We start from the raw sequence: 234,938 nt of genomic DNA, 5'->3' as shown, positions 1-234,938 counted from the left end.
TGAACCAGATTCACTAATCTGTTTTTATTTTCAGCATGGTCACCTTTAACAATGCTCTTTGAAATTCCATCTTTATATGATAGGATTAGTAGTATAAAACTATTACTAAATTTAGGGTGTTTTTTTAATGCCATACAGGATTTTGCAGATTTGTTTACCAGAGTTTGTTATCAAACCCTTAAAAGTCTCAATATCCATAGTGAAGTGGCAGGACTTCTGTTCAGCAACTGCCTTTATAAAGGTAATGTAATATAGTTATGTAGACCTCATAGATTACTTAAATGAAAATATTTTGTTGGTTTCTTGTAAAATGTAACATTTTAAACCACATCCCATAGGAAGCAGCAACAGTTCCATATAGAAAGTTTGGATAAATATTTGGAGTATATGATCTCCAGTGATCAGGCTGTCACTTAAGATTTAATTTGACCAGGCTTGATTTATTAAATAAATCCTAGAATGAGAATTTGCTAGATTTTTGAAGAATAGGATTATCAAACTAGCATTAGAGCGATTTCAGATGTCCAAAACATTTCCCTTAGAATGTTTTTTTAAAAAACTGCACACACAACATCCACATAATACCAATACTCTGCATTTGTTTTACAGCACTTTAATAACAGATAAAAAAGTAAAGGAAACAAGACTTGCCATCTTAAATTCCATTTAATACAACCATAAGATTCTTTTTTAAACCATAACAAAACCCAGTAACGGGCAATTCTACAGACATTTATATTCCACATGCTATACTGCTGATTCTATTCATTTTCACTTATAGAAGTACTTTATGCTTTAGCTAGACCAACTACCCCACAAGCTAGACGAGCACCAGCATTTCCAGTTTTCAAGCTCTCTTCATTTCCTCCTTTACCCAGGTCATCCTCCTTTTCATGAACCTAAAAGAGACAAATCAACACATTCAGGTCAAGGCTATTAGTTAATAAAAATTGGAATTTTATTCTCAATTTTCAGGGTTGTTTTTTTTTAAAAAAAAACCTGTACCTTTGTTGAATTATAAATACCTGCAAGAAATTACATATTCTACCATATCTTAATATGAAGAAGGCATCTACTAGTTTAATAGTAAGTTAAAATTACTTAAGATACTGGCAAATCCTTTGCTGCAACAAGAACATAAAATGCTCACAAGATACTGAGCAATCTTGTTCCAGGGCAAGCAGGCTTCATGAGAAATATGAGCCATTATAGTATATTATCAAAATTTACACTTATGTTCTAGATAAATGCAATTAAGGAATCAAAAAAGGATTACTGCCTTCTGTGTTGTGTTGTTATTCCTATATGCTCATAATACAGCTACCAAATCTGGATAGTTTCCTCTTCTCCATGTGTGATGAATTACATCTCATAGCATTCTTTGTTACAGCCAGCCTGATTTGAGCCACTGGCAACTGTATGAATGTTCAATATTCCTAGTGTACAGGTACATCTTTCTATGATGATTAATCTGAAAATGTAAGCATATGCAGAACTATCTTATATTATGGACCTCTACTGGATATTTCTCCATCTATAATTTATACCAAGACATCAAGAAATCTGGTTTGGTCAATGGGTTCCATATCAACGGTTTTACACACGTCCCTGCTGATTACCACCTGAAAATTCTGGGTTTATAATTTTTTAAAAAAAAAAATTGCTTACAAAGGTCACTCAACTTACAAAGGTTGATAGTGAAAGCCAGAATAAAAAATACATTTCCATACTTACCACCATAGAACGTCCAATAATTGAATGTGAGCCTGAGAGAGAAATAATCTGGTCCTCCATTGACACCTCTGCAACACCCGACGCATTTGCAATAACATTTCCAAGATCACCAACATGCCTGGAATACAGTTATTTCACAGTTAACAATAAAACCTGACCAACAATGTCTCTCATACACATTTTCTACCGTATTGCTGCCATACAGCTGTTTTCAAGCATGAAGTCATGTTGATCAGTTTTGCAATCATTCAAATTGTAGTCAACCATTAGAAATACTATAGCCAGCTAATAATACTCTTAACAATATAAGTCAATATTTAGGTATTAAACATTTAAACTTTGCTGTAAACAGAATCTTTTACAAATGCAATATTCAGTCACACCTAAAAGCCCGTAACATTAGTCTTAAGGCTTCACTTGTAGAACACTTCAATGCCAAATACAATGCTAGTTATTTAAAGTTTTCCTATTGCAGCCATGGCCTTTTTTACACTGTTATCATGAACAAAATACTGGATCTCCTTTTGTGTAATTCTTAAAGCAGCAGCTGTTAATGACATAGGGAGAGGATTTATAACAAGTTTCCAGAATGTCCTGAAGAGTTCTGCTGGGGTCTATTTGTAATATAAAGCTACAAATACAAATTGATATTTTCATTATAATTCATGTGTATACAAGTACTGATGCCTTTAATTGTATGGCTGTATTTTGCTTGTTCAAGTAGTAACTGTATTTTTATTTTTGGCAATGCTGAATAAACTGTATGAAGCACAAATCTCTTTTGCCACGTCTTCAAACTAGTATATAGAAATACAGAAATATTCCCCTAAATATTCTAGCTTGGTGCCTCTGAACAAGATACTAAGGAAAGAACCCATTCATTTAATGCAATCTGATGAAAAATCAATTTATTCATTTAGTTATCAAAATTATACCTCATTCCCAAAATGACTACAGGTAGTCCTCAACTTAATTTGTTAAGTGATTGTTCAAAGTTACAGCAGCATTGAAAAAAGTGGCCTATGGCTGTTTTTCCCACCACCATTGTAACATCCCCTTAGTCACATGATCAAAATGCAGATGCTTGGCAATTGTCTCAAGATGGCTGCAATGTCCCCGAGCCATTGGGATCTTCTCACAAGTAAAGTTAACGGAAATGCTGAATGACCATGGCAAGAAAGGACATAAAATAGGGCAACAGTCTTGTTTGGCAACAAATTTTAGGCTCAATTGTAATTATAAATTGAGTACTACCTGTATTTTTAATCTTTATAAACCTTAGTTAGACAGCACATCAGTTGCCATTTCTTAAGGACACAATATTTACGGCTGAGATTTAAAACAAATGTTTTAAAACGGGGGTTCCCCACCCCTGGTGTGTAGACCACAATCAGTCCATAGCATGTCAAAAACTGGACTGCACAAACAAGCGAAGCCCCATCCGCTCAGGCAGCACACAAAACCACGTCCCCTTTCATCGGTGGAAAAACCTCTCCCCATGGAACCAGTCCCTGCTGCCCAAAAGGTATGGGGCCACTTTTTTTGAGAGAGAGAAACGTGGCCAAGTCAAAAGCTGGAGAACAAAATAATAAAAGGAAACCTAAATTACTGAAAGAAGCATGTGTCCCCATGAAGTACTAAAAGCAAGCAGCTAACAAAGGTGCTAAGAATAAATGAAATGAATAATTGAAGAGCTAATGAATAATTGAAGACAGACAAAATGACAAATTTGTAATAGGACTATTGCACAAAACTCTAGAGGTTCAGAGACTTACTTTTATCTTGCATGTGCAGACAGAGATAATTTCTGAGATTGTGAGCCAAGTCACTGGGCACATGCATGCCTGAAGCAACAGTTGAGCACATGCACACCTGAGCAACAAGTTTATTGCCTCCAAGAAAGAAATGAGCTTTGCAAATTATGTATTTCAAATATTGTGAATAGGTATACTATTAAGTTAGTACCTGTGACTAATAACACACTGGGAATTTATTGGAAAACTTCAAACAGAACACATATACGGTATCTAACCTGAAGTTAAAGAATTAGATGATCTTGGTTTGCAAAATTGAACCCCCTCCACTAGAAGTTACCTTTAAATCACGCAGGGAGAGCAAAAAATTATACATACCTTATTTCATCCTCTGGCCCACCGTGAGTTTTCCCCTCAGGATTGAAGTGAGGACCTGCACTGGTACAACCTGTAATGTACACAATAACATGCAAGTCAACAAGGGTAGCTTTAAAAATAAAACTTCACAGAAAAACTCTATTATCTTACAGGTATTTAAGATGGTTCTATCTATATATTCTGTATAACATATACAAACTGCAAGCATTCTTATCTGTTAGGATATACAAGAAATCTATCATTTGAATTCTAAAATAGTTTGTTTTTCCATCCATGATTTGAAAAGCATTCAACATTTATCAGTAGATGAATTTCATTTCGTTCATTTAGAAGTTAAACGAAAAATAATCTTCTTAGGCATTTATCCATAATTTTAGGATTACAATCTGTATTCGTAGTTATCAGAAAAATGTTAACACAAAAATGTTACCAGTTGTGTTATCTCCAAATTCATGGACGTGGAAACCATGTTTCCCTGGAGTCAATCCTTCAATTTTTCCATTAATAGTTACATTTCCATCACCCTGAAATATTAAAAAATGCAATGTTCAAGCAGTAATTTCACAAGAGTTTTAAATATGCAGAATTGAAATAGTTCCTCCTATAGAAAGTAATTTAACAAGAATTTAGAAAAAAATGGCCCTATAGAATTGGAATCCAAATTAAGAAACAGACCAAATCAAAGAATACATTGAAAATTGCATGATGAATGCACGCATATCTGTAACCCCAAACTGAATGTTGCTATGCCATATAGCAGGATTATCTATTTCAATATGTGTATCATATATCTGATTTTAATGTGCACATTCTCAATGCCACAATATATATTAACAAGCATATGCATATATTTGTTAATAACTATAGTATGAAACACTTGTTTCATTTTTCCCCAATCTTGGCAAGCAACCTTTGTTGTAATATATATATATATATATATATATATATATATATATATATATATATATATATATATATATATATATATATATATATATATATATATATATATATATATATATATATATATATATATAATCAGCACAAACATAACATTTTATATATATATATATATATATATATATATATATATATATATATATATATATATATATATATATGATTTCCTTCATTATAAACAATTTTGATAACTTATCACCTTTTCTTAAAATATAAATGATCTCTTCTTGCCAAATCCTATCCCTTAATAAACAAATCCTTAAAGTCTCGTTCAGTTCTGATCAGCAAGAGTCTATTAAACAAACTTTATATGACTTCCTTTTATCAATCTTTATCTTTAGTCTCTTGAACTAGAGAGACAGTTTTACCCAATCATAAAATGGTGGGTTTGGATAGTCAGGTTAAACCACAGCCAACCATTTCTCTCTACTGTCCCAGTTTTTCTTGATTACTTTTTTTTGGGGGTGGGGAGAGTGTTTGGCATTTCCAAACAAAAAACACCAGGCGATAATTGTTTACTCTTTTTCAAGAGTAGCTTTTGAGGAATATCATATTCTTACACAAAGCTTTGTTATACTGCAGGCTACTACTCTGTAATTAATAAGAGTATTTTAAAATATCCGATGGATGAGGAATTTGGCAAAAGCTTGAATTCCTGAGGCATGTCAAAGTCTGAAGGCAAGAGATAATAACATATGCTAAAGAAGAGATTAACCCGATGAAAAGGCTTGAATCGTTGGCAGTTCTGAACCTTCTACAAACAGCTTTCAATTTTAACTACCCTATGGAGTTTATTAAAACTCCCACCTACCGGTAATTTGATGGCAACCAAGAATGTAAAGTTCTAAGAACTTCAGTAAGAAGAGCCCTGTTTTACCAATCTCTTCTTCTAGGATTTTTTAAAAACAGGTTGGACCATTAGATTTTAGACATTGGTCAAAGAGGGCAAGTATGTCATAGATCCATGATGGTGAACCTATGGCACGTGGAGCCATTTGTCAGGGCATGACGCCTGTCAGCTGGCCAGCACGCACATGCGCACTGGCCAGCTGAGTTCAGCATTTTTAAAAGCCATTTTCCCCCTCCCCAGGCTCCAGAGGCTTTATATGACCTCTCGGACAGGTCGCAGTCGGTGTTAGTGGGAGGGGAGAGATCGTCCCCAAGGCCCCTAAATTATGGGGTGCCGCAGGGTTCGGTCTTATCCCCCCTACTATTCAACATCTACATGAAACCGCTGGGAGAGATCATCCGCAGGCACGGGATTAGATACCATCAATATGCGGACGATACTCAACTGTATCTGTCCGCCCCGTGCCAAATCAATGAAGCGGTTGACGTGATGGGCCGGGGTCTTGAAGCCGTTATGGACTGGATGAGGGTTAACAAGCTTGTGCTCAACCCAGAAAAGACCGAGTGGCTGTTGTGTTTCCCTCCCAAAGATTTGGCCAATATTCCAACACTCAGGCTGGGGGGTCAAATTCTACACCCCTCAGAGAGGGTCCGCAACTTGGGAGTCCTCCTGGATCCACAGCTGTCATTCGACCACCATTTAACGGCTGTGACCAGGGGGGCATTCGCCCAGGTACGCCTGGTGCGCCAGTTGCGACCCTACCTGAACCGGGAGGCCCTCACAACAGTCACTCGGGCCCTTGTGATCTCTAGGCTGGAATACTGCAATGTGCTCTACATGGGGCTGCCCTTGAGGAGCATCCGGCGACTTCAGCTAGTGCAGAACGCAGCCGCGCGAGTGATTGCGGGTGCACCCCGATTCACCCGCATAACACCTATCCTCCGCGAGCTGCGCTGGCTACCTGTCGATCTCCGGATGCGCTTCAAGGTGCTATTAATCACCCATAAAGCCCTACATGGCAGTGGATCTGGATACTTGAGAGACCGCCTTCTGCCAATTACCTCCCTACGACCTATAAGATCCCATAGATTAGGCCTCCTCCGCATCCCATCGGCCAGCCAGTGTCGGCTGGCAACTACAAGGAGGAGGGCCTTCTCAGCAGTAGCCCCGACCCTTTGGAACGAGCTCCCCGTGGAGATTCGTACCCTCTCCACCGTCCAGGCCTTCCGCATAGCCTTGAAGAACTGGCTCGCCCGTCAGGCCTGGGGATAAGAATCGCTACCCCGCCCGAATGATGAATGGATGTTGCTTACTATTTTATTATATGTTGTTGTCTTAATATTGTATTCCCCTCTCCCTGGTTTTCTGTGAGCCGCCCTGAGTCCCCTCAGGGAAAAGGGCGGCCTACAAATGCTAATAAAACCATAAAACCATAAACCATAAAAAAAGCCTCCCTGCCCCCCGGAGGCTTCAGAGCTTCCCTGAAGCCTCGGGAGCGCAAAAAAAAAAAAAAAAAAAAAAAAAAAGGCCTTATGGGCAAACTGGAAGTTTGGGAATGGACTCCTGAAGGTCCCTGAAGCCTCCAGAAGGCGGGGAGGCTGTTTTCGCCTTCCCCAGGCTCCTATAAAGCCTCTGGAGCCTGGGGAGGGTGAAAAAAGCATGCAAAAAATGGGAGGAGCGCCTCTCATGCTCACTGGGGGGGGTCACATGTTGCATTATGGGTGTGGCACACCCCCGCACGCCCCCCCGCGCTCCCCCTTAATGGTATGCGAGCCAAAAAAGGTTAGCCATCGTTGTCATAGACTATAAATGCCTTCATTTCCAAGGACTACACCTATGTAGGCCAGGGATGTCAAACTGACAGCCCGCTGGCCACACCCACCCCGCAAAGGGAAAATAATCATGAAACAAGTTTGACACCAGTGATGTAGTCCAACACTAATGTAGCCTGTTACACTATACCCCAAATCTAGGCCAAATTCCAAGAAAGGTACTTTAACTGTTTAATAAACGTGCAACATTCACCATCATGGGTAAGTTTATTTCACAGATTTTTTTAGAAATTACCTGAAAGTTTGTAACTGTTCTTTCATTATTTAAATAATCATTAATGCAAGCATTTCATCAGTGGCAGCAGTAGTTACTTATTCAGAGATTTTTCTCCCAAGAATTAACATACTGCAGCTTTAAAAACATGAGATGTTGACCTAATGCAAAATAAGTATAGCATCACTAACACCCAATTATTAGAACCTAATAATTATATAGAGAACCATTTTGATATGATTAAGCCATCAGGCTAGAAACCAGAAGATGGGAATTCTAGTCCAGCTTGGGTGCAGTGTCAGCTGGGTGACCTTGGGCCAGTCACTTTGCCAGCTCTAGGAAAGAGGCAATAACAAACCACTTTTGACAAACCTTGCTAAGATAACTGCAGGGACTTGTCCAGTCTGAGAATCAGGCCCAATTAAAGAAAAAAAAGGTAACTGATATCAACCAGAAATCATATTTTAATACTTAATACATATGTGGCAAAATGATTTTCAAAACTGCTTATCATGAACAAGCTGGTGTGTTTTTTAAACTAAGGAGAGTATTTTAATGGGACAAAGCGTGGTTCTTTTCTAAAATAGCTTTAGTTTTCTATAAACAAATACTTTTCAATTTCAAAGGATTAAACATCAATATAAACAAATTAAAAAAAATATTACTGGAAAAGAATAAATGTATATGAATGTCACAATGTTAAAAGTAAAGTTTCTATTGAGTGCTTACCTCCGAACAAATACATTTCTTAAAATCAAACAATGCATTGAAACTATTCTGCAAACAATAATTATATTCTATAGCTGATCAGAATTGATTCAAATATTTCAAAGCATCCCTTTTGTCACACTTTAAAAGAGCTGTTGTTAAAAATTATATCAGCAGTGTTACCACATACATAATTAGAGTACTTACAAAGTTGATGCAATCTATTCAATAAGTAAACAACCTATGTATGGTATTTATAATTAAAGATAAGTACTATATCAAGTATTTCCTAAATAGCATACAAATAAGATCATGTAGGTTAACTCTAATCCAAGACTTCATCTCCATTTCAGTTTCCCATGGCACATGTATACTGAGTACCCACATAATCTTTACATTGTGTTCAGTAAGATTTTATTTATGAATAGGCACAGAGGTTGCAAAACCTGTTTCTCCTGAAAACTCATACTCCATCTTTCCCAGCTTCAAAAGCAGGCATTAAAATTTCCCTCTAAAACCGTGACTCAGCAATTATTCTTTATGGAGCAGATTAAATAAATCTGGACCATATGCATCTTTTATTACAGAATGGAGAAGAGATGTTCTCTGAGGATCCTGAAAAAGTTTTGGGGAAGTCACTGGAAACTAAAAGATAGAAAAATCATAACCTCAAACATGTTAGATTCATTGGTCCAGATGTAATTCTGAACAAAGGCAAACAAAAGGGAAATAAAAAATGCATGATAAAACTGAAAATCTGAGCAAGAATTAAAAACGATTTTATCTTCCCCAGCACTATTTTTTTTAAAAAAATCCTAAACTCGAGTTTGTAGAGTTTCTGACGCTGTTATCTGGTATTTCATAACTACTGCTACTCTATAACCTTAACAGAGCCAAAATCTAAACAGATCAAGGGCAAATCAGGATAAAGTAGCAATAGTAGAAGTTTAGCCTCCAACCACAGAGTTGTGCAATGAATCCAGATTATTTAGTTAACCTGATTCTGCAACCTTTCGCAATTATGGAAGAAATCCAATGGGCTTTTCCCAAAAGAACAGGACCCAGGTTGCACGAGCTCTCAACTTGCAATATTAACCCGGTTATCCGGGACATCCTCTTCGGGGTTCAGCATGTCAGCCCGGGAATAGCCTACAAAAAAAAGCCGATCAGGGATTTCCAAGCCGCAGCTTCCAACGTCGGTACTACGTAGTCTTCCAATTTACGCTCCTACAGCGAAAGGGGGAAAAAAGTCTCTTTCTTAAGAATAACCCGGGAGCCAAACCTTACTTTCTGCTCAAAGTAAATGACGCCGTTGACGTTGGCCTTGCAGGCGGGATCGCGAAGCAGAACGCAAACCGCTTTCCGAGACGCCATGTCCTTCGCCATATCTTCGACTGCAGCAGTAACAGCTTCGCTCGGACTGCAAACAACTCTCCCCCGAGCGCTTGCGCGACGCCCCCTTTCATCAGCATTTTATAGCCTCTGGGCTCTCTCTTCCTCCCAATCACGAAGCTTCGTTGCGCTTCTAAGACCCGCCTTCGAGGACGACGAGGCCAATCTGTGAACCGAAACGTGCGTGCTTTCCCCCCCCTTACGCAACCAGGGTGAAAGATTAAAGGAACCGGAGCGCCTTTGCTGAGTTAGAAAGCGTGAGGTCACGTTGTGTTCCCAGGTTTCATCTACTGCAAGCGCAAACATAAATGTCCGATCTCTTAGAGTAGTGAAGAGGCGCGGACTTCAACTCCCAGAATTCCCCAGCCAGCTCTGAGAGAATTCTGATATCAACCAGTTCTGCTGGCTGAGGAATTCTGGGAGTTGAAGTCCGTGCCTCTTCAAGCTGCCAACACTGCCTTAGAGAATGCATTTTATTACCATTTCAAATAGTTTAGGAGTAATGTAGAGAGTAAAAATAATACAGAGAGCAAGTTTTGTGTAGGCATCAGAGACCATGAGTTCTAGTCTGGCCTTAGGCACAAAACTGGCTGGATAACCTTGGGCCGGTCACTTTCTAGGAAAAGGTTAAGGTTCCCCTCACGCATAGATGGCAAAGGTGCATGGAACACTGTTGCCTTTTCCCCAAAGGTGGTTCCTATTTTTCTTCTTGCATTTTTACATGCTTTCGAACTGCTAGGTTGGCAGAAGGGACGGGTAACGGGAGCTCACTCCGTTATGCGGCACTAGGGATTCAAACCACCAACTTTTTTGATCGACAAGCTCAGTGTCTTAGCCACTGAGCCACCACGTCGCTTTAACCCTAGGAAAAAAGCAATGGCAAATCTGAAAATTTGTCCAGAAAACTGCAGGGACTTGTCCTGGCAGTCTCTAAGAATGTTGGACTCCATTGAAGGGAAGAAAATGAATTGTGAGGTTTCTCTCTGTTTTGTTGTCATTCATTCATTGTGCAGGTGATCTTAGTACAGGTAGTCTTACAACAGTTCATTTAGGGACTGTTTGATGTTACAATGGCACCAGTGGTGGGTTGCAGGCGATACGCATACCGGAGCCTGCCCTGAGCACTGGGTACCATTCCAGTACAGTGCTCTAGATGGCCCACCCGCGCTCTTTACCATGTTTTAAAGCTGTTGGCGCTTCCGCACACGCACCTGTGCGATGCTCTGCTTAGCAGCTGGAGCATTGCAGAGGCTTGCGGAAGCGTCATTTGAAGCTATAACGCATGCACGCACCGTTCATGTGTGCACTCACACTGCACGCGTGCATGTGAGTCACACCAGGGCCGTTCCAACCGTACCAGTTGGAACGTAATCCGGAACCCACCACTGAATGGCACTGAAAAAAAATGACTTATGGCCTTACTTATATAACTGTTGCAGCATTCCCATTGTCATATGATTTACATTCAGATGCTTGACAACACTTCATACTTATGAAGGCTTCAGTGTCCCGTGTTCATGTGATCATATTATGACTTTCTGACAAGCAAAGTCAGTAGGGAAGCTAGATTCACTTAACAACCATGTTATTAATTTAAAAACTGTGGTAAATCAATTAACAAATGGGGAGAGAAAACTCATAAAATGAGGCAAAACTCTCCATTTGTTGCAAAAAGCAACGTAAGTTTTGGGCCTAATTGTGGTGGTAAGATGAGGACTATCTGTAGTAGAGTAGAAAATCAAATCTTTTGTTAAACAGTGGGGTAATTTGCTCTGTTGATATTTTTGTCCTGAAGAGGATGGTACCTTAACTCTTTCTTTAAATGATATCACACATTATTTCACCTTGAAATAGCAGTTTAACCTTAGATATTGCTTATTTTCTCCTGCAATTTACCTTAAAAGGACAGTGCTTCTCTCAGACTTCCATCTAAAAAACACCATGTACAACTATGGCAGATATTTCCACAAACTCTAGAACAGGTGACAGAAGAAGCAAGGGCAAATAGTTTTATGGTACTATGTTTTAAAATGTTATTTCATTTTACAGTTTCCAACATCAAAAATTGCTGTGACAGTTCATCCTCTGCATTGCTAGATAGACAAGGAAACGCTGTATTTTTCATTCTAAACTTTAATAATGTAACATGTTGAATTTGTTAAAATACATTCTTAAGAATGTCAGAAGTTTTGAAGAGTCAAGAGAGATAATCCAAAAATTATTAAGTATTGAGTTCAGTAGAGGTTTCCCTCACTTTATGCAAATTCATTGTTTTTATCCCAGATTTTTTTTTACTTAGATTATTTACTTATTTATATTAGTTGTCCTAGATTATTTTTGTTTTAGAATTCACTTTATATGAACAAATTACTTCTGCGTTATACAATTTGTTCTTAGATATACTGAAAGAATCCTACTCACTGTAGCAGTGTTCCTTCATTATGGGAGATAATGGCAGTGGTGAAATTAATTTTTTCCCCTTCCGGTTTTGTGGGTATAGCTTGGTGGTCATGTGACTGAGTGGGCATGGCTTGGTGGTCATGTGACCGAGCAGGCGTGGCTTGGTACAACAAACAGAAACCTCACAGAGAGCTCAAAAACAAACTATCACACTTTACAGAAAAATAACACAAAAGCTGCACAACTGACTCACACACAATCTCACACATGATCAGCTGTGACAACTGTGCTGCGCGATTGTGGGAACCTTTTTAAAAAACTTTTTGAAAGCATTTTTTTTACTACTAGTTTGGGTGAATAGGTAGTAAAAAATGCTTTAAAAAAGTAAAAAGTTTCCCACCATCGCGCGGCACAGCTGATTGTCACAGCTGATCCTCTGAACCTTTTTTAAGCAACTGGTAGTAAAAAAAAATGCTTAAAAAAGTAAAAAAAGGTTCCGGAAGTAGTGTCTGACAGAACCCATCCCTGATCACATGGTGACACACTTAGTGGTCACAATGACTTATAAGTGTAATTCTGGGCTCAGTTATGGTGATTAATCAAGAACTACCTGTAAAAGCATTTTCTGCCAGTTATTTTTGTTGCATCTTTGTTTAAAGATCTACATGGCTTGGCTGCCTTATATAATATTATATGATTAATCTTTTCTGTACTGTACTATACCACACTACATTATAATAATCCTAGATGGCTCACAACAAAATCAATAAAACAAGATAAAAACTTCATACCTTGGCATACCTTTTAATAATCATACGCCCTTCCTCTGGGCAAAGGCCAATCTACACAGGTTTTTGTTTGTTGTTTTAATGTACATTATGAAACTGCTCTTTAACATTCTTCAAAGCTATTTACTTATCCTAGAGCATTTGGAAGTCAAGAATTACTTGTTCCTTGGTATGAGTTTTTTTTCCTTCAAGTCTTCAAATCTCATATTTTCTAATTGTCTTGGCTTAATTTTACCCTGAAACAATGAATAACCTGAAGGGGAGTGTCAAACACAATGTATTTATTCAGTATTTACATGGAAATAATCCATGCTAGGAATAATCCATATTAAATGCCATCTCCCCTATTTATATCCATGTGAATACTGACTTCCTATCTTTTTCTGTCAAAAAAAAATCATAATACATGAGAAATTTCTCCTAGTTCTGTCCCATTCTTTGTCTCTCTCTCTCCCTCCCCCCCCCCCATAGCCATGCAATCCCATCACAAAAAACAAAAACCAGTTGATTAATATCTTTATTAGGATCAGTCAAAATCCCATAAAAAGAAGTATTTGTATATTCTGGATTTTCATAAAAGCAATGAACAAGAGAAGAGAAGAAACAGAAAATCTATTTCTTCTTTATCATGACATGCTTTTGCTGTCATCTATTTAGAAAACAATAAAAGACCAACATAACTATATAAAGCAAAACCAAAGCTAAAGAAAGATTGCAAAAGAACTGGCATGATAACTGCTAAATTTTCTTATTTTAACCTTGGCAGATTATTATTGTTTAGGAAGGACAAAAAAGGCAGTGATCTTCCATAGAGACTTTGGAACACAGGATGCTAAATCATGAGAGGTGGCAATATTTGGGTGGTGGTGGTTGAACTAGCTGATGTTATTGTTTATAGATGTTGTTTTTATGATATGATTTTAATATTTTAGGGATATAAATCAGCTAAAATCTATTAAGATTTGTGCAAAATGAATAAAAACTAAATAAAAATGTTTAATATACATCTAATGCATATTTCTTATTCTATCAAGAACTTCAATATTTTCCATTTATCCCTCTGTCAGCCTTTTAAGGTGTCCAGATAAGGAAACAGACTTCATAAAAAAATTAGAACTATATTTCATCAAGATAAGAATATATGAACCGAACCTTGAAATTCTTATTGTATTTTCTCTTTCCACCCTCTTATACCCCAGGATGTTAGGGAAGCCAGTCTGTGTCTCTTCCTAATACTTTTTCCTTTCCCATGGGTCAAGGCATCCTTCAAACTTTTTGTTTTGTAACAGCCGTTGAACATTTTTTCTAAGATCATCTCCTTCCTCTCTACATGCTCCCAAGAAATCAACCTGTGTGCTTAGCATTTACAAATATGCATTATAAGCTATAGTAGTTGGATAAGAGACAGTTTGTAGCCCTTTTTTCTGGCAGGTTAAAGTAAAAAATGGATTTATATTAGAAGGATGACTTTTTAAAAGTGGCTAAATCAATTAGTATTGGAATTGTGCTTCAGCTCATTTGGTAGAGAATGAATAAGAGCATGAAAGTCAATAAGAAAGTTAAAGTGAAAAAAAAGGAGCTGAAAAGAGGCTATTTCAATAAGTCAATGTTTCAAGATAATTACAGGAAGAAAGATAAGATACATGGCCTTCAAAAACAAGAATAGAAGGACACTGAATTGACTATAGGAAAGAAGGGCAAATAGGGTAAAACGAGGACCCATTAACTATTTTTTTTGTATCCATGAGAAAGATTACAGCGAAAAACTACAAAACAACAACAACCCTGAAGTTAGGCAAGAATTAGAATTAATTAGAGTTAGAATGGTGAGTCATATGAGCTATGCTAATCATAGAGCTGAAGAAGCTGGACTGAAGCTGATTGCTAGAGTCAGAAAATAAATTCAATAATGTCAATCTAGGCTGTTAAATTTACAGATGAAGGAAAGACAGAAGCAGACAATTTATAAGATTGTAATACACAAAAATTACTTAAATTTAAAATCTCTTGGTACTGATCTCCACTTCACCAATATTTTCATTTCTTCATTTTCATTACTTCCCTTTGCTGAAGGAAGGAAGGAAAAGCCCCATTTTAAGTTGCTTTAACTCTGATGTCTATCTTTAAGAGAGTTAACATGACCTCCTTTGGGGATTTAAAGAACACAATGGTTTTTAAATAACCTGACTCGACGTGTCTTGAGAATTTGTCTCAATTGCCATAATTATTTTTGTTCTTTAGATCTAGCTGCCTTTTCAAACTTCCTCTCCTTTATGTCTGATTTTAATTTTATGCTCCCTATGTTTTGTCATATAAAGGAAGTGTTGGTAAAAACCGCGTGAGCTTATGCTTCCAGGAAAAAACTAATTTTGATTTAATTAAAATAGTTAGGATGTCATCTTATTAAAGTCATATTTACATTTAGTCATATTAAAATTATAAGTTAGTAACACCCAAGGCTTGGCCAGGGAGCTATACAGGGTCCTGAGTCACAAGATGTTTTCCCTGTCTTGGGTAAATGGTGAATCTCCACTTTGTAATCATCAAAATATCTTTTTAAAAAAACTTTAAAAAATTAGCCTGATTGCCAAAGTGCATGCATTTTTTAGCCAAAAGGAAGTAGAAAATATGAAAAGTTGATATTTGATTAAAATGTTGGTATAAGTGTTATTTTTCCCTTGTGGAAAAAACTTGTTGAATTTGTATGAGATCAATTAGGACTGGAATCTGTTATTATTATACTTCAAATCAGTTTGTTTCAGTATAAGATCAATTATCTGTAAATAAGTCATTTCCGATTATATTTGCATCAATAGTAGTTCTTTGTTACTGCAACAAAGCCAGCTGATCTCAGTAGATTTCTTTCCATGGCTTTAGACTAAAGCAACTACTATATACTTCTATATTTGAGAAGTGAGTGAAAAAATATCACATTAAAAGGCCAATATCAAATACAGTAATGCAACCACCAACTCAGCATAGAATACACTAAGCGTACCCTCAGAAATATATGTGTAGATTTCCAATTGTGTTAAGAAAACACAAAAAAATAATACTGGCATAATTAAGCATTAAGAAATAATATAAAGCTAAATATACATTATTTAAGTATACAATGATCAACAGGAAGACCTTAAGACTTTTGATATCTATTTGGATTCCAGTGGAATGATGAACAATGAATAACCTGGTTACTTTGTTTTGTGAATCAGAGCTAAATGTAAGCTTAACTGTTACATTGCTTCTCTACCTCTCTATCTCTGCTTAACAGATTCTGCTTAATCTGTTTCAAACTAGAGATTGCTAATAACTTTCAGTTCATTTATAAAATATAGAAGGCATTCAAAATAGTAGAAGTTACATTGGTTGTGAGCAAAAAAACCTAAATTTAATTACCTTTATTAGACCAACTGAAATTGTAAAAAAATGCTGATAAGGTTTCTGTTTCAAGAAAAGGAGCAAAAGGTTAAATTTGGAGCAATGTCCACAACAGGTTCCTGATACACTGAAAAACCTTCAGAGATGCCAATTGCATATTGTCATATAAAGTAATGCCAGAAGGATTAAAGTAACTTGCTTTCCCCACAGCCTATATCAAGCCAGGAGTCCAATGAATCAAAATATGTTTATTCAGCAAAAGTTTTCAATTTTGCGTGGCAGTAGGCAGCTTTGGTTCCCTTTTTATAGGTTTCTGAAGTTTAGAAATTTAGCCAATCATTATCAGTGGAATGGAATTATTACAAATAACTGTTTCTTTATCTTAGAAAGCAGATGCCTCCCTATTTATAGCTAAACCAATATATCTTTAGAGCCAAAACAACTATGTTTTTATGCATATGTTTTCTTTACATACATATGTTACCAGTACCCATTTGTTTCAAATTGCAAGAGTCCGCATTTTCTTTTTATAAAATGGCTACTACCTATACTACCTTTAAACATATAAGAAAAATATTTCAACAGTTTACCACATAGATTACTATAATAATTGCCAGATGAAACCATGGATTACCGTAAAACCTTCTGAAAACTGGCTGGGGAGAAAATCCTTTTGTAAATCTCTATTGTAAATATAGGGCCACATTCACTTTTGTTTGTTATATCTTAAGTTGATCTTAGTATTCATTTTAGTAGTAATCTTGATACAGGTTTTTGTTATAGATTTCAATTTAATAGGTTTTCTTGTTAAAATATATGCCAAGAATATACAAGGTGCTCAAAGAATATTAAGTACCGGTAATTATTCTAAGTAGCCAAACTGCTTTTTAAAAAGGGTTAGCTTAGATGTCAATTAATATAAAAAGACATCAATTATATTTGACTTATTAAGAATTACATAAAATAGGAAAGCCTCAGTTATAGCTGTGCTACATCTTCAGAGTGGGGGAAACATGGGAGAACTGATTTTCCTTTTTGTCTCTTAAACTCATTTAACAAAAGCAGTCCAGGTGAGAAATAGAGGCAGTGTGTGAAGACCTATGGAGTAGCTATCCTTTTGTCATTTGCCCTAATGGTCAAAACTACAGAAGTTCAAATAAATGGTGCAATTCTCAGCAGATTTTAATCTTTTAAGCTTTTATTTTGTTTTAGCTATTTATCTAGCTACCAAAAAAGGGATGATATATTTACATAAATTAATAACTTTTTTCACACAAATTTAATTGTTAAAACTAATTTATCTCACTGCTGCTGTTTCTGCATTTTTTTTGCCTACTTCGCCCACCAATCTCCGCACAGCTGTAATTGAGAATGGGAGGAAATGGAGAACCTTTTAAGTTATTTTATTTGGGTTGGGCAGCAGCAATCCAGAGTACCACTAGATGGAAGCAAAGGTTTGCCAAATATTGCTTCCATCCAGAAGTTACAGGGATTTTTTGGAGTCCAGGTGTGATAGATCTGATCTTGATAAAAGACTCAGTGGTGGGATTCAAATTCTTTTTACTACAGGTTCTGTGGACGTGGCTTGGTGGGCGTGGCAGGAGAAGGATACTGTAAAATCCCCATTCCCTCCCAATCAGCTGGGATTCGGGAGGCAGTGAATAGATGGGGGTGGGGGCAATCAGAGGTGGTATTTACCAGTTCTCTGAAATACTCAAAATTTCCATTACCTGTTCTCCAGAACTGGTCGGAACCTGCTGAATACCATCTCTAAAAAGGCTCCTCTAAACTAATCTGAGGCTGTAATCCTATGCCTACTTAATTGAAACAGCAAGGGACGCATATTGCAAGGTGGCTGGACTGTAGAGGCTTGCATTCCAGTTTTCCTCCCATTACTTTCCTGAAAAAAACCAATCCTTATGGAAATACAAACTGATTGCATTTTAGCTGGCCTAAGAATAAAATTGAAAGACCAGTCTGATTTTTCTGTATTTGTCAATGGGTTTTCTTTCCAAGTCAGCTGATGTTTTTTCTGCTTAAAAAGGCAAAGTTCATTACAGACAAACATTCTGCCAAGAACAAGCTCAAATGTAACTGAGGAAAGCAGCTATTAAAAAACTGCAATTGAATAAAGGTCCAATATGATGGTGGTATTTCTAAAATTTACCAGAAATCTTTCCAAGAAATCCTTTAGGAATTTTCTTGATTAAAATATCAATATTTTATTTAAGAATAATTATTTTCCAACTTGGAAAAATGAACAGATTTCTAGATGGAAAAAAAATTAAATCTGTGTTGAGTAGGGAGAACCACAGCTGTCAAAATGAATATCCTACTAAGAGTACTTTAATTTTCAAATCACTTCAGTATTTATTGAGAATAAGGCATTAGATGTTTGGCTCAGACAAATAATGAATTCAATATGGTTTAGCAAAAACCAAAGATTAAATTTAAACAATTGTAGGACTCAAGGGAACACTTCATGGTTCCAAATTTTAATTTGTTGTTTTCATGCCAGCTTTTTAATATGGATTTCAGAATGGATTATATCTCTTAATCGTTCCTTTACCTTGTGGGAGGTGCAGGTCTTCCAGAGGGGGTGCAAAGGGACTGCATCTCAATCAATACATATAAAAAATAAACAACCCACAAGAGATTTTGCAATGCTACTGAATGCCTGGGATAAATACAGGAAAATAATAAATGTAGGATCCTCATCCTCTCAGCTTGTTATTAAATTTGTTTAAATTACACATTTTTATTGAAAACAGGACAAATATAAAACTTCTCAAGGCTCTTACTATAGAATGGTTTTCTGTTCCAGGGCAGTGTCCTGTCCTGTCCTGTCCCTCTACCTGTTTTAGTACCTTCAGATAAATAATGCAGCAAATCATAGTGGCAAGGGGAGTATTTAGAAGTTTAAACAATTTGAAATTTTTATAACACATACCATTGACCATTTGTTGGGATGCTTTATAAATTATGAGTGAAGCATGATTCAGAGTCTGAAGAAGTTACAGACTGTGTGATTAAAAGGATACTGAACATGAAGATAGATTTAGAGTTGTAACAATGGCAATTTAAGCGGGAAAATTTTATTTTGAACAATATACTCCAAAAGAATTTGTGTAAGGTACTTTTCCATTGGTATATCAGTTCATCAGTTCTTGGTTACTAAGATGATTTTTTTCCTTAAAAATGTCAAAAATGTAACAAGCGGGTTGGAATGTTTTTTCATATGTGATGCCAGTGATTCGACAATATTGAAACTAATTCCCTCTAACCCTATTTCACCCAGAGATATTTTTTACTAATTTTTTTAAAAAAAACCTATACATCCCTTGAAAATATACTGATATGGCATTGCATATATTAATGGATGAAAGGGCATGCCTTTTTATTGGAAAAGACCTTTGATTTCCTCTTTGAAAGAATGATTAACTAAACTGTCAGAAGATGCCTCTGTGTGTAAAATTATTTTGTTTCCTTGTAAATCTGACACATTCCATTCAAATCCGAAACCAATCTTGGGTTATAATAAAAATGGAATTGTCCCACATTTAAATTTTGGTTTTTAGTTTGCTGCGTAATTAATTGTATTAGTGGAATACGTTGTAACTTTTTCTTAGCCATTTTAACACTATTACCTGTTTTTTTACTTTAAAACTCAACAAACATAGTGGACTTTTACTAGAAAATGGGTATGGAACGTATCTCATTATATGTTTCTAATGATGTGTTCGATTTTATTTTTATAACATTTTTTCCCCACCCATATATTGGCATATTGTAAACTTTACATTTAACACTGAAAATATATAACTGCAATTATTAGGAAAAACGAAAAATTAAGTGAAGAAAACCCCAGTAGGTGGTGCTCTTTGTCAGTGCCAAAGTTTGAAATCTTTGGGGACAAACATTTCTTGATTAAAGAGACTTTCAGTCTTTGTAATATGAATACTGTAATGTTGATGTTAACCTACAGAAATAAATGCATCTAATAAATTGCACATATCAAAGCTGTGCATTTGAAAATGTAGGCCTGGAGCATTAAATCACTCCCTCAATTTCCAGCATTCATGTTTTAGTGTATGCGGTTGCTTCTGTGGTGAAAACAGCTGTGCCTACAAAGAGGCAGCGGAAGGATTCCAAATTTTATTGAATTCATTAAAGAAAATTAAGGATGGATGGAAACTCCAAAACAGTCCTATGGAGATTGTTCATTTTTGTGGTTATAAGGGGAGAGCAGAAATTCATGAAATAGGCAATAGAGCAGAGAAACATGTTATGGTATAACTTTTGCAGATATTGAACAATTTATTATTTATATATCCTGACTTTCCCCTTGGAGCTCAGGACAGGGTTTCCTCTTGCATTTTTTTCTCCATAGAACAACCCTGTGGCCATCAAACTGAAAGAGATTCAGTGGCCTGAGGTCATCCAGGTGCTCCCAGTTCTAGTCCAACACCTTAATCACAACACTATTTTGACATATTTGATTTAATGTATTTGCAATCTATATTTCAAACTTCTTCATAATTCTACCAAATTTACATGGAAGAAAATGCAATTTGAAATATTATAAATAGGGACTCTTGAAAATATATTGACTAAAACTGCTCATTTTGACAACCAAACGCATACACTATATTGCCAAAAGTATTCGCTCACTTGCCTTTACTCGCATATGAACTTACAGTATTTAACCTGTGATTATGTCTTCCTGACTGAATTGCTGTTAGTATTTTTTCCCCTTTGGATTCATTGTTGACTCAGTGACACTGCATTAGTGCCCATAATGTGGCTAGATATTTCCTTAGTCTACTCCACGCTTCATTCATTTTTATTATCCTACAGATGCATATCAGTTATAACGTGACTTCTCCAAATTAATGACTTTTTTCATTATTCTTTGTGCTAATCATAGTTAGTCTGGATGTTATCAGACTGATTTTCATTTATCTGTTCTGTATTAATATGAGTATTGGGTAGAGAATTTGTAACAACATCCATTAGACATCAGTCAGCAGAGATCTGGAGCAGGCGGCATGTCCATATGGGAATGCATGGGGCAGGCAGAGGTTGAGGGGAGAAGGTAGTCCTGCAAGTAGCTCGGTTCTATGGTATCTAAAGCTTTAAAGGGAATAACCAGGAAACTTGAATTGCACCTGAACATCTATTGGGAGCCAATATAAGTTCATATGTGAGTAAAGGCAGGTGAGCGAATACTTTTGGCAATATAGTGTAAGTGCCATGATCTCAACCTGTTGAAACATCGAGTTCTGGAAAAACACTATATAATCCAACAGTATAGTCAAAAAAGTCAAGGTGATGGCATGATGGTGTGTTTGGAGTTCCGTGACACCCATAAAAAACAAGTAGAGCTTTGGTCACTCTTTTATGGCTGACACTTTGATTTTCTTGGCCAAATCTTTTGGACATGCCTGATATGATCTTCTACAAATAGTCCTTTAGGTACAACAGTTCATTTAGTGATTGATGTTACAACGGTACTGAAAAAAGTGACCTATGGCCATTTTTCACACTTACATCTTTTGTAGCATCCCCATGGTCACGTGATCACAAATGAGACACTTGGGAACTGACTCACATTTATGACAGTTGTAGTGTTGTGGGGTCATGGATCACCTTTTGTGACCTTGTGACAAGCAAAGTCAATGGGAAAAGCAGATTCACTTAACAACCATGTTACTAATTTAACAACTGCAGTGATTCACTTAACAACTGAGGTAGTTCAATGGAGAAAAATTCACTTAACACATGTCTTACTTAACAACAAAAATTTGGGGCTCAATTGGGTGGTAAAGTCAAGTATTCTCTGCAACATAAAACATACACTGTTATGAAAAAATATGCTCGTTTCCTTCTGTCAGCACAATCAAAACAACTGTACTGATTCCCGCAAAATGAAAAAAGCTTTACTGCTACTTTTCTCCATACAAATAATTCCCATGAACTACTATAAACAAATAGTACTTCCCTCCAGTCACCAGCCAGCATCCATAATAGCTATTTCTTTCTGTAGATTTGCCTGTTCCCTCAATAGTTTATTTACTAAATTCTCTCCATCACCATTCCTTATAGATTAACTTATTCCCAGGCTTCCAACAAGATAGTGAAGAGGACAGATCTCCAGTACATCATTTGAAGAAGGGCCTAGAGAGTCTCTGAAATAATGTAAGCAGAGACCTGCTTTTCTTCCCTGTAGTGTCCTGTAAATGTTGAGGGATGTGGAATTAGGCTTTTGTTGCTAATTTGTCACTTTCAATCACTCCCCCTTTTCTTAAGCCTGGTAAATTAAAAGACTGGGTGCGTTGCCGAGCGGCTAGTCACTTCGTTATTTTCTCTTTATTACCTTGCTGCTCTGCTTGCACAATCATCTGGGGATCTGTCTACATCTTCCTTGGGGCTATTTCTGTCCTTTTGTATTATTTCACCTTGGAAGATGTCCAAATGGACCATGGCACACAGCAGAAGCCCAGATAACGTCTTAGTCAAGTGCACACCATTTGTGCTGAGCTGCGCCATTGGGACATGTATTCCCTCCTGGCTCTGTGACACCACTGACAGCTGTCAGAGCAGAAAACCTTTCCTCTAACTGTTTTCATGCTGACTCATCAAGAGAAGGTGATACAGCAATGATACAGAAAAGATGCAAGAGAGGCCAAATAAGGATTGGCAAAGGGGCTGGCAAATTTTGGGGCAACCCAGCACTTTCATTTGACTGCTGATTTAATGCTTTGTATCTGTCATGATGACTATAAACATATTCAAAAGAAATATTTTAAAGAATACAGTTCTGTTGCGAGAAATTTGCATGTCTAAGGCTAATGAAAAAGCGATTTGGATTATATGAATTATATGTTTCAATAATTAGATATTAATCTAATCCAGAGATCTTTTTTATTGTATTCATAATATAAATAAATTCAGTATTGACTATTATAGTTACAATCCTATGCAGCATTGAACTGCATGTTACTTAAAACTCTAATGGACCAATAAACTTCACTATAAAATCATTTGATGAACAGTAGTTATCTATCGATCTATGGATTTGTTAAGAAAATAGTCTCAGTGGTGATTGATATTTTAGAGATAGTAGCAGATAAATTGGATTCAGCTTTTTATTCTTGCAAAACCTGAAATGTCTTTGATTGATAGAACCAGCAAGGTGAGATATTGCTATCTAACCCTACCTCTTTTTATTTGCTTCAAGATGGCATTGATATACTGTACAGAAAAGACAAGTTTGCATCATAAAGCAATGTCAGCCATCTTGCGTTTATTGACCAACTTGTGGATATCACTGGTGAAGTTTCTTGAACGTGTTCTTAAAAGATTTTTGTTACCCACAATTTTTTATACATTGGATTATTATTTGGTATCTTCATCCAAAAAAGTCTCTGAACCTATCAAATAATTTAGCATCCGTTTAATGAGTTGCTTGCTTTAACTTAATTTTCAGTCTATCCTTGGACTTTTAACTTTTATTGGACCATTAGTTCTCAAACATTTTGATTTCAGGATATTATTATATTCTTAAAAATGATTGCGGATCCCAAAGCTTTGGTTTATATTGGTTATATCTATTGATATTCATTGTGTTAGAAATTTAAATACTGAGAAGTTTAAAAATATTTATTTATTTGACTTTGTAGACCCTTTGCAAAGGTTTGGGGTCCCAGGCCATACATTGAGCACCACTATATTGGGACAGGCACAAGACAATGTTGTGGAGGACAGTAACTATAAGCTCTTTTATATTCTGTAATGGTAGTAGTAACAGTAGTAGTAGTGGTAGTAGTATATCTTGAAGATGTATTCTATAATACTATTACTTGTTGAAATTATGCAGCAATACAGTTATTAAGAATATGCTATTAATCTAATTTGTTTTGTTCAGGATCAAAATATGTATACATTATTCTAAAAAGTTGGATTTTATAGTATTGTAGAAATATTTGGAATCATATTTCTATTAAATATCTCAAAATATGATCAATTAAATGTCTAAATGCATAGATATACTGCATTGGATGTACAGTATATCTTTGGGCAAAATTATCTTTCTGCCTTAGGGATAAAATTAATGTAATTAAAATGCATACCCTCAGAGTGATATATATCTTAAAAGGGATTCTAATGTTAATTCCTTTTAGATAACACATTGAGATTATTATTTTTTGGGTGGCAGGAGAAAGTTTGTCAGTTGTCTCTGATTAAACCCAAGTTGCTTATGAAGAGAGTGGTTTTCATCTATCAGATTTTGCACTTTACCATTGGACTTTTACTTTAATGTTAATATTCATTTGAAATGAAGTTGATTTGATTGTTATCCCCTCTGGGCTCATTTAATTAGCTAATGTGCAACTTCTTTGAAATCTTGGTAATTTTTGCAGTCAATTTGCAGAAGCAAAAATTGACTTTTCCAGCCTTGAAAGCTGCTGTTCAGATTTAGTCAAGAAGTTAAATTTGGACCTAGATGCATATGACAAACAAATATTTGGAGTAATCCAAAACGGAAGATCGGGAAAAACTTTTCATTAGAAATCCTGAGCTGAGCAAGAAATTAACATCTAAGTCATTGGATGTTGGCAGTTAAAGTCAATAGTTGTTGCAAAAATACAGTCTGGATGTTTTAGTAGTTTCAGAGAACTGCAATGCTTAAAAGTTTATTAGATCTGTATTTGAATTAAAATCAATTCAATTTTATATGAAACTAAAAATGTGTTGAAGGCTAATACTGATTTTCTTTCTTTCTTTCTTTCTTTCTTTCTTTCTTTCTTTCTCTCTCTCTCTCTCTCTCTCTCTCTCTCTCTGTGTGTGTGTGTGTGTGTGTGTGTGTGTGTGTATGCACTATCCATCCACCCATCCACCTACTGACATATCTACCTACCTACCATCTTGTTTTGTGTTCATTGGACTTTTCCCAAAATGTTTTACAATGATAAATATCATATTTTTGTTGACATTGTTATACATTGGAGGGCTCTATGATTCATATGATTTGATCAAGTTCCTTCTTGGTTTCATATCATTAATACGATAATACAATTTTGATTAAAATTACAGTAGTTATATACTACTATTATATTACACAATGTGTAGTTTGATATCTGATTAAGAACTCTGGCCCTATGGAGCTTAAGGCTTAATTAAGAGAATCATATTGTATTAATAAAAATAAAAGCTCTCTAGATTTTGAAAGTACATTCAAAAGATGTGCTGTTTGTTTTTGAAATGCCTCTGTCTTTTACAAATAGAAGATGGAGCAGAATGTATATATATAGCCTAGATTTAATAATATATAAAGCTAGTTATATATTAATACTATATGGATATTTTCCTTTTTCTTTAGGAAGTTTTACTTCCTCATATGTGTGTATTTATTGCTGCTGTATCATTTTTATTAAATTTTACCAATAAAACAAACCACAAACTAAAAACAAAACCACAAAACATCTTCTGAATTCCTGGGTGTAATGAAAAATAATTAATCACTGATGCTTGAGTAACTCTGTATACATCACAGAAGGGTTTGCCTTTCCCAGATTGATAAATTCTGGTTCCATTTTGTGAATGGAAGTTGCTATAGAATTCTAATCCTACCATCTTTCTGTGTATGTTTTTTTACTGTAAGAGAAGGATTCTTCTAAAGATTCAATACATTTTTTTTTCCTATTAAAGAAATGATGTCACCAACAAATAGCAAGCCATGACCTGGAAAGCAGAATCTCCTCAGAAAACCATAGTGTCTGGGAGCTGATATGTTTTATATCACTCTGTATGGCATTTGCAATTACCAGCCAATTTTTTTTCTTGATTTCCATCAAAAAAAGTAAACTTTTTAAATTGCAAATGGAGCAGATCCTTGCAATGTTAATTTGAAAGATGATATTCATAGTAAGCAGGAATAAAAAATCATAAAGATAGTTTGGAATGCAACCTCTGGAATATTGCCAGTTCCAATGACTTTGGCTTGTCCCTAGAGCTACGTAATTTCAGATTTTTCAAGTTGTTGTCAACAATGATCATAACTTTTGAAATAAGCAATTAGTTGTTTTCATTAAATCCTCCCCCTAACATACAATTTCACTCAAACACTTATTATCATCTCTATGCTACAGCATTTTAGCATAGCAAAAGTGCTACAGCAACAAGCCTAAACAAGGAAAATGTTTGTGCTCTTTCATGCTACACTTTTCTCTGAATGGAACGGTTGTTTTTCCATTTCCCTGTCATTTATTCTCTGAGGTAAGGCTGTCCTGGGCATGTCTAAGCTTGAAATGGCGGTTCCCTTGGTTCACAGCCATGCACCAGAAGAACAAATGATAAACCAGTGCTGATGATTCACAGTTAACGCAGTCAGGATTCCTGAACTGATGCACACAGTAGCAAGTCAGATCTCTAAGCCTTTCTCTGCAAATAGCTCAAAATAGGTTCATTTGGGTTGTTGCTGTTAAACAGACCTCAGATCAACCCTAGAGCTCCCCATAGCTCTCAGATGAACTGTGACAGTTACATCCAGTCAAGGTTCTCCTGAAATTTGGTATTCCCAGTCGAGTCCTTTTTCTGCATGTATAAATGAAAAACAGGCTTGTTCGTGCAGCTGTCTTCCAATAGCAACAGAGGTAGAAATATGTTTCTGTTACTGCAGTTCAAAAAAGCTTTTTTCCCAAATGCTTTTACATTTCTCCACCTGTATCTTCTTTGTATGTGTGTGTGGATGTATAGACTTTAAACAGGCACAATTGGTTCAAAGAATCTTCCCAGAATCTGATTCCCATAATAAATTCTTCAGAAGAATGGCTATCAAAAGGGGGGAAAAACACTTCAGGAGAAAATGAGAGACATATATTAAAAACACCCACACCGCCAGCAGAACTTGCCTAACTTGGCTTGAATGCTTGGAGGGACAGTTAGGTCTTCTATGTCTTACGAAGATCGCGGCCATCTGATTTCTGGAAGGATGTATTCCAAAAGACAGGCACTGCCACAGAGGAGACATGATCTCTGACTCCAGCAACATCACATTGGCTGATGGAAGTGACCTAAAGCATTCCCTCCCTATTAGCTCTAATAGACCAAGCAGAAACATTGACAGAGAAGTGGCCCTAAGCCATGTATGACTTTATGGGTTGATAAGCATCTTTGAGTTGTATTCAAATGCCCACCAGAAGCGGGTGAATGATTATGTTTCTATAGCTTATCTCAATAAAATACAGGTAGTCCTCATATAGTGACCACAATTGGAACTGGCAGCTCCCAACCCTGAGCATATTAGGCAAACAGCTGGTCCTAGTGCATTCTTTTTGATGTGTATTCCCCCTTGTGGGCCTGCTTACTCTCTTATGATCTCTTCCCCTCCAATTTCTTGGCTGTGCAAGGGTGGGGGGAACAAAAAGAGAAACAGATCAGGCACAAGTCTATGTATACTAACTGACTGTAATGGCAAACACATGACAGTAAGAGAGAGAGAGAGAGAGAGGGAGGGAGGGAGGGAGGGAGGGAGGGAGAGAGAGGGGGAGAGGGTGGGAGAGAGGAGGGATGCTGTGAAGATCATAAATGTACATCTTGATTGCAAAGTTATTTTTTCAGTAGTGATGTAACTTTGACAATCACTGAGGAAAGCAAATTCTGTCTGCAGTCTTTAGCCTTACAATGAGCTTATTTCTTAGTCTAGACAGCCTTCTAAGGTTGTGATATCAATGTAATGAGAAATTATTATAATTGTTATTTATTAAATGCCCAAAATGGTCTGAATTTCTGTATTTTGGACCAGCTGCAGCTTCCTGATGCTCTTTAAAGACAGCCCCATATAGAGCACGTTAGAAAAATCCAAACAGGAAGCAACTATGGCATGAGCCACCACAAGCAGAGCAATAGGCACGGTTAATGTGTGACAAAACTTTGGAAAGACATCCCTGCCCTCTAACATGGCTACCACTTGCTTTTTGAGCAAGAGCCTGACATCCAAGGGACCTCCAAATTGTAGACCAACTCAAACTAAGAAACTCTGCCTCCAGGCAAAGTGAAATGGGAAAATCTCCAGATGTGTGGGCTTTAAAACCAACAGGTCTTATGTCAGTGTGTAAACCAGGGTAACATGTGAAGGGTTCAATTCACTGTTTTATTGCTCAACCTTATGCATAGGAATCTTCTCAGACTAAGATTCAATGGCATTCCAGGGGGCGTTGGACTTTTCCCTCTTGTAACAACCTGCAGCCATTGGAAAAAACCCTTGGCAGTATCATATGGTTGGCCCAAGGCAGAGATATACAACTGGGTATCATTAGTGTATTAGTGATCACTGATCACAGTGATACTCAAGACATCTGCCTTGAGGAATGATCTTACCTACGTAGTAGCTACATATAGATATTAAACAGGAGCAAGGAGAGTAGACTTGAAGTACTCCACAAAGCAGGGGCTTGATGCTCAATCTTCCCACTCTCCCCCCAACACCGACTGGAGTTGCCCCAGAGAAAGAAGAACTATTTCAATACCAGAACTATCTCATACTTTCAATCTCCTGATACCATGACTGATGGCACTGAAAGTTGCTGAAACATCAAGAAGGGCCAGGATAGATGTACTATCCCCATTTCAAGTCAACTAAAAGTCATCAACATAAGTGATCAATGCCATCTTAGTGCTATGACCAGCCACTGATGGCATCAAATTAAGCAAAGTACTAATGAATATATTCTTACTGCTGCTAGAGGAATGAGAGTTGTAATTAAAATATGATCCATTGTAGATAAACAATTGAATAATATACATTAAGGCAAAACATGCTAATTTCATATATGCCCTATGCAATGGAATTTAAGATATAACAGACTAGAAAGAGATCTTGGGATTATGATTAGTTGTAACTCATATTGGCTGTAAATCTTTATTCACTAAGCTATCATCAATAGACAAATCAGAATTAGCATTCCTGGAACATTGTTTCTCCGTTATAATGGACCAACATACACTTTCAAGGGGGTCTTAATCTGTTTATGGAAGTGAATTCTCCAGATGTGGAACACTATAGAGTATTTATTGTTCTCGATAATTAACTTTTAGAAATATACTGTTTGTGGAGTACTTGAAATTGCAGTTTCAGAGGAAAAGTTCAAGACCAGACCACACTGTTTTGCACATCTATAGGAGAAATAGTTTGAAGAAAAAAAGCAAATTCTCTATTGGAGGGTCTCAGGAAATGAATCACTTAGTAGTACTCATTCTAACTGCCACCACACTTCGAATACTATGGAGTACTGATTACTGCACATCAAAAAAGAAATTATCAAAGGTGCGGAAGATATTCAAATGTCTCTAATCAACCTCAAGAGAGAGGTCTTAGTGAAAACATATTAGTTAGTAAATTTGTTGTACTATGACATCTAGCATTTGGGGTTGAAAATCTTGTTATCCCCAGGTTTGAAAAACCAAAGACCACTAGTTACTAATGTGCTTCCTGCCACAGATAAACTACAGCAGTTCCAGTCTGGCAAAGAACAGAAATAAACACTGCTGTTTTTCTGTTGGTGAAGCCAGGGTTTAACTGTAGGTGGTGTCCTTGATAAAAAGAAGTTTTTGAGACAACTTGCCTTACAAAGAATCCTGGAGCTTTTTTGGGAGGTGGGGTGGGGGGAGGAAATTATTTTGGGCCTGAAGAAAAATATCACTCTACAAAGGTTTTGGGATTACTATAGTGCCCGTGTTATATCTCATTTTATCAATTGCTTCTGATTAAATTGTCAGAAAGTTAGCTGTGTTATTATTTTGCAGCATAAACAAGGGAAAATACAGTACTAGACAAACTAGGCTATTGCATACATGTTTCAGAACATATTCATTTTATCAGTTGCACTTGCAGGACCATTTTCCATGTATCTCATTAGGTGACTTCGAACTACACAAGCTTAGGCAACCATACTTTTTGTAGGCTCAAAGTGTTTTAAGTTTCTTGCTTTTGCTTCATAAATTAGCTTCAAGCTTCTGCTGTAAAATGTGAGACATTGAGGAGCTTAGCCTTCTGTAAAGATGGCCACATTTTGATATCATCAAACAAAAAGAGGACATATAGATGGTTACTAAAGTTACAAGATGTTTGCAGAATTTCTTAAGTTTAGAGAAAGGTTGGTTGCAATTCCATGTCGGTTGTATTAACAAGTAAGGTGTCATTTCTTGAATTAATAACATCCATTCATCCAACACTCCAGCAATCAGTCAGTCAGTCAGTCAATCAATCAATCAGAATAGAGCTAGAAGGGACGTTGAAGATTTTGTAGTCCAATTCTTAGCTCAAGTAGGACATCTTATACCTTTTCAGACAAATCTCTTCCAGTCTCTTCTTTAAAAACCTCCGGTGATGAAGCAGGGACAACGTCTGAAGGGAAGCTGTTCCCCTGGTTAATTGTCCTCACTGTTAGGAAGTTTCTCCTTAGTTTCAGGTTGCTTCTCCTCCTGATTAGCTTCCATCTTTTGTTTTGTTTTTGTCCTGCCCTCTGGTGCTTTGGGAAATAAGTTGTCCCCCTCCTCTTTGTGACAACCTCCCAAAGAGGGGGGGGATACCCCCAATACCAATACCCACGAGTTAGAGTTTGCGCTCCAGCGACGCTTTCGTCTATTTCAGTATTTCTCAACCTTGGCGACTTTAAGTCCTGTGGACCTCAACTCCCAGAATCCCCCCAGCTGGGGGATTCTGGAAGTTGAAGTCCACAGGACTTAAAGTCGCCAAGGTTGAGAAATACTGGTCTATTCGAAAGAAATGGGATAAAACCCTGTCCCTCTTGTCTTCGTAATAAATAGCCAATCGCTGAAAATCCACTTCGGGCGCGCATAATTTAATCCTAAACCTTTCTTCTGATTGGCCCATTCGCTACTGGATTGGCTCAGGAGGGAAAAGCACTACTTTTGTTTCAGGTAGGTCGTTTCCCCGCTCTCGGACCGCCTCCCTCGGCTCGGCAAAAGGCTCGAAGGCTGCCTTAAACAAAACCCTTTCCCTCCTCCCTGACTGGCTTTCCGCGTGCAGCTCCTATTGTCACGCCGCATTCTAACTCCAAAGGCCCCGCTGTTCATCGCCGGCTTGGCTCATTGGGCTGCGTCGGTTTGATTGGCCGGCCGCGCGACCAATAGCCGTCGGTTTCCAAGGAGTCCTCTCGCCCCGCCCTTCGCAGCGCTTGCCGTAACAATATGGCAGCAATTGCTATTGGCAGAATGGCATCGTGAGAACCGCGGCGGCAGCGGCGGCGGCGGCTGCTCTGCAGTTGGAGAAAAGCCATCGTGTGCCTGCCCTTCTCGAAGATCTCTGGTTGCTGCGGCACTCCTGTAGGCTGCAGCGCCCGATCGGTGCCTCTTTGACGGGCAAGAAAGCAATGCTTGGTAGGTACATCGCTATGTAGTTGGCTGACTTGACTGGCCGAATGAATGAATGAATGGATGGGTGGATGGATGGATGAATGAATGAATGGATGGAAGCTCCGTGAAGAGAGAGAGAGAGAAAGAAAGAGAGAGAGAGAGGAGACGCAGAGAGAGCACTCCCCCCCCCTGTCCTTCTCCATCAGATTCCCCGTCTCTCCTTTCCCCACTTCCCTAGCGCAGATGCGAGTGAGGCTGGCCTGCGCCGTGCATTGTACGCATTTCTCAACCGAGCACGCTGAATGGATGTCCGTCGGAAAGGAAAAGGCTCCTGAGGTGTGCGTGGCCAAGGAAAGGCGCTGGATGGTCCGGAAAAAAGAGAGAGAGGATCGTGTGCGAGCCTATCTGGCGAGCGGGAGGTCTGCCTACCACAGAAGCCCGTTTTATCCTATCGGTGCAATCTGAGCCTCGGGGGTTCATGCCAGTTTTGCGGGAGCGATGTCCTCCGTGCTTCAATGGAAGCCTTCCGTGCTCTCAGAGCTGAGCCTATGTATAGCCTTGCCGGCCAGGGGGGGTTTAAGAAAGCGGGATAAAGCTGGCGGGCTGAAGCGCGATGTGGCCGCTCAGCACAACTGCGAGGAAAAAAAAACATTCGCATAATAGTGGCGTTGTGGGGGTTGGGGAACTGAGCCCGAGAAGAAGAAAATCGTTCTTTCGGAAGGGCATAATTGCACAGATAGATCCGACGGAACCTTAGTTGTAAGCGTCTTCCCCGCCGTCTTATTTGCATTTCAAATGCTCGGAGATCAAAGCCAAGAAACTACTCGGTGGAGATAGCCGATGCTGTATTACCTGAGACATTCCAGTGAATAAATCCCATTAAAGTCGGTAGGTTTATTTCTTAGTAGATGGGTAAGACCACAGCGTTTAGGACTGACTCATTGGTTTGCTTGTATGTGGGCTTCTGGGTTTTTGGGTAGGAGGCTCTTGAAGAATTTCACTATTGAACTTGGGACAGCACACCGGGATATCTGTATTGCCTGTACTAGGGATTGGATTAGAAGACCTCCAAGATCCCTTCCAGCTCTATTCTGATTCATTGATTGCTGTTGAAGTCTCCTGCCTGCTTTGAAAGGAAGGGAGTGGGTTGGTTTGGGTGGGAGACCTCTTTAGGCATATATTAGTGGATGGATTGTGGATCTTGTTGCTGTCCTCTAAGAAATGTCGATGAGCATTTCTGTTTATGTTGGCAAATTCCAGAGGTTTCTTTCAGTGTCCTAATAAATTATGTAGCTGTTCATGTAATCATCTTTGATGGTCAGTTTAGACAACAGTAGGGTTCCCTGGGATGCTCTGTGTAAATTCATCTTACTACACGAAATGAGTTGCATCTCATTTTTGGAGCCATAAATATTACCGACCTACCTCACAACTCATGTTTCTTTCTTTTATGAAACCTATAGCCATGTTTGTTTTTTTACTTCAGTTCTATAACACTGTATCAATGAATCCCTTCTATAAATAGCTCTAGATGAATGTCATGGGCAGTAATAAGATTTAAAAATTAGCATAAACTGGCCTCTATCTCACTTGAAAGATACTTTAAAACACAAAAGCATAGAGATAATACTACATGTTTCTGTAGATGCCTAGCCACTTTATATATTCTTAATATATTGTTTAAAAAGCAGTTGTGCAATCTGCAGAAGTATATTTTAACTTCTGCTTGGTATAGTCTGTGTTGTCCAGCCTATTTTCAGATGAAGTTTTCAGTTTTTAAGGAACATATTAGTTGCAGATGGTCTAACCCTAGTGTGTTTAGCTATGGATTGGGGGGGGGGGGGAGGAAAGGGTAGGGGAACAAAGAGCAGGAAATATATCCATTGCCAATTTACCCCTTTCCCTGTTGCACGTCATGCTAACCTTTTAATCATAATTTGTTGAAAAAGCCGTTGTCTGGGTTCACAAAGTAAGATTTACAGATAATAGTAGCTAAGTTAATATGACAACCCAAGATTGTGGACATCATATTATAATTTACAGGAGTGTCTGAAATGAATAATAAAATATTGTCTAGTATTGCAAATTCTCACAATGTATAATCAGACCATTTTAATATTTATATTCTATACTGTTTGCAGAATAATACAAAAGGCTAATTTTTCAGACTTAGTTGAGATGCAGAAATGGCATTGCAATCTATACACTACTAAAATGCTAATGTTTGTAACCTTTAATTGGGGGAAATTGTGCAAAAATATGGAATCAATTTTTGAACCAAATGGACTAACTTATAGAATGTGTCCCAAATTTGGAACGCATGACTCCTATGGAATTGACATTTGGCAAATTTTGTAAAACATTTTATGACAAAACCAGATACTATTTAAATGTTATGACATAATACAAAATGTCATAAAACATTTCCTGTGATTAGTTCCTGATGTTTGACTGTGCTATTTTCAAGGTAGATACATCTCTGAATATCTCCCTAAATTTTTAAGAACTTTTCCATCATATTAGAAGCTCTACCATTGTTGAAAGCCATTGGGGAATCTGGTAAGAAAATATCTAGGATACAATGACCCAATGGGTCAAGAGTTATCAAATGTTTTTAAAAGTCTAATTGCCTTAGTTGCCATATAAAATTACTGTGTTTGATATTTTTACTGCATGACTTTGTTACCCCATTTCTACTATAAAAAGTCTCTAAATAAAGTTTACTTGCTTCAGTTGGCAAATAATATTCAAATTACTATTTTTGGTATTTCTATTGCATGACTTTGCTACCTATTTCCCCCACTAAAAGTCTTTAGATAAAGAGCAACTTGGACGAATGAGTTTCGAGTTATCCTTATACCGGAGCATAGTTATACAGTATTCAAAAAAGAGAAACTCTCTTGGCAGAGTATCAGATTAGAAGTTCACTGCTTCTTGTGTTCCACTTTATCTAAGTCCCAAAGCTGACTGATGGTCTGTTATCAGTATAACAATATGGGGGAAGAGATAGCCTAAAGTACAGGGAGTACAGGGAACAAGTGTTGTTCATCAACATTAGTGTAAAACATTCTTTCCAGAATGTTTTAGATAAAAAAGAGAGCTTTCCCCTTATGTAACCTATAAGACTGAATTGTCAGATGGTATTTATTTATCAGACATTGTAAGATTCAATGAGAGCCTATTTGTGGAAGTAGAGCTTTAGTGTCTCTGATTTTGGCTGGGTACAGAGACATCTGCAGGATAGAAAAGCGGGGGAAATATGAGATATGGGTCAGATATCATGATGCAAGTGCTTTGTTAGGTCCTTTATACAATGACATTATGATGTATGTTTCATCATTTTGACATCAATGTGGTTGGTTATAGGCATTAGTGGCTTGGCTCAAACTGGGCTAAATGGTAAAAGGTTTCAGTTTGGCTTATCTTGGTATGTAAACTCAGGCACTTCTGTTTGTAATCAATATTTTATGACTTCTTAAAATGTATGAACTATTATATTTTTCAATTTCAAGAACTTCCACACCCTTTTGTAAAGTTTAGATATCATAAACTGTTTTTATGATGACATGAAGTACAAAAATTGGTGAATGGTACCATTTTACATTCCTGTCACAGCTGAACCAACTTTTGTAAGCCTGAGCTCAAAATTTTCAATATATCATATGGAGATTTTTATCCGGGGTTTTTTCATGAGCTATGTGCTCTTGTTTTCATAGTTCCAAAAATCACAACCATTTTGGATTCAGTCAACATAAAATGTTACATGCTTAATTAAAGATCTATGCAAAACAGGGCTTAAGAGTAAAATGATAGTACCCACTCATTAACCAAACTTTTTAGTGTTGTGCAAAACATATCACAATTTATAACTTTCTGCACAAACCATTAATGAAAGTTTCTGTTGTTGTTTTAAGCATGGAGAACTCAAAAATTCTGCTTTATCCTCTTTCCAAAAGTAAGATACATAAGAATGAAAACCTGACAACTATCCCACAGAAGGGCTCTTTGCATTAGCACTTTGAGAAGAGACTTCTTTTGTGCTAACTGGGGAAAATGTGTTTAAGAGCAAAACAGAATACAGAACTTTGAACTATTTTATTTAATGTATAAATTAACAAAAATCACATACTGTGTTAAACCATAGTTGTTTAATCATTATTTGTTTAATAAAACACAATTAGTTGTGTCTGCACAACACACTTAGCTATACACCACTAATGGACAATATGGAGCTCCAGGCTTTATATGGTGATCAAGCTTCCTCAGCACATAGTTGTGGAGATTTTTTCAGAGAAATTTAGCATATTCAAGATAGGGAACTTGTCACCTTTCATTTATTGCTTAGCTACAATTCACAGCAAGTGAGTGCAACTCAACAACATCTGGAGGCCACATTCCCAACCTTCCTTCAGCAGCATCCAAAAAGTTCAGCCCAAAAAGATAAAAGCAAGGGCAGCTAATTCCACAAAAAATGAGAATGGAAATGTTAACATTCTCTGGAATAAAAAAAAACACCTCTTGCTTTTGAGATGTATTTGTGGAGTACTTGCAACTCACCAGAGATTGCATGGTCCTTGTTACAAACGTTTGTGTTAGACATGCACACGCAAAGGTTACTGTTTTTCTTCTTCCATAATCTGTTTAAGAATCTGATTATCCTCCTGTTTGCTCTCCCCTTCTGTAATTTGCAATTGTTGTCTAAAACTCTAATCAGTTTGAGCCAAAGATGCTTTTTAAAACTACAGTATGTGTGTCTGTGCAGACACTACTGTAGGTATAGGTGATTTTGAAGATATGCCTAAATTACTGTAAGTTACATGATAATGAAGAATATAATGTTTTGAATTTTAGTTAAGAATTACTGCCACTGTGCAACATTTCTTAACTTGCTTTAAAGCGGCATCTATGGAAGTGATACTGACGAGTGTAGCTACCTAGGCAGAATGACTAAAGTTTAGTAACAGAAGTCAAAGTTCTTGTCTCCATAGCAACTGTTGCTGGAGCCTCTTTAGATGCGGATAACATTTTGCTTTTTAAAAAGGCTTAGCTTTTCATGCTTTATCACGTCAACTCCTCCTCCCTGACCAAATCTTGCTGTCATACCTCCTACTCTTCTCTCCTTTCTTCTCTCTTCTTCATCCTTGAGAACCCCCTGCTGCTTTTTGTGCTGCCTCCTACTTCCAACAGCTCAGAGATGCATCGCTACTTACATAATAATTGTCTGTTGTCTTCTGTGGGCTTTATTTTGCAACTGTTGTATGATTCCAGCAGGGTCTACAAATAACATCCCATGATACTTTATAGATAGGATCTTAGCTACAGATGAACTAAAATATTTTTCTTCTTGACTGAATAGACTCGCATTTATGCTGTTGAGAATGTACCCTTTTCTCTTATGGAGAGCTATATTTGCTTTTTTAATGATTATACCCTATATTCAAACTTAATTTGACAAGCATAAATTCTAGAATGGATATTTTTGCCTTAAGAGCAAACTTGAAATTCTAGCAAAATTGCTCTCCCAAAATCTCATATATGAATAACTAGGCCATCATATCTACTGATGTATAGATTTATTCCTAGGTAAATAATTCCATTGAACTATCTGTGGTTACTTAAGAATATAGTCATGTAAAACGGTACTGCAAAATATATTTTCTCACTGACAGTTCTCAAATTCAACAGCAAATTTATTCCAATTTGAATGTTTGGAATGTCATGATAGAATTTCCTCAGTATAGTCTGAAGAGGTAAAATCCCACAAGAAGATGTTGCCTCTTGAATTGACTTTTGTAGGTCAGTCAAAGATGTGATAACTTTAAAAAAGCCCTAATATGTTTCAGAGGAAAGATTTCCTAATCTGTATGTAGCACGTAGGTCTTTGATAATAGTGCCCTACAGACCCCTACTTAGTGCAGTGAGATACATTGAGGTAAGTGTATAAGATTGTGGTTAGTCTTGAAATATTTTTTATGAGTTTTTCAGCTTCGGCCATCTCCCTTAGTTGAATCATTTCCATATTTTTGATAAATTCAAAATTGGGATGTATTCTTGTTAGTTGGGAACTTTACTCTCTGAAATTCTGAAAGATGTTCGATTAGAGATGCTGCTGTGCATATTTTCCTTAGCGTAAATTACATTTAATTCTGAGGATTTATTTCAGAGATTTGCATTTTTAAGCATTTCTGTTATTAATGTGTTCACAATGATGTTTTGAAATTAGTTATTAAAATAAAAGAACACACTTAAACTGCAATAGATTCTATGATGTGTAATTTTTTTAGACAAACTAAATTTGTTATCATAATAGTTCACAATGTTATCGTTATTCCCTCCTCTTTTAAAATTAAATATTTTTGCCTCAATTTGGTATTTTCCAAATACCGTATTTTTCAGAGTATAAGATGCACCGAAGTATAAGATGCGCCAAGGTTTTGAAGAGGCAAATAAAAAAAAAAGTTTTTGCACTCTGCAGACCTCCCCAAAACGCCCCATCTTTCACAAAAATGGGCCTGTTTTATTTAAAAAAGGGCATGAATAGTCTTTAGGAGGTTTATAGAATGCTTCTGGGGGGGATGTGGGGGCACAATTGAGCAAAAATGGCCTGCTTTTTGCTCATTTCTACCCTCCCCAGCCCCAAGAAGCACTCTGCAAGGCTCCTAAAGGCTAGGCACAGCCATTTTGGTGAAGTGGGGTAGGGTTTCAGGAGGCAAAAAATGCTGTATTCAGTGTATAAGACACACCCAGATTTTCAGCCTCTTTTTTGAGGGAAAAATGTGCGTCTTATACTCGGAAAAATACAGGATATTGCACTTCACCTGCCATAATTACCCAGCCACAATCCTGAACGATATGTATGGGAACTGGTCCATCACAGCTGGTAATACCAGATTGATATTAACAATTCAACACCACATACTTATGTAATTATGTCTCCAAAATATTGAGAAATTACAATACATAATCATTAAAATAAATTCCAAGTATAGCTTCAAATGTAATATTCTTAAGTGGTCGTTCTACTTGGTTTTTTTTCCTTTCCTTATCAATATCTCCATTTATTTTTCTTGTGGTAATTAGGTATATAAATAGGCTATTTGTGTGAATCTATTCTTCTGGCTCTGGATTTTAACCACAATGGATATATTATGGGTAGCATCTTTAATGACATTGCTTAAAACTGTATGAGATTCCTAAATGTTTCTTATAATCACTACAGTTGCTTAGAACTACTACTAGAACTGGATATAGGCTATATAACTTTGATTTCCGTAGGGACATGTAATGTGATACATTTTCAAACATTAAAAAAAACATTGCTCACAAGAAAGGATTTTTCTTACTTCATTAGCTATGTATGCCTTTGCTGGATATTCAAGATTAGTGTAGTTATCAGCAATTCTGTGAAGCCTGAAGGCTGCTTAAGATCATAGGCAAATTCCTTAAAAGTGTAAGCTTTGACTAGTATTACTGGACATTATCATTCAGGGGATCTGAATATATGTTTTTCTTTTCCTGTTTGTAGGTTTCAACTCAATCTGTCCTTCATTTGTATGCCCTGTCCACAAATCCTTATCATAACTAGTTAAAGAATTGTCAAGCAGAGGGGGAAAAATCCTTCAGAAAAAATATTTCTTTCCCTCTCCCCCAGAAATGGGTTAGTGTGTATCCAGCAAAAGCATTAATAGAGATGCACATAGATGATATACTTCAGTGTCTCCAGTGGGGTACCTTAATGGTAAATGAAATCTTAGCAACTTGATGCCTCAAAGGCTATTTTTAATGCAAGTATGACCTCATGATACTTTGGAGAAAATGCCATCAAGAAAATGTATTACCTGAAAATAATCACTAAAATCTATGGAGTAGAACTTGGCAAATGAATGAACTTTAATTGCAAGGAAGTATTTCCCATGTATTATCCAGGATTTTAAATGCTATTCTTATGTCATTCAGGAGGCACTTTGCCATACATTTTGAGATATGTAACTATGAGGGGATATTGGAAACCTTGTAAGCCAGTTAGAGTAGCGGAACAGAATGTTTGCATTTCAGTATTAATATGTTGAAAGCTCATTTAATGTATTAAATATCAGTCAAATAATCCTTTTTGTAATGTCCAAAAGTTATTGCCTCAATGCTCTGGGAGAATCTAGAACCATCAAACATATAGATTCAAGAAATGTCAAAAAACATAACAGACAAGAGAAGGCGGTAATAACATTCTTGTTTCCTTTTATAGTAGAGCCGTAGCTTCTCTCAATCTCTTCTAGATGTTTTGAGACTTCATTTCCCAGAATTAGTGATCTCAAGCATATTTTTCGCTACAAATGATATGAAACAATAATAAATATTTTGGTGCTGCTAGCAAATAACCTTGATTTTTGTACCATGTCTGCCTCAAAATATGACAGTAAGCCACAAGAGACTGCAGGAAAACACGTAGGGCGAGTTACACAATCCTATCTGAAAGAGCAACTCTCTCTCAGCCAGCCAGCAAGCAATGCACTGGCGCTCTGTGGAGGTTGCTGCACAACCCTGCCAGGGAGAATGATATTGTTCTTTTTTTTGGGTGGGGGGGAGATATATGATTCGGAAGTGTTGGAATAGTGTGTGTGTTTTATATCTATATATCTATCTATATCATATCATTATCTACCTACCTACCTACCTACCTACCTACCTACCTACCTACCTACCTACCTACCTATCATCCATCCATCCATCCATCCATCCATCCATCCATCCATCCATCCATCCATCCATCCATCCATCCATCCATCCATCTATCTATCTATCTATCTATCTATCTATCTATCTATCTAAAATAATCTGTACAAGAGTTTTTGTTAGGCTGATGAATAGAGACAGGCTTCCTTTTTATGAGTCTCTCTCTCTCTTTACTAGGGCTATAAAATCTATCAAGCCAGCCGCAGAATAATGGCTTGGGGTTTGTAATGGAGCTGATTTCCTGCTTTATCATGGAAACCAGACATAGGAATAAGATGCTTACTACAGATTATTCTAACCTTCTAATATAGTCCTAATGTTGGAGGGAATGGGAAAGAACCTTTGTTGATATTATTACAGAGTTGGGATTCAAACTCTTGACGATACATTGCAGATGTTTGTATAATCAATATCTGACATAGAAACGTCTTTAATCATGGAATTATAAAACTTCAATTAGGCCACTGAATTCACCTTTGTGCTTAATGTAAGAATCCAGATAACCTCTGGCCCAGATAACTGCTGGATCCAGTTTTATTTCTGGGGGGTGCTTGGGAAGTTTCCCAGTAATTTGGAGGATGGTTCAGCAGTGAGTCTGGCAAATTTCTGGAACACGGAGGCAATGAAAAAAAGAATTGCCCCTAAATGGTGTCTTCCTGTGTTGTGATCTCGGGGAACTCCAAGAGATGAAGCAGACATTTGGAGTAATGCTGATGGAAAATGGGCAGCAAATCTGGATATGGGTAAAAACCCAAATGTGAATCTGTACTATAGCAATAATGGCAATAAATTACTTTTCTGCCCTTATTTCCCCTGAAGAGGTATGCTGTTCTTTTTTTAAGTTGCCCAGACTATTTTTAGGAAGGCTGCTGTGAGAGGTTAACAGAGTACTTTGCAGATAAAATCCCCCTTGTATTCACTCAGAGTTGAAAGCTGACTGGATAGAATCCAAAGAGGCTTGGGTAATATTTGACAGTGTTGTTTGTGAATAGTTTAGTGTGTTGATCCTGAGGAAGTGGATGGATTCCTTGAAGAATTGAGTTCTGTTACCTTCCCTACCCTGATAATACAGCAGTCAAGAAGAGAATGAGAGGCTAGATTGGGGTACTGTGTATCATTGTGGTGGTGGTGAGGAGGGTGAAGTGTGGACCTCCTTAAGGAGGGAATTGTACACCTTTCCTTTAAGGAGGTGACCTTGGATCTAGTATATTAGACAACTAATACCTAATCTCCAACCTTCCTTTTTGGGGAAACATTGCAACGCTTATTGCAAAGCCTCTCAGCTATCAAACAACAACCCGGCCTTCACGTGGTGCCCTCCGTTCCCACCAATCGGGCTCTGTCGACCCTTGGGACTGGCGTCCCCTTGGGTATATCCAGCCGAAACAGCTTCCATGGATCGCCGTATCCATTCCAAACAGCCTGGTCCGACCTGGAAACGGCCAAAAGGAGGTGTTTGTCTAACCACTCTGCGTCACTTCAAACGGAAAGCCGAAGATGTGGTCATGCGCCCATTCAATCTTAGCCGAAAATCATATGATAGCGACTGGCTGCACCACCTGACAACCCTAGCCCAGGACCGAAGGCAGTGGCGTCAAATTTCCATGGAAGTCGCCTATACCCACGATGGGTGAAGAGGCGTCAAGTACAAGTACAAGTACAAGTCATTGTGGTGGTGGTGAGGAGGGTGAAGTGTGGACCTCCTTAAGGAGGGAATTGTACACCTTTCCTTTAAGGAGGTGACCTTGGATCTAGTATATTAGACAACTAATACCTAATCTCCAACCTTCCTTTTTGGGGAAACATGATGGAAGGTAATGAATGACAATTACAAAAGGCTTTGGATAAAGTGGATTATCTTGATCCTTTTCCGTCATAATTCAGGTCCAGGCAAGGGGCAGAAAAGGTACTGGTTGCTGTCATCAGCAACCTGGGGTAATGTCTACAAAATTGAAATGTAATCATACTAATTCTGCTGAATTTTTAAGTGACCTAGTACATCATAACTCCCATTTTCAACATGGCATCCTTTTGAACTGTTTGCAAGGATTGGGAGTACTGTTTCACTGTGGCCCCATTCCTTGTTAGCATGCAAGTAGTTCTAATTGCCCTATGGAACGATCTCCCAGTTGAGATCCGGACCCTTGCTACCCTTCCGGCCTTCCGCAAAGCGACCAAGACCTGGCTGTTCCGGCAGGCCTGGGGCTGTTGATTTTGTCCAGCCCCATCCTAAATTGTGAATGTTGTGGACCTTTTAATGCTGTTTTGTTTTTGTATGACTTCCCCGTCCCTTTTTTACTTGTAAGCCGCCCTGAGTCTCTAGAGAGTGGACGGCATACAAACTAACTAACTAACTAACTAACTAACTAACTAACTAACTAACTAACTAACTAACTAAAAAAATAAATAAATAAATAAATAAATTGATGGACAGGTAGCAGGAGACATTGAGCTCCGGGGTACATCAGCATGTACTGGAGATTTTTTTTGGAGCTTCAGTATCTAATGGAAAAGCAGGTGGATGGTGGAATGAGGAACAGATGTATCTGAGATGTATGTCAACACTGTCAGTCTGGATTGCTTTATTTAGTTTTATGATAGATTGGTTTATGTTAGAAATGTCAGAAGTTATAACATGGTGGTTTCTAACTCTTATGGGTCTTTTTTGTATTTTTTGCTATTGTTGGTGTAAGCTGCTGGAATCAGAGGGTTTGATGTTAAACTGTGGAATGTGCTTAGAAAAAACGGGAATCCTAGAATATCTCATTGTCCTATCTCATTGTGAAACCATTACACAGGCCTGGTAGCCGCTGTCTGGATGGAAGACGGTGAAAAAGACCAACTCCAAATCAGCAAAGGAGTAAGGCAAGGCTGTATGCTCTCCCCTTATTTATTCAACCTGTATTCAGAATATGTATTCAGGGAATCTGGAGTGGAAGAAGATGATCAGGTTTTAAAATGGAGGAATGAATATCAATAATTTCACTATGCTGATGATATGACTGTGATAGTTAAAAATGCAAACGACCTGCAAATTCTAGTAATGGAAGTCAAAGAGCACAATGAAAATAGGACTAAGATTGAATATAAAGAAGGCAAAACTAGTGGCAACAAGTACAACTGCTTGTTAGAACTGGCATATTGGAGATCTTCTGCCTTTTAGGATCAACTGTTAACAGTAAAGGAATCAGCTGTCAAGTAATACACTGCAAACTAGTACTGTATTTTTCAGACTATAAGACGCTCCGGACAATAAGACGCACCTAGCTTTTTTTGGGGGGGAGGGAGTGTGTCTTATACTCCGAAAAATATGGTATTTGAAAAGATGTCAGTGAAGGTCTTGGAAAAAAATATTCAAATGTCATGATATGTCTATATTCACAAAGAATCATTTTCCTTGCGATGGCCTATAGAAGCAAAGATAGAAAAGTATTGGCACTTTTGTGTTGGAGAAGACTCTTGAGAATACTATGGATAGTCAAAAACAAAGAAACAAATGGAATGTAGAACAATGCCCAGGCTTAAATTCTTGTACATATTATACAACTGAGAAGCCTATGTTGTTTGAAAAGGTATAAAAAAAGAAGAGGAGAACCACCAGCAAGATATGGAAAAATCTATGGAAGACCTGAATGACCAGGTTGGATAAAGATTATTATGAAGGTTTTCTGAGGTTGCTAAGAGTCAACACTACTTGATGGGATATAACCAACCAACCAACCAACCAATCACAATCAAGTATTGTTTAATTGTATTTTTAAAGTTTAAAACTGTTTAGAAATAAATCCATGATCCATGTTAATAATTTAGAACATTTCTATAGAAATAAATTATATTTCCAGAATTGATGTTTCAGTATAATTTTGAATGTGCATTGTTAGGAAAGAGTGAAACTTTATAGAGACATTTGTTATTATATCACCAATATAAAATAAAGAATTTAGGTAAGTATTCATGACTAGTGCCTTTTTTACAATACATGATAAACAATATAAAATGTGAATAGATGGATATTTTTTAAAAGAAACAATGCAATATTGTATTTGTACTCTGGGTTGAATGAATAAATGTGTACACTCATAAAATGATTGAATATATCCAGGTTTTTTCCTCTCAAACTTATTTTTTAGAGTCTCAATGCCATGATTAACAGTTTCTTGTAAGTTAAGAGAAAACAAGATTAAACTGAAATAAACTGAAATGTAATCTCAATTAAAAGGTTGTTGCTTTTTATTTAGATAACTTGATTTTAATTTATTCTTGGGAGAAATAACCTTCAATCACCAGAAAAAAGCATGTGGAAGCCAACTCTTCACCCTTCTTCCTCTCCACCCCAAACTCCCTCTAAAAATGTTATAAAAAGTATTAGGAGCACTTCCTGAATTTGTGCCAGAAAGGGCTGAAAGGATCCTGAAAAATCAGGCAGAGAAACGCTCCATGCAGGAGTGCACCAGAAGTTTTGCAAAAGTGATGCCAATGGATGCAGTCCAGTTAACTGCTAAGATCAGCATAACTCTAGCTGTGCAATTCAGTCCCAAACTTCAAAAATTTTTCAAATAAATAATCATTATAAACATACTATCCTCAATGTGGGGAAAGGGAACTACTTGGAGAGAAGAAAAAGCTTGGGAGGACAAATAACAAGAGAAAAAGAAGCTGAGTACAAGATGATTTTGCTTATTTTTGCAGCCAACTCAGTGGACCATTCACTTCATATTTCTGTATGTAGCCTAGAAAAAACTTGGAAGCCACTGATGTTTAATTGATATGATATATGAATCAAAAAGTGATATTGATTCAATGCCTCATAGGTGTCTATCTTATGAATTTTACTTGTTTGCTGTGAGGATAGAAGGCTGGAGTAAATGTCCTGTAGTCTGAGATCGTAAGGCAGGTTACTTCAGTGTAAAAAGAAGATATGATCTTACCATCAGTCTTATTTTATACTCTATGTAGTATCAGATGTATGCCTATCTAAGCACTTGAAGAATGGGTTCACCAAAGGAAAATATCTTTGTACAGTATGTGTGTAAAAATGTATTTGATATTAAATATAAAAGAAGGCTTTTACACTGTTATATATATATAGTTTTTAGGTTTACATATTTTATGTTGTTCTAATCATTACATCCTTCAGTAGAAGACTATGTTTAGTTATCTAATCCTACTTCTAAAAAAGCCATATGGATTTATAATATGGACTAAGGACTATAATATGAAAAAGATGTGAACATGACTTATTGAGCTGTTACCTGCAAAGACTGGCTTAAATTAAGGGAGAATCAGCCAAGATAATTGTTAAAATGTATGCATCAGCTAGAGACTAGGGTGAATGACTATTTGCGTAAATAAGTTTATCAGATTTGCTGATAGCAAGTTAGTATATATGAATCTTAAAATAAAGGAAGACATATGAATTGTTTTAGTTTTTCCCATTAATTAGATGTAATCCTTTATGCTTAGTAATATCCAGTCAGATAGCAATGAATGCATGCATTTGGTAGGTTTTAATGAAGGTTTCTTTATAAATGATAATTAAATACAAGAAAAGAGGTTCCATTAAATGTAAATTAAGCTTCAAATTATTTCTCCAAAAGTCCTTTTAAGTTCTTTTTATTCCTCAATATACAATAAATGGCATTTTCAGGCTTCTGATTAAAAACAAAAATCTACGAAGAATGTCTTTTATAGTGAGAGAGAATGATCTCTGGAGGCTGTTATCACCTCTCACTAGAGTGACTTCTAGTTTGAATACAGCTATGCTTATTTGTCTAATGAGCAGTGGTCATGATCATTTGTCAAAGAGGAAGAAATGTCTTTCATTGGAATATTAATTTTTGTCTCAGTTTGAAATTTGAATTGATTCTCCTCGTTTGTAAGTTATATTAACAATTTGAATTACTTTTGTAATTCAATCTTAAACTATGCCTTGAAACTGAGTGGGTCTTGTAATGATAGCCTAATGATTGTGTCTGCAAAATGTATGTGTGTGTGCACGTGTCTTTAAATAATGTCCAGTCCTTAGATTTTCTATTTGTGTTCGCAATTCCTGTTTGCAATTCTTCATTTATATATGGGAACTAAAGGTTCAGAAAAGACATGTTCAAGACCACTAGCTGGAGCCCAAGGATAATTTTTCTGAACCCAATGTATCTTATAAGTCCCCTTCTACATTCAGACTGGGTTAGAAACCCTGATTTGATTTTGGCTTAGAATGCTTTTTATGAACTTGCTTATTATGGCTTTTAAGCTATGAACTATAGTGGTGTGGTATGTTGTGCAAACTGAGATAATTCTAGTTTATTGTACTTAATTCAGTAAACCATGCTGCAGCTTAGTGCATTGAATGCATCTAGTGGCTAAAATTTCAATTTGTACCCATGGTTTCCTGGCTTGTAAATGATTTTTAAAATCTATTTTAATTCTTAAATTACATTTGCAGCATGACGTGTCCTAGAGTTTTTCTGTCATGCCTTTACGCACCTACCCAATGTTCTTTGGATTCTATTTTGGTAAACAAAAATTGCAACAACTCTATTCTTTTTTTCATTGAGCATATCAAAAACTCAAACCTAGTACAATTGCAGTTTAGAAAACAACTAGATCACAGATATTTTTTCAGGTTTTTTTTTTAAATCTTCACATCAATATATCTTTCCAAGACATACTCAGAATAGCCTTTTTCAGCAGCTCTTGGTAGCTCTGATGATTGCATTGCTGCAATTTGCTGGTGAACTGATTTAAAAAACGCTACAACTTTCACTTCTTAAAACAACAATAGATGCATTATCTTCTGATAAACTCAATGCACCTAGTTTATTATCTCACATTTATCATGCATATCCTTAAGTATGTTCTGCAATTTAGCTTAATTGTCTCCTTTCTATAGAAATGGGCTTACTGACTAGATAACTCTGTTTTGGTGCTACTGAATAAAATGTACCCTTTCTCCTTTGTTCCTGTCTTCACAAGTAACCTTGTATTGTCAGATCCCAAAATAGACATTTTCTCTGGCATATGAACTAGAATAATTCAGAAATGTTATAATGGAAATTAAATTAAAACATATTATGTGGCATTTTTAGATGATGCAGAGAGTAGTTTTCAAATAAATAAATAGATAGATAGATAGATAGATAGATAGATAGATAGATAAATATGAAATATAGATGTTAACCTAAAGAAACTGAAAATAATTGTCATACTGAAAGTACTGTAGTGAAAAAAGTGGAAATGTCAGAGGCTAACAGATTATCAGTTTTTGGGCTCAATATTAATTATATACTGTTGAATCGTTGTTTAATTTGAGAACTGAGAGATTTATCATATTAAGATATAAAAATAAATTCATAGACGAGGTGGCGCAGTGGTTAGGGTGCAGTACTGCAGGCCACTTCAGCTGACTGTTATCTGCAGTTCAGCGGTTCAAAACTCACCGGCTCAAGGTTGACTCAGCCTTCCATCCTTCCGAGGTGGGTGAAATGAGGACCCAGACTGTGGGGGCGATATGCTGACTCTGTAAACCGCTTAGAGAGGGTTGAAAGCCCTATGAGGCGGTATATAAGTCTAACTGCTATTGCTATTGCTATAGCTAATAGAAATGTTGTACCCAAATCCAGCACTAGTAAATAACTTATGATGATATGTTTGAAGACTGATTTCTATGGGCCTTTGGTAAAGAAACCACAGAGTAAGTTACTCACTATTCATTCTATACAAATGCTTAATAAGGAATCTTGGTATTATGATAAGGACAATGTTGATTCATTTGTGATTCAAACTTAAAATGCTGATTTGGAATTGTAATTCATTATTCCATTTTTACAAGATGACTGCATTCCACAAATAGAATACTTACCTTTATGGCTTAGCCTGAATAAATTGCTAATAAAAATTTAATGGATTTGTAGAGTACAATCTGACATGATAAAATATTTAATTTTTTTAAAAATTATGATCAAATATATACATTTCTATTTATTGTTTTTAAAAAAATATTTCTCATTTTAAAAAGATTTCTCTTGCTTTATTATATAGAAAGAAATACAAAAACAAAAAGGGGAAAGCAATCCCAAAACAATTTAAGGGAAAAGAAAAAGAAGAAAACAGAAGAAACGAAAAAAAAAAATAGAAATTATGCTTACAACAAACATCACTGTTTTAAATACATTATAAACTCTTGATTGCATAGAATAAAATCAATCAATCTTTCCATTTTGTTTCAAACAGAGACAGAACGTATCTCATAAATCTGAGACTATAAATTCAGGGTGATGCAGCCATTCCATTGTAACAAAATTATTTTTTCTTTGCTATGCTTCATGGTCAATAAATGAATATATTTTACATATTCCAAATATAAGGTGTATAGTATATTTAGAATCACATACCCATTTTAAGCCTTTTTTCTTTACCAATGAATAAAAAAAGAACTTGTTACAAAGGTATTGCATAATAGTTTATCAATTGGTTTAAATTGGTTTAAAGAAATATGTTAAATTAAAAAATGAAGAGTTTATTCTTCTTATTAAATGTTTTTAATATCAACCTTAAGTTACGTAGAAGGTATTAACAAAGGAAACACATTTAGAAAGACACTGATAGCTTTAGTCCTGAATGGTAGGAAATATGTAAAAAGAATATATGTAAAAAGAAGTCTGTTTTCTTTTATAGCTGTCTGTTAGAAGCAATGAAGTTTTATTTCACCTTTTGTGATTTTGGCTAAACTAGGTGAGGGTTATAGGCAACATTTTCGAAGAGCACCAAGTTGGAGAAGGTTTTTTTTACTATAGTGATTGATATATGCCGTGTTTTTAGATATCATGCTTAGCCAGCAAAGAGTTGGCTGAGACTTTAAAAGTATTGTGATTGGTCAATGGCATGGATGCCAAGCTTGCATACATGCACTCATACATACATACAATACACATTTTAAAAGACCAAAATATTAGCCTACCCTGTTTCCCCAAAAATAAGACCTCCTTGGATAATAAACCCAATCGGACTTTTGAGTGCATATGCTAAAATAAGCCCTTCTCTAAAATATTTAACCACATGCGCAGCCAGTCCCGTCCCCCCCCCCATTTCCTGGGGGAGGGAAGGAGGAGAACATGCTCCACGTGCCCCACATGCAGCTACCATCCATGTGGAACAGTCTCACGGAGGCCGTTCCCGCAAACCCTAGCTACCGTGCCCCTTCTCTTAATGGCGGCTGCAAAAAGAGCAGCAGGCCCAGTGATGCTAGGGCTGGGAATAGTGTGCCAAAAACAAAGACAGAACTTCCAGCGCTCTCTGGATCAGCTGATCCGCAGGCCACAGGCTAAGTTTAATGGGGTTAAAATAATAAGACGTCCCCCAAAATAAGACCAAACGCTTATTTCGGGGGGGGGGGGAAAGAGAAAATAAGACCCTGTCTTATTTTCAGGGAAACCTTATTGTACAAAATTCTCATGGTCTCATCCAATATTTTTCAATATCTTTTCAGTGGGAAACCAAAATACAATTTTATGGCTGTTTTATTTATTACATTTTTTAAAATGGAAGTAATTTTTATTTAAGCTTAGAATTCTGCTAATGCAATGGAATGGAGGCACATTGCCAATTCTTGGTTTATGTGTCAATCCTCAAAAACTGATTGATGGTGATGATTTGAAAAAAAAATCTTTTTTTTTAAAGCAAACAGTCTTTTTGTTGTTTGTTTTAATTTTAAATTCTGAATCCATCTGTGAGATTAATTCTAATTCTGTTTAAGCAGGAAATAATTCTCTTTAAGTACTCACAGTGTGAATACTTCATTTGGGGCAGTGTCCTCTTGAAATGCCTTTGTCCTGTCAGATGGGGCCATCTAGCTCTCTTCACTTCAGTTCCCAGAAAATGAAGATTTCCATAATTGAGCTGGGCCATGAAGTAGCTTTTAAATAGTCTTCTTCACTTACCTTTTGACCCCAATACGGACTCAACAAATACTTAGTTGCCCTTGCTGGCTGTGGAGTGTTAAGCTTCTGCATTATCTTTTGCTCTCAAAGGAAGAGATGTTCGGCTAAAGTGCTGGTTCTCTGTCAAAATAAACGGCTCCATTTTAATAGCTTTGTACACTACAAATAAAGGATAAGATTAATTGCACTTAGATTGTCATAACTTAGGAAGAATGCCTTCTTCATAGTTACACTACACACATGATTGACCTGTGGCTCTAAAATCTGATGTGTATTCAGATGATCTATTCTTTCTTCCTCCTTTTTTCTATTCAGTGTGATAACCTTGTCAGTGTAGGAGCCTGAAAGTCTCGTTCTGTAGTTGTCGCCCCAGGAATATTTCCTGTTCCCCCATTGAACTTAAAAGCAGAAGAAAACTGAAGGTCATGGGTGTGTGTGTGGGAGAATGTAAGCAATGAATGAACCTCATTTTTTATTCTCTCCCTTTATTTCTCAAACAACAAAATATTGTCCTATTTACTTCATATAATAGGATGAAATCCTGGATATCATACTGCTAGCATTGATTTCCCAAATCTGGTATCTTCAAAATCTTTAGGACCAAATTCCCATGAACACAAATAGAGACTCTAGAAGGGATTTAGTCTTGTTAAGCCATGGGTTGCTTCAACAAACTAAAATTAAGAAAACCATGGCTGATTTATAAATCAGATCTGTGTGAATTTCTACATACATACATACATACATACATACATACATACATACATACATACATACATACGTAATCATATATACAGATATACAATGAAGGTTGTCCAATCAAAAGACAGGATATATTTTTAAGAAAATAAGTGCATTACCAGTTTAGGGTTGGAAAAGCAATTTAAACATTTTACACAAAATTGATTTTAGTGCAGTTTTAAGAAATTATTTAAGTCTAAGGTAACAGATGGCACATTCAATTTGGTTAGACTCCATAGAAACTCTGAAAACAGAAAGAGTTATCATTGCTAAAAACCAGAAAAGTGCTGATTTTCAAATGTGCTGATAGTTATGCTGCATACTAAATTTGAGATTGAATATTAGCTCTGGGGAGAATATAAAATGAAAAAAAAAGGTTTATTGGCCGTATGGAAGCTGCTAAGCTAAGATTAAGTGATTGGAGTTGGTTGTGCTGACAGAGATGACACTGGACACCGGAAATATAAACCAGTGATTCTCTAGGAAAGTGGCATCTATTCTTAAGCACTGTAAATTATTTATCATGGCAACATGGTACTGTATGTAGAGCTTTATTAAGTTAGTTGTAGTGGAATGAAATTCATAAAACATTTTTACCATTTTCATTACTTCAATATGATTGTCTTTAATGGGTTACTTTCACGTGAAGTTTGCAAACACATATTTTTCTCCTGTTTTGCCAATTTCCTTTGTCAAATTAGGATGCCTAAAATTTATTTTAATACTGTATTCATTAGATGTAAGTAAAAATACTATGTGTATATGATGGTGTGTATAGAAAAGCTCTTACCTTGCATTTTAGCTAGCAAGAAAATGTATGCAGTAATTAATACAAACCTCCAGTAGAACCAGTCAAGCATTAGATTCATAAACTGAAGCCCTTGGCAAAAAAAAAAAAATCTAATATAGAAAACAAAACCAACATAAGAGAATCATCCATAGGTGGTGTTTCCAATAAAAGATTTGGACTCTGCCTTTAGCGGAAGTGGTATAAAATAAGAGAAGGGGTTCAAAGTGTGGTATTAAAATATTGGTGGGTTTGCATTGGGAAGAATAATTTTAAGGATTAGAGGCTAAAAGATAATCTGCTGATTGTGGGAGATGGAGGAAAATAATCTTAGATGATGTGTATTCTAAGAAATTGTGATATGAGCTGTGAGGGGTGACAAGGTCATTCACAAGGTCATAGCTGCTGCACAAGAAATGTATCTTGAAAGATGCTGATTGCCCAGCATGTTTGAATGACTACTTTCTGCCGAACAAGCAGAGACTATAAAAGGTAGCAGGGAGGAGGTAACAAGAATATGTTGGTTGACTTGGGGAGATGTAGGAGTCCCTAACCATTTTTCCTTTAAATCAAGAATTTCCTAACCTAAGAGCCTAAGAAGGACATAAATACATGTGTTTCTAATTGCACTTCTCTAAGGAACAAAAGTGAGGATAAATGGCGAAGAATCCATAATCTGCAGGGCTTGTGGTATGTTCAAGAAAACAAAATGTGTTTGCAGATATTAGCAGCACAGATAAGCTTAAGGAAAAAGGCAAAGGTTTGGAGAATTATCAATCCTCCTGAAAATAATCACTTGCTGCTAATACATATATGGACAAATGAAATGGCAAAGATCGATCTTTGAAGATCTAGGAAGGAAGCATGATATCCTAGGGCCTCAGCAGTTTTTAAAAAATCTATTTCTCTAGTCGCTGAAAGAAGAATGCTGAAATAAATTACAGGTTATGCAGTTTGTGTTAATGGAAGAAATCAGTGACGTGCAGTCACTAGAGGCAGGGGAGGTGGGGCCTCACCAGTCTCCTGAGGAAAAGGAAACAATTTTTAAAATAATTAAAAAGGCCAAGGTTCGCTCCGGAGCTGCCGAAGACCGTTGTACCGGGAGGCCTCCGCCCCGGGGATCCCCCGCACCCCCCATTCAGATTACCCCCAAACCCAAAGGAGCCTGGGCGCAGGGGTGCAGGCCAGGGAAGACGGGGTTTGGGGGCGCGGAGGAGGAAGGGGCGATCTCCCCCTCCATTCGTCTGTCCCGCTGCAGAGCTCCTCTCGGGGAAGGGGGAGACGGCGAGTGCGCTGATCCCCGTTTGCAAGACCAGCCCTCCGCCTTCTTGTCCCATTGGGAAGGGGGGGTGGGAGACAAGAAGGGGGCAGGCTGGCCTCGCCGCTTGCATTTCCCCTATTCCCCCCCTCCCAATATAGGTGCAGAGAAAGAGCCAGGCTTCAGAAAGGAAAGGATATTTTTAATAATTTTCTTTGTCTGAATATGATTTCCCATTGAGGAAAAGGGGAGTTTTAATTCCCCACCAGTAAAAAAAAATGTTTAGTTTTGAAGGGCCCTTGTGTGACATCTTCCTCTGTGTGTGTGTGTGTGTGTGTGTGTGCGTGTGTGTGTGTGAGACCTCAGTGCCTCACCAGCCATAAACCTCACTGCACATCACTGGAAGAAATACAATTTCTGGAGCAAGAGCAGAATTATCTAGATTCTAGATAAACTGGAGGCATAAGATGAATTCTTCCTGAAAAGGCCGGTAAAAAGGTGTTTGGCCTAAACATAGAATGATTATTAAAGCTTTGAACTGAATTTTGTAAAGTTGGTAACAGTACTTGTGAAAGATAGCTTGTAATTACAAACTGAATATGAAGCAACAAATGTCCCTGCAAAGAGAAAATATGCAGTTTTAGACTGCATCAACAGAAGTGTACCTTCCAAATCATAGCATCTAGTTGCTGCACTTCATTTTGCTTTGGTAAGATTCTATTTTTGTGTTCAGTTCTGGGCATTGCATTTAAAAAGGCTTCAGAGAAATTAAAATAGAGAAGAGTAGCGAGGATGATCAAGAGTCTAGAAAAGTCTCTCAATTGATATTTAGCCTTGAGAAAAGATAACTAAAGGAAGAAATTATAGCAATATTTAAATACCTGAAAGTATATAACATTGAAGAAGGTCAACCTCTATTATCTATCATTACAAAATATAGAATGCAGAATAATAGACTTAAATTACAGGAAGACAGATTCTATTTGGATTTTAGAAAGGAAAAAAAGCAACTTCCTAACAGTTTACATTGAAATCAATTACAGAGAAAGTGGTAGGTTTCTCTTTACTGTATATATTCAAGAAAAGATGGACTTGTTAGGCTTAAACCCAAGATGACAGAGTGAAATCTAGTTGAAGTCAATCCTTACACCTAATTGACAGAATCTTGCCAAACTAAAGCTATAACCTTCTAATCTGATATATCATGAGAGTTCAAGGGTGTGGCTATTCTAAATCTCTTCCCCCTCTCCCATCTAGTTTGTGACTGCGCAGTATCTTAATCTGGGCCTCTCTCTGAGCAAGCTCTGTGTTGCCAAAACTCTTCCTCCACTGCTCCTCCAGGTGCACATTCCATCACAAGACTAGACATTCAATTTGGATTTGTGCAATGAGTGGGGGATGGGGAGCTGGACACTCTGGCATAAATGGCACTTTCTAAGTTTATAATTCTATTAGTCAGTACTTTCAAAAGCCAGGTCAAAGCACAAGGAATCCTTAGAATAAGTATATTGCCTTCTGAAATACTCTATAAAGATACAGTTTGAAAAATTGCTTAAAAAGAAGTAAGATATATTCTTTTTGCCTTATTCCAATCAAATATTTAGCTGCAGTGTAGTCTTTTGAACACTTTTCAGAATCAGTTCCACATCCAATATCCTCATGTCAGACGTAAACACCTGCAGAAAGTGAGTTAAATGCACATTAAAAAAATGTAAAGCATGCACTGTATATTGCTTCCATCCACCTCACCTGCCAGACTGTGCCTCTACTGCAAAGGTAATTTGCTAGATGAAGTATGGGGTGGCTTGTCTTTTATTAAAGAAGGGTCAGTTGAAAATACCATCACTTTCTACATGGCTCAAATACACACAATATGGAAATAGCTATGTATGTCTGCCAGCTCTTGAAAATCTGAAAATAATAACTAGTTTTTGTTTCATATGGCAGATAGGGCATTCATAAAGCTGCTCTATTTATGAGTGCTCATCATCTCAAATACTAATTTTAGTTGCATATAATTTAAGCAAATCAGTGATTATTTTAGCTTTTTAATCGTTACCCGTCACCAGCTCCACATTGGTTTACCCAGAAATTAGAGAAAAGATAGTAGCATGCTTTTCACATCTACTAAGCCAAAACACGGGCGAATTAGTTTTGGCATACCCTATCAAGTAAGACCATCCATTGAGATATGTAAGTAACAGTTTTGCTTAAACTTGTATAAATCCAGTTAGGGTGGCTTATCCAATAAATTGCAGTTAAGCCATCACATTATTTATGTTATAGAGAAAGTAAGAAACTGCTGTTTCTCATGTTTTCTGCATTTTTAATATTGCAGTTGAAGAGAGAATTGAGGAGTGACCTCCTTTCTAGTAGAACAGAAACATTTCTCTCTGTCTTGTGGAGTTTAGGTATCTGCTCCAACAACACCCCTATTTCTCACTGCATTCCATTTTTTCCATAACACACACACACACTCTATGGGTGATTTTGCTGATGTTATGAATATTTTCAGTCCTGTCTGGCTGTCTCTCTTCCTTCTTCCTGGCCTGGAAGCTAACAGACCCATTCCAGAGCTTTCCAATTTCACTTCCTCCAGAAAGTTTGGCTACAGTTTCCAGAATTGTGAGCCAGTACAGTATGGCCAACAGCAGCTGTAATCTAACATTTTTGAATTTCTGAATCCATAGCTGGATTGTAGAAGGATTTGGTGTAAAACCACATGTTCAGTGTAGGACTTTCTCTTCCTCTTGATTGCTCTCTGAATGTCCTCTGTTCTGCTTTAGCTCAGAAGTAAAATGTTTGCTTTCCTGAAATCCTACACCTAGTTCTACAAGTTGCTCTCCTAATTCTTTGCTAGTGGGAATGCTGTTTATGTCAGTGTGCTTGTGCAATGTGTGTGGGAAGGCTCTGCAGACCGGTTCCATCATGCTGTCACTGCCCCTCACTGTTCAATGGAATATAATAATTGAACGTGATTATGATTAGTCATTGGAGTGTTCCGTGGGAAGTTGCTCCTGCTGCTGCTTTGTTGGCGTTTTCCCTCATAGCAACAATTGAAGTTTTAATTGTGTCACTAGGAGAGCATGTAATTAGAATTTGTTATTTTAGTTAAGGTTAGTGTATTGATAACCATTTCATCCAAGCCTAATGTCTTGGATTAATGACTTGAAGTTAATTTTCATTTCCAACCTCCTTTGTAAAATACGTTTTACACATGATTTCCCTACCTTTTATAAATGGGATTCTTTTTTCTTTGCCTTATTAGGATTTGTGGCGGTATCTTTTGTTTTAAGAGAATGAATGAAGACAAAAAATATTCCATGTTTGAAAAGAAATGACAGTATCAAAAGAGTAAGGTATGCTATTGCACAGCTTCCAGTCTTTTAATGGGCTCTATGTAGGTGAACTTCTCAATACATCATAACCTTTGAGGATTTTTTTCCTCAGTTACTTGGAAATGAACTCCTCATGGAAGTCTTTATACAATGGCTACACATATGCTTATTTCAAGCTAGTCTCAGAACTATTTTGAGAATCCTATAGTAATCCTTTAATAGTATGGGTTGGGAGAATTTGGCTCTTTTTGGATCTAATTTTAAACAACACATTACATTTTGCTACTTTTATTTTAAGCCATATACATTAAAATGATTTTTTTTTCATTTTGAAGTTCAGCATTGCTATTAACCTTTCAAAGTTTGGGTGATCTTAAAAAAAACGCTATTGTGGAAGTGTGGTTAATAAAATCCAGTGATTATTGCATTTTTACAGCCAGCTGCCATCACAGCACCTTGCTTATCCGGGATGGTCATTGGGAAATGGAGGTTATTGGTAAAAAGTGTATCAGGAATGTATTGCATTTCAGTATCTTCTGCAACCTGTCAGAACTAGCCATTCTAAAGATCAGTGAGTGCCAAATTCTGTGTGTGCTGTCACTACTCATATGATAGCACTTGTGTTGGTATAAGCAACTAACACAAAAAAGTAGTTGTGAAATTGATCCCACTTTTAATTAAAATTCTTTCATTAGGAAGATGGTAAATGCAACTCTAAATATTGCACATGTTTCTATGTTCAAGTCAGAACTGGCTGGTCTGACTGTACAATTACGCTACAAAAAAGGAATGTAACTTCAAGGATGAATTCACTCTCAGCATTGAACTGTAGCTTCCTTTTCCTGCCTCCTGTTCTTGGCACCTCCCTTGAATTATGTCTTGTGCTTGCTAGCCATCTGCTTCCTCCTGCCCTACACACCATTCTGATGGAACTGGAAAGGTGTGTTTAAATATTATTAAAATGAAGACTGACTGACTAGTTCCTGATGTTTGAACTAGTCAGTTCAAACTCTGTTTGCTTTGCTGTCCAATAGTATTTTTTTTAAAGGTCTTAGAATTCTTTTTTTTAAAAAGTTCTGGAGAGTGTCATATTTATGGTTTTGCTCATGCATAAGATCCTATCCTATCCTATCCTATCCTATCCTATCCCATCCCACCCCACCCCACCCCACCCCACCCCACCCCACCCCTCCCCTCCCCTCCCCTCCCCTCCCATCCCATCCCATCCCATCCTCTCCTATCCTCTCCTATTTTTTTTTACAGAAAAGAATGATAGAAGTAACTTGCAGTTAATATTACTTTCCAAAAGTCATATTAATCAATCTATAAATATGAAAAACACATACACAGGGCAACTTTAACAGAACAACTGATTTGAGTTTTTAGTCTGGACAGAGTTTATCATTAAACAGGAGTTTTAAACATTGGCAACACAAGAAAGAAATGCAGTTTAAAATCAGAATATGATTTACCAAACTTCAGTGAATTATATTCTAAGTTAATTTTGTATTATAGGCATATTGGTGGTAGAATTGATATACAAAAGGCCAGTGAACAATCAGATGTACTCTATACAGTGGTGGGATTCAAATTTTTTTACTGCCAGTTCGGTGGGTGTAGTATGGCTTGGTGGGCATGGCAAGGAAAGGATACTGCAAAATCCCCATTCCCTCCCCACCCCACTAACCTGCTTTCCAGCTCCGAAGAAAACCCAGCCAATCAGCTGGGACTCGGGAGGCAGGGAATAGATGGGGGCTCAGCCAGCCATAGATGATATTTGTTGGTTGTCCAAAGTACTCAACATTTCTGCTAACAGTTCGCCAAAACCGGTCAGAACTGGCTGAACACCACCTCTGACTCTATAATACACTAGGGAGAAGACTTCCCAGTTTTTAGAAGTGTACAAAGAGAAGTCCCTTTATATGTTTCATGACCTTGCACAAGACTTCACATTTTTATTACATATAGCTTTGGGTGCTTGCTTGTTAGGAGCACTAATTTTGAATTGTATGCCCTGGGCATACTATATGAAGGACTTGGGAATTGCTTGATAGTGAAGGTAGTGAATTTTATTGTAAACCAGAGTGTTTTAAAGAAATGTTAATAGGAATGTATGTACTGATAGGGCTGTTAATGTGGCGGCAGTTCTAAAGAGACATCCTAGGGAGTAACTATAATTGAATGTAGTAGGATTTATAAGATAACACTATATGACTTGACTACAAATACTTTTAAAAAGAAATCGTAAGGCAGCTATTTATTCAACATATCTTAAAATATTATCTTTGTATAATACTATGTAGCTTGTTGACTTTTGCTACTAAATTAGCTTTTAAAGGCAAGTGAAGTAAAAATTGGTTGCCTAGCAACCTATGTCAGTTTAAAAATATTGGTGAATGGGTCAATAAGTAATCAGCAGTATCATGCGACATTGATATGAGGATCTATGAACCCCCAAAATGTATGCTGCTTGTTAATTTTTAATGTTCTACAAAATTATTGTTAATGGCTAACTGGATTATAATGATTTGTGAGCTGGAATATTTGAAGATAAGTTTTTGAAAGATTAACTTTTCATTTCATCAGAACACATTGTTCAAAACAGAAAGGATGGATTTTCCAATAGTGATGGATAGTATGAGTGGTTTTCACAAATGGATCTATGGTGTCATGGTTTCTGCAGTAATAGGTAGAATCAGTTGTATGAATCCTGGTTCATACAATCTGGTACATTGTAATCATGTTTTACAAATCACATTAATGCTCACACAACAACCAAAATGAAAGCTACTTCAGGGCATTGATTGATATGTGAATCAGGACACAAGCAATCAAATTTCTGTAAATGACAATTCTGCTTCTTCACTGGATTGAATGTATATTCCCACTGATTTGGAGAATGGCCATTTATAATCTCTCTCCAGTCTCTCCAGTGGAACTATTGTGAATCTGTGTGGTTTTATCTAGAACTTTAAGTCAGAAATAGTATATGATCTTTCCAAGTAAAAAAATGATTGGTATAAGTGAAAACAGTAGTCAATGTTAATTGACTTTTTAAAAATACATGCAGTGTGATAGCCTGTGATAATATCTTCAGTTGATGACAAATGAGGTTAAATTGATAATCTCACCAACTGAGATTAGTTGGTAAAATTGATATTGTTTAAAGAAAAACAAAGGAAAATGGAAACATACTATATATTTTGATTATCTGAAGCGTACTGTGGTCTCTGATATCCAGTTTTGAGATCACAAGTGGAAACAAACATAACTGGCAGATATATATAACTTATCACAGCAGCCTTGTCAGTAGAAAACTATATTGTTGCTTTTGCCTATTACTTGAGAATGTCAAACCTTTTGTGGATTAGCATTACTGCTCCTGGTAACATTTCTTCTTAAAATAGAGTTTGTGATTTGGGTCACAGCAGGTCTCACCAGGAATAACATTACATCTCTTGGGTGATAAGCTTCTTTCTCTCCAGGCCACTATTGTTGAAAGGCCTTCTTATTGTCTACTGAAAGCATCTTGTTGGATACATGAAATTATGGTGTTTGACCATAATGATGATTCATGCAAAGATTCCTAAGCATTTTCATAATGTCTAATTTGCAAAGATTGTGTGCTTTGGTGAAAAGGAGCATATTAATTCTTACTCATTCTTGTGTACCATCAAATTCTGTAGAGCTCCCAATGGTTAATTTGTTTGCACAGGTAAACAACCATGGAAGGTAACATGAACACCTTTATGGTAAAGAAAATTAAAATTAAATAAATCAAATGGTAGTAAGTACACATCAGCAATGCATAGGTACCTTGAGGTTAGATGGCACAGTCAATTTACAAGTGCTCTGTGAAAGTGTTGAGCATCTTCCTGAACCAGATAAAAAAGAAAGAGCAAGCCTAACTGAGAGTCCAGGTCCTGCTACACTGACTGTCCATATTAACTGATTAAGCTTCTGATCCCTAAACTGATTTTTCTGACAAAGAATTGTGAAATGGCACATGGGGAGTGGAGGGGGAGCATATCTGTGCCCTTTCCTCTCTTAACAAGGGCTATGGGTTGTCAAAGGAAGTGGTTTTAGGAAGATTTGTAATGGGGTGATACTGTATGGCATGGCTTGACATGCAGAGACCCTGTTCCGGTGTTATAAAAATCCTTTGAAAAGCATTAGGACGCTAAGCCACATGGCCCAATTTAAGAAATTTCTCTTGCCTTCATTGGTGTGGGTTGGGGAATATTTCCAATACTGAAAGCATTTTCTTTTTTAAAAAAAAAAATGACACCCCCTGCAAAACAGTGCATTTGCTATGGTAAAAAGCACCTTCTCTTTAGTTTCCATGGTAAATACTCCCCCGTAATTGAGTCATAGACACAGGAGGTTCTATAAAAGAAACAAACGTCTTGAGCCCACCTAGGAAGGTTGCCTGTGTTAGCAGTGTACGTACTTTTCACAACAAATGCCAGTGGTAGAACCAAAACACATAAAGGCAAAACTGTTTAACACCTCTGTTGTGTACCTCCTTAGGGATGATCAAAATGATTCATATCATCTGGACTTTTAAAAATGTTTAATTCTACCAATTTTTGTAAGAAAATAATTCAGCCAGTTTAAGCAAGAGATTAGCAGGGGTCGGGGTCTTGGTATGTTGGAGATCAGTGGGAGGCAAAATAACAGGATTTGGTGTTAGGAGCCCTAACATGAGATTTGTCAACCCATTCAGCCTGGGAAGGGGGGAAATGTTTCCAGGAGACCAAATACTGAATGCGGCCTCTATGTTTTTTGGAGTCCAAGATTTCTTTAACTTCAAAATGTTGTTCTCCGTCAATAAGAAGAGGGACCAGAGGTGAAGGTTGAGGCGGACAAAAGGAAGAAGTGTGCTCTGGCTTCAACAGGTTCAGATGAAATACAGGATAAATTCTTCTAAGGTTCTTCGGCAGCTCCAACTTCATCCATACAGGATTTATGATTTTTACAATGGGGAACGGACCGACATACTTCGGCCCCAGCTTCTTCGATTTTTGAGTAGTTTGCAGAAACGTGGTGGACAAAACACCCTATCCCCAATTTGGTACTCTTTAGACTTAGCCCTTTTCTTATCCGGCTGTTTTTTGTGAGCCCGGTGGGCCGCATCTAATGCTTGGCGGTTCATGGGCCAAAACTGCCAAAGTTGATCACTCCATTCAGACAAAGTCCTGACTAAACACAACTTTAAAAGGGGTCATACCGGTACTGTTGTGTACAGAATTATTATACGTCATCTCTGCATGTCGTAACAGTTCAGCCCAATTATCCTGTTGATAATTGATGAAACATCAGAGGTACTGCTCCAAAACCGAGTTAGTCCGTTCACAAGCTCCATTAGTCTGAGGATGGTGGGTGGAGCTCAGCCCCTGGGTAGAGTCAATTTCAGGAATTCTTTCCAAAAGAGAGAAGTGAATTGGACCCCCCTGTCCGAAATAATGTGTTCAGGCACTCCATGTAACCTATATACATGTAAAATAAACAATTTAGCCAACGACTTCTTGATGGGATCTTGGAGCAAGGCACAAAATGAACCTGTTTGGAAAACAGATAGGTGATAACCCAAATAATGCTATTCTCCAGTAACTCGACAATAAAGTCCATCAATATCTCTTTCCATGGGGCCCCAGGACTGGCAACACTTTGGAGGAGACCTTGGGGCTTCCCCAGTGGTCTTTTTGCAGCTGCACAGATGGGACAACTGGTTATGTAGGACTCAATATCTTTTTTTAATGAAGGCCACAAAAAGTGTCTCTTAGTCAAATACAAAGTTTTTACAAATCCAAAATAGCCCGCTATTCTCCTAGGCGTTGCTTGGAGTGTCCAAGTTCGGGTTTAACTTCAGCTTGCTGCTGAAGGACTGAGTTGATTTTTTCTGTTGTAGCTCCGCCTCCTGGTTGCTCCAGAGGCTCAGTTTTAAAAAACTCAGTCGCCCAACAAGACGTATTTCCAGGGGCTCCAGTCCTTGTGCAGCAAGCTGGACCCCAATTTAGTATTTCCTAGCACTCCTGTACCATTTATTCCCACCCCAAATACCATGCCCCCCCCCGTTGCATGGCAGACAAAAGCAAGTAGAGGCTGAAAGTAACATTGTTAAAAGAGATCCATTATGATGTATTCAGAATTTTCTATTGCTTTCTTATTTTGTATAGAAGATAATTCCTTTTCAGCAGGGAGCTGCGGAACTCTGGCTAACTTGAAATACCAGCACTACAGATACTAATAAAATATACTGTCTTGTTTCAATCCATACACAGAAAAGTTTTAAGGGCTTTATTGATAGTCCCATCCCGTAATGTGAATTTCCCAGTTTCCCACTGGCAACCAAGGCAAAGTACTGTTGAGTCCAGCAATGCTCAATTTAGGCAAGGATGCAATTCAAAAGCAAAGGCAAGGCAAGAGTCCACAAAGTCCATAATCCAGGTCCAATCTGCAGTCCAAAGTATGAGTCCAAACTCCAAGTCTGAAATCCAATTTTAGCACAGTCCAAGTCCAGGAAAACAAAATCACAAAGGCAAGACATGCACACAGAAGGAGAATGGGTGGTTGATTCCAATAACCCCCTGCCCCACTTGTCCAACTAAATAGGTGCTCACTGGTGTTTCCTTCCAAGTAGCCTTGCAAATCTCCATTGAGCCTGCCACCCTTCTGTCCTGCATGTCTGCAGATCAGGTGGAGGATGCAATTCTTCCTCATCCCCACTGGCCACCTACAGCTGTGCACCTTCACTCTGAACTTCTGGAAGGGCCTCTGAGCTCTCCTGAACTTCTGGAAGGGCCTCTGAGCTCTCCTGATGCAGCTGTGCTTTTCCTTTTTCTTCTCCACTTGGACATTCATCAGGTCACCCCGTGAGAGACCTTTCTGCTGTGCCTTGCCTCCCTATTCCTGGCTTGGAGCCCTCAGGAACTTCCTGGTGCTTCTCTGTACCCCCACCCCTGCCCTCCGCCAGGTCTACAGAGTTATCACATATACTACTGCCTTATCACTTCTTATACTGGAGTGACTACTGAAGATTTTCTGGAGCAAATACCTGGAAGAAAACATCATTCTAATTTCTTCCCCTACAAATGTAAAAATTGTATCATTTTTGATCCTCCCCCCAAGTGAGTAAAATTTTATGGGATTTGTTGTGGAAACATTTATCTTTTCTTACAATTCCATGTAGAACATACAGAAATGAGATTAAAGCTTTTTGTGAAGCATTGTATATTAAATTCTATCCAGAATAGGGTTACCAGATGTGCGATATGTCTGGTAGGCATGGCCTTAAAATCTAATTTGTCCAGCTTTTTGAGTGCCTTGATTAAAAAAAAATATTTTCACAACAGTAGTTGTTCAAACTTTCATCTAGTGCATCTTTGTAAATTGTATGTTTCTTTTCTCTCATCTGCCAACCGACAGACTCAACCGCTAGATTTATGTGAATTAATGTATTTCCTGATTCCAGCAACCAGCTTCAGCCTCTTCAAATCTATTACCACTGTAGTCTGTAGATCACCTCGCTCATCAAAAGTTGAAAAGCACACCATTGTGGATTCTGCATTACCACTAGTATATGTGCTTGTAAATAAATATTTGTTAGGAAAAATACTATGAATGAAAAATTAGTCTTTCTGATGCTGAAAAAAGAATTTCATATATATGTAGTAGGCCTATGAACTTTTTTCATAGATTTTTTTTTAATGTGATCTATCTTTCAGATGCCAAGAAAGCTAAACATTTGGTGTGTCCTCCCCTCTCCCTCCATTTCCTATTTTCCAATATGTTGCCCTTTAGCTGTTCAGATATTGGGTAAGTCTAACCCAGAAGAACTTAAAGCCAATTGAACTGAATTACATTCCAGTTAGAATGTTGTATACAGAGAAAATTGCCACATAGTCTAATGCCACCTAGACATTTCAGATAATGAGGTTTTATTAGTACTCCTCTCTTTTCAATTAATGTAGAGTTTGCAAGTTTGCATCTTGAAGGAATGGTTATTACATTCAGTTTTATGCAACAGCATAATAGTATAAGAACAGGTTATAAGTTACAGCAAATCTTAAAAGTTGTACAATATTGACTTACGAAACAGAAGGGTGGGAAGATTTCTCTATCAAAATCAGATATTATTGATGAGCAAATAGTTTACTTATCTTGTCACTAGGTGTATTTGTTAGCAGGAGAGAATTAGAAGATCTTCCTGTGTATTGTGCTTTAATTATATTTCAGATCACCAACTTTCTTACTCATTAACAATTAACTTAAAAATGAAATACTTTAAAAAGAAAAGAAAGATGGATTTCAGAAATGCTCAGAAATTTTTCTTGTTTCGGTGACCATTAAAAATTGCAGTAACTTTAAAAAGTTGGACAATTGAAAAAAAAAATTAGATGGAAGGTTGAGATACTTGTTATTCTGAGTTTTGCATCCTAGTTAGAAAACAAGAGTTTTACTGTTTTTCAAGTTACTTTCTAAGGTTATGATTATGCTGAATTTGAGATGCTTGTAAAGAGAGAGATACATCTCTCAAACGTACTTCAACAGCAGAGGTTATTACCATCTTTTTATTATGCCTGAAGGAAGGTAGAATACAGTCAATTATGATGAGCACTTTTAAAGGCTCCTGCCTATTTTGACAATCTAGAAAGTTAGTTTACTACACAAGAAAAAAGATCATGAGACCTATTGAAACTGATTCAGAAATATTTCAGGACCACAGCTATAGTCTCCTACTCTTTCATTGTGGATAATAAAAAGCTATCAGTTTCTTAAATATGTCAGGAACTCCATCATCTAGAGCAGTGGTCCCCAACCTTTGTGACTTAGTGGTTTGATTGGGGGGGGGGAGGGGAACCAGTTCACGTGATTGGTGGGCATGGAAGTTTTTATAGTTGCTTAACCATCCTGGACTGCAAATATAAAGGGATATCACTGGCTGAAAGACTCTGTCCCTGTGATTCTGGAGAAATGGAAACCTCTGGTTCTGTCCTTCTTCGCTGCTCTTTTTGTAGAGACATTTAAGCAAAATGTATTTTCCCAAGAATTAATAGATAACCTGGCCATTCTGACACTGTTTATCTTCAGTGGTTGCTTAAAGACGACAGACTGTAGTTACAGTGCAGGTAGCCACATTATGCACAATAGCACTAAAGATTCGCTGGAACTTGATGAATAATCCACTATAACCATTTTGTATAACTAATGCACCAAATCTTTTGATAACACCCTGTTGTATTTTAGTTCCTAAGAACTATAGGTTTCACAATATAAGGATTAATAGACCCATGGTGAAGCCATGATTAGAATATAGTATTGCAAGCTAACTTACTGCTCACTGCCTGGAGTTCAATTCTGACTCATAGTTCACTCAGTTTTCCATCCTTCCAAGTTCGGTAAAATGAGGAGCCAGATAGCTGGGGGGCAATATGCTGACTCTGTAAACTGTGTAACAAAGAGGACTGTAAAGCACTGTGAAGTGCCACATAAGTCTAGGTGCTATTGCTATTATATTATAGGCTGTGCTCTTGTTTCTGTGATAGATAACTTCTCAAATTAGGATTTCAAAATTGTTTTTATTATCATTAATTTACTCTGAAATTTTAACTAGATTTTTGAATATTTTCAATTGTATTGGTCCTTGACTGTAATAAATACCATATTTTTGGGAGTGTAAGACACCTTCCCCCCCCAAAAGAGGGTGAAAATATGGGTATGTCTTATACACTGAATACAGCATTTTTGGCCTCCCAAAATCCCGCCCTGCACATCCCGTTTTTCACAAAAAACGAGGCATGCAGAGGATTTGGGAGGCCTGTAGAGTGATCCTGGGGGCTGGGGAGGGAAAAATGAGTGAAAACAGGCCGTTTTTTCACAAAATAGGGGTGTTTTTGTCCTCCCAAGCCTCAGGAGCACTCTGCAGGCCTTCCAAACTCTTTTTGTGCACACACACACCCTTTTTTGTGCAAAAAATGGCCGCATTTTTTGCTCATTTTTGCTCTCCCCAGCCCCCTGGAGCACTGTACAGTCCTCCCAAGCCCTCTGCATGCCTCGTTTTTGCAAAAAATGGGCCTGTTTTCATGAAAAATGGGCCCAATTTTTGCCTCCCCAACCCTCCATGCATCACGTTTTTGCCCTCCCCAGCCCCCAGGAATACTTTGGAGTACTTTTCACAAAAAACGGGGCATGCAGAGGGCTTGGGAGGCCTGCAGAGTGCTCCTGGGGGCTGGGGAGCGCAAAACCTTTTTTTTTTTTAAATGCCTCTTCAAAATCTTGGTGCGTCTTATAGTCCGAAAAATAAGACACTTTATTTGATTTATACTGTATTTGCTTGCTAAATACAAAGGAAGCATGAATTTAGCAGTACAAATAGCTCTCAATTTGTTTAACAGTAGTTTGAAGCTCCAATGGTGCTAAAAAAGTGATTGTCTGCATTTATGACTGAGCAGTGTCCCTGCAGTCACATGATCAAAATATAGATGCTTGGCAACCCGCATTTATTTACAACAGTTACAGTGTCCCAGGTTCACATGGCTGCCATTTGCAATCTTTCCAGGGGGTTCCCAACAAGCAAAATCAATGGTGCAATCTATTTTCACTTAACCACTGCATGACTTGCTTAATTGTTGTGGTGATTTGCTTAACAACTGTGACAAAAGTCATAAAATTGTACATGATTCATTTAATGACAGCTTTGCTTTGTGATGGAGATTCTGTTCTCAGTTATAGTCATAAGTCAAGGGTTACCTATATTCCTATTTAAAAAATACTAAAACCATATATTCTTATAAAAATAATAAACCCAGTTCATTTACTGTTAAGCAATTACTGTTAAGAAGATCTGAAGGAACAAGACAGCGCAATATGTGCTATCTTTGGAATAGAATCTTATTTTCGTTATGAGCGTGACCTCCACAAATACACACACACACACACATTAAAAAAATGTTCAGAGATTGATGGTATATGGTTTTTTTTTACTCTCTAGGGAGAATGTCTGACTTGCGGTGAGTGAGTGAGTGGGATTTCAAGCTTGGATGACCAAGACGTTGTTAATAAAAACTGCCAGTAAGGAATGCCATATTGCAGCAATTAATCATCTGTCTCTAATATTTTCCACTTGCACTTGAATAAGTGACCCATACTAGAAAGTAAAGGTTGGTAGCTCTCTTCATAAGTGCCAAAAGTACAAAAAGACACTTTATTCAGCAATGGAATTATTATTTAGTAGACTGTTTTCAATTTGCCATCATGTGTGTGTCTTTTGTTTTGATACTTTGTACTTTAAAATTGTTGTTATTTTCTTGTTGCAAACATTAGTATATGTTACAATTGGCCCATAAATGTCTGCTTCTTTTTGGAATAATATTTCTCTTCATCTAGGTCAGTTTTTCTCAACCTTGGCAACTTTAAGATGTATGGACTTCCAAATTGGCTGGGGAATTCTGGGAATTGAAGTCCACACATCTTAAAGTTGCCAAGGTTGAGAAACACTGATCTAAGTCATACATGAAAATCTCTGTGCTATTCGATCAATTTATATAACACATGCAAATGAACTTTCTGAGAATCTTTCACAATTCATGACTACAAAGGAAGACTAGTTTCCAGAAATGTCTGGTTTTCCTTTGGAATATTATATCTATTTATATAGCTTATCAAGTGCAATTTTTGTATCTTTAGATGATTCTGAACTGACATTTTCTATTCATTACATCATTGATTACTTTGATATTTGGAATCTTAACACTTTTTTCTGAGAATATTTTTTAGGGGAAATAAGCTTTGGAACAAAATGAGCAAATTGTCAGGAGGCCACAGTTACTCTAATATGATATACAGTACTTATTATTTGAATTTCCGTTAATTTTTTTTTATTGGAAAGTTTTTCAACAGAATTAAAACAGTACAAATTTTAAGAATAATAAAAGAAAAGTAATACAGTGAAAATATAGAAAAAAATAGAAATAGAAAAGGAAAAAAGAAAGGAAAAGAAAAGAAAAGAAAAGAAAAAATTAATGGCTTCTGATCTTCTTGACAGAATTTATAGATACATTTATATTTTACCCTCTCTCTAAGTTTACATCATCATTTTCTTCTTTCTAATTTCCAAACATATAAATCCCAAAATTATTTTTCTCCTTTCAGCAAAAACTCCATAAGATGTTTCCAGTCACCAATAAATGTAGCATTGATCTTTCTGTAATCAAACAAGTTCATTTTGTCTTCTCTGTTAGTTCAGTCATTTTTACCAACCAATCCTACATTGTGTATTTCAGAGTATTTCCATTTTTGTACATATAATTTATAGTTGTAATCATATACAAAAATAATCTTTTATGACTGTTTTCTAATTGTCTATTAAACCCACCAAGAAAGTTCTGGTTTCAGTTGAATGTTGATGTGTGTGTGTGTGTGTGTGTGTGTGTGTGTGTGTGTGTATCTATATATATTTCTCTGTCTGTCTGTCTGCATATATGCATATATGAATGAATGGATGTGAACCCGAACATTTCTTTTCAACCAACTTTCCCTGGAAGATCTGTATGCTTATTTAATTAATTCCACATAATGCCAGAAGTATTTTTGCCTTGCCAAAATCTTCCTCTTTCAAGTTTAATACTGTCCCCTTTATCTTGATTATATTCTTTGCTGTTTTGAAATATTTAAAAGTGTTATTTTCCTCTTTATTTCACTTTCTATAACTCAGAAGAAAGGCTAACTCACCAAAAAGTTTTCTTTGACCTGTTGTTTTCAAGAAACTCTTTTAAATTGTAAATTGATTATATCCCAAAGATTAAGAATTAATTAACAATTAAGAAAATGTGGATTGGTCATATTTAGTGTCATTCAAGCGAGCTGTTTCTCTCATGACCCTCCAGCTACCTACAAGAAGATCACAACACTTCTATCCTGCAGTAGCCAGTCTGTAGATGGGCAAACTCTTGTTCTCTTTTCTATTATGCAAGAGAATTTTACCTGGAAGCAAATAATTTGAATTGACTTAGAAAATTTATATTAACAAAGAGTTTACTTAATGCATGTTTTGCTGTAAAGATTAGTAGGAAAGAGTAACCAATGAGCCATCATAATAAAATTATTAGGAAAGCTGAGAATTCTATTCATATAGATCATCTCTATAGGGCTAGGTTGCTGGTCTCAAAAGGTAGATTTATGCTCATTTTTTCATACTTTACAAGTAATCTAGCACCCATTATTTTTATAGGAGCATATAGGTCAATATGTTTTGCATGTGAACAAGTAGTATAGCAAACATACCAAATATGTGAATCATTTCTGTTGTCTTGTAGTACTACTGTCTAAAATATTTTGAGGTTGTATAAGTGCATTCATAATATCCCTGTGTGTATGTGTATATTTCGGTGTTTTCATTAGGTCACAAATGACATGAATAATTACAGAGATATAAACCTGTTGAACTGCCACTCTGCAACTCTGTGGAATCTAGTATTTAAAACGAGTTAAGGCATAATACCATTTGCTTCTGTAGGAAGATTGGAGTCTATGTGTCTGTGTCCTATTGAGCTAGGTTGAAGATGTTTAGTTAAAAAGGCATCTTTTAGTTTAGTTTTTTTAAACTTTACATGCTTGTGCATGCCATTTGATTGTTCCTTCTTGACTCCTCCCAGCAGGAGTATCTTAAAAACAACAACAGGAAGTCCAGTCCCTATGTCTTTAGTGTACATTCAGCATGCATTCTGAACAATTTGGATTTTGACATCAGTACTTTGTTCTTTGATTTCAGTTCTTGACATACGGTATTTGAGAACAAGAAGTCAAGAGTTCTTGCTTCACATGAAGTACTGAAATAAACCAGAGAGAAGTGGTTTTATTAAGATTTTTGCCCTGTCAGGAGAATATATTACACTAGTAGGGAAGGATATCCATCTTCCTTTTCTACTAGTGGCTTCTCATATCCTCCTCCAAGATTTGACGTGACTGGTTGAATGCTCCATGTCATCTTATTTTGTTTGGTACAGTTTTTTAGCAGGATTCAGTAACTGCCTATGTAAAAATCTTATGGCAAACACTTCTTCAGTTCCTCTTGATGGCTAACAGACAAATAAATATGGCTTCCACAACAGTTCAGAAATGACACTTTGTCTAAAGTTGCTGCATAAGCTACTATGTATGACTTTTTATCTTGGTTGAAGATTTGTCTTCATTGAACATCCAGATATGTTGGATTACAACTGCTGGAAATGGTGGAGCTTAATATTTGGAAAACTTTTGTATTTCTTTTTCAAATGATTCTCAGCAGGTGAGCTCACCTATTATATATGTATTTTCATGTCCTTTAGACTCTTTGCAATTAACACAGGGTGACCAAAACTAAACCTGCAAGTTGGTACATGTTGTGTACTGATGGCTTTGTGCAATTCTATTTCTCAGATTTAAAGCTGCAAAGTGACACAATGAATTTCCTGTTTCCCTGGCTCATATATATCATACTGTAATACTTTCCTTTGCTCTTTGTTTATATAGATCCAGGCTAAAAGAAAGGTATTTGAAAATTAAGGTACTTGTTAGGACTGGAAAAGCCTTTGTCTGGTTTCTCAAATGCATTATATTGGAAGATCTTTTCCTTTGAAGTATGTGGTAAGAATAGGTTGAGAGATAAATTGAATCCTCCAATACAATATACAATTGTATGAGTCATGAGAACTTTGGAAAGGATCAGCCAGCTAAAGAGTGAAGATTTAAAGGGAGAAATGGTGCCCCAATTAGGATTTGAGGAGAGTGGTAGTAGAGGAAAGCATATCCGAACAAGAAAGGATTTTGATGTGCATGAAGGCTAATTATAGGGTACTGGTGTTTTATTAGCTCAGTGCCCAAAATCATGTAAGAACTCTTAATAGGACATACACTTCCTTACCAAGGAGTTCTTAAATGGTGTACAGTCTGGGTTGAAATTACAAGCTTTTATGTAGGGGCCTGGAAGGTTGTCAAAATTATGTTGATTTTCCATTTCAACACAATACCCTTCAGAATTCTCCCATTCTTCATGTTTTAATTACTGAACAAATCCGTGCTTCAGTAGATAGTTTAAAGCAGTGTGCAAACTTGGGAGTATGCAAAAGAGCTTTGAGAAGTTGGTTGATAGATGGATTTTATGCAGTTTGTTCTTCCAGGTCTTGAATTCAGTGATTGGGTTCATTGGGTTGGTATTGATATATAATTTAAATAATGAATTGTGAACATTGACTTATTTCAGTTATTAACTTTTACTGATCAGGGAGTTACATTTAATGGCCTAAATGGCCCCTTCCAACTTAGAGATTAAAATGATTGTAGAGTCAACTCATTAAGTATTAGAACACTTAAATTTGTAATATATGAGATTACTTAAAAGACAGGAAAAACATAGTCCAAATAATGGAAATATGATCTGACCTAACCTAACCTAACCTAACCTAACCTAACCTAACCTAACCTAACCTAACCTAACCTAACCTAACCTAACCTAATGTGTTATCTTTATATTGTTGTCCGAAGGCATATTCCTTTAATAATACTTCTCTATTTAGGAGATGGAGAGTGCCAATTTGGTATAGTGGTTAAGGCATCAGGCTAAAAACTGGAAGTAGCTGCCTTAGGCAGAAAATCAGCTTGATATCCTTGGGCAAGTCACACTCTCTCAGCCTTAGGAAAAGGGCCATGGCAAACAACTTACAAAATCTTGCCAAGAAAACTGCAGGGACTTCTCTGGCAGTTTCCCAGAGTCAAGATTGATTTGAAGGCACTTAAAAAAACACATACAAACATAAACCATCTTACTCTATTTGTTCTTGAAAACTGCTTCTTCCTTCCTTTTCAGGCAAAACAGAATGTGTTTTGACTTTTTGTTGACTGATAATCCACATACCTCTTGTAATTTAAAACATTCTTTCTCTCTTAGGTAGATGTAGACCTAGATTTAAAGCAGTGAGGAATTTATCTGTTGCATTAGAAACCAGTGTTTTCATATGATTTGGACTGTAATAGATAACAAGCTGCCCTCCAGATGTTTTGGCTACAACTTTCATAATTCCTGACTATGCTACAACTAATGAGAGTTATAATCCAAATCTGGAGGACATTAGATAATTTAACTCTTAGTTAGGGGTTCAGTTCATATATTTTAAGCTCTTTTGTGAATGAAGCTTGTACCCAAATACTGATTTGTCTGCTTTTGATAATGGTATTTGAATATTATAGGGTTAAATTTAAATTTATGCTGTGTCTAGTATCTTCATAAGTGATAATAAGCCCAAATCAGTCTATAGCAGAATGAATACCTCTTGTTTCATAATAATTTTATTTTTTTACAAAAGAAATAACAGCTAACATGAACTAACCACCAGGAAGAAAGATGAAGAGGAAAGAGGTAGATAGAAATAGAGATGCAGAATGATATAAAGAGAAAGAAAAGAAAGGAAACATATGTATAAAAAATAACTTTCAACTTCTTCCAAGCTTATAAGAAACACATTAAACACAGTTTAATACTATAATATGATGTCCATTTTCCCCTCAAAAAGGAATTTTTTTAAATTTTAGCAATGATCAAAATCCATATGTCATTTTTTTTAAATTTCCTGCAAAAATTGCACAAAAGGTTTCCAATTGTAGATACATTTCTTCAATGACTTTTCTTACACAAGAGTTGAATGCCTCTTAATTGAAGATTATGGACTTTAGTCTACCATGCAAATCCAGTGTACATCAGTAGATTTTTTAAAAAAACCTTGTTCTAAGGCTGAAAGAAAGTGACTGGCTGAAAGGTTAGATACCACTTATGTCTAGCACCTTAATTAACTACTACACTCACTATTACACTGACTATCATTCTCATATGAATTTGTGTGTGTATGTGTGTGTTTGTGTAAAATCTCCCCCTCATAATTAGCAGAAACCCATATTTGTTGGACAGAACCTTTTAGATCTATTTGCAACTATTAAAGTGTTATTGTGCCCCCTTGGGATAAGGTATTGTTAATTGTAGATACACTATATTGCCAAAAGTATTTGCTCACCTGCCTTTACTCGCATATGGACTTACTGTACGTGACATCCCATTCCTAATCCATAGGGTTTAATATGACGTTGGTCCACCCTTTGCAGCTATAACAGCTTCAACTCTTCTGGGAAGGCTGTCCACAAGGTTTAGGAGTGTGTTTATGGAAATTTTTGACCATTCTTCCAGAAGCGCATTTGTAAGGTCACACACTGATGTTGGACGAGTTTACGTGGCCTACCACTTCGTGGCTGAGTTGCTGTCATTCCCAAACACTTCCATGTTCTTATAATACAGCTGACAGTTGACTGTGGAATATTTAGGAGCGAGGAAATTTCATGACTGGATTTGTTGCACAGGTGGCATCCTATCACAGTTCCACGCTGGAATTCACTGAGCTCCTGAGAGAGATCCATTCTTTCACAAATGTTTGTAAAAGCAGTCTGCATGCCTAGGTACTTGATTTTATACACCTGTGGCCATGGAAGTGATTGGAACACCTGATTCTGATTATTTGGATGGGTGAGCGAATACTTTTGGCAATATAGTGTATGTGATTGCATCCCCCCCCCCAAATATACTGATATTTCAGACTTTACAGTGATCTTTTCTATATATAAAAAATTGAACAATAGTATGATTGCTATACTGAGGTATGAAAATGCAGCGTATATATATAGATAGATAGATAGATAGATAGATAGATAGATAAAAAGTAAAATTCTGAAACCCACTTATGCATCCCTCCCCCCCTCAACTGGCGTATAGTAAAAGTAAAATGTAGGTAAGAAGAATTACAAAACGTTATCTGATTCTGTGATCTTCAGTTGCTTAACCAATAATTAAATCTGTACAACGACTGACTATGAAGGGGCTATTCTTTTAAAAGCATTCATCCAGAAAGAACAGTTTATGTGTAGTTTCTTACAATTCTGCTTAGAGCCAGGGCTGCTAAAATGGTAAAGATTCTCTGGGGCAAATGGAACATTATTTTCTCAGTTGGGCAGATGGCTGTGACTTTTGTAACAATGGTATTAATAACCTCAGTAGGCTGCACAGGGAACAAAATGTGAAGTAATTGAGTTTATTTTGGATATATTTATAGTGAAGAAACGACCACATATTTTACTCAAAATGGAAAAAGTTGTTGCTACCTTGAATATGTGACAAATAGAAAGTTGGGTACATAATGATTTAAAAACTGATGAAAGACAGTAATTTGTAAACTGGTGAGAAACTGAAAAGTAGGTTTATTAGATTATGAAACAATTAGTTTTGTTTCCATAATTCAATTGATGTAGATTAATAGCCACAGCTTTATGGATAAATTAATGTACTGTAGAAAAATAATACATTTTGGGGGGACTATTTCACAGGATTATCATATACTTTACTATCAACTGCCCAAGTCAGGGTCAAAAATATTGAAATGTGAAGAGTATCTCCAGGTGTAAATCCATTAAACTATGATCTCTCTCTGAGTAGTATAAACAAATGAATATTATTGTATTGTAACTGTACTGCCTTTATAAAGATACTACCCATGTCATAAAGGGAAAAAAAATGTTTTCATATTAGAAGAAGCTGAAGCTGATCTGTACCCCTGATGTGTATCTATGTGTGTCATTTAATTTACAGCTTTCAATTTGGACATCATCTTTGGGAGCAGCTTCCCTCACGAGATATGTATTGCCCTAAAGATGTGCTGGCTTTTAAAAATATGATGTGCTAAATTGTTGCTGCTGGGCCCTCTTCAGTGTGTGACTTGGAATGCTGAACTTCAAGACTGCACAGCATCAAGGTCATTGAACTGCTTTTCTCATGGAGCAAAGGTATTTTTTCCTATTATGTAGCATTGTAAATCCTTTGTTTTAAACTTAATGCATCAGATCCAAATTTGAATAGTCCTGTTGGTTTGGTCCAACTAGTTTTTCCCAGCAATTACCTTGGGTTTATTTTGGTTAAATATGAATTCAACCCATTCAATGATGAACAATTTGCACGTTCATTTCAGGATTCTAAGATATTCAATAAGTGATACAAACATGAAAGCAAATTTGCAGATGCAAAACTAAGCACATTCTTGTTACCTTACCATATACCTATTTTGAGGATGGACAGTACTTTAGTGTCAGAGCATATCCTGTACATCCAGAAATTCCAGATTCTGCCTTTAGCATCTCTAAGTAGAATAGGGAAAAACCTGAAACCTTGGGAAAATCTGCCTGTCAATGTAGAAAGGTATCCTTCAACTGATTGGCTAGGGAAGTGCCAATATAGTAAAAAAAGGTGCAAGGTTAAGAAGGTAATATTGTACCAGTCTGTATAACAAATTGATCTAAAATGCCTTAATATATTCTTATTACATTATTTTATTATCTATATATGTGTAGCAAGTCGCAAAATATATATTTTATGACTTGCTACATATCCTATATTTCAGAGTGCAAAATTTATGAATCAGGATGACATTTGACAAAAATTATATGTCCAGGTTTCTTGTGCTAGAATAGCTTTAATCTTCAGAAGATTACATGAAAATCTTCTCAAGGTTCCTTGCAAAAATGAATAAAGTCATGGTTAATTTGATATGGAACAATCCCCCAATGTATTTTGTTATGTTGCTGAACGATCTGAGCTGTAGACAATTCTTTTCAGTTTCCCAAGGTTATTATCTAACAGTCCCCAAGGGTGACACACATCCCATGCTGCAAACCTGTGCAAATAAAAAATGGCTTTATTTCTACACAGCCATCACTCTGAAATTATGGAGCCATGATGTCAAGTGAACTCATCAGATTCCGTTGCTTCTAATGGAAAAACTGCATTTGGTAAGTCAACATTCTAAGCATAGTATCATTTCTTATCACTGTTATCATGATTGTTATCATGATAACTTATGAGTGTTACATCATAATGTTTCTTGCTCATATCACTAAGGAAGCTTCATGCTTCTAACTTCTAATTATGCTTGACCTAGAATTCTGCATTTTCTCTTAAAGAAAGGTGGTATATGAAGATATGGCACAATGATGCATAATTTTTGCAAAATAAAACAAAACCCTTCTACATATATAATACATTACAATAATTAATTGTGGATAGTGAAAATGTAACTTGTAAAAAAGAAAAAAGAGACAAATGCTATACAACAAATAATTAGTAAAAGAAATGAAAATAAAATTGCTAGCCTCTATAGCCTCTGATATACATCTATATTATGATTGCACTTGAAATATTAAGTGTATTTTTTGGCAATCTACCTTTAAAAATATATAGAGCTGAAAAAATGCAGAACAGAATGAATCAAATGACTGGGAAACTAGACTAATTCTCCTATAAGGAAATATAGGAATTGGGGCTTTAATACTTGGAATAAGAGTAATTAAAGGCAGGTATGATAAATGCATATAAAGTCACGTATGGTAAGAAAAATACCGCTAGGGAGAATATTTTTTTTCAGAATGTTAGAGCACACAATCATTTATTGACATTAAATGCAGATAGTTTCAAGCTAATAAAGCAAATATTTCTTTAAAGAATGCATACTTAAACTATTTAATTTACTGGATTTACATGGTGATGAAACAACAAATTTTGTGCTTTGTCAAAAAATATTTTAAAAGACTAGTTGAATTTATAAAAGACTGAGCTAGAAATGGTTACTAGCTTGATAGCTATGGACTACCTCTGGAAACAGTGCATGTTAAGTGACTGCTGCAGGGAGCAACAATGAAAGAGATCTGTTGCTCTTCCATCCATATTTATGAGGTTCTCAAATGCATCTGGCTGACCAAGAAGTGATACATTTTGCTGGACAAGGTGACTCTGCTCTGATCCAACAAGAGGTCCCCCTACAGTCTCAATGTGTAAATTATTTTGAAAAAATTTAAACCAGAAGAGGTTCAAATAATATTATATATTTTCTTTTTCTGATTGAATTTCTGTGTATGTAAGTTTAACATTCCACCCTGCTTAGATACAAATAAAAATTCATGCACCTTAACTTGCAGAGAAACTATGCTGATATGTATTCCCCAAAATTCATATTGACTACTCAAAATGAGTTATTAGAGTTGAAGCATCTCTCCCTCCTTCCTCCCTCCCTCCCTCCCTCCCTCCCTCCCTCCCTCCCCCTCTCTCTTTCTCTCTCTCTTCTTTCCTTCCTTCCTTTCTTTTCTGTTGGAAACCATACTTGAGAGGTTTCTGAAGCTGAAGAATTGACAGGTTGCTGTTTTTCTAGCCAAAGATGCAAATTCTTTTTTTAAAAATAGTTGAAGCCGATAGAATAAAAGGTAAAGTTAATTCCCAGTAATAAATTTTAAGTATTATACATTTGCCTAATTATTGATGAGAACATTTCCTTCTAGAATTACCTTTATGGCTAAAGATGAAGGAAGGAAAGACTGCCAGTGTTTTATGTGGCTATGTTTGCACAGATCAAGAAGTAATGCTAAGACTGCATTCTGAAAGATGGGATTTCCTGTCTCAGATTAAATTCTTAACAAGAATAAATTCTCTGGAGCGGCTTCCTATTATTCTGTGCTCTGCTAGAAGTGCTGCAAATATTTCTGCTTTGTCTGGCTTTTAATCTATGATTTATTATTGTTTTTGACTTCTAGTGACCAGTGGGGGAAGTGATTTTAAGAGTTAGATGTGCAATTAATCTCAATGTACTTTATTGTACAAATCAGTGAGACTTAAATTTTTCATGCTGTTTGAAATACTTACATTCAAAGGGCATATTAGAAAATCACTGCATCTATTTTTATGAATGTTGGCATATTAATGGTACTGGCAAATAATACAATTTTTTTGTTTTCCTAAATTAGATTAGAGGAGATGGAGCCCCATTTCTTTAAAGCTTCTTCCAGTTTTAGGATAAAAGAAAATAGGGTGGATCAGGGAGCTGGCAAGCACACTCCCTGCTCCCTGCTCCACCCTATTTTCTTTTACATTAAAAAAAAATCATTCTTTTTTTTAAGAGAAAAGGAACCTAGAATACTGTACAAAATGTTTTAGACTTTGCTGTTTTCATTTTAGGAATGCCTAGGGGTCACTTAAAGGTATTTGCAAAAAATTATTGAGGGTGGTGGTGGTGCTTTTTATGTAACCATGTCTTTAGCTCACAGCTATTTTATAAGTGGACATTCCCCCTTATTGCCAGATTTAATTCTAAGAGAATGCCTAAAACAGATTCTTAACCCATTACCCCCACATTAAATTATTCTGATCAGATTATGTGGTGCCAGCAAAAAATCTATGTTACTACATTCTTATTATTTTAACTAGATGCTAGTAACAGCAATGTACTTTCTATCCTGCGTTTCAATGATGCAATCAGAGCAGCCAACATTATTGGCAAATTGTTTTTGCAACATAAAGTTTGTAAAGGATAATGTAATACTGTATTTTGTTAGAAATAGGTGAAAATGCTTATCTATGTGCTTAGAGGGCAGCTAGTAAGTTTTGCTTGGCAGAAGTTCAACTGTATTTAATCCCAGATAAGTAGCATGGTTTGGAGTCTAACATTAACACATTTAAGTTCTTCTGCAATTTGTTCCTAGCATGGAAAAATGATTTTTATTTTATGCATTTTCAGAAGCACTTGTATATATTATCATTGTATAATTATAATTTATTGTAAATTTCAATCATTCTTGATTTAAGTATCTATGAATTATTTTTAGATCATTTTTTATTTACAAGCACAGAAACATAAAACAAATATAAAACACAAAAAGAAGAATCTAAATCAGGGACAATAAAATAAATGGAATAAAACGATTGGCAGCAATTCAGGAAGAAGCCATTATTTGAGCAGTCCATTAAAGCTCAAAACAATATATCATCTTCAAAAGCCTGATAAAATAAAAACCTCTTTGCATTATGCGCAAACTTGATGTTGGAGAGACTTGATTTATTAAGTCCCTCAGAAAAATGAAGGCAAGTATTGGAGAAAGCCATCAGAAACAAAGTCTTCTGTTGTTCATCTATAATCTAAATAAATTAATCTTGTTGCAGCTTCAGAATGGAACTTTCCTAGACTGGAGCTCATTTAATAGTTGTAGTTCCAGAGTTAGTAGATGATCTTATTTTGTCAGATGTTTGATGGCTCTCTATTGTCTTTTTCTTCCTTACTTTGCTTCTTTCAGATTGGTTGCACTTCAGCTTCTTTAATAATAACAACTGAAGTCTAAGTCAGCTGGACGGTATCAGATTTTAGAAAGTTGATGTGAAAGATTATTTGTGTAGATCATTTTTTCCTGTTAAAAAAAGTCCTTTTCCTCTGTCCTTTAAAAAAGTGTGTGTGTGTGTGTGTGTGTGTGTTTGTGTGTGTGTGTGTGTGTGTGTTCATTTTTCATATATACTCATGTTTTTTAAATCCTGTGCTTTTGACATTGTCTTAAAAGCAAGTTTGGCTGCATAGAATTCACATCTATTTGAGCTTGGAATTTATATTACCATCTGGTACAAGTTGAAAGTCTGACAATTTATTCGAAATACAGGATAATTAAAAAACAAATACTGACATACCCTAAATACTGAGAAGTAATATAATAGTTAATAATTCTGTGCATTTCCCTAGTTTCTTTTACTTGTTTGTTTTAGAGATATAATAAAGCCCCCCCTCCCCCAGCTTCCATTATATCTGATTCTCAGAGCCTGCTGGGACAAGTCCTTTCAGTTTCTTGGCAAGGTTTTTCAGAAGTGGTTTGCCATTGATTCCTTCCTAGAGCTGAGAGAAAGTGACTGGCCTAAAATCAATCCAGCTGGCTTTGTGCCAAAGGCTGGACTAGAACTCATAGTCTCTGGTTTCTATTCTGATGCTTTAATCACACCAAACTGGCTCTCATGAGAAAAGTAAAGCACCTCTAATACAAGATACAGATAGTCCTCAACTTACGACCACAATTGAGCCCAACATTCATGTTGCTAAGTGAAACATCTGTTAAGTGAATTTTGCCCCACTTTATGACTTTGCTTGCCACAGCTGTTAAATCAATCCCTGCAGTTGTTAAATGAGTAACATGGTTTTTAAGTGAATCTGGCTTCCCCATTGACTTTGCTTGTTGGAAGGACACAAAAGGTAATCCCATGACTTTGGAACATAAAAACTGTCATAAATATAAGTCAGTTGCCAAGTGTCTGAATTTTGATCATGTGACCATGGGAATGCTGTAACAGTTGTAAAGTGTAAAAAATAGTCATAAGTCACTTTTTTCAGTGCTATTGTAACCTTGAACAGTCACTAAATGAACAGTTGTAAGTCAAGGACTACTTGTAGTTCAGGGATGGGTTCCTACCAGTTCTAACCTCTTCTATAGAAGAGTAAGTAAGTAAGTAAGTAAGTAAGTAAGTAAGTAAGCAAGCAAGCAAGCAAGCAAGCAAGCAAGCAAGCAAGCAAGCAAGCAAGCAAGCAAGCAAGCAAGCAAGCAAGTAAGTAAGATCTTTCTTACGGTCAAAGACCAGCAATATACATTTGTCTTTACACTATATTAAAAATACTAACATTAAAATATAATTAAAAGTATTTACATTAAAAGTGGATAATAACATTATGGTCCAAAGATTGTTAAAGGTATGTCCAGATAATTGGTACAAGATGGTACTATACTGTAGCCAATTTTTTTCTTATGGACATTGCAGCAGCACAGAACTTTGCCACTGCATACGTGGTAGCCGGGTTAGTGTCCTGGAGGAGAAAGCCTAGATAAACATTGTCTGCCCTCCCTGGCAATCTCTCTAATAAGGGGAGAATATATGCAGACCTACAAGCTCTGTGTAGCTCGCAGTGTAATAGTACATGTGAATTATCTTCCACTTCTCCTTTACCACATATACAAACGTGTTCGGCTATAGGTGTTCTTTTATACCTGCCCTGGAGGAGTGCTGAGGGAAGAATGTTAAATCTGGCTCTGAAGAAAGCTATTCTTTGTTTTGGAGAGATCAGGTCATTCAGATATCTTGCCGATTCCCACACACCCTGTTTTATTCTGTCCCTACTGTGGAGAGGCAACCTATAGAAGAGGTTCCACAAATCTGCAGTGCCATTTAGAACTGGTTCCAGCTCCCTCCCCCCACCCGTCTGCACCATGCTTGCCCCACCTGCCGCTCCCTGATTGGCTGGCTCACCAATCGCCCCACCTGCCTCTAAGAGTCCTATCAAAACCTTAAAGTCTTAAAGCTGTCAAGTTTGAACATCCCTGGAGTTTTTTTCTAAAGGGTTAGGGGTGCAAGGGTCTTGTAACTTGACAGCTTTAAGACTTGCGTGCTTCAAATGCCAGAGTTTCTGAGCCAACGTTTTGGTTGCTAAGCAAGAGCATTGTTAAGTGAGTTTCACCACATTTTACAAGTTGGCCATGCCCACCCAGTCACATGGCCAGCAAGCCACTCCCACAAAGCAGGCCACACCTACAGAAGAGGTTCTAAAAAATTTTGAAACCCACCACTGCTGTAGTTGTAGTAGTTCTTTTGCATGCTGCCTTGAATGACTTTCCAGTCTGTGAGAATTTTGGCATTAATACTTGAGAGACGGGACCTCTAGAACTGGCATTTCTTGTAACAAGAATTTATTCCTCATTTCTTAGAGATAACAAGATTGTAAAGTTAGATTTTTTTAAAGGCAAGACCTTTTTTAAAAAAATGCAGTGTCAGTGCAAACATCACTTTTTGAGCCATAAGCATAATCTTGATTTTCTTTCATTTTCATAAATTAGAAATGAAAAACATGGTTTCTGTAGGCAAAGGAAAGGCTTTTGGAGCACTTGCCGTAATTGAGGAGGTGGAGAATATTTGAGCACTTTCTAAAATGAGGAGTGAATACACTGCATCTGCTTTGTGTAGGAGTGCATCTCTGAATTCTATCTGGCAGCTGTAGTATCCAGCTAAAATATTGTTCTCTAACTCCCACGCTCCTAATATTCTTCCTACACCATCTTTCTTGGATAAAATCCCTCCTGTGAGAATACTAGAGATAGATACCTCAGGGAATCAGTCTGCGGGTTGTTGCGGGTAAAATACCAATCTGTGAACAAAATCCTATAGGTCAGTCTTGCCGAAGATAATTCTGTCGTTTTTCGCTTCACGTTTTATCTTCTGTAATGCATTCATAAATAAATTCAAAATGACGTCATCTTTTAACAGGCAGATGTTAGATATCTGAAGGAATTTAAGTCCGACTTTTTTTTTAAAAAAAAGCTTTTTAATAATGCCCTACTGCGAAAGAGTTTCTGGATAATGTTTCTGGGAAAAGTGGGCTTGCAGTTTTGTAATCTTAGCCAAAGAAGAGAGAGCAGAATAAGAAAGAATTTCATTTTGAGCAAATGCAAATTGGATGGTGAAGGAATCTTTTGGCCCTAAAGGACAGGTGAGTAGATTCCTATAAATCTAGACCTTGGCTTGAAGAATAGAGGAGATATTGGAATTTATATCACAGGATGGAAGATATTTTTCCCTTGTTCTTCTAGCCAGAAAATTCTTTCAGGAGACTTGCTCCCTGCTTCTCTAAAGGCCTGCATCTTCCTCTCTCCAGTTAGCAGTCCTAATGGCATAGGGAGGAGATAAAAACCTTGATTTCTGACTTGAGTTGTCTTTGCTGAGAAAATAAATAAAAGTCCTATCTACTGTATTTATCTACAACTAGATCATAATTTGGAAGATATTGACAATCATGGGATATTATTATTAGTTTAGGTAATCATTGCCAGAACAGCCAAAGCTGTAACATCTTTAGGGTGTAAATTGAGAACATAAGCAGGACTAATTATTTTTGATCAGACTCCTATCTGGTCAAAATTCAATGTTCTGTTTTGACAATGCAATCACATCATTGGGGAAAACAGCATCCCTCAGCCAATGATATTGGATGTAATTCACAGTAAGGCGGGGTAAGGCTTCTTTGTAAAAGGTGCTTTATAATATATGGGTCAATGTACAACCCCATTTTTCAAATTATTTAAACAGTCACATCCTTTTGCAGCCCTTCTTGGCTGCTTCAAAAACTGTTTTTTTTTTTTACAGTTTCTACACTTTTTGTGAAGAATTTGTCCATGGCTAATACAAAGCCTTCATAATCAATGGCCATTGCTTATCTTTTATTCCATTGATAATTGATATAATTATATTTTACAAATAAAAAATCAAACCATTAAATGTTATTTTAATTCATTTTCAAGTGCAAATTTGTTTCTTTTCTGTAAGATCTTTAGTGAGACCTTACCCTATTTTATATGTGAATGTTGTCAGCATAGAATCACCTACCTTAGTAGAGCTCTCCCTGTCTAAATAAACTACTTTATAAAAATGCATCAGTATGTACATTTAATAACTAAAAAGGATATACTCACAATTGGTTGCCAAATAAAAGCTTTCTGTACAGGAATCATTATTTAGAGAGCAAAATAAATCACAGTGCAAAGAAGTAGCATAATTTTAATTAAAAAGGAGTATCTGAAAGTCAAAATGAGACTGTAGAATTTTTCAGCATGGGTAGAAGGATGAACATGCTGCAAGCAAGAAGTCACAGTGGTCTCCATAGGTGCTTGCCAATTTCATCAGAAGACCAGGAATGGTATTAACGCCACATGTGTTGCCACTTTTGACCATGTGTGTGGCATTTGCATGCATGTTGAAAAGGAGCAGAGCTTGCATTACAATGCTGCTAATAGCAGTCCAACTCTCCTTGTTCCACCAAACCTTCCCTCTGGATGCCAGATGATATTTTTAAGAATCAATTTTCATAGAAGGATGGAGCTCAAGGATCTCTAGAGAGAGCTTTTAACATGCATTTTAAAAACATATGCTTTTATTAATATAACACATGTCTTTTTGAATGACATTATGGTCCAGAATTCTGAAAGACTTTTCATCACAAAATCCCAAGTCTCTTTTTATAAATGTAACTTAGGGACTCAACATATTTACATACCCCAAGAACTGCTACTTTCTGCAAGGTCAGAAATTAACAGCTTGAAACCCAACTAGTTAATTATCATAAGGAAGGACAGGTGGAAATTGCTCTCCTACCCCAAAAAAGAAATGTCACCTCCTGCACAGCAGGAGGAAAAGTTGTTAGAATTTGCATCTTGGTTACACCAGAGGTGGGTTGCTATTGGTTTGCACCGGTCTTGGCGATCCTGTAGTGCAAATTGGGATGGGGTTGCTGAACCAGTAGGGATGGCAGGCTAGCCATGCCCTCGAACCTGTTTTCTGGTTGCCCATGCCATTGCCGGGCATGTTTTTTAGTCATTTTATAAAGTGTGGGCAACGCGAACCAGCAGTAATGCTGGCAGCAACCCATCCCTGGGTTGCACTATAAATAGATCTTGCATTTGTTATATAGCTGTCACTAATTTTTTCTCCTGTCAGTTTTATTATTTACAGTAAATCTGCTTATCAAAGATTTGCATCCTGGGATGTATGCTTGAGCCTCCTTCCAGTTGTAATGTTTGCCAAGAAAAGGCTGACAATACCTTTAAATATAGCATCACAAATGACTCCATTCTTGCTGAGATCAGTGTTTCTCCCCAAGGTCTCTTGCTGCCATTTGGCTCACCTGTTGATTGCAGCAAGTGCAAAGAAAACGTCAGCATTAATAAAGACATTCTAGGACTTTAAATGCTTACAATACTTTAGAGGGGCATAATCCCATCTTCTGTTCCCTGGAATTCATGGAGAAATGTAATGATTATTTGAGCTCCATTATATTTTTTCCATTAAAGCCACAAGGTATATGTTGAAGGTGGAGTCCTTGCTGCTCTCTCAGCTTGGTTATTTTCTTGCAGTTATTTTCTTCAATACCTGACCAGGTAACATAATCAGTGCTAGCATTTATAACCTGCAAGAAAACCAAACTCAAAGAGCAGCAAGGACCCTGAGCTTTAAATGCTCTCTGCTATTGGTGGTATTTTGAAGGTGTTGGGCAGGAGTATAATTTTGTTCCCATGTCAAACATACATTTTGGACCAAAGAAAGATAAATCACTGATTAGTCGGGGTAATTAGGAATATTATCACTTTAAATCAGCTTATTATCTTCCAAAGTTTTAAACTATTTGAATAATTGAAAGAAGAATGGGGATGGCCTAAAAGTATAAATTTTTTAGCCGTTAGCAAAACTTTAGCCCAAATTTGGCCCTTAACAGCATCTAAGGCTCCCAAATTGTTATGTATTGAAATATGCATTAGATTCGAAATCTACAGTATTTTTATAAATTAATGTATTACTATGGTGAATATTAGATATTTGCAAAAAAAATATCTGGCATAAATTACCATACCATATTAAGAAATCAATGGCCAAAGAATTAATATTAAATATGGTTCTAATAATCTTAGCTCAACAAAAGATTATTGTTCCTGCTATAAAATAGAAGTGTAAAATGGATGATGGGACATATATGATTGATTTTGTCCTGTTGATAGCCATAAGTTTCTCAGCATGCTGTAATAACAATCTGTATAGTTTAATCCCTATGGAATGAACTACCCCCAGAAATCCGGACCCTACCCACTCTCATGGCCTTCTGAAAGGCTATCAAGACCTGGCTATTCCGGCAGGCCTGGGGCTGTTGACCTCATTACCGAGGTCCAGCCCCGATTAGACTGGGTGCATGATGTGGTTTTTTTAATCTGTTTTCCTCCGTTTTTTTAACTCTTTACTTTTTAAAAAAATATTTTCTGTAAGCTGTCCGGAGTCCTTCGGGATTTGGCGGCCTATAAATTTATTAAATCAAATCAAATCAAATATGAATGTATTTTTAATGAATATAGTAAAAAAAATGAAATTTACTATATGAAGACCTATGAATGTATCAAGCATGGAAGATAGAAAACATTATTCTTTCACTTCTTGCTAACATTTACTGAGAGGCAAGAGAAATTGAGGGAAGGGAATGCATCCATTCAGAACTTTAACATGCTCTTTAATAACTTTAATAATCTCTTTTTGTTGGTATTATGCCATTGTCAGAAGAAAGGATTCCCTTTGGGACAGGGCATTTTATGGTGATACAGTTTTCTTCCAGATAAATAATTAATGAGTATTTTAGTTATGAGGAAGGTGATATCTCTTTCAATAATATAAATTAAAAGTACTTAATTTTAATAAGAAAATAAGTAAATATATGGAGAAAATTAGGATAAGAATATGAAGAGAAAAACCAAGAATTGATATTACAAAAGTGATTGTTGCTAAAAGTAATTTTTCAAAAGCAGAAAAAAATGAAGGGGAACAAAAGTGCATTTATCATGTTTTTCTTACAAAAATTAGCTGAATTCTGCCTTGTTTATCGGTATTTTAGTAGTAATTTATCAAATAAAAAATATAAAATGCAAAATTTGCAATAATCTTTGTATTTCTGTCAACTGTAGTTTCAAAAAAAACAGATGAATTTGTGGGATTCAATCATTCCTCAGGTTGAAGGATATGCTGCTCAGTGAAACATGGGAATCTTTATAATTGGCATTATATCTTTGGAAAATATAGCTGATGTGAAAGTGCTAAGTTTATATAATATACTCTGTGTATGGCATTTGCAATTCATAGCACATTTCTTAATCAAGCTAATAATTAATATTTCATAACTGGAAATAGTTCTTGAAATCCATTATATTTATTAATAAACCCTTATTAATTTTGTTAATGTGCTCATTGGACAATGGGGGTTATAAAAATTGATTTTATATCCAAGATGCTTCCATATCTACAAAACTTACAGAAAAGAAAAATCTGTTTTCTTTTTCTCTTTTTTATACAGTTATGAGTTCTTAGTAGTTTGACTATTATTCTAAGAAATGGGATGGTGCAGTTGGGATTAGGTAACTATAAACAGGCAGGTGCAAAAGTTATCCTCAGGGGAAGACAAAGAGTATTTCACAGGTTTTAGATCTATGATGTAAAAGATACCTGCGTCAGAAAATAACGCTTGTGCAAAGGCTGGGAATGGCGTTGCTCAAGCACTTTATATAAATAAAGGTAATCCATTTGCTTAGCAACTGTTCAAAGCTACAGTGGTGCTGAAAAAAGTGATTTAAGATTGGTCTTCGCACTTATGACCATTGCAGAATCCCTGCGGTCATGTGCTTAAAATTCAGTCACCTCTTCAACTGGCTTCTAACAAACAAAGTTAGTAAAGGAAACTGGATTCATTTAACAACTATGGAGCCAAGGTGGCGCAGTGGTTAAATGCAGCACTGCAGGCTACTGCTAGATCAGCAGTTCAGCGGTTCAAATCTCACCGGCTCAGGGTTGACTCAGCCTTCCATCCTTCCGAGGTGGGTAAAATGAGGACCCAGATTGTTGGGGGCAATATGCTGACTCTCTGTAAACCGCTTAGAGAGGGCTGAAAGCCCTATGAAGCGGTATATAAGTCCACTGCTATTGCTATTGCTATTGCTTAACAACTGTGGCAAAATAGGTCATAAAATTGGGTACAACTCACTTAGCAACAGAAGTTCTGATCCTAATTGTGGTTGTTAAGTTGAGGACTTCCTGTATAGTTTTAATCGATTGCAGTAATGGGATATGGTTGGTACAATTAAAGAAACATGTGTAGATCTTTGATACCTGACGCATGGAGGTGGATTAGGCTAGTTTAAATCAGATTTAAACCCAAGTGACTTGGAGTCAGAGTTTTTCAAGCAATTCCATTTTGCATAAAATTGTCTCAGGAACAAATATAATGTACCAAATGTGTAAACTAATTTTTAGATTTGTCCCAGAGATTCATTAACTCTTAGTATTGGCAACCTGTGTTATGCAAATCCTGAAACTAGTACAACTCTCTTCGGTTTTAAAACTAGAGAGTAGAAAAGACTCAGTACATCAAGAGGGGGCGGGAATCAATAGATGAAAGAATTTGGGGAATAGAAAATTTTGCACAGAATAGTTTATCTAGCTACAAACATGTAAGTACAGTGGATATGGTTAGCAGATGTATTGCATTGAAACAAAAAACACTATATGTTGAATTGTAGGTCAGTAATAAACAAGAGTTTGTAATACATAATTCTATGCTTGTAAAGCAGTCAGATAAACTGGCAATTGACTAGGGTCACAAAGTTAGACTTATAATAATTTCTTTTGCTCCACAATTGATTAATAACAGAATACAATAACAGTATTGGAAGGAATGTTGGAGGTAGTCTTCACTTTGTTTACCAAGATTGCACCCAAGGAATCTTTGATGGCAAGTTTCTCATTTCTTTAGTGCCAGTATGCTGGCTGGGGAATTCTGGGAGTTGGTCCACACATCTTAAACTTGCCAAGATTGTGAAATGCTGATTTTGTGCTTCAAGAGACTTGCTGTAAAGATTACTTTTTATGTAAGCCTGGATTGTGTTTTTGCAAGACCATCTAATGTTATACTGTACGTCATCGGCCCTTTTTGCTGACAGAAACAGAATTGGAGCACTATAGTTGCACAAGCAAAGAACAGGTTTTCTTCTTAGTGCTCTATCTGAAAACTGAAACTTTCTTTCATATGAGTAAATGATTACATTCACAGTTTGGGATCAAAACTGTACAGGTAGTCCTTGATTTACAACAATTGATTTAGTGACCATTCAAAATTACAACGGCTTTGAAAAAAGTTACATGATCATTTTTCAGACTTGCACACTGTACCATTCCCGTGATCATGTGATCAAAATTCAATGCTTAACAACTGACTCATATTTACGACAGTTGCAGTATCCTGAGGTCTCATGTGATCACATTTTGCAACCTTTTGACAAGCAAGATTCACTTACACACTAAATTACTAACTTAACAACTGCAGTGATTCAATTAATAACTAGAGAAAGAAAAGTTGCAAAATAGGGCAAAACTCACAACAAATGTCTTATTTAGCAATAGAAATTTTGGGCTCAAATGTGGTCATAAGTCAAGGACTACCTGTATTTGATTCTGATTATTTGGACTTCATGCAAAATCTTGCCTATTTGCTTCTATACAACCATCATTTGATTCTGTTCCTTAGAGGGTTGATGATGGAGATTCAAAACAAAATGAAACAAAAGGTCAGGATTTGCAGTGGCATATTAGATAACATAAATTTCCTTTAGCTCCTATTCTCTTGTCGCTGGACAAGCTAATTGTTCTTTCTAATGGGAAAATCCTGTACTATCACGGAAATAAAATGGGAATGAATGACAGGCCATTAAATGACATCAGCTCCCTGGGTGTATCTTATTTCAGTTGCTATGGCATGTTTACAATAAATGATCTGCCTTTCAAAAAACCTTAAATGAATGAAATACTTTGTGCATGATGTTGCCCTTTCTACATCTAGGATATCAGCACATAAATCATTAATTTTATGAAATGTTTTATATATTATTAAAATGTATTTTTAAAAATTGTGATCAGACATTTTTGGTCCTGCTAATTAAATGAAAGAAATACATTGCCAGGAATTGTCTCATTATTTGAAAGATTACTTGTCCTTGTTTGCAGAGAATTATGGATAGGCAAGGACATCCAAACTTATATTTAACTGAATAGGTAATCGGTCATGATTAATATATTGATTAGGTTGATGCATATCTCCTAAAATGATGTAACTGTATAATTCCATGTTTGCTTTCAAAATAGTTTAATGTGGAAGAATTTGTATTAAGTTGGGGAACTTTTGTTTAAAAAAAGAAAAAAATAGTAATCTTACCTTGACATAATGTGCTAATAATCAGTGCTATCAATTTATCTGGTGAATTCATTAAACAGCACCAATATTCAGATTGTTTGCTAAGGTGCAATGATGAACATTTACTGTATGTTCTTTCCCCTTCCAAAAATAATGTATACAAATTGGGATGGTGTTTTAGATGCAAGTAAAGATACTAGGTGGAGTAACAGAAGGCATAAGAAGACAATCTTGGTTAACTTAAAAGCTGTGTAGGCAGGGAACTACTAGAAGGATAGTCTGAATATATTTGGAAGCACCAGATTGAAAAATACCAAGATAGATAATTGAGATTGCAATCTTTTATCTTACTGAGTTTGGAACAAGTGTACAAAAGATTCGGTTGTTAGTAACATGTAGTGTTCCTCTCTTCTGCTAATCATGGAAAGTTCACTATTATAGGGGACTACTAATGGAAGTACCTACAACTCTTACAACTCTTACAGATATTTCCATATGGCATGATACAACATTATAGAAATATACATATGAATGAGAGCCATAAAATTACCTTCCACAAAGGATTGATTGCCTAAAATCTGTTGACAATGGCTGTTGAGATGTCTCTGAGAGAGTGCATATAAAACATACGTTTTCATGCAATATGTGCTATTAAATTAATACAGTAGTTTTCTGTATGAGTAGATTTCTGCAAGGCCTTAAACACCTGGTTTTGTTACTGAACCTTGAGCCCTGGATCTGTGGTGAGCCTATATCATAGATATGTTGATTGTGTTGGTTGATTTTTTTAATCTTGGCTGCTGTACATGTTATTTTTTATTTTGTTATGTTGTTTTTACTTGTTTTTTATTCATTGTTAGCCTCTCAGAATCATCTATTTGAGATAGGAGCTATATAAATCAAGTAAGCAAACCAATTAAACATCCAGAATCATACAGGTGAGATCAGTGAAGTAGAAATTTGATAGAATGAAATAAAATGAAATAAACAAACTGATTATGCATTGGGGCCATTTATTTATTTATTTACTTTATTATTTTTACAAATAATTCAAGGTAGCAAACATATCCAACACACTGTTCTTCTCCTATTTTCTCCACAACAACAATCCTGTGAGGTGATTTGCGCTGAGAAAAAGTGACTGGCAAAGGGCACCCAGCTGGCTTTCATTGCTAAGGCAGGATTTGGACTCAATGTCTCTTGCCTGGTGCCTTAACCACGAGACCACACGGGCTCTGGGCATGCACTGACAATTAATTTAATTCACTTGGACACATTTTTATACTTCTGTAACAGGATAGTGTAATATATAAAACTTGTGTCAAGCTACACAGCATGTATATTGAAAGCTGGCAGCTGACTCATATTCTTCTTGAAATATTAGTTGCATAAAAAGGTTTTATTTGTAACAAGATGAAAACAAAATCAAGATGAGAGAAAGATGGGAGGTATTAGCAGACTCAAGATCTGCTGGGAATGTCAATAGTGTTGGAAAGTAAATTTGAAGCCCTGGGTAGTTTTTCTCTCTATGATAAACAGACACAAATACAGAACTGTAAGCTTAATACTGAGATATTGATAAAACTCAATGCACATTCAAAGAATTATTCTTCATCATCTGGAATACAGTGGCAAATCTCATTTTAAAGTACAGACTACTCTATCTTTATGACATTTATAATCAAAGTAGGAATTGATTTGTTACTAAGAAATCTTTTTTGGGGAAAAAACAGCTATATAGACTACATTAGCTCTTTCCAGTCTAGAAGCATCTAAGATGCATTGGATCATAACTTCCAGAAATCCCGTTTACAGTGGTCAATCAGGAAAATTAAAGTGTACATCCTGTAAATTTTACTATTAGAGCTGTGCAAGTCCTTCAGAAAAGTGCTTTAGATTAGAATATGTAGGAGAGCACAGGATGCAGCTCTTTTAAAATCAATTAACAGGTGTAATTTCTTCCAAACTTTGTGTGGCTGTACTTGGTTATCTTTGAATGTGTCTACAAGCATGGCTACTTCTTTCAAAACAGGATAATATCTGTTTAATCATTTTAATGTTTTTTTTACAAGTTTAATAATTGGGATTAGATTTTGATTATTAAAGAGAAGGATGAAAGGAATTTAGACTAAATGGAAAGGAGGATTATATATTTATATTGTTATATATTTCTGATAATTTTTACTGGACCTTTGTTGATTAAGAAGAAGTGAAGGTTTACAGGTGAGTTAATAGAAAAATGGGATGGGATATGGATTGAAGATATATATGGTTATATGTTAAGACAGTGGTTCCCAAACTTGGCAACTTTAAGACTTGTGGACTTGTCCACAAGTCTTAAAGTTGCCAAGTTTGGGAACCACTGTGTTAAGAGACAGTGATACATTATTTTATATTGAGTATATTTGCTGGGGATGAAGGGGGATGTTTTCCTCTTTGTTCCACCACTTTTCAATATTTTTTTCTATTTTTCTATTAGGTTCTTGCATTACTTTTATTTTAATATCAACCTTAATTAAATTATTGAAAGCAGGGTAACATGGAGACAACTGGAACAATTTTTCAAAGTTATTGCACCTGCATGAAAAAAGATATGGTTGCTTTAATGATTAAAAAACAAAAAGGTACATAGAATGCAAGTCTTTCAAGTTCCAAAGCAGCCATTTTGAAGGATTTGCACAGCCTTAATGATTACCTTTCAGTGGTAATTGCAGACTATCTGTTATTTCACAAGATGTTGCCTGAGAAACTGAGTTCTGGTTGCTACATTTCTGAAGTGCTTAAAGTTGGGGAATATGGGCTTGTTTGTCTGGATTTTTGCTTATTAGTTCTTAAAGGCAGTTTGTCAGTCATATATTGTTTTCAGTCAGGCATCAGTCTTTTTTAATCTCTGGTGGATATTATTCTACTGTGTCAGTGTAGAATTCCTTTGTCCAGAAAAGTTTTCCTGTTTTACTGTTGCCTTTTTGTTACATTTGTTATATTTATGCTGATAAATAAATAAAGGGAGACTAGTATAGATCTATTTCAAGCTATTTAGCTCTCATCAGCTAGCCATACCCTTGCTGGGAATCGAACCTGTGCTCTATTGCCTCTTAGGCAGATGTGTTAACCATTGAGCTACAGGGCTCGACTCCTTATCAGCCAGGCCAGGGTGAAAGGTATATATTTAATCTATATATATATATATCAGTGGTGGGTTTCAAAAAATTTTCGAACCTACTCTGTGGGTGTGGCCTCCTTTGTGGGAGTGGCTTGCCGGCCATGTGTTCTCTCTCTCTCTCTCTCTCTCTCTCTCTCTCTCTCTCTCTCTCTCTCTCTCTCTCTCTCTCTTTCTCTCCTTTTGTCTCTCTGTTCCTTTTTCCTTTTTTCCTTTCATCTCTCTCTCACTGTTTCTTTCTTTTTTCTTTTTTTATTCATTTATTTCTTCCTTTCTCTTTCTCTCTGTGAGTCTCTGTGTGTGTGTGTGTGTGTGTGTGTGTGAGAGAGAGAGAGAGTGGTGGGTTTCAAAAATTTTTGGAACCTCTTCTGTAGGTGCTTTCTGGGTCCACTGGTGGAACCTCTTCTAACCGGTTTGGTAGATTTGACAAACCGGTTCTACCGAATAGGTGCGAACTGGTAGGAACCCACCATATATATGTATATATATACATATTAGATCTGTGCTAGGGCAGAGATGCACAAGTTGTTTCATAAAACAAGAATGCCAACATGCACAGAAACACTATATCTGCTTTATATTTATTTGTTTTTGTACTGGTACAGATATGTGCTTCCTATCCTACCAAATTTACTCTTAAATTATATTTGAACCCATTAGCATACTTAAAGAAACAAAGTGGTTTTTCAGCACTGCTCATCTTCCTAGAGTTTTACTTATAATAAAAAATTATCTTGGAAGAACAGTTTGAATACACAGCAAAATGCAGCAGCCTGCATGGTTTTGTGCAGACCTTGGTGTGCACATGTATCACCTCTCCTAAGGGAATTACATTGATTGCCAATTTGCCAAATCAGAGTACAATTCAAGGTGCTGGTTGTCACCTCTAAAGCCCTTCATGGCTTGGGACCAGGTTATCTGAGGGACCATCTCTTGCTGGTCACATCTACTAAATCCACTAGAGCAGGGAGGCAAAGAATATTGCGGGTCCCATCCCCTAGAGCGATACATCTGGAGGGATCCAGAATAAGAGCCCTCTCTATGGTGGCTCTCTCTCTTTGTAAGATCATTTCCCCAGAGATTAGAATGGCCCCCCACTCTAACACTCTTCTGGAAGGTGCTGAAGACCCGGTAAGAGGCGAGGTGGCACAGTGGCTAGAGTGCAGTATTGCAGCCACTTCAGCTGACTGCTAAACTGCAGTTTGGCAGTTCAAATCTCACCGGCTCAGGGTTGACTCAGCCTTCCATCCTTCCGAGGTGGGTAAAATGAGGACGCAGACTGTGGGGGCAATATGCTGACTCTGTAAACCGCTTAGAGAGGGCTGAAAGCCCTATGAAGCGGTATATAAGTCTAACTGCTATTGCTATTGCTATTGCTATTCTGCCAGTAGGCCTGGGGAATCAAGAGTGGCTGATGTGATATGTTATCGCCGGGTTGAGGGGTGGGGGGCTATTATATTATTTTATTATTTTTATACCCCTTTAAGATGCCTTGAGTCACCATGTGCAAATAGGTGGCAATATAAGTCTTCTAATAAATAAATAAATAAATAAACATTTCCTCAGTGGTTTCATATCACTTCAAATATTCAAATATTTTATTAATCCAATGTATAATATTACACTGAGTTAGAGGAAAGTATGGAAAGTATAAGAAGGAGTGAAGTGGTTGGGAAGGGAAGCAAAGGAGCTAGCAAGAGGAGAGAGCTTTAGATCTCAGCTACTTTTTAAAAGATGTATAAAAAGAAGATATATAACCATATGAATGTACACAATAATAGTGACATACTTGCTTGCCCATCTGTGCACAGGTTTTCCAGAGGGATGGCTGTCAAGCAAAAAATTCCAACTACTGCAGAGCCATTTTGCTAAACTGGGACTAAATATCCTGGTATTAGAAAATTCCATAACATTAAAAAGTTTTAAAATTACAAATACCTAAATGGACAGCAATTTAATAATTATGATTATAAGACCAATTTTTATTATTTTTATTCAGACAACAGTATTGACAATCCATTTGGCTATTCTAGTTTAAAAGTTCTGATGTGGAAAATAATATAACTTGCTTGTACTGGAAATGTTAGAGAAATAAAAAGAGGAAATTAAAGGTGAAATTGAATATGAATATGAATGCCTTTAAGTAGAAAAGCAACTAAAGATCTATTTACCGTATTTTTCGGAGTAGAAGACGCACCGGAGTATAAGACGCACCAAGGTTTTGAAGAGGCAAATTAAAAAAAAAGCAGGTAGGGAGATAGAGGGATAGAGAGGGAGAGAAAGAGAGAGAAATACAGTAGGTAGGTAGGGAGAGAGAGATAGTAGTTTGGTAGGTAGGTAGATAAAGGGAAATATATATATATAGATAGATAGATAGATAGAGAGAGAGAGAGAGAGAGAGAGAGAGAGAGAGAGAGAGAGAGAAATAGAAATAGAAATAGATAGATAGAGAAATACAGTAGGTAGGTAGGGAGAGAGAGTGTAGGTAGGTAGGTAGGTAAGTAGGTAGAGGGATAGAGAGAGAGAAATAGAAAGAGAGAGAGAGAAATACAGTAGATAGGTAGGGAGAGAGAGAGTAGGTAGGTAAGTAGATAGAGGGATAGATAGATAGATAGATAGATAGACAGACAGATATAGATATAGATATAGATATAGATATAGATAATAGATTAGATAGATAGATAGATAGATAGATAGATAGATAGATAGATAGATAGATAGATAGAAATACAGTAGGTAGGTAGGGAGAGAGAGTAGGTAGGTAGGTAGATGTTTCCAGGTGTATTTATCCATGTGCTGGAGAAGGAAATCACTGACAATCTGCAGCACCTAACTTTGTTTCTGCTGGCACAGCACTTGATCAATGTAATTTAATCAATTTGTTAAAAGAGCTTTCCAAAAGAGAAAAAAAAGTTTTTGCACTCTGCAAACCTCCCAAAAATGGCCCGTTTTTCACGAAAATGGGCCTGTTTTTTAGAAAAATGCATGAATAGCCTTGGGAGGGCTTGTAGAGTGCTCCTGGGAGGGTATGGGGGGGGGGGGGGCAAAAACAAGCAAAAAGGCCTGTTTTAGCTAAAACAGGCCCGTTTTTTGTCAATTTTTTTTTTGCATGCATAGCCTTATGGAGGCTTATAGAGTGCTGCTGGGAGCTGGCGGAGGGGGCAAAAAACAGTCCGTTTTTTGCTCATTTCTGCCCTCCCCAGCCCCTAGGAGCTCTCTGAAAGCCTCCATAAGGCTATGCATGGTCATTTTCGTGAAGGGGCGGAGTTTCAGGAGGCAAAAAAATGCTGTATTCAATGTATGACGCACCCAGATTTTCAGCCTCTTTTTTGAGGAAAAAAGGTCTGTGTTATACTCCAAAAATTTTGGTAATTATAACCTATATTGTAGCTTTGCCCAAAACCATGTTTATCTCTAGAAGGTGTTGACCTAGAGCAAGCTTTTGAGTAGAATTGGGTATGTGCACTTAAGAATTACCTCTTGCTCTGAACTCCTGCAACCTTTGAACTATCTTGAGCTGTGAGAAGTGTTGCACAAGCAATTAATATGGACAATTTTGGAGCTGCTGTCTCTCCAGAGTCTTGGATTCCCTATAAAATTTGAAATACACATATAAAGAACTTGCTCATTTGATAATTACTTCATGCTGGTGTGCTGTGTAGACATGACAGAGCTGGTTCTTGATTTAGAGGCAATTTGTTCAGGTCACCAAGGGCAGCATTCTTTGCATACTTAAACTTGTAACTTTGGGTCATTTTCTCCCCCTTTTCCCAAAATGAGAATGTGGTTGACTTAAATGCTTGCTCTTTTTGCTGTTGTAAAGCATACCTGAATAATGTTTCAAAACCAACTGCAATCCCTACTCTGCTTATTTGTGACCACCTGGGGAATAATAGATACTGAATGTTATGTCCCTGCTTCTTCTCTGCAGAGAGATCTGTGGGACTGAAGAATAAAGTAAGAGATGGAGAATGTAAAGATCTGTTCCTATTGCTTGGAAGAATTTCAACACTGAAGTGTTAACTTTATCTGCTGACAATGAAGGATAATTTTTAGCTTATTCTGGTAAAAGAGGAGCACAAGGCTTTTACAGAGCACCAATGTGTGTTGTTCTAAAGGAGATGATGCTTTTTGTTCAACAATTTTGTAGATAGGGAACTTGAAGAAAGTAATTTAGTGAATTATTTGACCACTGGGTATGTAGGAACTCCAACAACAGGCACATGATAAATCTTCAGGATAATAAGGAATATTTGAAGCTCTGTTCCAGTTTATAAGAAGGTTTCTCCAGCAATTTGAAAGATAACCTTTTCTTCTTGCCTCTTAAGCTCTGCCATTTTCACAATTTCCGTCTGGTATGTTCTGCGTTTCTTCTAAGACTGATCTTCCAGCTTCATGAAGTTGGGCAGGCAGCCATAAGGTGAGTAACTTTTCTTGGATTAAGCGATACATTTGCTCTTGGGTGGTTTCCTAAGGATTATACTCAAAATTAGATGGAGCCAAAATAAAAAAGGCAGAACCAAAAGGGCTGGAGTGAACAAAAGAGCCAGCTGTTGATTGTTCATCAATTAATATATGCAATAATAGAATAGTCGGCTTCTAGTATTGACCTTATAGAAGTAGAAGTGAAAATTTAAACAAAACAACATTTCTTCATATGTAAACTTATACCAATGTCCCTCCTTTTTTAGAAAAAAAATCCTCTGTTCTTTAATAATAGTACTATTAATAATGTAATAATTTTTATTTATGACTAAAGGATCTGAACACTATATGATTAAAATGAAATAAACTGCTCCAATACTCAATAATCATTGAGGGCATTTGAAAAAAAAAACAAGATTTAAAAATAAACTAATCAAATGTTCAGTATTTCTTATCCAGAAATTTAATGATACTGTCCTCAATATTTTTTTCATTTGTCAACCTTTTTTCTAACTTCAGCCTTCAGTCTTTTCTGACTACTAAAACTGCTTCCAAGCAGTTTGCCCCTAACACTTGATGTAGTGATTTGCTGCCAAAACTCAATGGGAAATTAAATTATGGTAATTTGGGTGAGGGCTGCAAGGAAGTGAACCAATACCTTGGGAGGATGCCTCTGGCAAACAGATTGCCCATACATATTTATCTCTGTGGTTGTGCCCAGCATGAGTAATAGATTCTTCAGGTCCTGGAAGCATACTCTTTAGGACAACACATAAAATACTATCTGTGTAAGAAGAATTTCATATAAAAGTTTTAATAATTCTTAAGGCATATGGGTAACTGCTTTATTTTGGCAATGTTTGTTTTTAGTTACTTATTTGGGCTTTATATCATTACTTCAGATAAAGCTGATTTTATGTTGCTTTCCTGTGAAATAGGAAGGAAATTTAGCTTCAAAACAATCTATATTTGTCCAATGTTTCTCAGAAAATAAAGAATTGGGTAGCAGATTAAATCTACACTGAAAATCTTGAATTTTTTGGTATACCACTCTGAGAAACAAAGGGGAAACATCTCTTGGCCATGCTCTGCAATGTACTGAACGTGCATCTCAAGCATTCATAATTTTCTAATCAGTGAGATGAAGTTGGTGGTCGGGAGCAGTTAGTGCAATTAATGAGGAAAATAATGTACATTTTGAACAAGAGAAATGTATTCTCTCATGCACGAAACAAATACATTAGCCCTTCTAATTGTGAACGGGAGGGATTTAGGCCTTGTCTTCTTTTCCCTCAGCTACTTGTATCTGAGCTTCAACACAGTCATACTCTTCTGCCTAATAGGGAACCTTAGTTCCGATTCCCCCCCCCCCCATTTAGGAATCTGATTCTCTATCATAGTGTCTTAAGATATGTTGCAATTCAGAGATAATTATTTATCAAAATAAATGTTAAATAGAACATATCTGATGGCATTTTTCAGTATAGATCAGTCCATCTTATAATAAAGTTCTATACATCAACACATGTTTTGTTAATAATTGTTATAATACTCATCTGTTGTAATCTGAATATGTACCTTCCTCTATGACTTTCTTTCACTGTAACATTTAATTGGACAGGCAAGGTTTTACAATTAAGAAAAATAATCTGAAGCCAGAGTCATGCCAAAATAATGAAACATGCATTATGCTGTCTTAGGGCTAGCTCCAGCCTTTCATGTTTGAGTTGTGAAGTTACACAGAAATACATAAGGGGGAAAATTTGTATTATGACATTGTGGCACATTTTCATCATTTTCCTCATGAATTCCTTCATCTGAAGCTTGCATCCAAGCACACCTGAAAGTTCTGTTTTTATTCAGGCTGTGGTCCTAAACGTACTAGAAAACAGGCTGTATTGAATACAAGCCATATTTCTGAATAGATACCTAAAGTTGTTTGTCTATCTTGTCTGTTGATAGTATTGCCAAGCCTACTCCTCATATTCCTTATAAACTTCACTATTATCTCACTCAAGTTTAGCAACTCATTATAAATTGGCCAGGAGCTGATAAAATAAGGTCCTATAGTCATAATAAATTCAATTCACATATTAAGTTTAAATTTAAATTAGTTACAGTATATGCCTAATTATATGATTATGAATCTGACAACAGCATTTCTGCATATCTTAGTTGGTTTGTGAACACAAGGAAAGATTTTTTTCAGGTGTCCCTGATGCAGCCTGTTCCTGCCATATTTCTTGACTGATATTGTTTTGAAAGATGGTCTTCAAGGAATACAAGAGGTGGCTAATGTTCCCTAAACCAGTGTTTCTCAACCTTGGCAACTTGAAGATGTCTGGACTTCAACTCCCAGAATTCCCCAGCCAGCATTCGCTGGCTGGGGAATTCTGGGAGTTGAAGTCCAGACATCTTCAAATTGCCAAGGTTGAGAAACACTGCCCTAAACTACTGATAGAACTATTGATTCTATTCTACTACTGGTAATAAATCAAACTGCAGTCAGTTGGCTTCTGAATCCAGGCAGGAATGTTGGAGTCCCAACTTATTTGGTCAAGTGGACAGAAATAAATGAATTAGAAGAATAGGAAGAAGTTGGGAAAACAGTTGCAAGGTCAAAGTTGCTGTTTGTCTGTCTGTTTGTTTCTTTTCATTCAACCAATTCATTAAAAGTGTATGACTGCCCTTCCAAACAACATATATTGAATTGTATCCTAAAGTTGATTGGTAGCCTGTGCAGTTCAAGAAGCAATGGTGTTTCATGGGTGTACTGCAATGGTTCTGTACTGTAAAAACTCATGTTTTTGCATTCTGTATCACTTTAATGTAGGTTAGTTCTTCATCCAGGAAATAAAATCACACTACATGGCAGGGTATTGGGTAACATGCACACCAGAGTTTTCTAAAATTCAGTGTGGGTTTAGGCCGTTACAAACAGGCCGTTCTGGATTGAGATAATAGATTAGTAGGAAAAGAAATTTAATACTGTCCCACCCCACTTCTTCATCATTCTACCTTTCTTTAGCATCTAAAATAGCAAAACCCTCTTCACTTCAAATAAATCCCTACAAAACACAACCTTCCTGCCCCCCCCCCATTACCTTCCCCAATGATCTGAATCAGGATAGGCTTTCAAGTAAAAGAAAACCCAGAGCTATTCGTTCTATATTTTCTGATCTTGAGGCGTTCAAGTTCACAGGGTTGTGAGAGCACCATTTTAAAATCAGAACAAGAAGTCTCATTAGGCTCAAAGGGCTATTTGTTTTTGATTCCTAAAGCAGCATCACACCTGATAGTTTGTGAGGAACGCAAGTCAAAAAGTTTTTGCATTTATCTAGGTTGACTTAACATTATATTTCCTGAGGCAAAAGACCAAATGGTACTCTTTTCAAATCCCATCTATCAGAGACAAATATCCTCCACATTATGTGAGTTAAGAGAGTAGCTTAGGGGAACAGGAAGGTTGCAAAACATACTTTGCTCTGTCCTCCAACATTAGCCTCTTCCTGCTGCTTAACATCTTCTGCCTCCGGCAGCTGCCCCATTCTGCCTAATTGTAGGGCTGGCCCTGATATTTATAGCTTTATAATACTGGTTACAGTACATGAATTACATGTACCATGAACCAAAAATCATTTATGTTGTTTGAAATAAAATCATCACATGATGACAATTTAATTTTTATGTTCTGGGCTTAGAACTGCAAATCTTTAATATGAACAGAACTTATCTCATTAATCATCATTATAGAGCTAGTCCCCTTTCATTAGAACATATTTCCATATTTTTATCTGCATTTTTATGGCAGGTTCTTTGATCTGTATTGCTGCTTAATTTCTAAAATAGAATGGGTTTCCCTATTCCTTTCTTAGAAAGATTTTCTGTCTTTCTAATCTAATAGGATGGTTTATTCTATGGTGCAAAGGACATGAACATCTTGGTAGTCCCTGGGAACATCTGGAATAGCCCTAGTTAGAAGCATATTAGGACGATTTTCAGATAGTAAGCAATGCGTAAAATGGGATAGTTTTATACAATTTATAAAGAAGAGAGTGGTGATTGAAAATACGAACTGTTGGTGATATATTTGGTTCTTCTGATTTTTGAGCTATTAAAGTTTGAAAGTGCTTTGTATAATAATGTAATTACAATGAATTGTGTGCAAAGGTATATTAACAGCTAGCATTGAATTGATCCAAGGGAACTATTTGCTCTCTCAGTTTTGTGGAACATTAATTGCTGATGAAGCCCTAGCAACTGTTCAAGCATTCAAGTGCTCAATACCAGTTCACGTTCCCAAACCATCTTCCCACATAGATGATCCTGCAGTAGTCAGATCTGATTTAATGCCAACATTCATAACCAATATTACGATTGCTTTTCTTAGACAGATCACAGTTATGAAGAAACAAAAAAACTTCTATGTCTGAAGGCAAGGAAGCTCTGTAAAACAACTTCATTTTTCATTATATCAAAAATACTTTTCATGACAAAACTGGATTAAAGTGACAAATTGTGCTCATTACAATGATTAAACAGCAAAGGCAGATGTGCCACTGCTGGGTTTTTGCCATGATCCTGAGAGTCCATTTACTTGTTGCCAAGGAACTGAATGCACACAGCATGGCTCTTTTTTATCATTTTAAAAGCCACAGCTGAGTGATTCTCAATAGAGATTGTAGTTGACAAATTAAAAAGAAATATGTAAAACAGCAGTGAATGTGAATCTGACTTTAAAAAAAAATCTTTTACAAATCCCAAACATTGAGTTTGATATGGGATGGATTAATTTCATTTTATTGTGCTATTATATTTACTTAACTACTTAACTGATCCATACATATGGATTAAACTACAGTTGTTTTCTAGACATCCAACTTGAGGTCTGCTACATGTAACCAAGTTTAAGTAAAAGGAAACAAAAACAGGACAAAAACAATGTTGTTAGACAGATTGTCTAAGAACATTGTTTAGATTACAGCTAATGATTCAATTCTCATTATTGAGGACCAATGTATCCCCAATTTCTTTCTTTTGGTGAAACGAGACAGTCAAACACCAACTGGTTGCATTCAAAGAGAAATCATCTTAAGAGTCACAATTTTTGCTTTCAACACCTGAAATATTTCTCCAACAAGAGATTTAAAAGAGAGATTTGATTATAGTGATTAATGTAACTTGAAGCTTTTAAAGTGTTTTTGAAGCAATTTATTTTCATATTTTTAAAAGGAAATAGTAGATTAAAGGATGAAAAAAATGATAATATGGCATTCCAATTAACAATTAGGAGTTTCTAATGTTCTTGTAATGATCATATTTAATGAGCAATCCTGAAAATACAGACTCATGCAGCTACACAAATCATCTAGCAGTAGTCCCTTAATTTAATATATATCCCTCCTTATCTTACCTACGGATCAAAAATAGTGGCACAGCAATTACTGAATTGTATATATAATCCATCCATCCTTTCATATATTTATAAACTTGGAATATCTAAAATGGGAAATCATATGAGGAAGCAGAATGGAAAATAGCCACCATGTTTGAAATATTACTTTAATATATATTTTGAAGGTTGTGCGATGATCTGCTTTCAAAGGGGAAATGGTAATTTAAGGTGTGTATGGATGTGCATGGAGCACATGATGACAACATCTTTACAAACGGCTACTTCAAGGAATTGCTGACAGCTCTAGATGTATGGAATTATTTTTGACATAATTTCTAAATAGCGACCCAGTATTGCCATAATTACTGTGTATTAAAGGGAACAGTGATGATGACATTAAAAGAAAGGTGCATTATTAGGAAATGCCCACCTTAAAATGAATCAGCAAGAATAATTGAAAGCTATTACTAATTTTTCACCATTAGGTAATTTTCAAAGTTCATTTAACTTCTAAATTTGTCACTCTTCTGAAGAGGAAAAAAATATGAAGAAATCCAAAATTTAGTTCAGCCTAATTTGGGGGGAAACAGTGAGAAAGTTGAGGAAGGGAAGGGAAGGTCTTCATTCTTTGAATATTTTTTAACATCTAAAGAGCTATTGCAGCTGGATATGATCTAATGGGGCACAAGACTTTGGCACCAAAATAAGCACTGGATTTGGGCTGAAGACCATTTAATATAGACAGACAAGTTATACATATTTTACATCCTGAGGTGATTCTGAATAGGGAATTTCTGCCTAAACCTTTGGTCTCTCCCTCTCCTATTTTTACAATCATTAAATGCTCAATAGCTTTATACCTGCTTGAAGGACGTCAGTTCCTGTCTGTAGCCATGCAGTGTTATAAATACAAAATGGAAAAAGAACGAAATGGAAAAAAGAAAGTAAGGATTTTAAGCAGCATGTTTTGTGGTTGATAGTTGTGTCCCATTTGATTTTGCTATATCAGGTCTTCAGGCAAAAAGGTAGAAAACTGAGGTAGATAATTTTTGGCAGGCCATCTCTTTGGATTATAGATTTAGAAGCTGCAATTTAGGCCATAAATTTCCACTCCTGTTCAGTGGAGAAATACCAATTAAAGCATCTCTGACAAATTATCTAGTCTCTACTTGAACACATCTAATGAAAAGAAGCCCAATTAATTGCTGGACAATTAGTTTCACTGTTGAGCTGCTCTTACTGTTAGGGATTCCCCCCCCCCCCCCCCCGCCTTTCAGATATGGGAATCTGCCTTCCCATAGTTTGAATTCACTTGTCCTGCACTCTGGAATGATGACGGGTATGTCAAGACTTTTTTCTGTGTGTCATTGCGTCCTGTATTTCAAGAATCCCTTTCAATCTTCTCTCAAGAAGAACCATTCCCAGTTCCTTCAATCTCTCTTCATAGGCTTAGTTTCTAATCCTTTGAAAATACTTGCTGTTCTTCTCTGAGCCTGTTGAGGTTACACTGATCTTTCTTAAAATGTGCCCAGGATAGAACATCCAAGGTATGTGTGATCAAGCTCCAAGTAAAGTAGAAACTATATTTCCCATGATGTTTGAAATCATATTACTACCTAGCTGTGGTGGTGATGTGGTTAGAATGCAGTATTGCAGGCTAATTCTGCTGAATGCCAGTACCTTGATTCTCACTGTCTCAAGGTTGGTACAGCCTTCCATCCTTCTGAGGCCAATAAAATGAGGACCCAGATAGTTGGGGCCAATATGCTGAGACAGCTTTAAAGCACTATGAAGCAGTATATAAGTCTAAGTGCTATTGCTAAGTGTTATTATATTCAATCTGCAATCAACTATTCTTTCCAGATTATTATCACAAGCAATATTTTCAAGCCTAATATTTCTCAACTTACACTCCTGAATTTATCTTAGTTCTTTAATTTACCAAGTTTTGCTTTTGGTTGTGGAGGTTGCTATTGTACAGCTAGATTACAGTGATTATTGTGCTGGCAGGAAATTATGAGTATGGAGGAACTAAGGCAGTTTGTATTGATTCCATGGTACCTACAGGACATCCAAGGCATTTTTTAGAAACACAGCAGCAAATAAATTCAGTTCAAAAGTTCCCAGCATGAACGGTTTAAACACGAGGAAGAAAAATACACAATTTTGTTTTGAATTTAATTTCTCTCTTTTATGGTATTAATTATACCATCCAACATTGTGTCATCTGCAACTTTAACAAGTATTTTGTTTCTTCATCAAAGTCATTTAAAAAGGTTGAATTGAGGAAAACAGAATTAAATCATGTAGCACATCTCTTAGGGCTTCACAGGGAGTTATAGTTCTGCACCCGGAAAGTCATTGGTTATCTGTTTCTTAGAGCTGTGCACTCTTTGGTTAATGTAAGAAGCCAAGTTTTCCTTCCTGTATCATGATAGATCTTTCTCTTTTGTAAGGCAGGGAATGAACCCAACTCCAATTTGAATGAAGAACTGTGTTTGCATTGTTTCTCTAAAATAATTATTTCTTCTGTTTCCATTCCCCATTCTGCTCACTTTCCTTTAGTTCTCATTCCAAGGTCTCCACATTCTGAAATGTTAGAACCAAGAGACCATGTAAAACAATGGGCAAAGTTTCAATATAATAGAATATAAAATTTTTATGCTCTTTTTTCCTCTACCCTCTTTTATATTTCACCTTTTTTCTTTTACCTCTTTCCTCTTCTGCAGAGATCTCTTTGCAACCTGTTAGCTTCTAACTATAAAAATTATTTCAGGTAGGTTGGGGTCTTACCCCTCTATCCAATACAGCTAGTTTCTAGAAATATAGTGCAGTATCCAACACTGTATAATTCCCAGAAGCAACGTGTTTTGTTGACATATTGCATGAATTTTATAATATTAGATAACAGTTGTGAGAATTATACTGCAATGGAAAGACAGTGAGTTCTACAAAACAAAGTGAGCAAAACTATTCTTGCTTGTGCTTAATTCTGAAGGCTGGGGGGATCTTTGATGTCTGGGGAGGAAAGGGGAAAGCTGTTCTGCTTATCCGCTTGGATTCTGAAAAACAGCCATGACTCTGCTATCTCTTTATTTTTGCAAATTTCCAGTTGTGTTGAAAAATTTAAGTATACTTTCAGCTATTTTTAAAATCGTTCAGCTAATAGAGCCAGTTTGATGTAGTGGGTTAAGGCAGCAAGTTAGAAACTGAGAGGCTGTGAGTTTTAGTTCTGCTCTGGGCATAAAGCCATTTGGGTGATCTTGGGCCAGTCACTTTCTCTCAGCTTTAGGAAGGAGGCAATGGCAAACCACTTCTGGAATCATGCAAAAAAACAAACAAACCCCAAACCCTGTAGTGATTCATCCAGAGAGTTGCAAAAGCCAAATGTGCTCTACATGGGGCAGCCCTTGAAGAGTATTCGGCGACTTCAGCTTGTCCAGAATGCAGCCGCGCAAGCGATTGTGGGTGCACCTCGGTTCACCCACGTAACACCTATCCTCCGCGAGCTGCACTGGCTGCCTATTGGTCTCCGGATACGCTTCAAGGCGCTAGTCGTCACTTATAAAGCCCTTCATGGTATTGGACCTGGGTACTTGAGAGACCGCCTACTGCCAATTACCTCCACTAGACCAATTAGATCCCACAGACTAGGCCTCCTCCGAATTCCATCCGCCGGCCAGTGTCGACTGGCGACTACCCGGAGGAGAGCCTTCTCTGTGGCTGCTCTGACCCTCTGGAACGAACTCCCCGTGGATATTCGTACCCTCACCACCCTCCAGGCCTTCCGCATAGCCCTTAAAACCTGGCTGTTCCGACAGGCCTGGGGATAAAGATTCGCTGCCCCTATCTCGACTGGTATGATTGTTGTGCTTTTAACTATGTATAGTTTTGTGTTCTTGTTAAACTGTTTGTATCCCCCCTTCCCTTTTTGAGTTGTGAGCTGCCCTGAGTCCCCTTAGGGAAAAGGGCGGCATACAAATGAAATAAAACTCTAAACTCTAAACTCTAAATCTTGACTTAAAAGGGCACACACAAAAATCATAATGACTTGAGAATATTCCCTCATCAGTTCTAAAGCAGCAAGTGTTTTTAAATACTCTTTGTCTCTCCCCCTTTTATAATATGATTTTATATAATGTAGTTAACTCATTAAAGAAAAAAATATATTATTTCATTGTTTCACAGAAAACTACTCCTGTGCTTCTTACAGGGCTTTTTCTACAATGGGTTAACTTATGGTGCAGACATTAATTAACAGGTGCTTCAGGGTGTGGCAACTCATTGATGTTTATTAGGGTTCAGCAGTGCATCTTCCCAGTGCTCTGTTTCATTTGCATGTACCACAAGTAGATGTCATAATCCCACTTTGTTTTTCACCTTGCCTATCAGCAGTGATACTGCTTTCTTCAGCATGGCATGGGCAATTTAACTGTTGAATAAGTCCTCCGGTTTTTGCTCCAGAGACGCAGTTCCAAAGTCTAGGATAGTTGCCTAATTTTGAAGAGCATGTTGTCTCCTGTTTTATGGGAACTTGAAAGGATTTTCTTCAATTTAGCTGACATAAATTTGGGTAAGAGATCTGCATGGAAACAAATAATGCTTCATTTTAATGCAATGTGTGGAGTTTGGTATGTACATAAAGAGAATATTATTTCATTTTCCTCAACAGTACGAAACTGGGGGAATAGGATGTGTTTTTTTTAAGGAAGTGATTGGAGGAACCTCCTAGCATGAAAGAAGAGTGTAACCAAAATGGCATTGAAACTTTTAAAAATGGGCAGAAAGAGAACTGATTTGCTGTTTCAGTTGGAGAAAATGAGGGCACTTTATAGCACATTTTAGAAGCAGAATTTATTAAAATTGTGATCTATCTTTCCCATAACAGTGTCTCTTCCTTGTTTCATTTATGTGTGACCATCAATATTTAGAAGTATGAAGGGTTAGACTTTAGATTATTGTATGGTTGAACTGCAAGTTGTAGATCTGGAGCTCCACAGTTGTAAGGAGCGCACACAGAGAGTGATAAGAACAAGCCCATGACCAAGGGCAAGTAATGATGGTGAGAACTAGTTTTGTTGCTTCTAACAAAGGGGGGGGGGAATGTAGCGGCAGCATGACAGTTAAGCTGCATAGAGATAGGACTAGCCAGGATAAAGGGCTATTCCAGGATTTCTCAGAAAACTTTCTCAAACCTGTGGCTGTTGCTTAAACAATAATGGAAGGGAGTTGGGATGGCTTTGTCTCTTACTGCTGCTTTTATTGAAGAAGAGAGAATAGAGTTTTGAATGGACTGCATTACTGTCCCCAAAGTCTCCCTGAAAATAAAAATCCAAACTACATACCTGTTATTGGAAGCAATATATTGAGGAGAGTTGTTTTGAGACTAATGTCTTTTAGCCAAATGTGTCCGTCATGAAATCTAAAGTAGGACATGCTGATAGCCATTTGTTGAACATTGCAATGTATTTCAGCAGGCAAAATCTTCCGCCTCTTCATTCTAAAACAATGAGAATGTTTCTTCTGGACTTTCTCAACTTAACTGGTTATTTAAGAGGATGATCCAGAGTCTGGAAATGCCTGTTTTCAAAATGTAGTGGGCGTGAGTTGACAAGCCACTGTTGTGCCTTCAAGGACTATTGGCTAAGGTGTCAGTCAGACTCTCTGAATTTTCCTGAACTGGTATGCATCATTTGTGATTTGGGAACATGCTTAGACTGTAATATGTCATCTCCATGAGTCATCTCCTTCAGTCAGGCTGAATTTTAAGCAGGTCTGCTTCATTTACAGCTGATTCTTATTACAAATAAATTAATTAAAACATAGTTGAAATGCGTGACTAAAGAAAAAGTGATTTTTTTTGTACAAGAAATTTTAGGATCCTTGCTAAATATAAGATCAAATTCTTTTTATTGTCTATTATTGACTCAAGTCAGTGACTTGCATTTCTCCATGCATCTGTTTAATTTTTGTATGTATTTTATTCCGTAAGTTGAATTTTTCCATTTTTCTTTGTTATCTAAGTTATTAAAATAATTCAAATGAAAGGAAATCTGTGTAGATACCTTGAGAAGAACATAAATGTAATTCCTGTATAAACATGCAGTAATTAAATAAAATAATGCAGTAGTGTAAATTATGTCAGAGTGCACATGAAGAGAGGCTGGCAGCAAAATGGTGTGCCTCACTTAATGTCTTTTAACTCTGCAAAACTATTTAAAACAAAGTTTCAGTAATTTATTTCTAGCTTGCTGCAGTTGAAGAAAATGTTTCTCCTTTAGACTTATATACATATATAATTAGTTGCATTTGATATCTGTGTTTGCTAGATATTGCTTTTGATTGAGAATAGAATGCTGACTCTGTAATTTTTAGCATCTTCATTTCTGAATCATTAATAATACTTTCCAGCTGTGTGATTTTCTAAACCAGTCTTTCCCAACATGGTACCCTTTAGAAGCATTGGGAACACTGCTGTAAATATTGGAAGTGGTCTTGTGGTCCAGAATGGAGATGTGCATTATAAGGTTTTGCTGCATTTAGTATGATTAGTACCAGTGGGTATCTATTATAATTATACTTGGAAGGCTCTTTTATTTACAGTAGGCTTTCAAGCATCAGGGTTAAGGATGTATAAGAATTGCAAAGCATCTGCTATGCTTTATCTTCTTTAATGGCATATATTGCACATTCCATATATTTAATTTGTAATAGAAATTTAAGTAGGGATTTATCTATTTTAATTTCTTCAGTGCCAAGATGTCAAGATAATCATAGTATCCCTTTTCTGTACCTTAAAGAATCATCTTCTTGAGTTCTGTGAGGTACACATTGCAATGTTAATTTTGCTGATGGTATTTCTCCCAGTAATTGCAGGTCTCTTTGCCCATTCCCTAAAGGCACATGGATCTGAAAGGCCAAGTGGTAGCCTGCCCTCAACTAATGTATATGAGAGGGAGAAAATATGATGATTAAAGACTTCTACCTATGACCTCTTAAGAACATGAGAATAATTAGAAGAGATATAGGGTACTGTAAAAATGAGTTAGGTAGTCTTCTAATGTGCATTTTTACAACTGTCAAATTGCTTTGATTACATTTAATTAAAAACTCAAACATGATGCAGAACTGTGCCTCTATGAAACATTTGTGCATCCATTTTTGGATGGATGGAAGATTTAAACCTTGCCAGTTAAAGGCTGTCCAAGATACAACTTGGTTTTGAATCCAATGAAGTAATATGGCTACTGTGTTAAAATTCTGTATCAGCACTAGGAAATAAGTGCTGTTCAGGAATGTGTGACACTTTCTTGGAGGCTTAATAATACCTACCATTTAATTTTATCATTTTTATTTTTTTTATTAAATATTGGAAGTAGAATAGTAAAAGCCAATCAAATTTAAATTAAAGAATAAAAAGTGCAAAAAAGGGAAGAAACATTGTAACCATAACTTACAGCTTCAATATTACACATGGACTACTCTTTCAGCTTCTCCTGATGTAGTTCTGCTAATGATTACAAATAAGAAAGGATATTGTTTTCTGAATTAGAGTAGGAAACCTGTGACTGCAGATTTTGTTGGACTTAACTATTACTATGGGTAATACTAAAGAATGCTGGGAATTGTAACTGATCAACATTGGAAAAGCTTGAGTTGCTTCCAATTTTCTTTTTCCTTTTTTCCTTTTTTCCTTTTTTCCCTTTTCTCCTTTCCCTTTTCTTCCCACCCATGACATGCACCATATCCTGGGAGGTTTACAAAGGACAATAAAAAATAAATAAAAAGACGAATCATAAAACCCTCACAAAAATTCCTGGTGCCTCACCTCAAAAACCATACTCCTCTAAAAACCAATATCCAACTTTGCTGATCTCTAGCTTTGCTTTACCCTTCTGCTTCTGGGAATTGACATTCAGTTCTTTCCAGAAAGCTAGGAGAATAGGGGCCTGCTGGTTCTCCAGGGGAAAGGGAATTTATTAGATTTGTACTCTGCTGCAATCAACAAGACTCTTGGCAGTTAAAGTGCAATTATTCATCCATGATAAAATATTTTTTTCATTAAAAGCAAATAATCACACAATATTCAGATAGTCCATCAGGTAGACTACAGTAGGTAGGAAACATGACCAGATCAGCTAATGTAATGTAACACTATATTAACAGAATCTTTGTGAGTCTGAAAGTACAGTTATCCTGCCATCTCCTTTACAGCCTGAGGAACTAGGGAAGGGCTGTTCTGAGCCTCTTGCTACATCCTCTATGTAGCTATGGCTATGCTGTCCCTTATCTTACTATCCCCTTGGCAACTTCTCTTGCCCTGCTCCTAAGGTTTTCCCCACAAAGCTTTAGAAATGGCACATCAGTGAGTATCCCATAGCAACTAGCCACTATATTCTGAACCAATTGCAACTTCCAAATGATCTAAAGAAGTCATACTGTAGTCATAGCAAGCGAGGAGGACATGAGTTACTGTTCCAAAGTCATCTTCCTCCAGACAGCGATTTAGTTGGCACATCAGGTGGAGCTGGACCAATGGGCCTCTTGTTCCTGGTCTCTACTTGCCCATGTAGGAGTAATATAAACCCTTCCCCAGCAATTCTATGTAAACGTTAAAAAGAGAAGGGAAATGACCAAACCATGTAGCATCCCACAAATGAGCAGCTGCTTGGTTGATCTTTCCTCTTGATCTTCCTCTTTCCTCCTACCCTCCCCACTGAATGAAATTTATTCTGAGGAAGGAGTAGAACAGGAGTGTCAAACTCACGTTGTCCTGGCAGTGTCACATGACATATTGGGACTTTCCGCCCCCTTTGCTAAATTGGGAGGGGACAGGGCCAGCATGTGATGCATCTGGCCCACGACCAGCGAATTTGATACCCCTGGAGTAGAGCAAATGTAATTCTGATCCCTTTCTTGTTAGCAGTCCAAAAGAAGACCATGGTTGATGATATCTAAGCCTGGCGAGAAATCTGAGAAGACCCATATGGATGCATTGTCCCCATCTAAGTCACAACAAAAGTTTTCCACAATGATGATCAGTGCCATCTTCAGCCCTTATCCAGACTTCCCTGGCTAAAAAGAGTATATAATCACTTGATTTCCCTAAACTGCTGTGTAATTGTACACTGTTCATAACTTTTCAAAAGAAGAGAAGATTCAAAATTGGGCATTCGTTGTCAAATACTGATAGATTCAGAAGTGAGTGATCTACAATCAGTTTTAAGATTTCAAGAACATTACCACCTCCAAAATGGGGAATGGACCACCTCCTAGATCCAAGTTGTCATGTTTTCCTCTGAAGGAGCCAGGAAGGCCAAGGGCCAAGCACATGAATGGCCGGGGACAAACAACAGTTCACCATTCTTTCCACCATAATAGTTTACAGGCCATTAAGAGTTGCAGACATCTGGAATGAAATTGCAAAATCTAATCTTTAAATTTTGTCCACGAAAAAACAAATTTTTAGTGAGTCTGAGTGTTCAGCAAAGTCCTGTGATAACTGGCTACAACAACCAGATGGAGATCTACCTATTGTCTTTTCTCTGAAAGGAAATTGGCCATCTGAAACAGGCAGAGGTGGATTGCTATACAATACAATACAATAGCAGAGTTGGAAGGGACCTTGAAGGTCTTGTAGTCCAATCCCCTGCCTAGGCAGGAAACCTTATACAGTTTCAGACCATATACCATTTCAGACAAATGGTTATCCAACATCTTCTTAAAAACTTCCAGTGTTGGGGCATTCACAACTTCTGGATGCAAGCTGTTCCACTGATTAATTGTTCTAACTGTCAAGAAATTTCTCCTCAGTTCTAAGTTGCTTCTCTCCTTGATTAGTTTCCACCCATTGCTTCTTTTTCTACATACTGGTGCCTTGGAGAACACTGCTATCATGTCTCCCCTAGTCTTTCTTTTCATTAAACTAGATATACCCAGTTCCTGCAACCGTTCTTCATATGTTTTAGTCTCTAGTCCCCTAATCATCTTTGTTGCTCTTCTCTGCACTCTTTCTAGATTCTCCACATCTTTTCTACATCGTGGTGATCAAAACTGAATGCATTACTTCAAGTGTGGCCTTACCAAGGCATTATAAAGTGGTATTAACACTTCACGTGATTTTGATTCTATCCCTCTGTTTATGTAGCCTAGAACTGTGTTGGCTTTTTTGGCAGCTGCTGCACACTGCTAGCTCATATTTAAATGGTTGTCCACTAGGACTCCAAGATCCCTCTCACAGTTACTACTATTGTGCATTTTGTTTTTCTTGCCTAAATGTAGAACTTTACTCTTTTCACCATTGAATTTCATTTTATTAGATAGTGCCCAATGTTCAAGTTTGTCAAGATCCTTCTGTATCTTAAGCCTATCTTCTGGAGTGTTGGCTATTCCTGCCAGCTTGGTGTCATCTGATTTGACATTTGATGAGTTCCCCATTTATTCCCTCATCCAAATCATTGATGAAGATGTTGAAGAGTACTGAGTACAGAGCCTTGGGGTACTCCACTAAATACTTCCCTCCATGTAGATGCAGTTCCATTGAGGATTACACGTTGAGTGCAGTTGGTCAGCCAGTTACGAATCCATCTGGTGGTGATGCTGTCTAACCCACATTCTTCTACTTTATCTAGTAGTAGGTTATGGTGTACCTTATAAATGCCTTGCTGAAGTTCAAGTAAACTATATGGACGGCATTCCTCTCGTCCACTAATTTTATCACTTTGTCAAAGAATACAATAAGATTAGTCTGGCATGATCTGTTTTTGGCAAATCCATGTTGGCTTTTGGCTTCCGGTTCGGCCTGGATCAGGTGAACTGGTAGTAGCGGTGGCAGGAAGCTCTGCCTACCCACCCAGACGCATTTGTGCATGCACAGAAGTGCGCACAAGCACATGATCAAACCGGTAGGAAAAAAAATTGGAAACCCACCACTGGGAACAGGGCTACTAGATGACACTGTCAATTCAGCAATACATTTGGGAGGTATTGTTTGACTTTAGAAGTGAAACATTCTGTAAAAGCTAAATTCAAATTGCAGTTATTAAAAAGGATGCATGTAGAATTTCCCTTCAGGGTGTGTTAAAAACAAGATTGCATATTGGTACAATGTAAATGGATGCAGTGGGGTTTAATTTCTTTTATTTAAAAGAAGTTTAAAATCCTGATGATTACAAGTAATAATTTCTGCAGCTAACAGTTGGCTGGAGTTTTACAGTTTAAATTTGATAGTGCCAGTAGATGGGAGGAAATTTGGAAGTTACAGAATGGACCCATGTCTTTTTCCACTGACTCCCTTTACTGAGAAGCATAACAGGTTTTTAAAGGATACATTTTCCTTAAATATAAATAAAATACATCCTTTAACATTTTTAAAATTCTACCTAAAGATTTATTGAGCAGATGAATAGATCAACAGGAAAATTGTTGTGGTGTCACATCTTAGATTCTAGATCTGTGTGGGAAAGGCAATATATTTGATATTTTGATATGACCATCAAAAGCTTTTCAATTTTCTGGCAGAAAAATTCAGATTTATATAATACCCTTTTCCCAAATGATGCTTGTCTTGGTAAATTTCTCGTGGTTTCCAAGTGTTAGAAAGAGCATAAATTGAAAAGGGTGTGGCAGGAAGGCATGCTTTATTCCACAGTAGGTTGGCAGAGACATTGTGACACCTAATCCAGTTGTGAGTCAGGAACTGCCTTTGCTTGCTCTTTATATTGACTTTCCTGATCGACCTGTTGCTTCGCCATGTGTGTCAAAGACACACGGGTGCAGTTTCTCACTTGTGGACCAGGCTTCCCTCTTATATCTGGTGCATTATAGCTGTCAACATCCTTGGCAACCCAGCACTCCTGGAGAGCAATGGCCTAAGAAGGTTGACCTGGCCTTTTATTCAGCTCACTGTGTTTCTTCAGTGATTGTCTAAAGCTGCAGTTGTTCCCAAGCTTCTTTGTCTCTGCTGTGAGGTGCTGTTCCTAGGTATTTAGATTTCAGGGAACTGAAGGAGACCCCCAGCCTGCTTTCCTCTGTATGACAAAATGGGTGAAAAAAAGAAAAGCTTTTATTCTAGAGAAAAGGAGGGGGAGGAGAGGAAACTTTACAAATACACCCAAATGACCCATTCCGACTTAGCATGGAACTTAACAAGTTACACCCACTTTCTGAGCCAGAAACGGAATGAAAGATTCATGCTTCCTCATTTTTGTTGCTAGAATTGGCTGCTTTCTGAAATGAGAGCAGAGAATATGTCTCTGTCACTGAGGAAAGAGGTAAGAATATCTACCAGTAGATATTCTCCTATTGGGTGCGCTTATAGCCCTAAGCAAAAAAGTGGGACTGGGGAAAAATGTATATGAGAGGTTGCTGTGGTAATTGGTATGCTATTTACAGAGTATTCCTTGTGTTTTCACATGTCTGATTTTCTTCTATGCCAGAAGCCGAAAGGTGTCCTTTTCTGTTTCTTTTATACAAATAGGCCTTAGAGAATTTTCTCCTATCTTTTCATCATTTATCTATAGACCTGAAATGTGAGACTTTTTCAAAAAGGAAATTTGATGCAGTGGAAGGGAGTGATTGAGTAAACTATTCCCAGAGAGGCAAGGAAGACAGTAAGTTTCATGTTACATATTAAAGATGCACGTTTTCCCTTAGCTGCTTGCTTGTATAATTATAGGTTATCCACCTGAGTTACCTTTAAAGCTTACCTTGTGCAAGTTTCCAGTTTCAGTGAAGATTCTGCTGTGAGTACTGAGAATGTGGGAATGTGATTCTGCAATATTTATACTTGATTTCTCCACCTTCATGTCTTCAGGAACCTTAGCTTATTCCCATTCAGCAAGGCCCACAGAATGATTCCAATGATATTTCTCATGGCATTGGAAAGGATTCTTCCTAGGGAAAGCTGCATTTTAGTTACAAGAAGTGATTGGATCTGTCCCATTTAGATTTGCAAAGCACAGCTGTTTAAAATCATTTTGTGCAATTATGGCAATTTTTTCTTTACAAACTTTTAATATTAATTTGAAATGTTTCCTTTCAAGTTGAAGTTTCTTTCCTTTAGGAGATAATGAATTGTGAGTAGCAAAGGTTTTTGACTTGTATTTCTTTTAATTCCTATTTTTTAAAGTCAACCTTGCTATATTCACTCTTCATTTTTCTGTTCGTTTGTTTTTTGTTTTCAATGTTTTTATTTGTAACTGTTCAGATTATTGGAAGCTGAGTAGGATATAATTTTATAATATAGAAAGATACAATATAATATAATTATTAATAATATTTGGTTCATGTTCAAAATTGATAGCAAAGTTTAAGTAAAGAAATTACTTGGACACTGCAATAAAATGTAGTGTACAAAGAATGGATTGTAAGCTGATATCAGTATCAAAATGCAATAAACCTGAGTTAAGACAGAATGGTGTAGGCCAGTCTTCTCCAATCTGGTGCTGCTGGCTGAAAATGGGGGAACAAAGTTGTTACCTATCATATTCAGAGAGCAACAGATTGAGGTGTTAAAGCTCTTGCTTGTTTCTGACTCAGATTGCCGGATATTATAGCAATAGATAGGCTGCATTTTGAACTTCATAACTGGCCCACATTTTGTCACTTGGACTTTTATCTCAAGATTACACAAACAAAATTCATTAGCTTTATTAAGACACTGTTACTGCTTTGCTTGGGTCATTTCAAAAAATCCAGTTATCAAAACTATTATTAATTTTGGAAGTGTTACTTTCAAAATTGATTTAAATGATCAAATGAAATCAACATAAAAAGCCTCTCTGGACCAGGCTTCTGTGAATATATCAATTTTGACCTTAAAAGCAATCATGATTTCATTTTCAAATATTTTGAAATTTGCGGACATAGTTGTATTCTTAGTGTACCGTATTTATTCTTAAAAAGAACATTCTTACAATCAGCATTGTTTCTTGATTTGTTATTTCTTCTGTGATTAAAGCAAATTTTCTATATTGGTGCCCATCAGTTCCAGGAGGCTTGAACAGGAAGTTGACAGATGCATACTTTTCTAGCTTTAATCTGCAGAGGGTATAAATGACATCAAAATGTTGGTGAAACTGGGCAATCAAGGTCTCTGTCTCTGTCTCTCTCTCTCTCTCTCTCTCTCTCTCTCTCTCTCTCTCACACACACACACACACACACACATGAATGTTAAAAAATTCACAGACTGTCAACTGTCTGGTCCTACCCACTATTTTGTGTCATTGACTCCCTTGGTGGATGTCCCTGCTTAGATTACCAGTGCATTTTCCCCCTTATGTTTTCAGTGCATGAATGCTGCTGATTTTATAAAGTGCCTTAATATAAGGCTGATACAAAAGTTTGACTACTGTATCTTAAATATGCAGTTTTATTTTAAAATATTAAAAATAAAAAAAATTCCAGTAGATGTCAGTGTTCAGCATTCCTTTCCCCTTCTCCTTCCCCTCTCTTCATGGCGCTAGAGTGCAGTAAATTATGGCCTGTGCAAATCTTAAGTAGTATGTTGAACCAGAACAAAAGTTGAGTTGCTAAACCCAAACAATATTGGATAGCTGAGCAAAGCAATACTCTTCTTTCTTTGCATTGCAAATTTGTAGCTAAATTTCCCTGATGTTATTCATAACATTATCTCTTACTTCCTGGAGAAACTGCACATACTTGGTTGTTTGAAGCAATCTGAGGCACACCTAATAATGTTCAAGAAAGATATGTACTACATTGACTTTTGTGACCCTAATGAACTTGGAGATTTATTATGGAAAAATGTCATGGATCGTAGCCATCTTTATCAGATATGATTCATGAATTCTCTTGCAACATGAAATCAGTTCACTTTTAGGATACCACATTGTGTCTTTGCTGTAACAGAAGTAACATTATCTTTCTTCATTATGCAAGAAAGTATAAATAATAAGTATTGTCTCAAGAACTGTTTAGTCTTTCTTTCTTCAACTTTTCCTCCATATGTGGTTATGATTGAAATTGCCAGTATTTCCAGTTGTACGATATCTGGAGGAGGTCAGCTTGTGTAAAAACTTAATTTATCTTCACCCTCTTCTCTTCTCTTTGGCTTTATTATGAAAACTGACAGGGCAAGTAAACCAATATAGGTAGCAATAAAGTTGCATAGATAAAATACCAGGTTATCTCAAGTATTGCAACTTTCAACCAGTTATTTGTTTTTAATCAGAATAAGTTTTTTAAAATCACTGCTATATCCAGGATCTTTAGATTAATATTTAAAATAGTGAATGTGCAGGAGTGGACATTGTTTTAACCATGTTTTCTTCGGAATGTCTTTCTGGGTATTTGTGCATGAGTGATTCCACCATGTTTCAGTGATTTTTATGGAACAATAATCCATCTCTGGATGAGAGAAATAAATTATTAATAGAGCTGAATGTTTCAGCATGGGGCTTTTAAGGGAGGTCAGGAGACAGAATGCTCAGTTCAAGATTAACACAGCCAGGCTACAATGCTCCTGGAGCAGTGAGGAAGAAAATGGGTAGAGAACAAGTTTAAGAATCCTGAAAGCATTTATACTTTAGTCATAGATGGTAGAGAAAACTGCACCTGACTCCATCTGATTCCAAAAGCATCCTGCCTTTAAATGGTTGTGTGGTTATAACCTACTCCAGTCTTAATAATATAAACAAAAGTGACGCTTTTATTCCTTTAATTCAGCAGGTATATCCTTTGACTGTTGGTTTAATTATGCTGCAAAACATTGTCATGAGTCTTTTAAGACGCCAAAACACAAAACATTTCTAACAAATTCAAGCCTCAAGAATACTTTATAAAGAATACATTATAAAAATGCTGTGGAGAAATTGGACTTGTTTTCCTCTTCTTTTAGAGAGTGAACTTTTTATTTGGCAGTATTGAGAAAGTTTGACATATTTGAGCCTAAGTTAAGTCCTCCAGTTTCGACAAAGCTAACTAACATAGCCCTTGTTTAGGCACATAACATGAAAAAAATAATTTTGCTGATTTTTTTCAGCAGAGATGTAAAGAATGCAATCATATTAATCCCTGTCAATATAAACAGAGTGACTGTAATGTTGACAGAGTCAGTTTGAAAGTTAAAAGCGCGGAGCTTGGTGAAATACATCATAGTCAGAATCACAGATGTTAGCAGAGGAAGAGACCTGAACTCAGCACCATAGTAGCAAAAGTTTCTCTGGTTAAGCCAGAATTCTGAAGAATCCTGGCTTATATCTGTTTGATGAGCCCCATTTGTTATTTCCCCCCTGCCAGGGAAAGCAGTTAAAAAACTTGGAAATATTTGGAATGGAGTGGAGTGGAGTGGAATGGAAATGAATAGAATAGAATAGAATATGTCTGGATATGGTTTGGTACAAATATGTAATATGATTTGTTAAATAAATCTTTAATTCAGTATTTCATGAAGAAATGATGAAATAATATTGATCCTCACTGGTGGACCAATATTTTAGAAGGTTTTATCTATTTTTCCATAGATTGTGATTTAGTTTGGTAGATCTTATACAAGAAATCTCACATTAAAGTTTATGGAGTTCTTTTCTTTTTTATAATCAGGGTCTGAATAATTCCTGAACAGAAATTTGCTCATGGGCTATGTAGTGATAACAACATATACTATTTTCACTCTTTAAAAAACCTGTTAGGAAACAGTTGCATTATTTATCACAACTGAATAGCGGATAGCAACAGAACAGTTCCTACAGCATGTTAAGTATAGCTTTTAGATATCCAAGAGAGATGGCATTTTGATCTGTTTATATAATATAACAAAGCTTACCTAGTGTAGGTGAATGTTTTTATAATAGATTAAAAAAAACAAAGCTAAACTGGAAAGGATTATCTAATTATGGGAGAAAATGCACTTTCAAATAATATTGCTGCACAACACAGAAGAACTGGTATATTTGATCATATATGTTTTATTGAAGTGCATTCTCTCCCAGTATTAAGCAAATTTACCAAAATAGTTTGGGACTGACTTCTATCATCTAATTATACGATAGTTTATATTATCTTGAGATTTGTTTGCATACACAGTGGTGTAAACCAGCACTATCTCAATCAAATTCATTTTGCATCCTTCATCATTCCAGAGATTCCTTAACACTACAAACTGGAATATTCCTAGTTGAAATATCAAATCTCTCCTTTTGCGGTGGCTTTTTAACTGTCTTGCCTGATTAGCATATATTGGAAACTCAATATTTCCTAACTATCTTGTAAACCTTTAGCTAGTTTAATAAAGATATTCCCAGTTGATACTAATTTTCATAGGAGCAGTTCTACATACATGGAGATTAGAATATTAGCATGAAGGGGCTCTGATAGGTCATCTTTGATTAGGTTTGCCTAACAAGGTAATGCCAATTTTCTGCAGCTAAAATCTGCAAACAAAGAACCACTCATCTGTCTCCTCATTTTCTCTTTCTAAAAAAAATGGAAACCAATATTTTGGTTGAAATGAGCATTCTTGCATACTGAATTTTTTATAATTGAGAAGATACATTTAAGGGCATTCAACTACTGTATTTGAAAAACCAGCATTAACTTTATTATAACTTTTATTATTTAGAGGAGGGCTATAAGTCTTCTGTATCTACTGTAGACCCAAGTTTATATACCCCCCTCTTGCAAGTCATGGGTTTATAACAATAATCTTCACTAACAGTCTGTTTCTAGATTACCCATTTAATAATTGCACCACGAATACCATTCACGCTAACAAAATCACCGTAAGTCAATTGAAAAAGGCAGTTTTACAGGTAACATCCTGTGGCATTACTTTTACTATTATTAAACATCTGCCTACCTCAGATGTTTTGGGGAAGAATAGGTGGACAAAAAATGCCAAATGCAGTTTAAATATCTCACTGATTGGGTGGCCAACCATAATAATGCTATGGAAAAAGAAATATGCTGTTAAACCAATTGCAATTGGAGCCCTTGGAGAAATACCTAAAGGATATCTTCACTATCTGGAAATTTTGAATTTTTCAGATCTGAATATCCTAATTTTACCCCTTGCTTGGAACACACTATATTCTTAGTCACTACCTTAATAATTCTTAGTCCTTGGTTAGGACTTCAGTTATTAAGTTTTTGCAAATCTTAGACTGTGAATCTAAGTGCAGATTACTACTACTATTACTATAACAACAACTACTAATGATAATACTGATAAAAATTGGAACTGCTTTCTTTTAATTATTTTATTTTTTTGAAATCTGCAAACTACATCCAGCAGGCAATCCTTGATTTGAAGCTGCTTCTATTTGAAGGGGTGGTCAATTCAACCCTGCTTTTTTTCTTATAATAAGACTATAAAAAGTCTAATTGCATCAGCATCAGTACCTGGCTAAAAGAGCTGGTAAATGGAAGATTTGCTGGCTACACTTTCTCACTATAGTGAAATGTTCTGTATTTCTTGCTAAATTATAGTAATTATTTCTAAATCTGCACCTGCATCTATATATAAAAAATAACACATGCTGACCTTAGGCAACCTGGCATTCTGCTTTGTTCTCTTATGTATTTTTTCTTTTTTTCTGGGTGGTGATCATCCCTTAGTAACTGCTCTGGTTTACAGTGACAGTGGGTTTTTGTGTGTATTGTAATTTGCTCTGTTTAGCTGGGAAGCAAGAGATGAAAAAGTTAGACAGTGAGGAAACATTACAATGACATCTCATTATGCTTTTAAAATCTCTAGGTGTGGCGTCAGAAAAATAAGGCTGAGACCAAGCAGATTGTTTTAGTCTGCTTTCATAGATTATTTCTCATCTCCATAATGTCTGCACCACTAGTCCCAAGGGCCAAGAAGATCTAAGCAAGTCATGAATGGCATCATGGCTGAATACCTGCATCTTTTCCAGCTAACCAGGGCTATTAACATTTAAATTGAGAATGATGGGGGAGGGGGAGAAGGCAGTCTAGACAGAATAAACAAACTCACTTCATAAAAGTATAACACAAAAGGCAGGAGATGAAGTAGAACCAGAGACGTCTAAGAATTAAGCCATGTATTTCAGCCATGGATCAAAACAGTAATTATTCTTTTAAAATATATTTATTTTAGGGAGAGTGCACACAGAATCACTTAGTTGTAACCAAAATAAAGGTTGATAGTTTTATAGCAGTCTAAATACTAAGAGCTATCTAAGTTTTAAATTGTTTTTGTAATGTATTATCTAGGACCTGAGGTTTAAAATTAATAGATGTATACTGTACACAGTGTTCTCCCCCCTCCCTCTCTCCCCCTCCCTCTCTAATTAAAAATGTATTTTAAATAAGTCCCTATTTCATATGGATGCAAGTCAGAAGGAACACTTAAAAAACAAAGACAGCCGGAAAATTATCTGGTTAGCTCTTGGTTTAAATTCTTTATGTATTAATATTTTGATTATATTTATATCCAGATTTCGTGCAAGATGCTCATACCTCTATTTGATTTTTCATGTCAATTTTATTGTGAGGGCAGGTATTTGTTTACTACCCAATCAAAGTAAAAACTGCTTGAGGTAGGCCATATTAGGGCATCCAAGAAATATTAGAACCTTATTGGAATGGGCTATAGTAGTCAATCAAAAAGTTCAGCGGTTCAAATCCCTAGCGTCATGTAACGGAGTGAGCTCCCGTTACTTGTCCCAGCTTCTGCCAACCTAGCAGTTCGAAAGCACGTAAAAATGCAAGTAGAAAAAATAGGAACCACGTTTGGTGGAAAGGTAATAGTGTTCTGTGCACCTTTGATGTTTAGTTATATAGGCTACATGACCATGGAGACGTCTTTGGACAGCGTGGCCCTTCGGCTTTGAAACAGAGATGAGCACCGCCCCCTAGAGTCAGGAACGAGTAGCATAAATGTGTGAGGGAAACCCTTACCTTTACCTTTATAGTAGCAGAATTGTGAAAGCCTGACAGAATTTCTCCTTTCTTCCTCCTCATATCAAGGAGAGTCAAATGAGACAATCGACTTACTTTTTCATGCTTTTCTATTTCCAGGATTAAGTTCACATTTTCCTAATGGTTACTGCATATTTTCTTTCTCTGGGTTGCTCTACACCATCTCATTCTATTCTCCAGTTATTCTGAATGGGCATTAAACTAATGATAGGCCAGTTCCATTTCAGTAATAAAATGATTCTAAATCTGTTTTGTTGTTTATTTACTGACATTTGTTTATAGCTCGTAGAATACTAGGAACCTTATTTTGAAAATGCCCAGATCAGACATCCTGATCTGGCGGGTGGAGGCTAGAGCCAGGATAGAATCTGGGAGATTTCTATATTATGAGAAGGGAGATTTTTTTTTGAAAAATACATAATTAGCTAGATGCTTTTTGACTCAATTAAGATTGTGGGTGTTTATTTATTTAAGCCAGAGGTCTTCAAACGTAGCAACTTTAAGACTCGTGGACTTCAACACCCAGAATTTTCCAGCTGGCTGGAGAATTCTGGGAGTTGAAGTCCACGAGTCTTAAAGTTGTCAAGTTTGGGGACCCCTGATTTAAGCAGTCCTGAGAGAAAACGTTTAGCTAAAACACTGCAGAGAGATGACTTGTTCAATCAAGAGCTTGAATTGCTCTTGCTCTCTCCTCCTCACAGCCCTCTTCTCCATCATAAAAGGGAGTCGAAATTGGTAGACCAGGATTTTCCTTTTTTTAATGGTTTATTTTAAATCTCAGTTTAAAGTTGAGCCTAGTTGTAAAAGATAAAATAACCATTAATTTGGTGGAAGTGTTTTACCTCTAAATTTGGTAGAGGTCTACAAAATAAGTGGGATATATGTGTGATCTGTAGGTCACTTGTTGCTCTCCTCTGCCTTACTTGAAGAACTAATTCATACAAAGAAATGTAACAATCATTCCATTTATTGAAGCAGAATAGTAGAACTTCATCTTTGTTCTTAACCCTCTCTGTTCATAGCCACAATAAACAAAAAATATTTTGGATTATTACAGTTAAAACAATATGGTGATAATGATAATAACACTAGTAACTAATACACAGAAATTGATAATGATAGAATATCCCACTTCCCCCCCCTCTTTTTTTGTATCCAATGCACTTTTTTTCTTTTTACAATCCTGTAATCCCTTAATTCAGGATTATTATTATTATTATACAATTGTATCACAGCAGCCAGTTGTTTCGCCAGATTTGGCATTGGTTACTAGTCAGGCCCCACCCAGGGGCCTAGGACGTCGTAACGTATTTTCGTAATATGCGTGCAGATCCAAGCAGTGCGGATTTTTGCATTTGACTGATGGTGATTTTGTCAATTTTTAACTGTTTTAAATGTAATTCCAGTGCTTTTGGAATAGCACCCAGTGTGCCAATTACCACTGCTGGTTTGTGCCATAGTCGTTGAATAATAATAATAATAATAATAATAATAATAATAATAATAATAATAATAATAATAATAATAATAATAATAATAATAATTATTATTATTATTATTATTATTATTATTATTATTATTATTATTATTATTATTATTTAATGGATTTATAGGCCGCCCAATCCCGGAGGACTCCAGGCGGCTTACACAACAAAAGAAGTAATTAGTAAAAAAGTAAAAGAAAACTATTTAAAACATCACCATGCACCCAATCTGATCAGGGCTGGACCTCAGTACTGAGGTCAACAGCCTCAGGCCTGCCAGAATAGCCAGCTTTTAACGGTTTTTCTGAAGGCCATGAGAGTGGGTAAGGTCCGGATCTCTGGGGGTAGTTCATTCCATAGGGCCGGAGCGGCCACAGAGAAGGCCCTTTTCCGGGGAGCCACCTGCCGACACTGCCTGGCTGACGGCACCTGAAGGACACCCACCCTGTGTGATCTCACCGGCCATTGGGAGGTATGCAGCAGTAGGCGGTCTCGCAGGTATCCTGGTCCTAAGCCATGTAGGGCTTTAAAGGTAATGATCAGCACCTTGAATTGCGATCGGAGACCAATAGGAAGCCAGTGCAGCTCGCGGAGGATAGGTGTAACATGGGTGTATCTTTGTACACCCAATATCGCTCGCGCGGCTGCGTTCTGGACTAATTGTAGTCTCCAAACGCTTTTCAGGGGCAGCCCCATGTACCGCGCATTACAGTAGTCTAGTCTTGAGGTGACGAGGCCATGAGTGACCGTTTGAAGTGCCTCCCGATCCAAATAGGGCTGCAACTGATGCACCAGGCGAACCTGGGCAAAGGCCCCCCTAGTCACAGCCAACAGATGGTGTTCCAATGTCAGCTGTGGATCCAGGAGGACCCCCAAGTTGCGGGCCCTCTCTGAGGGGTGTAAATTCTCACTCCTCAGGGTTAAGGATGGACTATCTGGACTGCAACATCCACAGCCACTTGGTCTTGTCAGGATTGAGTGCAAGTTTGTTCACTCCCATCCAGATCCTGACAGCTTCCAGGCATCAGCACATCACGTCCACCGCTACACTGAGCTGGCACAGGGCGGAGAGATACAATTGCGTATCGTCTGCATATTGATGGTATTTAACCCTGTGCTGACGAATGATCTCACCCAGGGGCTTCATGTAGATGTTAAATAGGAGGGGGGACAGGACCGAACCCTGCAGCACACCATATTTAAGGGGCCTAGGGGGTTGACCTTTGCCCCCCAACCAACACCGACTGCGACCTGTTGGAGAGGTAAGAGGAGAACCACCGTAAAACGGTGCCTCCCACTCCCACCTCTTCCAGCCGTCGCAGAAGGATACCATGGTCGATGGTATCGAAGGCCGCTGAGAGGTCAAGGAGCACCAGGAGAGAGGAATGTCCCCCATCCCTGGCCCGCCAGAGATCATCGGTCAGTGCGACCAAAGCGGTTTCGGTGCTGTACCCAGGCCTGAAACCAGACTGAAAGGAATCTAGGTAATCTGCTTCATCCAAGGTCCGTCGGAGTTGAAGGGCCACCACCTTCTCGACAACCTTCCCCAAAAAAGGAAGGTTGGAGACAGGACGGTAGTTCTTAAGAATAGCTGGGTCCAGAGAAGGCTTCTTAAGGAGGGGTCTTACGACCTCTTCCTTCAAAGGTTGCAGGAAAGATCCCTCCTGTAAGGACGCGTTCGTAATCATCTGGAGCCAGCCTTGTGTTACCTTCCTGCTGGTCAAGACCAGCCAGGAGGGGCACGGGTCCAGTAAACAGGTGGAGGCACTCATCTCTCCCATGGTCTTGTCCACTTTCTTAGGGGTGACAAGCTCAAACTCATTCCAGGAAATCTGATCAAGACTCTCCCTCGGCATCTCCGCTGGTACTGCCCAAGTGGAGTCCAGGTCTGCCTGTATCTGAGTGATTTTGTCCGACAGAAACTGAGTGAACTCCTCAGCCCTTCCCTGTAAGGGTTCCCCCGCATCCTCACCCTTCAAGTGGGAGCGGGTTACCCTAAACAGGGCGGCTGGACGAGATTCAGGATAGAGTCAGGTTACTGGGTGGAGCTGGGTGGAGCTGAGCATTTACTGGCTGGATGCCTTTCATGATGCCTATGCGGAGTTTGCAGCAGATATTTTTTCTTTGTGCCCTAGGAGAGAAACATGTGCCAGTACCTAGGTTTGGACTCTCAACCTTCTGAATGGAAGGAGAGCAACTTCATCACTAGGCTACCACACCGCACTTTGGTACCTAAACAATGGAATGCTAATAACTTAAAGTATATTATATAAATATAATTGTACTGAAATAACAATGTATCAATAATTATATTTACACAATAAAAAGAGCCCCCCCACACACAGTTGTTATAATTATTGAACAACTGTAGAGCCAGTGGTATCATTTAATTATATCACTCTTCATTGTACCCTACTGTGTTAACACGTCAAAGGCTATTGATGGTCATTCTATCTAAAGTAGCAGATATGAACTAGTGATGAGAAAAATATCTCTAGTGCTTTTCCCTTAATCCTGCAGAGCTCCATCCTTGTGTCTGCTGTGTGTTTTATTCCCATTGTCTATTCTGACTGTGGATTCTGTGAATTGGAGGTCAAAATGTCCGTAAGTCATCAGGTTGAAGAAGGCTGCCTGTGACCTTAGTATTGTAATGCATATGGGCTATTCCAAACTCCTCCTTTTTTAGATTATTAATTCCTATTTCTTATTTGCTGATTTTATTGTTGTTTGGAGGATGTGACATGTCAGTTACATAGAGATACAAGGTCTTTGGGGAGGGATAATTAACTTTCTATTTATAGTTTTGTGTAGGATTGATCTTCATACTGGGATGAATCATTTATTTGACAGTTTTATCTGCAGCTTTGTTTGCGAATGTTCCATGATTAGACAAATATGCCTGAGAACGATAGCTGCTTGAGAGGCGGGGGGGGGGGGGAAGAAATCTTTCCACTTATTCTTTCAGAACATCTACTTGTTACTGCAATATATTTATGGAGTGGGGAGTTATAAAAACTCCTGTGAAAAGTTCCTCTTTTGGACGTGGACATTAAATCAGATTTATATCAGCTATAGTTTGCAAAATGTATTTTGCTATGAATGTACTTTGATTCTCTTTGCATATTGTAAGCTCAAGATTCTCAACCATATATTCCAACCATAGGATTGTTTCTGGAATGTAATATACTACACAAATGTTCTCAGAAATAAGCATACTGTGGTAGCATCACACCTACATTTTGAAATCCATTATCAACATAAAAGTAATCGCGAATAGCACTTTTTTGCCTGATGATAATCTGAACTCAGGTCCAATGATGATGATAAGGATAATACATTGCATGAGATAGATTGCAAGATGATTACATTTTTTTTCTTTTTCTATTTTTTTGTATTATAACATTTCTCTTTTATTTTCATTTTCATTTTCATACACTCACATGTATACTGTACATAGCCAACGCCATACAGCATTAAACAATAATTGCATCAATTCCTTGTCAACAATGCCCCAGAAAATAGAAACCCAATATAACTCTTCCGCTCTCCATATACCTCCTTCTTCCATCACCCTCCAACTTTCTATCTTCCCTCCATCATCCCCCTCTACCCTACTTCCCCTCCCCCTCTACCACTCTTCTCTCCACATCTACATCCCCCTCTACCCTACTTCCCCTCCCCCTCTACCACTCTTCTCTCCACATCTACTCCCCCCCTTCCTTCTCACCTTTCCCTCCCACCCTCTCTCCCATCCCTCTCTGCCCATCTTTATTCTTTCCCACTCCTCCGCTCCTTGGTGTATTTCCGCTATATGTCAATATACTTGGCCTATCCTATTTTTAAAGAAAAGTTAAGAAAAAAAACAGTATACATGTGAAGTCACATTACATTGAGATCTAACACATCTTGTCTAACTTAATATATATCCGTCCCTCCCCCACCCTCCCCCCCACCTCCTTCCCCCTCCCGACTTCCCAGAACCCGTACACGGTATAGATTTTTAACAAACACAGTCTAAGATGATTACATTTTTGAAATATCTGAATATCACTTTTTCCATGCTCTAAATCATGAGCAAAACCTAAACAAGGCAATTAAATAATAATAATAAAAAAATCAGGGGACCCAACAGTTTCAGAGTTGTAAGGAGAGACAAGGGTGAGGAAAGAGAGAGCAGGGACATTCCTATATTGCCAGTAATTAAGAGGAAGGGGAAAAAGGAAACAAAGGGAGAAACTACTTACCCAATGCCATATAATTCCTGTTGTTTGTCAGTTTAATAATAAAATAAAATTAGAAGGCAACGTGAGCTGTCATGTACAGTGGTTAGGGATGAATTTTACAGATACAAGTAATATTGTGTGTACTTAGTTGGTATAATCCACATACCCAACATAACCCTTTCATTAAAGGACTTGCTTGATTGGCTGAAAGAAGAAATACTAGCAAACTTTCCAAATCTGCCTTTGGATTCTGTGTCATAGCCCCTTCCTCATGCTCAGACGATGGGGAAGATCAAGGAAGATCTTGGAGAACAAAATCGATAAGCAATGGTCCTAGATGACTAGGCTGGAAGGTTTGAACTCCTTTAACAAAAGACTTGTAGGCCCAGCTCTGATTGGAACTTCTCAGAGCATCCTCCAAGTCATCAACTCCAGGTGAGATGCCAAAGAGCTAAAATATATCAGGAATGCGAGATTGGACAGTTCCTGTGCTCCTGGAATACACTGACATTCTGAGCTGAGTGAATGCTGTCCAGCATGATTAGAACAGAGATGTGAAATCTGGACCTAAAGCTTACCATCTGGATGGATGTGAGTCAGAGCTGGGTTCATCTTTGATGCGCTTCATTAAATAGCTGCCTGAAATCCTGCTAACCTTGATATATTTGACTTTGCTTTGACTTAATGCCATTTTGGATTTGGAATTTTAGGTTGATTAGCTCAGTTCAAATATTGGGCTGTTTTGGGGCTAAACCTTTGCATAATTACCTACCTATTGCAGTTTGTAAATTTGTTTGACGTCCCAGCTTAGTTTTCTGTTTATGAGAGGTTAGATAGGAAAAGGAACACAGTAGTCTCACTTTCTATGTGCAATGCTCTAGTTTCTGAGTAACTGGTTAAGGAAGAAAAAGGGCTTTTGTGGCTAATCCTCCACTCCATATTAATAAAGACTGCCTTATAAATGGATAGATTAAAAGGCGTCTATGGTATTGTAAACTGATGCACTAGAAATAAATTACTATGCATGCTTCTAGAAAGGAGTCTCTGTTTCTAGGGTTGGTCTGGGGCAAATCTAAGCACAGCACCTGAGCACGTGTCCTCCAGCTAAGTGAAATGGTCAAATGCCATATAAACATATTAATCTTTCCTAGGAACTCAGCTGTTTGGTCTAATTGGTATGTTTCTCCAGTGGGTTTACTTTGTTCCTCTTGGGAACAGTTTTTTCTTATCCCTTTTTGAGGTTGAGAAACAAGAAGTGCTTAGCTTTGAGTGATCTTTCTTGTTAATAACTGTTATAGTTCAAATTTAGCATTTCTTTAAGAGCCCTTTAATTAGCTGAGATGAAGAGATACGCGTTGGCTTGTGAAGTAGACCTTTTGTATCCCACAGTGATGAGTTCATAAAAGTTTAGATTTTGAGCATGGGCTTTTTTTCAGGCATACTTAATTGAATGCTAAATACTGATTGCAATTGAGTAATAGTTGTCTCTGGATATAAGCATTTAGAGGCAGATGTCAACTGCAACTTCCAAGTAGTCTTCAAAAGTAGCCCCACATAAAGTACGTGACAGTAGTTGACTTTAGGGGTAGTAATAGAATGTGAAGTGGTGAGATTACAGTGCCTTGAACCAGCATGACCCAATAATTATTGTCACTGCATTTAGGGGATGGTCCAAATAATCACAGAAAGTTGTTCAACAAAATGTTGTAATTTAAGGCTATGGTCTTAGGTCTCCACAGTAATGCATGATGCACAAATTGAAGTCAGTAAGATTTGGTATTGAGTTGAAATAATAGCTAGTTTCAGACACAAACATTTTAGCAAATGAAGGTAAATATGTGTGTCTTAGGATAATGTTGCAGGATCCAATTTGAGTCGGTCACTTGGATCAAAAGTTTTTTCTTCAAAGCTTTCGGGCTGGAGCCCATCATCAGGGAACTTCTCTCCAGAATATGCACATACATGAGAGAGGTTCCCTGATGATGGGCTCCAGCACTAGTCCAAAAACTTTGAAGAATAAACCTTTGGTCCCAATGACAAACTCAGATTGGATCCTGCAACAAATCCTTTAATTTGGTTGTGTCCTGGTGATTTCGTTCTTTCTCACATGTTCCCACTTTTTGTCAAATCATATCCTGTCATTTACACTTGAAACTTTTAATTATTTTCAACTTCCTTGTAAATTAGTATTTCATTGAGAAAAAAAGAGTAACAGGAAGGATAGAAGGCCATCTAAGACCACCCCTCTGTCACATAACGGCAAACTCTGATTTGTGGAATCATTGCATCCTGAGGGTTTGTCTTAGAGGGAACAAATCTGTGCAATAATCTGGGAAAACAGTTACAGTATTCTGTTCCCAAATAATTTGGTTCAAAGTAGCATGTACCAAATATTTTCTGTTATCATCCTCATGTATATACAGTATCTATGAAATGTCTGAATAATAAAGTGAATAGCTAAATCTAGGCGGATGGCTTGCAAAATGTTGTGAATCTAGCCTTGTAGATTGTTGGCAACTGACACGCTAATGAAACTATTTAAATAGGAATGATCTGCCCATTTGTTAGACTTTAAGGAACAGGTGGTGTTTTCAGTGTAATAGGTAACAATGATATCAAAATATCACACCTTCTCTTAATTTTGGGATAATTCTTTTCTACTGAGAACATTTTTTTTACAAATGTAAATGTTGCCTTTAAAGTAAAAGTGTATGGGAAAATCTGGTCATATGTATGTCTCATTCAGTTTCACCCTATACTGTTAGTCATTTTTTAAATTGTGCAATGAATTTAAGTGAAGCCAGTCAAACCTGTTTCTCCAAGTGCTGCCCTTTAAATTCAACTTGCAGATTCTGAAATTTACATGAACGTAAAAGGCATTTCAATGGGTTTGTTTCTTTTCTTATTGAGGGGGCTGTGTGAGAGTTGCTTCATATAGCGATTTGTGGAAATAGCAAAGACAAGCCATCTAATTAGAATCTTCTTCATTTCTTCACTTCACATCTTTGCATTTTACTCCTATTTAAACCAAGAGATACCATTTTAGGTTTGCATTTGTGTTAGACTATTTTTTAATGATAATTAAAGGTAAGGTAAAGAAAAGTAGTTATTACGTACTGTAGCGTGGCTTTTGTAACATCAGCACATAAATGATAAATGTAAATGATGAAAATGGAACTTTATACCCATTCTGGTTAAACTTTTGTTTTGCTTCTCTCTTTTTTCTTCCCCACCAGGATTTTGGCATATATTCACAGGCTCCTACAAGACAATAATGAAATCTTTGAATGGCAGGTGATAACATAACAACAGCTCCAGTAACTGCTCATTTAGTTAGAAATCTAAATTCCACATTTTTCCCTAAGAGAGTAGTGCCGTGCTTCAGGACTTGTTGGGTGAGGTATGTAGGTTCTATGCATTTTTGTATGAGAGCTTTCTAATGAAATTTTTGAGATTAGAACATATCTTATCATTATACCTGTTCACTTCCCATCCTCTCACTACTGATAGCACACACTTTCTCCTCCAGGTTTGAATTGCTTACCAGCCAATTTTAGAATGCGTTTTGATCTTTAATGGATAAATAGTAGATTATAAATGGCCACAGACCATTAAAACTGAAATATTTGCTGCTGTGGCATGCTAATAAAGATTAATGTAGTCTGTTACAATTAAGCAACACAAAAACACAAAGTTAATATGACTTCTGAAGATTTTTCATTTTGTACAAAATACAGATTTGCTAGAAGATAAATTGAAAAAGTCACACACACACACACAGTCATTGCTCCCTTTACTTCACTTTGCCAGCCCATTTTTTGGAGGGGAAAGGGCAGTGAATGCAATTCCAAAGAAAACATGGGTTTGCAGTCACTGACCTTTTCCATTTGGTAAGAGTACATAGAGGGTCTTATGCCATAGCTCCAGAAGTGGTAGCTCTTTGCTTTGCAGCAGACTATCAAAGGAAAGAACAGGCTACAGATATTAGACAAGGGTCCCGGAATCTTCAAATAAGGTATCCGCTAGCACTATTAGCCTTGGAAACCACTTTGTTTTTCTCTGTTGAAAGTAATTAAGACAGACTTGGCTTTAAAATAATTAGCCTGCTGCTATCATATATAGTTGGAGCTGAGAATACATTTAGTTCAGGTGACAAAGGTTTTGTATTATTGAACCTTTCTTCCCATTTTCACAGTCTTAAAACTTAGCTTGCTGTAGAAAGTACGGATCTGATGGTAATAGCCTCCCACCAGAATCTAATTTAAGTTTGCAATCTGCTGTCTTGTAAGGTACTTCACATTTAATGGTGATGGTGTAAATTCAGGAGAGCTAAAACTTTGGAGATTTTAATTTAGCTTGTAATTTCAAGTAAAGTTAATAAGAAACAAAAAAAAACAATAACAAAATGCTTAGTAAAAAGACAATTTGTTAGGAAAGCAAGAACTAGGAAAATCAATAGATTTCATTTATAATTAATATATCAGTGTATTGTTCTGTAAAGATTTACCACATAAATAGCTGAGATGTCATAGCAATAAAATCAAGAGCTGTAATCTAGAAAGTACCCAGTTCATTTTTATTAGTTTAATTATTACTATTAGTTCATGTTGATTAGATGTACGTTCCATTTTCCCTTGAGGACTTCAGAGTTATAAACTGAACAATCCTATGGGAGAGAGAGAGTTTCAGAATCACGCAGGAAGCTACATCCTTAAACAGGAAATATTTGAAAGGAAGGAAAGCAGTAGTATCTTCAAGAGGAGGCATCTTTTGTTTGTAGGAACAAACATAAGAAGTTGTTCTAGTATTTTCATTGTATGTCTTTTTAGCATTTATCAATCTAGCATTGAAGTATTGAAAGTCATACACCTGGAATGTGTTAGAACAACTACCAAAACAAGACCAATATTCCTTATTACAGAAGAGTGGTCAAAACTGAGAAAGGGTGGACTGTGTTAGTTTCCTAATACATTAATTGCAGAATTGAGATTCAAAAAGCAAACAGTTATTCTTTTTTCCTTCATGAGTTTTGAATGTGAAAGCTCCAGGGAAGTGGGAAGGCCAAAACACCATCCTTTTTAAAAAAAAATTACAGAGGCTATTTTGTTTTAAAAGCCTATTATGCTAAACAGATTGTACTTCAACATTTATTTTAGACTACTACCTTTATTTACCAACAGATATATCACAGCAATATGCCTCCTTTCATTGAAATGTTTCACCTTGGAAATGTATTGGCCTAAGAGAGACTTTGAAATTTGGGACAGGGTGGGTGGGTGTGCGGCACTGCTTATTTTGCTTTTTCAATTGTTTTACCTCAATACATAGCCAGAATGTAGCCTGACTAGTATTTTACCTCTTTCTAAATAATTGAACAGTGCAAAAACTGTAGTAGGAGTAACATTTTCTTTGTCCCCATAACCTTTGAGTGGTGATGAGAAAATCTTTAAAAATTAAAGAATGTGTTTTGCTATTTGAGCAGCGTCTATGGCACATTACAGGCACTGAGTCTATACCAGCTCCAATGTACTGAAGCTGCTTAGGTCAGAATACTGTCCTATTATCATATGATATTGGTGGCTAAAGTATTTTCATTATTTCCTCTGTTTGTATTTCCAAACATAGCAATACGCAGGGAACCATTATCTAAGATTCTTTGTGGTAGCAAATATATTTCTACTTGCATTAATGCGATTTTCTCTTAGCTGCTTTTATTCTTCATTCAGCATAGGTTATCCTAAGATTACTTTGTGGGGTGGGGGGATAGAGAACCTTTTTACATTTTGTACATTTATGTTTAGTTATATTTTATGTATGGTTCATGGTAGGTCTTAACTGAACAGTACATTGTCTCCAGTTGTTTTTCTGAGAGCAAGTTTTGACATGTCTAGGGATGGAGTTTCTGTATTCAATCAGTCTAGAATGAGTAACTTCTAAAACTTCTTCATGCTTTTTCTCACACTATGATCTCATATTCTTGAGAGTGATCTGTCACAGAACAGATTTTTACAGATTTGAAAAACCAAAGTGAAATGGTGGCTATTGAAAAAAACAATGCCTGGTAGTTCTCAAATTTTATCTTTTTGTTTCTTCCCTAATTCAATATAGAAAATGAGTGAAGACTAATCCTCTAAACACACTTACCTTGGGATAATTGAACACTGTGGAATTTCTGAAATGGTGACCTAGAATTGTCTCAGATCTTAGTAATTGCAGCTGAGAGACACATGCACACATTCTTTGATACAAATTAGTGATAATAAATCTTTAAAACAATCTTAAACAGAAGCACAAACTTTCATGCTTCTGTTTAAGATTGTTAAATGTTGTTGTTAGTGTTAGTAGTTGCAAAGTCGTGTCCGACCCATTGCAGCCCCATGGACAATGTGCCTCCAGGCCTTCCTGTCCTCTACCATCCTCTGGAGTCTATTCAAACTCACTCCCACTGCTTCAGTGACTCCACCCAACCACCTCATTCTCTGTCGTCCCATTCTTCTTTTGCCCTCAATTGTTCTCAATTGTTAATTAGCAAGACATATATTTTTTGTTTTTTAAACTTTGGAAGTTTGGAAAGGGAATACCATTTTCAAGAAAAGTTTTAGAAGTATGAAACATGTGAAGGAATTATTCTCTCCACCATTCATAAACTTTGTCAGAAAGAAAAGCCTGGGGCAGCTTTTCTCAGAAGTTTGCCATACTGACTGTAATTCATACATTTGGATGATATTAGGCTGAGAAAACCTGTCACATAATTTTATCAAGGCTAGTGGAAAATGGTTTACTGCTGAAAGAGAAGATGGTTCTTCTCAACTAACTGCAAACAATTTCAACTAAATGATTCGATAACTAGATATCAGGCTACAGTCTGTGCCAAAAGGAGAAATATAGAAATAAGAAATCAGTCAAGCAGCATAGACCGGTGTGAAAACCAGCGCTGCATTTCCTGGGTTGGATGAAGAGAGCACCTCTTTCTCCTTCCACTTTTTGGCCACTTTTTACAGAGGCATGATTGAGAGCATTTTAACAAACTGCATCACTGTTTGGTTTTGTGGCTGCAGTGCCTCAGAGAGAAAGGTATTCAGAGAGTGGTAAGGACAGCTAAGAAGTTTATAGCTCGCTTCCTGTAATTCAGGATACTGCTTATAAGCGCTATGTGCTTAGAGCTCAAAGCATTGCTAGAGACCCCACACACCTGCTTAATGTTCTGTTTCTGTTGCTCCCTCCTGGGAGGATATTTCAAAGTATTTCTAGCAGGACTACACAATTCTTTAACAGCTTTGTTCCCTATGCCATCCATTTGATAAACTTGCAAGATTTGTTTTTCTCATCATGTACTGGTACATGTATGCATCCGAACTAGACTGTGCTGTTTTTCTGTGTCATATAATATATATAAGTATTTGCATAATTTTGTATGTATGTATTTATTTATCTATTTATTTATTTAGTCATGTTTATGTAGTGTATATTGGAGGTGGTGACCCTTTGAGAGTTATAGGCATCGAAATTTCATTTTAATGTATGCTGATGAGTATACATTCGAAGTGACAATAAAGTTGGTCTAAGTCTACATTTGGGTGACCTACTGGATTACACAATTATCCAACCTGATCTTGGAAAGTTTGATAGGCTGATCAGTAGGCCTAGCAATAGAGACAGGAGAGAGTAAGGACTACTGATTCTGCCAAGCATGGAGTGAGTAGAGAAGAGTGGGAAGAAGCAAGTTGTGCTTACACACACTACTAAAATCTACTGCCTGATGCCAAGGCCTCATTCAATAAGGGTAGTTTTGCCTTTTGGCAGTCTGGGTTATCCCAACAGACTTGGGATGTAATGCCTCACTTTTTTAGGTAAGATATATAGTCACATTTTACTGCTTAAAAGATGCTTGTAGCTTGTACATAATATTTGGGTTGCATCTAGTAAAGCTATTCTTTTTTATTATTTCAGATTTTCCCAACAATTGTGTTTATACCTTGCTTTTAAATGTTAAAAAATGGAACCAATATGAACCTTAATTATGTTCAACCAAGCTAAATATTGCAGCTTTTATTTATGGTACAAATTAAATAACTGTTGATCATCTGCTAAGAAATAATGTAAAAATGTCATATGTAACTCTAAACTTGCTTGAAATAAATAGGAATAATAAGAAGGCACGTCATATAGAATCATACTAACATGCAAAAGGAGATTAAGCAATACTGTAGGAAAATGCATTATCCTAATTAATTATTACAATCACTTTGGTCAAAGTAATAATTACTTTTCAGGAAGAAAAGAAGAGTTTATAATTATATCTATGTAGACGAAGATATGCAGGTTACCTATTTGCAAGCGATTCACAAGAACATATTCCAGACTTTAAAGAAAGGAAAAAGTAACATTTTAAAGTTTATAGAGTTTAGATCAAGCACCATTGTATATTCAGTTTCTAATAATTATGTTTTGCATTCTTGCAGGTATTAAAACAATGGGAAATGCAGAGAGTCAAAGTGTAGAGCATCAATTTTATGGTGAGAAACATGCTAGTTTGAGCCGAAAGCATACATCACGTTCTCTTCGCCTTTCAAACAAAACAGTACGCCGGACCAGACATGCATCCTCAGGAAAAATTATTCACAGAAACTCAGAAGTAAGCACAAGATCCAGCAGTACTCCCAGCATCCCCCAATCATTAGCAGACAATTGTTTGGAGTCTTTTACTCAAGAATCCAATTTAGGGGATTTTGGAAGCCCAATCTGGGGGGACAGAATGGATATGGGCTTGAGGCCAGTTTCTTACCACACTGATTCTTCTGTCACTCCAAGCATGGATAGCAGTTCAGCTCTTATGGCAGCCTCGGTACAAAGCATGCCAGATTCAGAAGGTGGAAGACTCTACAGAGACGAGTCAACATATTTGTCTGAAGTAGGTGGTAGGCAACATTCTTATTCAACAAATGGGACCACATTTTTGGAGCCTATGACTTTCAAGAAAAAACGTTCAAAGTCTGCAGATATCTGGCGGGAGGACAGTTTGGAATTTTCTCTGTCTGATCTTAGTCAAGAACATTTGACAAGCAATGAAGAAATCCTAGGATCTCCTGAAGAAAAGGATGGCGAGGAGACTCCAGGGAGAGAACCTAGTAATAGTCGTCAACCCTTGGTCACATGCCAGCGTGCCAATTCCATGAGTGACTTGTATTCTCCTAAAAGTTCAACTGTTACAATAAACGGTGGACCACGTAACATGCTAGGAGGGTATTGTCGGAATATAGGGTCTCATATCCCAGATATGGAAAACCACAAAATGTCACCAAACACAGTGGATAATGTGTCATCTTATAGTACTTACAACACACTTCCCTGTCGAAAATCTCATTGCCTTTCTGAAGGAATCAGTCACATCAAAATGAACCACAGCAACAGTATGCATGGCAGACGAGCAAAAACAACACAGGTAAGAAGCCCATATATTCTTTCAACATAGATAAATAGCAGGTTGGCTGATAACACTTTTACTTAGATAACTTCAGGTAAGTTCTGTTTAGTTTCAGATCCTTTATAGGTAATAAAAGGGCAATATAGGTATTGACAGAACTGAAGCAATTCCTTTGTTTAAAAGAGAACTTTGTTTTCCAACATTTCTTATCTTACATTAAAACTTTTCTGAGAATAGGACTCTCAAAACATTCCTGATGGTAATTGAACTTAAGCTAAATCGTAGAGAATAGCAATTCCCAAACTAGAATTTTTCAGATATACTGCAATTAAGTCCCAAATTTCTCAACTGGGTTGGCCAAAGGTATGTCCCAACAAATGTAGAAGGTATTTATGTTGGCTAGTTCAAAGGAAGTGCATTTTCACTCCATGAAAAATTTATGAACGGTGAAAAAAAATCAACTGCTTAATTATCAGTATATACACAGTCCATGATGTTTGTATTTTACTACTAATGTTGGAAGAAGAAAATTTTCCTCTTCTACTAAAAAATAATTTACTCGATTACACAGGAAAGTGTTGCTACCCATGCTATCTGTTGTATTTCTTAAAAATTGGTTTAAAAATAAATATACTTGATAGGGAATGAAACAATATAGAAGTACACTCATCAAAGCTGATTATTACAAAAATCAAACAAATCTTGTTTTTTTAATCAGAAGTATTATATGATGATTGCCTGATAAGATTTCCAGCAGCCACTTCCTGATGAACTTCTATTTTTCCTTGCAAACGATTAAGCTTTCAGTCAACTTACTTTTAAACTGATTATGCATCTACATTTGATTAATGGAAGCAGTCTGAGAATTCATTCTTATTCTAGAGATGCAATATGAATTAATAGCCAAATGTAAAAGAAAAGGTTTTTTTGAAGCTTTTGTAAACAATATTGATTGGTGAAGAAGAGAAACATAGAGCTTTCTTCCATTTTTAATAATTTTTATTCCTTTTACCTTGGCAGGTTAACATTTTTAGAAATAGTCATTTGAAATATGCATTTGTGTTTTGCTTTGAATTTACATTTTTCAATGTTTTGGACTGAAATGGTATATGAACCAAGGGCTTAAAAAATGAAAAAAATGATATTCCATGCAATTTATGCAACTTTTCCAATTGGAATGTTTCTGAAAATATCCTTTGCAGAGTACAGATTTAAGGAATAAGTGCTATGATAATCTTAGTATAAGGTTCTTCAGTAATCTCTTAATTGCTTTCCTTCAACATTTGATGTGAAATGTAGTCAGTGGAGTGAAACAGAATAGATATAATTTCCTAGTATTCTGATTTTCTTATATTTTCAACCTTGATATAGTGGGAAGGATTCAATGGCCCTGTGAATAATAGTGGCAGGATCATGAGCTGATAGTACCTTGGTGGGGTCATCATGCAAACTTGATCAAAAAAGAGTAGTATGAAGCTCACGAAATTAACAATCAGTTGAGGACAGGGGGACTTTGCAGTGTGAGGGAAGCCAACAAACTTAGGAAATGGATCTGCAGAATCAAACATGGAAGAAGGCAAACCACTTTTGAGTTGTTGCCAGGAGAATAGTATAGACATGGCTATAACATTAGTTATAGTTTAGGTGCCAAAGGGATCAGGCATCGGTGTTCTTCTCCTCTGTTCTTCATTATTATTATTTACATGCATTATTTATAAATTTATTATAGTTCACAGCCATAGACTCTGGGTAGTTTACAAATCAATATGAAAATAATAGAATGCATTAAAAACACACAACCCATTGGCAACCAAGACTAAAATGGTCAAACAATCAAACAGCCTAAACCAAGATCCTCACCAACATAACAACCCCAGTCCTGAGACCAAAACTAGGACTTAAGTGCTTTTCAGAACACTAGGAGAGAGAGCTCTGTCTGTATCTCTGAGGGAATACTGTTCCAGAGGGTGGAGTTTGTTACAGACATAAGGCATACTTCCTTCCCATCAGATGGCATCATTGATTAAAAGGGTCCTGGAGCATCCCCACTCTGCTGCAATGTGCCAGATGAGCAGAAACAGTTGGAGATAGTTACTGGGGAAGAACATTAAAATTTCACGAGAAAATTTAAAAATGATTTGGAATAGGGAAGGAAATGAGACAAGGATGTGTTTTATGCTATATGTCTATAATTTACACAACAAATATGAGTGGTAGACTCTGGAGAGATGCTTCCTGGACTCAGTATTAAACACCAAACCATTAACAACTGAGATCTGCAAATGTTGCCACTTTATTAACTGAAAGCTTAGAAAGCTAGGAAATTCTGATTATTAAAGTAAAAACAAAGGGGAAAAATCTTGTTTAGCATTAAATATTAAGAAGATAATGTTGATATTAACTAGCAAGCATACACTATGGCTTCTATTTTGTTTGCTGTAAAGCCATTTATTTGGTCATGTTGTTCCTGTGGGCTTTGCCTTTAATGAATTCCTTAGTCTTTTAGTGTGGAAATTTATTGCTGAACCGGGCATGAAGTCTGGCACTTAGTGAACTTACAATTTATAGGAAGCAAATGAAAGTGTAGATTTTTTTTATCCTGAACAATAGAACAATCTCGGAAAGTCAGTAGAAGATTATATAATGCTAGAGAGAAAGCTAATCACGATTTAGACAAGATCATGAAGGATAACAATACTATTACAACAAAATACAGAATAGTTAAAGCAAAGTTTTAACTGCAGTGATTATATGGCTATAAAAGCTAGATATGGAGAAAACTAGACAAAAGCAACACCTTTCAGTTATTTCAGTATGTAGGTAATTTGCTAAGAATAGTTAAGAGTACCATGCCTGAAAGAAAAATCAGTCTAAAGCAAAATAAATGCTAGTTTTTTTCTTGAGGCAACTATCAGTAAGCAGAAATTCCCATACTTTGCTATGCATTTGGAAAACTACATTTAGCATAGGAGAGGGAAAGCGAAGACTATGTATGTATGTATGTATGTATGTACGTACGTACGTACGTACGTACGTACGTACGTACGTAGGTAGGTAGGTAGGTAGGTGTGTGTGTGTGTGTGTGTGTGTGTGTGTGTGTGTGTGTATCTATATAATCATAGAGATTACTGAAATATTCTTAGAAGGGCCATGGATTATTAATGGAGACAAATTGAGATGGCATTTGCCCATACAGTTATCAAGTCATCTGCCTTGGCTTGGTATTACCAAACTAACCATATGTGACAGGGAATATAGATTGCATCTTACGCCTCAGAAAAGGAGAAATTCTGTATATAAAGATAAAATGGTGGTAGGGTAGTGGGGTGAGAAATCTTTGAATTGGCGCCCAGATTCCTTTGGCAAGGCAGCTCTCCTAAGTGCTATTCAGTTTAAGAGTTTTGAACATCCTGCAAAGTGTTTGGAATCTGCAAAGAGAATGCATTAGATAGAGAAGCCCACCGAGTAATGAAAATAAGTCTAAACAAACAGAGAATTTGGACAGGAGGGAGGGAACACATGTCTCCATTGACACTGAGGCAGCTGGAGGTGGGTTTCTGGATTTGTTGCCTGTGCTTCATCTAAGAAGATGTGCTGCTTCTATATATAACTATGACATTTTGAAACAGATGCTGCTGTTTTCACAGCAGAAGTTCTATAGCTTTTTAAAAAATCATATCAACCTTTATTTTCTTTTTGAGGTTATTTATCTAGGACAAATCAAAGGTCTGGTTAAAGATCGGAAACAAGCTGAGAAGTCCTTAGAGATATCTACCTTGGTGTCTGCTCGGCTATCTTCCCTTTGGATTAATTTTTTTAAAATACTTTTTACTTAAAAATAGAAAGGAACATACTGCAAAACATGGTGCCAGCTTTTAACATTTTTAAAAAGAAAATCTGAATTGCCTTAAATCTACATATGCCCCATGGACATTTAAAAAAATAATAATAATGAACGACTGCAGCCCAAGGCTTTCTGTAGAGGTGTACCTGTTCGGTCAGAAAAACAAACAAACTGGAGGATAGAGTGGAGCATACCAGTGGGTCTGGAGAAATATCCTTCCTTTATGGCCAATGGCATTATAATGTAGAAGAGGGGCAGTGGCTTGTGTTACAATATCATGATGCTGCTTGCATCACTCTGGCTTCTTTTGTTCTCCTCCTGTTGTCATTGCTGCTCTAGAAAGGGACCTGTATCTTTAGCAGTTTGCCTTCTGATAAAGTTATCTTTTATGATAGGCCAGAATCAATCAACCGAGTTTCCTCATAGCAACCATTTTGTTGGCATTGAAAGAACAGTCTCAGAACTCCAAAAGCTTATTTCTGAAATAAATGCTTTTTACTACTATCACAAAAGACGTCCAACACAGAACATAAAAATTAAAAAAAAGAACTAGTCTTGAAGCATGTTTTATACAGTCTTTTTTAAACAAAGAACACAGAATAACATCTGAGTTTCATTTTGAATCTTGAATGTTATCCATTGGGAATAATATGAAACAGTTCAAACCAGATTTGTTTCTCTACATTGACTAAAATTATATATGTCAAAACGGCATCTAATTTCAGTAGACACTTATTCTGTGATGCGCTTTCAGTAGATCTTTATTCTTAAGCTTGTCTTTCAATTCTGGCTGTTCTAATATGCTGTTCTGCTGATACTTTGCAGTTTATTCTAGAAAAAAGAAAACAGACCTACAAATCTGAATGCACTGACATTTCCCTTTGCTCTAAGCTACAGAAATGTAATAAATAAAGGTATGACTTAAAGTCCTAGCTTTCCTCAGAATGATTATACCTACATATTATTTTCATATTTTCTTCAGATGTGGAGAAAACTGATCCATCATATTCCGAATCTGTGAGGTAGATCATCTATGAGTCAAACTTGCTTCTAAAATAGAAATTCAGTTGAAGTGCTGCAAATAACCTTTACAAATTATACCAACCCAGTTCCTAATTTCACTGAAAGTAAATACAGGGATATAAAAAATCCTTGTGACTAAAATTTTAAAAAAAGTATTTAGTTTTCTTTAATTTTAGGTTAAACATGACTATAGATTTTGAGAACTGGAGTGCTTTTTGAGCACTCTGAATGTGAATGGATGCAAGTGATTAACATCTAAAATATTGGGGTAAGGGTAACTACAAAGCACTTAAGAATTCAGCCTGACAAAGATCCCCTGGAGAGGGGGAGTAGATATTAGATTTTGCATCTTATGTTGGCATAAAAGCTCTGAAGGAAGCCAGCTTTTCAGTAGTGTTCTTTCCCTTAACATAATGTTCCTTTTGGATAGCCAGGTTCTAAGCTTCTTTCTGATCCTTTCCTTTTCAAACCAAATTCTTATTATTCCAGAATAATCTCTAGATCTTTTGCCATCCTTTCATACCTCTTGAAAACTGCTGCCTATGCGAACTACCCCAGCTAGGACTGACCTTCAAGATGAGAGAGCACCTCATGACCTAAGTTCCTTTCTTGTCTTTTCTGAAAGACTCAGATTGGGTCCACAACCATTTCTTCTCATTAAAAAGGAAAGCTACAGGATTGTAGTTATAGAATGGAGTTAGTTGTTTTTCATTTTTAGCAGCCATTACTAAGTTTGCTGTGTGCGTGTGAGTGTGCACGCATGCATGCGCGCATGTGTGCATGTGTTATATGTACCTCCTGAAAAAGATGTATTTAGTAGATGATTACATTCTTCTTTTTAACAATTACCATAAATTGATTTTCAGCTAGCATTGCTGTTCTGCAATCAAATGTCCATTGTCGACACTCAGTCCTTATGCATTAACTGCTTACAATAGGAGCAGATATCTAAGTTGTTATTGTGATTACAAGATAAATAGCTATATTTCAAAATAAAATTTTAAATTGTTACTGGGAGTAGGAGCAAATTGTCATATAGTATAAAAGAATGTTAAAAATGTTTCAAGTAAGTACATACTGTTCACATTTCTGAATGAGATATCCACAGCATTGGTTTTTCAGCTGTGTATCTAGCTGTGAAAAGGGCAAAATGTAAATTGGATTTGTGAGATAGCCATCAGTTGTTGACAAATCTGCTTCTAACTTGGTAGACCCAACTCTAATTTTATTAAAAATAATAAAGATTAGAAGAATACAATATGAAATGTCCCTTGATGGGTTTTTGAACCTTCCTAACTAAAGATATAACCCACATTGAAAGGGGATTTGTCTGTGCTTCTAGTGACTTGCCTGCATAAGAGATTTTGTACACTAATCCCTCTGGGTTTTCAATAATGGTAATTAATGTGTATTTAGCAGCACTAATTAGAGCTTGAACATTGAGATATAAATATTAGAACATAAAGCCACATTGGGATTCAGATGGAATTCCAAGTGTACTTGGTGAAAGTTAGATCCATTGAAATAATTTATTTCCAAATTAGGGTTAATTGAATGAGATTGAAAGATTATATTTTAAACATAGTTATTAGACATTAAAGCACTAACAGATTTATTTATTTATTTATTTATTTATTTGATTTGTATGCTTGCCCATCATGTGAAACATATCTCTGGTCAGTTAATAGCAATAATAACACAACAATAAAACAATCCAGCAACAAACAAGCAAAATATGGCACTCACTCACTCAAAGACATCTATCCAGCTATTCAGTCTCCTGAGGTCCAACTTTATTATCTCAATGACTGATGGAAAAGCTAATTCTTAATGACTTTCTGAAAAGCTAAGAGGGTGGGAGACTCCCAAACACAAGGGGGAGGGTATTCCACAGGACAGGGACTGCTATAAAAAAAGCATCCTTCCCAAGTCCCATTAGACGGCAACATTTGAGTGAACCTGAAGAATGTCTACTTTATCTGACATATGGGATAAGCATATACCCTCAGATAGAGGTGGTCTTGCAGATAACCTGTTCCTATGCCATATAGGACTTTAAAAATGATGGCTGACAGTTTGAAGTATGCCCAGAAAGAGCCATAGCATCTCACACCGCAATAGTATAATATGGGTAAACAGAGAGGCACTCAGTGTGGTACAAGTTGTTGTATTCTAGAGCAATAGTATAATATGGGTAAACAGAGAGGCACTCAGTGTGGTACAAGTTGTATTCTAGAGCAATAGTATAATATGGGTAAACAGAGAGGCACTCAGTGTGGTACAAGTTGTATTCTAGAGCAATAGTATAATATGGGTAAACAGAGAGGCACTCAGTGTGGTACAAGTTGTTGTATTCTAGAGCAATAGTATAATATGGGTAAACAGAGAGGCACTCAGTGTGGTACAAGTTGTATTCTAGAGCAATAGTATAATATGGGTAAACAGAGAGGCACTCAGTGTGGTACAAGTTGTTGTATTCTAGAGCAGCTGTAATTCCCAGATGGTCTGTGAGGCCAACCTCATGTGAGGCCAACTGGAAAGTGACCAAAGTATGAGTGAGTGCAAGGCTTCCCAGTTGAGGAATGAGAATAATTGGCATACAAGACATACTGTATCTGTGCAAAGGTCCCCTAGCCATGCCTGTCAGTTGCAGCATCTCTATTGCTGAGCCCTCTAAAGGTCATCAATATGCATTAACAATGATGTTTCTGTATTATGTCCTGTGTTGTAATGGAATGTGTGGATGACTTTGGTGGACGAGAGAAAGAGATGCTGCAAAAATGTCAGCAAAGGTGTTTACCTCTGGATAGATGAGGAAGGAGACATGGCTTGATGAGCTAAATCTACTTGATTGTATGGCTACATTAACAGTAACTTGTAAGTCTGAGAGTACAAAACTTCCCGCCTCTACTTTTAACTATTTGATACATTAGGATGAGTCTTTTCTAAGTTTCTTTCTCCAATTGTTAAGTCACTGGGGGCTCCTACCTTTCTTGTCTGATTACTGCCTAGATAGCATCTCCTCCTGTCTTTCCCCAAGGTCATTCTCACATTTCATTATGCTAGGAAACAATCAGACAAAAGAAGTAGGAGCCTCAATGGATTATCAACTAAAGAAGAAAATTGGGAAGAACCTGTACATAGCAATAAAAACATATATTGTACTTGGAATTTCTGGGACAAGTTTTGAGGAAGTCAAGATTGAAATTTAGGATTTTATTATATTTTATGAAAAGTAACTGGAGCATAATAAAATATGGGATTGATTTGAAGTTGGTGACTTTTCTTTAAATTCCATATTAGAAAAGACAGATTCAAAATTTTGTCTTGATATTGAAGATAATAGCTTTCCCCTTTGCAAGTATAGAAAACAAGACCTACCTTTCTAAGCATTCCAGAATGATTTTCTGCATAGCACAAAGATAAAAAAATGTATCCTTCTTGTGTCTGGAGCTCTTAAATAGGGTTGACCAAATTTCTGTAATCTTTTTTTGTCAGAGTTTTGGCAGCGTGACTATTATTATGAGGTAAACTCAGGAGCAATACACAACACACAGAGCTTTTAGGCAATTAACAGTGGTTTATATACCAAATATATACAGACATATACATGCAGGAGATGAATTCCCTTACCACTCAGCTCGGACACAAGGAGAGAAAACTATATATATATAGACAGACTTGTGTGGACCTCCCATCAGAGTCTTAAAAGGGTTATACCATAGCTGCAGTGAATCAACCTCATTGCATCAGCCTTGTCTTATATTGCATCAGCATAGTGATTATAGCTTACAACCTTTCATTAGCTGGCAGCTATTAAATCCTCAGTACCTTGACATTTTTGTTTGTTTGTTTTGAATAACTGACTTCAATATATTGCTTTAAAAATTACAGAACATTGCTAAATGTAATATATCAATATCAGTAGTCAGAACAATATAAATCATAAAATGAGATTACCATATTTTTCAGAGTATAAGATGCACCCTTTTCCCTCAAAAATGAGGGTGAAAATATGGGTATGTCTTATACCCTGAATACAGCATTTTTGGCCTCCCAAAACCTCATCCCCTTCACAAAAATGGACGTGCATAAGGTTTGGGATGACTGCAAAGTGCTCCTGGGAGCTGGGGAGGGCACAAATGAGTGGAAAATGGACCATTTTTGCTCATTTTTGGCCCCCCAGCCCCCAGAAGCACACTACAAGCCTCCTAAAGGCTATGCGTGCCCTTTTTTTTTGCAAAAACCTGGCCTGTTTTCATGAAAAACGGGGCTGTTTTTTGCTTGTTTTTGCCTCCCCAGCCCCCAGGAGCACTTTGCAGGCCTCTCAAACTCTCTGTATGCCCCGTTTTTCACAAAAAATGAGACATGCAGAGTGTTTGGGAGATCTGCAGAGGGGCAAAAACTTTTTTTAAAAAAATTACCTCTTTAAAATCTTGGTGCGTCTTATACTCGGTTGCATCTTATACTCCGAAAAATATGGTAATAATTATGGTAATTTCTATCCAGCAAATTAAAAATGTTATGTTAATAGAAACTTATTCTAGTACAATATAATTAGATGTAATACAAGTTCATATAGAGAGTTCCTCTCCAGAAATGGTTTCAGTTTGAAGTAAATTCTGTATTTGATTTACTTGTAAACCATAAAGTTATTCTGGACAATAAGGCATTCCCTCAGGTTTGTTAGCAATTTTTCTGAGAAAGAATTCTGTGTACTTTTAAATAGCTAAAAACGTAATTGTTACATTACAGATATTATTTTTTCCAAATTCCATATTTGATAAAAAATAAAAACATAAAATTGTAGGCATATGGGGTTTGATAAAATTGATTTTTTTAAAAAGCTGATAAGCAAATTCAATAAATCATTTTCCAACATTATTTAGCTGTCCAACATTGCGACCAAGTTGGACAAATCCTCAAATCTGTTCATTATATTTTTCATTATTATTGTTTTCATATTTAGAGAACTGCCGTTTTTATTGATCAGACTGGATTGTTACACCAGTGCTAAAACATGTTACATTTTCTCTAATATTCAATGTAAATATTTTTCTCCCATTGAAATGCCCATTGTTGCATATTAATTATTGTTTGTAAATTCTTCATTTAACCATATGTTTGCTCTGTTAGAATTTACAGTAGACAAAGTAGAGACTCATTTAATCAATAATTTATAAACAAGGCCTAACAAATGCTTCAAAATTTATGTTATAAGGTTTTAAAACGAAGTCTCAACTTCCATAATGTGCTATGCTGTGCTGTGCTGTGACTGACTTTTCAGGATAGTGACTATAGGAACTGGAGTGCAATATATCTAGAAAAAAGAAAGGTTTTTTAAAAAATCAAGATACCTCAAATGGGCTAACTTAGACAGAGTATGTTTAAAATCCACAACCCACAACTCCCCTGGAATTGAAATTTGGCAAATTTTATAAAAAATATCATGAAACAAAACAAAATGTCATAAAGCATTTCCTCTGGTGATGTTTGTGCTGTGCAGTTCAACATGGACTATTTTTAAAGCAGATACATCTTTGAATATATCCCCACATTTCTAGTGAAGGCAGCACATTAGAAGTTCTGTCATTGCTGAAGGAAGTTGAAGAAGCTGGTAAGGAAATGTCTTTGAAATTATGACCCAGTGAGGCATGGGTTGCCTAGTGACTATTACAAACCATATATAATATATGTGTATGTATGTATGTGTGTGTGTATGTATATGTGTGTGTGTGTGTGTGTGTGTGTGTGTATGTATGTATGTATATGTATATGCTGGTCTTGTTGTATTCAGGTCTTTTCCCATGTAAGAGTGAGATTGTCTTGGCAATGTTTCAGCGAGGTCTCACTTGCCATCTTCAGGCTGGGTTTTGGGCTTAAAACGTGGACGGCAGCGAATACAACAAGATCAGCATATATGAATATGTATGTATACATTTATACATTCATTCATCCATACATACATATATCACTATCTGCCATCTAATTTTTCTATGGCATCTAACATAGATAAGGTGACCAGACGTCTCGCTTTGAGCGGGACGGTCCCACTTTCAGCGGGACGGTCCCACTTTTGAACAATTTGTCCCGCATCCCGGTTTTTTAAAAAAAAGTCCCGATTTTTTTTAAGTTACGAAAAAGCCTTCAGCCACCGAGGCTCTCTTAGCAACTGGGAGCTTATTTCTTCTTCGAGACAAGCGCATTTCTGCCCGCGCGTCCCTGGGAGCTGTGGCCAATGGCTGAGGGAGGAGAAGACTTACTCCATGTGGAGACCACGGGCTTCCCTCAGAGATTTTTTTCTTCTTCTGTTGCTTTGAGCAGCCCCTCCCTCCCCCTTCTCTCTTTCTCTCTCTCTTGGAGTTAGCAGCTGCCTCCGAGGCTGTCCAAGCTCAGCCCCGCCCCCACCCCGGACTGCTGCTTCGCCTCGGCTGCTCGGGGCTCTAAATTGGCATTGCATGTTGTTTGGGGAGGGGATTACTGTGCCATAGAAACATAGGGTATGTCTCACGTGGCTGATAACCTGGTCTCTACAGAAGAGGTAATTTTAAAAACTTCAGAGCGAATCCAGAAAGAGGGGAGAAAGAGGCTGAAGGAGTGTGTGAGGAGGGGGGATTTTCTAAATGACCCATTGAATCCAGAGGAGGAGAGAGAGAGAGAGAGAGAGAGAGAGGGAGAGAGAGAGAGAGAGAGAGAGAGAAAGAAAGAAAGAGAAAGAGGGAGTGTGTGCACGGAGGGGAGATTTTCTAAACCCCATTGAATCCAGAGGAGGGGAGAGAGAGAGAGAGAAAGAAAGAGGGAGTGTGTGTACGGAGGGGAAATTTTCTAAACCCCATTGAATCCAGAGGAGGGGAGAGAGAGAGAGAGAAAGAGGGAGTGTGTGCACGGAGGGGGGATTTTCTAAACCCCATTGAATCCAGAGGAGGGGAGAGAGAGAGAGAGAAAGAGGGAGTGTGTGCACAGGAGAGGGGATTTTCTAAAAGTCCCATTGAATCCAGAGGAGGAGTGTGTGTGTGTGTGTGTGTGTGTGTGAGAGAGAGAGAGAGAGAGAGACTATCACTAAGTGTTGTAGCTTATGATTCTTGATGAATGTATTCTTTTTTTTTTATGTACACCGAAGACAAATTCCTTGTGTGTCCAGTCACACTTGGCTAATAAACTATTCTACTCTACTCTACTCTACTCATTTCTAATAAGGAGTTTAGCTTCTCTCTCTTGAAAATGTAAGCTAGCATAAGGCATTATAATGCAAGCTAGCTTTAGCTTTCAAACAGTTCATTTAGTGACCAAAGTTACAATGGCATTGAAAAAAGTGACTAATGACCATTTTTCACACTTAGCGACCATTTTTCACACTTAATGACCGTTGCAGCATCCTCATGGTCACGTGATCAAAATTTTGATGTTTGGCAACAGATTCATACTTATGATGCTTTCAGTGTCCTGGGGTCATGTAATTGCCTTGTGTGACCTTTTGACAAAATATAAATTTTTTAATCAAGCCCCCCCCCCTCCTGCCCTCCCGGTCAATGGTGTCCCTCTTTACCAATCTGAAAATCTGGTCACCTTAAACATAGAGCTAAAATAGAGCAATATAAAATATTACAACAGTAATACTATTTTCCTTCATTAACTTAACATGAAATTCTACTGTATTGTGTATATTGCTCAGTGTACTATTTTTGCATACGTTCCTCAACTGAACTGAAAGTTCAAGGACTTATTTAAAAATACCTTTCCTCTGGCAATAAATATTATGTCAGCATGAATGCAAATTATGGCTAAAGTTAAAATGATGTGTAAATCATATATTGGCCAGGTAGGTAGTATTCAGATTTACTATGCAGCAGCGTTTCCTTTTTTTAAAAAAAAGTAAATTTCCTGTGAAGATTCAGGAGGAATCTGCACTTTCACTTACGGCTATCGTAGAATAGATATTAAAACTTTTCATCTGGGGAATATAAAAATGTCATTGTTGCTGCTCTTCTGAAACAAATGACAGGTTGCCTTTTTTTATCTAGCACCAGAGACCTAAAGAGAAAAAGAGAGGATACAAAGAACAGAAGAGAGACAAGGAAGTGTAGAGGAGAGTTAAACATTATTGCTCATGAACACCATTTAGTGGTATTAACAAACCTGAAAATCTTTTTGTTATCTTAATAATAGAATATTTTGAAATGATTGGAGATTGAAAGCAAATGTTTCATCATGTTTTCTATTTCTAATGCTCAGGTGTGAGTGTCACTGCAAATGTAACAAAAATCAGTAGGTGGTAATGGTTTAAAGTCTGGAGACATACAGTAAACCAAGAGGACTTCCACACATAGGTTAATAAGACCAATAGCTATTCTCTGTGATGTCTCAGTAGATGGTAGAACTATCTGAGCTTGACTGATTCCCTTCCTACAAAACTAATCAGGAATGGCTCTCATTAGCACTTGGATATAAGTTTACCAAGAAATCTAAAAGCCGTAGCTTCAAAACAGAAATATTTTGGTAGAAAGCCATAGCAACCCACTTTCATGTCTGCAAAAAAGCTTTCCAATGGCATATCCTTGCAGTTGCCATCACTGAAGCTCAGTTTAAGAATCTCGAGGAAGCTCAGTTTAAACTCAGCTTAATCTTGATTTCCACCAGGTTTTTTTTTAACAGAGGACCTGCATATTCAGACCATTATGCTCTAAATGCTAATTGCAGAAAGAAAATATGAGTGCTAGTAATGTTATTTTTCATGCGCTGTCCAAATGGGATGATTGACAGGGCTACGAAACTCTGAAGCTGAAAACTGGAAGTTCAGAATAAGAATGATAGATGTCAGAGAACAAACCACAATTACCATAAAAAAGACCAGAAATTTTATGTGCACATAGAGAATGGAAAGATTTTGTTGCCTGAGCGGAGTTCCACTGGGAAGCACTTTTATATTTCTTCTTTTTCAGAAGAAACTAGTGGCCAATCTAAAAGCAGCTAATCTCAAAGGCTTTTTTAAATCAAGAACTGTGGCTGTCAGCCTGGGCAGTGGTTCCATATTACTGGGATGGTCAAAAGACTTTTGATTTTAAAGGCTTGATATTGTTATATAAAATAAATGATTTCAACCAGTACAATAGACATTTGTGATTCTTCCTCCTACCCTGGAATCCTGTCATTTCATGTACTCTATATAGTCCAAATATAATGACTTTAGATAATTACAAAGATTTGGTTTGCTTTTTGTATTGAATGTATACATTTCAATTTTATGCACACAATTCAAGTTTTTGAGTTAGGGATATCTCTCGATTATCTATTATACCCTTCAAGGACATCTTGTGAAAATTTACAAATCCCTACAACTGATGAGAAACTATGTTCAATTAGATGAGTGTTGTTTGAAAGAGTTAACATTTCCAGTTAAGTGTTTTTTTTCAATCTTTCTTCCCTGAATGATTTTCTTTTACATTTTTCTATGACTGGTTTGACATCTGGTGCATGATAACTAATTTCTGTCTCAATTCACTTATGAAATTGTTCATAATTGTTGCTTGTATGCAACTAATTTGCTTCTTCAGCATTTTTCTTGTTCTATCTTGTACACTTTGAAATATATTTAAAGGTAAGTGCAAATAATCCTCATATTTTGCTGAAAGGCAAGACGGTTTGTTCGAGCCTTAAAAGGAAGGTACTATTTTTGTAAACATTATAAAATATGAAAACTATCTCTTCTAGTATGTTCTTGCAGTTAAGATAGCTTTCATATAGATCACCATAACAATTTCTTAGGGAAACAGGAAAATAACAAGTCCTATTAACATATTTCACTGAGATGAACTTGGACTTTTGCCCTTTGAGGACTTTTGTCCTCAAAGATTTGCTGTAACCATTCATAGTGCTCTGGTAATCGTTCCATGCAGTGGACATGCTTGCAAAGCATATGTGTCATATTCATATTAAGATACATGCATTGACTCAGAACAAGTATGAAGTACACAATGGTCTGAATAGCTTCTTTAATAGTTTGATAACATTGATTTGCTATTATTAATCATAGGGACAACTAGAAAATCCTCTCTGAGTTATATGTTGAGTTATAACACAACTGTTATGTGAAAGTAACTCTAGGTCAGTGATGGTTAACCTTTTTGACACCAAGTGTTGCAACTGGCCAGTGCGCATGCACACAGTGGTCAGCTGGTCTTCCAGCTTCTGCATGTGCATGCGCACTGAGCAGCTGCTCTTTTCTGGGTTTCGGGGTGTGTGTGCATGCTGAAGAACAGCTAGCTGGTGCGCATGCATGCTCGACCAGCTGTCAGGTGCACAAGCACGGAACGGAACCCAGAAGAGCTGCTGGCGATGGCGCATGTGCCCACAGAGAGGGCTCTGTGTGCCACCTCTGGCATGTCCCATAGGTTTGCCATATGGCCCTAGGTTCTCCAAAATCTTCATAGTCCTTTCATATCTAAATCTGTAACTCAGTATAAAACAACCAATCCCATCCTGAATGCCATTTGGATGTATTAGGAAAATTATACCAGTGCATCAAGAGGACACCCAGCTGAGGAAGACTAGCATAAAACATTGCTTCTTCAATATTTGAAACAACTTTTTGTATCTGCTATAATTTCCCTTATTTGCATTCAAGAATGTTTTCTGCTTAAACAAATCTTTCTGTCTATCATGTGATTTTAAAAAAAATGCCATTCAATGTTTATGCTGTAAGCTTGATGGGGCATAATAGCACAGCTCTCTCTCTAGCATAATGAAGATTTAATTGTCATGAGTGCCCTAAGATAAAACAGATATTGCCAATAGTAATTATACTGTTAAAACTCTATTGACCAATTTCTACTCTTATAATTTTTATTATTTTCATCGAATGCTTTCATTCAAATCTGAGCTCTCTCTGGATGCAGTTCATCTTCCTCAATCTCATAGTTCCATTATGTAAAATAACTGTAGCTGCTTTTCAGAATGTGATAAAATCGTGTTTACTGCTTAGGAGTAGAATATCTACTAGCATCATAGGGGCCCAACAGATATAGTGATCACCCAATTCTATAGACTTAAAACATGGGCTTGCATGGAATTATAATTTTTGGCAAATATGTAGCAATTTAACTATTTAACATGTTTCCCTGGAGCAAACTAGGTCTTACTGTGTCAGTATTTATCTGAAAAACTCCTGCATTAATATATAGGATTATGGGAGGAGGTTATCAGTTTTGCCTGTGGCAATATTGCTGAAATTTTACCAAGAAACAATGACTCAGCATATCACCTGGATCAGTTTTTGACAAAGAGGGAGAAAAACTCTGCACTTCATAACCCATCCATTGTTTGACATAATATGAATTCTGCCTATAATTACCCCTCGCCCTTGTTTTGGCTGAGCACCAGAAGCCTCAAGGAGAAGAACTGAATACTGTATGTATATAGTCTTTTAGCAGTTGCCTAGTGATGCAAGAAGTCCTGGAAAGATAGGAAGAAAAAAAATACTTTAGGAAAACATCAACTTGAGGATTATTGCTGCTTTTCCTTGATTCTTGGATCCAGAGGAAGAGTTGGCGGTCATGGGGAAGAACTAAAGGATAGGCATTTGAGAACAGGTTGGGAAGAAACACTTCACCAAAAAATTCCATACAGTGATACACAGAATAATCAGATACCAACATTTTAGCTAGAACTGATAACATTTTATTGCCGAGTTGTGAGTTTTGAAGCTTGCATGATAAATTTCTTTTGGGGAGTGGGGGAGATGAGAGAGGGTGTTTGCATAAAATCTATATAGATCCAGATGCTTGTATTTTGCATTAAAGCTTCTACTGATATCATGATGCCATAGCTTTCCAAAAGATGTTTCCCAAGCTAAAGTTTATGCAGACAAAAGCTCAAGGAGCTGATTTAATCAATTTAATCCCAATGGCATTGGAAGTTTTCATGGTTGAAAACCAGTTTAGAGCTTAGTACTTACTGTATGCTGGATAATGTAAATAACAAGTTTGTAAGTAGTGAGGTCTGTAATCATAAAGAAGCATAATAAAGCTTTCAGTTCAATGGAACTGCCAGATTCAGGACAGATCATCTTGGAGAACATCTATATGGTCATTCAGAGTCAACATTCACTTGTTGACATTTAGTCCAAGTGATGCACTTGGAAGGAAAACACTCATTTTGATTTCAAGGGGAAGAAAAGCACTTGATGGGAAGTTTGCTACTTTTGGCGGACTGGATAAGTGTGTGCAATCTGGCCAATATTTAATTATCCTTTTTCTTATTAATGATTCTTATATAGACTGTATGTTAGAAACATTTCAATATTAAATACTCTGAGTTAGCATTTCAAGTAAACCTGTGATTGAATTGTAGCTGTACCTATTATTTTTACATGCTGGATGGTTCTATACATTTTATGGATATGGTCACAGAGAACATAAACCATGTAATGTGCTTCAGTGATGAAACTGTTTGCACAATTGACTGATGTATTAACAGAAAAGAGCAGAAATGTTGGAATGAGTCCACAGCCTTCATTCATTTTGTAATTTTTTAATATTCCATTTTGCTACTTTTAAAGAAATGACTTGAGCAAGATAATCTTGCATTAACTTTCTATTTTAAAAATTCCTCCAATAATGCAGTGAAGAAATAGAACCTATTAAATTTCACACAGGCAGTAGAGATGGTGTAATTATGGGGGTATGTTTGTTTAAAGGTGGTGGCTTGAAATTCCTTCCCCAAAATTATAAAATACCTGGTCACTTTTCCAAATTTGACAAAGATTGAAATATGTGAGTTTAGAAAACATGTGCTTGCTTCCTGTATTTTTGATATTTACTACCAGTGAAGTAATATACATCAGAGCAAAAATAAACTGTAGTAGCTAACATTGTCATTAAACAGTTTATGACATAATACAAAATGTCATAAAACATTTCCTGTGCTGACATTTGTGCTACAGATATCAACATGGACTATTTTATGACAGGTACATCTCTTAATGTATCCCAGCTTTTCCAGTGAAGTTAGTACATTAGAAGTACTATCATTGTTGAAAGCATTGAGGAATCTGGTAAGGAATTGTCTCATCTGAAATGATGATCCAAGGGATCAGAGGTTGTCTAGTAGCTAATTAATTCTGTCTTGTCTTAAATAGGTTTTTAAGAAGAGATTGGGCAACCATTTGTCTGAAATGGTATAGGGTTTCCTGCCTGAGCAGGGGGTTGGACTAGAAGACCTCCAAGCTCCCTTCCAACTCTGTTATTCTTATTTGCTTGAATAAAAAACATGCCACAGTTTCCTATTCAGGCTTAATACTAAAGAAATCTTGACTACAGCTGTCCAAATTTGTTAGCTAAGCCCACTGGTAAGGGAAGCCAAATAGCATCAATCAACCACACATTAATGGTTCCGCTTTGCTGTATTCTGCCTTACTGTTGAAGTGTTACATGTGAACATAGTATAGTTTATATATGTCTTTCATAACTATTCTTCTGCCTTACAAGCTGTCTGCTTTTATCTGAGATCTGCATTTTCTGCAGAATACACAGAACAGAGGAAAGTCAAATGATCTATAGCTTAGATATTTTTTTAATGCCAGCAGTCTAGAAAACCTTTGAAAAACAATACGGTCTAAAAATCTTTACTGCTTATTTACTGATTAGTACATTTATATTACCTGTTACTTCTTACTGGAATTCAAAGTGGTATATATAGAGTTTACATATGAAATCTCATTTGGTGACTGTCCAGACTCAGACCCATATTTGTTTGGCTAGCTTAGCAACTTATTAAGGCATATTTTTGAATATACCATATGCCAATATTGAACATAATTCTTGGGTGCTGATACTTACGTTATGAGCAGCAGTACTGTCACTGTCCAAGATAGAGATGTTAGAACAAAAAATTCCAAGACTTGTAGATGTCCTGAAAATAGTTAGCAGGGGAGAAAAAACTCTGGGAGAACTTACAAAAGAAGCTATTACCATATATAGCTATCTAATTGCCATAGAATATTCTGCTAAAGCAGTAGTTCTCAACCTTCCCAATGCTGCGACCCTTTAATACAGTTCCTCATGTTGTGGTGACCCCCAACCATAAAATTGGTATCTCGGTTCCTAAGACCATCGAAAATATGTGTTTTCCGATGGTCTTAGGCGACCCCTGTGAAAGGATTGCTCGACCCCCAAAGGGGTCCTGACCCACAGGTTGAGAACCACTGTGCTAACGGAAGAAGGGATGGCAAATTTTGCATGGTTAAACTGAGGATAATTATTTATTTAGAACATTTATATAACCACTTATCTTATACCCCCAATAAAGAATTAAAACAATATAAAAACCATATTAAAACCACAATAACACCAGAAGTTCAGTGTATTATAAGCTGACTGCAGTCTGAACATGAGCACCCCTTTATAACAGAGTGTGGCTGTATAAAATTCATGCAAATGCTTTTCTATGGATAACATTTATATGAAAACAATACTGATATGACTTATTTTTTGATGTAATACGTGATTCATGCATTTCCTTTGACATCAACCAGTCTGTGTTGCTTCTTGCTAATATGGTACATACGAAGGTTTAGAATTGTGGTATGCAAATATTTGGTATCTGTCAAAAGGATGCCAGTATATGGTTTTTCTGGGCCATGCCACACACACAAATTCCAGAATCTTATTTCTTATATGCAGGTCAATCCCATGCAGAAGAAGACATATCACACAATGTAATTTTTCTGCCTTAAAAACACTGACAAGAATAACAAATCAAACAAATATGCAGTGAAATCTCTGTGGAATGTCATAATATAGCCTGTAAAGAACTCTACATTTAAGCTTACTTAGAAAACCACTCCCATTTGTTGGATGGAGTGATTTATTGGTCATAACAGCTGAGGCTGGGGAACAATAACTCACCTGCTTGATAACTGAACTATACATATATTTTAAAGGATAATGCTTTATGTGACCTTCTAATGAACCCCTTTCAATTCAATGTAATTAATCATAATGTATTGAAATGCCAGTTGAAATATGTAATTGTTTTCTCAGTTTTAATATAGTGTTTAAACAATGTTATGTATAGTTGAAATCAAAGTTACTCGGTGCCTGAAGCTGCAATTTTTGAGAGCCATTTTTTTAAAATGAGGCAACTCATGAAAATGAATAAAAAGAAAAGCAGTGATAGACAGCTTGCTTGAAGCATGTGAGTTGGAATAAGATGCAGCTGAAAAAGCATTTGATGTATTGTTATCTACATCTGTTATTCAGACTGTGAAGGTATGAGTAAATTATGGTTTCACAGCTGAGGAGCAGGTTATAGATTCACATTTTTAAAGCATCTGTGTCCATTAATTGATGTCACATTTTTAAATGGGTCAAGTACATTTTCTCTAACTTATCCAAATCTCTAGACTATTATTTCCAACCTTTTCCTTTAGATAGACTGCTACATTATCACTGAAAATTTGTTAAGGTTTTTTGCATAAACCAGGGACCAGCAACATAATGGCATGGATATCCTGGCAAAAGTAGTTTTCATTAGATGCAAAAATTAAATATTTTAATTAAAATTTATTATTGGTACTGAGCAATCTTGTGGGATTTTGGCTATTTTAAAAAAATATATAATCTGAATTTATTTTGATAGCTGTACTGGAGACAGTCTGGGGTAACTGTGTACTATGATCTATATATCACAAATGTGGAAACACTGTGCTAGACCACTTTTCTCATAAAAGAGATTAAGATCTCCAAATACTACATCTGGACATTCTAATGTGAGTCACAGTTCATAAACAATGTTTACTTGATTGGTATTTTTATAGCATTCCAGACTTGCTGGGAGACAAAGAAGGCAAGGAAGCTGCCATCTTTCTGATAATGAACCAGTGGAAGCTGATGGTTTCCAACTGTCACGTACAATGTGTGTCTCCTCTCTTCCCATTGATCAATCTGACTAGCTCATCAGCAAAACATAAAGGATCAGCTGACTAGTGTAAAAAGTAGGTAGTTCTTCAATGCCACACTTGTAGTTTTAGGCCACACTGCCCAACTATCTCTTAAATTGAATGTTCTGATTGCTTGTCATATGTTCACTCACTCACTCACTCAATCAGGATTGCTTTCTCTATTATATGCAAATGATAGTAATCTGAGAGTTTTTAGCATCACCCTTCCCCCTGCTAATTACCCATATTTTTTGGAGTATAAGACACATCTTTTTTCCTCAAAAAAGAGGCTGAAAAACTGGGTGCATCTTATACATCGAATACAGCATTTTTTGCCTCCCGAAGCCCTGTCCTTTCATCAAAATGGCCATGCATACCCTTACGGAGGCTTTCAGAGAGCTCTTGGGGGCTGGGGAGGGCAGAAATGAGGAAAAAAACAGGCTAGTTTTTGCCCCCCAGCCCCCAGAAGCACTCTATAAGCCTCCATAGGGCTATGCATGCAATTTATTTGAGAAAAAACGAGCCCATTTTCACGAAAAACGGACTATTTTTTGCTCATTTTTGGTCCCCCCACCCCCTAGGTGTACTCTGCAAGCCCCCCCTCCCAAGGCTATTCATGCGAAAAACGGGCTGTTTTTGGGAGGTTTGCAGAGTGCAAAAACTTTTTTTCCCCTTTTGGAAAGCTCTGAACAAATTAAAATAAATGATTGATTATTGTTAATTTTAATATAATTTTTAAATGTTATTGTTAATCTTAATTGGGTTTGTTTTTTTTGGATACTCTGTAATTTTTTTTAAAAAACTTTTGTAATATGTGTTTTTTTTAATGTTGTACGCCGCCCTGAGTCCTTTGGGAGAAGGGCAGCATATAAATCCAATAAACAAACAACAAACAAACAAACTCTTTAACTGATTGACAAGAATTACATTGATCAAGTGCTGTGCCAGCAGAAATAAAGTCTTAGGTGTGCAGATTGTCAGCGATTTCCTTCTCCTGCACATGGATAAATAAATACACCTGTAAACATCTACCTACCTATCTACCTATCTATAAAGAGCCGAGGTGGCGCAGTGGTTAAATGCAGCACTGCAGGCTACTTCAGCTGACTGCAGTTCTGCAGTTCGGCTGTTCAAATCTCACCGGTTCAGGGTTGACTCAGCCTTCCATCCTTCCGAGGTGGGTAAAATGAGAACCCAGACTGTGGGGGCAATATGCTGACTCTGTAAACCGCTTAGAGAGTGCTGAAAGCCCTATGAAGCGGTATATAAGTCTAACTGCTATTGCTAACTGCTACCTACTCTCTCTCCCTATCTAACTGTATTTCTCTCTGTCTCTATCCCTCTATCTACTTACCTACACACACACTCTCTCTTCCTACCTATCTACTGTATTTCTCTCTCTCTTTCTCTCTCTCTCTCTCTCTCTATCCCTCTACCTACCAACCTACCTACTCTCTCTGTCTCCCCCTACCTATCTACTGTATTTCTCTCTCTCTCTCTCTCTCTCTTTATCTACCTACCTACCTAACTACTCTCTCCCTTCCTACCTACTGTATTTCTCTCTCTTTCTCTCCCTCTCTATCCCTCTATCTACCTACCTACTTTTTTTAAAAAAAATTGCCTCTTCAAAACCTTGGTGTGTCTTATACCTGGAAATATTGGAGATATTTCTCATTCAACTTTTTTCATTTTTAACATTTTTAACATTTAAAACTAGAACTTAAAACCTTAAAGCAGAACAAAATCATAAGTAGGACTTCTGCTTACTAGTTCAGTATAAAAACTTGTTTCTAATATGGTATGATCCAATACTAAATTATGTTTTGAATTCTGGAGGGAGAAACTAAGAACTGATGCTAACATGATTATCAAAATTGTAAGCTAACACAATTCATTTTGAATTGCCATTTCTATTATAAAATTAAATTTAAAATGTCTCTAGTTTATATTTTAAATATTTATAGCCTAACTCCAGTTGTCTATTCTCTTGTTAATATTCTGGATTATTAGAAAAATGAAAAAAAAAAACCATCAACACCTGAAAAACTGTTTATCAAAATAAGAAGAGAAATGTTATTTAAGAATTTATACTTTGTTAAACCAGAAATGTTTAAATCATTCCAGTAAAGGTCATTTAGTGATAGAATCATAAATTAATTACTTATAAAGTCGACCCATTTTTCCTTATAACTAAGCACAAGAAATATATAATCCTCAGAGAGATTCTCATTTTTAATCAAGTTTGACAGTTTGGCCTGAGCTCCAGGGTTTGTGTTGCTATAAAGCTGACATAAACCCAACATTGAAATAAAGCTGATAGTGTATTCATGGCTAATCACCAGTCACTTGTCCAGTCCCAGAACTGGAATCCTCTGATCCTGATACCACAAAATAGTTAAAATAAATTCACCACCTCCTATTTACACCTTTTAAAAACTTTTGTTATCATTTCAACCTGTATCTGATGGGGAACAATAATTTAAAATAATTTGTTTCCAGGAACTGAGAACATGTTTTTATACAACTGTAACTGAACAAAATAAAGCTCCAATTCTCCAAGTTTCTGTTTCTCTTTATATGCATGGAAAAGTATGACAATGCAGCCGTTTGCATTTTCAGATTTAGTCCCTAACAGTCTATTTGAAGGCCATTCAGACTGTTTGGGAACAGCTGATTGCTCTAATTTCACTGAATGTAGCACAGTCCCACAGTTATCCACTGCTACTTATGGAAATCTGCCCTGAAAGTTCATGTTGCTGTTTCTGTGCCTCTTTGTGAAAATCATTTGTATGATATCCCAAGGGTCTGAGTTATTTTGTTTATATCAGATTTCCAAAATGTTTTCAGGATATGCAAAGGGAGTGTTTATTCTTGAATGTATTCCTAATCAGCCAGACACGATTCACAATTTTACAGGGATTCAGAAATGTCTTGGTTGCAATTTATGTGTTTATTCCTCACTACTTCAAATGGAATTCTGCCTAAGGATCAGTTCAAGCACTTGGTTTATTCACAGCGAGGTTTATTCAGTCATATTGGGAAGAAATTAACTTTGATCCTCTAGCTGGGGAATTTGTCTCTTTATTTTTGAACTCAAGCGTTCCATTATTATGGTTATATTGTAAGAATATATAATTCACTAACAAAATTAGCCATATGAAAATGTATACTGCTGCTTTTTTACATGCATTAACTTTGGAGAAAAGTAATCACATGACAAACTGAAGACATACAATATATGAACTTTAATATTTAAGAATGCGCCTAAAATGTGTGTTGGGCATTAGACATCCTTACTATATGAAGGTTGATTTTAATCCCACCTCAAAAAAAGGTCTTAAATTTTTGTGTTCTTATGAGTATGATTTCAAATTTGAAGAAGATTATCAATATGTTACAGTTGTTGAATATTAATAAAATCCAAAAATTATTTCACAATAAAATATTTTATCAGTTTTATATTCTAGTAATTTGTATTCATGAGATAAAAACAAATCCAGTTCCTTAAGAAATGTTTAAAACTACACTTCTGGTTTAATTTTATATCTGTTGATTGCTTTCTAAAGATGGAAATGAGTAGAGATGGAGATTTAAGGCTGAAAAAGAATACTTCTCTGCTGAATAATTCTAAGCTCATTCATACATACACTCATATGCATATGTGTAAATCACCATCATTATTATCTTCCCAAATAAGCCCATTGCAGGATGAAAACCTATTAATTGAAAGTTATAGATCATAATTTACTTCTCTAACCCAATCAAGGTTTTTTACTTCTCAGGCTAAAGCTGGGAGAGACTAACTGGCTGAAAGACACTCAGCTGGCTTTTACACAAAAGGGTTAACTACAACCTTTATTCCAGACCTTAACCACTATATATTGATGTCTATATGTGTATGGTGGGAGTATTGGTTTGATTAATACATGCACATTAAGGCAAATAGTTTTTGAATTTGCTGCCTGGTACAGGAGGTTGAAAATAGATTATTGTACCAGAGCAATATAACCATAAAAGCTGTATCAGATATCCAAAAACCCGAAGGCAATCTTTGTCAATAGCAGTGATTGATGGGATGAACCATCAAGTCCCTCTGGCAGAAAGATTCAGTCTACTTGAGCCAATTCCAGACTAAAAAAATCTGTCTCATTATTTGTTTTATTATCCTTCATATTTATATCTTCAGGGGAAAATAAGATCTCTAGATAAGTTACCTGTACACTATTTTGTCATATATATTCTAAAAGACATGATTTTCTTGTTATGTTATCATTTGTATTACCCAGAATGTGTAGATTCTTTTGATGCTGTGACCTTAAATATATAGATCAACTGATGAGCCTTAATCACAATTAACTGTAAAGAACATTCTGCATTTAGAATTTAGATGCCTGCTTGGCTAAGGACCTTAAATCTTTACTGTATGTTAGCAATTCTTCCTTACATTCTTTCATTTCATATTCATAACAATTTTGAATCTTGTATTTGATTGTATTGCATTTATTTTAATAATTTTCTTTTCTATAGCACTTTTACCTGATGACATAGGAAGAAGCACCAATATATTTAAATAAATATGAAATATGATTTTACTTAAATTTGATGAATTTATCTCTTTTAAAATGTTTTAATTTACTTCATAATTATTACCATTATTAAGGTAATTCCCCTATTGTGATTGTGAGTTTCATCAGCAACTGCAAGAAAACAGCCATAAAATTCAGCATCAATAAGGACTAGAAGAGCTTCCATTTTCATTTTCTGTGTTTATATTACCATTTCAAGTCAATTTAAAATGCTGAATGAATAGTTTAAAACTTAAGGCCAAGCGGTTAAATCTCTCTCTCTGAAATCTACAGTAGTTAAAAATGCTAAACTTTTAAAATGCACTTGTTTCTAATAAATGTATTAAACTGTTTTATTTATTTATTTTTTATAAACAAGGTTTTTTAAAAAATAACTAGCAAGTAAGATAAATATACTTTACATAGAACTATAAATGGTATGCTTCCTGATTTTTGAATGAAGGTTCCTGTACTAGGTGGTCATAATGAGTGCTAAGTTAGATGGAATTGCTCTATGTAGACAGCAAAGAATGAATTTAGCTGCAAAAATAATGTTTTTTTAGTAACTAGACTTAGTTGGAGCACTTTTTCATGTCGCTTTTATTTTTATTTTTAAATAGGATGTTAATACAGGAGATGGAAGTGAATTTGCTGACAGTGGAATTGAGGGTGCAACGACAGACACAGACCTCCTTTCTAGACGTTCAAATGCCACAAACTCCAGCTACTCACCAACAACCAGCCGAGCCTTTGCTGGTAGTGACAGTGGCAGTTCTTCAACTGGAGATGGGGCCCGTCAGGGCGTCTATGAGAACTTTCGGCGAGAGTTGGAGTTGAGCAGCACCAATGACAATTTGGATGAGGCTGGCTCTACCCTGAGTGATGAACAGAGCAGTGGGACTTTGAGTTCTCCAGGACAGTCAGATATTCTTCTTACAGCTGGGCAGGGAACAGTAAGGAAGGCTGGAGCTCTTGCAGTGAAAAACTTCCTTGTCCATAAAAAGAACAAGAAGGTGGAGTTAGCCACACGGAGGAAATGGAAACAGTATTGGGTTTCCCTGAAAGGTACAGTGAATATGTTTTGTTTATCTGCACATTACAAAAATATAGAAGCACCTAAAATTATATACCGTATTTTCACCCATATAACCCGCCCACGCAAATAACCCGCCCACGCGAATAACCCGCAGGTTTTCAGGATCGTGTAAAATATTTTCCGTATACCCCGCCCACGCATATAACCCGCGACGAGTACGGGAGAAGGAAACAGCTGAGATGGGGGGGGGGAAAGAAACGGCAGGAAGGGAAGGGGAGGAGGCGGGGGCGCGGCTGTGGCTCCGTTTTCACACACACACACACCCCTCCCTTCTTCTGCTTTGCTCTGTGAAAGGGCTTCACTGCCGAAGCATTTTGGTTTAAAAAAAAAACACAGCTGAGATCGGGGGGGGGCGCTAAAGAAACGGAGGAGGAAGCCTGCTCACGCGGGGGGGGGGAGTTGGAGGAACGCAGAAGGGAAAAACAGCTGAAATCGGTGGGGGCTAAAGAAACGGAGGAGGAAGCCTGCTTTTCTCCCTTTTCCTGCTTGGGTTTCGGGACGCCTTCGTGAAAACCCCACCCCTGGCTCTGGGCAAAGCGACCAGGAAGAAGCAGGAGGTGGGAGGAAGCCCGGATTCTGCAGCCCCTCGCCTTCTCTGGGCTTGGAAGTCCGGCAGGAAGGGAAGGGGAGCAGGCGGCGGTGCGGCTGTGGCTCCGTTTTCACACACACACACACACACACACACACACACACCCCTCCCTTCTTCTGCTTTGCTCTGTGAAAGGGCTTCACTGCCGAAGCATTTTGGTTTAAAAAAAAACACAGCTGAGATCGGGGGGGGGCGCTAAAGAAACGGAGGAGGAAGCCTGCTCACGCGGGGGGGGGGAGTTGGAGGAACGCAGAAGGGAAACAGCTGAGATCGGTGGGGGCTAAAGAAACGGAGGAGGAAGCCTGCTTTTCTCCCTTTTCCTGCTTGGGTTTCGGGACGCCTTCGTGAAAACCTTCCCGATTCCCCCATCTCCTCGCCCGTAGAACTGAAACGAGAGCTGCCCAAATATCTCCCGGCCCTTCAGGGCTGCCGTAGCGTGGAAGAATATACCGCACTCCTTCACTTCAGAGCGGGGCTAGGAGAGCTTTTCCTCCCACGGAATTCAATAAAATAAAATAAGGTAGATGGAAGGGAGGGAGGAAGGGTCCCTCCCTCTTACTTTCTGCCCATTGAGATGAACCAGAGTCCTTCTCCCCGTAAAATCCCCCATTTCTCCCACGATCCTTGCAGGCAAAGCGTTGAATTCCCTGGCAAAGAACAAATGGCAGGAAGGGAGAATCCGGCTCCTTTATCGTAGGGAGAAGAAAAACCAACCAACCCCCCAACTTCTCCCTTCGTTTTCATTCCTTGCCCTTTCCAATTGTCAAGCTTTTTGCCTCATTCTTCCTACTTCCCACGGAGAAGTAGGAAGAATGACTTGACTTCCACAGGACTTCTTCTCGTTCAAACACACACAAACACACAAGCACGCGCGCACACACACACACAAAACACAGAGGCGGGGACGCGGGTCGAGTGCCTCAAGATATCCCCACCTAGCAGCCTTTTCAGGGGAGGGAGTGGGGGGGATCGGGACTTCTACGTATCTCTAATTAGGCTGGCTTTGAAGACCTATTCAGCCCGTCTGAAAGGCTCTGAAGATAACCGGGGTAGGCTTTTAAGGCACCTCCACCCTCTTCAACTCCTCCCCCCTCCCTCATACACACATAAAGTGTCCCGCTTTGCCTTCCTTCCCCCCCCCCGCCCCCAAACGTGTCTGCTGCTTCAGCTTCACATGCCTCAACTCTGTTCCAGCTGCATAATTTTGGTTTAGGACCCAGGGCTTTTTCTTCTTCTTCTTCTTTTTTTTTTTAAGGAGAGGTGATATGTGTGTGTGTGTGTGTCTCCTTTATCGTAGGAAACGTTTCTGAGGTTTATGGAGCTTAAAGGTTCAAGTGCTTTTTGCCTCATTCTTCCTACTTCCCACGGAGAAGTAGGAAGAATGACTTGACTTCCACAGGACTTCTTCTCGTTCAAACACACACAAACACACAAGCACGCGCGCACACACACACACAAAACACAGAGGCGGGGACGCGGGTCGAGTGCCTCAAGATATCCCCACTCGACCCGCGTCCCCGTGTTTGTGTGTGTTTGAACGAGAAGAAGTCCTGTGGAAGTCAAGTCATTCTTCCTACTTCTCCGTGGGAAGTAGGAAGAATGAGGCAAAAAGCACTTGAACCTTTAAGCTCCATAAACCTCAGAAACGTTTCCTACGATAAAGGAGACACACACACACACACACACATCACCTCTCCTTAAAAAAAAAAAAGAAGAAGAAGCAGCCCTGGGTCCTAAACCAAAATTATGCAGCTGGAACAGAGTTGAGGCATGTGAAGCTGAAGCAGCAGACACGTTTGGGGGCGGGGGGGGGGAAGGAAGGCAAAGCGGGACACTTTATGTGTGTATGAGGGAGGGGGGGAGGAGTTGAAGAGGGTGGAGGTGCCTTAAAAGCCTACCCCGGTTAAGGAGTTTTACTTCTCCGTGGGAAGTAGGAAGAATGAGGCAAAAAGCTTGACAATTGGAAAGGGCAAGGAATGAAAACGAAGGGAGAAGTTGGGGGGTTGGTTGGTTTTTCTTCTCCCTACGATAAAGGAGCCGGATTCTCCCTTCCTGCCATTTGTTCTTTGCCAGGGAATTCAACGCTTTGCCTGCAAGGATCGTGGGAGAAATGGGGGATTTTACGGGGAGAAGGACTCTGGTTCATCTCAATGGGCAGAAAGTAAGAGGGAGGGACCCTTCCTCCCTCCCTTCCATCTACCTTATTTTATTTTATTGAACTCCGTGGGAGGAAAAGCTCTCCTAGCCCCGCTCTGAAGTGAAGGAGTGCGGTATATTCTTCCACGCTACGGCAGCCCTGAAGGGCCGGGAGATATTTGGGCAGCTCTCGTTTCAGTTCTACGGGCGAGGAGATGGGGGAATCGGGAAGATATTCCCCTTCCTCCAACTCCCCCCCCCCGCTTGAGCAGGCTCACGAGAGGGAGAAATCCGTTTCTGGCTTCTTTTTTTGCTCCCTTCTGGCAGGCGAGAGAGCATCTACCGTTCCTCACGGGAGGCACTTCGAGCCCCGCCGTATCTGAGAGGCTCTTAGTCGCCGAGCGGAGAAAGCACCAGATCCCCCCCCCCCTTCACGAGAGGGAGAAAATATCCGTTTCTGGCTTCTTTTTTCGCTCCCTCCCTCCAGTTTTTCGCAAGTTGTCCCAAGAGAGGACGAGCTGCCGCTTCCTCGCTCTGAAGGGAGGGAAGGAAGGACGCGGGATTGGGTTGGCCCTGTTAACTGGAGAGAGAAAGGGCCGCTCCTCCTGCCGCACGTGTCGTGTCCCAATCTCCTTTTGGGGGGGGGGGCAAAGCAGGGCAGTTTCTCGCCGTTCTGCGAAGCTGGGAAAGGATGCGGGAGTTTCCTTCTTCTTCCTGCCCCCCTCCGTCTCCCCGCTGCCACCTTTCAGTCTCCCCAGCCTCGTCCGGGAGAAGCGGCTTGGTGGCGTCTTCCTTTCGTACCCCGGTGTGCCTCCCTCACCACCGCAAGTCGCCTTTTGCCCCCCCCCAAATAATAATACTAAATAAGCAGGTGCGCCGCTTGGGCTGGCTTGGCTTCTCGGTTAGATAAGACCAGCCGGTGCCCCCTTTTTTTTTGCCGGTTTATTTCGTCGTCATCCGCCAACCCCAGAAATCCGTGCAGTTCGAAAGCTGAGCGAGGCGAACGACCCCGGCGAGGGTAGCAGTAGCGTCTGAAGAAGAAGCCTCCCCTTCGCAAAGGCTCTTCGGCTTCAGGCAGCCAGCGGCTTCACGAGAGGGAGAAATCCGTTGTTATTTTTTTGCTCCCTTCTGGCGAAGAGCCTCTCAGATACGGCGGTGCCTCCCGTGAGGAACGGTAGATGCTCTCTCGCCTGCCAGAAGGGAGCAAAAAAATAACAACGGATTTCTCCCTCTCGTGAAGCCGCTGGCTGCCTGAAGCCGAAGAGCCTTTGCGAAGGGGAGGCTTCTTCTTCAGACGCTGAGAGAGCATCTACCGTTCCTCACGGGAGGCACCGCCGTATCTGAGAGGCTCTTCGCCAGAAGGGAGCAAAAAAATAACAACGGATTTCTCCCTCTCGTGAAGGGGGGAGGAATCTGGTGCTTTCTCTGCTCCTTTGTTATTTTTTTGCTCCCTTCTGGCAGGCGAGAGGCTCTTACCGGTAGTCGCCGAGCGGAGAAAGCACCAGATTCCTTCCCCCTTCACGAGAGGGAGAAATCCGTTGTTATTTTTTTGCTCCCTTCTGGCAGGCGAGAGAGCATCTACCGTTCCTCACGGGAGGCACCGCCGTATCTGAGAGGCTCTTCGCCAGAAGGGAGCAAAAAAATAACAACGGATTTCTCCCTCTCGTGAAGGGGGGAGGAATCTGGTGCTTTCTCCGCTCGGCGACTAAGAGCCTCTCGCCTGCCAGAAGGGAGCAAAAAAATAACAAAGGAGCAGAGAAAGCACCAGATTCCTCCCCCCTTCACGAGAGGGAGAAATCCGTTGTTATTTTTTTGCTCCCTTCTGGCAGGCGAGAGAGCATCTACCGTTCCTCACGGGAGGCACCGCCGTATCTGAGAGGCTCTTCGCCAGAAGGGAGCAAAAAAATAACAACGGATTTCTCCCTCTCGTGAAGCCGCTGGCTGCCTGAAGCCGAAGAGCCTTTGCGAAGGGGAGGCTTCTTCTTCAGACGCTACTGCTACCCTTGCCGGGGTCGTTCGCCTCGCTCAGCTTTCGAACTGCACGGATTTCTGGGGTTGGCGGATGACGACGAAATAAACCGGCAAAAAAAAGGGGGGGCACCGGCTGGTCTTATCTAACCGAGAAGCCAAGCCAGCCCAAGCGGCGCACCTGCTTATTTAGTATTATTATTTGGGTGGGGGGGGCAAAAGGCGACTTGCGGTGGCGAGGGAGGCGCACCGGGGTACGAAAGGAAGACGCCACCAAGCCGCTTCTCCCGGACGAGGCTGGGGAGACTGAAAGGTGGCAGCGGGGAGACGGAGGGGGGCAGGAAGAAGAAGGAAACTCCCGCATCCTTTCCCAGCTTCGCAGAACGGCGAGAAACTGCCCTGCTTTGCCCCCCCCAAAAGGAGATTCCCTGGTTGCGTGGCGTTTGTGGCAGCCGAGAGCGCGGAGGACGCCGCTCCTCCTGCCGCACGTGTCGTGTGTGTGTGTGTGTGTGTGTGTCGTCTCCCAGATAAAATGCACCACTTGGGTTGGCCCTGTTAACTGGAGAGAGAAAGGGACGATGTTTTTTTTTGTAAACCAAAATGCTTCAGCAGTGAAGCCCTTTCACAGAGCAAAGCAGAAGAAGGGAGGGGTGTGTGTGTATGTGTGAAAATGGAGCCACGGCCGCGCCGCCGCCTGCTCCCCTTCCCTTCCTGCCAGACTTCCAAGCCCAGAGAAGGCGAGGGGCTGCAGAATCCGGGCTTCCTCCCACCTCCTGCTTCTTCCTGGTCGCTTCGCCCATAGCCAGGGGTGGGGTTTTCACGAAGGCGTCCCGAAACCCAAGCAGGAAAAGGGAGAAAAGGAGCCCAAGCCGGAAAGCACCAGATCCTCCCCCCTTCACGAGAGGGAGAAAATATCCGTTTCTCGCTTCTTTTTTCGCTCCCTCCCTCCCTTCCGTGCCTGCCACAGTTGTTCGCAAGTTCACGCATCGTTTTAATGTCGGCGGAAGGCTGTCCCAAGAGAGGACGAGCTGTGGCTTAGGTGAAACGGTTAAACTTCTGGTACCTCTACGCGAGCCCATCTCCTGCCCGGAGTTTGTTCACGCTTCCCTTCTCTTTATAGGAAGAGTACGGTACATTGAAGGGAGGGAAGGAAGGAAGGACGCGGGAGAATCGGGATCGTTTGTAGGTGAAGCGTCGGATGCGGCTTTAACGAGGCGGGGGTCCCTTTTGCTCCGAGCGTTCCCCTCCGAGGAAGGGAAGGGGAGGCGGCAAAATAAATAAAGGCAAAACATGCCCTCAATTTACAGCAAGCCCGTGCAGCCCAGCAGCTTTAAGTTTGCCCACAAAGGATTCTTTTTATGTTTCAAAAACATTTTAACCTTTCTCTCCTCTCCCACACGACGACTAAGAGCCTCTCAGATACGGTGGGGCTCGAAGTGCCTCCCGTGAGGAACGGTAGACGCTCTCTCCTCCCCAGCCCCCCAGCTGCACACTTTCCCAGAGTCCCGGGCCCTTGAGGGCGGGGGTGGGGTGAACCAAAGAGGAAAAAGTGTGGGGGGGTTGAGGAAGCACCGGGGGCTCCGAGGGCGGAAAAAGGGGTTTCCCCGGAGCTTTCAACGGCCTTTAGAGAACTAACCTCGCCAGCCAGTACGGTAGGTCGTTTGGAGCTCTCAAGGCCGCCTCACACGGCCACTGCTTGCCCTTTTTCTGTCAGCGTCTCACACCCCCCCCCAAAAGGAGATTCCCTCATTGCGTGGTGTCTCCCAGATAAAATGCACCACTTGGGTTGGCCCTGTTAACTGGAGAGAGAAAGGGACGGTGTTTTTTTTTTTAAAACCAAAATGCTTCGGCAGTGAAGCCCTTTCACAGAGCAAAGCAGAAGAAGGGAGGGGTGTGTGTGTGTGTGTGTGAAAACGGAGCCACAGCCGCGCCGCCGCCTCCTCCCCTTCCCTTCCTGCTTCCAAGCCCAGAGAAGGCGAGGGGCTGCAGAATCTGGGCTTCCTCTCACCTCCTGCTTCTTCCTGGTCACTTCGCCCATAGCCAGGGGTGGGGTTTTCACGAAGGCGTCCCGAAACCCAAGCAGGAAAAGGGAGAAAAGGAGCCCGAGCCACCGAGCCAGCCCACTGCCGCGAGGAAAGTGGTGGTCCCAAGCTCTCCCTTTACCGGTAGTTACGGTAATCTGTGTAAAATATTTTGCGTATACCCCGCCCACTTTTATACCCCGCAGGGGGGCGCTGTGCATGTAAAAAACGCATATAACCCGCGGGTTATATGGGTGAAAATACGGTAGACTTAATGAAAGCTTGCTTTGAAATTTAAGAATGTGTGTGTCTTTGTGAGAAACATTGTGCGTGTCATGCTATTTGTAAACATTTTAAAACCAGGTGTACCTTTTGCAGGCTCATTTTGGGAAATGATCAATATTCTTCTCTGAACATATGTGTTGAAAGATTATATGCTCTTCACATGTCTGTTTTGAAGCTCTTCCCACCTTGCTTGGTGAGATGACAATTCCACTAGGATTGTAACTGAGGTGTAGAGGGTTGGAGGGAGACTTGGTCAAAGGCAGTATGACTAATTTGCCAAGCACCATCAAGCATAATAAATGCAAAAAAGTGTATTTTGTTGTGTGATTGGGTTTTTCTTTCTTAACATGTTTGGAGATAACATACTATGTTAGTACAGGTAGTCCTCAACTTATGACCAGAATTAAGGCCAGAATTACAGCTGTAAGTCATTGCATTTGTAAGTTAAGGCATCACATGCCCAGGGCCAATTTTTCAACATTTTTTTGTGGCGGCAGTTAAGCAAATCCACTTTCTCCAATGGGTATCTTTTGTTGGAAAACTGGAAGTAAATGCCACCAGCAAAAAATGTTGCAAATTGCAGTAGAGTGATTATGGGCTACTGGAAATGCCCATATAAGTGAGACAGATGCTGAGTGACCCAAATGTTTCAAAATCATCAACACTTTAAATTCATTTCCTTTATCTGTTAAAGCAAGTGTTAGAAACTGATATCTGATAGTGGTTATTTCCATAAAAAGTTTTAAAATATCTTTATGGATTAAAATATAATTTTTGTATTGGAAAAAAACTCCTTTAACTTTAGCAGAAACAGTGTCATATAGTGATAAATGATAAATAGTGTGAATTAACATTAGATCCCAATCCAAAGCACATTTGTTTGGAAATAATCTTCTTATAACTTGTGGTGATTGTTTCTGAATACATATGCTAGACTTGAATTTTTTTCTAATTTTGCTTGTGATTACAGTTGTTTTTTCCTCAGATTGCTGAATAAAACTGACTCTTACTTTTTTCTCATATCTTAAGCAAGTGTAGTATAAATATGATAGTTTTGTTCACATAGACAGTATATCTGTAATTGCAGTCTTGTTCCACTGCTTTTCCTTTCCAAGAGCACCCTTTCAACTGTAGCTTAAGATGAAACAGATAATAGAAATCACAAGAGCCTGAAAGAATACAATCCACAGTTTTAAATCACGTGATTCTTATTATTTACCTCAGAACACTGAATAAACTCTAGGAGAAGCTCATATCAGAATAAGTCATCTTAGCCTAAATGAGAGAATTCCCATATTGTATTTGTAATGCTGCCTATACAAGAATTAGGTGGTGGTGGGGAGAGTATCAGAATGGAATATGGCTCAAGGCAGATCAAGGAATAAAAGGGATATGGCAGCTAATTTCTCTATGAAATTATTCTTTTAAAAAATCAACATTGAAATACTAGTTAATAGCTAGATCCAAGGAATAGAATCCGGTGATTCTATTATTTTATAGTAAGTACTGCCTAAAGCTTATAGAGGCTGAATGTATGTACAGATAATCCTTGACTTACAATCGCAATTGAGCCCCAAATTTCTGTTGCTAAGCAAGACAGTTGAGTGAGATTTGTCCCATTCTTGCCATAGTTGTTAAGTTAGTAACATGGTGGTTAAGTGAATTTGGTTTCTCTATTGATGTAGCTTTTTAGAAGGTTTCAAAAAGCGATCACATGTCCCTGGGATCTTGCAACAGTCATAATTGTGCAAAACAGTCATAAGTCACTTTTTTCAGTGCCATTGTAACTTTGAACTGTTGTATATTGAGGACTATCTGAGTCCAGAAAAACTGATCAACTGTGGCTAGTTAAGGATTGGAGAGAGCAGTAATTCCTTTAACTCAAGCAGTGTGCAGGAAGAATGTGATATTGTGACACAAATAAACACGGCCATCTGGAGAGAAAGAGGGGAAAAGATGATTACAAAAGAGTTATTACTTTGAAGTGTGACTCAGATTGGATTACTGAGGTTTAGTGAAGTTAGTATTTAAGCTTTGAAATTAACAATTGCTGTATCTTGCTGACAATTGATTTCTAAAGTCTTGGGTTAAGTTTGGTAACTTTAACTTGAAAGTAGAAAATATATATTAAATTGAAAAATTCAACTGAAAATAATATAAACTTTAACTGTATCCTTCCACACTAGAAGAGTCTAGCCTAACTAAAAAATCGAAGGTGTTTTTTAACTTGAAACTGATCATTAGCTAAAATACTATGCTAATTTTTGTTCCCTTTCAGTGAGGCTAGATCAGGCCACAACTTTTTTTTCCAGAAAATTCTCATTGTTTACTTTAAGTCATCTTGGAACATGTCATGTTTCAGGGGTGTGTATCTTCTTTGCACGTCTAATTACCCCCAAATGATTTTGCTTTAGGAACCAGTGATTATATCTGCTGGTTCTCTCATTATTTGGTTTCTTTATAGAAAGGCAGGGAAGGGTAAAAACAAAAAAGTTGTTTAATTTATGAAAATACATTTCATTTCCCCTTGCTAAATGGGCACTAGTTCCAAAAAATTAATGACAATCAAGAGGTGTATTAAAGAGATATAGGACTCATTCAGTATTATGCACACATGTTTTTCATCTATTTTCATCTATCCAATCTGCCAGTGTAATGGAGATTTTAAAATTAGGATAACAAATTTGACTCACATTCCTTTCCCCATATGAAGTGGCTTTACCTTTACTTAGTAGTGGCATCCCCTTTTGTGCATTCCTTTGCAATTAGATACTCCTTTGAGGACAAACTATGTCAGCTTAATTTATTTCCAAAGAAAAAAAGAACTCATGACAAATCTTAAATAATTGCTTCATGCAAGACTTTTGTTCTTTATGTTTCTCATCTTCTTTTTGAGGATTTCATCAACTCCATCCAACATGACTTTCTCAGAATTCCACTTCCTTTCCACCCATTTCCTTATTCTTCTTTCATATCTTGCTTTGCAGTTAAATCCTCATTCATTCACTCTATATGACTGTGCTTATTTCATACTGGTTACACACTTTTATACAATCCACAATACTTTCATATATAAAGTGGACAGAGGTACACTGTTAGCAGAGGCATCTTTACTTCCCACAGACAGTCATTTCTCAACACATTGCTCTCTTTCTATTAAATCTTAATTTTTTTTAAAAAAATATGTATCTTAATAAACTTGCTGCAGTATTTTATGTTTTATGTTTTGAAAATTTTCACTCCATTTTCCCTGTCAGGCAAAAACTATATTAATTTTCAGACCAATACTATTGGTTGCATGTAACATTCTCTGCAAATTATTTGTATCCTGAGCCAACAACACAGCATTATCTGCATACAAAAATGCAATGCAGTCATAGCATTCTTTTATTCATAAATTTGTTAAATAATCACGGAAGTCCTGCACATGACAATTGATTAAACTCAAATGCACAAAAGTTTCTTTAAGCAAATGTGTTAATAGGTTGCAAGTTTCTCAGGTTGTTGAGATGTACAGAACAATATATTGCTTGCAAGATTGTCTCTAGATTAGAGATTTAAGCTTGCATAAAATAGTATTAGGATGCTTGGTGTAAAATTGGGCTTTGGTTGAATGTTTTCCTACACCCAAAATATGCCACAATTGACCATTACTATTGTCCTTATTATTCTGAGGGAATGCTACATATTGGCCAGATATTGAAACTGGTAATATAGTTTCTATATTGTACTTCATGCATCCCTGTATTACTAAGTGTTATATGAAATATTATTATTACGATGTACTCTGAAAAATCTGTAATACTGTTCATTATTTTGCCAAACTGGCATTAGCTCTGAACAGAAGGTGAGGAATCAAGATATGAGTGATTTTTAAGTTGGTTAAAAATTCAAGTTTTTAGGAGAAACACTCTCAGTCCACAGAAGGCGCAGCATGCTTGGTGAACATGGAATACTAATTTTTGAATGAATAGCAAATATTGTATACATTTGTGTAATTTATGAAATAGAACATACTGAAGGTCATGGCTAAGTGAATGAAATAGTAGATTTACATGATCCACAGCAGAACATACATGCTTGCTTATTTATTTATTAGCACTCGTACTGGTTATTATTTCTATTGTTTCATCATTCTGAATGCTGGCATTGCATAATTCTGAAAGGTTATATTTTATTATTATTTTGTCAGATACATAGATTGCTAATAAGTTGCTGTTTTTCTCAAGGTTGTACTTTATTCTTCTATGAAAGTGATGGAAGATCTGGGATAGACCACAACAGCATCCCAAAACATGCAGTCTGGGTGGAAAACAGCATAGTGCAAGCAGTACCTGAACATCCAAAGAAAGATTATGTTTTTTGCCTCAGCAATTCTCTTGGAGATGCATTTCTCTTTCAGGTTAGTTCCATTCATCCATGTTGTTGTTGTTGCTGCTGATGCTGTTGATTTCCTTCTTGATCATATCCTTCAGAGAAAGCCCTGAATGAAACTTCAACATTTGACGAGAGCACCTAATTATTGACCTGCTTAATTATTTATAACTGTATAAATTATAATCACTAATGATATTTAGGGGTTCTCCTTTATTCACCACCCAGAGTTTTGTTCCATAAATAAGTGGTGTAGATAGATAGCATAGATAAATGTGGGCTCTTTTTATAAACTGGGCAAGACTACACTATATCATAGCATTCCTTGGCTATGCTGTGATATATTTGGGGCTCATGTCCTCCCAAATAATAATAATAGTAATGTTGGATCACAAAGAGAAATGCAGAAAACATGTATTTAATACCTACATTTAATATATAGGGAAACATAACATTAGAACCCATAAAATATTTTACTGCAGTTCTTTAAACACTACTTGAGATATTGGTTATAACTCTGCCCTGAACTTTGCTTTCAAGTATACATGTATCTTTTCCACCAAAGAAAACATTGCCTAAAGACCATAAAATAATTTTCCCGTAAAGATTTATTTGCTTTAGGTGGAGAGATACTCTTCTATTAAAAAATAGGTGTAAGATTGTTTTGCCATCCAGTGAGCAATTTCAATTTATGCGCCTGCCAAGAATCTCTGGATATTGCTGAAGATTGTGAAATATTGAGTTGGGATACTAATTCATGTGGGTTTCAGCCTATTTGATTTTTACATAACCTGTATTTTCTGCATATCTATCCTTGGCAGTTTTGAACTCTGTTCGTCCTTCTGAACTGGCTCCACAGGTTGGGGATCATGTGAACCATTTTATAATAGTTCTCATTCTATCTCCGGAATCAGTTCCAGGATGAGGGTGAGGGAGAGATTGCTCCCTAAGGCCCTCCTTTGTGGGATGCTTCATGTTCTGTTTTCTTTCTCTTATGTTTCATTAGCTACATTAAATCATTGTATGAGGTCCTCTGCTGATTTGGGGTTAGGTATCATCAGTATGCTGATGGTACCCTAATTATATCTTTTGACCAAGGGCTACCCAAGTGGTACTTTCAAGATTCAGTTCCAGTGGCTAAAGATTATGATGGGATGGAGCCATCTCTCCTATCAAAACTGAGTGGCTGTGAGTGTTTGGGCTGCCCAGATATAGAGATATTTCATCTCTAACCTTGCACTTCACTATTAAAGGCTGGGATGCCATTTGAGGGTTTAACTTAAACTCAGCGCTCCTGCTCAATGAGCAGGGGGCTGCTGTTGCAAGGTAGAACTTTGCAAGGCTTCATCTGGCATGCCAGTCACACCTTTCCTAGTTAAAGGGAGCTTTCGGTTAGTTATGACTTACTTAATGCTACAATGTGTTCTAAATGGGGATTCCCTTGAAGATCATCCAGAAACTTCAACTGATGAACATGTCTTGGGATGTTCATGTAACACTTTGCTTTGCAAGCTGCACTAGTTACCAGCTTGCAGGCTTGCAGGTATGAGTCAAGGTGTGATTCAAAGTGCTTTTTCATTACCCTATGGGCTTAAGGCATGGTTACTTGAGAGACTGCCTGCCTTCTGTGTAATATGTAATATATGTAATATGTAATATATGTAATATGTAATATATGTCATGTGTAATATGGGTAAAGTCCACTTTGGATTGCGTGGTTTTATTTTCTGTTTGTGTCGCTTTTTACTATCTTTACTTTTCTTTTACTGATACTGTCGGTCATGTGACATAAATATTTAATAAATTACAGTAATGATTATTGTTGTTATTATATTCTAGGGAAGATTAGTAGTGAAAGGCAAAGTGTCCTTCAGTGAATTTACTTCTTTTTTGTTTCAGTGAATTTGCCTCATGTACCAACCTAATAAATATCTAATGATACAAAATGTTTTCAAAAAGAAGCTTAGAAAACAATGGGCCACATAGTTGTTAAATACATAGGGGCCCTCCTATAGCTAAGCCAATTATAATATTTTGTTTTAATTATAAAGTGATTTCTGTCATTGGTGTATCTATTAGGCCTTCCTTCCTTCCCTTCCTCCTAAGATTTAGGAAAGAAATTATGGGTAGGAAGATATATATATATATCTCCCTACCCATAATTTCCTTCTAATACAATACAATTTCTAATATTACAATTTCTAATACAATATATAAACTGTATTATGATAGAATTGATCTGCATATTATTATATCTCCCCAACTTTGATTTGTTATGCAAAAATTTATAAAATATGCATAATTTAAATGTAATAATCTACCTTTGCCCACATAATTCATAAATATTTACAACAGCATATGAATGGAATCAAGTAGCATATAAAGTTAATACAAAAGTTTTATTCATGAGATGTTATTGCTTATACTTTCAGATATAAAGATCCTTGACCATTTTCATCTCATTCAGGACTTCAGTATATAGCAGAAACTGTTGATGAAGCTGAATGCAAAACAAAACTGTAAAAATATTGCACATGCAAAGAAGAGATGTTATTGTGGGCTCAGAGATAACTTTGAACAAGGCACCTAATAGTAGTTATGGAGAGAAAAGATGGGAGGAGGTGAGGAAGAGACTCAAGCTTGTCCTTCCTTGACTCTCTTAAGCATAAGAGGGAGGGAGAAAGAAACACTGTCAAGATTCTGTTGTTATTCTACATAACAATAACACTTGTATAGTTTTTCTGGTGCCTATTTCCTGACCTACCTCAAATCACTGACACAATTTTTGCTTCCTTGCTTTCAAGTGTGTCATATACTCCTGCTGATTTCCTCTTCAGACAGGCAGCTACCATGGATGCCTCTGTGGATCCATTAAATTTGAAAGACATCTGGTGTTAATCAGATGCCTGTGACATCTTAAAATGACATGCTCATGTTTCAGATACATACATTTCTTTATAAGGTTTTACATTTCTTTTGGAGAGAGAACAATATAAAACCAAACTGCTTAGTTTGTAATAGCTCAGTGCTCCTACTTCACTTAATTCTGAGACAACTTAAATAATAGTTACATTCCCTTTCTGTCACTGACCAGTCAAAACACTGACATAATCGATAACTGAATTCTTTGATGCAGTAAAGCATTATAATTTAAACTTCACTTACAGTTGTCTATATCTAATATCAGCCAGAATTATTCTGGCATTTTCCAGATAATGAAAGTTTTTATGTCCTCCTTCCATAGTTATCCCATGTCAATTCACCTAAAACAGCTATTATTGTTATTATAGTAGGTTACTCAGAAGTTTAGACTGAATTTACATTTTTATCCACCTATTGAGTCCTTCCCAAGGACCTGTTATCATATTGTTATTATTATTTCCCCATTATTTAGCTTGTTCACTGAAAATTAGTATGTATGTTAGATATGAACAAGGAAGCCGGAGGAAAACAGGCTATGTTTCTAAAAATAGAGATGTTATTCAGTGAAACATTTTAAAAAAATATAAAACAGGTGAAAGAAAAGTAATGAAAAGGTTAATAAATATTAGTATGTAGTTAACAGATTTCTAGGTAGGACTTTGAATCTCAGATATTTGTAACATTCTCTGTGTGTAGATCTTAAAACTGGATCCATGAGTAGACCCTCTATTCCTTTTTTTACAAACATGATCTAATTGCAAGATCTATATCTGCATCCAAATTAATTATAGTTAAGGGTTACAAGAACTTACGCTTAATTGAAGATTTTAAAAGAGGATTCAAATCTTATACGTCTTTTCGGTTTTTTTTAAAAAATGGCAGCGATATGCTGCAAAACAGTAGCCAGCAGATAATTTATGGAAATCTATTAACTAAGCAATTGGTTCTTCATTTTAACTCCAATTTATTTATTTGTTTGTTTTATTTGCCACTCACCTCACCTCATGGGTTTTATATAATAGATATACAGTATTCTGAGGGGGAACAACAAGCTCACTAGCTAGAAGTGGTTGTTCAGTCCTGAGTTATATTTTAAGGGCATTTAAAATAAAATTTTGTTCATTTTTCAATCTTCCCAGGAACTAAAACAGGTAAATTGTTTTATCTCTATGTCAGGGACATAAGCGTTTCTTTTTCATAAATCTATTTTCTATTGTGCTTCTATTGCTTTCATCTTCTTTTCCTGCTTCTTCATATTTGTTGCTATCTATTGTGGTAGCAATGGTGGAGATAAATGCATATTATATAATAAAGTCATATAAATCTAATAAAGCTTCATGTCACTTATTCCTTGATATGGTTATTCTGTTAATTAGTTGTTTCATATTTAATTGCAAAGCTTATAGAGATATTATAGAATAATTATGATCAGTTAAAAAGTTGCTAAATGATAGTAATATTAATGGAACTATATTTAGTTTTTATTATTAAAAGCAAATACTTATGCTATAAATATTCACCTGCTGCCTCTAAAATGCTACTCTAAATCACTGAATATTCCTTTGGAGATGTTCTAGGAAGCTTTCTTTAACAAAGTGATTCTTTAGTTTTAATGACACATCCTGCAGTTGTTAGTTTTGGTTCTAATGCTAAATAGAAGGTGATAAAACAACATATTCATGAATATCAACAAAGTTTAGTGAAGCAAAATCTTTTAAAACAGCTTATATTAAACAAGATGCTTCTGGCCTCTCTATTTTATAGACTTCTAGCCAAACAGAATTAGAGAATTGGATCACAGCAGTTCATTCTGCTTGTGCAACAGCAGTAGCACGACAACACCACAAAGAAGATACCGTGAAACTGTTGAAAACTGAAATTAAAAAACTGGAGCAGAAGATTGATATGGATGAGAAGATGAAGAAAATGGGAGAAATGCATTTCCTCAGCTTGTCTTCTGTTAGAGACTCTAAGAAAAAGAAAACGATTCTTGATCAGGTAGTTTTACTTTAATGTATTCAATATGCAACTCTAAAATAAATTCAGGTGAACTAAAGTGCTTCTTACACAATACTAGACTTGTCTTTTCTACTATGTTTCCCAAAATTTATATGTCAGAATTTTATAAATGAGTAACAATCTGGTTTCTGCTTTGAAACACAAATTTCCAACATGAAAGGGATCACTTTCAAACTGACTTTGTTAAGGATTAAAATAAAACATAAATTCATTGAGAACAATCATTTTTGAGTTCATCTGGGGATGCTAATTAATATGTAAGTTTAAAATTGCAGTGTATGCCATATTGAACTCCTGAAGGAAACTCTACAAAAATAAACCAATGTCAAAACTTTTATTCAGTAAACATATTTGACCTGTGCTGAGTTACTAGAACTACTAAATGTGTACAGAATATTATCCAGGGGAAAACTGTATCATACAGATAGTCCTCATTTAACACTTATTGGGATTAGAAACTCCATTATTAAGTGATAAGGGCATAAGTTGAAAAAAATCACATGAAAGTGCTACTTAGTGATGGCAGTTTTGGCAGCCCTGATTGTTGTTGTTAAATTAAGGTCATTAAGTGATAACCTTATGTGACCATGATATGCAACTTTCTGCCAGCTTTCCCACTGACATTGTCAGACATGCCAGGGGGTTGCATGACTGTGCTGTTATGTGAGGACCGATTGCAAGTTCTGCTTATTCAAATTGGAATGATTGTTGAATGATTGAGCATTAAATGAGGAATACCTCTGTAATGGGGATTTCCAGCCAATTGGAAATATTTTCCATTAGCAAGGTGAAGAAATGATTATGCAACAAATGATGCTACAACTGGTTAAATTTAATACTCCCCTGAATATTATATTTATTTTACATAAATAAACATTGGCTTTAAACTGATGATGTCAACAGTCTAGAGAGTCTTTTTCTATTGAAGTGGTGTCTTCATATCCTTATGATATTGCATAAAAACAGTTTCTAAATGATTTTGAACCTTTGAGGGAAGAATCTGGCCACAATAAAGAAGAAATCGAAACTGGATATCTGTGGAAAGCATGACGAACTTAACGCACTTCTTCTTTTTTTTAAATTGCATTCTTATTAACATTCAAGAAACACCTGTCTCAGAATCTCTATCTCTTTTTCTTTTTTCAAAATAAATATATTTACTTTGTTCTCATTTAGTACATCAAATTCTTCCTTCTTCATGCAAATGTGATCTGTTTGTGTGATATAAGATATATGTTTTCTTCTTAATTTATTTTGTCTTGTTGTAGATCTTTGTTTGGGAACAAAACTTAGAACAGTTCCAAATGGACCTCTTTCGATATCGTTGTTACTTAGCTAGTCTTCAAGGAGGGGAACTGCCAAACCCAAAAACACTACTTGCATTTGCAAGTCGTCCAACTAAAGATGCAATGGGTCGTCTTGGAATCTTTTCAGTGTCCTCCTTTCATGCACTGGTGAGTTTAACTTGAAGGTTATTTTTTGTTAAACTAGATATCACCTGATATAGAGTGAATGCTGTTGCTATGCAACATCTGGTCTCTGCTTCTCTAGCCATAAAAAGCCAAATGTATTTTTTGTGACAAATGTTTCTTTCTCTTCTAAATTCCTGACTAACATAGCTTTACCTTAATAGCTGTTTTTCTTTTGTGTTATAAATTTATAATTCCAAGACTGCATGGACAGAGGTTGGGGAAATGGGGAGGAAAGGGAAAACAGTAGAAAAAAAATCTGCTCCTGTTTCTGGAAGCTCAATAGATCAATAGAAGTGTCATCAATCAATGGAAAAACTCTTGTTGTAGAAAAGAAAAGAACCATTAAAACCAACAGTATAAGCAGCAGCATCAGTACAACTCTCACATAAAAAGTTTTAATTGACCTATTGAACTAAGTGGCTTGTCTCTGATTCATTCAAAAAAGACAATTTATTTATCTAGGGCAGCGATGGCGAACCTTTTTTGGCTTGCGTGCCGTAAGTGGGGAGAGCGCAGGGAGGTTGTGCGCGGGTGTGCCGCATCCATAATGCCATGCATGACACCCCCCCCCACTCTGCATGTGTGCACTATAGGTGCAACCCCCCATTTTTTACATCTTTTTTTCGCCCTCCCCAGGCTTCAGAGGCTTTATAGGAGCCTGGGGAGGGTGAAAAAAGCCTCCCCACCCCGAGGCCCTCCGGAGGCTTCAGGGACCTTCAGGAGGCTTCCCTGAAGCCTCCGGAAGGCAAAAAAAGACCCTATGAGCAAACCGGAAGTGAAAGAGCCAAGGTGGCGCAGTGGTTAAAAGCAGCACTGCAGGCTACTGCTAGATCAGCAGGTCAGCGGTTCAAATCTCACCGGCTCAGGGTTGACTCAGCCTTCCATCCTTCCGAGGTGGGTAAAATGAGGACCCAGATTGTTGGGGGCAATATGCTGACTCTCTGTAAACCGCTTAGAGAGGCCTGAAAGGCCTATGAAGCGGTATATAAGTCTACTGCTATTGCTATTGCTATTGCTCGGAGGGTTGTTTTGAGCGCTCTGGAGGCTTCAGGGATCTTCAGGAGGCTTCCCTTGAAGCCTCAGGAGCACTGAAAACGACCCTCCAAGCAAACTGGAAGTGATTTCCGGTTTGCTTGGAGGGTTGTTTTGAGCGCTTCGGAGGCTTCAGGGATCTTCAGGAGGCTTCCCTTGAAGCCTCAGGAGCACTGAAAACGACCCTCCAAGCAAACTGGAAGTGATTTCCGGTTTGCTCAGAGGGTTGTTTTGAGTGCTCCGGAGGTTTCAGGGACCTTCAGGAGGCTTCCCTGAAGCCTCCGGAGCACTTAAAACGACCCTCCAAGCAAGTCTGTTCCTGAACTTCCGGTTTGCCCATAGGGCTGTTTTTTTGTGCTCCGGAGGCTTCAGGGAACCTCATGAAGCCTCCAGAGGGCCTCCGGGGGGGGGGGCTCTTTTCACCCACCCCAGCCTCCTATAAAGCCTCTGGAGCCTGGGGAGGGTGAAAAATGGCTTTAAAAAAGGGTGAACTCAGCTGGCCAGTGTGCGCATGTGTGCTGGCCAGCTGACAGGGCAGCGCCTCGCATGCCCTGACAAATGGCTCCGCGTGCCACCTGTGGCACCCGTGCCATAGGTTCACCATCCCAGATCTAAGACTTACAATGTTCTCCATTAAAAATGACTTACGTGGCTTACAGTAAGTGAGGGGTTTCAAATTTTTTTAGAACTTCTTCTGTAGGTGTGGCCTGCTTGTGGGAGTAGCTTGCCGGCCATGTAACTGGGTGGGAGTGGCCAACTTGTAAAATGTGGTGAAACTCACTTAACAATGCTCTTGCTTAGCAGCCAAAATGTTGGCTCAGAAACTCTGGTATTTGAAGCACTCAAGTCTTAAAGCTTTCAAGTTACAAGACCCTTGCACCCCTAACCCTTTAGAAAAAAAACCCAGGGGTGTTCAAACTCAACTCACAGAATTCCTCCTCTCACTCTTCATCTTGATGATGTGTGGACGGGCAGGGGGAGGGAGCTGGAACCCGTTTCTAAACAGCACTAGATTTGTGGAACCTCTTCTATAGAAGAGGTTAGAACTGGCAGAAACCCACCCCCCTCTTACAGTCCTTATTATAGTAATTTGGTTAAAATAGAAATTAGAAACAAATAAAAATTCAAAGGCACAGCAACAACACAATGGTAGTAATCAACAGTATCCTACTCATCGCAATCAGAAATTTCCTAGTACCATTCTTCAGGGACAATTCAACTATCAAAAGTTTTCCAGGAGCACCAGATGTTAATTGCCTTCTGGGATAATATAAAAATGGCTGGCTTCTTTCTGGGTGATGTTCTGCAGGAATGAAGCCACCACAAAGAAGGATCACCTTTTGGATCTTTGTTGACCCTTCTTTGTGGTAGCCTCCCTCCTGGGAAATAACATCCAGAAAAAAACCAGCCATTTGTGATATTATTCCAGAAGGCAATTAACATCTGGTGCTCCTGGAAGTGGAATCAGTCCATTCATTGAGATGCAGTTGGGAAGAGTTATTTTGGCTCCCAATGAAAGGCCTTTGGTTGGGAACCACAATAACTCTTCCCAATTGCATCTCACTGGATGGACTGATTCCACTTGGACAAGGCAATCTTCAAATTGTATAACTTAACTCCTCCAATTTAAGATGATAAGCATTTGTTTGATGATGCTGCAGTATTCACATTGCCTTAAAATACCCCAAAGAGACCCAAATTAAGTTTGGGTCTTTGAAAATTTTAACTTTTTAAAAAACTGATGCAGTGCTATTATGACACATATGCAATTACTCTTTTCACAGGAGCAGTCAGAGGTGGTATTCAGCTGGTTCTGACCAGTTCTGTAGAACTGGTAGCAAAAATTTTGAGTAGTTCGGAGAACCGATAAATACCACCTCTGACTGGCCCCACCCCCATCTATTCTCTGCCTTCCGAGTCCCGGATGATCGGGAGGAAATGAAGATTTTACAGTATCCTTCCCCTGCCACACCCACAAAGTCACACCACGCCCACAAAGCCACACGCACAGAACCAGTAGTAAAATATTTTAAATCTCACCACTGGGAGGAGGGTATGTGAAACCCAATTTTGAGCACATCTGTCTCATCCTAAATAATTGTTTGTGTAATATGTATGTAAAGATATGTATTTCTTGGCATTATTGTGAATCCCTTAGTTAAGGAATTGTTTTTTTGGCTGGTAGGTGGCAGCTCGCACAGGTGAATCTGGTGTCAGAAGACGAACACAGGTAATGTCAAGATCAGCAAGCAAACGAAGAAGCCGGTTTTCTTCTCTTTGGGGTTTGGACACTGCTTCAAAGAAAAAGCAAGGGAGGCCAAGCATTAATCAGGTAGCTCAGGTGGTTTAATAATTGGAGGCTTTGAAGATGGTACTTTTGATATTACATTCTGTTCTTTTCTGTTGGGATGCAGGACAGATATGAACTATAATATTACATAAAAGTAACAATACAAAATACATTATTGTATTTATTCTGTCTTTTAACCTTCTCCATAATTTTTAAAACTTTGAATCTGTCTGTTTTCTGTGTCATCAAGATTTATTAGGTGGAAATTTGTTGCCCATTATCTACTTGATGCAGGCTATTTCCCATTCCTGGGTCATGTAATTTTGAAGCTATAATGGTTTCTTTGCAGTTCTTTTCCGCAGGAAAAAAGTATGATTAATTATTAATCAAGTCTCCAAGGTTTATTAAAATAAGCTGTATTCTTAGTCAATCCAACTTTTTAAACTTTATATTAAAGCACAAAATGTAACAGATTTTCCCATTAGAGAGAGGGGAAGGTGAGAAAAGAGCCTTCAAATCTAAATTTCCAATGGGAAACAAGTTGGAATCTGCACTTTTGAACTAAAAAATAGCAAGTCCGTATCCTAGCTTTTCTAAGAATGGACATGTCGTTTTATAGATACTTTTTCAGACTTCATATTCCGTGTGCTGAAAAGCCTGGGTGGGATTAAGCATATGTATGAGCTGCCCCCAATATAATTTCATCAATTTACAGATCTAGCATTTTAACACAACAGAAGAATAATTTTTTGCAAGTATTGATAAATACTTTAACTTGGTGTCCACACAAAGTCTTTTTGGGACCAGAATTAGCTTAAAAACACTACTTTATAATATAGTGAATATTTGGCTACAATTTATAAATGCTGCCTATTAGCATCCTTCACTTCTGGCTTGAAAAATGTTTTTCTGTTTCTTGCTTGTAACTCTCATTTTTTTCCAAATGGTTGCAGTTTAGAATGAGTACATCTTGTACTTTGTTTGAAAAGACCAGGTAACCAGTATAATTTAGCTATTTTTGTACTAAGAAACTAATTTTATCCAAGTATAATTGATATGCAAATTTTCCTCCTGAGCCCTTCTTCGTTTCTTCTATCAACATGAAACGTTTCCTGATTTAGCAAGTATTTGCATCATCTTACTGTATTTAAAATAGCACAATTTCTTTTGTGTTTTGAAGGTTTTTGGTGAAGGAACTGATTCTGTAAAGAAATCTTTAGAAGGAATATTTGATGACACTGTGCAAGAAAGTAAGGTAAAAAAAAAGAATATAATTAATTTACATAAAAGGAGTTCAATTAGCTTGTGACCCAGAACCCAGTACAGTGAAGCAGAGTGAAATAATGTGAAATGAAAATCTGAAGTGAAGGGGAAGTGAAGAAGAAGCAAAGCTTGAAGCATGATGACAGCTCTGTTCAAAGTCTGTTTGCTAGAGATATGAAAGTTTCTGAATATTCACTGGCATTTGAAGGAGTAGTTGGTGGACACAGAATTAGTCAGAATTTTGTTTATTTTAAAAATGATAGATAGAAACTTCTTCCCATGAAAAATATTTAGACAAGAACTTGCTGTTATGAAAAGCCTATATATTTTCATGCATATTAGGCAGATATTAGCTGAAGCAGAATTGAATTCTGCTTTCAAATCTATGGTGACACCTCCTTTTACAAATACGAATCTAAGTATTTCTTCCACAGATTATATAAGACTATAAAGACTTGGGTATTTACTCTGCTAGATCAGATCTCACTTCAGATTTAACAAGCATTTACGGGAACTAGCATAGGGGAACTTTATGCCCCATTCAGACTTTTCTGAGTGTGTAGATAGAAAATGGACTGGTTTGCAGTCCTATTCCCACACTTTTCCTGCATTCACATGTTCAGAAAAGACCCTGAAGAGAAGCTGAATGGGTGTACACTTAAACAAGAATACAGCTATCCTCAGTCATAGTGGCAATTGTATTTGCATTCCAAGAGTACAAGTCTACTTGCGCTTCATGTGTATGGCCTGAATATTACGGAAACTAACTTAAAAACAGAAAAGACTGGACATGCGCTTAAGTTCTCACCTCACGTTCTCCATGTGTTTGAGTGAACATCTGTTTTCGAGACAAAGTATTCTACTGATCAGCTTTCTCCTTTCTGGATAAATATATGCCTTCATTTTATAAGGTTGATCTTACTTTTGTTGTTAAATATTTTTCTTCATATACCTTCATTTATCCAACATGCTTTTGGTACTTTTCTATATCTTTTCCAAACTGTGAAGAGCTTTTATACCCCACTATTTTTTTCTTACAAAACACCCTCAGCTTCACAGCTACCAGAAAAAAAAACCATTTTTGTAATATTTTTCTGGAGAATTCGTAAGAAAAAAATCAAATATCTTATTACAGTTACCAGGGCTATATTCCTAATTAATGATATGCATGCAAAGCCAAATGCAGAGATTTTCATCAATAGCAAGTATAATTCTCCTTCACATACTACTTTGCTGCCTGGACACTTCTGATTTCCACTTGTGTTCCTTCATGTTAAGAGCCCTCATTCCATTTTCCTTTCCTTCTGCCCACCACAGAACATTCATTAATTTTCTATCTGTGCCATTACATGTCGCCAGTAATATACTTTTCTTTTCTTAAGTAGGAATGGGAAATACTGAATTTTTTCAATGCTAACATTAAACATATTTGAACATATAATAACATATTTCAGAAAATATCAAGTCATAGGATATGCTGCCATAAAGTCTAAATATGAATGGAGTATTTTCCATTTCATATTGAAGAACCTTCATAGAGACCTCAGCTTACTTTTCTATTTAGTTGATCAGTATGTATAGTTTACTGAGACTTCTGTTTTGGTAAATACAGTTCTGTTTTACCTTTTTCGTATTGTATGTACATAACTGAAACTGGGTTTTGAAACATTATTACTTAGGGCCAGGGGACATATTTTTAATTGAACAAATGGGATTTAACAGATTGAACCATTTAAAACTAATGAGAATTCCATACATCTATCACTTGATAGAAATGGTAACCTCAGGGTCTAGTTTAAACTTACAAAAGCAGCAAGCATTTGAAATGAATGCTGCAGTTTGCTAGAGGGCATTCATAATTCTAAATCAGCCAATTCCATAGTGTATTTATCACCTTAATTTATTTCTACTGTATTAATACAAGAAAATGTTAGCTTTAACTTCAGGGGCACAACTCCAACATATGCAAGGAATTTAGGAGAAACAGACTTCCCATTGGGAATCCAGTGCATGTATGGAATTGTTCCTTCAAAGTGAGTTGTCCTTTCCCAAATGCTGGAAAATTGCTAAGAAAACTGACAACTGGAGGTTTTTCTATTCAGCATTAGGTGACTAATTCCCCATGTGTAATAAAATACAGTAGATTTTATAATTTAATTCGATAGAAAATAACTCTTGCTGAATAAGCTTATTTTTAATAGAAAACCTGAGTTCCACTTAATCAGAAATATTTTCATGGCATTTTTCAGAGAGAAAAAGAAGTAACCCTCACTACTGTCCATCCTCATAATCCCGACTCTGACATGTGGGTTCATGAGTATTTTACACCATCATGGTATTGTCTGCCAAATAACCAGTCAGCTTTGACTGTCATCCACCCAGGAGACACAGCAAGAGATGTCCTGGAAATGATTTGCAAGGTAAAGTAATAAATTATACATAAATAAATAAAATAGTGTGTGTGTTTGTATGTGTGTGAAACAAGAGTGTAAAACGAGGACTTTATGGAGTTGGTATTCAATTGGTAATTCAAATAGTATTATTTGAAATGATAAGTAATTGATAGGTGGCTCCAATTTCAAAGCATTTCCACTAAACCAACAGTTCTATGATTTTTCCCCTTATATACAAGTAAATTACACAAAAAGGTAAAGGTGCATTTTCCATATTTGAATGATCTGTTTTTGATAAATTCTGCATGCAAAGTGCACACTTGAAGATTTTGAGTTTGAAAATCATACTGAAATCTGCTTTCCTTCCTGATGTATTATTGGAGGAGTAGGAGAAATGCTTCAGTTTTAATTCATTGTACTATATTATCTTTTCAACTAGCTTTAATGCAATTAAATTCAATGTCAGTGTAATCTGAATTTAGATGATTTAGTAGAGAACATTTCTAAAGGCCATAAATACTGGAGAAAATAGATGCCGTGATATACTTGCATTTCACAGCTTCCTGTAGTTTACCTCTTTGCATGCAGAGAATTACCTCTCTTTAAAGGCACCTTCCTTGAACCTCATCATGCTAGCACTGGACTTCCCCTACCTGCAGCACCCCTTTCCCCATCTGGCATTAGCATTCGAAGCTTTGCCACCACACTCATGCCATGTTTCTCCCACACCTTTCCCACCAGTTGTGCACCCTCTCACTCCTTCTTCCACCTGGCAGCAGCTGGGACTTGCAACTTGCTGTCAGCTTTCTCACTGACTTTGATTGTTGGAAGCAAGCAGGAAGTTACAATGATCCACGATCCTCGCTTAATGATGACAATGACTGTAGGGATTATTCATTCATGTAGATACTAAATAATGTTATATTTGAAAATGATGAACAAAAATTTCCATAATCCATTAGTGGCTCTGTTCATACAAAACAAAGCAGGATTCAGAAATTTAGTGTGCATTGCATTATGAGTGTGGGCATGCTGGTGCTTTTGGCACCCAACGACAAAAAGGTTAGCCATCACTGATGCATACAGATGTGGATATATATCTTGACAGGCAGGTTTTTAATTGTTCAACTTTCTCAATACTGTTCCTTCACATTAACAATTTATTCTCTAGCTTTACCCTTAGTTTATTTCTACTTTTAGAATTCAAGATTTATGTAATGGAATACTCATTATTTGTAAATTGATAACATAAATAAATAAATACATAGATACATGCATAATACTTCTGGAAGTAAATTTAGAGAGAGGGAGAGAGGGAGAGAGGGAGAGAGGGAGAGAGGGAGAGAGACACTATTTGCTGTATTGCAACAAATTGAACTAATAATTTGTTTTCTAAATTAAATCTTTACACTTGAGAAAAGAATAATTAGAAAATGATGCACATTGTAATTTACAAGGTATAGAAGGAATGGATGTATAGTTATAATTTAAAAGTCATCATCATTGTTCATCCCCCAATAACATGAACTAACCAAGTAAACTGAAACACTAAAACAATGTATATGAAATTTTGTATTCTCTATATTCAAATTATATCTTAAGGAGATTTGCATATATTGTGTGAAAAGGTTCTAATTTAGTTATATATCATTTAGCAATATCGATTTGTAAATCGATATTCTAGAACAAAAATGTTTCATTAACTATTATTTATCAAAATAAAGTGATATTTTTAAAAAGATACACAATAGAAAACATTAATATTATTAGCAATAATTTTCATTTTTAGAACTTTTGTATAAATACTGTAGTAATTTCATATAGATAGTAATTTTTATAGGTAGCATAGGTAGAACATGAAAAGCATATTCTCATCTTTCATTTATAGAATGTGAAACCTAAGCTTATACTTTTTTGAGACCAATGTTAAATTATTTTAAATGAATTCACTTTGACTAAACTGGTTTGTTATTCACGCTATGTGTCTGTCTCTTTCTTTCTGAATTATCTACATATGAAAATGCTGATGGTTCTGTCTGCCCTGTAACATCTACTAATGAATCTTTCTCTTCTATCTCTTGCATTCAGCTCATTCTTTTTCCTTTAATTCTCTGAACCACATCATTTCACATCAGTTTGCCATCTGTCTTCTGAGAATCAGTCGAGTTCTGGTATAGTAAACATTTCACGCTCTACAGTTCATATAGCTTCTTCATGCTCTAGATGTTGTAAAGACTTCCTATATTGTAATTTTCACCTGGTTCATGGGAACTAAAGTTGAAAATTCTATCCTTTGCTAAATATTCAGGACTGCAATTACTGCTAGTCATAAATATGCTTTGTTTTTGATGTTATATTCTATTCATTCATGTATCAAAAGGAGACCCAATATCTCCAATTTAACATCATGGGGTGTGTGTGTGTGTGTGTTCCAGCATAATTCTGGAACGCCTCGATCAATTTCAACCAAACTTGGTACTACAGATGATTTACTCTCTGGAAAGAAATACTGTGGGGGGTAATACATCCCTAACACTCCTCGGGGGGGGGGTATGTTCTGTTAAGATACAGCCTGTTGTACCTTAAAATGGCTTCTACTGTACTGCCCTAAAATGGCTACTACTGTACAGTGCAGTGGAGTTGCCATGGTAATGGCTTCACAGTACTCCACAAGGGGGTGGGGCGGCCCTCTGGTAAGGGGGAAAATTCAACATTAGAAATTACATTTGATCTGGACATTTCCCCCCTATAAATAAATAACTGGGCAATGCTGGGTTATCAACTAGTTTTATATAAAAAGAAGTGAACTCCACTCCTATCATTACCAAGCAGGGGTGGAACAGATTACTGTCTAAAATTGCACATACCACTATTCAGTACACAGAATACATAGCTAAATGGATCTGTTACTCTGATCTAATTTTTGTGTCATAGTGTAACTTGTTTGGACATGGCTTATTGCCTTGTGAGAACCCAGCTGATTGTGGTATTCTATAGATGAAGATTAAACAAATCATGAGTTTATCTTAATGTGCGAATTCAATCATTGGGAAGCAGTTTGATCCTATTCAAGTAACCACTAATAAGAAACTTATTGTTTCAAGATTAAAAAAAGACTATTTTATGTTAACAGTATCAGTCCTAAAGTTTGAAGTCCTAGGGAAAAGAAATATCTTAACTTTCTTTCCATATGTCTCCCTCATACAAAATGAACTATAGATTCCCCCCTCCCTCCCATAAGAAGTTGTCCAGCCTTTCATCAGCATATGATAGCGATATCTGTATTTAGCATGATGCTCCCAAGACATTAATTTGTCTGTTCACTTTGGACTGAATTTTCCTACCATGTTTTTTGGTCCCTGCATTTAGAAGTTGAATGAGATGCAGAATGTACACAAGCTTTCCATTGATCAGTAACTTCCAAAAGGCTATTGGAAGGTCTTCAGTTCCATTCATGTGGTTTTATTTCTTTGTTCTTGTGCTGGCCTCTGAAGTTCTGTTTTAATGTGTTTGAGAAATACGCAAGTTTCTCAAACAATTTCTTCATCAATACATTTTGCACCTAATGTGCTTTCATAGTCCATTAAGCTTGAACATGTTATGTTTAGCTGAAAATATGTCTACTTCAGGGGTGGTATTCACTTACCTTCCCTACCGGTTCGCAAATATGAGTGTGCACGTGATTTCCTCTACCGGTTCGAGTGAACCGGTCCAAACCGGTAGAATGCCACTTCTGGTCTACTTCCCTTAAATCAAGATAATTTAAAATGGCATATCTTAGAGTATAATAAAAAAGAAGATGGATTTTTATTTGAGCCAGTCTTCTTTTGAGGAGGGTGGGTGGGTAGAGATCAGGATGTGTGAAGTTGTAATCAATGAGCACTTCTGTGCAAGATAATATCTTATGTGTTGGTATAAATGTAATAATACCCACTGGAACTCATGCCATAAGATATATTAATTAGAAAACACTGCAGGAGAAATGCTGTGTAAATCTATGGTAGCATAGAAGTAGGAGTCTAGTACATCTTATTTAACTAACAAAATACTAAAAGCATAAGCTTTCATGAGTTGCAGCCTTTTATTAAAACCTTTTAGAAAAAAATGCTACCAGACTCCCGTTGTGGTTGTTAATTTCTGTGATTCAGAATAGAATTTGTACAGGTTTACCTAATATGAATAATTGTTGTCTTTAGGAGTGTAGGTGAATAGCAATCCTAATTTGCCCAGTTTTTTTCTCCATGACACTGTCATTTTCTTTGTGCCCAGTCAAGAAAACAAAAAAAAAGTGTGTGTGTAAGTTATCAAACATCCTTTTAATTCCAAGATATTGTAGATGCAGCCTTGCAGTTTCTAATGTTATTTTTAATTTCGGCAAGAACAGGGCAGTGCCTTTCCCCCCCAGTATGGAATCTCCTATTGCATTATTATATGTGGTTGTTGTCTGGGAAAGGGCAGGAACATAGGTGTCTTTAGTTGAATCACAGTGGGCAATTCTTTAAAGAAAAGATTCATATTTTTTTCATTTGAAGGAAATAATATTTGAGGGCCTTAAGAGTAAGAAAGAGAAATATGCAAGTTAGTGGTATAATAATAAGGATATTAGCTAATAAAACTGGCTAACTTAACATTATAGCAGATTTAGGCTCATACTGTTTTCGATGAGAAGAAAATACTCTTGATCAATTTAGTTTTGCAATTCTTTCAGCCCATTAAGAAATAACTTTGGAATGGTACCCAGGATCATCATTGATCAACTCTACTTTTAGTCTACTTTAATCAATAAAGGGAAATTAAATTGGAAATACCATAACCTATGCAGTGGTGGGTTTCAATTTTTTTAGAACCTATTCTGTGGGTGTGGCCTATTTTGTGGGCATGGCTTGGCAGTCATGTGACCAGGCAGGTATGGTCAACTTGACATCACTCATGCACACTCAATCACATGACCACCACCCCCAAGCCATGCGGCAAATTTTTTGGGACTCCTATGAAGTGGGGGGAAAGAGAGGAGAAAACCTCCCAAAAATAGACAACTGGAGGATTAAGGGCCAAAATTAGGGAGATTGGGGAAGGCAGGACAGAGAGGAATCCAGTAGAAAGCTATCGCACGCTGGTGAAAGAACTTTGGGAGATCGGAGGAGGCACGACAGAAGAGAATCCAGTAGAAAGCTACCAATGCTGGGGAAAGAACTTTGGGAGATCAGAGGAGGCAAGTCAGAGAGGAATCTAGAGAAAGCTATCACACCCTGGGGAAAGAACTTTGGGAGATTGGAGGGGGCAAGACAGAGGGGAATCCAGGACAAAGCTACCACACTCTGGGGAAAGAACAGAAGGGAATCCAGGACAAAGCTATCACATGTTGGGGAAAGAACTTTGGAGAATGGAGGAGGCAAGACAGAGGGGAATCCAGTAGAAAGCTACCACATTCTGGGGAAATAACTTTGGGAGAACGGAGGGCGCAAGACAGAGGGGAATCCAGTAGAAAGCTATCACACTCTGGAGAAAGAACTTTGGGAGATCGGAGGAGGCATGACAGAGAGGAATCCAGGAGAAAACTCCTGAGCTTGCCACTCCTGTCTAGTGGATTGTGCCGCTGGACCTCTCCATGCTGTTCGGTTCACCACCTCCACTCCCAGATATGGGACTTGACACCAAATTGGGCTAGGATAGTGTGGATGGGCGGGGGGAGAGAGCGATGGAGTGGCTTCCGGACGGGCGGGGGTGAGTGAGGAGCGACAGGGCTGGGGCAGGTGTTTCGGAAGTTACTTCCAGGTCCACCGGTCGAACCTCCTCTCACCGGATCGGTAAATTTTACCATCCGGTTCTCCCGATCCAGTGTGAACTGGCAGAAACCCACCAATGAACCTATGGTTAATTATAACTAATTAATTTTAATGTATATAAATTGTTTTAGATGAGAAAAGATTGTAAAAAATCATCAAATATGGTTTCAGAACAACATTTTCACAATAAATGGAATTTATGTTACTAATGTTCCCCTTTATACTCTGAATTATAATATATTTTATGACCTAGAGACAATGGATACAGTCAGTAACAAACTTGGTTGTATTATAGGTAACCATGAGGGTTTTATTGGGAAAGAAGAGAAATAAACTTGTTAATTTTAACATGTTTAGTACATTTGTTTCCACCCAGATCTGATGTTTGGTGATGTTTCCATTCAGAATAATGTTGTTGCCTTTTTTAATTTGGGAGTCAAATATGACCAGTTCTCTTTTTGAGCATCAATAAAGTATTTTTTTGGGTTGTTTAGACAATAATTTTAAACTTTTCCTTTTAAGTAGAACAGACTTTTCCCTCCATTAAGAGATGCATTTCACTAAACGAAAATGGTTATTGATATGGATATTTATTTTCCTTTTTCTTTCAGGCACATCAGTTGGATTATTCAGCTCACTATGTCCGTCTCAAATTCTTCATAAGAAACCAAATGGAATATTACATACCAAAGCCAGAAGAAGATATTTATGAATTGGTAACGTTAAACTTATTTGGATGTTTTATAATTGCTTTAAATAGAACTTTAAAAAAAAGATTGCTATTACCATATCTTGTCTCTTCGGTAGTTTTGATATTAAGAACTCTAAATATAGACCAAGATAAATTGAGCTTGTATGTAGTGGAACAAAGGGGTAACATTACTTTTAGGATTTTGTAGAGTTCATAGAAGTAAATGGGCTGAGTGTTTATGGTTAAGCTAAGATTACTAGTGAGCATGGACTTTGAATTCAAGTCCCCTTGCGTTTAATAATGAGATCCAAGCTCTTCAGATATATTGGGGCTATGATACCCAGAATTCCCAGCTAAGGCTGGATAATTGTAGTTTTAATACATCACACTAGATTAGGAAATACTCCTTTAGGACATGCTGACATTGCTGTCACTCTTATTCACTAATAGCTTAGTTTACATTGAGAAAGGGAAGGAAAATGGCACTATGAAAAGGAGGAAAATAAATATTGTGGAAGGAAGAATTAAAGGTAGACATTAAAGATGAAGAAAAAATATAACTTCAAAATATTATTAAATTTACATTTTATAATCTTACAGTGTTCTGAAGTAATGTGACTGGGAAAGCCATATATACTGATCCACAGAAGAAATAGTTGAGATTATGTGATAAAGAAGGAATATTGTGTAAATTCGCTTTATCAGCTGAAAACTACATGGTGTATGTCCACGATATTATCAGTTAAGCTCCACATAACCAATTAGAACTTTACCGTACTGTGATTTTTTTCCCCATCTCTGTCCTCTCTACGTTCAAAAGGGATGCTGCATGAAAAATGACAAAGAGCAGTATCATTCTATGTAACTAATTCTTTTTAAAAATGTATTGTCTTTTCAGTTATATAAAGAAATTGAAATCTGTGAGAAAATTACACAGCAAATTCATCTTGAAAAATCTGACACATTGGATAATTATGGTGAGTTTGGGATTTGCATACATTTGTATATCAAGTTTTCATTTACACATGTATAATAAAATACTTCAATATTCACAACAGCTTTCTTCTACCTACTTGTATCTAGGATCTAGAGGTGTTGATTGCAAGCCAGACGTTCTATCCAGTAATGGGGGTTTAGAATTATGAAGCTGAAATCTTTAAAAGTCTTATTGAATTTAGTCTGTAGCCACATCTAAGGACAATTATTTTAAGTGACTAATGTTGATACTACTGGCCATCTTTCCATTTTTAAAAGACAGAGGAGAAAGAAAGTAACTTTTCACACTGAAGATAGGAGATAAAACTGTGTACTGCTGAGTATGAAAACATTAATCTTCAATGCTAAACTTCCAGGAAATGTTACATTTCATATATAGCATGGTTATTTGATACGTACTTAAAACATCTTTTCAAAACTACCCTGTTGGTTTGGATGCAGTATATCTCTGAGTCTTTCTACTATTGTTATTAATCTATTATTATTATCAAAAAAAATAGTCTTTGAATTTAACAATAAATCCAGACAAAATCCCGTATTATTATATTGTGTTTCCAGTCTACCTCAATGAGCAAACCCTTCACATCTGTAGCATTTATCTGGAGTTCTGTGATTTCTTAATATTTAGCATTTTAAAATCCCTAAATGGCTTATTATACAGCTGCAGGGCAAAACATTGAGATCTGGTATAACCCAGCAATGCTGGATTCATTTGAAGACTTATATGATGAATATGTATTGGCTAAATTTTGACATTGGTTTGTACAGTGACATGTTAATATATACTTCCATGTAGGAAATATATATTTTTCATCCAAGTTAAAAATACTCAAAAGACTTCCAAAATGCTCCAAATTTGTAACAGAAATGTTTAAACTTGAAGCAACAGTTTCTCACTTGGGAAATTTGATGAAACAGTGAACATAAAACCTATTGTATACCCTTAAATACCACCATACAATATGGTGGTCACTATAAATTGGTAAATCTCTATCTAAATCTGTATGTATTGAATACACTATTAAATTACAAATACAGTATGTAAATGCTTTTTTCAAATGCAATAATATATATTTACTAAGCTTGTTAAGCCTCCTGGAAATCGAACACACCTATTTGTTTTATTTTCCACTACTAATTGACAGAAAAATACCACTATTATTTGGCATTTATCATCAATTTCAGTAACACAAAATTGGGGTTCATGGAGATAAAAACACGATGCTTCTAGACTGCATGAAGCCTGCAAATTCTAGGTTGCCCATCTCTATTTGAAAGGAATATTACAAAAAAACAAACACCAAGTACATTTCTATTGAAAGGAAGGCTGCTACTTCTGCATATACAGTAGGTATATGCATTTATGTTTATCATAAAATCATAGAAAGTCACTGAGTTCACCCCTATGGTCTTCCAAATTCAAGTATTCCCAATAGACTGCTGTTCAACCAGTTAGTGAAAGTTAGTTTATAATCTCTCTTTATAATTAATTTTATCATCAAACTTTCAGGAGTTTTAAAAACTTTTCAAAAATCTTTTCATACATTTTTTTCAGTCTGACTTAACTTAAATTTACTATTCCTGTTGCACAATCTCGTGCATGAAAGTCTTGATTTATGTGATATATGTGATATATTTTCAAGAATTAAAAAAGAGTGTTATATTCCATCTTGCACGGCATTTCTCAAGGCTAAATTTATTCAGCTCCTTCAGTCTGTTTCTATGAGATATTTAGTCCTGTCATCCTCTGAGCAAGTGGTGGGTTTCACATTTTTTTAGAACCTCTTCTGTAGGTGTGGCCTGCTTTGTGGGAGTGGCATGCTGGCCATGTGACCAGGTGGGAATGGCTTGCCAACCATGTAACTGGGTGGGCATGGCCAACTTGTAAAATGTGGTGAAACTAATTTAACAACGCTCTTGCTTAGCAACCAAAATGTTGGTTCAGAAACTCTGGCATTTGAAGCATGCAAGTCTTAAAGCTGTCAAGTTACAAGACCCTTGCACCCCTAACCCTTTAGAAAAAAACCCCCAGGGCTATTCAAACTTGACAGTTTTAAGACTTTTGGACTTCAACTCCCAGAATTCCTCCTCTCGCTCTGTTCATCTTAATGATGTGCGGATGGGTGGGGGGCGGGAGCTGGAACCGGTTCTAAACGGCACTGTAGATTTGTGGAACCTCTTCTATAGAAAAGGTTAGAACTGGCAGGTAGCCACCCCTGCTCTGAGCCTGAACCAGTTGCTCTGAATCTGTCCTAAATTGCAGTGTCCGAAGTGGGCATAGCACTTAAGATGGAAGCTGATCAAAGCAGAGTGAAATGGAATAAATACTTTCCATGATTTGACACTTGATGTCACGATGCAGCCAAAAATTGCCTTTGCTTCCTTTGCAGCTTTATCACTAGAATTATGTCAACTATTATTTCAATATCTTTTCACAAGTACAATCATATAGCAGGGTATGCTCTGTTCCTAAATGTCATGTGACAGCTCTAAGCAGCATTTTCAAATGCTAAGAAGAACATTTTTTACTAGTTGACCTTTCTTTGGAAGTTCCTTAAGAAAAAGATATTATCAATTTATTAAACCTTTCTTTTGGACTGCTAACCATTTATCCTTTCAGTTATTTTCAACATAGTATTCTTTGCAGCTGGCAAATGGTTTTCAGAGTTAGGGTTATTGACCTCTGGCTGTGCTTTTTCATCAATATCATGTGGTTCTGAGGAATCCCATTTGTCTTTGCACAAACTCAGCTCCAAAACATTCTCTTCTCTACTTTCTCATGGCTTGGTGCTTATTTAGGCATAAATTATTTTATTTATTTATTAACCAAATTTATATAGTTGCCCAGTTCACATATAGCTGACTCTGGGTGGCTTAGATCAACGTTCAGGGAATTTACTTTCATTGTACACCCTAAATTTTAAAAAAAATGAAATTCTGTTTGCCTCATGTTTTCTTGAAGGGAAACATTTCATCTTCTTCTCATCATCTTGTCTGTCTGAAAGAATAATTTCATTTATCAATTCAAGAAAAGCCCATCCTGCACATGAACCATTACTGTAGCTTTGAAAGTAGTGATGCTATCAATGACATCTTTAATAAAGGCAATTAAGCTTTCAGCACACCTTTATAAAGCAGCAGATGGTCAATGACAGGCCTAATTCAGGCTTAATCCTATTACTGTAGAATAATATAGATAATATTTCTAGCCAATTCCTTCCTTTCCCTTCAGGAACAATGTCCTTGCATTGTATACTGTAAATGATTCCTGATTTCTTGTCTTCAGTTTTTTGGTTTGCTTAAGGTGTTTTAGAGGAATTTAGTTGGCTGTGTGCTACAGGGATGCCATGTAGTTGTAGTCTGTTGGTTATTTCTGAAATCCTTTTGATTTATGGGTGTGCTATCCTTTTCATAGGTTGTATTGGTTGTGCTGAAGCAAATTGTGTGGCTATGCACTTTTTGATAAAGTTGTGTCCGTATCTATTTTGTTGATAGGTATTTTATAGGTCTATTTTTTGTTTCTGGCGTACTGGGTTGCTGCACTGCAGTGTGTTTATACTCATCTGAATTATGCTCTTTGATAGTTTCTCTTATGGGAGTTGGGTTATTGCTTTGGTAGCGGAGCACTCGGTTGCTTTATGTTGTTTTCCGATAGTCCTGGGTTTCTAATTTGCCATCATTTCCTGTTCTGATGAGGATATCCAGGAAGGTAGTATGTTCTTTTTTCGTCTTCTCTTGTGAATGTTTTTTCTTTGAAGATATTGTTAATTGTTTCACGTGCCTGCTGTAGTTGTTTCTTTTTTATTATGATGAAGGTGGCAATTACATAATGGACCCATACTTTGAATTTTATGTTAAGCTTCTAGATATTGCACCACAGTCTCTGCTATGAATCCTAAGACTGATCTGTTTTTCCATTTTATAATATTCCACTATAAATGTTTTATACCTGAATCTCCAAACCAGCATCCAATCACTAAAGCTGTTTCCCTCTTATACATACTGCTGATTTCCCCAATGACTGCCAGATTTTAAAGCTGAATTTTAAAAACCAATTTACATGCAGTAGTAAATGTAGATGATTGCAATTGTACACATGCTATTTAACATACACAATTTTTCAGTGTTTTGCCAAAACATATGTACTTTGTATGTGTGCAAAATTTGAAGAATAGAACCATAATGTTTGACTCTAAGCAAAGAATATTAACGCTGGGAGAAGTGTTATAATCTGCAGAAATGGTTGTATAACTTATGTCATTTATTCTATTATTCTGTTATTACTTGGCCTTTTTTGTTGTTTTCCTTTTTTGGGGGGAGGAATCAGCAAAGAAAAATAGTTTGCTTGTAGAGAACCAAATGCTTCCTTTTAAATACTATTGCTTAAAATATTAACAAATATTCTTATTTTATTTTTATTTTAACAGGTTTTTCTCTATCCTCAATAGAAGAAGAAGGGATTCGTCGTCTCCACATCAACAGTGTCAAAGAAACAGGTCTGGCTTTTAAAAAAGGTAAGATGCTAGAACTTGTGTCATATGATGTCTTCAGCATTCAAGGATTTCCCCCTCTCTATTATTCAAGAGTATACCATCTGCTGTACTGTGTAAAAATAATTTGTGAATGGCTATAAGAAGCTGGGATTCTTCATAATTATATATTTATCCATCATCTTTTAGATATTATATATAATAATGAGTGAGTGTACGCTTCCTCTTTGCCATTTAAAATTCATGATTGTAAATTTACTGTATCTTTAGACATCTTTCTAATTTAACAAAGCTGCCCTAACTGTAAGAATTCAAGAATTTAAGTATCCTAGAGAGCTCAGGAGAATGTGGGTGGGTGTAGAATGTTCCCCTTTAGTTGTTTATCTAATGACTGTATAAGGACAGGAATTTATTAAAAATCAGCAAAAAAGGAATTTTAAACGTTAATAGCAATATACCATTTTTATGAAAAAAATAAATCTAACTGTCCTGGCATAGCTGCAGTACTAGATAGAGTAGGCATTTTGTTTATGTTAGCACTGCAGTGTCAAGTGAAGTTTGTGTGTGAATAAGTCTGGGAATTTTCCAGAACTTAGGTAATATAGAAGAAGGGTGGAATATTTCTCATTGGCATCTCCAACACTCTGAAGCATCTAAAGAATAAGATAATCTTTGTAGGGACTGGAAAAGAGGTTTCATCCTCAAAATCTAAGTCAAGGCTCGAAGATCCTAAGCTTGGGAGAGCATTGAAGGTTATTGATGTCTCCTTCAAATCAACTATGTTCATTGAATTCTGAGTTACTGTATGTACATGAGGTTGCTGTGTTTCTGGCCAAACACTGCAATATATAATCTTACATTTTTTCTATCTAGACTTGCAATTTTACATCCCTGGAGTGATGAACAAATTGTGTATGGGAGTGGGCAGCTCTATTAAATCGTGATAACAACAACATGAATAAGTCTGTGAAATGGACTGGCTCCAGAAGGAGTAGGCCAGGCTGTATACTCTCCCCTCATTTATTCACTCTATATGATTGAATACTTATTCACCAAAGTCATCTTGCAAATGGCATAGTTCTGACCATTCTCATGAAGCACTGGATCATATTCCCACCAAAGTGGTACCTATTTATCTACTCACACATAACATGCTTTTAAACTGCTAGGTGGGCAGAAGCTGAGGCAAGTGATGGGAGCTCACCCCACTGCTCAGTGCCTGATCTTGAATCTCTAACATCATTAAGTCAACCATCTCTAACATCATTAAGCCAAAGAGCAGTGGTGGGTTGTAGGCGGTACGCCCTGGTACGGGCGTACCGGAGCCTGCCCGGAACACTGGATACTGTTCCGGTATGGTGCTCAGGAGGGCCCACCCACCCGCCCTCGCTCCTTACCTGTGCTTTAAGCTTTTGGTGCTTTCGCGCACGCGCATGGCACGTATGGCACCTGCGCAACGCTCCGCCAACCATCTGGAGCATCGCGTGTGCATGCTGCGTGTGTGTGTGCGTGTGCTACGCGTATCCATGTGGGTGACACCAGGACCGTTCCAACCGTACCAGTTGGAATGAAATCCGGAACCCACCACTGTCACAGAGCCACCATGCCTCTATAATTTCAAAGTATTTGTGTAGGAATAGAATACCTGAAGTGACATCTTTACAATCTGTGCTTGGTACTTGGCTGTCATATATGCCAAGGTTTACTGCGACTCAAATACCATTGGACTAGATTAGTACAATAGAATGCATCTGTGAATACTGTCCAAAACTATTTCATTAATGATCAATAAAATGCTTCTTATCTCAAAATACAGAATGTACAGGAAATGAAAGGATTTGTTCTTTGGTGTCTATGGCTTAAGGAAATTAAAAATCCTAACATCTAGGTACAGGACACCCCTTGTTGAGCTTTAATATGTTTCTTTTCAGGTCTGAAAGCAGGTGATGAAATTGTTGAAATTAATAAGAAGGCTGCTGAAGACCTGAACTCAGCCATGTTAAGAGATGTTCTTGTTCAGCCTTCTCTGTGCCTTATTGTACAGACTTATCCCGAGAAAGAGGCAGGCCAGAATCGAATACACTTACCACCTCGACGGATAGATGATTCTTTTGACTCGACTGACAGTCCATTAAAATCTGTATGCAGCACCCAAGGTATTCATATTGATTGGCATGAAATTAGCTTACAGTAAGATGTCTCTCTACTCAAGCATGCTGTATGTAAACACTTAAGAGTACAAAGTACTCTAGACCTTTCTGTAAGCAAATTCCAGGTTATGCTTGTTGTTTTACCAGGTAAAAGTGCTAAATATCAGTATTATTTAATGGTTCAAAATGAGATAGCTACAGTTGGAAGTAACTGCAGTGATTCATCATATATGATATTAGTCATTTCAGAATAATCAATCATAGTGCTGGATTAAAAAGAGCGGTGACTTTCTGTTTATATGCTGGAGTACAGAATGTTAAGAACAAATTCCAATTTTTAAATTCTTTTTTTTTCTGTGTATAGAAATTCACAATTGGATGGTATAACAAAAAATATATGTGGGGAATTTTACTGCAATTATGCATACTTGTCAGAAACAGTTTAGTGCAATTAAATAACTTGTTGAGTGTAAATATAAACTATATGGACTGGCTAAAAAAGTAATTTCAGTAATTATATGAATATAAATCGCATTGTAAAAATGTGGAGTATATCTGTAAAAGATGCAGAAAATGAATTAAATTAAAAAATATAGGTGAAAACTGTACATCTATCTTCCTGCTAGGTGGCAGCACCTAGCCAATCTTGAAAAACTAAACAGGTTTCACTAATTTTGTATTTAGGACACAGAGGACAGCAAAGGCAATTCAACATATGGAAGTCAATATATGGAAGTCAGTAGTGGTTCAATATATGGAATTCAATATATGAAAGTCAGTAGAAGACAATCTTGACTTGAGGACATTTTATCTTTTACACAATTACTTTTATTCTATATCATAGGCATGTTCTAAAGAAACTTGATAAAAATATAGAAAAGAAACCTAGGAAACTACAGCTTGGTCTTCTGTCTCATATATAGGACAAAATCATACTTACATCAAATATGTTTGGCCACAAGATGTCAGTACTGACCTATATGGAAATTCACCATAGGAATTATTTGTTACACTAAGTACACTTGACAATAATCAAATAAAGCTAAAAGGTCGTTATTTACAATGCAATGAAAATAAGCCTTCAAGTGTACTGTATGCCCATTTTATACAATTTAGGAGATCAATCCCTTTGTATTCACAGGATATAGACTGTATGGGTCTATATAGGACTGGGAATTTGATTTACCATATAAGATATAATGCGCATTAATTGCAGAAAAGTATTTACAGACTATAGAATGTTTCTTCATGCCTTCACTGAACATAATCCCTAACATGGAAAAATATAGTAATAATATTATCATACTTGTTAATACTATACTTGGGGTTTTTTATGCCTTGTATATTTGCAAGCAATCAGGGCCATCCAGAAATAAGGATTGATATATATGTGTGTGTGTATAACTTTGAGTGACATATATGTACATGCATTAATTCAGTCATTCCAGGAGCCACCCATTATAAAGATCATAGTGATAAGAATATGCAACTGTATTTAATATTATTTAGGGAGGCAATATCAGGTTTAATCTCAAGGATAGCCACAGGCTGTGGTTTAGTCGCTACTCTGCTAATAGCCTATGTTTCTTCGTTGTTTTTCCTGAGTAACAATCATGTTCAATTAGAAAAGGCAAGGAGATGTTCAAAAAATCAGGTCATCCAGATTGCATCAATATAACAAGCTGAGGTGATTTAGATCTCCAAATTTTGAATTTGCAAACTGATGAAAAAAGCAAAGGGGGGTGGGGAAAAGATAGATAGATAGATAGAAAAATAGATAGATAGATAGATAGATAGATAGATAGATAGATAGATAGATAGATAGATAGATAGATAGATAGATAGATAGAAAAATAGATAGAACAGTAATAGTGTTTAGCTCTTAGCAGCAATTTAATCTTTGAGCTAATACTGGACTGGGAGAGGAAAGTTTAATTTGGTCCCAAATCACTCCAACATCTAAATATCATGTTGGAGCCTCACTCCAAAGGCAGCAGGCCTCCTAAACATATTGTAAAAGTAGATAGGAAAGATAAGCTAAATGAAATACTAATATTAATTATTTTATTTAGATAGCTAGCTAAGATATGTAGCATCATTTGTGTTCAACAGGAAAGTTTTTATTGAGGGGCAAAAAGATTTAAAGCTACAAAAGGCCTATGGAGATTCTCAGTCATCCAGGTCATGGTTGCCCCAAAGGTGCTTTTTCAAGAGGCAACAGGACTTTCTGATTTTTCTTTGAAGACGTTTCACTTCTCATCCAAGAAGATTCTTCAGCTTCTTCAGCTTCTTGGATGAGAAGTGAAATGTTTTCAAAGAAAAACCAGAAAGTCCAGTTGCCTCTTGAAAAAGCACATTTGGAACTACAAAAGGCCCCTCAACTTTGATTGACAGCATATCTTTGTTGCATAGCAATAAAGCACTTGGATTCAAAATATTTGGCAGCATTAGATTCTGAGTGTACTTGTGCATACCCTGTTTCTCTGAAAATAAGACCTCCCCGGATAATAAGCCCAATTGGGCTTTTGAGCGTATGCGCTAAAATAAGCCCTCCCCCCAAAATATTGCAACACAGCAGCAGCCATGAGGTGACCACGCTTCCTGCCTCCTGCACCCCAAAAATAATAAAACCTCCCCGAAAATAAGGCCAAGCACTTATTTCGGGGGTCAAAAGAAAATAAGACCCTGTCTTATTTTCATGGAAACATGGTACTAAGAGGATATTGTAAGTGTGTGGATAACAGTGGTAAAAAATTTTTTAAAAAAAAACCAGTTTAAATATGAATAGCATGTATTATCTTAGTAGCAAAATTCACTAGTCATGCCTTTAGTGAAACAAAACAATTGTCAGATATACTCCTTGTAGAAACCAAAAGTTCAGTCAGTCCTTCATTCATTCAAATAACCTGGCTGCAAGTCTTCAAGGCTTGGAAAGTTGTGAAACTCATTTTGAATTGGACTAGTCAATCTCACTGCCTTATTTGAGCTACCAGAAATTTAGTTTAGATATGGGAGTGTTTTAATGTACTTGTTTACATTTTAAAGGTGTATCTATATATCCACACACACACATACAGACATACACAAGCACACTTACTTTAAAGAAAACATATATTAAAATTAAAATAATATGATTTATTTAGTTTCAACAGTGAATTAAATCTAGACCGTGTTCCTCAGTTTTGCTTCTCTTTTGGTTCAAAACTAATTTGAAGGATGAGAATTGACAAGTTTCACTAAGCAAAGTCTTAGATTTGTAATATATACATTCTTCCATGAGTATATAAACACTTTTTATACAACAATCTAAGATTGTTAAATCCTTTATTCTTCGATTTGATGGACAAGATTTCACCGAGCGTTTATATTTTTAACTTTCAATTGCTTTCCAAGAATCTGGTTTGCTATACTAATAATATTTAATATAAAGAATCCTCTCTGTAATTCTGTAGCCTAGATCTGATAACCCTAACACAATCTAATTTATTCATCTTTTACTACCATAAACAATATTTTTATTTTATGAAAAAAAAACCTATTGAGGCTTGCAACTACTGTATAATTAATATTACAAGGGAAACATTAAGAGACCTATATTTGCCATCTTCATTTGCCAATATTTTACCTAATTTTTCATCAATGTCAGCTCTCCTTATCCAGTCCACATAACTTTAATCTAATCCAAAGATAATTTATTTTTTAGCGGCCAAGCAGGAAAGCTCATAGTCTGAAGTCAATGCTACATCTTCTATAGCATGAACAGATAAATAAAAATGAACCATAAATACAAAATAAATACAATGGAATAGGGCAAGTACTTCACTACAGTTGGTAGAAATTGTACGAATAGCTTGTATTTTTAAATAATAGCATTAATCATTACTAGTGGATAGTTTAAGTAAAGAATTTATGTTTTTAAGAATGGAAGGCACTACTGATTGTTCTTTATAACTCAATATTAAAAATAGCTCTTTGGGGAAATAATGTCTCTATTGCAGGAAGCAGATTATTGTGTGGTATATTTTTGTGTAACAGGAAAGAAAGTGTTGATAGCTATAAAAAGTTCATTAGCATCAACTAAGAAATTAATATTGACAGGTCACTTCTTCATATCAAATGAAGTTATTACAGTCTCATATATATGACATAGCACAGATATATGACATTGTTTTAGCTATTTCTATTGATGCTTTAAAAAAAATTTAAGAGTCAATTGTAAGTTGAAAGTTGATTATTTTGATATCTCAGGATTGGAATACTATAAACAGATGAAATGGAATATACAACAGAGTAAAAATGCATCTCAGCTCAGATCTACTTATATATATAACCTTACTCTGATCTACTTTCAAAAGTATTCTTGTATTCATAATAGGCAGCATAATCTAATAATATAAACATAATGCCAATAGTGTTTCTATGACAAGTAGGCACATTTTTTATTTTAATTCTTTGGAGTTCAAAAACCAGTTTTGTCATATATTCCAGCATGTTTGATCCCTAGGATTTGTTTTGAGAGAGGGTGGGAGGAGGGGAAGAGGGAGGGAGGGGGAGGGATACCAGATATCCAATTCTATAGTTTTATTTTGATCTGAATCTCTCCTATTTACATGATCATGTGTTTTAAAAATATTTTTGAAAGCCTTGCCATTAGAGAAGAGAATAGGAGATTTTTCTTTTCTTTTTATTTCTTTTTTTTTGTTTATAAACTTTTTTTGTATTGGTACTGAAATGTTACCCATTTCATCCTTGTTTTGCACCCTGGCAGGACCCTTGCTCAGCACTGATCAAGACAACTGTATTGAGGTATCTGTAGAAGAGACAGAAGTGAACATCTTGGAATCCTCTGAAGACAGTGATAAAACAAGCAAGGTGTGAAACTTTCATTTTCACATTGTAAATAGCAAAATCTCTGCTGTCTCAAACTTGTCATGCTGATTTCACAAGAATGTGATTGGAGTATTGCTTCCAGGAGAATATTTTTCCCGCCTTACAACAAATATGAAATAAAACCAATTAGTGCCTCAATTATAGTTCATTATCACCTGCAAAATCCAAATGCTTCTATCTTGCCCATAATAAGTGCAAGAGCTATGGAGTCATAATAACTACTATGAGTTTCAAATATTGATATTGCACCTTTTTAGTGCATCACTGCTTCTGTGAATGGCACAATTTTACACACAGGTAGGCAGACCATCATTGTGTGTGTGTGTTTGTGTGTGTGTGTGTAAAGGTGTACCACAGTTTTCATGGAAAGAACTTAATTGGAAAGTTATTTCAGGGCCATCTATCTTTGACTGAAGCATAAGACAACAATTGTATTAAAGTGACTGAACAAATGGATTTCTAATTGCTGACCATTAGCATATGAGTTTGTCCATTTAATTTTCTTATCTGATAGCTTAGTATGAGGTTTATTATCTTGAAATTCTTCTAAAGGTACATGTATGTGAAATAAAATTTAAAAAGATGGGCACCCTGCATCATATGAAAGGTAATTTTCATCTGATGAATTCAACTTTACATGGGAGGGATGGGGTTATGCAAAAACAGCTACTTCATCTAATCTTCAATATGTTCAGGGTCAGGAGAAGGACAACTATATAGGTATTTGCATATGCTGCTACAGCTAGTTCAATTGCTTCCAGAGCATTTACTTTTATATATGCAAATTAGAATATGGTCCTTGAGCTGTCCAGTGTATGGACCTTTGGAGAGAGGTGAAGTCAGGAGTCAGGGCGTGCTCTCTGCCGCCTTCATCTTCAAGGAAAAAAGGTCTCAGTTCCATGAATCTTTTTAATTTTTTTTATTTTGTATGTATTTTTTATCACATGCTACTTACAGTTGTTTTTAGAGTTATTGCATTGATGGCACAAATACCATCATTTGGGTTAATTCTGTAATGATATTTATGATACAAGTGCCACATTTGGTGTTTGATTTTTATTAGGAATGTTATTAATATTGAATTTTCATCAAGACTAAAGCTTATTCTTTTTAAATGCAGCTTAAATAAAATAAACTTCACTAATTTAATTTATTTTAATTTTAATTTGACACTTTTTGTCCACTGGTCTTTTCCTTTGGGACATAGTAGTGCTTTCTTTGAGAACACAGCTCTCAATCTATACCAGTGTTTTTCAACCACTGTGCCGCGGCACACTAGTGTGCCGTGACATAGTGTAAGGTGTGCCGTGGGAGAATTACTTTATATATAGTCAATATAGGCACAGAGTTAATTTTTTTTAACATTTTCTAATGGTGGTGTGCCTCGTGATTTTTTTCATGAAAAAAGTGTGCCTTTGCACAAAAAAGGTTGAAAAACACTGATCTATACAATCCTGATTCTTGGAAATGATACAGTTGCCAAGTTGCTTTATGCAATATTCATCCCTTACATAAGCATCATTCTTCTAAAAGAAATGCCTGTCTCATACATTTATGCTGCCATATGGGAAGAACACATTAATGCATATTACGATGAGTCAGGAAAATATATTTGCTGATATTCCAAAGCATGAACAAATGGCAAAAAGATAAATCCATTGGTATGTGTAAATCATCCCTGTGAGAGAGATGGCATATCTACTTGAAAACACAATAATGTAATGAATTTACGCTGTGAGAGTTGGGTCTGCCCTATGAAGTAATGCACTAATAGTGTTGCCATTGTATCATAGTGGAAAGGAAGGAAAATGCACTTGGCCCCTGACTTCCTTACAATTTGACATATAAGCCTGTAGCCTTTCTTCTGATAGCTAGTTTTAGACAGTGGAAATGAGCTAGCAGAAGGCAAACTCAAGTTTGAAGCAGCTGCAGAACTCATTCCAGCTGCTAAAGCTCAAATGCTTTGTCTCGCAAAAAACAGCGAGTTTGTCTTTGCTTTTATGGAAAACCAATTTTAGAGGTAAGTGATGCTGAATGTTTTAAGTTCAAAAGAGAAGACAAATATTAATTTTTCTTAAGGCATGTCTGAGTTGTATTAGTGTAAGCTTGGGCAGTAAACAATTTTTTCTTTGATGTTATTTACTTTTAAAGTGATTTATTAATTGGAACAGTTTCTAAATGATCTAGTGCTATTATGCCTTTTAAAAATTCTTGTATTTCTCAGGGACTGTTTGGAGTGTTTCTCAAGTAGTTAGTTTCTTTTCTATTTAGTTTTCCATATGTAAAGTTTCATTTCAAGCTCTAAAAATAGCAAATTAGGAAAAAAATTGAAAACTTTGGTAAATGATTTATGACCAACTTACTTAAAGTAGTTGGGTCATTAATAATCACTTGGCTTAATTATACCATCCATTGTATTTGTAATTGTAATCTCAGGGAGAATGATACATTTAAGAATAGAAAATTAATTCAAGATTTAGCAGCAGAAAAACACTTTGTATAAATGAAGACTCCTTTTTAGTGTGCTCTCATAGATTGAAATGCATATTTTGTTCTTTTAAATGGAGGGTATAGAATGTTAAATTATTTCTGGATTTTATTAAATCTGTTATAGGAAAATGGGTTATGTGGGTTATTCTACAATATCTACTTTGGAGTTGATGTTAAATGTATACTTTAACAGTTCCTACATAATAGAACTATATAATTTAACTTAGTTCCTGGTCATTGTGCTCATACATAATTTAAGAGTCTAAAGCAGGATTTCCCAAAGTGGTTAATATCAGTCACCAAAGATTTTGCTGTTGTTGTTACTATTATTATTGTTTATAATACTATTAGTTAAAGTAGTATTTATTAAATTATTTTCATATATTAAATGTTTGGAGATTGATAAACAATTCTAAGACTCCCTGGAGGGATTAATAGCTGAAAAGTTTGAATTTTCTCTGGTTTATGCTCAAAATATGTCAGCACATTGCTCCTGCCATCATGTCCGATGAAGTAACTGTAGAAAGTAAGGAACCTGCTTAACCTGGAAGGAAATACACTGGAACTGTTTCCTAGCCAAAAGAAGCTGAAACATTTTTAAAGTCCAGAACAGATAATGCCTCCCTAACCTGCTGAAGTATAAGAAAGAAGAGGTACAGCACAATCAGAATTGCAAGATTCAGTTATTGCAACTAATTTCAATAAAAATAGCCTTCTTGTGATTTCGTGGTCTGGTTTACCTAGTGCAGCTGATGGTAACTATTGCCTGACACTTGTGGATTGCACCAGAATTTGGAAAGGCTATTCATTGGGTTAAAATATTTTACTTTATTTCGAATTCTGCTTTTAGTATAAATTATTCTAGGTTGCACAGACTACTAAAGAATAATATTTTCCTGAAATACATTCAGACAGTTGAATTTAAAACATTTGAGAAATTTTACATTGAATTGTTTAATAGTCAGGTGAGAGTACAAAATTTTCATTATGGTATTGGAAAAGGAAAGAGGTATTTTTAATTTGGTCCATTGTGTACCTTGTTTTGCAACCAACTTTTTGGGTGTTTTTGAGTCAGTGTTGACGGTTCCACCACAAAAGCGCGGGTCACGAGTGTTGACTCCTGGTGACTACCTAAACTTTCTGCAAGGTTTTTTTCCCTCACAAGTATTGTGCTTGAGACAGTGAGTGGACCAAAGTCACTCAGTTGGGATTATGCCATAGGCAGGATTAGAATCACAGTCTCATGGTTTTTAGCATGATGCCTTAATCACATCATGAGGCTGGCTCTCTGCAATTGACTATGCACACTATCAATGCAAATGCTGTACTTATAAAGACAAATATAAGTAGAAAAATAATATTTTCTTTGACATGTAAAGTTTTGCAAGGAAGTGATATTTGTCAAAATGGTAGCATATAAAATATGCTTGCTTGTTTTGTGGAAACAAGAGATTGTGGGTCAAGGAAAACATAAACAATAGGTTGTGTGCAGTAGGAATAGGTTTCTTTAAAATGAGAGTAGTGAAGCAAGAAGATATAGCAACATGAATGAATGTGGGCAAAATGAATAAGAATTGAATGCAAATGTGAGTGACCAGTAGGAAATATGTAAGAAGTATATTATTTGACCATTTACGATATAAGGTGAAGGAATTAGAATAAAACTATAAAACAAATATATGAAGGAGTGGGAAGAGTGAATGTGGATTGAAAGGAAGGAAAACACTGAAAAAATGGTAGTTGGATGGTTCTGAAGAGTTCATCAAAAAGACAAAAATGAGAAATTTAAGGAACAAATTGCAATGTATAGCCATTCTGGAACCAAGTAGAGAAAGCATGGAATGTACAATGAATTGTGTTTACATAAATAAATTTAATTACTTTCCTTTTGCCTGCTGCTTTTTATTTCTTTTGCTTACTACTACTTTTTACATGCTTTACCTAACAGTTCTTATTCCTATGGAATAGCATCATGGATATGGACATGGGTATTCTGGAATCAATTGCTGATTTATATTTTTTACATTTTGGTACAATATGTCACAGTTTGTTTAATTTGCATTTCTTAGAACAGGAAAATGTACTTTAAGCTGGATAATTCAAAAGAATTATATTTATGTCATTATGAAGTCTGGAAATAATCATTTGTTTTAATTTTATAGAGTACAGAACAGGTTGCTGCTTTTTGTCGCAGTTTTCATGAGATGACTCCATCTGACCCTAATGTGACCCTTCAGGAATCTACTGGACCTCAGCAATCCACTACAAGACAGCTAACTGATGCTGATAAACTGCGCAAAGTTATTTGTGAACTGCTTGAAACAGAATGCACATATGTCAAGGTAATATCCTGTTATGTGTTAATTTGTATGTCAAGAAGTGTAGACTCATGACTCATTCTAGCATTTTTCTAGAGTTAACCCATAATGCTCATCAGTGTATCATCCCTGTTCTTCTCTTCCTCTATCCTGTCATGCTAATTTCAGCTTAAGCAGAAATAAGATAACACCGACTCTTTAAACATCATATCTTTAAAGAAAAAAGGCTGAGTGCTTTGCTATATCTCTTTCCTGTTCTCTCTTTATTCTGCTGCCATCAGCTCTTTGAAGAAGCCCTTTGGAGTACAACAGGAGTGCCTTTGTTAGCAGTAGAAAAATCAAAGCTGCTCACAGTTTTCCTCTCTTTCTTTAGAATAAGGGTTTTCTGTCCTTTACTCTGCTAATAGAGGATCTAAAGTTTGATGCATTCAGTATAGTCCTGCTTATAATAACCAGTTGATGAGGGTTGATTGGAGTACAGTTGGCAACTGCAGAAGAAAAGGGTGTAAGTTGAGGATCTCAAATATAAAATAAAAAGTTAAATACTACAGATACTCTGCTTTTAGAGTATTTAAAAACAAATTGGGATTTGGACTGGAATTTCTGTTGCTAAGTGACACGGTCATAAAGTGTGATTTTCTATGACCATGCCACTTAGAAATGGCAGTTCCAATACTTATTAAATGAATCCTATGCCATTATTAAACGTGACATCATGTTTCACCATTTGCAACCTCCTGGCAGTTTTCCCACTGACCTTTTTGTGGGAAACTGTCAGTGAAGGTTTGCAAATGGCAGTCACATAACTGTGGGATGTTGTAATGTCATACTTGAGAGCTGGTTCCCCAGCACCCAGATTACAACCACGTGACACTGGAAATATTGCAATCACAACTACGTGGACCAGTCATAAATACTATTTAATCAGTGCTGTTGTAAGGTTGAATGGTTGCTGAATAAGCAGTTATTAAGCAAGGACCACCTGTGTTTCTTAATGCATATCAGGAATGCATATTTCTAATGACTGATCTTTCCTTGTGACTTGGCAAGTCCTTAAAAGTAAGTTCAATAGCCTCTTTATTAGAGAGAGAGAAATCCATTTTGCCCTAAAAAAAAGGTAAACACAAACCTCTAACTACCTAAACTAAAGTTACCATGCTGTAAGATGAGAGGGCAATAAATTTTATAATCAAATATACTATTCCCCTTTTAAAAAAATCAGTATAAAGTTTTGAACCGGAAAAGAATTGCTCATGGCTCTTGCTTTTATCATGTTTATTAAGTGGAGACAATTTTAAGACATCAAATATAAATCTTGGTAATATTAATATAATATTATTTGACTTTCTAAATCTACTTTAATGTTTTCCCAAAATCTATCCCACTGTGATAAATGCAATATGTTAAATTCTTCAGCCTTCCCCAACTAGACATCTCCCAAGATGTCTGGAAATTCTGGGAGTTGCAGTTCCAGAGTATTTAGTTTTACATTAGTAAAGGCTGATTTAAGGTTTCCAAGTTGTGTTTTCAATAGCAATGTTTTTCCTTTTGCCCTTTGATGATTCATGATACTTTTAGGTTAATATTTGTCATATTATTTTTCAAGTTATATAGATGCTTATTTGGGTCTTTATATCAGGCAACTTTGAGTTGGCTGCAGTAGGGAAAAGAACCCCTACATTTCCTATGAAGTAGATTAATGCTCCAATAAAGAAAATACAATAATGATTCCATGCCAAATCAAAGCAATATGCTTTATCTAACACAGAATTTATTTGACAGTAGCCAATAGATGCTTCAAGAAAGTTCCAAATCCAGCATTAATGATGGATATTAATGACTGAAAATCCTGCAAAGGTATTTGGAATTTGAAGTTTTTAAATTTCTCATTGAAAACTGCTAAAAGTGTAATCTTTCATTTTCAGGATTTAAATTGTCTAATGGAGAGATACCTGAAACCACTACAAAAAGAAACTTTCCTTACTCAGGAAGAGGTATAGTATCTTTTGTTTGTTAGTCAAAATAAAAAAAGATACAGTATATTTATATATATACTTCTAAGAGCCAATTTTCCTGAAATTCTTCAGTAATTTTTTTTAAGTGGCTAACAAAGTCAAACTTGGCTAACATAGCACCTACATTTTGTTATTGTTTTTTATGAAAAATATGATTTTTATATTTTATTCCTTACTAGCTTGATGTTCTCTTTGGGAATCTGACTGAAATGGTGGCATTTCAAGTAGAGTTTTTGAAAACGCTTGAAGATGGAATAAGATTGGTGCCAGATCTGGAAAAGCTTGAAAAAGTTGACCAGTTTAAAGTAAGCCTTTAATTGCAATTCTTTTATTAATAACAGAAATCCTGCCACAATAGTCATATGAACATGTTTTCACTTTTTTAAAATTTGTTTTTGCAATCATTTACTAAGATACAACTTTGATGAGAATGAAATCTTAAAAATAAAGTACATTAATACTGCAAGCTGCAACAAAGAATAATTGCAATTCCTGTAAAGGCATACGTAACTATATATTTAATTCTATGTAAATTTTTGATTAGGAAGTGTTAGCGGCAAAAACATTGCTTCCTGAAGTCTTAGTTCAGCAACTCTAACATACCATTGCCTACGAAATAATTGAGGCAACGTTTCTGAATTATAATTGTAGCTTGAATACTCACTGAAGCAGGAGGAAAGTAGTTAAAGTGCCTGCTGAAAGAGTGGAGGTGAAAGCTATTAGCCTCTGACACTTCTTTTTTTCTTTATCAGGAATTGTCTATCATTTCGAATGAAGGAGTAAAAAACAGGGCTGAAAAAACACCAGAGGCATTAAAAAATGGCATTCAGTATTACTGTAGGCAGTAATTTACAATAGGGCAATGGGTGCAAATTCCACAATTCACTGTGATTATGATTTCAGTGCAATTTAATTAATTTAGCTTTTAAAATGTTCATCTGATCTCAATAAGGTGACATGTTTGAATGATATTTGATCCACAGGTATGGGTTTCTTGTAGGACTATGCATTAAATAAATAATAGGACCAGCCTAGCTACAGTAATCTCTTTCTTTGTATAAGATTTTAAATCTAGGAGCTGATGTCTGTCACAATGCAGCTACCCAGAAAAGCTCCCACTTTCCATATAGAAGTAGGGGAGAATTCTACAGTGGGATAAGTTCTTTTTTCCTAAATGGAAAATTCTCCCATGTATGGGAAAGAGAATGCCCAAAAATTCCATATCAATCATATTCTTTTAAAGATTAGTTTAATAAAGAGGAACTTCCTAGTGACCCAATTCTATGCAATATCGTCTGCTTTTAGCAAGAATGTATGAGGGTGAAGGTTTGTCCTCCAAGCTTGTGGGTTGGTTTCTGAACATTTTGGAACATTTGTAAACCAACCCACAAGCTCAGAGAATGAATCTTCACCCTCGTCCTACACCCAAGCTACAGATGCTTGCCACTATTGCAAATGTATATCTTGATGTTTAATTTGTATTTAATATTTTAAGTGATCTTTCTCACCCTCTGTCTCTTAGAATGTATAAACAAAAAAACATTGCTTTAGTAAATATGAAGTAAAAAATTGTCAATTATTAGTTGGAAAATATTTAATTTCTTTTATGATGCTAAGGTCAGCAGCCTGTCCCCACCCCCCAAATCTATTTCAACATTCTGATTTATATATTCTTAATCCTAGAAAGTGTTGTTTTCCTTGGGTGGGTCCTTCCTGTATTATGCTGACCGTTTCAAGCTGTATAGTGCCTTCTGTGCAAGCCACACCAAGGTTCCAAAAGTCCTAGTGAAAGGTAAGAGTGGAATATACACAACATTCTCTGTTCCATATAGTGTAATGTTTCTCAAAATTCAGAATTGTTTCAGTGTGTGAAGGTCAAGTTGATGTTGGAACTTCAGAAGACAAATAGGAAAGGTGAATTCTACTTTTCTAGAGAGTGAACGAGGCATCCTTTTGTCAATAATTCTTTATTGAAAGCTTTAAGTAGTGGGGAGCCGTACTTCATGGCAGCTAAGATACCTTCTAATTTTACACTTTTCTAATCATATTACTGTAAGAAAGGTTACATTAGATAAGGTTAGTTGAAAAATACTGTGAAATGGAAGACATTTAAGTTCCATGACTTTTCAGCAACATGAAATGTGAGAACCTGATTTCTTTTATGTTGAAAAAAACTAAAGAAAAAAGTAAACATAACATGAATTTCTTCCTTTCTTCCTATTCCGTCCAGTATGATTATTTACTACTAGTTGACCTCTTGGCATTATTTATACACAAGTAGTAGATCAAAGTTAAACTACATCATTTTGACTACTTTATGTATTGAATGATCAATAGCCATTTCTTTACTTTAATATACCAGAAAGGATCATTCGCATTTTAAAGATGAAAGCTGGAATAAGTTTTACCTATAATTTGTATCTGCTTATCACAATACAATATCATCTTGAACATTTTTATTTCAATAGGAACAATTACTCAAAATGCAGAAAGCAGTGACTCATTTTGACTCTGGCTTACATGTATAAGCTAAGTTCTGACTCATATGAAATGAACTTGAATTTAAGGCCTTCCTGAGATGAAAAGTCACACAATATCACACATAAAGTGAACACGGAGAGCATTTTAGTCCAATGTGCTTTCAGTCCCAATGGATGAGTCTGTCAATTCCTATCATGAGTTTTATTTTATTTGTATGTGTTGCATTTATCAATATTTACCATATTAAAAATTAAAATTGATGTGCCTACTGCTGCTACTGCTTCTCACAATTGTTTGATGGAGACTGGCAGATAATTTTTATTTTTGTGGACCCCTTGGGATACCCCAGGAATCTAAGGACCATATTTTTTAAAAAGACTTCTCAATGCTATTTTGAGAGCCTCTTACAGAAATGAATAGCTAAATAATATGGTAGAAATATTCTGTAGTAGAGCTAGTTAAAACATTATTTCTTGAGATATCTTTTTTATTTTCAAAATATAGCTAAGACAGACACAGCATTTAAAGCATTCTTAGATGCCCAGAATCCCAGAAGACAACATTCATCAACATTAGAGTCTTACCTCATCAAACCAATCCAGAGGATATTGAAGTACCCTCTTTTGCTGAAAGAACTATTTACTCTCACTGATGCTGATAGTGAAGAACATTATCACCTTGATGGTAAACTATTCTAACTTTTCTTTTGTTGATACTTTTTGTTTTGCCATTGTTTCTGATAAAGTTTCTTAACATATTAGAAAGTTACCAACTTCTGTAAGAGATATTAATGTATCTGAAAGTATATAAAGAATGGAGCATCAGTGACTCTGTGATAAAGATGATGGCTAGGATGAAGAAATGTTTATTGTATGTTTTCATACATAAATAAGTTTGCAAAAACCTCAATTGCATATTTTTAGGGATTTTGCTTGAAAAGTGTTCAAGTGTTATCTTTTATGACTGCATATAAAGGCACCCAATAGGACACTTTGGTTATGTGTACCAGATATTTAGATGTGTATTACATTGCTTCAATACATGCAGAGCATTCAGTTTTATATGCATCAATGATGGTCAAAGTGTAAGTTAACAAGGACATGCAGTGTGATAACACAAATTTGGTATGATCATCATAAGTATGAGAACAGGATGCAAATAACTTTTTTCAAGGCTATTCTAACTTTGAACCATTGTTAAAACCTGTAATCCTTAGATTTTACGAGACTGTAGTTAAAAATGCAGCTTATTCACTTTAACTGCTGTTCCTTTGTTTACTAGAGACTCAGTAGACATCTCCATTTAGTTGATGATCAGAAAACTAAAAATGACTTAGGCAGTAATGCAAAAGAAAATCCTCCTAACCAGTATAGGATAATATAATATCATGAACATGATAGATTTTTTAAGACTATGACAGAAAAAAGTTTTTCATGTTTACTAATATAATCAGGTCAAACCTGCTGTAATCTTTTTATATCTTTGCTTGTCTTCTAGTGGCCATAAAAACAATGAACAAGGTTGCTAGCCATATCAATGAAATGCAGAAAATCCATGAAGAATATGGAGCTGTGTTTGATCAGCTCATTGCAGAACAAACAGGAGATAAGAAAGAGGTACCCAGCTATGAAAATCCCCTCTCAAAGTGTAAATAATGATGTTTAACCTTTGTTAGATTGTAATTGTATTAGATATTGCCACCTGGATGTTGTAGGGAGATGGGCTCATATATTATAAGGAAAGAAAAAATAATTGGAAATAATTCTCAGCTTACCCTATAAGCGAGTTGCTTAAATAAAATCTCAGTATTAATATTTTGATGAAGATTCTCAGTCATCCAGGTACTTAGACTGAGGAAGTTACATTGTTAAGCAGTGAAACATCACAAATTAACAAAAATAAATCCAGTTGCCATGACTCGATTTTCAGATTCAGTAATTTTTTAAATTTAATACTGCGTGTATAATCTCTTTAATCAGGATAGGCATACTTAGGTCAGTCACATTGGTGAAAATCTGCTTCAGTATGTTATACATAGTGTAACAAAACATTAAACGGTGAAGTAACTGGGTTTGGGGTTTAGTTTCCTTTTGTTAGACATTCTATAAAGAAATGATATGATTGATAGATAGAATTTTTAAACACATTTGAAACAGTTTTAATATCTACAGTATAATGTACCTGGAAAATTATTAGGACAACAGTTTTAAGATTAAAAGGTACACAATTTGCTTTTTACTTTTGCTTGAAGAAACAAAGCAAGAAAAAAAAGCAACACTTTCTTCCTTTTGCTTTTAATCTCTTTTTTCCTTTTCTTTTTGTTCCTTTTCATGTTTTATTTGGATAATTTAGATAAAACATTAAAAATGGAACAAAAAGAAAAGAAAAAGGAAGAAAATAAATTAAAAGAAAAAGGGTGAAAGTGAGAAAATTGGAAGTATGTATACATGTTAGCTCCTGGCCCATTTTGGTCCTCTCACAAAGCAAAGCAGAGCTCCTCCTGTTTACTTCCTTATTGGGAATGCAGCCAGGACAGCTGTTTCATGTTCTGGAATGTATGAATTTAGCACCTGGTTGAAACACCTTGGAGCTGCTCTGTTCTTTCTTGAGCGGAATCCCAGGAAAAGGAGGCTCCAATCTATTTTCAAATATTTTGTTTTTGTTTTTACTATATAAGGAAAGAGCAGCAATTTCAGTGTCTATATAAACAGTGTGTTGTCTGGTTACAGTTAATTGGAGCAATTGTCATCATCATCATAATAATGTTCATTAGTAGTGATCATATAACAACAGTATTTTCTCCACATAATATTAATACTTAATTGTTAAAATTAAATCATATCGATAACAAACATATCATAATAAACCCTCATGGTAAAATTAATCCTTCGCTTACGTATAATTTTAAATATTTTAACTTCTGTTTCTGTTATTTAACCATAGATAAAATGAATTCCCCATGTTTCAAAATATTCTGTATCTTCCTTCTCTTTAATTTCAACTGTTTATCTATTTCTGCACATTCTAGTATTTTTTTTTTTTTACTACCTTCTCATGTGTGGGGATCGCCACACCTTTCCAATGTTGTGCAAATACAATGCAAAACACATTACATGTGTTACAAAACACATGTAATATTAAATACTTAGTCCCTTTATTATACATCAAATTTATTTTCAATGACTTTATTAAATACCTTTTAAAAACTCTCATTTTCTTTTGCATGGGCATGTGACTGGCAGGTGGCAGATCTTTCTATGGGAGATTTGCTACTGCATACCACAGTCATCTGGCTTAATCCTCCTGCGTCACTTGGAAAGTGGAAGAAGGAACCTGAACTGGCAGCATTTGGTACGTGCTTCTTTTCAGAGAAAAAGCAAATGAGTGTTTCATATAAAAAATTAAATAAAACTTGCATCTATAGTTTCCAATGACACCACTGAAGGTGTTTCTAGAAGGGCATGCTGCGGGGTGGGAAATTGTCAAGATGGCAATCACAACTGTTTAACTTCTCCACTCCTCCCTTTTATGTGGGTCACATCAGACAACTTCGCTTTTGGCATAAAATGGATTAATATTTGAGGCAGATTATCTGTTATGACATTGGATTTCAAAACGTAAAAATGATTCCTAGATTGATAGGAAAGCTTGATTAAATATGCAAAAATGTTGGAAAATAAATGAGTAAGATTTGAGTTTACAGTCAGGTATTTTAGGTCACCTCCCCCCCCCCCCCCCGGTGGCATGCTTTAGAACAGTGTTTCTCAACCTTGGCAACTTGAAGATGTCAGGAGATCAACTCCCAGAATTCCCCAGCCAGCAAACTCTGGGAGTTGAAGTCCGGACATCTTCAAGTTGCCAAGGTTGAGAAACACTGCTTTAGAAGCTTGACTGGAAATGATGAGAACCAAAATACATTAGATTTGGGGAAATTGTTTTAAGCTGTTGGTATTCTTGTTTATAAAGATGTTTTAAGAAGTAACAATTTAGGGCTTTGGAGTCTGTTTTTATACTGAGTATGCATCTATTTAAACTTTACAAGCTTAATAATTATTGTAATGCTCAGTAAGTCAGGAAATATAAAAAAGCTGTGAAATGTAAAATAGATGGCTGTAGGCAGTAGCTCTTATTTTTCCTTCCATCTTCAGAATTCATCCTTCAGGGAGATTTGCTGAAATGCTTCTTGTATATAAATGTTGATTTTGGTTCTTTCCATGCATAGTGCTGTATCAGAGAAATTCCCTGCAAATAATCTAGGAGTGCATGATAATTTATGGAATTTATGCACTATGTAATTTTTAACTTTTTTTCATAATTTGGAAAAATCATTAAAAGTTTTACATTTTAGAACATTTTTAATTGTTTATAGGGACCATTTACGGGTACGAATACTAAATGATACTTATTAAAGTGCTTATTCTACAGCAGTGGTGTCAGACTCAATTTCATTGAGGGCCACATCAGGATTGGATTTGACCTTAGAGAGCCGGGTGTGTGTGTGGGGTAGGTGTGGCCATGGTCGGTGTGGCCATGGTGGGCATGACATGGAACTGCACCGTCGCAGGCATGATTTTATAAACTTATAAAAATAGGAAAGCGTACATTTCTGTGATTTTGTTTTTTTAATACTTATTTAATCTACTTGATCATCTTATGAGAGAGAGAGAGAGAGAGAGAGAGAGAGAGACCGGATCAAGAAACTGGCTCCATAGGAAGACTAGAACTGTTAGATCGGGTAATGGATAGGCACACACAGGCTAATGGTAACAACAGCTCTTTATTATAACACAAGTAAGAACAATCCAGCGAAGGTTGAGTCTGACATCAGCCCTTTTATAGGGAGCTGTTAGACCCTTCGACCAATGAGATTAAATCTCTGTTTCCACCGGAACAGAGGACCTTGGTGGAAACCACTATAACTGAATCTAGTATCTAACACCAACTATAAATTATTGAGATTAGTTAGTAGTAGAATGCTACAAGCCTGGAAGGTAAAATATTTTACTTTTCCTCCCTTTTATAACCTTCTGAGTCAAGGACAGCCTCGTGCAGTACTTCCAGGCCCAAAACTCCTGTTTTGGGCCTGGAAGATCTAGGCCACTCTGGAGGCCCCGTTTTGGGCCTGGACAACTCTGGAGGCCACAGGTGGTTGGGGTGTGTGTGTCAGGGTTAGGGTTCCATTTTTGCTAGAAGAGGCATCGCTGGCCAGTCCTTTGCTATTTCTAGACTGGCCTGTGGGCCTTGAGCTTGACACCCCTGTTCTAGAGTAATCCTGTTAAATGAATGAACTGACTCTGTTGCGAAGATCATCATATCCCATAAAAGTTTAAATATACGATTACAATTTATAACCCTTTATCAATGAAGTAAGTGCCATTGATTGTTAAAAACATTGAGTATTATTTTTTTTGGTCCAGATTAGATACTACTTCAGTTCATCTGGCTATCACGTATTTAGAAAATTATTTTTGGGGCATATGAGGAAGAAACTTTGGACATTTTCCACAGAATTAGTAGCGGATATTTTTTTCTGGTTCTGCATTGGCAAACTGTTGATTTCCTATATTTGGTTTTTTTCTCTCTCTGTAGTGTTCAAAACTGCTGTGGTACTTGTATATAAAGAAGGAGTGAAACAGAAGAAAAAATTGGTAAGTTTATCAAAGTGAAATGTTCTATTAGATTGGGCTAATTGGACAGGTTATTCTAGCAATAGAATGAGCTGCGGTGGCTCAGTGGTTAAAATGCAGTACTGCAATATTGTAGGCTTCTTCTGCAGACTGCTAGTTGCCTGCAATTTGGCAGTTCAAATCTCACCAGGCTCAAGGTTGACTCAGTTTTCCATCCTTCTGAGGTGGGTAAAATGATGATCCAACTTGTTGGGGGCAATATGCTGAGTCTGTAAACTGCTTAGACAGGACTGTAAAGCACTATAAAGTGATATATGTCTAAGTATTATTGCTATTGCTAATAATTATTGTAAATTATTTTTAGTTGTAAACGTAATGCTTGGAAAGAGCAGTCAAAGCTTTCCTTTTTTTATTAGAGTGATTTATTATTACTACCAGTTTCTTCAAAAGCAAACACTTGGACATACATATTCTGTTTAATTATTTGCAACTCATTTCCTAATATATGCTCATACAGCTTTCCTTTATCTGCTTTTTCATTGTGCTTTTACTTTCTTATTCATTGTTTTATTGTTTTTACTGTTTTATGATCGTTTTATTTATGGGTTTTATTGTTGTTGTGAGGTGCCCAGAGTTGCTTAAGATGGACGGCCTTATAAATATTTCAGATAAATAAATAAACCATGCAGATTAGGCAGATTTTCATTGAAATATCCTGTGCTTGAGATAGAATTGCATTTAATAGAGTTGGAAAAAGAGCTGTTAGGGCCACTCTATATAATAATGCAAAATTTTAAAATAGTAAAAATCCATTATATCAGATGATTTATCATCAGATAATCAGATAATTATTTGGTGAATGGTAACCAATCACTTCTCTGGGCAATTGATACCTTCCTAAAATCTAACCAGAATTTGGTGTTTTGTAAATTAAATATATTATTCTGTGCCCTGCTATTTGTGGTGATCCAGAATAGAGCTTTATATTTTTAGGTTGTTAAACCTAAATGCCCCACTCACCCATTCTCCTTGGTCTTTTCAAAGCAAACTGCTTCTAGTTTTTTCATTGTCTCATCATTTGATTTGATTTCTGGTCTTCTAATTATCCCTGCTGATCTTTTTGAAACCTGTTCTATTATCTATGAATTGTTCTTGAAATATTTATAATGTACTTAGAGAAATTAGACAAAAGTGAAGTAAAGTAAAATTGTATCTTCCTATAATTATAAAAGTATAGTTCTGCTGATACAGAAACTGTACTTGCCTTTTTTGCACTCTACCAACATATATTTAATGCAGAAAACCTTTAGTTCTTTGCTATGTTAGATATAAAAATAAAACTTTGACGGATCATTATAAGTTCTCTAATTTTGGTATAAAAATGATTCACAAGGCAATACTCGTAAGATGAAACAGAGAGCTTCTATTATACCCCTGTGACATTTGATCTCAACCTGTTTCTGCCTGAGATAGAAAGATTATTCAGCAAGATAATGGTTGCTCTGATAATCAAATTAATGAATAATGGAATGACAGTATAAAGTTACTTTTTCAGATGAGAAATTATCATTAGGGAATGAAACAATGAAGCCCTTAGGGAAAACGCCTATATAAACTTCCTTAATTCCATCACTTTCCTTCACTGTGAATTGATCAAGACTGAAGGCGTTTGTAGATATTTTTAACATTTGATATGAAACAAACCAGTTTTCATACTATTTATATAATATCATTAATGATAAAAAATGTTTTTCCTTACATAGGGTGGATCTCATAGGGCTTCCATTTATGAAGACTCAGATCCATTTCGTTTCCGTCACATGATTCCCTTGGAGGCTTTGCAGGTCCGAGCATTGGCAAGTGCAGGTAGGGTTAAATGGGTTTGTTTATGATATTTTAAAAATCTGGTTATTGTAAAACTTCTCTTTTGAAGAAATACATCCCAGTAGTTACCAAACTACAAGTATGGTAAGTATGCAATCTAGCAGGTAAAGCCAATTTATCAAAAATAATAAGAATTACAAAGCAAACCAAAAATAGCAGAAAAAATAGCAGGATGTTCCATTTAGATTATATTTGATAACATATTTTAATTATACAAATGGACTCTTATTTGTTAAATATGAGAGCTTGAATTCTTGTTGTTTTCCTATTTCCTGAATTTCAGAGCAGAAACCACAAGAGAGCAGGAATTGGGTAACTCAGTTGCTTTCACACTTTCTTCTTTTGAAGGGAGTTTAAAAATTGCTTAAAGGAGTGGGAGCCCATCATTATTTTAGTGTTTTACCTAATGCTTGTTAAATAGGGCTTCAGGGTGCTATTTCTGCTTGTCTCACTTTTTTGTGTTTACATTGCTTATCAATCTCCATAGCATCATCATTTCTTTAATTGGCCAGAAAACCTCTCGATCCATCTCCCACAGCCCTTATACCCTCTAGAATTCCCTTCAGTCACTGTTTCCCACCCTCCTTTTCCCATGAGGCAAAACAGGCCATTAGCAGGGTTAACATAGCTTTCCCAATGACTCTTGTTTGTGCAGATACATTTAATCTTTAAAATGTAAAGAAAATTGAAACTTACCTGCCAGATTATCTTTCTAACATGAAAATAGATTTGAATTGTCCGTAATGCTTTTGTAATTTTTCTTGTCAGGTGTCTCTCTGTGTGTATGTGTGTACATTGCAGTGGTGGGTTTCAATTTTTTTAGAACCTATTGTGTAGGTGTGGCCTGTTTTGTGGGAGTGGCCTGTGACCAGGTGGGAGTGGCCAACTTGATGCCACTCACCAGGAGATGTCATGGATTGGGTAAAATGTGGTGAAGCTCACTTAACAACGCTCTTGCTTAGCAACCAAACTTTTGAGCTCAATTGTAGTCATAAGTCAAGGACTATCTCTGCCTTCCTCTGCATGGCAGCCTTGTCCTAGTAAACTATTTCTCTCTTCTGGCAATTTTCCTCTCTGTTAGAGGCACCAAAATAATCCATACAATGTAAGGTTTCCTGCTGCAGCAGGGGGTTGGACTAGATGACCTCCTAGTAGCCTTCTAGCCCCAAATTGTGGGCTGTTTTTCTTTCACTTTGCTAAAAAAGAAACCTGCCTGAGGCTCATTCTACATGCCTACCAGATAGAGATAATGAGATAAGTTTGGCTCCATTCACAAGCCTTTTAGAAACACAATGCTCATATTGCACAAACCCCAAAACTTCAAAAACATAAAACCATATAACATATAACCATATAACCAATTTGTTCTTTCCTGCACCTTTTCAATTTAAAATTATTAAGACTTGTGGATTTCAACTCCCAGAATTCCACAGCCAGGCATGCTCAATTCCGATTTAAAGCAACAGCATTTGTTTTTCTCCTTTGCGAAAGAAGTTTTCTTCTTTCTTTTTCTTCTTCTTCTCCCCTCCTTCCTCCCTCCCTCCCTCTCTCAAACACACACACACACACACACACACACACACACACACACACACACACACAGAAGTTGGATTGGATCTCCTACCCCTTCCCTCTCTCACTCACTCACTCTCAAACACACACACAAAAGTTGGATTGGATATCTCTCCCAATGGCTTGAAAGCAGCTTCTCTGCCATTCCCCCAACCCATTCCCCTGCTGCCTTCCCCAAACACCTCCTACATTGCAAATGCAGCCTGCTGTCTGGGTGGGAAATGCCTGGTATGCAATAAAGCCACCCACTCACCTCCTGCTGGCAGGCTGGGGTGAGAGGAGAGGCAGAGAAGCCGGAGGGGAGCCGATCTGAGCTTTCCAAAAGTAAGATGCTGGGGAATTAGGCCTCCTCCGGATTCCATCTTCTGGTCAATGTCGGCTGGCGACTCCCCGGGGGAGGGCCTTCTCTGTAGCTGCTCCGGCCCTATGGAATGATCTCCCCGTAGAGATCCGGACCCTTACTACTCTTCCGGCCTTCCGCAAAGCGATTAAGACCTGGCTGTTCCAGCAGGCCTGGGGCTGTTGATTTATCCAGCCCCATCCTAAGTTATATGAATATTGTGCAATTTTAATGTCTGTTCTTTTAATTTTTATATGTTCCCCCTCCCTGTTTTTATCTGTAAGCCGCCCTGAGTCTCTCGAGAGTGGGCAGCATACAAATCCTAATAAACTGTAAACCGTAAACCGAAAGTGTGTATACTACAGCATGGCTCTTTGCCTGGCTTCCCGCCTCCTCCGGTGGTCTCCTCAGTGCTCGCTTGTGCTCTCCCTCCTTAAGTGTAGTTTGATTGCAGGCGGAGGCACGTTGCCTTTTCAAACTTGTAATTAGTGAAGCTGGCCTGGATTTTTATATAGTTTTATCCAGCTGTGTGTGTGTCGGGGGGAGAAATGGATGGGGGTCTGGGGAGGAAGTCACTACACTTGGGGAGGGAGAGCACGAGCGAGCACTGAGGAGACCACAGGAGGAGGCAGGCAGCCAGGCAAAGAGCCATGCTGTAGCACACACATTTTCCCCCAGCCCCGGAAGGTTCAGATCCACTATGTAAAAATCCAGCCCAGCTTCACTGATTACAAGTTTGAAAAGGCAACGTGGCTCTGCCTGCAATCAAACTACATTTGGGGAGGGAGAGCACAAGTGAGCCAGGGTCCTTCCCTCCAGCCTTTGCCCAAAGCCCCGCACAGCACCAGGAGGATGAAGTTTGAATTCCTCCCCCTCCTTCCAACCCACACGTACCTTTTCCAACTGCTTCAGAGAGGACTTCAACTCTGCTCTTGCTTCGGGTCCTCTGAAGAAGCCCACGGCTCACTTCCTTCTCTTTGAGAAGCGCCTTGCAAATGGGCTGCAGGGCAGGGGAGCGTACTGGTATGGGGACATGGCCACGCCTCTGTGAAACGGATATGCGAAAGTATGGCAAATTTCTGGAACCGGTATGCCCGAAGAAGTGTGAATCAGCAGGAACCCACCTCTGGTACAATGGCTGACACAAATTCTGTTTTCCAATATAAAATCTGTAGCCAGAAAGTATAACTTGAGTGATTTTGGGGAGCTGTTATTTTTCTTCTTCATTGGTATTGTGCTAGACTGGGCTTTGTGTAATCTCATTTTTCAAAATTTCCCAAGCTTCGTGAGTTGTTTCCCCCTTGAGAATTCTCATCCATGGAATTCTTCCCAAGCTCTCTTTAGGTTTATTGAAATTAGCTCTCTTAAAGTCCAAGACTCTAGTTTGACTTTGTTCTACTACTTGTGTTTGCATAATGTTGAATTTGCTTAAGACGATCCCTTGAAATTGTTTACATTTGATTATTAACAAAATGGTTTGAATGGGAGTCATATACAGTCCACTCTGAAATGAATGGAGGGTGTCTATGCAACTGGCTGCAGCTGTTTATGATGCTATAGAGGCAGAGACCTCCTTGTGAAAGGAAAATTGTTTTCTTGGGAATGTCTGATTGCGATGGTCTTTAGAATCATTCATCATGTAAGCAAAGTCAGGGTAAGAAAAAATTATACCACCTTGTAGTACCAGTCTTGGACATTGCTAATGGGAAGATGCTTGATTTGATGGAATTGCAACCATGTTAAGAAGCTTTTACATGTTTTGTTCATTCCATATATTCAGCATGCCATGGAAATAATCCATCATTTCACATAACCATTCCTGGGGTTATAATTCTTGAACCAATTAATATTATGTATTTCATTCATTCAGCTAATCATCACAGTAATCTTAAAATTTCAGATGAGTTTGATTTTGAAATGCTTTCAGTAAATAACAAGTCAAAATGTTGCTTTTAAAATGTTCTTTTCTCTTTGTCTAGATGCAGATACCAGTTCTGTCTGTGAGATAGTTCATGTGAAATCTGAGTCTGAAGGCAGGCCAGAGAGGTCATTCCATCTTTGTTGTAGGTAAGGAGTGATAATTTGCAAAATTATAATAAATAAATAAATAAATAAATAAATAAATAAATAAATAAATAAATAAATGTCAATATATGTACATACATGTAACAGCTGTATGTTCTTTCTTTCTTTTTTTCAGTTCGCCAGATCACAGGAAAGATTTTCTAAAAGCTGTGCATTCAATTTTACGAGACAAACACAGAAGACAACTTCTCAAAACTGAAAGTTTGCCCTCATCACAGCACTATGTTCCATTTGGAGGAAAAAGGCTGAGTGCACTGAAAGGTGCAAGGCCAATTATGAACAGAACAGGTATTAATGGTTAAAGTTTGTTAAAACACTCTAGAAGAGGGGGGGAAAAGAAGTTTAAGAGTGTTTCCTCATTAATATTTTTATCCCACTTATTGTAGCTTCAGAAATGTGTAATAAGATCTTATTCAATTAATAATTAACTGCCGTATTGGCAGACTTATGTAACACAACTGTCATTTGACACTTGAATGTTGTGAGGTTTGAAAGGAAGCTAAATTCACAAAACCCCACATCAGGTATAGGGCAAGACATCACATTACCATATTTTTCGGAGTATAAGACGCACTGGAGTATAAGACGCACCAAGGTTTTGAAAAGGCATTTGTTTTTTTAAAAAAAGTAGGTAGGTAGATAGAGGGATAGAGAGGGAGAGGAAGAGAGAGAAATACAGTAGATAGGTAAGGAGACAGAGAGAGTAGGTAGGTAAGTAGGTAGATAAAAGGAGAGAGAGAGAGAGAGAGAAATACAGTAGGTAGGGAGAGAGAGAGAGAGAGAGAGAGAGAGAGAGAGAGAGAGAGAGAGAGAGAGAGAGAGAGAGAAATACAGTAGATTGTTTCTGCTGGCACAGCACTTGATCAATCTAATTCTCATCAATCAGTTAAAAAGCTTTCCAAAAGGGAAAAAAAGTTTTTGTACTCTGCAAACCTCCCCAAAATAACCCGTTTTTTTGCAAAAACGGCCCCGTTTTTTAAAAAAAAGGTATGAATAGCCTTGGGGGAGGGCTTTCAGAGTGCAAAACGAGCAAAAATGACCCATTTTTCACAAAAACAGCCCTGTTTTTTGTCAAAAATTGCATGCATAGTCTTATGGTGGCTTATAGAGTGCTCTTGGGGGCTGGGAGGGCAAAAAATGGTCCAATTTTTTGCTCATTTCTGCCCTCCCGAGTCCCCAGGAGCTCTCTGAAAGCCTCCATAAGACTATGCATGGCCATTTTGGTGAAGGGGCGGGGCTTCAGGAGACAAAAAATGCTGTATTCGATATATAAGACACACCCAGATTTTCAGCCTCTTTTTTGAGGAAAAAAGGTGCGTCTTATACTGCGAAAAATACGGTATATATCAGCTCTCTGTATTTCACCCCATGACTGCTATTTTCGTTTCTATTCAAAAAGTCTGACATGCAGCGCTATTGAAGCACTACTGAATTGCCAAATCTATTACCATATCTTAAAATAATGAAGTGAGAAGTAATAGAGGACCACTGAGCCACATGTTTCAGTTCCAATAGTCCAGAATTAACTCTTAAGACATTTCTATGTCCTGAAGGAAGAAAAAATACTACCTACTTTTTCCATTATCATATCTAATGTTAATTAAAGGATATTTTAAAATTGACAAGGCAAATTTTAACCTTGTATACAACTTAATTTCTCTGCCTAGAAGATTTAGGTATAAACATTTTCAATGATTATTGACAGTATCATCACTTTATTTCAGGCATTGGTCAGAAATATATGTCTGTGTACAGACACACATGGACACATACAGCACAAATAGATGTTAACACATTCAAAGCATTTATTATTTATTTTGTATTTTATAGTAAATGAAACATAAATTAATTTATATTTTGTATTTCTAAACTGCTCATCTCCCTCAAAGAGATTTATTAGCCTTTCTTCGGGTTTATCAATTCCCCGAGTCATATCTTGTCAGATTTTACATGTTTCATTGTGATTAATTATCAGCTAAGGTTAGGGGGGCATGATGGCTCATTGGTTAAAGATGCTGAGCTTATCAGCTGGAAACCCAAGCACTTTGCAATGGGGTGAGCTTGTCCCATCTCCTCCCCACCTAGCAGTTCCAAGCCCTTCAACTGCGAGTAGATAAATAGGTAGCAATTTAGTAGGAAGATAACAGCATTCCATGACCCTTTGGTGTATAGTCATGCTGGCGTCCTTGGCCAAGAAACGGAGATGAGCACCACCCCCTAGAGTTGGACATGACAAAAGAAACAGTTACCTTTACCTTAATTGTGAAAGGAAGTGTGCAAAGGCTGATTTTAAAAATATTCAAATTTCTCTTTATAAATCTGGGATTTTATTTTTCTGTATGCACAGTGTCCGCCCCGAGCAAGTCACTTGGGAGGAGAAGGCGACGCCTAGCTCGAAACAGATTTACAATTGACTCAGATGCTGTCTTTGCCAGCAGTCCTGAGAAAGAGACCCATCAGACATCCGGCAATAAGGACACTGACAGCTGGGTAGAAGAGCAGTTTGATCTTGGTCAATATGAAGAGCAAGAGGACATAAAAGAAACAGATATTCTCAGTGATGAGGAGGACTGTTGTGAGCCTTTGAAGAGCACCATGGTTGAAAAAGAACTCCAGGAGCAATTGCAGTCAGCCTCTATTACAAACAACCCGTCATACCGGGGTACCAGAACACGGTATACTATGGGCACACACGCATCCAGAATGGCTCAGTTAAAGAAGCAAACTGCTCTGTCTGGAATTAATGGTGGCATGGAGGGCAACACTGAAGAAGTCATCTGGGTTCGCCGTCAAGACTTTGTACCATCAAGAAAATTAAACACGGAACTTTAGAGCCAATACTTTCTTATTAGATGCTAGGTGTAGGTGAGCCCCAAATTTACCCCTTATACATTGTGGAGAGCCATCCCTTAGAATGCATACTTGCACATATAGTAATGGCAGCTAAATTCCTTGAAACTACAGCCTCTCCTCCTGTTTTCTCCTTTAAAGTAGTATAAAAAGGAGAAGTGAAGCAAAATTTGGAAATAGAATGAGCTTGAGTCCTTCTCTATATAGTACCAAGGGCTTTATTTATTAAAAACAAATCAGGGGCTGCATAATATAATGGGCTGCATAGATATTGCTAAAAAACACAATGCCGTGGGTGTTTTTCTTAAAATATATGCGTGCAGCAAATTAGCTTAAGTAATAGCACAACAGCAAATGAATTTTATATATGATAAGTAAAATCATAGGTTCATCTTTTAAAAAGTTGCAGCAAACAAGGAACAATTGTCCATGACTGCAGCAGATTTCACTCTTCAACTCAAAACTATTCACCCTTATCCAGCAAGGGCAATCTGTTCTGTAAATGGAATTTCCTTCTTTCTGAGGTACCACAAGTGGGAATGGTGTTGAATGGAGGGAATAAACTTGCATTCAGCATTCAAGGACATACATACAAGGGATGATCTGCATTGCACATGCACTGCTAACCAGATGTTTGACATCATCACTGCTGAGTAGTCCAGTCACTTATTTGCAGGAACTAGAACCAGCCTTCCCTTTCTTTTCTCCTTTAATAAGTTATAGTCTTTATAGTGCCAAACATCTCTAGTAGCTGAGGTAGCTGCATGCAGTAGCATTCACAAAGCTTCCTGTTGCGAAGTGAAAGTCTCTGGATTTGGTGATGCCATGTGTATTTTAGGGATGTGTGAGGGAAAATCTGGAATTTATGTTGTGCTAAGTTCTTTTTGGTCTGTGGTTAGTTGAATGTCAATGTTGGAATTTCTAGTTTTACATAAAAATTATAACAACGCAGAACTTTTTTTTTTCAACTTTAGAGATCAAAATTCAACACTTGAAAATAGTTTTCTCTGTGTTACCTAAATTGCAAAGGCACAAATGAATGGGGATTTGATTGTGTTAAACTGCAATCTTAAATGCAACGACTGAGGAGTAAGACTGACTTTCAAGTAGACATGCAGATGGCTCTGCTGTTCGATTCCAAGTTTGGGCTGTAAAACAAACCTTTCAGAAAGGGTATGAAGATGTTGGTTGTATAGTCTGAACTGCAAACTTTTATGGACAAACTCATTTCTGTAAAATATCGTGGGCAGCTACACATATTTGAGACTGGAATTAAGTTAGCAATGTCAAATAGCTGAACATCCAAGGAAGTTAAGTTAATCCCTGCTGTGATTTTGTTGCAGTTGGTAGGATTTCACCTTGGGTGAGTTTGATCCTCCCTGCCTGATCAAGTTAGGCTCAGGAAAAATTAAATATTTTGTGGCCAGAAAAGCTGACCTCATCCATGTGAGATTAGTGTACATTATTACTTGATTCCCTCACCACACTATTAGATAATATGAACAATATACTAAACAGGCAACTTTCAATTACATTTAAATTGTCCTATTTAAACATCTATAACAGGGTATAGATACAACTTATAATCAAAGATTTCCAAATAATTTTTAAAGCACTTTTTTTTTCTTTTTAAATATTTATATGGCTTACCCATCTTAGTTTTGCTCTGCAAAAATGGGAGGATTTGGGGTTTTTTGTTTTTCAAGTGGGATTCTTTTCGGACCTACTGATGTTTGACACATTAGTGCGTATATTGAAAATCTAAAATTTTGTAGTAACTTTAGAGAATACATTTTGTATAATTAGCTATGGCTATGTTTGGTGACATGAACAGGAAATATTACCCAGTACCATCTGCTGTCTTATGTCCCAACCAGTATTGAAGTGTCACCTGTTTGATTCTCAGTGCACTATATTCAGTATTTTGATAGTTTTATTCTCTCAACTTTTGCTATTTTTTAACCGTTTTATTAAAAAGCTTTCTAAGCCCTGTGTATCTCATCATATTAAAATTAAACCAGTTGTGTACCAACTTATTAGACATTACAATGCTTTTGCTGTCCCCAGTGGAATACAATAAGCCTGTGAAATGCTGGATGTCCTGTGCTTGGAGGGTGCCATTGTTCTTGTACATAATATAATGACCTGCCAATGTCAAAAGTTCTTATATATTTCTTTTATAAGCTGAAAGAAGGTCTATTTTTATGTTTTTAGGCATATGAATGGAACGTTGTAAATGCCTGTCAAATAAAATAATGCTGAAAAATATCAGGGGAACATGTTCTTTTTATTTTATTTCAGTATAAAGCATTTTGGTTATATTGCCTGGAGATTTGCAGAGTTAATACCAATTTATCTGGAGTACCATAGGTTGGAAAGATCTTGTAGTAGACACAAGGACAACAGATACAACCCAAGCCAATTTAGCATGTTTCTATATCTTAAATTAAGAATAATTAAACCAAAATCACCCATATTGAATTTCTAGATACTAGAGCAGCTACGGAATTCATAACTGGCATTCATGGACCTCTGAAGTACCAGGTGAGTGAAGGGTAGGATAGATTCTACAGTAATTCATAAATAGATTGATTAGTAAGCACACTGAAAACAATGCTTGATTGTTATACAACATGAATTTGTTAAAAATAAGTCTTATCAGAGTAATATTTCCTTAAACATTTCACATAAGATGATATTCAATTTATTAAATTAAGTAAAAAGATTTAATTAGCTTGAAAATCATAAAGAGGGTTTATCAGTGGGTTGAAACATTGAGGTTACCACAAATGCTTATCTTGGACTAT

General features: G+C 36.9%; 2 protein-coding genes across 8 annotated transcripts; one reads left to right on the top strand and one right to left on the bottom strand.

Annotated features, from left to right (window-relative positions):
- Nucleotides 1–597: 597 nt before the first annotated feature.
- SOD1 (superoxide dismutase 1) lies at nt 598–9,899 on the bottom strand. The gene is made up of 5 exons (XM_014061867.2): nt 9,718–9,899; nt 4,297–4,390; nt 3,867–3,936; nt 1,735–1,852; nt 598–899 (listed from the first exon to the last, which is right to left on the bottom strand). The coding sequence occupies exons 1-5, from the start codon at nt 9,814–9,816 to the stop codon at nt 789–791; spliced, it is 492 nt and encodes a 163-aa protein (XP_013917342.2). The 5' UTR covers nt 9,817–9,899; the 3' UTR covers nt 598–788.
- Nucleotides 9,900–31,625: 21,726 nt separating this feature from the next.
- TIAM1 (TIAM Rac1 associated GEF 1) lies at nt 31,626–234,399 on the top strand. Of its 7 annotated transcripts, none has more exons than XM_087721587.1 (27): nt 31,626–31,790; nt 75,217–75,410; nt 76,330–76,409; nt 164,227–164,671; nt 175,931–176,103; nt 180,762–180,995; nt 182,285–182,470; nt 185,706–185,852; nt 186,991–187,065; nt 189,323–189,493; nt 195,864–195,968; nt 196,842–196,920; nt 201,367–201,453; nt 203,361–203,585; nt 208,348–208,451; nt 213,122–213,301; nt 215,203–215,271; nt 215,472–215,597; nt 216,976–217,084; nt 218,278–218,457; nt 219,271–219,389; nt 221,016–221,124; nt 223,363–223,421; nt 225,164–225,266; nt 229,176–229,263; nt 229,397–229,569; nt 231,629–234,399. In XM_087721587.1, exons 3-27 carry the CDS (start codon nt 76,392–76,394, stop codon nt 232,111–232,113), a joined length of 3,849 nt encoding a protein of 1,282 aa, XP_087577713.1. In that variant the 5' UTR covers nt 31,626–31,790; nt 75,217–75,410; nt 76,330–76,391; the 3' UTR covers nt 232,114–234,399. The 7 variants fall into 7 exon arrangements, with proteins under 7 accessions (XP_087577713.1, XP_087577714.1, XP_087577709.1 ...); XM_087721588.1 differs by lacking the exon at nt 31,626–31,790 and adding an exon at nt 56,504–56,576; XM_087721583.1 differs by lacking the exons at nt 31,626–31,790; nt 75,217–75,410 and adding exons at nt 132,053–132,216; nt 137,279–138,258 and having other exon boundaries at nt 76,325–76,409.
- Nucleotides 234,400–234,938: the final 539 nt, after the last annotated feature.

Source organism: Thamnophis sirtalis, unplaced genomic scaffold, assembly GCF_051295495.1.
Source record: "Thamnophis sirtalis isolate CommonGarterSnake01/CBP01778 unplaced genomic scaffold, rThaSir2_p1.2 scaffold_8, whole genome shotgun sequence".
NCBI lineage: Eukaryota > Metazoa > Chordata > Lepidosauria > Squamata > Natricidae > Thamnophis > Thamnophis sirtalis.
Note: the sequence above shows the minus strand (reverse complement) of the source record. Positions and strands in the feature narration are given on the sequence as shown.

Excerpts from the sequence above, each read along its gene's own strand:
- TIAM1 (XM_087721581.1), top strand. The coding sequence starts at position 137,260 with ATGTTTTGCATTCTTGCAGGTATTAAAACAATGGGAAATGCAGAGAGT. Across the intron at positions 195,969-196,841 it reads AAGAAGATATTTATGAATTG|TTATATAAAGAAATTGAAAT; the intron begins GTAACGTTAAAC and ends TTGTCTTTTCAG. Across the intron at positions 225,267-229,175 it reads CCGAGCATTGGCAAGTGCAG|ATGCAGATACCAGTTCTGTC; the intron begins GTAGGGTTAAAT and ends CTCTTTGTCTAG.
- SOD1 (XM_014061867.2), bottom strand. The coding sequence starts at position 9,816 with ATGGCGAAGGACATGGCGTCTCGGAAAGCGGTTTGCGTTCTGCTTCGC. Across the intron at positions 4,391-9,717 it reads TCATTTACTTTGAGCAGAAA|GGTGATGGAAATGTAACTAT; the intron begins GTAAGGTTTGGC and ends TTAATATTTCAG. Across the intron at positions 900-1,734 it reads TTATTGGACGTTCTATGGTG|GTTCATGAAAAGGAGGATGA; the intron begins GTAAGTATGGAA and ends TGTCTCTTTTAG.